General features: G+C 36.5%; 4 protein-coding genes and 1 pseudogene across 28 annotated transcripts; 4 read left to right on the top strand and 1 right to left on the bottom strand.

Moving 5' to 3' along the window:
* Positions 1–78,591: 78,591 nt before the first annotated feature.
* LOC129244803 (transcription factor collier) lies at positions 78,592–207,333 on the top strand. Of its 2 annotated transcripts, none has more exons than XM_054882652.1 (11): positions 78,592–78,772; positions 101,719–101,936; positions 105,603–105,658; positions 137,373–137,446; positions 148,636–148,704; positions 188,931–189,012; positions 191,039–191,219; positions 192,218–192,499; positions 192,630–192,774; positions 192,865–193,133; positions 207,154–207,333. In XM_054882652.1, exons 1-11 carry the CDS (start codon positions 78,654–78,656, stop codon positions 207,243–207,245), a joined length of 1,587 nt encoding a protein of 528 aa, XP_054738627.1. In that variant the 5' UTR covers positions 78,592–78,653; the 3' UTR covers positions 207,246–207,333. The 2 variants fall into 2 exon arrangements, with proteins under 2 accessions (XP_054738627.1, XP_054738625.1); XM_054882650.1 differs by lacking the exon at positions 207,154–207,333 and adding an exon at positions 198,115–198,266 and having other exon boundaries at positions 192,627–192,774.
* LOC129246352 (exosome complex component RRP40-like) lies at positions 88,856–89,434 on the top strand (annotated as a pseudogene).
* An 11,870-nt stretch (positions 207,334–219,203) lies between the features above and the next one.
* On the top strand, positions 219,204–270,358 carry LOC129246215 (patronin). Of its 24 annotated transcripts, none has more exons than XM_054884832.1 (27): positions 219,204–219,291; positions 219,981–220,176; positions 221,558–221,869; positions 222,911–222,999; positions 223,064–223,202; positions 223,268–223,518; positions 223,579–223,679; positions 224,567–224,716; positions 229,080–229,160; positions 229,507–229,656; positions 232,679–232,741; positions 233,287–233,436; positions 233,798–233,927; positions 234,000–234,241; positions 234,313–234,452; positions 234,534–234,644; positions 234,751–234,897; positions 240,632–241,810; positions 241,897–242,433; positions 243,242–243,478; positions 243,550–243,742; positions 246,442–246,519; positions 253,189–253,260; positions 253,834–253,932; positions 258,004–258,192; positions 265,996–266,278; positions 266,361–270,358. In XM_054884832.1, exons 2-27 carry the CDS (start codon positions 220,144–220,146, stop codon positions 266,503–266,505), a joined length of 5,301 nt encoding a protein of 1,766 aa, XP_054740807.1. In that variant the 5' UTR covers positions 219,204–219,291; positions 219,981–220,143; the 3' UTR covers positions 266,506–270,358. The 24 variants fall into 24 exon arrangements, with proteins under 24 accessions (XP_054740807.1, XP_054740804.1, XP_054740805.1 ...); XM_054884829.1 differs by having other exon boundaries at positions 219,275–219,291; positions 219,677–220,176; XM_054884830.1 differs by lacking the exon at positions 219,204–219,291 and adding an exon at positions 219,298–219,876.
* A 2,043-nt stretch (positions 270,359–272,401) lies between these two features.
* LOC129244986 (U3 small nucleolar ribonucleoprotein protein IMP3) lies at positions 272,402–273,455 on the top strand. Its single transcript, XM_054882919.1, has 3 exons — positions 272,402–272,620; positions 272,678–272,889; positions 273,183–273,455. Exons 1-3 carry the CDS (start codon positions 272,484–272,486, stop codon positions 273,380–273,382), a joined length of 549 nt encoding a protein of 182 aa, XP_054738894.1. The 5' UTR covers positions 272,402–272,483; the 3' UTR covers positions 273,383–273,455.
* Positions 273,456–274,889: 1,434 nt separating this feature from the next.
* On the bottom strand, positions 274,890–284,036 carry LOC129245645 (procathepsin L). The gene is made up of 4 exons (XM_054883948.1): positions 283,895–284,036; positions 276,073–276,257; positions 275,760–275,953; positions 274,890–275,680 (listed from the first exon to the last, which is right to left on the bottom strand). The coding sequence occupies exons 2-4, from the start codon at positions 276,250–276,252 to the stop codon at positions 274,978–274,980; spliced, it is 1,077 nt and encodes a 358-aa protein (XP_054739923.1). The 5' UTR covers positions 276,253–276,257; positions 283,895–284,036; the 3' UTR covers positions 274,890–274,977.
* Between the last annotated feature and the right edge of the window lie 4,322 nt (positions 284,037–288,358).

Below are 288,358 nucleotides of genomic sequence, written 5' to 3'. Positions count from 1 at the left end.
AATGAATCAAAATTGGTTATTTAAACATTTCAGCTATTCCAGATTAGTCCGAAAGCCAATACGGTCTCACACTCAACGGTGGCAAATATAGATTTTTACTCGTATCCCCACAAAATTTCCAAGTATGTGCATACATTCAGATTTATATGTGTGTACATACGCATGCATGTACTTATGTATGTCGAAGTTTTGCTCGTATTGGTATCAGAATTTCACCTCCAGTTTGCTTATCAATTGTGAAAATCTTAATTTGTAGCCGATAATGTAAAAGCATTTATAATTACTAATAAATATTGATCAGATTTCTAAAGTGGAATTGGCGCAAAAAACACTGAAATAACAACAAAACCAGATAACTGACGAGGTGACGTGACGATAAATGAAATTAAGGAGTGAAGCTACTCACTTCCAGCGACAGCAACAGCAACAACAAATACTTATCAACAGCATCAGTAGCAACAATAACATTAGCGCAACGTCAACTTTGTCACTTCGTGGTTGAAGGCAAAGTGCGGAAGTGTGAGTCCAAGACAAGTAAGATTCGCTGTGTATCGCTGCTGCCTGCATGCCACTTCATCCACTTCATCTAGTACCCAATCCTGATCAGATATGAGTAGAGTTATTTGTTGAACTAACCAAAAACAAAGTAATAAAAAAAAGAATAACTTCAACAACAACAACATTTGAGTTGCAGCAGTTCGCAAAAAGCATCGTTATCGAAGAAAGACATCGTGTTGAAAGCGCGGAAGCTCGTTGTAAGCATGGAAGACGAACACGTCACAGCTGGTGTTAAACGTCTGCCCGTCCGTCCGACCGTTCGCTCTTTCGTGATCACTTGTCATCTGTTAATGATGAACGACTTGTTGTTGAAGCCGGCCAACAACGCCAACAACAAGAGCAACATGCCTGTAAACATACTTGCAACATGCCAACAAAATACTCACAACATAACCGGCAGCATTGCACGAGTACTCGCATTCGTACCGATATGGAGGTGACAATGATGATGATTTGGTGCTGCAATGAAGCAGTGATGCCCCACGAATGAGGCGAATATCGAAGTTGGCAGCGATATATGCAGGGGTGTATGTATGTGCGTGTGTGTGTGCGTATAAAAACTAAAATAAATAAACACATATTTGGTAACAACTTTGATGTGGGCATTTATGAAATTGATATGTAGTGGTATGTGTGCGGTGCCCTAAAATGTAACTGTTTGCTCGTATGTCTATATTTATGAAGGCCACTGTTGATAAAAATGCATAATTATTTTAATTAAACTATGAGGGTTGTTGGTAAAGGCTGAGAACTACAGCCACAGTTACTGCATTAAATGTAAATAATTGGGTGGATTGCGAGACCCTTGCACACCTTGGGCGCATTGGTTTGATGAGAGGAGGTTAACTAGAAATACCAGCTGCTAAATTTGCAAAAGATGCCACAGGAGTAGGAGCTTTGTATTGCACCTATAAAATTAACCTATAGTTATATATATAGTTGAGTTAGTTGGCTTAAAATGCCTTAAAATTGAGGGCTAAGTGTCGTGCCTTCGTCGTAAAGGTATCAGCGGTATCAGGTATCGACGTTGATTTTCCCGACAAAATTAGCTGTGAATCTGAAAGCATTCTAAACGATTGCTGGATTTCAAAGATGGTCAAAAAATGGGCAGTGAAATGAAATTGGCGTTTGCCTCTAGCAAGTTTCATTGATAGAAGCTTACACATCTTCCGACCATAGCAGCGTTTTTCAATTCGAGATCTACTGGCCCTAACCACTATTCGTTTGTACTCCTAAGATTACTTTTCTTCTACAGCGCGTTGTAAAATTATAAACACACCACTATTTCTTTGATAAAAAATATCGTACGTACTTATACATACAGTTAGTAACATAAATAAGTATACAGGTGCCTGATTTATGGAATTGTTTGACGCTAACGCTTTCCCACATGGTAATTGTGTACTGGGATAAGCTTTCATATGCGCCTTAATTTAGCTGTAAATTTTAGGTACCGTTATCCACGCTTTGCTTTGTCTTTGATGCCAGCGAAATTTATGTCACAAAAGTTAGTATACAGCAAACGATTGTTCAGTTAGCATAACATTTACTTTTACGCATTGATTAAAAAAGTTAAAGCTATTAAAAGGAAATAATTAAAGTGAGTATTCAAATTTAGGGAAGTACGTTTTGTATTAATTTTTACTACATTTTTAGTAATGGCACCAAAAGGAAAAGAGCTTTCTGATGATTTAAAAAACTGATTATAATATTATATATCACAAGGAACATAAATCATTGCGAGAAATCGGTCGTTTCATAGATAGGAGTTTTGCTACAGTTCAAAAGATTGTGAATAAATATAAAAGTGCGGGAAGCACCACTAATAAAGAGCGTTGTGGGCGTCCGCCGCTCTTAAGCCCCAGAGAAAAAAGCTTAGTCGTACGGAAAATCAGGACAAACCCCAAAATAAGTGCCCCCAAATTGAAATCTGAAGTTGAAAGTGAGACTGGAAAACAATTTAGCACCCAACCTATTCGCCGGGCTTTTCATAGTGCTGGTTATCATTGCCGCAGTGTTAGGAAAAAGCCCTTCGTGAGTAGTGTCAATCGGAGTAAACGGATTCCATTGGCAAAAGATCATGAAAAATATGACCAAACGTTTTGGAACCAAGTCATATTTTCTGATGAGTGTAAGTTCAGTATCTGTGGATCTGATGGCCGTGAAAAAGTTTGGAGAAAAGTTAACGCGGCATTGGATCCAAACAATATGACCGGCACTGTGAAGCATGGAGGGGGCTCTGTGAGGCTGCGAACGGGGTTGGAAACGTGGCATTTATCGAAAATATTATGGACCGATGTGATTATTTAAATATTTTGAAAAATAATTTAAAAGAAAGCGCTATGAAATTAGGCTTTGGAGGAACGTTTATCTTCCAGCAGGATAATGACCCCAAGCACACATCCAACATTGTACGACAGGGGCTGTTATATTTACAATGTGCGAAAACAGCTGAAAACACCGCCACAATCCCCGGATACCAACCCAATAGAACATTTATGGGAACATTTAAAGCGACAAATACGTAAATATCCGATTAGAAATAAGCAACAACTGAAAAACGTCCTTCAAGAGGAATGGAATAAAATACCACCAGCTGTAACTGAAAACTTGTTGAAATCAATGCCATCACGACTTAAAGCGATTGTCAAGTCTAATAGTTATCCTACCAAATACCAAGAATTGATTTTAATTATGTTTTTGATTTCACAAATTAATAATGTGATGAACTGTATACTTACTTTTGAGGCATGAATTTTTATAAAGTTTAATATAAAAAGCTACAATTTTGTTGCTTTTTAAAATTTTGTCATTATTTGGATTAAATATGATTTTTGTATTTCATTCATGTAAATAAAACGCAATTTTGCTATAACTTAGGTTTTTTGAAGGAATCGATTGGGGGAAAATTGAAAACGTATCCGGTGTATACTTACTTCTGTTACTAACTGTATGTATTATTTTGGGGAAAAAGAAATCTATTATTTTTGCGCAAATGGTTTAAAACCAAGTGATTGTGTTTAGAGCTCTGGAAAGAGGGTAGATGGTCAACGAGGGAAGCAGAAAAGTATCGGAGAAAGAGATAGGAAAGAATTGAGACAGAGATAAAGGTAGTTAGTTAGTCCTGTGAGAATTTCCCAGACTCTTTGGCAAACCTGTAAATATCCTTCAGTTTTAGAGAACGAATATTACTCATTCTCACGGCATCGGAACATAAAACTCGTCGCCTTGCTCTATCAAAGGTAGGTCACTCACAGAGAAAGTTCTCAGTGCTATACGCCTCCTTGAAGCATGACAGGTATACCGGGTTCTCGATGATTCCAATGGTGGTCATATGCTGACCCCATGGGTTGTGTCCTGTAATGATGCCGACCATCAACGGAATATCTTTCCTTCTAAGTTTTAGTAGAAAGTTTGACAGTTTTCTGTTCGGACTTGTCACAAAACACTTTGCAGTTCTGCAGCGTTCCAGACCGGACCATCGCTCTTTATGTAGATTGCCTACATAATCGCTGATCCAATTCTTAATTTTTGGGACTGATTCCGATTATTAGCTCTGGCCCCTGTGGGGGCACCGCTGATCCACGGTTGGCCAATTCGTCGGCAATTTCGTTTCCTTGAACACCGGAGTGCCCTGGAACCCATATAAGTACAAGCTTGTTCTGTCCTTCTTCTTACATTCTTGAACAATCTTTGACGATTGCTTCGCGTTCTCCAGGGCCTTCAGTGTAGCCTTACTGTCACTGAAAACTCCAATCTGTATCCCGCTCCACTTCCGCTCGATTATCCATCCATTCGGCTACTTTCAGGATGGCAAAAATTTCCGTTTGGAAAACAGTTGCCAGATCCCCCATAGTTAGTTGTACTTAATACTATCGTTTAAATACCTTCCGGTTTCAGACCCTGTTTCATTCTTAGACCCATCGGTAAAGAAAATATCCGTGAAACCTCCCTGAATACATTCTGGATTGCTCCATTGTTCACGCAATCGAAATCTGACATCAAATTTCCTTCCAAATGAACCTATCGGGTATCAGGTGGTCTTTAGGTCCCAAAAATAGTGGATACTGCTCAGATAGCAACTTAAAGATTTCTCTGCGTTGACTTATATTAGAAGAAACTTTTTCTGTCCTCTGGTGTTTCGTGGCCAGGTACTACCGAATGGCAGTCACGCACGCCCCCATTCAGCTACGGTGGCAAAGTATAGTACATTTTTTTTGTGTTTTTGTTAAGTCCATTGTACTGCATTCAGGTTACCTTTTTAATTTTTTTTAAACCTACTCGACCTCCGAAGAAATCTGATTAGATCTTGTGGCGGCAAAGAGCCACCAAACTAAAGAGCGACCTCTTCTTAACACATCAGTGCAAAGGACTTCAAGCCTGACTCGAGCGAAGGCTGGGCAGACGCACAGAAAGTGCTCCGCCGTCTCATCCTCCTCTCAGCATGCTAGGCAGAGAGCACTGTCTGAGATGCGTGTGCTTTGCCCATAGAAAATGTAGCCCGTCATCAGTCCGACCAGACGCCTACAGTCCCCTCTGCTTAGTGACAGGAGGAACTGCGATAGTCGGCCGGACATGACAAGTAACATCAATTTTGTCCATCTGCAGCCTCTCTCAGTCTGAGTAGATACTACAACAAAAAAAAAATATATAACACAAAGTTTAAAGCTTTTTACAATCCAAAATCCTTCAAAATTTTATCAAAACTTGCAACTTTTTAATTAAAATTTTTCGAATTTTTCTGTGTATACGGTTTTATAGCTCATTTAGTTCGGCACGCCTTTTTCCATTGAATTTTTAAATATTGAAGAAAAAGCCTAGCACTGTCAAAAAAGAAAAAAAAATTCCCACAAATCAACGTTATTTGGTAGTCACTTGAAACTTGCATTTGCACTAAAATTCTATACCAACCAGCTACCATACCATGACCGCCAGGTTCTGAGTCCCGTATAACGATTTCTGTAGGAGCTTTGAAGTGCATTCATGGGTATAAATGGCGGACATGCGCACCATAAAACCTTTCGTTTGCCAATTTCCTACTTTCACCTTCCCGTGGTAAACTCTGTTAGACCCCAGCACTTCTTTGAACGATCGGGTGGCCAACCTCGGTGTAGTAAATGGAGCGGGAGACAAACGAAGGTGGGAATTTCTCAACGTCTGTTCGTCAGGTTAGATGCGGTTGAGAGCGGCTGTCGGTCATGTAGCATGCGGCTCGCTATATAATTGAGTTTAAACGGTTAAGACTGATTGCCCTAACATTTCCAGCACCTATCCCACTGACCATAAAACAACAACACCCAAGAAACGAAAGTTTCCGCTATATGCTCTAATTAAGAGTGGCGCATCTTCTAAATTCTGCATGCATTTTTGAATTCTTACCATTTGTACACATTTAAGAAGTTCCAAGGACTAAATAATAATAATTTACAATATGTATTTCAAAGTTCTGAGGAACCACTTTATTGAAGATTGAAGACATATTTCGCTGGAAGGACTGATTTAGGTTAGGTTAGGTTAGCCTGGTTGACAATAAGCCGCGCATAGACCTTTTGGTCCCTAGCGATACCAGATGGAGACCGACCTCTATGAATACCTGAAGTAGACATCATGTAGGATGTCAGCGCTTTTGGCGAATCTAAGTAGGGCTGGGAGCTCCGATTTTGAGACGTCTTCCAGACCCTCAAACAGTGGGGCTCCCAGGCATTTTATAATGCCGGACAAGCGCACAGAAGGTGTTCTAAAGTCTCCTCAACATCCTCTCTGCATTTTCTGCATTTGTCCGTGTTAGCAATCCCTATCTTGTACGAATCTTGTATGCATGTGCAGAAGGACTGATTTGATTCCGCAAAAATCGGAATGACTTAAGAATGTGCAGGGATAAGTTTAGGGAACTCTTTCCTGTGTACAACTATGGGCTTCTGTAGCCATAGGGGAACTATGTTTAAGAGAGGTCCGTCTAACATAACCTAAGCTGTCGGAACCAATTTTATTATTGAGACGGCCTACTGGGCGCATATAAACCATGCTGCCACAAGAGCTGCCAAAGTAAGTGGCATATTAAGGAAGCTCATGGCAAACCTTGGAGGTCCAACGCAGAACAAGCGAAAACTTTTAATGGACACGACGAACTCGTTTCTCTTATAAGGATGCGAAATATGGGCAGATTCGCTAAGTGTGCAATGCCGGCGGAAAACTCGCACCTACGCTCTCAGAGTGGCTTCATCATACAGAACAGTATCTGAAGCAGCAGTGTTAGTTATCAGCGGAACCATCCCTATATAGTAGATATTCTAGTACAAGAGCGCAAACGGAGATGGGAGGCAAAAAACACAGAAATCCCAGTACCACGCTTCTCCGATATTAGAGTTCAAACGCTCACACTTTGGCAGGCAAGATGGAACTCTGAACGGTATGGTAGATGGAGAGCGAGACTAATACCCGATCTAAAAAAGTGGGTAGAAAGAAAGCACGTTTAGGTTAACTATTACCTCACACAATTTTTGTCCGGACATGGGTCCTTTCGCAAAGTGAGCCAACCAAACTGCATATATGGAGATACTGAGTATGATGATGCGGAGCACACCTTCTTTAAATGCGAGAGGTGGAACGTAGCTCTCTACAGGTCTGATAATAGACGAAGAAAAATGGAATGCCGTGGCAAATTTTGTGGAGGATATTCTCCGAAAAAAGAAGCGCGAAATGGAAAGTTATGCTGAAGAGCATTGTGCATAGGTTTCTCAAAACAGGCCACCCTGGACGTTGGGTGAGTAAGTAAGTTCCCTTCTTAGGACGCCGTCTTGGCCCTCTACCTCGAAGCAATGCGGAAGCAGTCCCGGGGTGGAGGGAAAAATCCAAGAGAAGAGGAGGGATATTTTTAGTGGAATCACCATACACGTAGTAGCGACGGTTACTATATGTTGCGAAGGCATTTTTAACCCAACCTCACCGCCAAAAAAAAAACAAACAAAAAAAAAATTATTCAGACAATCCGACTTTATTATCTCTCATTACCTTAATTTATCCTCTCTAACATACATTCTGGAGATTTCTGGACAGTTAAAGTAAAACAATTAAATTTGCATGCGCCATACTAATTAGTTTGAGCAAGTTGCTTTTAAAAGCCATTCGAAGGACTTAATGTAATGAGCAGTATTTCAGAACTGTGCAAATTTTTCTTCAAACCACTCAAAAGTTTTGATGAATTCAGTTGTTTTTGCTATTGTAGCAATACAAAATATCTCCCATAAAATTTTGGTTTACTATTGAGTGAAAGCCTTTGGCCGGATGTAAATCCGGTTTGCTCCGGTAACGTAGAACTGACTGTCGAGGGAATGTGATGAATTCCATCGCCCTTTGTAATGAAACGCTGTCCAAATTATTTAGGTAGGTTACATACACTAAGTAAGCTTTTGAGAAACGGTATACTCGATATAATGGATAATTAGATGGGCGGTACTTTTTTCAATAGGGTTTTTTTAGAAATCGTTTAATTGTATTACGAAAATCGACGCTCTGTGAAAAGTATTCATCGCGCGTTCGGGCCTACTTATGGAAGCACATTTTTGGCTTAATGGCTACGTCAGTAAACAAAATTGCCGTATTTGGACTGAAGAGCAACCCGAAGCCATTCAAGAGAAGTCATTACATCTACTTAAAACATCAGTTTGGTGGGGTTTATGGACTGGAGGAGTCATCGGCCCATATTTCTTCAAAGACGAGGCTGACGCCAATGTAGAGTGAATAGCAAACGCTATCGCGCCATGATAAACGACTTTTTTATGCCGAAAATTGAAGCCCGCGATTTCCACAATATTTGGTTCCAACAAGACGCAACATGGCGCTATATATATATCTAGTACAAGATGGCGGGGAAATGGCAAAAAATATTCTCAACAGAGGGATGCAACTGGATGCAACTACAAAAACATTTGCCTTAAAATTCTATTGCAAGGTGGTGAAAAACTAATAAAAATTTCGAAAGTTTTATAGTTTCTGCATACATCATCATGCTTCAACCATATTTGACACTTGTGAACTAGACTGGTGCAGTGTACAAACTCACAAACAGCGGAGCACGTAAAGGAAAAATCATTTTTTTATTTAGTACAAAATTTATTGTAAAACAAAATCGGATGAAAAACAATCCCAAATAACGAGAAAGTTTTTTCCTACATTTTTGTTTTTTTTCAAACTGATCGGTCAACTGAAGATGCTCTGGAGCTTACGTGCCATTGTTTTTGGGCAGCGCTCGCTGAGTCTAGATGAGAACCATTTATCCAAGAACTTTGTCTCTACTTACATATATCTTTCTGCAAGTTTATTTAGTAAGGTAGGAAAATAATCTACTCCATACGGTATTGACTTTCAAAGTCTTGAGGCTCCACATCTTTTTCTTCTATGGTTTTCTTAGTTTTTAGCTGAACTCATTATACCTTCAGTTCCTACGAAGCTCACCTTTTCAGATATCGCTTTTTTGCAATCATTTCTTTTATTTGATGTTACGTACCCACCAGCAGCTTAAAAATCTTCCCAGCGCCCATGACACAAAACTGTCATATATAGTAAACAAAAAAAATAGTAATACTTTTGAAATTCACAAACATTAATAAGATAAATTAATTCTGTGTATATAGTGTATAAGTATACCTACAAGTATACCTACTCACATACAACTACATATTTAAATATGTACAGAGAATATTTTTCAATGAAACCCTTACGAAACCGCTGATGTATACGCTCATCTCATATTTATGTGCGAAAGCCTCATAAAAATCGAGGGTTTGATGTGAAATTATTGCAACAAACAACACATATGACCACTTTCTTACAAATTAATATTTCAAATAGCAAAACAAAGACCAAAAAAAAAACTTACAGTTGGACCATGCACGCATTTAGGCACACAATGGCATACACCCTGTAACCCTTTTGTTTAACATAACTTAAGGGGTTGAAACCGAGTAAAATTACGACATTGAAAGAGGGAAAAAAGGACAACTGAAATAAATTACCAACACTAAAAGAACAACTGTTCAAATAATGAGGCAAGATTTGAGACAACAACAACAACAGCAATAGTTGCTAGTAGTGGCAAACAGGATGTATTGAAAACTCGTAGGAAGGACGAAAGTTGAAATATGCGCAACATTTAGAGAAGCGTTGATAAGCGCGCGTTATAAGTACTTGGTGCAGGCGAATGCGTGCTGAGCTGACACAGTAAGCGAGTGCTTGCGTACACGCATGTGTGTGTGTATGGTGCGACGGTGAATGTGCTTACCGGGTGTTGGCGCTTAATGAACAGGGCGTGTAAGCCAGTGCGAGGTGTCATAAGTTGGGTCATAATCAAGCGTTTCATCGCCGCGCACTGCAGCTGATAAAGATGTGCCGACTGGCAGTCTGAGTTGTTGGACAAGGCTATGCGAACTACACACACACATACATACCTGCATGGATAGGCACATAGCCTGCACTAGTAGGGCGACCAAATTATGCAAATTAGAGTCATTTATATGCCAAGTCGATGTATGCTTGAAAGTGTACTTCTATTACCAACTACAGAATGCGCAAAGGTGCCAAACTAATTCGTTCAAGTGGCGAGCGCGCGCGCGAGTACTATCACGCAGCTTGTAGCGCGCAGTCGGAGTCCTTGAGTACACCGTTCAAATTACCAAGAAATACCAAAACAACAAAAGTTTATTAGCGGCATTAAAAGTCACAAACATTTGTTGAATTTTATGAAAAAAAACGCATCAGCGCCTATGTCAGCTCTGTTTTCGAAAACAATTTATTCACTTGCTGATGAATGAGAGCAGCACCGAGTGACATTTGTAGCGCTGAAAAAAAAAAAATATTGTAAAAAAAGACCCACGCTAAGCAGGTAAATACGTCCGGTTGCTTAGTTAAGCTCGTTGGAATCCTCATTGCCCAACATTCTGCAACTCCGCCAACGCCTTCGAGCTATGCCAAGATGTTATCATTTAATTCGTTGAAATTAACACGAACATTGTTCGCCATAAAAGATGTAATTAATTTAGTAAATGTGTTGTTAATGTGACACTGTGGCACCAACACGTCCACTCGGTCGCATTCACGTCGGTTACTTCACGCTTTTTGTGGGTCTCCTGCGGATAACAAGGCAGTCAGCTGAATGTGGAGGAGGCGGCAGAGGCATAAAAATGCGAGCACTTAATGAAAACTTATTTAGAAATGGTCACACGCATACTCATATGAGCCACTGAAATTCCTTAAGGATTAAGGACACTCAAGGATATGCATGTGTTGACGCCTCGCTGGCGCTGCGTATTATTAATGGATCAACATATAAATTAGTGTATAATTTATTTGTACTCGTATGCTTACTTTGGAATTAGCGCCGCCAAATTTTCAGTTAAACTGCAATAAGTGACATTTTAGAGTGATTTAAGGTGTTTTAATACAAATTAGACTAAATTTTTGTATGCATAGAAGTTGATTAAGTTCCTTTGTGTTGCTATCAATAGCAGGCTGGAGTAAGTAAAGGGTGGATCTGATGGTGGAGTAGTGATAGTTTTCCCAAATGTTATGCCTCAGGTTGAGAGCTGTCGATTAAATCTGGCTGTAAAAATACCAACTTGACGAATAAAAGCTCCCTGAATAACCGCCAGGTGACGCTCTAAGTTAACTGGTTTGAGTTCTGTTTTTTTTTAATAAGTTGCCACATCTGTGATTAACATTGCTACCAAAATCTTATTGCCATTGCTTGACATTTGTAATAGTTATGCCATCTGAGTAATCAAGATCGCGAAGTGGCACCGAAAAAATTCGAAGATACTCAACTACAACAATTATTGGATATGCATATGGAAGACACATGACCCTTGATGATATGTCTAAAGAGTTGGATGTTGACAAATCAACCGTCGGTAAACTTTTGCATGCGATGGGAAGGTCCAGAAAGTAGGTAACTTGGTTCCACCTCAATTGAAGGAGAGGGATATCGAGAGACGTTCGGTGGCGTGTGAGATGATTCTTAAAGGGCAGAAAACAAAAGGTTTTCAGCATCCCATCATCACGGGCGATGAAAATTTGATCTATTATGGATGATATGTATATGTATGTATCTAAGCGTCGAAAATGTTGGAGTCTGCCAGATGAACCAGGTCCATCGACAGCGAACAAAATTCATGCTTCAAAAGTTATGTTGTGCATCTGGTGGGATCAGAAAGGTGTCATCTATTATGAACAGACCCGACGAGAGGGGGGAGATCGGGTACTTTTTCCCCCGGGCCCGGAGTTTTCAGAGGGGCCCGGACTCGAGATTATACGTGTTTATATGAATTAGACATAATTGGAAAGGGCCCGCATTTGCAATTTTCCCCCGGGGCCCGGATATGCTCCCTACGGCCCTGATTATGAACTCCCTTAACCATCTGAAAGCATCACTGGCGATCGTTTCGCACTGCAGCTAATGCGTTTGAATCAAGCTCTCAAAGAAAAGCGGCCGGAATGGTACGGTAGACATGCCAAACGGACGCCAGGTCACGCGTTGCTAAATCGATCCAGAAATTGGAGAGCGGTTCACTTCTTACGAGAGCATCGCAAACTGGCTCAATGAATGGATCAAGGCAAAAGAACTCGAATTTTTCGTTAGAGCAATCCGTATGCTGCCTGAAAGATGGAGTAAAGTTGTGTGTTTCCAACGGCACATACTTCACATAAAGGGTGTTTTTTTTAGAGGTTAGGTTTTCAAGATGAAATAAAACGTATATAATTTAATGTTATGGCCAAGAATTTGGCTTTATTATAAAGATAAGGGTTTGCCATTATGTTTTAAAAATGATTTCGGGCAAGTGGCCGCCGCGGCTGGCTCGAATAAATTCCAGCCGAGAGGCCCAATTTTCGACCACTTTTTGCAGCAATTGGGGCCGTATGTCAGCAATAACGCGCCGAATATTCTCTTCCAAGACGTCAATCGTCTCGGGCTTATCTGCGTAGACAAGCGACTTCACATAGCCCCACAAGAAATAGTCCAGCGGTGTTATATCGCACGATCTTGGAGGCCACGCCACAGGTCCACGGCGCGAGATAATGCGCTCACCAAAAGTTTCCTTCAATAAATCGATTGTTGCGTTGGCTGTATGGCATGTAGCGCCGTCTTGTTGGAACCAAAGGTCGTCCACATCAACATCGTCCAATTCAGGCACGAAAAAATCATTAATCATGGCTCTATAGCGCTCTCCATTGACTGTAACATTATGGCCGGCTTCATTTTTAAAGAAATATGGACCAAAGATTCCCTCTGCCCATAGAGCACACCAAACAGTGACTTTTTGAGGATGTAACGGCGTCTCAGCAATGGCTTGTGGATTATGTTCACTCCAAATGCGACAATTTTGCTTATTGACATACCCATTCAACCAAAAGTGAGCTTCATCGCTGAACAAAATTTTCTTCGATGCGTCGCGCGAACCGAACCATTATTTTCGTAATAAATTTGCACGATTTGCAAACGTTGTTCAGGTGTAAGTCTATTCATTATGAAATGGCAAACCAAACTGAGCATAAATCAAGTGACAGCTGTCAAAAAGACCATCTACGAAAAAAGTAGTGCCAACTTGAAAACCTAACCTCTAAAAAACACCCTTTATTAGTAATTTAATTGTTTAAATAATTCGTAGCTTTGGCTAAGAAATTACGGAAACTTATTCCCATACCCAATACCTTTGCAAAGGACTTGGCTTCACTGGGTGTGTCCAACTGGCGCCGGTTGTCACCCAAAAAAAAAAACAACGATTGGCGCACTTTGTTAAACTCGGCCAAAATCGCGTAAGCGGTTATCGCGCCAATTAACATAAGAAGAAGAATATCTCCGCACGCGTTTTCGACTTTTTACATTTAAAAAAAATTGATTGGAATTTCCAATAACGAGTTTGAATTAAATTTCGCGTTCGAAATGGATTCAATGTTTCGAAAACCTTAGAAATGTTGAGAAACTGTTTTGGTAGCGATACTCTAAAGCAAACAACCGTTTACGGGTGGCATGAACTCTTGAGAAGTGATCGTGAGTCCATCGAAGCTAACGAACTTAGTGGCAGGCCGTCGCCATCGAAAACTGATGAAAACATCAATAAAGTGAACGAAAAGTTGATCAATAATCGCAAATTAACCATCAGAGAGCTAGCAGAGTGAATCCATTCAGGACATAGACTTAGTTAATGATTTGAGGTCGCGCCATGTTGCTGCCAATTTGGTCCCAAAGCAATTGAATTTCATGCAAAAAAGGGGCCGTGTCGCCAAGATATTATTTCCAAGACTGAATCCGACATCCAATCCTAGCATTCATCAAACGTAGCATTGCTGGAGACGAGACGAACTCATGGATTTATGAATATAGCACGCAACCCAAACATCAGGCGAGTAAGTGGAGAGCTCCAAATGAACAAAGACCAGTGGTTGTTTGATTGTTTTCAGTCCAAAAAAGAAAGTGATGCTCGCGGTTCTTATGGATTAACCCAGTATTATATACCACGAATTTTTTCCAGAAGGTCAGTCAGTTAATAAGAACTATTATTTGGGTGTTATGGGACGTTTACGTGAAATAATTCGTAGATTTTGCATCAACATAACGCACCGTCGCACAGTTCCGTCATTATCGGTGAATTTTTGACAAAACACGAAACGAATATCATCCAACAGCCATCGAATTCATCTGATATGGCTCGCTGCAATTTTTTTCTGTTTGATCGAGTCAAAAAACCACTACAGGGAACTCGTTTTAAAAGCCGAAAGGAAGTAACGGAAAAATCGAAGACGACTCTGATGGGTACAGCGATAAAGAGTTCCAGAAATGTTTCGAGAGCTGGATCAAACGCTGGAATAAATGCGTTACTGTTGACGGGGAGTACTTAGAAGGCGATAGTCGCCCCTCGGCAGGCATTGGCCAACCTCCGAATGTATTTCTGCCATGAAAAAGCACCTCATAAAAAAAATAAAAAAAGTGCGCGTAGCGTAGTACACATAACAGAAGTAAAACTCTCAAGGAGACAGAGAAAGAGGGAGAGACCCGGGAGAGAATGAGAGAGAGAGAGGGAGAGAAAGAATATATATCTAAATAAATTCACAACATTTGCAGAGAATACAAATAGACAAAATTTACAAAAAACGAAGAAGGGTCGACCGGTGTAGGTAAACGCCGGACACAAACCGTGGCAACAACGGGCACTACTCCGAGCGTTTATCACCCGCACAAACGCAGCGATTCCAGGACCTCAGCAACGGCACAAATTACCGCAAGGCAATACCAATAAATCCGACACCGGAATGGATAGCACTTTATAGTAAGCACAAGCACTAGCCAGGAAACGGAAATAAGCGCCAAAAAGTAGGCACAAAAAAAAGAAATAAACTTGGGACCAAAAAACGCCCCAAACAGTAGGCACCAAGGAAATATAACGCCAAAAAGTAGGCACCAAAAATATATTTCGTACAAGTTTGCACCAACAAACAAGCGCCATAAAATAGGCAGTGTTATTTCTCACTAGAAATTAGCAACCACAAGGAAAAACTCAGGAAAAATAGCCTGAAGTGTATCTAAGATATACATATATAAGGTATACCTCTCTCTCTCCTTTTCCTCTACGTTATATCTGTTTTCTCTCTCACCCAAAACGTTGCATGGCCTTGAAATTTTACTCTCCATTCTCGCTCGTCCATCGCCGCCTAAGAAGTTTCACTTCAAAAATATCTGCCGTGCGGAGTTGCCTTAAAACTGTAGGTCCCTCCATTTGTCGAACAAAATCAACACGTACGATACGAGCACGACGAGCTCAGGCAAACACCCAAAAAGGGTATAAGCACCAATTATATATACTAATATATATATATATTTGATTTACGCCTTAAGGTTGGTCGTCATCAACGTAGTTCAACGATTATGTTAACACAGAAAAAAGTGGCAAAAATTGGAGCGAACACAATTCACCAGTGTTCGATCAAGCATTAATGCATCCACAAAATTTGACTGTGCACTTTATGGTATGGTGGCATCAGTAGATCTATCTTCATTCGAAATTACGGCGCTACATGCCATGCGAGCACAAGTGATGCAACGCTCGAATTTGTGAAGGGGAAATTTGACGTCTGGTCATCACACAGCGAGCGGTTCATAAATTGGCCGACGCGATTATTCGACTTAATATCCTCGATTATTTTCTGTGAGACTGCGCACATCCTTCGCCTACGCTAACAACTCAATCGATTTGAATGAGGTCGGGACCATCATTCGAGATCTAAATATTTTATATGAATTAATTTCTAAAATGTACGAAAAATTCGGGTTTTTGTTTTACTACCAAATTGTTTTATCAGAATTTTCTATAATTTAAAGTCTTCAAGTTTGACTCATAATGGACTAGTTCTAGTTCCAGTATCAGACTACTTCAAGGCACTGCACAAGCAGCGATTTTCGAAAGTTGCGCAACAAACTCTGCGAATTCTTCTAATATCCGTTGCTGCAAATCTAACAAATTTTTACAACAAATGCAATAAAATATCACACGTTTGTACTAACCAAACACGTACGATGCCAGCACCATATTCTATTCATTAAATGTCTCTATGTCTACATGGCACCATTGCACTGCTTAATTCGGCGCATTTACAGCGCTAACAAAGATTGGAAGTGCACACAGAACACAGAACACAGCCCATGGCAAAAGTAGAGGCGGTAAATAGTAGTGCAGTGCAGTGTAGTTGGGCAAATGTGCGAAAGAGCAAACAAACGAATGAAAAAAATAAATCACTTTATTGGAGTCGCAATCGCGAGTTGCACGTGTCTGGCATAATTAACGTTTGGCTAAAATGATGTTGGCAACAAAGTAAATATCATAACTAAAACTGGTTAACGACTGGCGGCAGGAGGCTGCAGGCGACTCGATAGCTGGTGGTTACACGGCCGCCGCACTTGCCTTAGTTGCTGCTCCACACGTTCCTCGCCTGGTACTCTTTGCTTCTTGCGGCGGTCCAATCTAGATGAATCGATCGGTTGTCAAATACCAGTCGTCGCTACTAAATATGGTCAAATATCGTTCACTGTAAGCATAAAAAATATTAAAAAGCTAAAATCTTTAAGCGACAATCAGTGAAACTCACCAATGCATCTATGCGCGAGTGTATGTGTGTATGTATATGTAGGTAGTGAGTGACGTGCAGGCGAGCTTTTGTGCAGAGGCAACGAAAATTATGCGCCTGATTAATGGGAAAAATTCTTTTGCAACGCTTTAACACTCGCTGACAACAACAAATGTGTAAACAATGACAGTTTACTTCCCTTTTGCACAGTTTTTTCAATGTTGCTTTTTTCCGCACTTCTTTTAAATTTTTTGTTTTTGTTTTTCGTTTTCGTTTTCTTTTTATTTCATTTTATTATTATTTTTTGCGCATTTGACACATTTGTCTTTCAAGTTAAGCTCAAGACAAAACGTAGAAAAAATCCTCCTGCGCCACGTCTTGCTTTGAGATTTTTTCCCCCAAACAATACGCGTTGATGTTTAAGTCTTCCAGGCACGAGTTCCTTTTGACGCCGCAGATAAGATATCATTGGGTACTTAGCACTTTCGATTTGTACTAAATTCCTTAAATCCGCCGCCGCTGCCACTGCCGCTGTCAACAACTCGTTAACGCGCTACTTAGCCGCAACATCAAAATGCGAATACCGACACACCTTCGTCAACCGCCAGCGCGTCGGGGTCTTCTTCAACTTCTCACTATTTTCATCACTCCGAGCAACGCGTCACCTTTGCCGCCGCACTCAACGCCACCGACAACGCAAATTGTATTTCTATCGAGCAGCGGCGGAATTGAAATCGTTGAGGTTTAGGCGCGACAGGAGCGTGCAATTTAAATTTCCAACGTACCTTCTGACATGACACGTGACATAGGCGAACCATACACGTCGTATGTATTAAGTATGCGATACTTAGACAGGGTTGCACCTGCTGAAAATCGCTGATGAACCGCTGAAAAGGTACGCTGAAAGGGTAACGACTATTGCAACACCAAACAGTCAGTGAAATCGCACTTAAGCCGCGCAACCAGGCACGGTTTCCTTTGATGCCGCACATTTACATACCTAACGGCACATTCTTGAACTTTGATTTTCACCTTATCAAAATAGAGAGAGAGAGGGTTGCTCAAATAATGGGTGTCAAGTGCTTCATTCTCGTTACTTCCTAAATGTGCGAGTGGTGTGGTGCGGCGCAGAAAGCGACATGTCAAATAGTAATCGCTGTCGATACGCGCGTTGTCGAAAATTTGAAATGTTGGCTTCCATGAATTGAATTCTATACTGCAAAGTATTGGTAATTTCCGACGTTATTGGCATAACGGTTAGCGGGATGTAAAGGGGATCCTTTGATTCGAGGGGACTAACAAAAATTTGTTTCGCTGGCAATACCCAACAAAAAAACAAATCTGATGATTTGGCATAGTGCCCGAATATTTCATATTCAATTTTCCTGCAGAGCGAGAGCGAGATAGACCAGAAAACATAAAACTACTGAGAAAAAAAAGTCGTCAGAATCTCGCTAACATGGGAAGAGATTCGCTCGGTCATTCTTTACACACCTCGTAGTAACCCAGCAGCTGTGGAAATATTTAATGAGTAACAAAAAACTATCTTCCACTTCTTCTGTGAATGCCCTGCCCTTGTGGAAGGCAACGATGTTAACCCTTGACAAGCCGCTTTTTGAAAACTTCAAAGAGCTGTCCGGTATAGGCGTAAACAACCTTATAAGGTTTCTCCATAGCACTGACTGGATAGTCAGTTATATAGTCATGAAGGAATAATCCATATAACCTTTTGGTAGCAAAGAAGGGCAACAAAATGGAAGCATTAATTGGATTCTTGGAAAATCACCACTTCAACCAACCAATCAACAAAGAACAAACGAAGACAATGCACCATCGCTTGTAATCGATCTGATGGGGTTTCAAGCATTCAATTTTTCAGTGCCAGATGAATCTTATGAAGATCGACCAAGATCTATGACTGATGATGTAAGAGACGAAAAACTCGGCGAAAATTCAAGATTGACCCAATAAACAGAAATTAACTGGACTTGAATGTCATGGTTGTTTTGAGAATTTTTATGGATTCTCTTGGATCCAAAAATATGCTGATAATGGAACCATTCGAATTTTAATTGGTTTTCAAAACAAACTCGTACAGATCTTTCTATCCACAAACTGGAGTTCGGCGGGCGTGACAGAGCAATCATTCCAAATAGGCAGGATTGAAACGAGAGGAAAATCTGTACCGCGACTGGTACCTCTATCTTCACGGACAATTCCAAGAAGGACTCGGGAGTCGGAGCAGTTCTTTTCTCTAACTCAGCCAATTAAACTATTTTCTTAAAACTGTAGTGCTTTTCAGCCAAAAGCTTTTGCGAACCAGCAGGCATGCAAAATGCTTAGGAAATGTGGGAACGAGGGAGATAATAAAATTGTTTCGGATATTCAAGCCGCAATCAAGACTCGGACGACGCCATGGTGCAAATCCAACTGGTCAACTTTTGTAAGGAGGAAATCAAATATTTTGGGTATGCAGATAACATTTCTCTGATCTGGCTTCCAAAACATAGGAATGAAGACGGAAATGAGGTTGCTGATAAGCTTGCTAGGAAGGTGTAGAGACTGAATTGCTCTCAGAGATCCCTTGCCCGGTCATCGGCATCCCACTGATTGCTGTTAAAGTGGATTGGCTCAACTTATTGCAAATGAAAGCGCAGAAAAGACGGAGCTCCATATCTTCTTGTGCTATTTCGAATACCCTTTGGTCCCAGTACAATAGACGCGGGACTCAAAAAGTCAAAAGGATCCTATGCCATTCTATTCGTAAATTCGTACCTTTGTTTACCGGCCAGTGCACGATCGGCACACACGCAGAAAACTAGGTTTACCATTTAATCCCCATTGCCAATGGAGGCTGTTGAGCTCTTACTCTGTAAATGTCCAAATTCGACAGCTAGACGATGAAGGTCATTCAAGGTCAATAAATTTGTTATATGTGATCAAGTTTTTTGATCAAGCAGCAATCGATTATATGGAGAGCGTGGTAATCCCCCATTTAAACCAAGCAGCCAGTAACGACGTACTAACGATACCAATTCATTCTATCAGCGCACAACATTCTCCTATGAAAACTGTCGGTGGGGGTTAAATGGAATACCCAGCTGATATTGTCGAACAAACGAAACTTGTTTCTGTTCTGAACTCGTAGGCTTACCCAAAAGCGTACTTAAACGTTAGTTAAGCCCAAGTACTTGTACTGACTTTTAATAATACTACAGTAATTCCTGCACTTAACAAAATTAAATCAAGTTAGTAGTCCTTTTCCTGTTTTCCCCCCTTGAAAATATAAACTAATAAATTTGAATAAAACCTAAATAAGGAAAAGTAAGCACTTAATTACTCAAAAGCCATTTACGAGAAAATATACCACTGTGTGATAAAAAGTAGCACATTTACGAGCGGCATTAATGTAGACAATAAAGTGGTGCACAAATGACTTGCTTATTACAAAGCAACAAGTCACACATTGCATGTGACACTGTTTGTGAAGACAAAAAGCAATGTAGGCACACAACTTGAACAGCAACGAAGAAAAACTGTCTTCAACAAGCAATACTACTTCGGCTCTATCGACAGTGCACGAATTGCACGACGCTGCTTATATGCTTGCATGGCAATGGTAGAAAAACATTCTCATACAAGCCTTGCCGAAAGACATCAAGTACAATGTGTGAATTGGTGTCATATGTATGTATGTACGTAGTGTATATTAGCAGGCAAAGTGTAAGTTACATTCAAATATTAATCAGAATTTAATTTTTATTCTACAAAACCATCATACCAAACATTAACTGTCTATTTGATTTTAAAATATCAGGAATTCATGTAAGTAAATAATCCACATTGGACACAATTCACTTGTTTGAATTGAATTGTTTTTCATTGCCTTTCAGTGTCATTGCTTTTCTTGCTATCTTGCCGAAATATGTGTGTTGTGATAATGCTGAGAGAGAAACAAGTCATACAAAAGCATGATTTGGTTTTCTCTCTAGCTGCTATTGCCTGTTACTGTTAGTTGAGAACAAAACACTGCATTGTTGTGTGAATTTAGCAAATGATTTGAAAGCACATATATGTCGACTTGTGCACCACTTTAGTAGACAAAGTATGTGTGCCAGCCCCAACACATGTATGTGTACTCGTATACCTAATTATTTTTGCTAAAATTTTGATTCATTTTTGGTTTCATGAGTAAAATATAACCTAAATGCGAGACATTTTTCCTCACTTATAAGAATAGTATGAAGTGAGCAGGTTGGCGTATGCAGACTGCACTGCAGCTGCACAAGATAAAACAACAAAAATTACTACTGTATAGAGAGTAGTGAGTAAATAGCAGCGTGAGTAATGGTAGACAAAAAGGGATATTATCCACTACTCACTACTCATTCACATATGTATGCACTCCTACATTCCCTCGTAGTTACATATGTATGTGTGTAGATGTTTCTATATAAGGTATGTATGTAAGTATGGCTATATGCGCTCCGCTGCTACTGCTGCTACTACTACGGAGTTTAAAATATTTCCCCAGAGAGTAACCTTTGGCTTTTTAATGTGTCCGCCGACCGCATGCAGAACAAACACACGCACATATATTTATATCTAAAAAATGACACATATATAGAAATTTGCAGTTTCGAAAACATGAAAACATCAGCAGACATCAGAAATGGAATTAGCCAGCACAAATGTAGGGGGTAGAAGGCGTGGCTAAGCGGAAACCTCAAATGTGAAAATCTTAAAATCCGAGCAACAAATGTCAATACATTTTGTGTGCATTTAATTAAGTGTGGGTGTGTGCATGTATGTCTCCCCCATATGTTAGCAAATGTAGTGATATTTCTGTGAAATTTAACATAAATTTTACCAAAAAATTAAATACGTAAAATGAAGCGTGTGCAGTAGTACTTCACACCTTTTTTACCGTACACACATATGTACATACATACGTATATGTTTATTGTTTATTATTAACTCTTCTAGTTGTAATTTTATCCCATACACTCGGGCAAGCGAGCGTCTGTCTCCTTTTGTGTTGAATCCTTTAAAAGACATAACGATGCATATAAATTTGATTATTATTAAGTCAGGCATATTGTGGCGAATATCTAATGCTGCTCTTATGTTTATTATGCTGACAAATTACATACTTACAAATAAACATGCCGAGGCAAACAAGCCTTTCAAAGCCAAATGGAATATGGCTCATATACGAGTATTGACATTAGCAAGCTGGCTTGGGTTTGCTAAACACAACTAGACAAACATATGAATAGACTGAAGGACCTTAATTTTTAAGTGCTTCACAAGACTGAGAGTTTCAAGAGGCAAACGTCCTGCCTCCTGGTGTCTGCGTCACTTGTGTCTATGCTGCTCATGTGCTTTTACATACATATTTATGTACGAGTATATATCTACTTATATGCAAGCATGTGTGTGCCTGTTTGTGGTTATATTTTGGTTGCCAAACTAACAAAATGGATAATTTATAAATACCTGTATTATGAATTTAATATTTTAAAAGCCTATTAAAAGAGAAGCACACAAGTGGGTGAGCTGTTAAAGGGCTTTTGAAATATATCCACAAACATAAATTCCTGTTAAGAAGAGAAGCTTCTTTTTTTTTATATAAAAAGAAAAAATAAAATGAACAAAAATCAGTTTGCTACAGTTAGTTATTGTTCTTCTTTCACATTCCCTCAAACGTAAAGTAAGTGAGGTACAGCATTTGAAGACATTGCCTGGTGAACCCGTTCACGGATGGCTCAGAGTTGGATGAGAGTTGGAAAAGTAACGCATTCGGCTACAGCGGCCCGAAGGCTTAATGGAGGAGTATTCTGCGAAGAACTTCCCCTCAAACTCAAGTTCAGGCTACCGAATCACAGCAGCGTATTCCCAGCAGAGGTAGCCGCAATTAAAGGAGCAGCTGAGTGGCTGCTCACTTGTATAAACAACTTTCAGGGAAGTAAACACTTACTCAGGCATTGAAACGGCAATTAGGGCCCTGGTATCGGTAATGGTGTGCTCGAAATTAGTCGGGCAATGTATGATTTCCGCTTCGAATGCATCTGAATTTTTTTAACCGGTCACCGCAAAATGGCGGGAAATTGCTGGGTAGGTGCAGGTTTAAACTATTGTTAGAGGTGTACCTAGCAAACCGTTATTCGGCTCTGAGCGAATTTGACAGATATGCCGTATTTCACAAAATTTAGCTTTAACTTAGTGAAACACAAAACGAATGACGAAGAGTCCAAAGTTCTCCTCAAACATTTTTTTTTCACCATACCTAACGAGCAAATCTGGTACTTATCATCCTTGGGGTAGGTGAGCTAGCTCGACAGGGGACCTCTGAGGTGCTTTCCTGCTAAATGAGAGGACTAGGATCCCTCGATTACCTATGGTCTGCTGCTGGTATACGATTTCAAATTATATATGGAAGAGTCTGCTTTGGCCAGATTCGCAGTAGCATTTCCTGTCCACCCAATTTCCCAGGACCTCATTTACAGCTTCTTACTCTACGAAACAAGCTTTAATGCATGATTGTGAATAAAACATTGACTTTTCAGGGCCATCTGCAAACAAATTTTAAAAACGTCATGTCGTAGCTTAAAAGAGATCAATTGACATCGCCACATAGGCTGAGTACATAGGCTGAATACAAGAGCATACAAAATGTATAGATTTAAGAACTAACTTCCAAAGATTGTCCAAGTTAATATCTTCGCTTTACACATATTTACAAATATGCTTTTCTTTAACTCCTAGTGGATCATAGGATGTCAAAAGGGAGTTGCCTGTCTTCCATCGGTTGCGTCCCCAGGTGGCAGGTAGGGGAACGCTCGGCAGGGTAAGTATGGTAGGAAGCAAAATACCACTTGCTGACCAAAAGAAGCAACACCTGCTTGGAGGTGTTGGTAGTTTTCTTCTATAGGGTGGGCCATGTAAAATTTGCTTTTTGAATCAGCTATAAAAAAAACTAATCAACATTTTTTTAAACTTTTTTTTATTTTGAAGGCTGAATATTGTCATTTATGAATGAAAAATAATATTGTTCAAATGACTGCCACGACTGGCATTACAGTAGGCCATTCGATCAACCCAATTTTTAAGCACATTTTCGATTGTTTGGGCTCCAATTTCATGGATGGCAACTTCGATTTCGTGTTTTAAAGCATCAATCGTCTCTGGATGATTCGCATAGCATTTGTCATTAACGGCTCCCCACAAAAAATAGTCCAACGGGCTTAAATCACAGCTTCGAGGTGTCCAATTGATATCGGAATTTCGGCTGATTATTCGGTTTTCAAAAACGGTAGCCAAAACTTCGAATGTAACTTTGGCAGTGTGACAAGTGGCACTATCCTGTTGAAACCAAATGTCGTCCATGTCATCCATGTCATCCTCTTCAATTTTTGGAAACAAAAACTCGTTGAGCATGTCACGGTAACGCTCGCCATTTACTGTAACCGCGGCTCCTCGCTCATTTTCGAAAAAAAATGGCCCGATGATGCCGCCAGACCAAAAACCGCACCAAACAGTGACTCGTTATGGATGCATTTGCTTCTGTACAGTAACGTGTGGATTTTCTGAGCCCCAAAACCGACAATTTTGCTTATTGACGTAGCCACCGATGTGAAAATCAGAAAAGAAGAAGAAGACTCACCACTTTGGAAATAGGTTTTCAATATTTCCCAATTTTGTTCAAGCGTATAGCGTCCCATTTCGTAAATGTCAAACCTTTAAGTAAATTATGAACACATTTGACATGTCATTTGTGTTACCAATCTCAAAAAAATAGGTGGTTCAAAAAGCAAACGCTATATGGCCCACCCTGTATGACCAAGCTAGGATAGGCGGCCAAGCAACCTACTAATTCGAAACTAAATTGCTAACGAATCGTTTTTGTTGTTGTAGCAGCAAAAACATTTCCCATACATGTACAAGCAGTGCTGCTGGAGTGACAGTACTTGGTCGGATATATAGTAAATCCGGGTCGTTGCGATAACTTAGAACCGACTGTCGGGGAAAGAATTGTCGTCGATGACACAGAAATCGAATCAATGTTGCTCCACACCGAAATGTGAATCAAAATGTTACTCTCTGTGGATACTTTGGCTTCTCCATCATAGCATGGGGAACTTTTGATCCTCATTCATTGTTTAGTCATAGTCAACGTTACGAAAATTCACCATTCCAGCGAATATAAGCTTTCGGCCGAATTCAACGTTCAATTCGAGTTGATCCAATGCCGAAACTGGGAAGCGATAACGAAGCAGAATTAATAAAAATTTGTGAGCGAGTATTTTGAGAACTTTGTGCAGGATTTTTAAACGGCGAATTTGAAGCATTTCTTGGTTGATATCCAAATGAAACGCCATATGATTTCTAATCTTACGAGTTCAAGACTGCGTTAATATTTATTAAAAACTTTGAAATACATAAGAAAACACAATGAAATACTAAATTTATATATTCAGATGTAATCAACTTGGTTGTAGTGATTAAAAAACGCACAAATGTCATTACGAATTCATGGAGATATAAAAAATAGAAAAGCAATTATTTTATGCAGAATTTTACATTATTGTGTAAAATTTTAGCAGTATACAAGGCATGAGATATGAAGACAAAAGTTCTTTGCTTCTATATATAAATATATAATATATAATCTTTTACAAAAACAAAATGCATCGAGTAAATACCGGCAAAATAGTATTCAGGTTTTGCCCGACCAACACTGAAGCTCTCAACTCTGATCTGACAAAGTCAAATTCGAAAAGTCAGTATAAGCTTATAAAATGTCTGGACAGACTAAGTGTTCATCTAATCATTTAAAGTTAAACCTTTGAGAAGATATAAGAAGTTTTCTGTTATGGAGAAGAACCTGAGTGTGATTCTGGACAGGAAATTGGAAACTCAAAAAAAAACTATACATTACGAAGGCGTCAGTTGCTTTGTATGGATACAAGTCTTTGATAAAAAATTAGGAATTTGGCCTAAGATAATTTATCGGTTTTATGGAAAAATGTTGTATAAAGTCGAAAAATATTATAGCTGAATGAGGCGTTGAGACTCTCTTGATATGGAGAGTTTGTTTTAACGCTGTCTCAAATGAAATGCCCATAGACATCGCAAGACAGTTGCCGCTACTTGTGCCATCATTGGGTTAAGACACGAAGATATCAGTTTAATCTGAGCTACAAGCACTGCGAAATTCTTAGAAACTTCTCTTTAGTTCATCCTTGTTGTAACGACCGAGTGTACATATCCGTTTGGTCCAAGCGAACCTTTCGCCACTCTTAAGAAGGGAGGAATGAGTGGAATACATACACTATGATCAGAAAGTAAAGGGAATGTATAAATAAAACAAAACAGAGTTAAATTTCAAGCAAATTTATTTTATCTCCTTCAAAGTATGACCCTCTGAAGCAACACACATGCGCCAACGCTTAACCCAGTCCTCCATGCGCCCCTGGTAGGCCGACGAAGTGATGGCCTTCAGCTCCTTCGTCGCATTCTCTTTGATCTCCTTTATCGACTGAAATCTCCTTCCACGAAGTGCTAACTTCAACTTGGGAAACAAAAAGAAGTCGCACAGGGCCATATCAGGTGAATACGGTGCTTGCACGTTGGTATTCACTTGGTGTTTGGTGAAATAATCTAGCACAATTTGGGCCCGGTGCGATGGCGCGTTATCATCATGCAAAATCCAATAATTGTTTGCCCACATTTCCAGCCGTTAGCGACATACAACATCTCTCAAACGCTTCAAAACGGATAAATAATATTCTTTATTGACTGCCTGGCCCGACGGAAGGGACTTATGGTGCACTACGCCTGGGCAATCGAAGAAAACAGAGTCAACATCACCTTCTCGGTACTTTCTGATCATAGGGTATAACAGATACACGAATAGTTTTAAGTTAAACGCAAAGGTTAGAGGAGTAGTTTCCTGGGACGAGTTCTCTTTGAAGCATAAATTTAGGTACTTATTATAGCAGTTGCCATGCATGCAACAGAAAAATGATAAAGGGTTTTCCACTAAGAGGTGTTATTTTGATATTCAAAGAAAAATGATATTTTTTTTATATAAATGATCGGATGTTTATTTCATTATAAAGAGTAAGGTATGCCGTTAATAGTGGAAAATAACATCAGCCAAATGGCCACCACGACCACGCTTACAGGTCAATATCCTTTTCATGAAATTTTCCATAACCGAATTGCAAAGTGGCCGCCCTATGTCCTCGATAGCCTCACGAATTCCATCTTTGAGGTCTTGAATCGATCCTGGGCTGTTGGCGTATACCTTCTCTTTCACGTGGGCCCAAAGAAAAAAGTGACGGAAACTTTTCCCGTCAAAGATCAATGGTTTCGTTGCTTGTGTGGCACGCAGCGCCGTCTTGTTGAAAATAAACGTTGCCCAGATCAATACCATCCAATATCTCTCGATAGCACAATCCCATTCAAAATAACACCTGTTATTGGGAAAGCCTTTATAAAAAGTTTTTTCTAATAGCGATCGCCCCTCGGCAGACAATGCAAAACTCCATGTGAATTTTTTCCCTGAAAAATATTCTCCTAAAAGCCAGACTTAAAACTGTAGGTCTCTACATCAAGACGCACACCACAAATAGAGGAATGAGCTCTTCCAAACACCTAACAGAAGTGTGCGCGCCTATGTTTTCAGTTGCTACGAAAGAAGCAGTCGATTTGCTACTCATTAGCGTAATAATATAAATGTTTATCTTCTTATAGGAGCTAAACAATCAACCTATAAACATTTAACATTTTAATGCCTAGGCGACATTCAAGCTTTCGATGTTGACCGATAGTGCGCTCAATCTTAGTCGAGCAATCCCTGACTTTTCTTTCCTTAACATCTGATTACTTCGCTACCAAATTTTTATGGATACCAGGTGGTCGTTTGTTTACATGTGGTCTGCTCTAGGTTAAATGGGCCTCGTGTCGACTCAGCGAGCGTTGGCCGAAAACATGGCATGCGAGCTTCCGTGAATTTGCACTTGGGAAAAACTTTCTCGGCATTTGGGAACACATTCCAAGCAGATGCAGAAACCAGATTTTTTTCTTAAATACATACGTACGGGTATCCGGCGGCAGAATTACTTTGGTTTTAAATATAAAGTTTCTCCTTAACCGCCGAATGCAGATGCGGGAAGCCTCGTTATTCGTACAGGTTATTAAATCACGATGCCGAAGTGGGCGGGAAAACAATGTGAGCTCGCAATCGAAGTGTATTTCAAAGCCAATGATTCGTGTGCAACTGCTGGTCGTAGATTTGGTTCACATTCAATTTTTAGACGTTTACCTGAAGTGAAAATTTGATCCGTTTCTGAGTGTGAAGGTTCCGGGCAACAAGTTCGATTGCAAACAGCTCACGCCTGTGGCTCAGACGGACGGTGCCTCTAATCGGCGCTTGCTGAACTATTATTTTCAGCCAACAATGAGGAGTATTCTTCCTTCAGTATATATACATACATGGTTTCAGAGAGATCGCGTCATGCCACACAGGACCAGAGAGACCATGACGATACTGCGTGATTTCTTCCCTAAAAAACTGATAAGCCATTTCGGTGATATCCTGGCCGCCCAAGTCCCCTTGTCTTACGCCTATGGCTTCGGCGTATGAACACAGGTCGAGAAGATGTGAATGACGACGTTCGCTCCGGGCGCCCCAGAACATCAACAGCTGATGAAAATGTTCAGAAAGCGAAGAAAATTGTTATGGAGAACTGTCGAATCACAATTAGAGAAGTTGCTGAGGATGTCGGTATAGGTTTAGGTTATACTGGCTGGCCGAAGCCACGCAAATGTAAAGTCTATAAAACAAGCACAGCGACCAACTCAGCGTTAAATGAAACTATCGTTCGCGAGGTTCACGGCATCCCGACATCACTTCTCCAGCGAGTGGAGCGAAGTACGGAAGTCAGATTCCAAGAGTGTATCACACGTAGCGGTCAATAGTTAAAGGAAATAAAATCCGCACTGGCCTTCTTTCAAATAGTTATTAAAATACATGTTATTATTAGCAATTATTTTTTAATTTAGCTTTTAATTACTAATTCTGCCAGCGGACACCCTGTACTTGCCCTAATCAGTATTAATTCGTACCATTTTTTTTTTTTTTGTTTTTTTGTCGGGACAGACTAGCAAGTGCAGCACTCAGACACAATTAAATCCATTGTACTGCACTCGGATTCCCTTTTTAATTTTCTTTAAATCTACTTGACCTCCGAAGAAATCTGAGTAGATCTGGTGGTGCCAAGGAGCCAGGGTGGCCGCTTCTTAACACATCAATGCCATGGACCTCAAGCCTGATTCGAGCGAAGGGGGGGCAGACGCACAGAAAGTGGCCCCGTCTCATCCTCCTCTCCTCATGCTGGGCAAAGTGCACTGTCTGAGATACCCACCTTTTCCATGTGCTTTGCCCATAGAAAATGGCCCGTCATCAGTCCAACCAGCCTCCTACAGTCCCCTAAATCGTACCAATACGATTTCTTGTCATTTTAAACCCGTTGCAACAGTAAAAGCAATCGATGGAAATTTTTCTTGTTTTGCTCTTGTGCCAATAAAAAAATATTGTCTTGAGAAAAACAGTACCGCCCTTCTTTACAGGTCGCCGATTTAAGAAGCAAAATTTCACACGAAAGTGTATCTAACCATTTTTACCAGCATCCATTTCAGTATGTGATGCGTATGTATGTAAATTTTCCCCCAGTCAAGTCCAAGTCTTCAGTACAAACTGACCTGCCAAGCAATTTGAATATGTTTATTTTATATTACCTATGGCATTCTTGACATTTTTAACACCCACACAAAATTCTATAAAAAACACGCGTACAATCGCACATAAAAATGAAAATATAAAAAAACAAAATACTGAGAAATCAGTAGCATTGAAAGGAAACAAGACTTGCGGGCAACACTCAAATTCACTTATTCGTTACGATTTGCAAACACCCCGAGAGGAAGCCACAAAAAAAATTAACTCAATGCACACAAATAAATAAATAAGTGAAGAAAAGTGAGGAGAAGAATAAAATATGCGCAGGAATAAAAAAGCCGTCAAAAGTCATCTCCCACAAACGAAATTAATTTAAAGTAATTTTTTCTGATGTGTTTGTATACTCGCACATTTATTTGAATTTGTGTTGGTTTGTTACTCGCCTCCGCCTGCCACAAGCTCACTTTTAAAATATTATTTTATTTTTGCCATCAACATTTATTCATACGCATACTTTTTTTTGTGTCCACCACAAGAAACAAACAACCAGAGGAAAAAGCTTTGAAAAAAATGGTAAATGTGAAAATGAAATTTACTTCATTTGCTTGTTTCATGCCAAGAACCGAAGGCATTCAGTCTTATGGACCAGCGGCGGCTGCATGTAGCAAAGCTTCAGCCGCAGCCGAAGTCACACACACATACTCATATCCTTGGGGAAAAGTGTGTTAGTATTCTGTCATGCAGATGGGTTTCCTTTGCATATAAAAATTTTCTATTTTAATTTTTTTTATTTGTTACAACGCTTGAATGTATTAGGAAAAAATTCATAAATTTGATTGCTGTTGAGCGGCAAAGAACTATTTTATTTTGAGACCTCAACCGCGCACATATGCACACATACATGTGTGTGCATTTACGTACATGCACTCGTGTGAGCGTAGAAGGAGTTGCAAATTTATGCAGGACATGCCGAAGCACGAAAAAATCAGTAGGTTTGTCTGAATTATGTTCGCATAAAAATGTTAGCCTTGTCATAGTGTGCAATTGCCTGCAGCAAATACCCTGTAAGGCGAAAATATTTTAAGCACTAATTTGGCTTTTCATTTCTCTAGAGGATGGCGCAATATTATTTTGATGTAGTGAATACTCGCGTTGCATTGTAGGCAGATCTTTTTTGGGGATCCCTAACCTTAAGATCACACAAAGTCCTCAGAATTTCGCATAAATCAGAACTTTGTTGAAGGATGCTATATTCCAGAAGTGCTGGAGTATGATCTAATTTGAGGTTATTAAAAAATGTGTACATTTTGGAGGGAGAAATGTCCAGATTGTAAATCGATGTATGAATCTACGACTTCTATACGAGGTGTGTTCAAAAAGTATAGCGAATTTTGTGTTTTTTCCAAAATTATTTATTTATTCATTAATATCTATTTTGTCCACTTCAAAGTAATCGCCATGAGATATTATTATTCACTTGCGCCTTGTTTTTTACAATCCTCGAAGCACTTCAAAAATCCGGCGACGGCTTCGAAGTCTTAATCTCGTCAATCGTAGCGTAGCGTCGTGCTCTCATGGACCTCTTCAGTTTCGGGAAGAAGAAAAAGTCACAGGGGGTCAGATCTGGGGAATATGGTGACTGTGGCGGCATTAGTGTGTTGTTTTTGGCAAAAAAGTCGCGCACAAGCAACGATGCAAGGCGAATTTATCCACCTGGCAACGATACGTGAGCAGGGGCGTTATCGTGATGCAAGAGCCAATTTTTGTTCTTCCACAAATCCAGGCGTTTCTGGCGGATTACTTCGCGCAAATTGCGCATAACTTGCAGGTAATATTCCTTATTGACCGTTTTACCCTGTGGCAAGAACTCATGATGCACAACGCCCCTACAAACGAACAAAAAGGTGAGCAAAACTTTTACATTCGACCGAACTTGGCGCGCTTTTTGCGGTCTTGGTTCGTGCGGCAGCTTTCATTGAGATGATTGCGCTTTGGTTTCCACGTCATACTCATAAACACACGATTCGTCACCAGCTATGACCCTCTGGAGCAAATTTTGGTCGTCGAGGGCAGAGTCCAACATCTCATTAGCAATGTTCATGCGATGCTGGTTTTGGTCGAAATTGAGCAGTTTTGGTACGAAATTTGCGGCGACCCGTCTCATGCCCAAATCATTGAAAAAGAGCGAATGGCACGAGCCAATCGCTATGTTTAGGTCCTCAGCAACTTCCCTAATGGTGATTCGATGATTGGCCAATACTATGGATTTTCTTCACTTCATCAATTTTTTCGTCTGTTGTTGAAGTACTCGGGCGTCCGGCACGCTTTTCGTCATTCACATCTTCTCCGCCTTCTGAAAACATTTTGTACCACCGATAAACGTTGCTTTGGTCCAAAGTAACTTCTCCGTATGACACAGTCAACATTCGTTTTTCACACAAAATTTGATACAGGTTCTTTGATCCATCTTTTTGAATAGGTAAAAATCGAAGACGAGCCGAAATACGTGCAAGAAAAGCAGCTGTCAACAATTAACTGAATATTCAAAATGGCCGAACTCGTCCACATGAGTGGGAGACATGAGTACCAACATATCGCCAGAAAAAAAGCGAAATTCGAATACACGTAACCTGCGAAAATTTTAAATTCGATATACTTTCGGAACACACCTGGTATTATCAATCGTACAGTCCAGTGCTGTGTTTGCAATAGCCAAATTGATCACTATATTGAACCAGACCCTGACTTTCAAATTCTAGGCGAACAACTAACTTTCAACTAGCTTATTGCCTTACAGGGCATCTATGCATACCCATGCACACAAATACTCGTATATATAAATAAATGTGCCTGAGTGCTCTTATGCATATGTAGATTTCCCTGTGTCATCCTTGCGGCAAATCGAATTGTCGAATTGTCGACTTTCCTTTGTCGTAACGCTGATTAAAGTTTTGAATTGATTTGTGTTGTTTGCTTTAAATCGCCAAATGAAACGTAACGAAACCAAATGCAAAAGAGGCTTTCAGGTCTCGACACTCGACACTCGAATGCTGATTGCTGTCTGACGATGGTGCAGCAGTAAGTGTTAATGGCTCACATGTGACGGCAGTGTGATAGGCTAATTGCCAGCATCACTAGGCAGTGACAATATTCACAAGTGCTGTCATTTACAGTGCGTGCTAATTAGAAAGACGCAGCAATTTTCAAAAAGCATTAGTGCAATTTCGAAAGGCTTCAATGCAGGCATCTGCCAGTGCACTTTTAATTCCTTGATAATTGCAGACTCACAGTGAGCCATACTTAAAAATGTGCATACATATGCAATCCATGTGCACCATTGCGGTAGTCATTTCACAGGCGTTGTTTTACTAAGTGTCCCATGTCCTTTGTGGTTGAAGTGTTGTGAGACTGTCTGCCGCAACCGCAACCGGCGGGATATCCATGGCGTTTCTCATGTGAAGTTATCTCTGAATGTGTGAAATGGAAGAAAATATGGATTGGGGTTTTTGTTTTTTGAAATTAGAATTTCAATAGTCCACTGGTTTCGTATTGTCACAAGTTGTGAAGAAGACTGAAGTGAAGGTGGACTAAAGTGAAAACGATGCTGGGCAGATATTACTTTGCTCACAACTCCATAAATGAGGCACACTATCATTGAAGGACTGAAACATTGGCTCAGATCATTGAAGTAAAAGGTTCAGACCGCAAAGAAAATAACCTCTATTGAACGCGAATGCCTCGCTCTTCTAAAAATGCGCTTCAAATTTCTCGGAAACTACTTCTTCTACTACTTAGCTCCTTGGAACACAAGATCTGCTCAGATTTCTTCGGAGGTCGAGTAGATTTAAAGAAAATTAAAAAGGGAATCCGAGCACAGTACACTGGATTTAATTGTGTCTGAGTGCTGTGGTACTTGCTAGTCCGTCCCGACAAAAAAAAAACTTCTTCTAGGATCACTAGTCTGGAACATTGGTTCGAATCATTGAAGAAAAAGGTTCAGACCTCAAAGAAAAAGGAAAAAAAGAGGAAGGAGACTCTATTCAGAACTTCCTGCGCGAATGGCCCGCACCTTGAAGAATGCGCATCGAATTTCTGGAAAACCATTTCTCCGAGGATCTAGACTGCTAAATCTAAAGGCGATTGGATTCATCAATTAATCATTTATCATAGAGCCATAGAGAACTGGGCCACTGTGGCCTCCCAGTGAACTCATTTAAGGCCAGTCTATCTGCGAGGGCCATTCAATAAGTCTTTGCGCTAGTTGCATCGAGAACGTTGATTATCTAGTTTCACTAGATAGCTGTAAAAGTCGCAGTCATATCGATTGTACATATAAATAATTGACGTTTCCACCCTCGTTTTTTGTTAAGCCGCGCCTCCTCCAATTTGTGGTGTGCGTCCTGATGTGTCCGGAAGTTTTTTATGAGTAGTTTTTTTCAAAACAGAAATACATTTAGAGATTTGCCACTGCCTGCCAACTTTTTCTACTATTTGGTGTTTCATACCCGATATTTCGAATCTGGGCACTACCGAATATTAGTCACTCACGAACTCATTCGGCTACTGCAGCCGATGTCATTATATCGATCACGTATTTTTACTTTTATTGATGATATAAGAAAGAAGCTTTTATTATTTGTTTACAAGAATTGAGTTTTAGTTGGTGATTAAACACGTTTTTACAGTTTCAATGACTAAAATCATAGGATTAAAGTTTGAATTATTACAACATCTGCCGTATTCAGCGGATTTGGCCCTAGGGACTTCTTTATTTCCAAAAAAATAGCTCTGTAGACTATGACTCACGACAAACAAAGAGGTCATTGGCTAAAAAGATACTTATAGTATTTTGAGGATCTTCCGAACTCTTACTTTTTTAGACGACTTAAAAATGTTAAAGAATCGCATGGAAAAGCGTTCGGACATTAACGAAACTAAAGGGAATTTTTGTTGAAAAAGAATAATAATAATAAAAAAATATCTAAAGTAATTGGAAAACAACCAAACAGGTGGATTAGAGGTTGACCACCAACAGTGGCTAACTACGTTCGTATAAACCGTTTCAAGCTACTCAAGAATTTCACCAGATGTGAGATATTTGAACCCCATTTAATAATGTAGGTGGAGGTGTAGTAAAAAAGTGAGAGTCCAGGTTTCTAAATCTTTGCCGGACGAGAGCAGGATCCTCATCCTCCGTACAACTACTGCAGAAAGTACTTGAAGCAATTCCAAGGCTTGCCTCATGGTTCGCTAACAGAAAATGTCTAGTAAAGATATAATATTTAACAAGTTCGAGAGCTACGGCTTTGTTAGCCTTAGAAGATCCCTCGAGGTTGCCCAGAAAGTGGGCCTACTTTTTCAATTTTTTAAATTAAATTTTAAATTTTTTTAAATTTTTCTTCCTTCTTTTGTGATACCATTGCAAGGGAAAAGAGGTGAAGGAAACCGATAGGACGAAGGAAGAGGATGGGAGGAGGAGGTTGCTTATGTGTGGAAGAACCTCGCGACTTTTCACGTTCCCCATCTTTCAGAGGTTCGGTGGTCCTCAAAGGAATCCCAATCCCCTCGTTTTGCGACGAAACCTTCAGGGTCCCCTGTCTAGCCATCTCATCAGCTCAGCAGTTTCCCTCTATGCCGGTAACCCAAATGAGCTGAATATCGAAGTATTCAGATGCAATCGATGGAGAAGTATAGCATATCCTCTAAATACAATGGGCTTTTTAGCCTGAGTGTTTTAGGGTATTCCCTGAGGCATTCCCTGACTAAGAAAGAATATGTCAAAAAAAATTTTAGAACGTAAATTTAAGTACTTTAGACGCGTTTTTCTCAAAACTACATTTTTCGAATTGGCGTACACGATAACTCGAAAAGTTATTGACCGATCTCCTTGAAATTTTGCACACATCTTTTCTCTGATATTACTTTCTTTGTGAATTCACAAGTTTTTGAAAATTTTTGGAAAAAATAGTTTTTTCGAAATAGAAATAGTAGGAAAATTCGCCCGAAAATTCATTTTTTTTGAAGCATTTATTCCGCGAAATTTTTTTTTCCATTTTTTTTTTAATTCATATAGAAATTATGACATTAATAAACAAAAAAATGTTTGGTTTTTTGTATTCAGGTCACTGACGCCGATGCTACAATGCCTGCCGATTGAGAAGCCCCGCTGCGACCTTCCTGAAAGAATTGAGTGTACATCCGTCATTTTAAATGATAAAAATAAAACAAAAATTGTTCGTATTATTTTAATGTATACATAAACTGCATGCCAATTTTGAAAAAAATATATTGTTTTCTTTATTGTAAATAATTTCAATGAAAATTTGGGAAAATATGGCCGTTTACAGGTGTCTGTCCCCTTAATGACAGAAGTAAGCAACGAATCCACTGCTTCCTTAATTGCGGCTACCTCTGCTTGGGAAACACTACAGTGCTCCGGAAGGCTAAATTTAAGCATGTTGGGAGCTCCTCGCAGAATACTCGCCCACCAACTCTTCCGTCCAACTTTGAGACATCCGTAAACATGTTTGCCATGAACTCTTTGTCTAACTTGCGGGAGCTTTTTGGCAGCCGGCTTTGCTACTGGAGGCTACTACTGTCACCTCTCCGCAAAGTGATTTGCGCCGAAACTGAGGGAATGTAGAGTTTCATTATTCAAGTGTCATGCTCTTATCATTAAAACTTTTATGTTACGTCTGGGATACGATGTGGTAATCGATGTTTTTCTGACAACAAAATCTTTATGTAAGTACTGAAAATTACCTCAACGTCTACGTCATATTTTTTTTCTCAATTGCTTTACTCATGACACACCATGGCGAAATCGCCAAAAATTAGTAAATTCACCTAACTGAGACAATAATCAAAGTAGTATAGTACATGAACGCCCCCGAAGTCATTTTGGATTATTTAATTAGAAAAAGTCAATCCATATTGCAAGCTCAAACAACGCGTCATGCCTTGCCTCAACAGCATTAGTTAGCGATATGAATCGCGAGCATTAATCACTGCTGCCACAAGGTTGGTTTTTCCTACTTCTGCGGAAGCAAAAAACCTGAGAAAGTTAAACAAATAAAATGGACCATTGTGCGTTACGACGTTTTATACAATGAAAACTGTAACAATTCGACATCCAAAGATTTGTTTGCCTATTGCAAATGGGAACACGCTCATAAAAGTAGAACAACCGTATAATCCTTCCGGCGTGATGCTACATTCAGCTGGTTTTCAACGCAATTCGACACGCCCCCTTCAAAGGTGACCCCGGAAAATGAAGCCATCCATATGCTGCGAGAACAAGGCTTCCCAGTCGCTCAGCCATACAATCTTTTGTATATTTGCAGCGTTTATCAGATTGTTTTATGCTTTGTTCAACAAGCAATGCATAAAAAGGCATACGAGCACACTGATCTTAGTATATGCGTTTCTTGTTGTTGTAGCTGGTAATACTCGTATTTGCTCTAGGACACGTGACGCCGCTGCCACGTGTTAATCGATCTGACATTCTCAAAACGGATGGGAAAGATAGTCAAGCAGGCGGACACCCACCCGCCCCAGCGCCTATTGAGCTATCAATACAAGTGTTTAAGTATGTATGTGTGTGTGTGAGTGACTAAGTGAGTGCATTGTTTGCGCATCGAGCAGCCGTGGACAAGCAATTCACCACGCAAATGTTTCCGGCGGGCGTATGGAGTGAGCGTGTGCTGTGGGCGGGAAGTGATTATGCCACAAATCGATTAACAAGAGCTCCGCTGTACGCGAAAGGACAAAAAGAGCCGATTGATACATATCAATTGATAGTTTTCGGAAGAAAAGAACAGAGTAGTACGCGCTTATGGGATAAAACTGATTAATTACTGTGACAAAGTAGCTATTATATACACATAAATCCGGCTTTCAGCTTCCAATATTTGCATTTACAAAGCTTCAAAATTTTCGGTGAGGTATAAGAAACTAAAAGAAGAAGGGAAATGAGCAGAAGTAGGGAAACGTTCAATAAAAGTTCGTATAGATATACTTAGTCCTGGCATAAGTTCTGTTACAAGTTAAGTCCATTATAGATGGGAAGTTAGTTTTATTGGAGCTTGTTAACAAACGAAATTTGCCACGAAACTGAGTAGATAATGCTTCTTTAGATTGTAGCATATGTGGAACAACATTGTCCGGTGTTATTCTTTCTGCTACTTGGTTCTCCAACAACTCTCGTTCTTTACTATATCTTTGGCAGTGAAAGAAAATATGCTCCGCATTTTCATTAGCCTTGGCACAAAATGAGTTCATTAGTCTTGGCACAAAATGAGCATATAACTCCATCATCATGGCCATATTTATGGGGGTACTCTCTAAAACAACCATGTCCTGTCAGGAATTAGGTCATATAAAAGTCGACATTATCGTGTTTTCTATCAACCCATGCCTGCATGCCATGTTTGTATGTATGCTGGTACGTATGTGTGCGCGCCTGCGTATTACGGAGCCAAAGTGAGCGAGAAGGCATTATGTATACCTATACTACACTACCTCATACTTGCTTAGACCAAGCGTCCTACGAATGTTTGTGTGTATGTTAGTACGTCTGTGTAATATACGCGTTACGACGCTCATAATAGCAACCGCGTGTGCTGTATTGCGTCCGTATTTTTATATTCGTAAATATTTTCATTTTTAAATATTTACTGCAATCGCAGGCGGTGTTGCAATATACTACAATCAAAATGACGGTGCTCGTATTGTAACTCCACAGATAAATCTGAATGCACAGCAACTAGAATCACTGCCGGTTCAGCTCTCTAAAGTGGGAGAAATATGTGCATGCGAAACCAGATTGAGCAATGGAAAAACAGTTTTAATTATGGCAATTTATATTTCACCGAATCAATCAATAAATAGCATCACGGAATTCATTCACGAAAATTTAATAAAGTATACACCAGAAGTATCGCGGATACTTAGAAAAGATTACGATAAAGTTCCAATGATTTTAGGTGGCGATTTTAACGTAAATTTTGCACTGGACACAGCGGTTGCTTTAATTGACTTTCTCAATACAACATTCAATTAAAAATGTGTAACAATCGCACTGAATCGACAACACGATCAAAAACAACAATTGACGCGGTATTTCAAAGATATGTTGACAACATCGAAACCAAAGCATTTGTATCATATTTTAGCTATCATAAGCCACTCGTATCATTTGTTGAAATTGAAAACATTGAGGATGAATAATAATAAAATGAAGAAAATAAAATATGAACTTTATAGCAATATTATAATGAACCTACAATTATCCCGCTCCTAATGCTGCTTTCGACTCATTCTCCCTCAGTTTGTTTTACGGGTCTAACCGTTAGACTGGTATTTTTTTCTAAGAGATTAAGTATGTGCACCTAACGTTTTTAGTGTACTTCACGAATTCAATCGGATTTAGTTGTGCTTATTGTTCCCATACTGTAAAGCTTTGGTCATTACCAATATCTGGTTGAAAAACCCACATAAGTGGCATATTATCACTTTATGATGTGGCTGCATATGGGACTCCTGCTCAATAACATATTTTAACAGTATTTGCATTATTATCTTTCCTTAACCACAACCACAATTTGAACGACTTTGCTACTCGGTAACCCGTTTCATAGCAAAAATGTATATGATAAAATCAGCTGTTTTGGTTATAAGCGCATACCATACAATTTTATAATTTTTAGGGTAATAAACCTTGAATGACGCAAAAGTAAAAAAACTCAAACGTCGTATGTAACTAGAAGAGCCCGAAAATGAATTAGTTTCTCAGAAAATATCGTGCAGAGCTGCCCGTCAGTCCCGTACTCGGCAGTCAAAATCATTGTAAGACAACGTAACACAAATTTCGCAGAAAATGTTGAAACAATTTCACAACCTACAAATCTAATCTCCATTTGTCCAAATTGATCCACCAGCACAAAATATTTTTTTGTGGAAAAATAAATCTATTATTTTTGTTTTTTTATTTTGCGCAAATGGTTTAAAATTTTTTTGTGGTCGATCTATAGCTCCTGGACGAAACTATGACTACTAGCATGCCGGTCAACTTCTATTATTTGTGTGATTTTATCGACATTTTCTTTAACATCAAAAATGTCCAAATGAAGTCGATGAAAGCAAAATTGCACGTCGTTAGCTATTGCTTCTTCACTTTGATACCATGATGTGGACCATTACCTGTGAAAAAAGGTGCTGTTGATTTAGTGGAGGAGAGAAAAGGGATCTAGGCTGGAGAATTTCTTCAAACCATCATCAAAGGGCACACTAAGGAATCTCAAGCGCCTAGTCGCCAGAGCCGGACATTTGCAGAGAAAGTGCTCAACAGTCTCTTTCTCTGCAGTCTCTTTTTCTACAGGATCCTCACAGCTTCTGCAATAGGTGTTGTATGGAATTCCAAGCTTCTCCGCATGAGTACCGATCACCCAGTGATCAGTGAACACCGCAATGAGTTGAGAAATTGAATGGCGGGTGATTCCCATCATCTTAAGCTTTCTGTTTCTCTCTATAGAGTCCATAGTGTTTTTGAAATAGCACACGATGAGACAGCATACGATGTCTTACCCTTTTTAGAGAAAGAAATTGTGCAGTTTCCCTTTAACAACATTCAAGGGGACACCGATGTCTTAGAAGGGGAGAATTGAAACCGGTTCTGTCGACGCCTTCCTGGCAAGCTCATCGGCAATTTCAATTCCCTCTATATTCCTGTGCCCAGGAACCCAGATAAGGGAAATGTTTCCTGCAGAGAGCCGCAATAAGAATACGACAGGGCCTTGATCGCAGCTCGACTTCTTCTTCTTAATTGGCGCTATAACAGCTTTCTCGATTTTGGCCGAGTTTAACAAAGGGCGCCAGTCGTTTCTTTCTCGTGCTAACCGGCGCCAGTTGGACACACCAAGTGAAGCCAAGTCCTTCTCCACCTGATCTTTCCAACGCAGAGGAGGCCGCCCTCTTCCTCTGCTACCACCAGCTGGTACCGCATCGTAAACTTTCAAAGCCGGAGCGTTTGTATCGATCGGACGACATGACCCAGCCAACGTAGCCGCTGGATCTTTATTCGCTGCACTATGTCTATGTCGTCGTAAAGCTCATACAGCTCATCGTTCCATTTGCCAACGTGCAAGGTCCAAAAATCTTACGCAGAATCGCAGCTCGACTATCGGAAAAACTATTAATGTCTCCCTCCCAACAGCGATCCCTAAGCATTTTGCAAGCTTTCAGGATTGCGAAGACCTCTGCGTGAAAAACGCTGCTCGTTTCCGGCAGTTTAAAGGAGACCGAAATATTGTCCGATTAAGAGCTTTCTTGTATAATTTACTTAAATTTTTTCTCTAAAGACATTTTTTTATATATCTATACATATCAGAGTGTGGTTTAGTTCCAAATGCAATTTTTATTTTTTTTTAACGTATCTGCATAAAGAGTACTTTTTAATTACTTTTCCTGAGTTAAATGTGTCTTTTTTACAACTCCCTTGCCAACTGCTTTCTTTGCCTTGTCAGTCTGATTCTAATATTGTAATTTGCACTCAGCTGTATGCGTATAACTGTCGGTTGCATATTTTATTAAATATTTGGCTGCTCCTTACCACAAATTCTGACGTACGATTTGCTATTTTCTCATAACTGGAGGGGCTGACAGCTTCAGGCCACTTCCGACCAGTATTTGAAAAAAAAATCTAATGTTTGATGTGATCAACCGAGGCGTAGTCACTCACAACCCACTCGGCTACGTCAGACGCCTTATGTACATATGTTTGCATGCATCTAACATATCACCATGAAAAATTTGTTGTACGTAATTAAAATTTATTGCCACATAATTTTGATTTTAATTTTTGTTCTCGACAATTTCATAATTTTTCATAACAAACTCGGCAAAAAAATAAAAATTTATTCAGCATACCTTTTAACCGTATAAAGTGTGAAATTTGTTAATTTAAACTTTTAAAAATCCTTCAAAAACACAAATAAATACAAAAAAAATATTTTGTCGCACATTTTCCTGGCTCTGTCTCTCATTTGCATGCACATTTGTACTTATTTGTGTATTATTTGTATTTATTTGTGTACCTACTCTTGAAAGGGGATGGATTTTATTTATTAGTTATGGCCAGTGAAAAAAAATAAAAACAATTTTTCATGAATACCGTCAAAGAAAAAAAGAACATTCGAATGAAGTCATGCATGTAGACAGATTAATGTAGGGTTCATAATGAAGGGCAACAGATATTAATTTCAATCGTTCCGCTATGCTTATGCAATACCTACTTACGTACAAGGCGGCGCAAAACTCATCATCCAATGTTGTTTTTGAATAATTTTTAACTAAATAAAAAACAATGATTTTAAGTGTGGAAATCTTTTAGTTTGACTTTTACGCGCTCCACTGCTTGTATGTTTGTATACTGCAGCTGCCTGGTTCACCAGTGTCAAATATGATTGACGACGGCGCCATTTGAAAAAATTATAAATCTCCCGATAGGGTGATTAATTTTGCGCCACCTTGTATACATATATAACATATAGATAATACATATACACAATTCATATTATTGGCTCATATATATTTTTATGTGCATTTTTTTCTATTTCAATTTGGAGTTTGCCTCTAAAAATGCTAAAAATGGAGGGACCTGAAGTTTTATGTTGTCACTGAACCGAAAATAAGAAATTTCTTATGAGAAACCTTTTCGAGATTAATACATTAATACGTCATTTCGACTTGACTTTAGCAAAATTTCAAAAAAAAAAGTTAATTGTAAAAGTTTTTTTTTTTTTAACTTTTTATTTGTTTATTGAATCTGCCTTTTCAAAGGCCTCACAATAAGTATTCAAATCTTAGAACTAAAAAGAAAAATTTTATTTTATCTCATTTTCTACAATAAATAATTATCAAATGGCCCTCTACTCATCGGGGTGGTAGGTCATTTCTTCGAAGCCTGGTCGTATGTTGCGTACTCAGGAGTTGACGTGCGAACGGGTTCGGGTGATCTTGCAATTTCAACTGATAGTTTTCACGAACTTTTTTGAATACTTCCTTCACCATCGGTACATCTAGGTCCCTATGGATGTTGTCGTTTCTTATATACCACGGCGCTCCAGTTATGGTTCTTAAAATTTTCGACTGTGCTCTCTGTATAAGATCGATACTGGAACTGCTGGCCGTTCCCCACAATTGGATTCCATAAGTCCAAATTGGTTTCAAAATTGCCTTGTACAAGAGGACTTTACAGTCAAGGCTCAATCTTGATTGCTCATTAATTAGCCAGCGAAGGTTTGAAGCTTTGATTCTCCATGTTAAACGCCTATCTAGGTGAACGCCAAGGTATGTGACGTGATCAGACTGTGGTATGCATACGTTGTTAAGGGTAACCGAGGGACAGTCTCCTCTTCTAAGCGAAAATGTGACATGTTTACTTTTTATATTATTTCGTTCACTTTTATTCTCCATTTTTTCAGCCACTTTTCTAAAAGTCTGAGATATTTATTTAGCTCTCTAGATGCCAGAGACGGATCATTTTGAGAACTAAGCACAGCGGTGTCGTCAGCGAATGTAGATATAGTCAAACTATCGCACTCGGGCAGATCAGAAGTATAAATTAAATACAAAATTGGGCCTAGTACACTGCCTTGAGGGACACCAGCTTCAATTTCATATTCATGAGTCACATAATCGTTGCATTTTACTCTGAATTGTCTGTTTGTTAAGTACGATTCCAGAACTTTGTGTGTAATAGGTGGCAAACAGCGTTTTATTTTATGTATGAGACCCTCATGCCAAACTTTGTCAAATGCCTGTGCCACATCTATAAAAATTGCTGAACAGTATTTTTTAAGTTCAAAACATTTTCTTATTTCCGCAGTTAACCAATTTACTTTCTCGATTGTTCCATGTTGTTCTCGAAAACCAAACTGATGTGGAGGGATTATATTACGTTCGTTTAAAAACGGCATCATTTTGTTTGTCAAAACTTTTTCAAATAATTTTGACAAACACGGCAACAAACTGATTTGTCGATAGGACGATGGCACATTTAAGTCTTTGCCCGGCTTAGGAATCATTATTATTAAAGACGTTTTCCAGCTCTTTGGAAAAATGCCTACCTCGATGATTGCATTAAATATTACAGACAGCACAATTATAGCGACTTGCGGTAGATTTTTTATCATTAATGGTGTTATTGCGTCATAACCTGGCGCCTTTTTCACCTTAAGATTCTTGTTAATAACTGCCTGAATATCTTCAGGAGCTATGTTGATTGGTTCTGAGTTTAACGATGCGTTGCCACTACTTTCTTCTAGTATTTGTTCATTTGCAGAAGAATTTGGTTGGAAAACATTACTCAGATGATCGGCGAATATCGACGCTTTATCTTCAGCGCTACGAGCCCATGTACCGTCAAGTTTTCTTAGGGGGCTTTGTACTTCTACTGGCGTCTTAATGGTCTTAGCTGCTTTCCATATAGAAAAATTTGTGTGCTTTGTATTGGATAAGCTCTCAATATAGTTTTTGTTTTTACGATCTTCGTCCAAGTGAAGTGCACTTCGCAGTTTTCTATTTGCAGCAGACAGCCTTTGCTTAGCACCAGGGGATCTGTTTTGTTGCCATTCTCTTCTTAATCTTCTTTTTTCCAGTAGTAGTCCTTCAATTTCAGAGTTGGAGACATTTGTGGAAAATTTTGGACTTAATTGGTATTTAGAGTGCTCTAAAGCTGATGTCATCACAAACGTGAAGTCATCAACAGATTTTTCAATTTCAGCCTCGCTATGAACTACAGGATTTGTGTTAATGTGGCTGCTAATAAATTTTTTGTACTTCAACCAGTTTGTTTTATATTTATAGTCAATTGCAGAGCCAGGTATATTAGCGTAATAGGTTAATATTACTGAGGAATGATCTGATGATAAATCATACGACGTTTCTGTAGTGACTGAGTTTCGATTTATATTTCTCGATATAGCAAAATCTATGAGGTCAAGAACTTTTTTAGGATCAGAGGGCCAATAGGTGGGATGTCCAGGAGATATGACATCCAATTCGTTTTTTCGATCAACTAAAGTCTTATATAACTGCCTACCTTTGGGATTCACTAATCGAGAGCCCCAATACGTGTGTTTTGCATTATAGTCTCCACAAGCTAGAAAACGTTTCCCCAATCTGCTAAAATATTCCTCAAACTGCTCTTTTGTAACAGCAAATCTTGGTGGACAATAAACTGAGCTAATTGTTAAATCACCATATCCGACCTCATGGTGAATGGATATTGCCTGCAGATAGTCTTTTGCAAATGCATCTAAAACGTAGTGTCGTATTCTATTCTTTATTAGGATGCCTGTACCGCCATGTGCTTTACCATCGGGGTGATTTGTAAAATGGAACATATATCCAGGAATATTAAAATTATATCTATTTGTGAGATGAGTCTCAGATATCAACATTATGTCAATACAATTTTTTTGTAAAAAATGGCAAACTTCTATTTTATTTTGGTTTAAACCATTTGCGTTCCAAAAAGCCATTTTTAAATAACTCATTTCTTTGCCAATAGTATTTGAAGCATTTGGTTCTGCGTTCTCACAAGCTCTTGAAGAGTATTTTGCATGGAAGACATAATGCTGGTAATATTCTGGTAAAAGTTATCGCTGTTTGTGTGGCACTAGTTTCTCCAGTAGTCCCTTGCGGTGATCATCACAAGTCCTTGGAGATTCATCTAAAATCAAGAGAAATTAGTTTTATTAATAGATAATCTTGTGCCTGATCGAAGATCTTTTTTCAAAATTAACAATATGGCGGCTTCAGGAAATATTTTTCAGATTTTCGAGAAAAAAACCGATAATTAATTATTTAAAAAAATTTAAATTTTTGAAAAAAAATCCCTCGATCAGGCTCAATTTTTTTTATGTTTTTCAATAGCATTAGCATTTGCATAGCAAAGTTACAGTGATCACTAATTCAAAAAACATAGTTTTGAGTAAAACGCATTTAAGGTTTTGCTATCGAGCTCCGGAGCGCCTGAGCGCCCTTTGGTAATTATTGAAAATATTTGTCAGATTCACTTGACATTTTCACACAATATTTTTAAGATACGTTAAGAAAATGCAAAAAAAAAATCAAATTTTTTGAAAATTCTGACTACCCCTAACCCCTTAACATTCACAACTGAGTCTCTTTATCTTAAATTATATGGTATGATCTCTTAATTGAATGAAAACCGTATAGTAAAGTTCCATTTTCAATAAATCATATTTCTTGTATCAGAAATTCTCAAAAATAAGAAAATTGTCATCATTCCCACTTTGTAACTTTACACAAAGCTTTTTAGCATAGAAAAAGTTAAAATAAATAATAAATTGTAAAATCTGCACAACATATCAACCGAAACATATTTCAAGTGTTTATTTACCCAAATCCTCCTTTCAGCTCACTCCTTTCCAGTTTTCAGCAAATTTCAAGCCAACAAATTATGCTGCTTTATTTTTTGGGTGCACGGAAATTCGTATATTATTTTTTCTCTTTCATTTGGTTTTTTTTCTTGTTTTTGGGAGCTTTACATCTATTGTATTCATGAAATGTGATTCCGTAAATGTTTAATGTGTTAAATATTTAATGAATGCACGTTTACGAAAATTTGTGTATGCCAGAGGGTATGTAAATTAACAAACATATGTACATTCGCACATGCATATGCGAATACGAAAATGGGTAAGTATGATATATGCATGAAAGTACGTACATATGTAGTATATTAAATTATGTTCCGAAGAGTCGGACTAGTCTTGGAAGTGAATCGGGTGAAATAATTTAGTGCAAAATGCTTCCTCAAAACATACCCAATTTTTGCTTCTTCAATAGGCGTCTTGGATTCGCCACTTCTCTGTTCGATATCTCTGGGCACTACTCACTTGACGAAAAATTTGCATATGAAAGCAAAAACAAAGTTATTGATTAACATTCGCTGCTACTCTGTAGGCTTTTATGCCTCATAAAACTGGTATTAATCACTATTTTCAATGCTGTCACTCCCCTTTAAAGAGAGTTTCATTAGACCGCGTTCAAACACGGAGGCTTTTGTTGCTTTAATATTGTGAATTCTCCTTTGGTATTGCCCGGCGTGCCCAAACACCTTGCAATTGTTAGTTTTTAGTCTACATTCAACAACAACATTGAGAAGAATGACAACACAAAGAGTGTTGACAGAGCACGAGTAACGAGTTGAAGCAACAAATGTGTCCATGTATGAACGTGATGATTCTAATACTCATTAAGTGCTTCCGAACCAATCATCTACTATACTCGCCACTTCCTAACGCTTGGCGAATCAATGTAGGCCTCTCTACAGTCTCAGTCTTGTAGTGAAGAAATAGCTGTTACATCACTGAGAGCCGGTTAACGGTCTTATATTGCACATCGCGAATACAACAATTCCGCAGAATAGAATTTACTGAGAACTGAGTAGCGGCATCGCGATATGCGCAATGTACTTATATATTCTCTCAAGCATGGATATCTCCCACATAAGCTTTTCGAAAGATAATAATGTTAACTGAGCATTTAATTGCAGCTTTTTTTGAAAGTGGTGGGCTATTTGCTACTAGTTGTGCAACTAGTCACACATAACGCGGCTTGTTAATTTTGTTGTAGAGATTTTTCCGGTCACGCATTTTTGGCAACCGAATTTACAATTTTGGTTTGTTTTTGGAATTCATATTTTTTGGCAGTCACTCATCATTCCATCCACCCACTTTCTCATGTTTGCTTAAAAATAATGCTACTTAAGCGCCTAATTGGCACAAAGTTGTTTATTTTTAAATTGTTTGAACTTTTTTATATGATTATTTTGCGTGAAAGGGAATTTATCTCAAGGAATATAGAAATTTGAGGCCATAATAGAATGCAATACTTTCTGTTTTTTTTTTTTTTAACAAAGTCGGCTTTTGTTAACCAACAAAAATTCTGAGTGGACCAAACTACTCATTTTTGGTGCAATGGCTATATGCCCATGCCGCATATTACACTCGCTGCTGTGTAACTTTACTTTTGCTAAAAAACTGCTCATATTTGCTATTTTGCCTTTTCTTTACTTACTTTAATCGTTTCTTTTGTGCACACTTAAATGTTGAGATAAAAGAAATTGCAAATAAAACTAGGAGATTGTGTGCGTACCAAGCGCCAAGGAGCTGCTGAAAAAATTCGGCCACTAGAAGGGGTAAATAGGATGTAGGTACATATGTGCTGCGTAACACACATCACACACATGCAGCCTCATACATACAAAGAGCTCGTCGAAAAGGTATTCATACATGCGCTTATTCACTGGTTATTGTTGTTGCTTTTTCCATCAAACTCCCTCACACCAATATAAAGTTGCAGCGGTAAGCAAAGTTTTGCGCAATCTCGCATTCAATTGCAATAATAGCGTGGAAGATGGAGTTGCGACCGAGGCGGGAGCTGCTTACTTGTTTGGTTGGTTGTTTGGTTGCTTGTTTGTGTGGCATGGTTTGGTGTTCCCCTGGTGTGCAATTAGGCCGTAAACTAAACATGTGCGGGTATCTACTTCTGCTACGCACTACTCAGCACACACACACACACTCTTCCATGCATGCATTGATGAACCTTTTGTCTCGTACCGCCACAGATAATACCACACATCCAAGAAAGCTAGCAAAATGTCCGATTACTATTTTGTAGTGGTAACGACTAGAATAGTCGCTGTAGGACTCGCTTTGCTTGGTAGAGGTTCACAAGCACATACGAGTATACACCATTGGAGCCATCCTCTCCACAACTCCGCTACTTTTCTTTTGTCAACATCTTCCATACCACTCTATCGTCGTGCACGCACACCACAAACGACCGACGACGGACGGCACATTCTCTGTTCGCCCCAATATGGCACTTTTGCTCTATAATGGGCTGTTGACGGTTGATTATTAACCTCTGGTTGTGCGATTAGTAGTGTGAATGCCAGGCGGGCGATAAAACGTAGACGTATAAAACAATAGTAGAATGGTGTGGCGAACAAGGAAGTAATGAAATCGTAGAAAAGTGTATGCACGAATAAAAAAGTTATGGCGAGGGGGTTAACAAATAAAAATACAATACTCGCAGATATGTGCCAACTTTTCAGCACTACTGACTCTTTTATTGGCTTTCACAGGTGGGATGGTGGAAGGGGCTCACCAGCAATAATGTGTGAAATAAGTGTTAATAAGAAAAGAATGGTGTGCAAAGATTTCATCAAATTACACACACAATGTAAGCACAGAAGTAAAATCATAAAACTTGTTAGTCAAGACGTGCAAGAAGATATGTGTAGGTGGTTTATTATTGTATATCTACTTTAACTTGAGTTTAATCTCAGAAATTCTTCTTCATGTAACAGTGCATTGGTGGGTTAACTGTATGTAAAAATTCAAACGAATTTAATGAAATCTTATATCATGTAAGGGACTGCAACAACTGAAGCGGCATTTGGGCTAATAATTCTTAACCGGCTGAAAAGCCATCTGGAAGCATCTATAAGCTCCTGCCAGGGCGCTTTTCGCAGTGGATTTTTTTGCGCCGTTCAAATAAACACCCTTGTAATTATCATTGAGCAATGTGTTAAGTATAATAGTATGGTTATTATCCAGGATTATTTTATAATCTCAGATTTTGGGAGAGAAATTTTGTATGGGTAATCTCGCTTTTTAATTACGGATTGGGATTTTAGCACGAAAAAGTAGAGTATTATAAGTCTAAGTTGCATTTGGCCTTTTATCGACTTTGAGAAAGCCTTCGGTAAATCATTTGGAAGAAAAACATTTTTCTAATAGCGGTCGCCCCTCGGCAGGCAATGGCAAACCTCCTAGTGTATTTCTGCCATGAAAAAGCTTCTCATAAAAATATCTGCCGTTCGGAGTCGGCTTGAAACTGTAGGTCCCTCCATTTGTGGAACAACATCAAGGCGCACACCACAAATAGGAGGAGGAGCTCGGCCAAATACCCAAAAAGGGTGTGCGCGCCAATTATAAATCATTTGGTTTGCTCTGTGAAGAAGAGGTATCCCAGATAAGCTAATGTCTGGGATAAAGGAGAGCTACAGAGACGCGTGCTGCTACGTCTTGCACGAAATAGTCTTTTTGAGCCTTTCCAGCTGCTGAGCGGTATACGATAAGGATGCATGTTGTCTCCAATGCTATTTCTACTTGTCATCGAGGTCGTCATGTACGCTGCTTTCAGTAATGAAAATCATTTGAGAGCCATTCAGTGGCAGATAAACAGACAATTTCTCAGCTACCTGGCATACGTGAATGACATCTGCTTACTAGCCGATAAACTGTGCAACCTGAAACTGCAAGCCATGCAGGAAAAGCCACAATGTACCGGCCTCAAGATCAACGCCAGAAAAAACGAAAAAAATGCATCATAATGAGGCCGCATCAGAGCCGATTGCAGTGGGCGCACAACTGTGTGAGGTAGAGAAATTTTGCTCCTTAGACTGCATGGCCACCCCCGAAGGCGTCTCTAAGGGTAGATGTTGAGCATAGGATTAGCAAGTCCATTTTATCTTTTGACATCCTTGAGCTTTTGTGGCAAAGTAAAAACATCAGTCTTCATACCACATTGCACATATTTAACACCAAATTCAAAACTGTCCCTCCCCTTATGATTGCACCACATGGAAAGTAACTGCGGCAATTACGAGACGCCTGCAAAAGTTTGTCAACCACTGCCTGCGACTTATTTTGCGAATTTTGTAACCTCGGTCAATATCCAACTCAGACCTGCTAAAAACAAAAAAACTAAACAGCTCGACGTGTCGACAAAAATTCGAAAAAGGAAGTGACAGTGGATAGGGCATGCATCTTAGAAAAAGTGATGACAATGTTACTAGGAAGGCTCTGCATGGGAACTCCTTCCAACAATCTGGCCGGGGATACACTCAACAGAAGCTGAAATTAACTTTCTTCATCTTACATGGAACGAACTGAGATATATGTATAGCTCAAAACCGTGTCCGTTGAAGGCGCCCTACGCCTCAATAGAAGCGATGTTAAAATAAAAATAAAATAATGTAATAAATAATAGCATCATAACTCTAAGAAGCCGATCACAAGCTTAAGTAGTTATAAGCTCCGTCTGAAAAAAGAAAAAGAAAAAACATTTTGTAACGTAAACCTTACAGAAAAACTTTTCCTCAAGAATGACTCTTAGATACGAGAATTATCTCTTCATAAAAAGGTGCACTTTTTTTCGGCCATTAATGATTCAGGGAGATAGCTCAATTTTCCCTTTCCGTAACTGTAACGGTCTGCCAGGCCCGACGAGAGGGGGGGGGGGGGGGGGGGGGGCGGATCGGGTACTTTTTCCCCCGGGCCCGGAGTTCTCAGAGGGGCCCGGACTCGAGATTATACGTATTTATATGAATTAGACATTATTGGAAAGGGCCCGCATTTGCAATTTTCCCCCGGGGCCCGGATATGCTCTCTACGGCCCTGCGGTCTGCTTTGGGTTTCAGTCTGATTTAGCGGTTATATTTGGTTCAGTACTTTTAGTGAGGACTACTCAGTACTCACAACCTGGTTAGAGTGGATCAAACCACTAAGTGACCATAAAACCAAACAACTACTAAAAGGCAGGAATGGAAATTGCGAATCATCCTCTAAAGGAAAAAGAGTTCTTACACACTCCAAAGCGCAAGAACGGCAGTAGGAGTGAGACAGTTCCCTGAACTTGATTCCCCAGAGAGCAAAAATGGATGTGGAATGACTTAAAGCCGTCTCACTAAACATTGCAGTCACTCAGCAACCTGCACAATCTGCATAAAAGAGGTTCCGACTATAATCGCGGTACCCGAATCCACTTTTGCCGAGATTACTAAGGAGAGGATCCTTATCGGTACTCTGGACCGTCGAATCGAGCTTGTCTTTATACCAAAAGGCTAGTCGAGTGGGGTCAAGGCAGTAGTGGCAAAAAAAAACGTATACGAGGTCTTTATAAAGTAAACATTCGCGATTGTTCAATGTTAGCGTAGGTCTGAACTGTATTTTATCGTCTTGCTTTGGCCGTTCCATCTGAGTGAATTTTTAAATACTTGCACCACCAATGGGTTCCGGGCGAGCAAGTGTCAGGACTGCATCTAGTAACTTATGGAGACGCAAATTCGGCGGGGCGGTATGAGGCGAACATTGACAAGTCAAATATTCTTTACTTTGTCAACGCATAAACTTACTTGGCTATGGTGCCCGATCGTCTAGGTATTATTATCCTGCGCTTTATTTTGCCTTTTCAGTGCCGATCCTCGAATCGTCGAAAATATAAATATAAATAGACTTAGTGAATATTCTTGAAGAAATTTCTGGGGCATTCGCATCTTTACAGATCGGTCACAGCAAAAAACATAGATACAATAAAGAGTTAACTGAACATAGAAGCGAAGACTGAGATTTTATCGATCGAATCTGTCAAATGGTGCTTAAGGGGTAACACCACTGTAGAAATTTCAAAAAATTGATTTTTTTTTTATAAGCTTAAAAAATTCTTTGAACCTTTTAAAATACAGAACAAAAAGTTTTATAAGTTACCGAAGTCTATTTCATAAATATTTTAAGCTTTTAACCAAGCGTTAGTGACTGCTACCTAACGACTTCTCCAAATTTCCAAACTTTAAACGCGTTTTTCTCAAAACACGTTTTCTGAAATTGACACGCAGCATAACTCAAACAATTTTAAATATTTTTAATCAGGTTTTTCACTACGTCTGTATAATAACCTTCTTAAGAGAAGAGCGTAGGGGATTTTTGATAGATTAATTTAAACGATTGTTATAATTATTTAAGTGCCGTTTTTTTAGTCCAAAATAGAGTTTTTTCCTTCAAATGCTTGCTAATTCCACAAAAATAAATATTTTTTAAATCCCCTACGTGTTTCTCTAGCTATTCTTATCTAGATTAAGAAAAAAAAATGTTTCTTTGTTCCAGATTAAAATTTGCACCCTCTGTGCTGCGTGCCGCGGAACTCCTTCAAGAGAAACCACATTACAAAAATGTCTCCAATGCCGCCATTTTGTAAAATTTTTCGATCAAACTTTGTAGTTTTGTATTTTAGTATATAAGTAATAACTTCCCAAATCAGAGTGATTTTTTCCCCTTTCCTTCTATACAAAAAAATTCTTTAAAAATCGTGTTTATTTTACGCGTGTACAGTGGTGTTACCCCTTAAATTGTAGCTTTGGATGTGATAGCTTCGGGCAGTAACGCAGAAAAGCTCGTGTGAGTAAAAACTAGTAAAAGAAAGTTGACTTTTGTGATGATAAAGTAGTGTCCGTTTGTTATATCTGAAATCGATCGATCTATTGAGCTTGACAAAATCATACAATTTTCGAAGCACCAAATAATTTGAAGATCTCAAATCAAAGTCCATATACCCTCGATAGCTTTCGGAACCCTTATCTTTGTTACCAAAGTTATTGGATTGGGAATTAGAAAATCAAAGATACATTTTTCATGGACCTTTTGCCATCTTTCAGGCAGCATTATAAATCCACATTCATAAAACTTCTGGTTTTTATTAGCAAAACACTGAATCAGGTACGATTTGACATCATCATCATTATTGAAATTTTACCGTTCAAGGAGTTTTGTAAAGATCGAAACAAAAAGTAATCAGATGGTGCAAGGTCAGGACTATATGGTGGATGTGGCAAAACATCCCAATCGAATCGATTATTGCTTTTCAACGAACGCCAAACGAAAACTACACAACTGATCAAAAAATTGTTTTTGCTGATTAACAGCTGAATTGCCAACTATCAAATAACAAAATGTAGGTATTTTACATTTGTACTACGTCTGCAAAGCTAAAAATTCCACTGAAGCCATCTATGAGTGAAATCCGCAATAACTTAGTTGCCAACCCAATATAAGTATACTTCCCAAGCATAGGTTTTTTTTCTTTTCCTTGGTCTCTACGCGCTTACTGCGTTTCGAGTAGTTTATTATTCCAATTAATTTGTATTTTAGTGCAAATATTTTTATACATATGTGTGTGCAGTATGACATTCAGATAGATTAGAAATATTTTCGCTTACATTTTATAGTTTAACAAAGCTAACTGAAATAAAATGCCTGCGATTGGATACAAGCAGTTTATTAGTTATTCTACTATATTACTATTATGATTTAGTCATGAGGTAGGATTGTTTGAAGTATTGAAGTTTTTTAACTTATCGATAATTTTTTTGACAAAATCATTGAGTGATGTTTTGGGGTTTTTTTTTTTTTTTTTTTTGAAAATTGGAAAAGTAATGAATTACAATCACAATGAATTAAAAAGCATTAGCGACTAGGCCATCATTGAGTGATGTTATCAAACTAGGATACTTTGAAATTTGTTTAATATTAAATGCTGGAATATCATATTGGGCACAGAATGTTTCGTGTCTCTGTCGTGCATTGTGAAAGCGTGGGCAGTCGTGCAAAAGATGATGCATAGTCTGCACAGTGAGTTGGTCACACGGGCACCAGTCTTCGTCAATGATTTTGAATCGCTTCAAGTATGCCTTATTGAAACCATGGCTAGTAAACAGCTGTGTCAATTCGAATGATATCCCAAAGAGTTGTCGGTATAGTTGCGTATCTTCAAGAATTAGGAAGAAAGTCTTCGTAATGGAGCCAGTGGTATCGTCGGCATACTCCTGTTGCCATGACTCAAATATTTTAAGACGAATTTGCCGTATAGCGTAGCTTAAAGGAAATGCAGTATATACTCGATCAACTCCTTGATTTGCAGCTTCTTTTGCCTGCTCATCTGCGCGCTCGTTTCCTTCAATACCGATGTGAGATTTGACCCAGTAAAAGTCAATTCTGTGTCCCTGGCGAAGAAGGTGCACATGCTGATGAATTGATGCTATTAAGGGATTAGGATTGCTCCGATTTTGGATAGCTTTCAAACAAGAACGACTGTCGCTATATATGATTAGTTTTTCCGTTTTCAATTCTTTCTGAGCCCACTTCAGTGCAGCGTCAATTGCTAGAGCTTCAGCCTGGAAGGCAGTACATATGTATGCCATGTAATTTAAATTTACGTGACGTCCAGTCGTCATTTTGTTTATGAACGACAAAGCTGCTCCACAAGCGCCTGTTTCAGACTTGCTTCCATCGGTATAGATGTGGGTCGCATTTGCGTAGAGCATAGGTTAGGTTAGGTTAGGTTGTGGCAGTTGTCCATTATGGAGCATACTCAGGCTTATATCCCATAGAAAAGTTGTCCTTATCTCTTCTAAAACTGGTGTGAACTTTTGAAATACTTCAGAAGGCCCCTGATTTCCAAAGTACTGAGGTCTTCCAACTCATGAAAAGTTGGTCAATCTACGTCTGGGTAGAGCAGGACAGTGGTACATTACTCAATATATTAATTACTTTACGGGTTCCTATGATTAAATAAATAACAGAGCAGAACGCTTTTTTTATTAAGAAATGAATGTGAAATGGCGTATCATTTATAAAAACAACAATTTATGCCTCAGAGAGCCATTAGAAAATTAGTTAACTCACTAATTTTCACATTTGTTAGGCAAAATATCGCAAAAAAAAAAACAAAAAACGACATCGGCCCAACCATAGGCAAAACGTATCATATGCGCACCCGAAAAAGTGTAAAAGTTCTAATGGGCAATTCAGCTACCTTTATCCCGCAGCGGGCGGTATATCCCATTCACACCCCTCCAGCCATAGCGCAGACGTGCAACTCAATGTTTAACTAATATCTACATTTGTTAATATCAAACCGTGTTGCATATGCAACCGAAAATTTGCAACCAGCATGAGGCCACACCAGACGCTATCATGTAAGCTTGCACCATAAGGCCCGAGTGTCCTTGTATCGCAACGAAACAACACCAAAATATGATCAATGAGTAGCTACACCGAGCGACAGTCGAGAAGGGCGCGCGTCAAGCTTGTTGGCTTTGCTGGCTTGCTAGCTGTAGCTGGCCGCTGTGGAAGCGGAAATTGATTTTATAAAATAAGTGGCACATATGTGCAAAAATATTATCCAACATTAACGTATGCAGTTTGTACGCGTTTGTGTGCGCGAGCGCGTACGCATATTTTTATTATTGACTGTTGCAACCACCAACGGATTTATGGGCATAATACCTTAACTACCTAACTAACGAACAGACAAACAAATGCTTGAATTGTTTGCACTCAATGATGATACATAAGCATGTACTTGAGGGCATAAGCCACCCCAACACGCCCTCTCACAGACGCAAATCCACAAATATATGCAATGTATGTATGTATGAGTGTTCATGAATATATCATTTTCATTTACGAAATTTCAAGTGGCATTCGTTAATAAAGAGTTAGTAATGTAAGCAGCTTCGAAAGTTCTCGCCTACCCATCAAAGCAATTACAGAGGCCACTGCCTCATTTATCCTTCCATATGTCCGTGCATCCGTTCACTCTTCCTGCCACCCATACCACCAATGTGTCGCTGTCATTGAGCAACGGTAATGTATCAAATCGTATACATTTCCTGATTTCCTTTCGCTCTTCCTGTTCCAATCATTCTTTCTCCTGTTCTTTATTTTTGTGCTCTCTCCCTCAGGCACACACTGTTCAAGTATCTGCTAGCATCTATCCTTCACGATTTATTTAAATTTCCGGTTTTTGAGCATTCGCATCAGATTGCAATAATTATGAAGAATAGTTGTTGTGTTTTTATTTCTTTCTTCTGCTTGAATTGATTATTTCACTTCAGAGAATGCAGGTCTTTTATTGTTTCGCTATTCTTCACTCCGCTCCAACGAATTTGTTTTTGAAAATGTGTGGTTGGACAAAAGAGTTAATTTGTGTTTTGCTAGTTGCTATAAATAATGATTAAATGTTGGCCCATCTGTACATATTTAATGATAGTTGAGTTGAGGAGTGAGGAAGATAAGGATAATAAATAGATCAGCCATTGCGCCAAAAATTATGTCAGCTTGACGGGACTGTGATTGCACTTGGTTTTGTACTGGCCCGGCTTCAAGCGACTATTCAAAATTCTGATATTTTTAATACATCTATACAATCCCATAGACAGGAAAAGACATTATGTACCCTTGACTTGAAAATTATATAGTCAAGTATCTTGACTCCGGCTCTGAAAGTATTCGATGCGATACCAGCTGGTAGTAGCAGAGGAAGAGGATAGCCTCCTCCGCGTTGGAAAGCTTTTTCGTTCCTTCTTGACAAATCGGCTCCCTTAGTATGTCACTGGGTTAGTAGGTAGGTGGGTAGGTGAAATGGTTGAAGTGGCAATTTGGCTCTCCTAAAGTAGCACTAAACCGCGTTTTGATATTATTATGAGACCTCTAACAGGCAGATATCTACAGCCAGCCAGAGCTGTTAATATAATAGAAAAGATTGATGGAATTTAGGTTGGCGCACTGCCCCAAGCTGTCGAAGAAAGGAGGACACAGTGACCTTCATCGCCTAGCTGCCAAACCCGGACATTTACAGAGAAAGTGCTCAACAGTCTCCTTTTCTGAAAGGTCCCCACAGCTTCTGCAATGGGGGTTGAATGGTAACCCTAGCTTTTCCGCGTGTGTGCCGATCATCCAGTAACCGGTAAACACAGCTACGAGTTAGGAAATTGAATGGCATGTAGTTCCCAGGACTTTCTGAGTCCCGCGTCTATTGCACTGGGGCCAAAGGGAGCACAAATTGAGCTTCATCTTTTCTGCGCTTTCCTGAGCAATAATTTGTGCAGTTCCCCTTTAACAACTGTCAGGGGGATGCCGATGCCCGGGTAGGAGGTCTCTGAGGCCAATTCACTCCCCTTCCAACAAGCTCATCTGCAATTTCATTTCCCCCTATGTTCCTATGTCCTGGAACCCAAATCAGAGAAATGGTACCTGCACATCCAAGAGGTTTGATCTCTTCCTTACTGGAGTTTACTAGTTTCGTTCTGCACCATGGCGTCGACAGAGCCTTGATCGCGGCTTGACATTCGGAGAAAAATTTAATATCTCCCTCGCTACCGCGTTCCCTAAGCATTTTGCATGCCTGCAGGATCGTAAAGACTTCTGCTTAAAAACACTGATTCAGAGAAAACCCCTGCTCCGACTCCCGATTCCATCTTGGAACCGTCAGTGCAGTCAGAGGTGCAAGCTTCGGTGCACATTTTCCCCTCGATCCAGTCCTGCCTATTTGGAAAGACTGCTCTAGCACGGGTTGCTAATTCTAGAAATTTTGAGTAAAAGTGGAGGAAATATAAAATTTGTAGGAAAAAAATTTCGTTTTCAAAAGTATGTTCTTATGAGCAAGAGTTTGCTCGGTTTGTCCATGACAAGTAGGACTGGAATATATCCTGAAATACCGCTTAAATCAGGATATCAAAGAGCATTTTTTGGGGGCAGTGCGCGTTAAAGATGGGCATTTTGGCAATCAGAGCCATAAGTGCATAAGTTACGATCAAGAGTTTATTTGAATAATGGTAAAGTATATTATTATATAGAATTCGATCGAGCACAAGGCCGCCCGATTTTACCCCTTTGGATATTTTTTTGTGGAGTGCCTTAAAAGTAAAGTCTATGAGCAGACCCAACGAAAATCTTATCACTAAAAGAAAATATCATTCGCGAAGTTAATGGCATCCCGACATCACTTCTCCGGCGATTGGAACGAAGTACGGAGACCAAAATCTAAGAATATATCCGACGTAACGCATCACATTTAAAGGAAACATTTAAAACAAACATCCGAACATGTATTATTTTTAATAATTATTAAAATGCATTTTCATATAAGTAATTATTTTTTAATTTTGCTTTTATTTCAAACTTTTGCCACCAGGCACCTATATTTGTAAAAAGTCGCTATTTAGTGGCGCCAGGCGACTTTTTTCAATCAATGCTTACATTTCTGCTTAATAAGGATGCGCTGATGAAGCGACAAACTTTATCGGCCGGCCAATTGAGGCGATGACCTCAGACATTATTAAAAAAGTTGAAAAACTTGTTCTATAAAGGGCACACTTAAAAATATCTAAGTAGCATAAATGATTGTAGTATCAACTACCACCTTTAAGAACCTCCCCTACAAAAAATTTTGTATGTCTAAGACCGGTGCCGAAAAAGTTTCCTCCACTTATGAAACAACATCACATCGACTGTGTACGTAAGTTCTTGAATCCTCACTGTGCACTTAGGGATGAACCGCAACCCGGTTTCATCACCATAAACTTGATGAATGGATGCAGAAGTTTTTGTAGTGACGAAAAAAACTGTGCAACAAAGTGTCACAATGTTACTGTTTTTTGGATTCATAAGTTATCCTATTGGTCGGTTTTAAAGGGTCCAATAAGAGGTGTTATTTTGATATTCAAAGAAAAATGATATTTTTTAATATAAATGATCGGATGTTTATTTCAAGAAGAAAGTGGAAAATAACATCAGGCAAATGACCACCACGACTACCCTTTCATGAAATTTTTCATAACCGAATTGAAAAGTGGCTACCCTACCCCTTGAATCGACCCTGGGCTGTTGGCGTAGACCTTCTCTTTCTCGTGGCCCCAAAGAAAAAAGCCACAAGATGTTAAATCACAAGATCTGGGTGGCCAATTGTGATCACCTCTTCGAGAGATAACACGGTCCGGAAACTTTTCTCGTAAAAGATCAATGGTTACGCTGTTTGTGTGGCACGTAGTGCCGTCTTGTTGAAAATAAACGTTGTCCAGATCAATACCATCCAATTCCGGCCAGAAAAAATAGTTAATTATGTCTCGATAGCGCCATCCATTCACCAATAACATATGCTATTGGAAAACCCTTTAGAAGAATAGTACTTTTAGAAAAACTAAAATATGCCATTAAGGAAAAAATAATGGGAAATAGTCTCGAGGCAAATAGGAAAATAGTCGATAGCGCTCCTGCGCAAGTATGGACTCGAAGCTCTCAACCTAGTCTTCCTATTTAATAAAAGGCTTTAGATTTTTATTTATTTGCAAAAATGAGAAAAGAGCTCCGAAATAATAATGCATTGGTGACGCTGAAGTGATGTTCCCTATTTCTGCCAATTTTGAAGATCTGAACTAAATAGTTTTTTGTTTGTTTTTTGAATGTTAAAATGGACGCTATGAAAGATATGAGAAATATATTAGACTTAAAGAAGAATATATCGAAAAGCAAAATAATTTGTCCATAACTCCAAAGAAATAAGATACACTGTAAGATGGCTAAAAATTAATCATTGCTTTTGAATAACCTTTTTACTAAAAAAAAAACTTATCGTGAGTGCTGAAAATCTTTATTTTGACCTTTATGAGCTCCATTACCTACCTTTTTGTATACTGCAGCTGTTTTAGTCACAAGTGTCAAATATGATTGACGTAAGACGCTATTTCAAAAAATTGGAAATCTTCCGATAGGGTGATTAATTTTGCGCCACCTGGTACAAAGCCCCATTTTATGGCTGTTAAAAAATACCCCAAAAAATAAAACCCATTCTAAATTCGAATTGATATGTCTCTTCGGCTAACCGTAACTCCGAAAATTAGCCAAATGAAGTGGAAAATTATAAAAGCACTCATTAACTGCCGATCTGTGTATGTACATATGTACATTCGATTATGTATGTACGTGTAAGGCTTACTACGCAATGTCCAAACCCACCTTGTGCTCTGAACCCTCTCTCAAATTTCTCCCAATTTCGTACTCCACCACCGTCAAAGCTCTGCCACCACAACAATGTAACGAATGGAAATAATTTGATTACCCATTAAAAAGTTTTAAATGTTAAATGTCATTGACGAGTTGTAGAATTTGTGGATGAGCATTTGACGAATCATAAAATTACAGCAAATTGAATTAAGAAACGCAAGCCGTGACAGTTTGCTCGTCCGACAGACGCTAGGAGTAGACAATTCGTATGCGAAAATAAATAAGCGTTGGAATTGAATTGAATTGTGCGCAAGAATTGATTCGAATGAAGCTAACGAAGAGGAGAGCGAGACACTTAACGCTACTTAATGAAACAGTAAACATTGCTCTTTCGTAGTACAGCTTCTGTTGTTGTTGTTGTTTTTGCGTTTATCGCATTTGCGGTTAACACAATTTAAAAAGTAAGCAAACCACCAAAGATATACCGCAAATCGAACTGAATTGGAGTTGATTTGCTTGCAAGCGATAGGGGTGTGTGGAAAGTGGGAAATGAGGAGAACATTAAAGGGGGTGTGTGTATGTGCAGTTGACAATTTAAAGTCACCTTTGCTTCTTGTCACATGCCATGCAATGCATCCTAACTAGCAAAATTTGGTTGTACCGTTGGGTGACTCCGTGAGAAAGATGGGGAACGAGAGAATGCAAGGCATGGAGTGTGTCGTGTGGCTGCTAGGTAGCCACAGGGGATGCGCGCTAATACAACGTAGCGGCCTGAGTTCAATGGCTTGATTATGACGCCTGGGAGGCAGCCACAATTGAATACAAGAACAACAACAATCACTACAATAATTTGCTGAGTATTTAATCTTTGGCCTTTAATAGGCATACAATCCATAAAACACTGCTCAATTTCCACTGAAAAATATTTATATATTTATGTATATGAGCGTATGTAGTCGAGGTTGATTATTCCCAGACGTACAACAGAATTGAATATTTAATTTTTGTTGTTTTTTTTTTCTCTCTCTGTCTTAGTACAGATTTTTGTTTGATGTTGATAGCATGAAAACAACGCGACTAAGGCAAGGTTAATTATAGTAGCACCAGCGTAGAAAGAACGCTATAAAATGAACTATTAATGAATTATGTCTTGACTTAAGTGCTCCCGGAGGAGCAGAGCGGAGTGCAGAGCCTATAGGGCGCGAACATATTGTAAGATGCAAGGATCATAATTATGTACAAACATTTATAATTATGGCGGCTGCCCAAACATCTACTGGTTAGACGGTAAGAAGGTAGCATACATGCATACATACACGTGCACATAGTATGTGTGTACATATATACACAACTTCACAACCTCTTTCACAGTCCTGCTGTTCCAGTTGCGCTCAATCAATCGTAAACTATCATCGAAATCTTTATTCTACTAATTTGAATATGTTACGCTGCGCTGCCCTAAATTTCGGCGTGTGTATTTTTTGCTTTCAGCAGAAACACAGCTTGCACTTCGGCGATTGGCAGACGCACAGCCGCCACCGCTGCAGCGGGGACACTTCGGCCAGTGCAGTGCGGTAGCTCCAATACCTTAACCACCTTCGCTTGGCATACGTTCAGAGAGCGCTCAAATCGCTGCTACTCTTCGATTCCCACGTGTGTGTTGGGCGCTAGCTGCTCGACTCGATCAACCCCCTTCGTTGTAAAAACTCTCTAGCACACACACACACACACATAGACAATCGGACGGTTGTGTAATTCTCTGTGGAATGTGGTTGCGCTTTGTGGCGCGTAGCGGACACCAAAAACAGCAACAACAACTGCCAGCGCATTTTGCTAGCAGCTGTCTGGCGGCATGTCTGTTGTCCCCAATTTGCATTCGCCGAAGTGCATTCATATACTAAGTTCTACAGCACGAGACTTTATTCAATCATTTGCATGGCGAATGCACAATGCACCTTAGATACCAGAAAAAATATTGAATACATACGGGGTGCCTGGTTTAAATTTAAAGGGGTATTTAGACGCGATGTCGCAGTGGGCGGGTGAACAATGTGAGCTCGCAATCGAAGTGTATTTCAAGGCCAATGATTCGTAACAACTGCTGGTCGTAGATTTTGTTGGCATTACACTTTTAGACATTTAGCTAATGCCGTTTACCTGAAGTGAAGGTTTGATCTGATGGGTGCGAAGGTTCCGGGCAACAAAATCGGTTGCAAACAAACTCACGGCCGGGGCCCAACCGGGCATCGACAACAAATGAAAATATTGAACTCGTCGCTATAAGTCTGCACGATAATCCGCGTCAGTTCGTGCGCAAGAGAGCGGCCGCCATGGGACTTCCAAAAACTGTAGTGGTTGAAATATTGAGGAATGATCGAAGATTTCAAAATTCAAATCGCGTAAGCGCTTATGCCTAACGATTACAATTTGTTTAAAAATTCCTGCGAGACACTGTTGAAGCGATTTCGTATGGTAAACACTTCGTTTTGGAGTGATGAAGTCGATTTTTATTTAAAAAGTAAATAAGCAAGATTTCGGTTATCGGGCATCTGAAAAATAGAATCCATCATTAAAACATTAACAGCCACTTCACAGCTCCAAAGTGACGGTTTGGTCTGCATTGTCAAGCAGTGGAATAATGGGATCATAGGTTTTTGAAAATCGTTGACTGCAAGCAATTTCTGAGAACGATGCTTCTTGTTGGCGCGTGCTGAATGATTATTTTACGCCAATAATGAGAGAACATCCTTCCTACATACACAAACAGGGTCTGGCACGCGAAGTGTAACCAATTAAATTTAGTTTGGAAAATTACTTTAATGCAATTCAAAGTAAAAAATGTGTGATAATAATATACAATTAAGAATCAATTTACTTTTGCTCGATATGACCACCTTTTGTATTGACTATGGTCTTGAGACGGTCCAGAAACAAATCGCAAGCTGCCCGAATGTGACTTGCCGGTATTTTGTCCCACTCGCGGACAATGGCTTTTTTCAGCGCCTCGAGACTGGTAAATATTTTACTTCGGACCTTGCTCTCCAAAATAGCCCAAGGAGAATAATCCATCGGATTCGCGTCTGGTGAATTGGAGAGCAATTGTGTGGACGTTATGAAGTTCGGAACGTTGTTTTTTAGCCATTCTTAGTCCACTCGAGCTTTATGAGACGGTGCCGAGTCCTGTTGAAACGTCCATGGTCTGCCACCGAAATGTTTGTCTGCCCACGGCTTCAAAGCAACCTCCAGAATACTTTCCCGATAATATTTCGCACTTACCTTGACGCCAGGCTCGATGAAAACGATTAGAGAGCGCCCATCTGCGGTTACACCGGCCCAAACCATGGGCCAATCGACGATGACTCAAATTATTTTATGAACGTTCGGTCAAATAAACCCTATCGTTTTGGGAGTTTAGGAATAGCTCAAATTGAAAACTCGTCAGAAAACGCAATGTTCCGAAATTTGCCGCTTTCGGCTAAGCGAAACAACTCTTTTGCTCTCTCAAGTCAAACTTATTGCTGCTTTGGTGTGAGATCAAGCGCCTTTTGGATCTTGTAAGGCTTGACTTTGAGATCATTTTTCAGTATGTGGCGGATGCTGGGGTAAGATATTTTCAGTTCTTTCGCCGTTGGATTAGCACTTCTTCGGGGATTTCGCTCAAGTCGCTTTTTCACTTTTTTTTACCATTTCACGTGACGTTGCAGTCTTTTGAGGACCACCTCCATGACGTTTCGCGATGCTACCAGTATCATTGTAACGAGTAATGGTGCGATAAATAAAAACTTTATTTACTTAAAGGTGCTCGAAGCTCACGAACAATCGCTGGTTGTGATTTTCCAGCCAAATATAATGCAATTGAAATCCATTCTGATTTTCTTTTTTCGCGTTTACTCTCGGCAAAATCCTTCCGCGACAATACTCTGGACTGTCATTTAGCCAACTAAGAGACAGCTGATGTCCGTGCATGATAACTGGTAGGCCGTTTCGGTGACATGGATGTCCAGGGTGAAGGCGCTATGGACTGGACATTTTTCTGTGGGGTACCTCAAATGTGTAAAGTGTAGCCATCTCAGCACTAAAGGGAAATATTGGCCGCGACGTTACTGGCATCCCGAAATCACTTCTCCAGTGAGTGGCACGAAGTACGGACTACAAGTTGAAAGAGTGAACCCAACGTAACGGTCAACATTTAGAGGAAATAATTTTGAAAAAATAAAATCAGCAATTGACTTCTTTGTAATATTATTGAAATAAATTTTATTATTAGCAATTAATTATTAATTTATCTTTTGATTGCTAATTCTTCCGCCGCACCCTGTTTAATAAAATTGATAGCAATTGATACACTCGAAAAGACAAAAAACAGCTGCTGTAAGGGGTATTATTACTATGTGCCTGTCTGCTCTCAGTTCATTTGAGAAGCATTTCGGAATATCCAGATCGCGGCATAACAAATTTATTTTCAATAAAGTGTCAAGAAAACGATTTTAAAATTGTTTGAATGAGTCGCACCTGCTTGCGCCCGCGTCCAAAATTTCACGCGCCGGACAGTCAATAGGCATCCCTGGAACTATTCACAGCTAAATGCGAGAAGTAAAGTGAATTATCTACAAATGTGCATAATAATTAAGCATCTACTTAACACATTAGTATTCTTAGTTTCAAAAAAATTTCTCAAGTCGCAAATCTGTTCAAATTTACGCCAGTAAAGAAGGAGAGAACTCAAGGGCAAAGTGCCAACAAATACAAAAATTAAATAGGTATCTATTTGACGGGCATTTCTCAAGAAACACAAGGCCGGATCATAAATGCCATTCAAAGCATATGTATATGCACCTTTACAGTTAGCTAAACAGTTAAGTTAACGATTATGTTTAGGTAAACAATTTAGTCAAAAACCCAAAACTATACAAATGGTAAATCATAACAGTGATAATCTTCGCGGCTGGATGCCATAGGAAGGCAAGCAAATGCAACACTTTCAACGGTTTCAAGGCGTACATATGTATGTGTATGTAGAATACAACAAACACCACAACGGGAGAAACCACAATGCAGACGAGGGTACAAATTTCTGTGAAATTCGCCTGATGCAAGCGAGAACAGTTAGAAAACGTGCCCCTGCACGCCCGTACAGTTTGCGGGAAAGGGTTAAAATTCAATGGAACAAGTGCCAAAAGCCGAAGAGTTGCATGGAAAAGAGATTTGCGCCGTTTGTGCGGAAGCCGAAATGCCATTAGAAAGGAGATGTGCTAATATGCGTATTTGTATGTATGTATGTATGTATGCACTTGCACCCATGTAAGTGTACATATACATATGTTAGTATTTATGCATATTGGTATGCTTGGGTAGTTAAATTTTATTTCCTGTTATTTAAATTTGAGCTGAAGACTTTAAAGTCACTTAATGATTTTGTGAAGTTGATTCCAAATTCGTATTTCTCGTAAATGGAGAGTTATTTTAGTTCTTCGCCCAGTTTAACAACGTAATGTTACGAATAGCTGCTTTAACTGGTCTTATTTTTTATTGTTAGTTTACTATGCAGGTATTTTCTGAAGTCACTTTGTATTAGTTTGGGAAAAATAAATCAATTATTTTTGCGCAAATGGTTTAAAACTGTTTTGTCGTCGATCTTTAGCTCCTGGGCAATGCTACGACTACTAGCATGCCAGTCAACTTCAATTATTTAAATACATCCAGAATTTTCGAATTTCAGAATCGTTTTTTTTTTACAGATTTATATTCTTTATAGGCGTATTTCTGTGCAAGTCGATTGTAAAAATTCCCCATAGATACAAAGTTTTGGTAGAAAATGTAACTGCCCGACGAGAGTTTGATGCGCACAGGTAGCTGTCAGTGGCCAGAACATCTCGTCGACTGGAAAAAAATAAACAACAACAGTTGCTTACTGATCTGCTTACTGGAATGGGAGACTAGACTTAAGTTAACAAAATAAATTTAAAAAAATAATTTTAAGGTTTTGCTTTAAATGCGCGCGGCCTCGAGCGAAATGCGCTTCAAAGTTTAAACTCGTTTTTCTCGAAACTATAATACTTTTTCCGGCACAGTCTGCATGATAACTCATACAACTTTTAATATTTTTTGATGCGTTTTTTTTTTAATATTCGAAAGTGTAAAATATCTGTAAAACGTAAAAAAAATATTTTAAAATACAGTTGTAGTTGTTGTCTGTCGAGCTGAATTTTTTATATTTTTATTAAAAAAATTTATAAACATAATTAAAGTGTGACATTTATGACGAAAAACGCATACTTTTTTTAAATTGCAAAAATTCCCGCCCAACAGCCTGTAACTACAACTTTATTTTACAAGAATTTTTTTACTTTTTACAGATCCGTCAGCATTTTAAGGAGAAATGATGTAGACCGTGGAACAACTGGTTTTTCATTGAACTTTGGGTCACGTAATTTTTTATGCACTAATTTTTGTGAAGAAAAATTAAAATAAATGATTTTATAAAGCTTAAGTACTAAAAAACCAACGTAATTATAATTCCATACCATCTTGTATTGTATACTATTAATACATATATAACTCCGTGTTATTAAATATTGTATGATATTGATACATTTACCATATATCTACATACATCCAAATATTAATAAAAACTGATATTAACTCGAAATCGACACGCCTCTTTATTTTATTTTTCTTTAAAATATATCATCGGAGCGACGGTGGAGGCCCCACATTTTTAAACCTCTCACCTGCGTCGCCCTCCGATGATAAGAATATTGTTATCCCTTCTAAAAACAGTTTTTCTTTTAGCGCATTTTTGGCGCCGCTATACGTATGTAACCCCTTACCATCAAAAATGCCGACGAAACCAAAATTACAAATTAGCTGTTCAGTATCGGCAGCATAAACATCGCTCACAAATTCAGTGGTCTGGCTTGTATTTTCGCTTTTATCAAAGAAAAACTGTAAAATGTACCGAATTTTCTTTTTGATGACTTCCATTGCTAACACCCTGTAACTCACAACTGAATGGAATAAACAAAACACAGCAAACAATTTTTTTTAATGTGAAATGTCACTTTGACAACGAGCATAAACTTTGAATTGTTTGATCGATAGTTTACGAGATATCGATCTCTACAGCCACATACCGCGAAAATAATGGATTTATTTTTCCCGCAAAATAATATCATTTTACTATGCAGGTATTTTCTGATAATATTCATTGAAGTTACTTTACAGCTCTAAAAAAAATATTATTTTTCCCACTTCAAATAAGTTATTAATGCAATGTTTCGCTTACAATACTTTCCGAAGCTCTGGAAAGTGGCAGAGATTATTGCTCTGCCAAAACCGGGTAAAGATCCAACTACCGTGTCATCATATAGACCAATAAGCTTATTACGACAATATCTAAAATTGCTGAAAAATTACTGCATGATCGGATAAGCCAACTTCTAGACCAAAAACGTATAATACCGGATCATCAATTTGGATTTAGAAAAAAACATTCGACTATTCAACAGATCCATAGAATTACAAGTACAATCCAATCAGACCTTGAAAACAATCGATACTGTGCCGCAGTATTTTTGGACGTAGCTAATGCGTTTGACAAAGTGTGGCATGAAGGCTTACTCCACAAAATAAAAAGAATGCTACCTTTTGACTACTATCTCATCATAAAAAGCTATCTAACCAACCGAAGCTTCTATATTAAATATGACAATCAATGTTCAGATATTCATCAAATAACTGCTGGAGTTCCGCAAGGAAGCGTTCTTGGCCCTCTACTATATGTTTTATTCACCGCAGACATACCACCTCCTGACGCAACTAATTCATCAATTGCTACGTTCGCAGACGATACAATACTATTAGCATCAGACAAAAGCTTAATTATCGCTACTGAAAAACTGCAGCGATATACAAACGCAGTTAAGGAATGGTTTGATAATTGGTGCCTAAAAATAAATGAAGACAAAACCGTGCAGGTTATATTTACTACCAAAACAAAATTTACTGCAGTTCCAATAAAAATGAATGGCAAAGCAATTTCAATTAAACCCACTACTAAATATCTCGGAATACATTTGGACTCGAAACTAAATTGGAATCACCACATAAAGCAAAAGGTTAAACAAATAAAAGAAAAACTTCGACAACTTCATTGGTTAGTCAGCACAAAATCCAGACTTACTATACAAAACAAGCTATTATTGTACAAAGCCATGATTAAACCAATCTGGCTATATGGACTACAGGTGTGGGGAACGGCTAAAAAAACTCATATAGAAAAAATCCAACGACAGCAATCAAAGATTCTTCGAATTTTTACCATGTCTGACAGGTACACGAAAAATGATGACATCCACAGGACTTTTAATATAGCAAGAGTAGACGAAGAAATCAAAAAGATAACAACAAGGCACTTTGAAAAAATACACACACACAGTAATGCAGAAATCAACAAACTTCTTGAAAGGGAAAGAAACGGGAAAAGGCGTTTAAAGAGAACCCGACCAAGCGACCTAGTATGATAAATGCTAGAAAAACCATAAATATGTACAAAAAAAATAATAATTAAAAATAGTTGTAAAATGTAATCATGTAAAGTGAAACTTGTATTGTATTATTGTATATTATTTAATTGCTATTATTTCGTTTATAATTTTATCGCTTTTTGACACTGGCCATTAAGTGATGTATATAAATCCTGACCAAATTGTTAAACAACATACTTAATGTCAAAGGACAGATGTATAAAATAAATGGGGAATAAAAAAAAAAAAAAAAAATAAGTTATTGATAAATTACAGCTGTAATGTACTTTGTTATACAATTTTTTTTAAGTAAATCTAGTATAAAAAATACAACTCTACTCACAAACTAATATTTGCTAAACTCAGTTTGCTCTCTTTACATAATTCCTCATTTACCTCATCTCCACAATATCTGTGGAATTTATTTTAGTAGAGAAGAAACACCCGACTTGCCGTTTTTTAATAAAGCTCTAGAAAATCCACGCTTCTTCTTGGGTTTGTTAAATGAAAGCTAGGTAAAAAAAATCATATACAGTGTACTCTCTCGAAGGCGGACACCTAAGGGACTGAAAAATTTGTCCTCTTATGGAAGGCGTCCGCTTATGAGAAAAGTGTAAAAAAGTTAAAATAATTTGTGACTGACCTTAAATATTTAATCAGTTTTATTTCCCAAACCAGAACAGATATGCACATAAATTTTTGGCAAAATAAACAGAATTTGTAAACAAACGACTAATGTAAAAACAAATTTTGTTATGCAAGGTATTCAAACTCATTTAAAAAAGTCAGAAATTTTAGTTTCGCGTGTTTTTTCTTTAATTTCAATTCTTGGTGGTATATATGAAGATCAGCAAGCAATTCAACGCTTTTGAGGTCGCTGTGATATAAAGAAAGAGCGTTTAGTTTTCTTTTTGCTAAATAAGCCCTGTTATAAGCAGTGAATTAGTCGCCGTCATCTATTGAAGAATTGACCAGAGAGAGTTGCCACTTCAGTATTTTTTTTTTGGTTTCTTCATCATTTATGAAGACTTAATTAATATAATTTCGACGTCAACTTGAATTGTTCTTGTGAACTTGTTTGTGAGCTAGTGATATGGGAAGCTCGTCCCCTACAGTATAACTGTCCAATCGCTACTAGAGAAGTTTATTTTCTCAAAGTCAGCTTCCCCTTAACAATTTTTCACTGTCTATGGACTCACTTGCTTCCTCGCTTTTTGAATGAAACAAACAACATATAACAAATTAATTGATTTTGATAACTCCGAAGCAGAGTTTTTAAGCTGTCCGCTTATGAGAGAAATAAAATATCTTTGGTGAGGGGAAAAAGTGTTCGCGTCCTGTTATGCGAGGGTTGTGAAAAAGGAAATTTTAAAAAATCCCCAAGTTCCGCTTCTCCGCTTATGGGAGATGTCCGTTTAAGAGAGGTGTCCGTTAGGAAAGAGTACACTGTACATAAATATTTATGTATTTATCAATTCCCAGACATAGTCATTTACTAAGTGGAGCCGTGAAGCCACCATGCTCATACTGCAATAGACCAGATTTATCAGTGTAACGACTTCTGGGCGAATGACCCGGACTAAGCCAGACCCGAACAACAGTTTTTGGCCACAGCAAACCCTCAGACCATTTGGAATCAGCAAACTCAGAAAGTATAGGGTTATTCAATAGGTGCGCTTCAACTTTTTTCCGATAGGGAGGGCGAACGACGCAATATTTTTTATTTTTCGCTTGTCATTTGTAAACTTCATTAGTATACATCATGGAACGCTACACACTTGAGCAATGATTGCAAATCGTGCAAATTTTTTATGAAAATAATCGTTCTGTTGCTGCTACTTTAAGAGCATTACGGCCATTTTACGGTCCATTTAACAAGCCGTCCCGTTTTGGGGTTATGTGAAGTCGTTGGTCTACAGTAACAAGCCGGCGACGATTTGTGAGCTCAGAGCCAATATTGAACGCGAAATTGCTGGAATTTCGGCCGATTTATGCAAAAGAGTGGTCGAAAATTGGGTTCAACGATTGAACTTCGTAAAACGTGCACGCGGTGGTCATGCAAAAGAAATCGAATTTCATACTTAAATGTATATATTCAAACTCGATAATAAAAAAAAATTAGTTGAAAAAGTCAAACTGTTTGTGTTTTATTCAAAAAAGTTCAAAAGTTGAAGCGCTCGTACTGAAAAACCCATTATTAACACTTTCCTAAAATTTCGAATCTTAACTAAACTAAATATTATATATAAATTTATTGTTACCTTTCATCCGGCACATCACCAAGTTGTACACACTTAATGTAAATTATCTCTTAAACAGTTTTTTAAGTATGAATCTCGAGCCGAAAATCTTAGTAGCTAGCGCTCTTATTAAATATATATACATATATATGTGGCTTATATACATATAAACGTATATATATTCTTATAATTATTACTCCTACAAATAAATAAATAAATTAAATTAAAAAGATAATATATCTACTAATATTGCTTCCATATGTACGCAACTAGTAATAGTACAAACTTCAATTCCTTATACAGTCTGTAATTCGCCAAATCAGGCTAACAATTTTCTGGCCAAGCAAATAAAGTAATTTTACCGCATCATTCAAACACACCGCCACTACTCATTACTTGCCTTTCATACTCGTACACTAAGGAATCGCATACTGCATTATCGACACGATTCCACAATTTTCTGTACGTTCCTATCTCGCTAACATTGTTGTACTCTTCATTTCCATAGCACTTACATGCTCGCACACTCGCTCTTCACCAACCACTTTTCACACGCCATAATTGCACTGGAAATTACAACCAATCACCTTGTTGCTTTCTAACAACAAATCAGCAACGCGTAGACATGCTCTGCTGCGTTGTACGCGCACTGCTACGCAAACAGTGCAGTTGCCAGCGGCAGCATTGGGAAGGGGCGGTAACTACGACGGCGGAGCATGCGAGTATGTAAAGCACATACATAGGTGTATGCGATGGCATGATGATGGCAAATCGGCAAGTGTAAGTTGTGTGTTCGTGTGTATGACTGCATCAGTGAGCTGCTCACTTGGGAGTTTGCGTAATGCTGAGCCATCTTGTTTGCGCATGTTGTGTACGACCAGCAACCTACTACACTGTGAGAACGACATCTACGATGTAAACAGGCAAGCGAGTCCAGTTAGCGCGCATATGAGGTGTGCGTGTGTGAGTGATAGTTTTGTTGTTTCTGCTCTTTTGTTGTGATTCAGTTCTGTTTGCGTTTGTGGGGCCAATCGCAACTAATACATTCTTGTCAATGTGTGTAGTGTAGTTCCTAAACCAACAAAAAATATACCGATAATTAGCTGTCACATTTATGTGTTAGTATGCATAAGATATTGCTGTATTTTGCGCTTTCAATGAAAAAAATCTGTTTTTACAGGCGTTTGTTGTTCATTTGCTGACATACATACATCATTTGCATTCCAATTTGCGCTGTTTGTGGTTTGTTCACTGCGTTAATTTCCGTGCATCTGCTCGCTTTTTGTGACTCAGTTTAGACGCTTGAGAGAGTGCAATATTAAAAATTACATGTGTAAATGCGTTTATGCATACGTATATCTTTATATATTTTTTTTTATGTATGTATATCAGTATGTGCTGCTTACCGCTTAGTTTAATAAATCTTAAATTTCAAATTGGATCTGTCGTCAGCGTTTACTTATTTCCAATGTAGATTTCTACACCGTCCTCTGCTTTTTGCACCCAGCATCTCTGCTCTCATGAGCACAATGAAGTGCTACTGACCTAACGGCGGGTGCATTTCTTGTTTGTTTTTATATTCGATGCAAAACATTATACTTCTAGTTTATTAATTGCCTAGCTCTAACTACTAATATGTAATCACACACTTGTTATTGTACACCATCAACTACTAACTACTACACTTTTGTTACTAATATTTCAGTTTTTATTTTATTTATATTTTCGATTTATTTTTTTCTTTCCATTATTGCTTTTCATTTTTATACATCTTTTTTATTGCTATGTGCGAGTGAATGCACATTACACATACGCCCCTAATCACTGTCCCTGCATTGCTCTACTCAGCTCTTTTGTTCATATTGGGGTGTGCTCTCTCTTTTTTACCGCCTATCTGGCTGCTCTTTTGACACTACCAATGCCTGTTTCTATTCTCAGCCAGATCACTGGTCGTACTACTATAAGCGGCAATGGAGTATATACAGGGTGTTGCTCGGCGCTATTTAACTTTCGAAAGTAAATGAAAAGTAATGGCATTTAACTTATTAAAGTTTTGGACATTTAAGGGGTTATATACAGTTAGAATTTTAAAAAAATCGATTTTATTTTTATTTTATTTTAAGAATACACACAGGAAATTTATTATCGTTCCGGTGACTATTTTCGAAATTGCACGCAAATTTGAAAAGGCATTTCAGGGTGCTTGTAAAGTGCTTTTCAAACTTTAAACGTGTTTTTCTCAAAATGGTGCTTCCAAACTCGGTGACCAACATTACTCGAAAACGGCTGAACCGATTAGTCCCAAATTTTAACACGAGCTTCTTAATTATATTTTTTAGTAATTAATTGAAGATTTTTTCTCACCGATAAATATTTATTTTTTTATAAACAATTTAAACCCGAAATTTTAGTCAAAAATCGTTTTTTTTTTTGAGAAGCCGCCATTTTGTCAAAAAAGTTTATTTTGTTTATTCTTACGATTAATTACTAGATTTAACATTACTTTAACGAAATCTGTTTGGTTTTTTAATTTTAGAGGATCCAGTTCAGAGACATAGTGGTCGCCGCAAAACGTCTTTTTTGAGAGGAGCCTCCGGAGATCAGCTGTAGCTCCTTTCGAAATAAAAATTTTTACTAATACTAAGTCTTAAAATGCAGATAAAAGATAACATAATAGGTGTACAAATTTGTAGATCAATAAATTTAAAAGTTTTCTCAGAAAAAATTCTGAAAAATTAGTTTTTTTCGGCCTTCCAACTGTTTTTAACCCCTTAAAGTCTGACAAATCAATACATTCTTATAATATTAAAATTTTCCTTAATTTATTAATATTTTTAACTTTATTTCAAACTAAGAAAAGCCTTTTTATTTATTTACAACTACGATTTATATAGCGCTTTGAACTCGCCTTCAAGTAGTGCAATACATTTTACTGAGAAATAAACGATCCCAATTTAATTTTCTCTGTTTATTCAACGAGGTTATTAATGTAAATATTGGGTTGGGGAAAAGAAATGTCGCATTTGTGATCGAAATTTGACGCTTTATTTAACGTACTTAGAATTATCCGATTCAAGTCAAATATGCCCCGTTTTGTTCGCAAACTTGTTGCCATTTAGAAGGCAACTTCATTATCCCGCCTTTATAAAACCCCCCTCCTTATTTGCAAAAAACTCAGACAACCAGTTTTCGCAAGCCTCTTTTGAGGCCAACTTGGTATCACCAAGGGCGTTTTGCATGGACCGGAAGAGATAATAGTCACTTGGTGCCAGGTCCGGACTATATGGTGGGTGCAATAGGATATCTGATCCGAGCTCCCGTAGCTTCTGGCGGGTCATCAAAGATGTGTGAGGACGAGCGTTGTCCTGGTGGAACACAACACCATTCCTATTGACCAATTCTGGCCGCTTCTGGTCAATCACCTGCTTCAAACGGTCAAGTTGCTCACAGTAGAGGACCCAATAAGGGTCTGGCCATAGTTGAGCAGCTCATAGTGGATAATTCCCTTCCAATCGCTCCAAACACACAGCAAAACCTTCCTGGCGAACAATCCGGGCTTGGCGATGGTTTGGGCCGGCTCGCCGCTTCTCGACCACGATCTTTTTCGCTTGGCGTTGTCGTACGTGATCCACTTTTCATCGCCAGTCACCATCCGCTTCAAAACTGGGTCAAGTTCGTTCCGTTTTAGCAGAGAATCGCAAGCGTTGATTCGGTCCAAGAGATTTTTTTGCGTCAACACGTGTGGCACCCACACATCCAGCTTTTTTTGGAATCCAATCTTCTGCAAATGCTTCCAGACGGTTTTGTGGTCTAGTTCCTAGTTCCTGACTAATCGACATCTACTACACCAGAACGAAATCGATCGAACCAGCGCTGTGCTGTGCGAATCGTTACAGCATCAGGCCCATAAACTTCCGCCGCTTTCGTTGCATTTTTACCTCTAAGGTAGTAAAAACGTAAAATATGACGAATTTCTTGCTTGGTGGACTCCATCTTTGACGCGCTATAACTTAAGACTGAAACGTATGATTACAACACTGTCAAAGAGACACTTGTAGTACAGATTGTCGTTTTCAAATCGCCGTTTAGTGTGACCCGATGCAATAAGTACAACGCAAGATATGTTTAAATGTCGCGCTCAATTGACAAAATACGACATTACTTTTTCCCCAACCAATATTTGAAATACACATAGCGCGAATTATTATGAGCTTTATCGAACTGATAGCCTTGGCAGCTATTGCTCATTAGTAAATTGCTCTGCTCTGCCTCTATACAAATCTCGCATACTTGAGGAATTCAAGTGTTTTTTTCTAATTCGTTTTAGAAATCATTGGTAACAACTTTACAACAAAATTGCTTAGCCCTAATTAGCTGAATCATTTTTTCAATCATCAATCTGACATTTCAGGATGGTTGCCACCTTGTGTTCTAATATGATTTTTTGATTTCTGCCCACCGCTTCATGGGTTTTGGTATTCTTCTAACATTTGCTGTTCCTATTGATACGCGAAATACTTTTTAACGATGTTTCCATCAGCTTCATCCTTCTTCTGCAACTGTAAAATTGATGCTCTGATGCTCTAATCTCTTCATACTTTTTTATCCTTCTCTTCAATCCCTATACAATAACTCTAATCAAATTTGTAAAACCTTTCCTATGAGAACAGTTGCCAAAAAATTTCATTAAGTTTAAACTACAGGAAGAAGTTGGTAAGTACGCAGATACATATTTAGGCACTCCAATATGAGCCATTTGAAACGGATTGCATTACCAATCAGAGATTGAATTTGCTCCGCAACTTCCTAGTTCTCATTTTTTACTCTCGCTACTACGCTAAACTTGAACAGTGGTAAATATTTATTGACTACAAACAAAGGTACTTTTTTAAAGCACGTAGCAGCGCCACAGAAGTGAGAGTAGTAGCGCTAGCTGGAGTGCATAAGAATAATTCCTAAGTAGCGTTAAGACCAATTCCAAATTTTCTGCTACTATTCCAACTACAGAGGATACTGAAGGTGTTTTTGACGAGTATTTTGAGCTACTCCAATCAGGTCTCACTGATTTGGGTACCAGGACATGAGGGGCACGAAGGAAACGATAAAGCAGACTTTTATGTCAAAAAAGGGGCAGAAGGGCTACTTATTGGGCCAACCCCATTTTTCCGCTTTAACAAAAATAATATAAAACAGGAAACCAAAAAAAAAAATGGATCCAAACTAAAATCAGGGAACACTGGAACGGCACAAACGGCCTTAATCACTCCAAAAAGTGTTTCAACTTCAATGCCAACAGAGCAAAATCTGCTCTAACCCTAGATAAAAAGGGCATCAGATTACTTTGTGAAGCCCTTACAGGTCACATTGACTTAAATAAACACTTTAACACAATAGGATATCTAGTACAAAATTATGCTGTGATGAAGAGGAGTCTATGGAACACTTAATCACCAACTGTGAGGCATTAGGCCACAGGAGGCACTGAATCCTGGGCTCGTACCTACTAGAGAAGGAATACCTACAATTGCTCGCTCCTAAGGAGCTGGTTGGATTCCTCGCTGTACTAATCTCAATCTGGTCGCAGTGCATAAAGGCCTTAGCCTAACCCGTACAACCATTACAATTACCAATAGAAAACAAAGATAAGATTCAAATAGAGTAGGCCTTGTCAGTTGTCAAACAATAAGAATACTTTCGTGACACCCTGTATATGTATATACTAAACTAACATACACTATAATGATAACAATGCAAGAAACATGAATAAACTAAAAAAAATAATAATAATCAAGAGCATGAGCAAAAAGCCCGCAGCCGATAAAACAACAATCAACATGTAGAGCCTACGAAAGTGTTCAGTGTCCATCTGCGAAGTGTTTGTTGCGTTTCAAGCCTGCCTTCATTTGAGCAGTGCACATCGACCAACCTCGTTGTCTGTGGCGTCGTGGTCGCTCGCCAAGCGACGTCATCTCAACGGGCTCATTCGTTGTCGTCGACGGCGTCGTCGTCATCATCATTGAAACCTTGGGGTCGTTCATGGTATTAAGCATCTCTGTTTAATGTGTGATTGTTATTGCTGCAACGTGCGCTTAGCACACCTACTCATAGCTTACGAATTCCTCGACTAAGAGTAGCAGCAGCACCGTTGTGTGCTTGCCCCTATGCGCCTGCTCAGCGCAGCGCCTCTAGTGATAGGTTAAGATTTGTATTTTTTTTTAGTTGTTTTCTTCCTTTAAATTTTTCTCATATTAAATACGTTTTATTTTTCTGTTACCCTCCTTCCATTGTTGTTGCTGCAGAAGGTTTGTTTGTTGTGGGTTTTTTTTTTAGATTTGTCGTTGGTGGTTGGTAGGTTGGCTGATTGACTGCAGCAACAAAGCAGTTCGTAGTTCGCAGTTCGCACTGCACTGCTCTGCTCTTGCTCTGCCCAACTCAACACTACTCTATCGACTCTTTGGCTCTGCCTTCGCCTTTACAATAGGCATTGCCTCGGTGGACTCTGCACTGCACTGCCAAACAATGTTGCTACTGCCGCTGTCACCAACCACCACCACCTTTGATGCTGTTGCTGTTGTTGTTGTTCTTGCATACAACGTGCTCTGGCTGTTTCGCTTCCAGCAGTGGTGCCTTTCTCGTGCGCGCTCTTACACACACTCCCATTCACATACACTCCCATGCGTTTATTGTTATTGCTGCACTGTGCCTTGCTTTGCTTTTACAATTGAACCCTCGCCAATGGTGATTCGTCGTCGTTGTCGTAGTCGTTGCCGTTGTCGTTATCGTTGTCTTAGCTGTAGTTTACTATGCCACATTGTTGGCTAGTTTCTGTGCCCCGTCGCTCGTTGTGCTTGTCGTTGGCATTGTGCGCGCCGCAGCGGCTGTAGCAGCAGCCGTAGAAGCGGTAGTAGCAGCGGTTGGTAGTTGGTAGCAGCAGCATTGCCGGTCATAACATCACACTGCGGGATTCAGTTGGGGTTTAACAGCCACTCGGGACGGTACAGCTGTCGCAAGAACTTGGGCAAGAGTAGTGCCACACATTTGAGCCAAAACACAGTGCCAGCTTGAGCTGAATTTGTTTTTTGTGATCCGGGAAAATCTCAAATTCTCAACGGGTTTTACTTTCGAGAGCGTCGACGAAATTTGTTCGAATCAACGCAGCTGTCAAACATATTAGATTTTGTATATTACTGGAATAATTCGATGAATTTGCGTATACACCAGTGACCGGGCGTCCGACCGACCAATTGATTGACAGTGTAGACAAGTGTGTGTCGGCAAGTGACAGTGCGGCAGAAAAGTATGCGTACGCGTTGCATGTGTGCGTGTTTTTTATTTGGCATCGACGCAGCAGTAGCTTGTTTTGTGACACCCCCAGGGGAAAGTGTGAATAAGCCCGAGCCACATGTGTAAACGGTAAATTGCGAGTCGATAGATCGAAGCGCGACGTAAATCAAAATATAAATTGTAAACAAATCATCTGTTGGTGCTCTTGTTATTGCTATATAATTGTTTTGTGCCGGAAAACGACAGTGTTAAAAACAACGAACATTTGGCGCAACAACAAATTATACACACAAATAACTGATAAACCATTTAGTGTACTATTACTCGCATTCTTTGTACTTTACTCAGTGTCGCCCCCGCTCTAACAATTTGTTCTTTTTCTCACACCCTCCGTGCGTGCAACGGCCTCAAGCTGCGTTCCGACGAACCAGTACCGGGCTTCAGCTCGGCCACACCATGGCCCACACTCGAATTGGAATGGGGCCGCAAACTATATCCGTCGACCGGTCCACGGTCGGCGAGCGGCCTCATGTTTGGTCTGCCCCCCACGGCGGCAGATATGAATCAGCCGCGCGGTCCGATGACTTCGCTGAAAGAGGAGCCGTTAGGTGCGCGCGCCTGGATGCAACCGGTCATCGATCAGAGCAAGTAAGTGTTATAAAATGCTGGAAGCACAATAATGCAGGGCATTTCAATTCATTGAGGATTGTGTGCATATAAATCGTAGTATGGAGCACATTATGCTTTCTGCAAATCGCTCAGCAGAGAATGCGTGTACGTATGTATGTACATGAAACTTAGCAAACCAGTGAAAAAGTTCAAAAATCGAAAATCTAATACCGGCAGTCTGATTTAAAGAATATATAACCTGTACTAGCATCTACTCTGTATATGAATGTGCATACGTATGTACTTCAAATAAATTTTCTATACTTTGTAAATGTTAAACTAAACTTGGTTAAATAATAAATCGATATAAATTTAATTAAATGAGAAAAAACAATTAAAATCAAATGTAAAATAGCAGTTTTTTTGGCTTCCGTTTTGAAATATTTTCCTTATAGTTTGAAGTTATTTTCAATAAAAAAAAATAAAAAAAAATAATAAATAAAAAAAAATTAAACCCCTAAAATCGAGTAAGAAGGAATACTTCGAACTTCCTTTCTGAGGACAACGAGCCAATAATTCGGGTCAACTTAATATTACAAGGCGATTGAGACTATCGCTCCTAAATACATTCTTCACTTTTTATATGCCTATTTTAGTTTTATTCAGAGCCGCATTTTTGACAAGCGAGTAAAATTAGTTTTCCTCGCCTTAAGCTAACTCTTCAATTAATCTTCCACAAAGAGCTGATCATTCAAAGTGTTTGAAATGCCACATAAGTTCCGCAAATAAAGAAAGGCATTTAGTTTTAGGGAGCCATTAGTAAAATATATCTATATAAGTATATACAAGGTGGCGCAAAATTAATCAATCTATTGGAAAATAGGGCTGCCGCCGTAGCCGAATGAGGAGTGTGTGCTCCGTGAGGAGCTTTTCCATTGCCTGCCGAAGGCGATCGCTATTAGATAAAACTGTTTCTATTATTTGATGAAAATTTTAGGGAAATTTTATGTGAAATTTTTTATAAAATTTTACAAGACATTTTTTTTTTAATTTTACTTTAAATTTTTAATGAAATTCTTTATAAAATTCTACATGAAATTTTTAATGAAATTTTACATTAAATTCTTAATGAAATTTTTAGTGAAATTTTTTATTCAATTTTACATTAAATTTTTTATAAAATTTTAAATGAATTTTTTTTTTAATTTTACATAAAATTTTTAATGAAATTTTAGATCAAATTTTTTATAAAATATTACATGCAATTTTACATTACATTTTTTATAAAATTTTAAATGAAAAGCTGAAATTTTGCATTAAATTTTTTATAAAATTTTACATGAAATTTTTTACAAAATTTTTATTGAAATTTTACATGAAGTTTTTTATAAATTTTACAATAAATTTTTTATAAAATTTTAAATGAAATTCTACATTACATTTTTTATAAAATTTTACATGAAAATTTTAATCAAATTTTACATTACATTTCTTACATTCAATTTTTTATAAAATTTTAAATGAAATTTTACATTAAATTTTTATAAAATTTTACATGAAATGCTTAATGAAATTTTACATTCAATTTTTTATAAAATTTTGCATGAAATTTTTTACAAAATTTTCCATGAAATTTTACATTCAATTTTTAATCTAATTTTACATTACATTTCCTATAAAATTCTATATTACATTTTTTATAAAAATTTACTTGAAATGCTTAATGAACTTTTACATTAAACTTTTTATAAAATTTTACATGAAATGCTTAATGAAATTTTACATTCAATTTTTTATAAAATTTTACATGAAATGCTTAATGAAATTTTACATTCAATTTTTTATAAAATTTTACATGAAATGCTTAATGAAATTGTACATTACATTTTTTACAAATTTTTACATGAAATTTTTAATCAAATTTTACATTACATTTCTTTCATTCAATTTTTTATAAAATTTTAGATAAAATTTTACATTAAATTTTGTATAAAATTTTACATATGTACGGTACATTTTTTTTTAATTTTATACACAATTTTTTATAAAATTTTTAATGATATTTTACATTAATTTTTCGTTATGTTTTTAGAATAGAGGCTTATAATTGCAAAAAATGCTGGACAAATTTTAATTTTACATGAAAGTTTTTTACGTTTTTTGATTGCGTTTATAATTGCGAAAAATGGTGGCCAAATTTTCATGACGCTATGATGTTTTTTACGATTCCAGTTCCGTCATAAAGGCCATTTCGTACAAAAACATGCGACATATAAAAACAGCTAAAAATCTAAAGTAAATAAGATAACAGAACGGGAATAGCTCATAAATGAATATATGTATATCACTTCCACACCGTTTCCTAACAAAGAACCGGTTTGGGCTCTGATGAAAGTTTTCACAAAATCCGCTTGGCACTCAATATATTAAGAAAACGCCTTGCATGAGATTGTATGAAAGGGATATTTTTGAATTTCCCTATCGTCTATGAGCTTTTAAATTATTCCATTTACATACTACCCATTCACTTCAATAGTGTCATAATTAAGAAAAGGGGAAATTTGCGAAAACGGCTTCAAAATTTTCGATTTCCTATGCCGCCTTAAGTAAAAGTAAATACATATGTATTTTTAACTAATGAGATGCCGTTAATAGATATCGCCATGATTTTTTCGCAGAGCATAAAAGAGTTGGTGGTAATTTCTGCAGGATTATTTAGAACTTTTTTTATTTTGAATTATGACGCTATTGGAATAAATGAGCGTAATGCAACTATGAAATTTTGAAGAAGGTTGCATGGTGCACATGCATTTAGAGTTCAAACATTCGTGTCTTCATAGTTGGTCTCTAAATTAAGCATGAATATGCCTTCATAACTTTCGAAAGTAGATTCGTCGAAACTGAGTGAGGAAAATTTAAATAAATTGAGTCAAGACAAGCTTGTAAAAAAATTATGAAAAATTAATAAAGGATGTGGCCACCGTCGGGTACACTTTTTTCTGAGTTGGGCACGAATAAGACTCAGATAAGTTTTTTATTGACTCAGAAATGTGACATGAACTCTACGACTTTTTCATTATTACTCAGTTGTTTTAGAAATCGTTGTGGTAAGGATTCCACAACTTCTTCAGTGAATTAGCTTCTTTAGAAATCCTTGGCTTTGGCTAGCGAACGGGATTGAACATAAGGCCTGTGCGTCCTCTCTGTCCTATCGAATCGTGCAACGCTGAATATTGTTAAAGTGAATGCTATATCAGACCATATTAAGATTGCCCATTTAAAATAAAAAAATTGCTGGCTTGGCGATCGCCTAAAATACTAAAAATAAATTTTTTTCGCAGCAGTTGCGAATGGCCTGGTAATGGCACACCTCGGAGTGCATTTCTCCCATGAAAAGGCTTATTAAAAATTTAAATGCCGGACTTCGGCGTACTTAAAGGAGAGGACATCCCATTTTTTCTAAAAAAAAAAACAGAAGCGAATAATCTAAGTGGGAGTGATCGACATAAACAATATTGTTTTACGTAGGACAAAATATTATGGTTTAGTGTTTATGACAAGTATTAAAGTGCATTTATGGCGCAAAATTAACCATCCAAATTTCTGTTTGAATAACTTTTTTACTACATAAAAAATTAGATTTTGAGGGATGAAAACCTTTATTGTAAACTTTACGCGTCCTAGTGCTTGTAGCTGTTCAGTTCACAAGTGTCAAATATAATTGACGTACGACACCATTTGAAAATATTATAGCTCTTCCGATAAGGTTATTAATTTTGCGCCACCTTTTATATAGGACCTACGCTCCACAAGGCGTTAAAGGAAAACATATATATGTATATATTATAAAGGTATTATCCGACATTTGTTCCACCAAGAAAAGACTCAAACTTATTGTTGAGGGTCGTCCAAATATTGGTAACTTTTCGAATTGCATTTCATTTTGTGGCTGCAAGTTTATTTCCATGTGCGTTCCATATTCGTTCAATGGAAAAAAAATTTCGGCGCGATTATTTTCATATTGGCTGCTATATTAACAAATAAAATTGGAAAAACCAGCAAGTGACTCTGGGAGAGCCAATGCAACCGGAGAGAGTGACAGGAATTCTCAACAAGATCTGGGCCGCGCTACTGCAAAACTAAGTGGGGCAGCCAATGAAATTAAATCGGGTTTCACTACGAATACTCTTCTTACCAATAAAGCCATTATGTGCCGAAAGAAATTGGGTTTAACTACATTCATTTAATTTTTAAAAAGACATTTTTTTTCGGGGCATCCTGCAGTAATGCGTTAGAGTTAAATAAATTAAATTTTCTGAATTTTTCTGAACTAGCAATTGATTCTTTTTTGTGGAAAATCCACTTTTCAATCATATTTCTTTATATAAAAAAACTTACATATGCATGTAACTTACATTCGCATAAAACGTCGCAAAACAATGCAACTCCATTTGCCTTGAACTCCGCTTGTTGAAGGCAACAATCAGGCAATGGTGGCACTGAACCCTACAAAATGCGCGTAATTTGTTTACCTGTTCTACACGCAGCCATCAGCATGCAAACATGTACAGATTAAAGCATCCCGGAGGTGCGAATGTATAGCCGCCTGCCCTGCTCCCCCTTTGAAACGCTAACTGCGCCGCTGTTGCATGCCACCCTTTACCGTTGGGAATATGTAATGCGAAACGTCTCGCAAAAGTCTCCCCCGAAAACTAACACACACATACGCACACACTCAGATGTGACCCCATACAACCACGTGCTGCGACGTTTTATTGCGTTTTATATTTGTTTGGAGAAGCAAAAAGCAACAGCGACCAAAAAATCAAAACAAAAAAAAAAGAAGAAATTTGGCGTCCTTTGATGCCGCCGGCAGTATTGGCGTACTCAGCTTTTGGAGCGCTTGACCTAAAGCTTTATTTACTGTGTTTTTTACCGTGTTTTTGGCGCACTCAGCAATTCACTCAAAGACTCACTCAAAAATGTCCCAAATGATTAGCGGTAAATCGCTAGTGTTGCTTGCCAAAATATATTTCTGGCGCACTTGGCAACCAGGCTCATGATTTTTAGCTGATTTTTAGCGCCAACTTTCATCCCCTTTGCCGGCGTGCTGGCTCTCCCGATGCGAGTATGGACATGGCCGCTACACTCCACACTAAACTCCACTCGCTTACGCCTCCACTCAACTCATCTCCGCCGCCGCTTGTTTTGTTAGATATCGCAAGGATGTATTAACTGTTTACTTTTGGCATCCTGTGCAGGCGTGCGTGCAACTTTTTGATGGTTGATGGAGTGTGTGTGTGCGTGTGTGCGCTATAATGAAGTCCTTTTTGACTCAAAGCAATATTGCCTTCGCCGTTTTTGCTATTCTCAGTTTATTTGTTTTTGTTTTTGTTTTTGTATTATACTTCTATGTGTTTATTGCTGTTTTCTTGTTGTTTTCACTTTCGTATGGAATTTTTACAACATTCCAACTGTTTACTGCTCTTCTAAGGTTTTCTTGTGTTTTCGCATTTTGTGCTTAGCAAAGGGATTTTGTTTGTCTGAGAAAGCTTTTTTGTTTGGTTAGTTTTCATTGAGATGCTTAAAGCGAGTGATGTTTCCACTAGCGAGAAAAGTAACGTAGAAGTTGGCGCATTCGAAGTTGAAAGTAAAAGTGAAAGTGTGAATGGAATTCAAAATAGTAGTAGTAGTGAGTGTTGGAAGAAAATGACCGCAGGACTTTTGTATTTGGCGTCGGCAAATCAGAATCATGACAAGGCGTTGAGGTATATAGAAATTTAGTGTGAAATATTTGGTAGAAAAAGTGGTAAAAAATAAAAGAAAAAAAATAAAATAAATAAAGTAGAAACAAATTCAAAAATAAAAACAACAAAATTTTGGCAAAGTGTGAAGTCCACGGAAAATTGGCGTTAAATTGACGAGAAATTAGATTTGACGCCAAATTACCCGTATTTATATATGTATATGCAACTATACATACATATGTGTGTATACAAGTATTTATATGTATGTATAGATGTGTGCACGCTTCAGTATTTTGCTGAAAATGCGCGTAAACAAAGAAAATAATGCTTATTTTTGGGGGCAGCTATCGAACGTATATGTATTCTTATATATGTGTATGTATATGTAAATGCACGTTTGACTAAATCATCCATCTGCACATATCAAATTAGCACTCTACGGTAACCGAACACCAAATTAGCAAGTTTTCAAATAAAATTTAAATTTTTCATAACCCACAACGACAGTTTAAGCCATCAACTCAACTTTAACTTGATAAAAATTCGAAATATTACTAAACAACGCTCTGCAATTTGCTGCAAAAACAAAAACTGCTAAAATTAGTTATGTTCTTTCATCAGAAATCAACAGCTACATATGTTTGATGGTGTGGGTGTGTAAGTACGAATATTTTTTGCTGCTTGTGCTATGGCCGTTGCTGTTTTGGTGCGGATACAAATAGGAACAGGGAAATTTTGTTCTCTATTTTCCATTTTTTTTTAATTTTTTTTCGATGCAATAAAACATCAGAGCGAACAATTTTATGCCGATAAGAAAATAAACAGAAAATGTGATAAAATATGCTTTTATAAAACAAGTAGATACACACATAGACACATGTATATGAGGTAGGATACGTATGTATGTATACTAAAAAATATAAATAAGTTAGATAAAAGAAATTGTTGCAGTGTGCAACAAAGGCGCTTTTAATTGTGTATGTAAATTGATATTTTTTCAACAAACACCTCAAGCAAAATTGGCGCTGTTTAATTTAGAGAAATTGTGTTTTTTATTTTTTTGATAATACTAAATTTAAATTTGAAAAAATGTATTTAAATAAAAAACAATAAACGAAAATTCAGAGAACGAAATTTGGAGAATAAAGTTGCTACAATTTTTATAAAACTTGACTTATTGAAGACTATCTGAAATTTTTGAAATAATTTGGGAGTTGAAAGCGACGAATAAGACGAAAAGTTTCACCGGGACATCGCAGCAATAGAAAGGCGGTTTGAGCACATTTGGATTCAAGTGACTATAGCTGGATGCCATTTCGCAAAGATTCGAAGCAGTAATAAAAGTTTGAAACAGAAATAAAATAAATAATAATTGGCGCTTACACTTCTGTTGGGTGTTTGGCCGAGCTCCTGCTCCTTTTTGTGGTGTGCGTCTTGATGGAGGGACCTACAGTATAAAGCCGACTCTTCGCCGACTCGGATGGCAAATGGTTTTTATGAGAAGCTTTTTCATGGCACAAATACACTCGGAGATTTGCCATTGCCTGCCGCGAGGCGACCGCTATTAGAAACAACTTTTTCTATTATTTGATGTTCATGCACGGAGATTCGAACCTACACAGAAAATGAAACAAGAATAGGAAATCATACTCCTATTTTCAACTGCGAGAGTGATTGCGGAAAAAATTGAAAATTTTCGCTCGTATTTAATTTGTTATAACTATAACATTTCCTGCTACATTTGGGCGCTCTTAGGCATCAAGTCAAATCAAATAAAAATCAAAATCAAATGGGCTAAGCGTCAACCCCAACAAAACTGAACTGATCTTATTTACCGGGAAACATAGAATTCCAAGAATAACTCCTCCGACTCTAGATGGAACGGCTTTGTCATTTAGTGATGAGGCCCGCTTCTTAGGTCTAATACTAGACAGAAAACTTCCATCTTAGGTCGAAGATAGAGTAAAAAGAGCAACTATAGCGCTCTACTCTTGTAAGCAACTAATAGGAGTAAGTTGGGGTCTTTCTCCATCTATCGTATACACAGCAATTGTAGCCAGCTTTAGATAAGTTATATATCAAAAAAACCATGATACATGTACAAAGAATGACCAGCCTTGCATCTGCGGGGCACGGAGGACCACACCCACAGAGGCACTAAACATTATGCTTAACCTATTACCAATAAAGCATTTCGGCAAGCAAACAGCTGCCAAGGTTGCTCTCAGACTAAGAGAAATCGGTCTACTCAGAATAAACCAGAGAGGACACTCTTCAATTTTAGAAAAATGCTCATGCATTCCTGGTACAACGGATTTTTGTAAGACCAAGGATATCAATTTAGACAAATCCTTCGATACAGCATTTCCTTCCAAAGAGGAGTGGGATAATGGAATTATTGTTAAGGAAAATGATATAAACATCTATACAGATGGCACAAAACTAAATAACAGAGTAGGTGGAGGGGTTTACTCCGATAAACTCGGAGTTAGCCGATCATTTCACCTACCTGATCATTGCAGTGTATTTCAGGCGGAAGTCATTGCCATAAAAAGGGACTTACTGTAATAAAAACGAGAGTATTATCCACAAACGAAGTCTTCATATACTCAGACAGTCAAGCAGCAATAAAAGCCCCAGAATCTAAAACACACTCGTCAAAAACAGTTATAAAATGTCTTAAACTTCTAAAGGACGTATCGAAATACTACAAAATACACCTTATTTGGGTGCCAGGGCACAGAAATATAGTATAGCAGGGAACTGCAAGGGAGATGAACACGCTCGATCTCCAACCGGATAAGACGCTGATACCCATGCCTTTAGCCACTTGTAAGCTACTGATAGATAGGGAAACCATCAACCGTCAGGTAAACACAAGTTGGCAAAACCTCTCAACATGCGAACTAAGCAGACAGACATGGCCGAAATGGAACAGCGGTCGATTAAAAAGTTTGTTAAAATTTAACAGAGAAACTATAAGAAAAATGATAGGGATATTAACTGGTCATTGTCTGACAGGCAGCCACGCTAGAAGGTTAGGACTCCCGCACTTCGATTTCTGTACAATCTGTCTAAATACAGAAGAAGAGGAAACAATCAGGCACCTTTTATTGAGTGTGAAAGTTTAGCGACAAGGAGGCTCCGCACTCTTGACATGCCATTTTTAATTGATGTAGCGGACATAGCGCATCTAAAACTAACGAAGCTTGGCTCGTTTATTAAAGCTACCGGATGGTTTGAAAAGGAACCCATAGGGTAAGGATAAGTTCCAGTGGTATCACAATGGACCTATGAACGGTCTAAGCGTGTCATTGCGACAGCCACCCCACCTACCCTAGGACTCAAGTTTTCGCAATGAAATTGAAAATGAATAATTTTAACACAAAGTTAATCAATTAAAAATAATTAATAAAATTGTACGATTTTTGAAAAGGTTTGAAAAGCTCCTTATTTCTTAAATTTAAACGCCTCTAACCTTTAACATCTCTTATAAATCAACATCAAGACGCACTCCACAAATTAGAGGAGGCGTTCGGCCAAACACCCAAAAACTGATTTAAGCGGAAATTATATATTATATATATATATAGGTATATATCTATAAAGATAAATTGATAACAATTCCTGCTCAACTTAAAATCCATTATTTTAATTTTTTTCGTTTTACTCTTTATGTTGCCACTTTACTTAAAGTAAAGCATCTTTCAAACGACGCGCTTAGATTTGATTTTAAAATAAAGCACATACAAATTTAAATTCTTTCAGGTTTCACTATTTATATTAAAAAAAACGGCTCTTAAGAATTATATATGAAAAATGGAATCATTTAAATGTCCCCCATAAGCACGTCTACAGGTAAAATCCGTCAAATAGTCAATTCATGAATGTCTAATTGTTGAGAACGTCGGGCAATTGATATTGAAGGTTGTTCAGCAACACTTTGCGCTACAGCAGCAATATTCTCAACAGAACGTTCAGTTTTTGGTCTGCCAGTCCTTTTTTCTACCCTCAGCAGAACCAAAATCAGTTTCTTGAAATTTGTTCACCAACCTTTGAATTGTCGACTCATTTGGACGATGATTTCCACCAAAAAAATCACGAATTTTGTGATATTTTGTTCTTAAAGATCGACCATTTCCATTATAAGTTTCAATAATTTTCATGCGTTGCTCTGTCGTGTAAAAATGCATATCTGTTTACTTTGTACATCTGATGACATAAAAAAAGGTACCGTCTCTGAACTATTCACTACTGACTGATCTAGACGCGACTTTTGAGAGACCCTTTGATATTCCGACTAATAGATAAAGTATACCCTTCAACGTTCTCCTTTTAAAGTTCATTTACTTACAAAATACCGGACATTTATAAAATGAAGGAAATTGTTTTACCCGGTGATCGCATTTTAGTTGCTGAAAAATTAGCCAAAAGCAAAAAAGTAATTCTAGGGCCAGGATGATGACGAGAAAATGAGCAAGTGATCGCTTACAAGCGAGCTTCGTCACATGAGACCAAACACCTACTGGGTTGACAGTTATCAGCAACGCTACGTTTCTGTTAGAGGTGAAGCTGAAATCGGTGTAGTAATAGCAAAGACAGGCGATATGTTTAGAGTCAATATAGGAGCACACGAGCAGGCTTCACTTTCATATTTGGCCTTACAGTCTGCTACTAAAAAGAATCGGTCAGATATAAATCCTGGAGATGTACTTTATGGCCGCTTAATTGTCGCAAGCCGCGATTTAGAGCCAGAATTGGTGTGCGTTAATTCAGCAGGAAAGAAAGGTTAACTCGGTGTACTGACATACGGTTTTGTCGTGAACTGTAGTTTAAACCTAGCGCGCCTAGTTTTACGCAGCGATTGTCCATTATTGAGAGCATTGACTAAAGAAATGCCCTTGAAATCGCGGTCGGATTAAACGGACGTATTTGGGTTTAAGCGAAATTGTGAAAGAAATATTGAAATACGAACGATATCCCGGATTGTGTTGTCCGCCTTTCTCGAGTTTGTCTTTTTGGGATATAACTGCAAAAATGACTAGAAAACTGATTTTTTGTCTATATCTCGAAAAGATTCTTTGCAAAAATAAATTAAATTTATTTTCGTATTCAGCGACCACATTTTAGTGTTAAAACTCCTTTCTAACGAACTACTTTTTTCGAGTTAACTAGTTTTATTGAAGACTACCTGACATTTAAGAATCAAAACTATCTAGATCAGTTTTTGAGATATGTAAATGCACAAGAAAAATAAAATAAAATACTCACACCTTTAGGTATGTATAAATAAATGAAAAAAATACGGCCGCATATTGAACAGAATTTTGGATAGAATTTTTTTCGTAGTGCAGTGTCCCTTACGTCTTCGTGTGAAATATCAAAAGATAATAATAAGGATGCTGACCTTATTTTGAAACCATATACATGCATGTTGGAATTTCACATCATTCAAATAGCCGTCTCGGCTTCGCAGACAGCACTTCAAGCGGTAGGTAAAATGGTGGATGGCTCGGTCCACTCCGTGTTGTGTTATTCTGGCAATAGTCTCTCGAGCATTGGCCTCGCGCTCGTCCAAAGTGGTTGGCTTGATGCATCACCAGAAAAGATAATTGAGGATTAACAAGTCACTTGATCGCGGCATCCAATTGATGAACGCGTGCCAGGATATGGCCCAGGCGTCAAATTTCTCCTTCACAACTTCGAACATTGCCTCGCTTAGGCTTAGATATGTAGGTCGTTTTGTTGAAATCGCAGCTCGAATATATTAAACTTGCAACAGTGTCATTTTAAAATACCTGCTGTTATACAATAATTATATAACTTTTCAGTAGCATCTACAGGTAACCCACGCCTATTTCATTAAGACTCGCATCTTCTATAGGCTTTTTAAGTTCATATATATTATATTTTTTCGGCCGCCGTAGCCGAATGGTTTGGTGCGTGACTATCCGTGCATGAAACAACAAAATGATACAAAAAGTTCATTCTAATAGAGATCGCAACTCGGCAGGTAATGACAAATCTCTGAAAGTATTTCTGCCATGAAAAAGCCCATTTGCCGTTTGGAGTCGGCTTAATAACTGTAGTTTCCTATGAAGGAATGGTTGTGGTACAACATCAAGACGCAAATTTAATATGTACCTTTAATGTATTAATAAAAATATATTTTTTATTCGTATCAAAAGATCGGTTGTATCCCGACTGTCGATTTCTTAAAGAATAGATCTATTTATAATGACTACAAAACAATGAATGTGATACGTTATCAAGAATTAACTTATCGCCTCATTGTTATTTCTGTTTACTATTAACTCGAACGCTCCGGCTTTGAAAGTATTCGATGCGGTACCAGCTGGTGGTAGCAGAGGAAGAGGGCGGCCTCCTCTGCGTTGGAAAGATCAGGTGGAGAAGGACTTGGCTTCACTTGGTGTGTCCAACTGGCGCCGGTTAGCACGAGAAAGAAACGACTGGCGCGCTTTGTTAAACTCGGCCAAAATCGCGTAAGCGGTTATAGCGATAATTAAGAAGAAGAGAGATTAACTCGCACATCACAAATAGAAGGAGGAGCTCGGGCAAACACCTAACAATTATTTACTCTTTATTTTTATATATTTTAAGTTACGTTGCACTAATTTTTCGTTGCGTAATTTACCACAAATTTTCTATGAATATTTCCTTGTGAGCTTAAAGATTTTATACGAAACTATTCCTTCCACTTTTGGATCTAATATGAAAAACACAGAAAGAAATATTTATTTCAAGAAAAGTTACAAAAAAAATTTTACAAAATGATTAAAAACACAGGCTTGCCACTGAATCGCCTTGAAGAATTCCGTCTTCAATTGTCAGGAAACCACCTTCGCCTGTAAAGTTTCTGTTTCGTCGCTACATTAACGGAGCCATCCGGAGCAATGAAAGCGCACTCACTCAGTGAGAAGTAATAGCCAGCTGCACCAGAACATATGAAGAATCTCGCACTGTAGGAGGAATAAAAATGTTACTAAACCGCCCCGTCACATGAAGTTGATTTTGCATTCGTCTAGGTGGAACAAAATTAATCACCTTATGGGAAGATTTATAAATCTTTCAAAGTGGTGTCGTGCGTCAATCATGTTTTGCACTTGTGAACTAGACATCTCTAGCATACAAACAGAAAATTGGAGCGCGTGAAGGCCAAAATAAAGGTTTACATCACTCAAAATCATGTTTTATTTACAATAGTAAAAAGTTATTCGTAAAGAAAATTGGATGATTAATTTTGCACCACTTTTGTACTGTACTGTGGTAGAAAATAACGTATTTTAAGAAGTTAAAACATGTTAAAGGCACCACAACACGGTTCATCCCGTCCTGCTTGAGTCCCCCATACAATTAGTCATTGTTCAAGAGAAAATAAGAGAAAAAGTAACGCATCGATTTTTTAAACATTTCTATATCTACGTGTCATATATAAACAACTTCACACTCCATCATAGGTATTTTGCTCCATTCACTTCCAGGCAATTACAACACTTTTAATTTAATTGGGAGCTCCCTATGCCGCAATAAAAACCATGGCCTACCTACTACTCGTACTCTCTTCCCAAAGTAACTTTTGACCTTTATTCCATCCAAGTCGATCCACATAAATCATAAAAATGTGTAAAACTTCATTTGATTTATTATGTAAAATCGATAGTCAGAAAGCATTTTATTTTACATTTGTTCTTCCGACAAAGTGGATTCATGGCACCCAGTGCACTCTCTCCTAGCAATATTGAATGCATTTTATTGCCCAACATTTGCGATTGCATAAGCAATTGCAGCAGAGAATTTATTGGCTGAAAGATATTGTGTGGTGAGTGAATATACAAAAGAGGTAACTTTTCGTTGCAGGGAGTAAGCAATGGGAATATTATACAATATTGAGACATAGGTGTGGGTTTGCGCTTGTGATAGGAGTATGCCATGAATTTTTATGGCATAAAAAGTAATATTTTACAACATGAACATTTATTTTTAAATTTGTGTCAACTTCTTAAAAGTTAGCAATACTAGAAATTCTTGCATTTCTTCGTATTACATGCCCCTACAAGGTGGCGCAAAATTAATCAGCCAATTTTGTTTTATGATTACCTTTTTTACTAAATAAAAACAAAAATGGTTTTGAGTGTTGGAAATCTTTAATTTGTCTTTACGCGCTGCATTGCTTGTCTGTTTGTATGCTGCAGCTGCCTGGTTCACAAATGTCAAATATGATTGACGACGACGTCATTTGGAAAAATTATAAATCTTCCGATAGGGTGATTAATTTTGCGCCACCTTGTATAAGTAAATTGTGTGTATTCGGTGCACTTACTTATATGCATGTATGTCTATTAGGTAAGTAAAATATGTATGTATAAAATTAAATACTCTGGAGGTGTCGCAGTTAGATTAGATTAGGTTACATGGTTGCCCGTAGAAAGCCCACTTGGACGATAAATCAAAGAACGTCCTCTGAGATACCAATGCAAGGGGGAAGGGGAGAGAAAATTAATGAGAAGAAGTTATGGGAAAAATGCGGAACTATGACTATTTACCGTTGTGTTAATCACTTCGTACCACTAACGAACTTCATCATATGGTTTATTTCATTAAATTTTTTATTCAGTTAATTCCAGGTTATTTCATTTTATTTTAATCTGTTTGATGCAATTTTATTTACTCTTATTTTTCTATGTATATTTGTTTTTTTTTAGTTTAATTTCAGGTAATTTAGTTCAACTAATTTTTTTTTATACAATTTTTTATGCAGGTATTTTTTTATTTAATTTTACGTAATTTAAATAAATTTAATTTCATTTTTTCTTTATTTGTTAAATTCTATCAAATTTGTGATTAAATTAATATAATTTATTTTTTTATTAATTTATTATTATTTTTATTTTTATTATTTATTTATTTATATTTTAATTATTTTGTTTTATTAAGTTTACGTTTTTTTTGCGACTGAGAAGATTTAAAATGTCGAATGCATCATCAAAGCTGCCGTCACAGCAGTGGCAGGGACTAAAAACCTTCCCCTCGTTTGGAACCGTCGCCCACCCTGGAACCGCTTTAGTATTACTTCTAAGTGGCATTGCATCTTTCTCAATACACGATCTATGCTTATTGCCTGTGTCCAGGTCCCACCTTTTCATCTGGAGTATATTTTCCGCGAATCCACTGAAGATTTCGATTACATTTTCGGGGGTTACGTGACCGATTGCATTCTCCAACGTTCGACGTTCTTGTTCCCAACGCGTGCATTGGAAAAAGGTGTGCTCAGTGTCATCTTCGGCTGCAACACCGTATGTGCATGGTCGGTTCTCGCTTTTCAGCTATTTCTGGAAATACCTGTGTATCGAAAGCATTTGGGTTGTATAACAATTTACTTCACCGAAGTTCCCTGTAGCATGTAGCGACATCGTTTTTTAGTCGTCTATCTGCTGTGTTTCGTTTCTCTAGCGGGCGTTGCCATAACCTTAGTATTTCGTCTTTTATTTCGCGCTCTGCAGGTTTGCTATCCCTTTCATCCATTTCCTCGTTCTTTAATGCCCACAACTTTTTCCTTTCGAAGGCTATAAGTCAATCGGTGTCGAACCTCTTATCACTTGAACAGTTGGCTCTGATACTGTGCGGTAAGCAGACGCAACTCTTAGAGCTTCTGTTTGTTGTACCGATGCTAGAAACTAACACCGGTGATTTGCCGTTAGCGCATTTGTCCACAGTTGAGCTTCCTATAAAAAAACAGAGAGCGTGGTAGCGATCAGTATTTCATGTTTTTGGTCCCTCTATGTTTCCTATCAGTTTACTGCGTAGGGATACCATCTTTGCTGTGTGCTTTATTTGGGCCCAGAAAGTCTTGTCTTGGGTCCAGTCGTATGCTTAGGTACCAGAGACCTGCATGGCTCACTGTTTTCTTGAGTTGTTCATACGCTAAATTTCTTGCTCACATTCAGTCAATTGAACCAAAATATAATATTTGGTCAAGTGCAGTCAGCTCATGCAGGCGAACGCATAGTTCAGCTCAGTCAACACGTATGATCTAATGTCTTCGGCTCAAATCCAATCATTGAACAAAAAGCAGCATTGAATGAAATTAGCATCGGCCTTTGCGTTCAAACGATCAAACTTGTTCAAAGAAGTAATTGTCATTATTGTAAATAGCACATGTTCGAGCAAACGAGCGTTGGCGTACAATGTACGCTGTAAATTGCGTTTCGTATTTGAAAGGATAGTTGGTTTCAGCCGTTGAAAAAATGAATTGCAATGCTTTCCTTATTTACATTATTTTCTTTCGAGTTTTATTATAAGTTTTAAGAAAAAAAACCTATATGAAAATATAGTGTTTTTGCTTTTACTTTGCTATCGTTACATGCAAAAACTCATGCGGGATCATACGTGTTCAAACCGGCTCATTTGGCTCTATAGCCCTTTTATTCTTGCTCAAAAAATGAATGTACAGCCGAACGAGCAAATACCCGAAACGGCTGCTATGAAGACGATTGGTGATAACATCGGAGAACTAAAACGCAGCACATGATTTGATTGAGCTGAAATAAACAATGACAATAACTTATTTGAACAAGTTCGATCGTTTGAACGCAAAGGCCTGGTTTTTTGTTCAAGCGAAGCGTATGAATGTTTTACACTCAACCGGTGCAGTTCTCTGTTAGGTACTTGAAGCTCTTTTTTGTGGTTAGCGTTTTTGAACAAGTTTGCATGCTAACTTCTAGTGGGATGTGCTTCTTGGTTAGAAGTATTTACTCCGTTTTCTCTGTTTCTAATTTGAGGCCACGTGAGTCTAGCCACTTTTATGTTCATATTATGACTTGATTAAGTTTTCTACGAACTTCTTCAAGATTTCGTGCTGGGATGACTGCGGCGATAACGTCTACGTATCCTATTAGAAACTTACCATCGGGAATTTCTATATTTAATATCTGGTCATAACTAATATACCACAAGCCGGGAACGAGAATTGATTCTTGTGCCGCTCCGGATGTGCCGTCAATACATCGAGAACCCTGTGAACCAGTTTGTAGTCCCATGAAAAGCCTTCCTTACATCTAAGTTGGCAACCGGGGCTATGTTTCTGGATTGAATACTGCCCTGTTGCGCTGCTCCTACGCCTCTATTGTAAACTTTCAGCGTTTAAAGCCGTGTTGTCCTGTGGTTAGTTCTCCGGCGTTACTTATGGCTGCGGCCAGTCAAGGCTTGATGAGTCTTTCAAAGAACTTTACTGTTGTGTCGAAGCGTGCATAATGGCCGATAGGTTCGGGTTGCCTTTCGACTTGCTCTTTAGCACGAGCTGCTGCTTTTTCCAGATTTTTGAGAGTAGTCCATTCTTACGTAGGCGTTTAAGTTAAGTTAATTTAATTTAATTTACTTTTTATTTCAATTTATTTGTTTTATTTTAATAAATTTGTCATTTAGTGAGCTCCAGTTTATTTTGTTAAATTTCTTCTATTTTATTCTATTTCATTTGCTGTAATATAAGTTAAGTTAATTAATGTAATTGTTTTGATTCATTTAAAAATAAAATAAATAATTGGCGTGTACATTTCTGTTAGGTGTTCGACCGAGCTTCCCCTCTATTTTGTGGCGCGTTTTGATGTTGTTCCACAAATGGAGGGCCCTACAGGCTTAAGGGGTAACACCACTGTACACGCGTAAAATAAATACGATTTTTAAAGAACTTTTTTGTATAGAAGGAAAGGGAAAACAATCATTCTGATTTGGGAAGTTATTACTTATATACTAAAATACAAAACTACAAAGTTTGACCGAAAAATTTTACAAAATGGCGGCATTGGAGACATTTTTGTAATGTGGTTTCTCTTGAAGGAGCTCCGCGGCACGCAGCACAGAGGGTGCAAATTTTAATCTGGAACAAAGAAACATTTTTTTTCTTAATCTAGATAAGAATAGCTAAAGAAACACGTAGGGGATTTAAAAAATATTTATTTTTGTGGAACTAGCAAGCATTTGAAGGAAAAAACTCTATTTTGGACTAAAAAAACGGCACTTAAATAATTATAACAATCGTTTAAATTAATCTATCGAAAATCCCCTACGCTCTTCTCTTAAGAAGGTTATTATATAGATGTAGTGAAAAACCTGATTAAAAATATTTAAAATTGTTTGAGTTATGCTGCATGCCAATTTCAGAAAACGTGTTTTGAGAAAAACGCGTTTAAAGTTTGGAAATTTGGAGAAGTCGTTAGGTAGCAGTCACTAACGCTTGGTTAAAAGCTTTAAATATTTATGAAATAAACTTCGGTAACGTATACAACTTTTTGTTCTGTATTTTAAAAGGTTCAAAGAATTTTTTAAGCTTATAAAAAAAATCAATTTTTTGAAATTTCTACAGTGGTGTTACCCCTTAAGTCGACTACAAACGTCAAATGGTTTTTTATTAGGAGCTTTTTCATGGTAGAAATAGACTCGGCGGTTTGCCAGTTCCTGCCGAGGGGCGACCGCCATTAGAAAAAACTTCTATCATTTTCGGTATTTCATGCATTGAGATTCGAACATACGTACTCCCGAATGGTAGTCACGCACTAACCATTCGGCTACGGTGACCGCTAATTTGCTTTATTTTAATTTAATTTATTGTGCCCCAAATATGGTGTCGCTTTACTTGTACAACTTTTCCGCTGTTTTCTACTGTTGCATCACTTTTCCATAAAGCAATAGTTTTTCGTTAAATATTTGCCTGTTGTTATTTGCCAAACATTTGCATACCTTTCGCCCGGAGTGAAATATACATTTTAATCTTTATTACAAAACACTCACAGAGACAGCCCCTTATTTTTTGCATTTTTTGCGCACCTCACTCATTCACAGGAGTGACTATAATTTTGCATTTTGTCATGCAACTATTTAATAATGACAGCGGTGTTACGTTGGTGCAATTTTCCATGAATAAATAACAAAATCTGATAAAAACGGCATTTTCTAAATTAAATTGTTTGCAATGCGGCTGTGGCAGCGGAGGAAGTAGTAGATTATATCCAAGCGCGTCTAAATACTCCCTGGCACATAAACGAAAAGCTTTGCCCTTAAAAAACGAACAGTGTGAGTGACTTGAACGATATCCTTCGGCGCGGAAAAATGTTCAATGTGTTGTGTTGTTCATTTATTTTTTTTTTTTTCTTTTGCTTTCTGGCAGGTTTGCGTTGGTGTTGTGAAGGCGTTTACAAGCCCATAAGGTCATTTAGTTCTCGTACCGTCGTCTGTGCTGTCGATCTGATATGTAGCCACAAGCGTACAAATGTATGCGTCTACCTTGTACTACTGCAACTATACATACACACATACTCGTATCTATAATACAAATATGTGTGCTTACTTATGTTTGCATGTGTGTGTCGGCAAGTTGTTGACATTTAACATATGCGCAACCACTCATTGCAATTATCATGTCTGCTTGACATGGACACCGCACATAAATAGTCGGACCTATCATATTTGTATGTATGTATGTGTGTGTGTATGAGCATATATCACATACATATTTATAAATATCTGCAACATGTATTTGTTGCTTGTAAAGTACAGGCAGAAGTCAGTTCTAAAAAAAGCGAAAAAATTAATAGTTTTGTGGAATCATTTGTGAAATGCCGGTATGACGAATTGCTGAATTCTCATAATATACAAAGTTCACGTTTGCAGGTATTAAGCTGAACGTATTGTGCAAATGTATTGAATTTGTGTATGTATAATAGACTTCGAGTCTGATTAAGATAAATTATTAGCAAAATAATCAATAATTTTAAAATATTTAGCCTTTTATGAATTGGACGAGAGTTTCTTTTGGGCTAATAATGAAGTTTTATTTTTGCCTGTACATTTTCATAAATTAATATCAATAATTATATGACATTCATAATAATAATAATAGTAGCCCCTACCGGCTGCCCTTTTACCTCCTAACCGAAAGGAGCGGCACAGTCCACATGGCATACAGAACCTTTGCTTTTGGTTATGGCGCCAAGTCAGGAATGAAAAAAGTTCCTATAGCCTCACGATATAAAACTGCTCAGCTACAGAAAAAATGTGTCAGCTGAGTTAAAAACTTAAAGTTGTATTACCATCAATAATTTATGTGAATGTTGAAAAAAATAGCTTCTGTGACTTTAGGAGGTTTAGCTTTGCGATCAATTAATTGTGATTTATCATAGAAAATTGTAGCATTTTTGTGAACTTTATTAAAATTGTTGCTTAAGCTACGGATATAAATGATTAATAAAATAATTAAGACACCTTTCTGGTCTAGAATTTTGAAGAAATCGATTTTTTTTTATGTTATGATAGTTTATACTTTCAAAAATATACTTGCAAACTTTTATATTGAAATTCGTTGTAGTTTAGCTGTTACAGTTCTTTAAAACGAGACTGGTTTGGAATACGACGCCCAGCTATAAGCGCGTTAACCGTGTTTTTCTCGAAACTATTTTTTCCGAGTTGGCGTTGGTAATTTCTCAAAAAGTACTGAACCGATTGATTTAAATTTTTGGTATGTTTTTGAGTAGACTTGTGGCTCTCGCCGGTAGCAGAACTACAATTTTTCTAGTTTTTTTTAAGAGCGAGAACGTGAAAAAAATCCGTTTTTTTGTTTTCCCAATGAACAGATAAAATATCTAATATAGAAGTAATTTTTTTTTGGTAAATCTGCTACCCACCATAGCGATCTATCTCCTGATGAATAATCGACCGATTTTTTTTTCAGACGTTACTCCAGTTAGTTCCAGTTTAGTTTGAGTTACTCCACTGGCATGTGTTACGTCAGGGGAAGCAATTTTTTTTATTATTGTCATTGAAAAAAATATTTTTATTAAAGAATTGATCTAATGAATAAACAGGATTTTGAATTGATACCGATTTTTTTTTCTTCAATTTTCAACGCCTTCGATTTTCACGTCTCTAGACCTGAAAGGTGCCAGAACTGCCAGAAATGTAATACCTGAGAGACAAAAAGCGCTAAATCGCCTTAAGTTGTTTTATCAAATATTCACAGATTTATTGAGAGCGAAGAAATTTGATATTTTATGAAAAGGTGTTGGATTGAATGTTAAAATCTTGGCATAAACTTCAAAATGGAAATTGGTCTTCCAATATAAAAATCTAAGCCTAAAAGTACCTACGATTATATATTCATTGATTAGCAATAAATCCATAAAAATGTAGCTACCTGTTTACATATGGCAGATTAGCTGCAAAATTGACAATGAGCTGTCAAGACTGTTTTGAAAGATGTTTCTTTTTAGAAATTGGCTTGGTGGAATATTTTAATGTTTTTGGTTTGCTCAATTATTATTAACAATATGAAGAAAATTCAAAGAGAAACAATGGTTAATTTAATTGAGACACAAAAAACACAGGGTTGTATGGGGAAAAATATAGTTTTATTCTAAGATTAATTTATGATCTCGGATTTCGGGAGAGAAATTTTGTATCAGTCTCGCCGACGGCCGTCCTAGCCGAATGGGTTGGTGGGTGACTACCATTCGGAATCAAAAGAGAGCGTAGGTTCGAATCTCGGTGAAACATTAAAATGAAGGAAAAGTTTTTTCCAATAGCGGTCCCCCTCGGCAGGTAATGGCAAACCTCCGAGTGTATTTCTGCCATGAAAAAAACTCCTCATAAAAATATCTGCCGTACGGAGTCGGCTTGAAACTGTAGGTCCCTCCATTTGTGGAACAACATCAAGACGCACGCCACAAATAGGGGGACGAGCCCAGGCAAATGCCCAAAAAGGGTGTACGCGCCAATTATATGTATATATATATATATATATATAGTCTCGCTTTGGGAGTTAAGCTCGAAAAAGTAGATAATCTACTTATATGAGAAATAAGGCGCCTTAATACTCGAGTGGGAAGAGTAAAGTTAATTTTAGCCAGGAGAAATGGATAACGAATCCTCATTGTGGGTTGCTTAAGAAAGCGTAGGAATATTAATTAGTTAAAAAAAGAAGTGTAAAGAAGGCGGCCGTCGCAGCCGAATGTGTCGGTGCGTGACTAGCGTTCGGAAGTGCACAGGTTCAAAATTACGGGCAGGAAGCACCACATGATCAACAAGATTTTTCTAATAGCGATCGCTCTTCGGCAGACCTCCGAGTGTATATCTGCTAGGAAAAAACTACTCATAAAAACCATCTGCCATTCGGTGACGGCATAAAATTGTAGTTCCTTCCATTTGAGGAAAAGCCTGAAGATGTACTCCACAAATAGAAGGAGGAGCTCGGCCAAACACCCAGAAAGGGTATACACGCCTAGAAGAAGAAAAAAAAGTATGATGAAGAAAACTCTATCGAAAAGAATTTCAAGTATTTAAACAAAATTAAAAAAAAAAATGTCATACCAAATAATAAAAAGTAAAACTTCATCAATCCAGCTCGTTCGTTTCCTCGTAAGACATCTTTGAATCCATTTTTTTTTTTAACTGAATAAAAAAATAATTTTGTGGTTGTCCACAGTCATTAGCGACCTGACCCGTTCCAATTAATTCAACATAATTTATTATGAGAAAACGCTCTTGTTGTAGATATTTACATATGTACACTAATGTCGATTACTTGTTATTGATGTGCATACATCCACACATATTTACTTACGTGTGTATTTAGAGTACGTAAGGCAAGTGATAATTGCTGCGACGCACCTCCATTACATTTTCTTCATGAAAAAAAAACTTGTATAAATTTTCCTTCAGAGGGTGAAAAAGTTCGAATATCTACTGACCACCGCAAAAGTGTTAAATTAATAACTTGTGCGCCTCACAATATGTATCATTACCAAGCACTGAGTGAAAATAGTATTTGCCTGTAAAAGATATCAATAATAAGGTGGAGCCGGTCGTGGTACCGCTACTTTGCTCTCAGCGAATTTAAAAATATCAGCTGATTTTCGTGACGTCGCACTGGTGCAATTGGTCAATCAGTGTGACCAGATTACCATTTTCGTAACGTGATTTAGCATTTTTTTTGTTCTTTAGCCTCGGAATTTTAGTTTGATGGGCCCACTTTTGTTTCTATCATTATTGCCAATATATGATAGCTTTATTCTATATAACAACTTTTTGGTGGTCAATTAAAATATATGTAATGTAAATTTATAAATAAAATTTAAAACATATCTTTACAATTTTCGTTTATTTCAATTTGAATTTTATCATTTTTCATTTGTTCAAGAAATTCATTTTAAATTTCTCTTCTTCTTCTTTTAGTTTGGGCATCGGTCGAGCTCACTTCGAAAAGCAGCCACCGAGTAATTTGCGTAAATCAAATTTTTTCCACTTTGTCATTGCGTTGTACGATCGTGCCGGTCAACCAATTGAAATCGAACGCACCGCATTTATTGGATTTATCGAAAAGGATTCGGAATCGGATGCGACCAAAACAAATAATGGCATACAGTATCGGCTGCAACTGCTCTATGCGAATGGTGAGTAGAATTTTGAGAAAATTACAATATAATAAAAAATATAAATAAATAAATAAAAAAAATACAAAACGAATAAATTGTTTTAGTAAAAGTAGGCAACATTTAACTTCGAAATATTAGCTGATAGGTAACCACCTAAATTAAAGTAATTTTACTTAAGTTAAAGTGAAGTTTAGTTAATTTAAAGCAAAATTTAGTTAGGTACCTATTTATATGAGAGTAGAAATTTAGGAAAAAACTTCCTTTTAAAATTGTTTGCGCTACGGCTGAGGTAAATTACTATCTCCATTTAATTCGACAAACATATTTATGCATTTCAAGCGTTCGTCGTCATTAGTTAACGTTTTTACTACAAGCAGCCTCTTATGCAGATATCTACATAGCAAATTTCTGCTTGCATTGGAAGGACTTTGAGTAAACTGGAAATTTTCTCTCTTAAAAAAGCGCAAGACAAATGGAGTTCTACTTTATCGTGCGCTATTTCAAAAACACATTGGCCTCAGTACGACAGAAGCAGGACGTTTAAAGTGCTAGGGATTCCTCGCCATTTAATTTTCAAACTCATAGTGGGGGTCACCGGTCACTGGGTTATCGGAATTCATGCGGAGAAGCTTGGAATTCCGCACAACCTCCATTGCAGAAGCTTTGGGGAGAGAGATATGGCAGAGAAAGAGACTGTTGAACACTTTCTTTGTAAATGTCCGGGCTTGGCGACTAGGCGCTTGAGGTTCCTTTGTGTGCATTTTGGGAATAGCCTGAAGCAGTTTCTTAGCCTAGATCCCTTTTTTCTCCACCACTAATCTTCCGTATATATCTTTCACCAGTAGTAGTCTACATTATGGTATCAAAACGGCACTGGCTTGGTACTTGTAGTGTACCCGAGGTACTCCTGCCATCTAACCTACCTACCTTACAAAACTTGAAAATTACTACTTTCCAAGTATGATACTTTTATATCGTTTCCTATTTCACTTAAGGTGTAAAGCAGTGATGAGCGGCATAGAGAAAGTAAAATGAACGCAAAATTAGTTCTTTGCCTCTTTCACAACACTTGTCAAAGTCTTGAGAAATCTGTTGAAGAATAGGAAAGTAAAAGAAGTCACTCACTCAACGCACCAAAAATAGGCTAACTTGATTTAACGGAAACTGGACTTGAACAAAAAAAATTCTCTCTATTGTTTGTCCTGCTCATCAATGCCTGAAACGCATCTTGGATGAACGCTAATGATCAGTTGCCAGCAAGGATGATAGACCATAGAAAAAAGATTTATCGAGGTGTAGCCAAGAGCAAACCATTAGTCGGCTGTCATCGAATTTGAAGAATCAGTTAAAACAAAAACTTGGCATTTAGCTTAATTTGATGCGTATAGTAGAATATTTGAAACCAATTAAAATTCAAAAGTACTAAATGCCAACAATTTTACCTTTGCTAAAATCATGTCCGCTTCCTGGTTTTGTAAATGAAGTGTTAAACAAGAATAGAGGCCTTTTATTGTCTTCAACAAAGAGAGAATGAGTGATATCTTTTGAGAAAACACGGGTGGAAATATTTAGGCAAGGAGGAAAATATTTACAGTAAATTGTTGTTTTGCAACTTAAGTAAATACATCAGTATGTTAACTGTTTTACTGCATTACAGTGCAGCAGCAGAAAGTTTATTTTCTATAATGAAAATTATAAAAACAGAACAGAGGAGTTCTCTAAGAACTAACACAATTAATAAAATTAATAAAATTATATTTTCCAAAGGAATGTATGTATTCTTCCAAAATATTTAATAAGTTTTCTAAGGCATTTAGGTTTAAAGATGGAAACTTTGCTCCACGGATGTAAATGTTTTCATAGTTTTGTTATTGTTCTTGAAAACTGAATTTTACTGAAATCAGTGCTTATATACTCGTACATGTAGGGCGAATTCTTAAATGCAAAAATATAAGCACCAGTATCTTTTACTTCTAAACCTCAGCAGATTATAGTGCCATATATGCGCAAATGGTTAGACGGTCGTTTTCAACTCTGTGACGCTAGTTACAAATTATCTTCTTATACGGTTTTTTTAATAAATTAATTAATTTCCATTTTTTATAAATGCACACCCTTTATTAAAAATCTGCCACTTTTTTATAATTCTACCAACATAAAAAATTTTCAAGTCCGAGCACTGCGCATTTGACGTGCCAGCTGAAGTTAGTTACTCTCAAAATTTTGGTTTTCGCAATAGCGGATGGCCAAGCCTGGTAATCTATCATCAAGCTGATTCTTTCAAATTCGCTAACAGCCGGTTAACGGTCTAAACTTGGCCACACGTCTCTAAATTTTCTCACCATAAGTTACATTATATTATTTTGGACTAAGTCTCTGTAAGTCGTATCAAGGATTCAAAGCTTATTATTTCCGTTTAAGAAGTTTGGACGATTGAGGAAGCACTTAAATATTTTACAAATGTCTGAATTACATCAGTTGTTCTCTTTAGACTAAGTCTTTCATATTAGCTATTTCTCAGATATGCAATCAGTAAATTTGTCAGTTTTTTTCGTACTAGTTTTCCAGTCATAGGAGTGCGTTAGTTCTTTATAAGCCCACAGTTACGATCTTTGTGGTACCATATACAACATTCACTAGCACCTGAGTACTTTATTTGCAACACTGCCTATGAATGTACTCGTATATGTGCCTTCTGCTCAAATATGAACGAGACGTTATCAATAAAACGGTCCGCGGATGACATATGGAAAAAATAAATTTTTTGTTTTTTGGTAGAACTGTTATAAGCTTACATGGCAAATTTCAGCGTGATATGTCACATAGTTTGTTTTCTGTGCTACTGTAAACAAGTCAAGCTATTTTTGCCATATGTCATCCGCGGGCCGTTTTATTGATAACATCTCGTTCATATTTGAGTAGAAGGTATCGCTTAAAGACCAAAGGCAAAAATGTTCTACATAGCGCAGGGCAGTCACAGAGTAGATAGCTTGCATTTGTATTCCTAAAGAATTTTTGACGAAAAAAATGCTTCTATTACTTTCTGTTATAAAGAATATATGTCAACAATCAACTAAATTCATGAAACGAAGGTAGTTTTTATAAGAATTACTATTTTAGGAATAAGAACCAAGAATTATTGAATTTACCCAAACGAGAATTTACATACTTAGATTTAAATTTATATTTTTAAACTACGATTGATTACAATAAAAAAATACATATTTTTTAATTTAATTTAAAGTCCATATAACAAAAGGCCATGACACCAAACATAAGAGCCAATAGTAACGAAAGTTCATAAGCAACAAAGATGTCAAATTGGTGGTACGAGTAGCTTATGATAGTACCAAGTAGTTCACACATTTGCTTAATTGACGTTTCCGCATAATAATTACATATAAATTTACCATCAACTTGTATGCTGGTTGAGAAATAAATTAAAGAAGTAGAAGAATTCAATTATGAAGAGCAAAAAAGTCCATCAATTAGTTTAGCATAATTTTTTTAAGCTTCTACCCGTAATTTATTTTAATACGAAATCCACTTGTCTAGCAGCATTGTTTTTATTTACAAGACCGAAGTAAAGCTACTTAGCAAAGCATTATAAGAACAGTTTAATTTCCTTGCTCTAAAGTTTTCATTAAACATTTATACTTTCCTCTCTGTCTTTAATTTAAACAGGTGCGCGCCAAGAGCAGGACATATTTGTGCGACTCATCGATTCGGTGACAAAGCAGGTAAGTCTTTTTAAACTAGAAAGAAAAAAAAAACAATAAAAACAAAAAAAAACTAGAATAGAATAAAAAAAGCAATGGCTACTTCGAAGAAAGAATTTGCAATCAATTACTTTGGCATTTGCCATTTGCTGCTTTTTCCCAGTTTTTTTTTTTTTTTCAAACTGTATACCAGTAAGAGCCTTTCAGCAGGAGAGAAAAAAATTATAAAAAAATCACATATGCATTTTCATGTGTGCATGCGTGTGTATGTGAATTCGAACATAAGTTGCGTTCAAAATTGATTGTCACAGTTAATTAAGTGCGTCCATGGTACACACCAATAAATTGAGTTGTCAAACATGCAGCAAAAACAGCCTTCTAATAGGGGTGTTGCCGCGCGTTGGCACCAGTACTGCCACCAGTACTGCAACTCGTACACATGCACACGCACGCATTACTCTTAGAACCCACTACCCCTTTTCTTTGTGCCGCTCTCTTCCTCTCTCTACGACCACATCACAGTAACGCATGTAGACACATTTAGTGAGCCCCATTTGTTCTACTGTGCCTGGGTGAACTCCTTTTTGCTCATTTGCTACAGGTCGCCTCGGAACGCCTACACATCATTGGTGTGTCCAGGCACAGATGAGCGGCGTCTGTGTGCTTACGAAACGCATTGAAATGCAAACGCAGCATTTAGCGTTTAGAAAAACTGTCTACCACTTCTTGTAAAGTACTAAAGGACTTGTGCCATATGTCTGGTTTTTAATGCTTTTATTTAACGATTTCGCTTGTTGTTGTTTGGAGTGTGTGAAACGAAAATAAAGCACAGCACAAAAAATAAATTTGAAAAAACAAACAAAATGTGCGTGAAGTACTTTGCTCCTTGCATACATTTGTATGTATGTATGAATGAATGAATGAATGAGTGACTGCCGGAGAATTGCTCCTTTTTCAAGGATAATTAATTTCCTGACTGACTAAATTTTTATTGGTGATAGACAATGCCTAACGCATCGTTGCAAGCGTCCAAAAATCGATTTCATTGAAGAAGTGTTTTCCTAATGACAAGCGTTTGGGAATCAAGGAAGAAGTAAAAAAATTCTAGGTTTTAAAGACTCAATATTTTTTTAATCCAGTTGAAAGAATAAATAATACATTTCATGCTAATGTTGCGTCACCAAGGCTTCAAAAAGCAGAGAGCATAGAGTTAGCAAGTGATGAGTGCAAGGTGGCTCAAAATTAATCATCCTATTGGAAGATTTCTAATTTTTGCAAATGGCGTCGTTCGTTAATCATATTTGACTCTCGTAAACTAGACAGCTGCAGTGTACAACAAACAGTCAAGCTATGGAACGCGTAAAGGTCAAAATAAGGATTTCCATCACTCAAAATTATTTTTTTATTTAGCAAAAGAGTTATTCAAAAACAAATAGGATGATTAATCTTCCACCACCCGGTACTTCATGTTTTCACGGTGCTTAGAAAAAATCTTTTCATTGGAACATAAGATTTCCATATGCCCCTTCCTTTTTTATACAGAGTTTTCGAGCAATGGTTCTTGACTGAGCCTACGCAACTGAGGCCATCGAAATTCCAACTTCATACTGAATAATTCCACAAACATTTTGAATGACTAAGCGAAGCATCTACATACCATCCCCGACCAAAGCCTTTAAATTTTAAACTTAAATGTCAGAATACTTATACAATATATTCTAGCCTATTTGGGTGGACTTGGCCAAGGTGACACTTTTGGCGCCACTGGTAATTTCAGCCAATGTTTTATAGATGTCCGATCAGCTCTGGCTTTATTAATTCAATAAATGAGAGTAACAATGCAATATTGTAGATTTTTAATATATATACATAGAAGCTGACCAACTTTATTTAGAGATTTTTGAAGTTTTTGCCTGCATGCCAAGATTCCTAAACTGAAGTTGAGGCCTAACAAATGACGAAATTAATTTCCAACCGCAGCTCAATTGGATGCACATGAATTTTGAAATTGTCTTAAATACAAAATCAAAGCAAAATCCCCAAAATTTTGAGGAAGATGTACAGGTAGTAATAATTTCCAATTGTGTATGTAGAAAGTTTGCGCAAGGACTCACGTTTTATTACTTAAAAGCTGCTCTATAGAGCAATCTGCATATGCAGATTTACTGTATTTTCACATGTTGCAACCTAGCTGCGCAAAACACCTTAAGTACTTGTACTTTTATGACAAATCCCAAATTCAAGCGCCACATAAGCACATATATATTTATCTACTTACATACATATGTATACCATATATGTAACGGGTGATCAATCATGAGGTGCTTTTTTCAATAGTTAAAAAAAAAACAAAAATGTAAATTATGTTCAAAACCTTTATTTATCATTTGAAAGGACATTCTTTGACATTTACTTTTTGAATATGACTTCATTCAAATGTTGGCCGCAACTACGCTTAAGGTGGTCCATTCTGAAGGTCCAATTTTCAATCACTCGTTCGAGCTTTTCGACTGGTATGTCGTGAATAACACGCGTAATGTTGGCTTCCAGAGCTTCAATCGTAGCTGGTTTATCAGCATAGACCTTGGAATTCACGAATCCCCAAAGAAAAAAGTCCAAAGGTGTGATATCACAAGATCTTGGTGGCCAACTCACAGGTCCTAAACGTGAAATCAGCTGCTCTCCGAAATGACTTCTCAATAAAGTCATTGTTTCACGAGCTGTATGGCAAGTGGCTCCGTCTTGTTGAAACCAAATGTCGTAGAGATCATTAGATTCAATTTCAGGTAGCAAAAAGTCCGATATCATGGTACGGTAGCGAGCACCATTCACAGTTACGTTACGGCCATCATCATTTTTGAAAAAATATGGACCGATGATTCCACCAGCCCATAAACCACACCAGACCGTTGTTTTCTCTGGGTGTAAAGGTAGCTCTTGAACCTGTTCTGGTTGCTCTTCATCCCAAATACGGCAATTTTGCTTATTGACGTAACCATTGAGCCAGAAATGTGCCTCATCGCTGAACAAAATTTTGCTCGAAAACAGCGGATCTTCTTCAATCTTTTCAAGAGCCCAATCAGCAAAACGGTGACGTGCAGGAAGGTCATTTGGCTTTAGTTCTTGTACGAGCTGTATTTTGTGTGCTTTTAAATGAAGATCCTTCCGTAAAATTGACCAAGTTGTTCCATACGACAGTCCAAGTTGCTGAGAACGGTGCCGAATCGATTCATCGCGGTTTTCACGTACACTCTCTGCTACTGCCGCTATATTCTCAATGCTTCTTGCTGGACGTGGTCTATTCGGTCGAGAATTATCCACCAATGAATATTCGGATTCAAATTTGTTGATGGTATGTCGAATAGTGTTTAAGGCAGGCCGATTATGTTGACCATAATGCGGTCTAAGCGCACGAAAAACATTTGTCACAGAACGCTGATTTTCATAATACAGTTGAACAATTTGTAGACGCTGTTGCGGTGTGAGTCTTTCCATGATGAAATGCCAAACGCTGTTCAACAAATCCACGATGACAGTTTGCCACAACTCGCGCGCGATCTGTAAAAAAAACGCAAATGAAAAAAACTCCTCTTAATTGATCACCCGTTATGTATGTGTCTTAATATACTTGTATAAGCGCTCAATTTAAATTATTTATATGCGCTCATTTCACTCTCTATATGAGTTTTTCATATCAATGTATTTCTCACTTACACACCTATACGAAAGCAATCAAAGAGCCACTTTACTTCATGATAAATTATCTTTCAACGCGTTAATTAAGCGATAAAATAAATTTGCATGTCAACAAATTTCTGAGTAGTCACTCGTACATACCGCGAAAACGAATCACAACATTGGTCGGCCGATTGGTTGAAAGGCTGGTCGGGCTGGTCGAAACGGATGCACTGATTCGTAAACAAATGAATACGAGAATGAGCACCTACGTTGGAAAAAGCCCTTATACAAATAAATATTTATACTTATACATACATCGCATTCATGATCATCACTTTGACCACTTACATACACGAATATATAAGTACATATATACAAACACATACATCCATGTGTGTAATGCGTTAAAGCATTTTTGCAAATTTCCACGTTGTTATCGTTTGGCAATTAAATTTATCGGTCGGCCATTACAATGCAAGTGCAAACACAGCTACATATTTATTTATTACACGCACACTTTGTAACACGTACATATATGATGGTGTGTGTGCTCATATACGCAATAAAAGAAGGTGGACCAAGCAGAACGCTTAAAATCCAAGCAAATTTAATATTTTTAAACTTAATTTAAAATAGAATAAAATAAAATAAAATAAAATAAAATAAAATAAAATAAAATAAAATAAAATAAAATAAAATAAAATAAAATAAAATAAAATAAAATAAAATAAAATAAAATAAAATAAAATAAAACGAAACAAAATTAAATAAAATAAAGTAAAATAAAATAAAATAAAGTAAATTGTACAATAAATTAAAAGAAATATTATAAAATAAAGTCAATTAAATTAAATTATAGTGAAAGAACATAAATACAAAAAATGTAAATAAAATAAAATGCCAAAAAATTTTCATAAAATGAAATAAAATAAGTCAATTAATTAAAATAAGATGGTAAGCTAAAATTAAAAAAGAACAAGCAATAACAAGATAAGATAAAAAACTTTATCAAAGTGAATTGACCGAGATGAAATAAAATAAATAAAATTAAAGTAAAATTAGGAAAATAAAATATAATCAAATAAAATTAGATAAAAAAAGGAGAACAATATAAAATAAAAAAGTAAAATTAAAGCAAGTAAAATTAAAGCGAAATTAGAAAAACAAAATAAAATAAAATTAGATTCAAGTAAAGCAACATATAATTAATTAAATCAAATAAAATACAATACAATGGGAAATAAAAGAAAGTACCAAAAATATAAGCAAAATAAAATGTATTAAAAAATAAAATAAAATAAAATAAAACATAATAGAAAAACAAAGTGAAATACAAAAAATTTTAAATTAAATAGAAAACAATAAAAAACAAAATAAGGTACAAAAAATATAAGCAAATAACGTTTTAAGATTAAACATTATACATTAAAAAAATAAGATAAAATATATCAGATTTTACAAAGAAAGTAAGATACAAAAATTTAAATAAAAATAAATACAATAAAAAACTAAATCAGGTACCAAAAATTTTAATTAAATAAAATTCAATCAAAATGTATGATAAAATAAAATTCCATTACATTAATCTAAAGTAAAATAAGAAAATAATAAAATAAAATAAAATAGGTAAATTAAATTAAGTTAATATAAAAGTAGAAAAATAAAATTAAATTCAAATTCAATTAAATTAAAATGCACTAAAAGAACTATAACACAAAAACTTTAAATAAAATAAAATGCAATAAAAAGCAAAATAAGTTATAAAAAAATTTTAATAAAATAGTAAAACTTAAGCGACATATAATACAATAAAGACATAAGATAAAACAAAGTAAACTTATTTAAAATAAAATTAGACAAATAACAAAATAAAATAAAATAACAAAATAAAATATACAAAATTTAAATAAAATAAAGTACAATAAAAAAATAAGATAACAAAAAATTATATAAAATAAAGTAGATTACTTTACAATAAAGTAAAATTAAATTTAAACCAAATAGGATACAAAAATTTAAATAAAATAAAATACAAAAAAAGCTAAAATAACATAAAACAAATAAAATTCCCTCATCGGGTGATGAAAAATCGGCTCGTAATTTTCGAGAGGTAATTACAGTTAATATTTCGTGACAGTTTGAGGTAAATTTTGGACTAGCATCGTTGGCGTATCAGTATTTCTATCAGAATTCCCATCGTAGGCAAAATATTAAAAGTTAAAAAACTTGCATTGTTTGAGTATATTTTCATAGGGAAACAAGCAAATTTAATGTATTCATAACCAGAGAATATGTATTTCAAGATATTCCTGATACTATTTTTATTAAAATTAATTTTTCTTCATTATATTTAATACTACAGAATACTTTAATCCCACACATTTTCCTTAAGTTTTGTTGTTGTTATTTGAAAAGGAATACTCTGTCGACGGAAAAACATTTTACCAAGCTTGTTTGTGTATAATTTTGTAAAAAAAGCAAACAAAAAAACATAAATATCCTGATGGCAAAAAATGTCATGACATGTTGCACGTCCGGTACTCAGTGATAAGAATTTAATTAAATTTTGGGTAAACTCAAAACCATTTCTTAAGCGTCGCCAATGCACAGCATTCCAAAATTAGTAGCATTGAAATATTTCCTCAAGTGCGCTGATATCGTCATTTGAATTTTTGACAGTCAAAACTACATACTTCTGTTTTTGTCCCGTGCGAATGCTTTGATTTTTTGTAATTATCTTGAGAACGAAAAATTTCCCAAAATCAATTTCAGCACCAATTATGTGACTAATTAAGAGCTATAAATTAAGTCTATTGTCAAAATAAAAAGCGTTTTAGATGACAGTTTTTTCAGCTTGAATTTCTACGATAGTCACGTTCGACATGATTGAGATGTCCATATGTTTCTGAAATATACATATTACAGATACCAAACCTAGATAGTGTAAAGCTGCAATTTGGTCAACCAGAAGTCTTTGCTACTACCACTAGCACAAGGTGGCGCAAAACTAATAAACCTATCAGAAAATTTCTAATTTTTGCCGAAGTGGTACGTCAATCATATTTGACACTTGTGAATTTGACAGCTCCAATATATACGTACAAACATACAAGCAATGGAGCACTTAAAAGTCAAAATATTTTTTTAGGGAAAAAAGTTATTCAAACAAAAACTTGATGATTAATTTTGCGACATCTGCTGGCTGTAAGACTTATTAGGTGTTTTATTCGAAATTGAAAATTCCTAGCTCAAAAATTCTGTGTCTCGAAGACTTACTTACCAATTAAATAAAATTTTCGGAAACCTGTATTATTTTGTTGCTATCCATACAAAATTTATTTTTTATTGTTTGTGTGACTGCTTCATGCCATAAGTACTAAGATCACCTGCTTCGTTAATCTTGTCTTCCATAATCTTGTCTCTTTCTCTTCATAGTGGTTTATTCAGCCTCTTTCTGGTCGTTCCTTTTCATTTCAAGGCAAAACCAAAAAGTACACGCGCCTTTTATTGCATTCGAAAAATATTGAATGCCAATTTTTGGCGACTTTATTGGCTGACTTGGCAACTGTACGAATGGCGTCTGCTGTGCGGACAGTACGCTCGAACACGGCGGTGGGGCGCCAAAATGATACGCGAAAAATGCGAAAACTCGTAAAGTGTCTCACTTAAACGGGCAGATAAAGCGGCCAAAAGCTATAAATATGTGAAAAATGGGCAAGCGGATAAACATACTTACACACATACAGACATGCACATACCCATAGTCGTTTATGAATATATTTCGCATGGAGTAAAGCGCATTTGGTCACTTTAAACGTTACATTTATGTATCAAAAATACGCTGGTGTGTGTATATATACATATGTATGGATAGATAAGTGTACCTATGTATAATATTTGTGTATGTATGTATCTTACTGGTTCATATATAAATATATAGATATGTAGTCGTATGTATATAAAATCGACATATGCGGTGAATATCAAAAATATGCACGTCGTTAGCGCTCACTCACCCACCAATACTCCTTGTCAGCCCGGCCTTCAGCAAGCCTTCCTTGCCCATGATACAATATTTCAGACACTTATCTGGGCAAATTAATCGGCGCTTTTTCAGCGCGAGTTTCAGATTTCACTTTTGAAAAATAATGCGTGAAATCGAGATTAGCTGATTTGATTGGGCAAGCGCCAGTTGCCAGCTGAATTGTGCATAGAAAAGCCATAGAATGTAAGGCTTGTAACGAGAGGGAGAGAGGGGGTGGCGGGAAAATGCGTGCGCGTACGTTGTAATATATAAGTAAGTGTATGTGTGTGTATTGCCGCTTTTGTGAAAATTTTTGAAAATTACCCGCAAATGCATGAAATATGAGTATAATCGCCATTTGGCATTGTTACTGCTATTACCGCTGCACTTTAGTGTTACTGTGTATTGCTGTTGTTGGGCATTGCGACAAAAATAACTGACAACAAAAATGAGCAGCAAACAATCCCAATTATGCGCATATTCTCCTCGTACCAAAGTGTTGTTGGTGAGCTTAGGGCGCAAAAATGCAGGAACCTAACCCTAATTATTATCTGATTGAATTGAGTTACGAAGGAGAGGCTAATGTTGATTATTTTACTTTTGGTAGTGCCGAGCCAAAGGGTGGAAGATGGTAGTGAAGTGTGCATGCATGAATATCCATATCGATCGTTTGCTGGGAAAACCTCATACTGAAAAAATCCGGCTTTAAATTTTTCTTTATTACGCCTTCCTAAGTAAGAGTAGTAAATAAACATTTGTCTCTAATGAAGTGCTGTTAATGCTTATAGATACCCTGTAATTTTTTAAGAGTGAAAGAAAAGCTGGCGTCCAATTCGATTACATTTTTTTATATTAGTCGCGTTGAATAATACAAAAATTTGTTATTCCTAATTTCTGTAAGTAGGGCTCGTTGACGCAAAAAATTTGTCCTTCACTCAAACACTGAGAGAGCAAAGTGACAGTTCGATGCAAGAGAGACCTTCATTTTATGTCAGCATAAAATATCCTACTCGAAAATATATGTTGTGAAAGTAAGAATGATAGAAACCACATTGCGCCTATTAGAGAGAGCGTGACGTCACATTGGTGCAATTGTTGCCAACCCTTTGACCTTCGCAATAAATTGAGTGCTTTTTTATACCCAAAATGCGAAAAATTTTGAGTTTGTTTCTTCTTCTAATTTAAAGCTACAAAAACTGTAAGTTAAAAAAATGTATAAATTTAAAGAAAGGCTAAAAAAAACACACTTGCATTTAAAGCTTATGCCGAGAAGATTTCAGTGCCATTGAAAATTTGTTGATCCTTATGAAGTTTGATGTTGATGCTTCTTCAAATTAGGCTCCACTGGAAGCAATACACATGTGCCAACGATTAGTCCAGTCATCAAAGCACCTTTTAAATGCGTTTCAAGAGATCTTCTTCAGCTCCTTCAGCGAATTCTCCTTAATGGCCTCTGCCTCTATCGACTCAAAGTGGCATCCGCGGAGTGGCAATTTAAGTTTTGGGAAGAAGAAAAAGTCACAGGGGCTAAATCCGGTGTATACGGTGGTTATTCCATGATATTTGTCGAGTGTTTGGTCAAAAAAGTGTTCATAATATAAGCCTTGTGAGTCGGTGCGTTATCATGGTGAAAGATTCATGAGTTTTCTTTCCACAAATTGAGCCATTTCCCACGCACATTCTCTCTCAAACATCGCATAACGTCCAAATAATATTCTTTATTCACAACACCAGGATAATCAAAGAAAACGAGTAGCATGACTTTCACGTTTGACCGACATTGACGTGGTTTTTTGGGCTTCAGCTCATGTGGATAGCGCCATTCAGTCGCCTGTTGACTGGTTTGCATGTTCAAACTCATATAGGCACGTCTCATCAAGTGTTATGATGCGCTGGATAAACGTTGGGTCGAAATTCACTTGTTCAAGCATGTCTTCAGCGACTTTCTTCCAATGAATTGAAAAGAAATTCAACTCTCTTGGAACGAGTCGAGCAGCCATGCGTCTCATACCCAATTGATGGTGTAAAATGTTGCGAATTGATTCTTGAGATACGCTAAGGTCGCGAGCTACCTCCTTCAAACTTAAATGATTGTTTTCCAACAGTTGTCGACGTTTTCATCTGTTGAAGACGTTGATGGGCCACCATCTTCCACGACTTTCGGCCATCTGCAAAAGGCCTATACCACTCGTAGACCCGTGTTTTTGATAAAACAAACTCGCCTTAAGCTTTCTGCAACATTTTCAATGATTCGGCAAACGAAATCCCGTTCAAAACACAAAATTTAAGACAAATTCTTTGCTCGATAATTTTATCCATAGTGAAAATCGCAGAGCACACATGCGGTTGGCTGATATAACTAAATGCCAAAAACGCGCTAATTGACAGATTACGCCCAAATTCTGCGACACTATAGAGGACAGTTGTACTAACATTCTAGCAAACCAAATTTAGACAAATGTGTAACGCGTGTTTTTTAAATGAACAATTCCCGATATTTTTTAACAGAATGCAAAACTTTTTTATACATTTTTAAAAGCTTTTGAATTTACTGAATACGAATTAGAATCATAGAGCTGTATTCTGTTATTTAGTCTTCAAAACAGCCTATTGTACATAACCATAACACAATAAAGACAATTTGACAGGCATGCAAAGTTCTTCAAGTAATTCAATAAAAATTTGATATTTGCTTTTCTTTAAAAGTGCTCATCTCAATTAAGTGCTCCTCATTTAGTCCCCTCCCGTTTGGGTGCCATATTCGCTTGAGTACTCATTGTACTTTAACTAACGGCATTTATACTGAATATCATTTCAAGAAATCCGTTGAAGTTCAACTCATTTAAGCAGATCTCTTTTAAGTGCTTTGCTCTCTTAAGTGTAATTTCTTACACTTCACCAAAAATTCAAAATGCAGCAGCGCTCAATAATACGTTCTTTGTTAACTCTTAATAACACCCATTGCTAATAAAGAAACCAATGAAACACAAAAATTTATGTAAAATAATCTTATCTGGTAAAGCGAATGATTAGCGGTTTTAGGCTCGAAGCGATTTTAACATATTCTCAAACTTTAAATGGGTAAGAACCTCACCTTTCTTGATATGAGGGTTGAGGTTATGATACAATGGGCCCAGCGCCGTAGCTGAAGCGCGTGTCGGAACGCAGCAGAATTGATATGAAAGTTACATTTAGATATAATTTCGGCGCATCCAATTTGCATATTCTACAGAAATAAGTAACTCTCACACTTTAGATAAAAAAACACAGATGTCTGTAGGCGCGCACACTTATGCACACATACATGCATGGACATGTTAATCATATGCATACGATATGCTATGTCCTATGTACTCACGGCATACACAAAAGGATTTTACAACCCCGTAAACTATGTAACCTGACAGACTCTTTGCAACGCAATAAACATTTCGGGATAAAAATATTTGCAACAAAAATGTAAGCTTTATTCCGTTTTGCTGCCTTGAATAACTTTTTGCTTCTTTGCCTATTGCGCTACAAGGTTTTTATGCATTTTTTCTAAGAGATAACGGATGCGTAATGCAAACTCGCCTCATCTCCCGGTTTTCACACACACACACATATGCACACACACACACACGGAGTAGCAGTTCTTCACATAGTAAGTGAGTACCTGCAGTAGCTCTATAATTTCTTCTATATCAGATGTAATTTCAAATCCCACCTAATCCGATCAAATGATTGCGCTTTTCCTGTTCTAAAATTGCTGCCCTTGCCTCAAACAAAGCCTACAGGCAGCACTCTGTTCTTGCCCTTTCATGACTGCTGCTCTGACCTCACAGTCGTGTGCGCTACTATCGCTTGTCAACGGGTGTCACGTGCGTGCGTGTTGTGAGAGGTGGGGGCGGGGGTGAACGCAAATATTGAAATCAGCCGCCTCTTTGTAATAGTTTTCTAGTGCAGTGCATTGCAAGTATGTTCTTCTCCACATAAAAGACCACTTGCATTAAAACACACATACATATGCATGCAGATAAGAAAACATAAATTATACAAAAGTATGCACCAGCGCCCTTCTAGGCTGCGTAAGTGAATACTTAGCCACATAAAAATGGACTTAAGAAGCTGATGTTTATTTTGTGTTATTTTGATTCGTTCTTCTGAGAGATACTTAATCGGCGGAAGATTACTGCTAATAAACGTTGGTTGTACGCAAGTCATGCCTGGAAAGAGCAAGACTGTTCAGGCATAAAATGTTATCAGAGGAGGTTTAGCAGCACGAAACGAGGTGTAGTAAGGCGCAGAACTAAATAATCAGGCAGTTTCCGAGCCAAACTTTCATTTAATCTCCATGATCGAATTATATCAAGCGGATCAAGCGCTGAAGGTGCCAAAACTATTTAAATAAAATTCCGTTTTTTTAGAACTAAAACTTTACTCAATTACGACATTTCATTAACAGATGTAAATTTTTTAAGAGAAATTTTTTTCTGCGAGTATATTTATTACTTACAGCGATGTACATAAGCAAATTTCGATACACAGAAAAAAGAAAATTCTGAAAAAGTAATTAAGAACAATCAAAATGCGCTAAAAATGCCGTCACCGACTTTGTTAGCAGATCTGTTCATTCACAATGTCTAAATGCTATTGAAATAGAGAATAAAAAGTGTTGCATATCTTAAGGAGAAGTGTGGAATTACTTGCTATTTTAGTTTTTATAGACTTCTATGATCTTTTTATGCAGATTTTCTCTGCGAAGATCTCTGGTGAAATTTTCCGAGGTATAATTTTTTAGAATATTTTAACCCTCTAGCGACCTTCAATTGCACCGTTTTTCAAACTTTTCCAAAAAAGCGTCAAAACTATCCTACTTTGGGTAGCTTATAAGTTCAAATATTCTACAAAAATATTCCCCGTGAAATTCTACTGCATACATCCAAACTACGTATTTCGCACAGATAAGTATTTTAAACGTTTTTCCGTTTTTTCGAAAAGCGTTCAGGTACACAGATTAAAAATTAATTGGGCTGCACCAAAAATTTGACTCGGGAATGCTAGAAGCTTTGAGGGTTTTGATTTTCATTTCATCCAAAATTATTTTCACTCCGCGCAAAGAAAATTACCCTAAAATTGCTGCACAGTGTAGTGCTCCTAATTGCTGATGATAACGTCGAAATACATTAAGGTTCCTCATGCTTTTCCGAGGCCTATAGTTCCCGATTGATTATAACTATTTCAGTTGCTTGTACGAAATTTTAGCTCAATTTTATTTTTATATTTTTTAATAGCAAATAAATTTGCACCTCAGATTAGGAAGGGACATTATTTGTGCCGGAGATAGAATAGGGTTGTTCAATAGGTGCGCTTCAACTTTTTTCCGATAGGGGGGGCGAACGACGCAGTATTTTTTATTTTTCGCTTGTCATTAGTAAACTTCATTAGTATACATTTCATCATGGAACGCTACACACTTGAGCAACGATTGCAAATCGTGCAAATTTTTTATGAAAATAATCGTTCTGTTGCTGCTACTTTAAGAGCATTACGGCCATTTTACGGTCCATTTAACAAGCCGTCCCGTTTTGGGGTTATGTGAAGTCATTGGTCTACAGTAACAAGCCGGCGACGATTTGTGAGCTCAGAGCCAATATTGAACGCGAAATTGCTGGAATTTCGGCCGATTTATGCAAAAGAGTGGTCGAAAATTGGGTTCAACGATTGGACTTCGTAAAACGTGCACGCGGTGGTCATGCAAAAGAAATCGAATTTCATACTTAAATGTATATGTTCAAACTCGATAATAAAAAAAAAAATTAGTTAAAAAAGTCAAACCGTTTGTGTTTTATTCAAAAAAGTTCAAAAGTTGAAGCGCTCTTACTGAAAAACCCATTACTTACTTTTTAATAATACGTTGTCTATTGGGTCATAACATACGACCATTCCTCCAATATATGGATGTTTTTAAAAGCTTTATTACTACTCCCTTAGAACGATAAATATTTTGGATGAGCTCGGAGTTACACCACCCAGGTGAGTGAGAGAGCAGAGGGTAAGATCAGGCCTCACAACATTAATTTCAGAAACAAAAGAGGCAATTATATCTGAAGGATTCAGTTGACTAATAATTCATATTCTGTAATTATTGAATTTGAAAGGCACTGCAACATTTTGTGCAATTGGAGCTCTCAGTTTTCCCTTACTTGTGCTTTGGTGAATTCAATGTAAGGCTTCGGACAATGAGACGCGATCCGGTGGTCTTTCTCTGTACACCCATTTCAGCAAAATCATGTCAATGGCTTTGATGTTTATGGCTCTCAGTGTGTTATGAGCATTGTGTCATTCATCCGCTATTTTCTATGCTACATAGGTGTGAGATCACAGCTTGTTGGTGTGCTTGATTTTTGGTCATAATATAGGGAAAAAATCGAAGTAATGCCGCTTCAAAAGCAATCTTAGTCATGTAGTTGCTTTCTTTCATGGCGGCCACCGTAGCAGAATGACCATTCGGAAACGGACCGCTTCGTATATCCGTCATTCGATGCCACAGGACAGATGGCCACGGTATTCTTTCCGGAAGTCTATGCCATCTTGAATATGGCATACTGGGTAATTGAGAAAATGCGGCGAGGTAGCAGTATTGGAATTTGTAGTGACAGTCAAGTTGCACTGAAAGCCCTTTCTAACCCCCTCTACTCTTCGAAGTTAGTCGGTAAATGTGAGATAAAACTGAACAGGGAACGAGTTAGCTGATAAACTGGTTAATAAAGGCTCTGCAAGTATGCCTCTAGGCCCTAAACCCTTTCTTGATGTCAATCTCGCATCAATTCAACTATGGATTGACGACTTCATGAGGTCTACCCATAGAGCAGGTTGATCTGGGTTGAGCTCGTGCAGAGTAGGCAAGCGCTTTGTGAAAGAACCAAACAGAAAAATAGCGACTTTTCTCCTAAAACTCGCAGAAGGGACCTGAGAGTACTGGTGGGTGTAATCACAGGGGAGGATGTCGACACTGCAGATCATTTTCTCTGTAGCTGTTCGGTGTTTTCCAGAATCAGACTTAGGGTATTGGGTTGCGATTAACTGAGTATGGAGAAAGTTCATACTCTTCCTCTTCCGGATCTCTTAAGACTCATCATTGAATCCAAGAGATTTGTGCAAGAGTGACCGCAAACTAATTTTTCCATTTTACCGCCCACATTTTATCTTTCCTATCTCTCTATTCTTTGTACTGAAATCTATACGCGTGTAGTACAATGGTCTCTTAACTAAGTGGTTGGACTTGTCCAATCCCCCACAAATCTAATCTAATCTAAAATATCCGGCATGAAACACCAAATGATAAAAAATGAGAAAAATTAGTTTCTAACAGCGATCGTCCCTCGGCAGGCAATGGCAAACCTCCGAATTTACGTCTACCATGAAAAATATCTTACAAAAAGTTATCTGCCGTTCGGAGGCGGTATAAAACTGTAGGTTGTTCCATTTGTTGAAAACCATCAAAATGCACACCACAAATTCAAGGAGGAGCTCGACCAAATACCAAATAAGGAGTATAAGCGCCAATTATGTAAAGGGTTTTTCAATAAGGGCGGGTAGATGTTGAAATGGAATAAAATGGCGTTTGCTGTGTGGCACGTAGCGCCGTCCTGCTGGGACCACATGTCGTCTAGGTCCATATGGTTCAATATGTGCCATAAGAAATTGGTTATCATCGTTATGTAGCGCTCGCTGTTGACGGTGACCGCCTCACCAACGTCGTTTTCAAAAAAGTACGGACCAATGACGCCGCCGGCCCAAAATCCACACCAAACGGTAACTTTTTGAGGATGCATTATCACCTGGTGAACCTCGTGTGGATTGGTGTCGTCCCATATACGGCAATTTTGTTTGTTAACACAGCCATTCATCCAAAAATGTGCCTCGTCACTAAAGATGATTTTTCGCCCAAAACTGGGGTTCTCTTCCAAACGATTCGAAGCCCAGTCAGCGAACAAACGGCGTTGTCTATGGTCATCAACTTTGAGCTCCTGGGTCAGTTGGATCTTGTACGGGTGTAGGCCCAAGTCCCGACGAAAAATTCGGCAAGTTGAAGTCTGCGAAAGGCCAAGTTCTTGTGCACTGCGAGGAATAGACTGCCTCGGGTTCTGCTGTACACTTTCACGGACCGCGGCAATGTTCTCCGCTGATCTTGTGTTCCTTGAACGTACGGGTGTTGGCTGATTGTTTACTGACCCGGTCGTCTCAAATTTGGCCAACAAACGTTGAAGAGTCGACTTTGAAGGGCCACCACGTCTACCGAAAAATGGGCGCAATGCGCGCAACGTTTGCGTTAATGAACACTCATTTTGATAATAAAGTTTTGAACGTGCTGTTCAATCGTGTAACTTCCCATGATGATTTGGCATAAGCAACTGAATAATAAACAAAAGATTTGATAGATGTCACCAAAACAAAATGGCTGCCACAGGGCGCCAAAATCGACCCTCGCCAATTGAAAAACCCTATATATATATAAGTATATTTCTCTGCTTTCGGTGCTAAAGGAGCGGTCGAAAAGTGAAAAGGTTAGGAATTAACTTTGATTTTCTCTGTATCTTCTACCTTCCCACTCTCATCGAACCACCTCCATCCCCTATCCAAGTAGAGTTGGTTTTCATCTTAATTGGCCCTCTTTGATAGCCGGTTATAATCTGGCACCCTGGTTTATAATCCACTGTTCCTTTTCTTTATATCAACCCACTTAGATCAGGTTACCGCCACCAGCTGTCCATATAGAGTTGGTTTTCATCTCGTGCATTACCTTTCTTTGTATGCCTACTTTTTACCTCATTATCTTTATTGCTCGAGCTATTCACTAAGCTCATATTCGTTTCGTAATTCGAAGATAACCGTCGTTTATTGCGGTGTATTTGGTGACTTTGTGTCTTATAGCCACGCTCTTTGAAAATTAATAAGAAAAGCGCTTTCAATCGAATAATTCTTTCGGGACGTGCTTAGTAAAAAAATAAATAATAAATCAGACACTAATCATCATTGCCTGTCATCAGTTTCAGCCGATAGCGCTGGTCAGTCATCCATTCAACTTCACATCACTTTGTATCATTTAATGCGACACTTCCGATTTGTGTCACTTTGCTTCACCTCACTTTAAAACTGCTACACTTTAGCCGTGCTGCGAGCTCTCGAAAAAGTTCGCCTAGTGCATTTCTCTCCTTCCGCTTCTTCCATTTTCTCTCCACATACCTCTGCTGTCTCGCTGAATGGTTTAACAATTAAGCAAACAATTTGTTCAACTTTAGTTAAACGTTTTAGTCCAAAGGCTATATCCGTACAGATTGTTGCAATTTTGTTTTTTACAAAAGTGTATGCCAGCAGATTCACTACTCTACTCTGCTTCCGTTGTTGTGCTCATCATGGTCATATGTACTGAAAAACACTGAATGCCAGCAGCATGCCAGAAGGAAAAAGACCAAAAACAAATGCGTCCAACATCCAACTGGCATCCTTGTTTGTTGGTAGTGTTTGGTGTGGCATGCAGTTGCACGTTGCTTTGTTTTGTGTGTGTATTTTTTTTTTTCTTTTCATTTTGCTTTATTTCAGCAAATTCGTATTTAAATTCACAGTCAACCGGACATAGTCAGCTCCTTCCGCTCGCTTCCCCACCAATCAAGCCAGCCTTGCATCCGTTCTCTCTTCTTCCACTTCTCTTTGGCCTTCATGCGCCTACATAACGGTCCGTTGTCCCTGTTCAACAGTTTGTTTTAATTTCTTTGCTGTTAGTTGTATTTTTTTGTTATTTTTTTCTTTTGCTATACAGATAGCCCGACGTTCATATTTAATCAGCTACTGTTGGACTTGTGTGTTGCTTGTTTTTACTAGCTTTATTGCACCAACGCTAAACGATTGTGTTCTTTGTCGCTTGTTTAAACTTCCATAAGCACAAAAAATGCATAAAGTGATAAATCACTATCTAAGCAAAAGCAAGCAACCAACTTCTGCTAGCTTCTGCTTTCTGCCTTCTGCCTTCTCTCTCGTCGTTCGTCATCACACCAAAGCATTTCAGCAGTTATCCATACGAGGCGAGGAATGTTTACACACTGCAGTGCAAAGTCATAAAGTCTCCATTGCTCCACAGCTCCATCGCTCTGCGTCACCTCCTCTGCCCTCGTATACTACCGCCATGTCTGGCGGACTGCTTGTTCGCCTGCCTGCCCAAATCACTCGAATCATATGCTCCAGGCAACACTTTTACCCGTTAGTTGAGCGCTGTCGTAGTGTGGCCAATATTTGCGCAAATATTTGCCGCCTCTGTGCATTTTCCGCTAATCAGCCTACATACATACAACCCTCTCTCTCTTTCGCTCTTCCTCTCTCTTTCTATCTCTGTTTCTGTTCGTCTAATATTGTGCTTTTATTTGGCAATGCCTTGGCTATACGTTTTGTTCCAACATTTTGCGGCCAAGTCAGAGCTATTGTTTTGCCACATTCAACGGTGGCACACTGAGATGATCCATATCTTTGCCGCTTATGCTGCTTGTGTCCATATTGATTGATGGCTTTTAGTTTGTCGCAGATTTATTTCATCATCATCACTATTGTTGTCATCACTTATAACTTTTTGGCTCTTTGCAAAGTTGGTTGGAGACAAAAAGTGTGTTTGTCTTACGCTTGGCGGATTGTTGCTTCAAATGCGCACTGTTTTTTTGTTGTTTTTTTCATTCGGTTATTGCTTGACTGCATTTTTTGGATGTTTGTTAACTGTGTTATGCTCTGTGAATCAGCAAAAGTTTGGCATTTGTAATTGTTTGTTGAAATGTTTGACAAGAGGAGGATTCTGTGGAGTTCGCTGCTTTTGGTTTTTGTTCACACTGGTGGGATAATCCTTTTAACTGTTTCTCGCGTATAAAAAGTAGCTCATTTAGAAAAAGTCACTTTGATGGAATGTTTGTTCCAAGAATTCCTTAAGCCGTCGACGAGTAACATCAATTATGGAATTTCGGGCTAATTTTTTTGAGCTCAACTTGAATAGAAGTCAATATAGTTCCAGGGAATACGAATCTCTGTACCAAAAGCATTTTCACAGATTTTTTTCTTTATTTTTCCTGTTTTTAATCACTCACCTCTTAGTGGTGTGCACCTCCCCAATTAGTTTATTTTTAGCATTTCGCCAGCTTTGTTGATCAAAATATAAATTTATAATATATAATATATATATAGGCTTCTTCGATTCGTCACTTCACTACTCACTATGTTTGGGCTCAGTAACAACAAAGCTATCGAGCAAGATACGCCACTGCAGAGTATGGCCATGCTAATGATCACCTATGCCTCTCTGGTATGGTGGCCAAAAGCATACCAAACTAAGACTCAGACAACACTTAACATGGTATACAGAATAGCCCATCTGAGCGTAACGGGAACAATGCAAATCTGCCCCACAGCGGCTTTAGGAATCGTCACTGAACTCATTCCACGCTATCTTGTAGCCAAAGGGACGGCAGTCTGTGCAGCTCTAAGGCTTCCTAATCTATTCCATATCAAAGAAGGCAATCTTACAGCACATGAAAGAATTCTGGGTTCAATTATGAACTCTCCGTGCTTTACAGTCCCCGACAAGATGGAAAAGAAACTTGAATTCTCCAAGAAATTTAAAGTAGTCATTACTGACCGCTCAGCGTGGAGAAAAAATAAAATATCCTTAAAACAGGGCGCACAGGTATGGTTTACTGATGGGTCCAAAATCGAGGACGGTAGTGTCGGGGCTGGAATTGTCGTACCACACTTCAAATAAACAATTGCAATGGGGAAAACCACAACCATTTTCCAGACGAAGGTCCACGCTTTCGAGCTGTGTGCCAGAGAATATCTACGGAGCGGCACGCGCGGTGCCAATATTAACATTCTCTCTGACAGTCAAGCAGCTCTAAAATCGCTGGCTAGCTTCTCATTCCCATCAAGGTTGGTCTAGGAATGCTTTAAAGTCCTCAACACCCTACCATCAAGAAACTTTGTTACCTTGATGTGGGTTCCGGGACATGAGGGGCAACTTGCGGACCCTCCCTTCATAGGTCCTGAACCTTACTGCGGGGTAAATAACAGCTTCAAAAGTGTCTTTCTGTCTGAGCAGGAACAACGAGGTCTAATCGATTACTGGAGAGCCCAATCGGGCATGCGGTAATCGAAAAGACTCATAGATCCAGAACGGATAAAGGCAGAAGCAATCCTTAGCCTAACTGGAAGGTCATAAAACTTTACACCGAACGACTAACATGCCACTGTAAACTCAATTATCATATTATGAAAAAGATATAATAGTTGCGATAGAAAACGAATCCTGCAAACTTTACAAAGAGGCACAAGAAACAGCAGAACACGTTCTATACGAATGATCAGCAGTGACACGACGCAGACTAAATTACCTGGGGAATGGAACTATTGATCCAAATCTCCTGATAGAAATTAAGGGTACAGCTCTTTTAGAGTGTTCATCGTATTTGACATATGTGAGCTCAGTAGCTGCGTGTGCGTGTGAGTGCGTAGAGGATCTCCATAGCTCAAAATATTTTTTTTAATTTTGTATTTAATAAAAAAAATGTCAAAAACGAAGTTGGATGATTAATTTTGCGCCACCTTGTATTTACTGGCTGTCAATGAATAGAGTAAATATCAATGAATAATTTAACCATTGTCATTTTATTGATCGAATGTGTCTACTTTTTGGACACATGGTTTTTTCGTCTTTTTCTCTTCCCAGTCAACGAAAACAGCTCGATAAATTTACATAACTTTGTAGTCAGAAATTTGCTTGGAAACCAATTAGGGTTTGGTTATCTTACGAGGTTCGTTTGAAAAGTCCGTGCAAAAACAAGAGCAACTTCTTTATTTCGGGTAAACCGTTTTTTATTTTTCGACATAGTCTCCTTTCAGGCTTATACCCTGCGCCCAACGCTGTTCTAGTTTGTTGATCTCTTCCGAATAAAAGGATTTGTCCAAGTTTGAAAAATATCCATTCGTTTCTGCAATCTCCTTCTCGTTTGAATAAAATCTTTTTCCCGCTAACTGTTTCTTCAATAATGGGAACAATTAGCACTTCGATATATCCAAGGTAGCCAAGTCTGGAGAATAGAGGGGATGTGAAACGAGTTGGAACCTTATTTGCATTGATTTTTCGACCACAACTACTGAGGCGTCAGCTGGCGCGTTGTCGTGATGGAAAAGGAAAATTACCCGAGTTCCTCGACTTAAGGGGGGCCTCTTATCAGTGGCTTTTAGTGGCTTATCAGCGCATTTTAATTATCTTTATATAGATTATCAGTTTGAAACAATAACTTTCGTCGTTATTTTTTTATATCTTACACGCCATTTTCAAAAACATGGTTTTGGGAAAACGTGTTTCAAAGTTTTCAGAAGGTAGACAGATACTCACACGAGGGACGGTAAACAGGCCTGTAACTCCGAAAACGCTTTGAATTCCGCTATAAAATTTTGAGGTCATATTTTCCTATAATATATCTATCGATTGCAGAAAAACAAAAAATCGATTTTTTGAAGCCGACTGATAAGAGGCCCCCCTTAAACGAATGCCTAACACAAAGAAATAGGCCGACGTGGCCGTAACTTGGTATGTGTTCTTTCAAGAGATGCTATTTACTAAAAATAATTCTGACACGCCCCAGTAGTGCCACCATCACTTTGACTTTGCGTGGACTTTTCAAACGACTCTCGTAATTATAATTCCTTTATGTTAATTTCACCTCCGCATATCTACCCCTCTACTATACAAATTTTTGAATTATATATCTTCTAGTTTAAATACAAGAAATATCACAAAAATCAATTGAACACCTTTCCATTTTGATATTTGATATCGGTTCAAAAATGTCAGTTGAGTATCAAATACGGTTTACTTACAACAAGACTACAGCTATCAGCAGCAAATTAATAAACGCGCAACATTGGAAAAGCTGAAATCCAGAACAACGCCAAAAGGAAAACGCATAATTGAAAACAACTAAAAACCATTTGAGACATAGAATTAGGCAAAAATTGAAAATTCCGCAAAAACATCAAAATTCCATTAACCCAAAAAAATTTTGTTCTGGGAAAGTGAGAAAACAAGGGAAGAAGGATAAACTAATGATGTAAAAAAGATAACAAAAATGCGAAAATGTTAAATATAAGTGATTTTGGTTTTGTTAGAAAACATTTGCTGGTGTGAAAATTAGCAGAGACATTTGCTGCCGCCACACTTGCTTTAGAATATTTATTATTAGTTGCTGAAGATTGACACATGTGCCTGCGGATCTACTCGCACATAACTACTCTCCGTAGGTTGCTGCTGTGAGGTGACGCACTTCGGCTCGAGTGGGTTTTTGCATTTAGATTTTATTTTCCATTGCCTTCTCACTTTTACCTTAATTTCTAATTTATGCCAATTCATTGTCTTCAGCCATAACAATAACAAAAATACCATTTATAAAAAGAAAAACAAAATATTATGAAATTGACAAGACAAGATAATAAGGGATGATAGTTGTAAGCTGCCAGGATGTTCCTCCCCTTCACACACAAATGAAATGCAGACAGATAAATGTAATGTATGTCTTTATGGATGAGCCCTCGTCTCGTGCGGGCTTACAAAAATTAATTTCTGATTACCTTTTGCCGGTTTGATTTGAATGTGCTTCATATTTTCGCGTTTGCACCCCAGTGCTCGTGCAGAAACGCTAGTAAATTTTCATGATGTAAAAGTGTGCACATATGTTGCCAAAAGTACGTGGTGACTTACCCACTGACACTCGAGTAGTTTGGTTTTTTTTGTCAGCAACCAGCTCAGTTCGGCTGGTGTTTTTACGCAAACTGCGGCGCTGCGCAGTGGTCAAATAGTAGTGAAAAAGTGATCATATAAAATTCAGTTTCACACATCAATAAAATTGCAATGCTCGCTGCTGTTAAAATATTTAAATATTTTTTAAATCCCTCTTTTTTCAAAAGGGTTTCTAGGTTCCTTTACGCCCAATAATGAAAACAACAAAAGAAATTGTTATTCTCCTTGGAAGTCAATACACTTCTGCATTTCCTTGAACCAATTTTCAAAACACTTTTGCTACTCAGAATTGGATACCTCCAAAACGAGCTATTTAAAGTTCAACTTCAGCTTCTTTAGGCGTTGAAAAACGATGACCTCGCATTTTATTTTTGGTGTTCGCGAGCAATCATTAGGCACCAAATCATAGCTTTAAGGCGGATGATCCATTAATTTGATCTTTTGAGTGACATTTACGGCCTTCACGAAATTCAACCTGCAAGTATCGACGGCCAAGTTGGAACTTGTTGCACTTGCATTTCCCAGTGGCTAACTAAGTGTGCTGCTTCAACACCAAAAGTCGACACCAAAGCTCTCTCTCTCCGAAAATCGTAATAAATCATCGCACCAAACTCACGGAAAAAAGAACAACTAAAACTCGTAAGTGAAAACTTTATATGTAATTTTTTGCTAAAAAATACTAAAATCTTTCATAAAAATATTGAATTACAGCTCATCGCGCTTAGTATTACAGAGGAGCAAAATATAAAAGTCAAACCTCGTAATTGCTAGATCCGCGGCTTAGCTTCGTAGAATTTGAGAATCTTTCCAATCTTTCTTCCTCAGTTTTGAGCGATTCCATTTAAGGTGAACAAAGTATTTTTGTCCACTTTTCTAAAAATAAGTTTGCTTGCAAAAAGAAGTAAGCTGTAAACATTTCCAACAATTGATAATTATTTTTAGATTTGTTAAAGATTGATTATTTTGGTATAGTTTTTAAATCGAAATATGATACCTTTGTTTCTCTTTAAGATTATTATTAATTTTTTTATTTTTTTTTAGCATAAAATATGCTCTTTAAAAACTTTTTTTGGAAAAAAAGTCTTTTTTAACTAATAAAAAAATAAAAAAAAATGTTTTAAGTTCTTTTTTTATTTTGTTTTTGTTTTCATTTAAAAAAAAAGAGCATAAAATATACCCCTAAAAAATTTTGTTTTTGAAAACAGTTTTTGTTTTAAATTTTTAAAGTGAAATTCCTTTATTTCTTTTTAAAATTAATATTTTTTTTATTTTCTTTCGGCATAAAATATACTCCTTAAAAAAGGTTTTTTGTGAAAAAATTTGAAAAAACAAATTTTATTTTTTTTTTTAATTTTTGAAAAACAGGAGCATAAAATATACCCTTCAAAATTGGTTTTTTGGAAAACATTTTTTTTTTAATTTTCAAAGCGAAATACCTTTGTTTCTCTTTAAAGTTTGTATTAATTTTTTATTTTCCTTTGGCATAAAATATGTCCCTTTAACAATTTATTGGAAAAAAAAGAAAGTGTGTGGTAGTTCACGGAACCCGCACGATTGAAGTGAAACTTCTTTTATCAACAAATCAATAATTTAACTATTATTTCAATATAATGCATGCAGAAGTCATGGAAAGCATGGAATGGAATTTTATTAAACAGAATTATTTATTTATTTTAATATAAAAAGAAATGAATTTATTGTACTCAATTACATTTGGTTCTCGGCATTGTCATTATCATTATTGGATTCGTTTTCCAAAAATGAAACAAGGGCTTTATGGTAACTGAAATACGTAAAAAATGATCTACATTCTAATCTATCAAGGTATCGATGAAATACTGCATCAATGGTAGTTCCGCATCTTGTTGTTGGTACTACAAATTATCACTTATCGTACAACCGGAGGATTCCCTGTCACGGTGTTCAACAGTAGCTCTTAATTTTTTACGCTCCAAATACTCACGTTGCCGTTCAGCACCTGTTTTCGGTTTCCGTTTTTGTTGATTTGATGCCATATTTAACAGAAATCAATCAACAAAACAAAATATGTTTGTAAGATTTGCTCAAAACTACACACACACTCTATGACGCGTCTCGCGTTACTAATAATATTGTGTTTGGGATAACTGTCAACTGTTTCCACCGAAATGCGTTCGCAAAGTGTATGGTCTTTGGTATGGTAAACAGATTTATGATACATTATTTTGCGGCGACAGCACAGCGCGATAGCCCAGCGGCTAGCAATGTGGGCTTCCGATCCGAAATCCTTGGTTCGAATCACAAGAAAATTTTTTTTTTTTTTTTTTATACATTTATTTCATTTTGTTTTATGATATGTTTATGAGCAGATTTTTTTCATGGCAGAAATACACTCGGAGGTTTGCCATTGCCTGCCGAGGGGCGACCGCTATTAGAAAAATGTTTTCATTAATTTTGCTTTCACCGAGATTCGAACCAACGACCTCTCTGTGAATTCCGAATGGTGATCACGCACCAACCCACTCGGCTACGGCAGCCGTCAATCAAATGTCATATTTACAAATTACATTCGATAAGAATGCAATAATAAACGACCGCATTACATTCACGACGACACGCCACGCCAGTCTTTTAACAGATGGCGCTGGCATAGCGTGAGTTTTACGTAGTTTAGCGTAGTTTTACTCCTCACAGCGTTTCATCCACGCCACGCTTTTAACAGATGGCGCTGGCGTAGCGTCACATATCGATGAAACGCTATGGTTTTACTCCTCACAGCGTTTCATCCTTCGAGACAAAAGAAGTTTCACTTCAAAAATTTGGAAAATTTTTGATTTTAAGTTTTGAAAAATGGAGAATAAAATATAACCCTCAAAATTGTTTTTTGGAAAACTTTTTTTTCCTTTTTTTCATTTTTGAAAAACGCTCCCTTTACTCAGATTTCTTCATATCTCTTTTTTATATTAATATGACAGACTAATCTCAGTAAGTCCTATTATATACGAATACGTACAGCAAATCAGTGCAAAATACTGCTCTAGCGAGGCGCTCCCATACGTATGACCATTTGCAAATCTATCGAAGCATCGTCGCGTGTACCAAATATTTTAACCCCTTTTATTTTTTATTTACTTGATAACTCTTATTTTTTCTGTTTTAATGCATACATTTTTGTTCTGGTAGTGTTAACGGACTAACGGACTTTTATTCCAAATATGCTTGAAATTGTAAACTCCTACTTTAAAACGAAGACATTTCTATCTCTACTCTCTAAGGCATATGGCGCTATAATTATTAATTTCGTCTTCCGGCTCTGATTTCTACATACATAAGACTTCCGCTAGAATGCCGACAAAAACGTCAAAACAAAAGCTGTAGACTATTCTCCGAAAATACTCTTTTTTCTGACCACAGTGCGCTTTATATTGCCTCACCGTTCGCTGACGTTTTCTCGCTGATCTCTTCTACGCGCTGGGTGGTTGTTGGGAGGATGCGTTTTTCATCAATTACAAACTACTATTTTGCCATTATCTCTACACATACGCGTATTGTTTTGAAGCGTCGGTCCATTGAAAAGAGGTTGGTCGGCGTAAAAATCCTGGCAATGCGGCATGCGGCCACATTTGTTGCTCAATACGCGTACACACCACCACCACCTCAAAGTAAGGTGGAAAGGAAATAAGATTTATAAATATTACATATAAAAGGCGAGTGCAATCCCTGGTATTTGTATTTAATTATTTTTAAATTAGAGGAATTGAAAGCAGCAGCAGTTTGAGGGGCTGGCTGGCCGCCTGCCTTTGCCGTGGTACAAAGGACCTGCTGGTTGCATTGATGATTTTCAAGAATGTACACTAATATTTGTTTGGCTGCTTGTCTATTTGTTTATTTATCTCTTGTGTAGGTAAATACTACTTATTTATATATTTATGTACATATGTAGTTGGAAAACACAACAAACAAGTGGTGAAGGGGATGAAAAAAACTTGTCGAACAAAATAGAATATAGAATAGAGGAAATAAAAAGCCAAAAGGTTACACGCGTCACAAAATTTGCTGCAGTGTTGTTGTTGTTGCGCCGCAGTCGCTGCTGGTGCCGCCGACGCTGCTATTCGACACTTGTGGTTTTATGGCTAATCACTCACCTAACTTTCGTGTTCTGTCGAGTAGCTGCATAACTACTTGTTAGTGGCACATGTAGCGCATATGGCGTAATTTAAAAACCAGTCCTGCGATATTCATTGTTTTTGGCTGATATCTTTCAGCAAGGTTCACCCTATGTAACTAGTTCCGAAGTGACCCTCTTTTTGCTATCAATCGTTTTTGACGGCTCTCTTAATAAACAATGACAGATCCTTTGGTATCCTTTGCATACATATGTATCTATTTTAATGTGCCAGCGCTTATCACAGTATCGAACAACAAACATCGCACAACTTAAACGCTCTAATAGATTCTTAGATATCTGGCTGAACATTGTTGATCAACTACGCGTCCAACGTAATTAGCGGTTTCAGCAAATAAAATGTCAGACAACATTTTTTTTTGCTTAGCTTTACGAGTATTGTCACATGTTCGAGTATGAACAGCTCGACAAGATAAATATATTCAGTCATTCACTCATATTCCGTATGCATATGAACTCATTTTCGAACTACACACACATATACAATATATATTTCCTTACTATTTGTCACTGACCAAGTCGATGCGCTCTTGAGTCCCTATTCTGTATATGCAAGCATATTTATAATCTGATACTCACTGTGGCTTATACATTAGACCGGAACGCCTGGACGTAGTAAAGACGGATAGGTTGGTGGGTTGGTTGAAGTGGCAGTCTAAGTACTTGCTATTCCTCGTTAAAATATTTTGTTTAGAAGGTAAACCCTTTGATCTGGCTGACACTTATATCCCCAAAGCCATCGGTATCATTCAAGAACGATGAGCCAAAGTATCTAAACCTAGTGGCATGCCATGCAGAACAATGACAGACAAGCTGTCTGACAGGGTCCTCCTCCTCATTCTTGCAGCTTCTGCAATAGTCCAAATGAGCTACGTTCAATCTTTGGAATACATTTTTCTTTTACCTTCTTACAGAAACGTTTTTTCATTATCTTTACGCAGAGACGTTTTTCCTTTACCGATTAAGTAGCGCCATTGAGCGCCTGACGTCCCATTTTGTAGCGTTACATCTCTAGGTACAGAGATCTTTTTGTAGTGTTACATTTCTGACTGTCAACCCGTCTTGTGTTGGATGCAATGACAATGCTACAATGCTTTTGGGTCTAGAGAGGTTAACCTACAAACTGCATACCAAGAGGGAGACGAGTGATAGTGCTCGCTCGCTTATTTTTTCAGCCTTACAATTCCCTGGTATGTCGCTATGCCCTGGCACCCATATCAAATGGAAGCGGAAATATTCCGCCATGTCGTTAAGAGATGCAAGATTGGTTGCAAGAGATGATATTAGTTTGTTAGTTGCAGTGTTTAGTGGATTCTAATGAGCCAGCTAGCGAAGTTCACCTCTGAGAGATGTATCTTAAAATATTTTCAGCGAGGTTAATGATTTTTCGGAAAATTTAATGTTTCATTCCGAGAGTAGCTCGTTTACCTGGCGCTCTGCAGTTTTGTGGCTTCAGTTCTATTCTTACCGAAGTTCTCCTTTTTCCCAAAGCTCGTTTTTGGTAGCATGCATTTCCATTTCAAGGAAGCGGCTAGGCCATATTGGTGCTATTTTGCAACCTCTTGCTGGTTGCTTCTTTATTTCTTGTTATACCTCACGGAAGTAAAGTGCAGAATAGAAATCGATATCGATAATATTATTTGAAGTTAGGGCATTTAGTTTCTCTACGTACCCCGAGACGTATAAAAATTGTGTCTCATATGAGGAAAGGGCTTTGAATGTGTCTTGGCGGTCATTTAAGTTCTTAATGTGCTACAAGATTAAACTCTACATTTTCTCTGAAGATTAACCTTAGTGCATAGATATACAGAAGCTTACTCATACACACATAAATCTTTACCCCAGGTTCAATAGTGCTAACTGCTAGACTTTCTACGGCTTTTGAGATAACTGTGTACCAATTTAAGGCGGGAGTCGTACCGGTGACTGGTTTAGCCGAATGGGTTTGTGCGTGACTATTATTAAGTGCAGTCCGGGTTAGAAACCTATTATGGGCGCGAAACTTAAAATTATAGAAAATTTTTTTTCTAATAACGGCAAGCCTCTGAATGTTTTTCTGTCATAAAAAGTTGATAAAAAAAAAACCATCGAGCATCGGGAGGTGGCATAAAGCTGTGGGTATCTCCAATTTAGGGTCAACATCAAGACGTATTCCAAGAATGGGACGAGGAGCTCGAATAAATACTAAACAAAAGAAGCATGCATCAATTACATATACATTGATACACGAAATATATACACACACACACATGTACGAGGTGGCTCAGAATCAATGATTCAAATTTGTTTTTGAATCAACTTTTTACTAAATAAAAAAGAAAGTGTGTGGTAGTTCACGGAACCCGCACGATTGAAGTGAAACTTCTTTTATCAACAAATCAATAATTTAACTATTATTTCAATATAATGCATGCAGAAGTCATGGAAAGCATGGAATGGAATTTTATTAAACAGAATTATTTATTTATTTTAATATAAAAAGAAATGAATTTATTGTACTCAATTACATTTGGTTCTCGGCATTGTCATTATCATTATTGGATTCGTTTTCCAAAAATGAAACAAGGGCTTTATGGTAACTGAAATACGTAAAAAATGATCTACATTCTAATCTATCAAGGTATCGATGAAATACTGCATCAATGGTAGTTCCGCATCTTGTTGTTGGTACTACAAATTATCACTTATCGTACAACCGGAGGATTCCCTGTCACGGTGTTCAACAGTAGCTCTTAATTTTTTACGCTCCAAATACTCACGTTGCCGTTCAGCACCTGTTTTCGGTTTCCGTTTTTGTTGATTTGATGCCATATTTAACAGAAATCAATCAACAAAACAAAATATGTTTGTAAGATTTGCTCAAAACTACACACACACTCTATGACGCGTCTCGCGTTACTAATAATATTGTGTTTGGGATAACTGTCAACTGTTTCCACCGAAATGCGTTCGCAAAGTGTATGGTCTTTGGTATGGTAAACAGATTTATGATACATTATTTTGCGGCGACAGCACAGCGCGATAGCCCAGCGGCTAGCAATGTGGGCTTCCGATCCGAAATCCTTGGTTCGAATCACAAGAAATTTTTTTTTTTTTATACATTTATTTCATTTTGTTTTATGATATGTTTATGAGCAGATTTTTTTCATGGCAGAAATACACTCGGAGGTTTGCTATTGCCTGCCGAGGGGCGACCGCTATTAGAAAAATGTTTTCATTAATTTTGCTTTCACCGAGATTCGAACCAACGACCTCTCTGTGAATTCCGAATGGTGATCACGCACCAACCCACTCGGCTACGGCAGCCGTCAATCAAATGTCATATTTACAAATTACATTCGATAAGAATGCAATAATAAACGACCGCATTACATTCACGACGACACGCCACGCCAGTCTTTTAACAGATGGCGCTGGCATAGCGTGAGTTTTACGTAGTTTAGCGTAGTTTTACTCCTCACAGCGTTTCATCCACGCCACGCTTTTAACAGATGGCGCTGGCGTAGCGTCACATATCGATGAAACGCTATGGTTTTACTCCTCACAGCGTTTCATCCTTCGAGACAAAAGAAGTTTCACTTCAAAAAATATTTTGAGTGTTGGAAATCTACATTTCGTCCTTTACGCGCTCAATTGCTTGTCTGTTTGCTGTATCCTGCAGCTGCCTAGTTCACAAGTGTCAAATATGATTGACGTTTGACGCCATTTGCAATGATTAATTTAGCGCCAACCTGTATATGCTGTAACAGCAATGTTTCTAGTACTTTAGTATAAAAAAGGTTTTTTAGTACTTTAATAAGGGCTAAAATGTTTTTGCCATACCTTTCTTTTTTTATTCCCAGTTAGTGGAAGAAATATTGCAACTTGAGACATCTCGAAGATCATATTCGTATACCTTTCCATTGCACTTTTGGCATTGAAGCCGTTAAAAAGGAATACATTTTGTCCACGAAGTATAAAGTCAAAAATAAAAATAAATCAAGAAATTCGGAATTGTATACAAAAAATTTATGTTTTAAAACACCCTTAAACCCCCCAAAAATTTCCTGAATTTTAATACCAACAGAGCAAAATCTGCTCCAACCATAGACAAAAAGGGTGCCAGATTATTCTGTGGAATACTTACAGGCCACGTTACCTGCAATAAATATTTCAATACAATAGGACTGCCTATCTAGCACTAGCTTATGCTAGTTCTGCTGTGATGAAGATGAGTCCATGGAACACTGAATAACCAATTGTGAAGCATTAGGTAACAGGAGACACAGAATCCTGGGCTCGTACCTACTAGAGGATGAAGACTTGCAAATGCTCCCTCCCACGGAGCTGGTTGGGTTCCGCGCAATATTAAATAATTAAAATTAGACACTTAGGGGCGCTAAATAGATCAATCTAGTCGCAGTGCATAAAGGCCTGAGCCTAATCCGTACAACCATTACCATGTTTTAAAAGTAAGGCGTACAGCTTTCAAAAGAAATGTAGACATTTGAAACCCTTCTCGTTTTCATTGGGTTTTCTACGATCCGTACTAATGCAACTACAAACCGAGTTTTCTTTCCCGTAAATGCAAACATACAAAAGCTATAATTTTTCTTGTACTATCCTTACAACAACCACAACCACTCTCCTACTATTGTTTTACAACAAGATATATGCGCTGATAATATTAAATACTCTGACCTTATTTTTTACTAAGAAAACAAGCAAATACAGACACGCATATATTTACAAAAATTCACTATTCATGTAATATATGTGAGTATATTAACTTGTGCACAAAGCAAATATTGACCACACGCTGTAGTCGCTGATGATGACGAATGTCTGTGCGCTTCGAAACTTTCGTCATTTGTAAGTGACTGTTCAGTCGCCCGTTCTGTAACTCACTTGTCCTTCATCCTTTTGATAATTTCTTGTGTGTTCGTGTACGAGAATTAAGTTGTACTCTTGTGTAAGTAAGTGTGGGTAGTTGACAATTATGTTTAAATAATTACGTTAATGACAACTTACTTTTAACTATACGTTATGTAATTTTTTTCTCTCTCTACTTTTCTAGGCGATTATTTACGAAGGGCAAGATAAAAATCCGGAAATGTGTCGAGTTCTGTTAACGCATGAGGTTATGTGCAGGTAAGCTTCAATTTGGTGGAATATGTTAAATGAATGTATTAACATATATATTTGTATGTATGTATCCTCATATAATATGTGACGATATGATTTGAAATGATATGGTATTTGTACTTAAATGTGTGTAAGTGAGTTAGTTAGCCTTTTGCAGTGTCCTCGGACGACTTGCGCTAATGAGTAGGAGCTGCTTATAATTGTTAGTTGATTAATACCTAATGTCCTATAGGCTGTAGAAATGTAAGACCTGCGTTCACAATGGATGGGATGAGATTGACCCTTAAGTCATCTTATGCATCACTCATAAGGATATTTTTTTTAAATTTTAATTAAGCCCATACAATGTTAATATCTATTATAATGTGCGTTTCATAATCATAAGACACACATTTTTCACAGTATTTGACTTTATACAAGATTTCAGAGGAAATACAAATTTTACACATCGATTAAAGTAACAAAAGTTATCTGTTTCATACAGAGTTTAGAACTTTTTTAATACATAAAGAAAATTTCAAGCAAAAACGTATTTCCAGGCGTTTCAAAATGATAAGAAACTGTTTAATTAAAGTGATCGTTTAACAAAAGTATACTTTTACGAATTTTTTTCTGTCGTCTAGAATATTTTAGTATTCTATGGAAGCACCATTTGCTTTAGCGACACAAAATAACCTCTTTTTCATCGATTCTGTTAACTTTTTAAATTTACATCTAGCGAAGCCCATTCTACTTCGATTGCCGCTTTAAGCTCCTTGGTGTTGTCAAATTGGTGATTGTTGGCGTAAACTCTTCTGCCTAATATACCCCAAATGTTTTCTATTGGGTTAAAATCCGGAGCACACGTCGGCCAGTCCATAGTTTCTAGGGAACAATCGGTCAAATACTGCCTAGTTTCCCTGCTTACGTGGAGTCGGGCGTTGTCTTGGGCGAAGGGCAATTCCGATTATCCAGAATAAAAGGAAGGATACTATTTTTCAAAACGTTGTTTTCGTATCCACTATTCATTCGCGATGATGTAAACTGTATATTAAGAGTTGCTTTCGATGTAAATGCACCCCAAACCATAACAGAACCTCCACCGAAGTTGCGCGTGGAAATAAGAGGGGGCTCTTGCGCAAATCATCCGAAAATATAATCTGTTTAAAAAATATTATGAAATTGGGCAACATTAAAAATATTCCAAATATCTTCCTGTATCTCAGCTGATGTTTAGGTGTTTTTCTGCAAACTGAAGACGCGCCAGCTTGTGCCGTGGCAAAAGATGAGGTCCTTTTCTTATTTTTGATAATTTTAAATGATTGCACCTCTGTAATGAGCGCCAAACTGTTGTTTTTGAACAATAGCGGCTATGCTGGCACTAGATTTAATCGAGTTAGAAGCTTTCTTATGATTGCTCGCTGTTCTTGACTTGATAGTGATAATGTTCTTCCAACGGGCTACAAAATGTTGTAATTCTTAGGACTCCATAAAAAATTCCGGATAACACAACGAATTCTGCGTTCTGTTTTTTGCAATTAATTTGATCGACAAGCCTGAATCCTTGTAGGCCAAAACTTTTCAAAGCTCCTCTTGTGATAATATCGAATCCCTCGGCATTTTCGGTTAAATTGAATAAAATTATAATTAAAGTCATCCAAAGCGACAATCATCACTTTCTAACTCTTCAGAAACTTAATTTCGACTAGTGTCTTATCATTATCAAACGCTGAAAAGACTAGCTAAAGTGCAGCTTCTTGGAAAAAGGTAACGGTTCTACAAAATAAAGTGAGCTTTCGCACCAGAAACAACTGCTGAAAGTCTTGAGTCTATAACTGTTAAACTGACTCCAAATAAAAGCTACTCCGGAAAGTAAAAGCGAGCTTATGGTAGTTCAAAAATTGTATACTAAAAGGTGTCTTATGATTATGAAACGCACCTTATACACTGGAATTGTCATGCAGCGCATGCAGCATCAGAGGGTATCAGCTATCCGGCTCTAAATCCTTCTGAGTTGGTCGACGTCTTTTATATTGTTCTTATATTTTCCTCAGATGGGTTCATAAGAAGTGAAGTGGGGCCAGTTCCAACGAAATTCTGTTGCCTTTTGGTATCGAGTATGGACAGAAAGCAATTAGATGTAGAACGCTTGTTGAAGTATTACAGAAACGGCATAGGTTGATTCGGTCATAAGAATAATGTTTTCGTTGATAGGGAGAGTCTATCTCATTTCTTTAGCTCAGGTGGTGAACTTACTATTTACTGCTCTCATTTCGCAGCTTAGCTGCTCTTCTTACAGATCAATCCGATTTATCACTGCTTTTTGCGCTGCTAAGCAACCAAGTCAGCAATGTCGAAGGATGTATTTGCGTAACACATTTTTACAGCTCTTAAAAGGGATGCCATTGCCGCCGCTAATGTTAGTCGTTTTTAAAACTTCTGCAACTCATAATTGTTAAGCACAAACAAGGCCCAAAACATGAATGGCATGGCGGCAATGAACAATGACAAAATTAGGCGAGAAGAATACGGTGTTCGTACGATACTGGAAGGAGAATGTTGGACAGAGACAGGCAAAACAGTTTTTCCTTAGTTTTAGAAAAGCATCAAGTAGACTCATAAACTTGGGTTGAGAAGGCTCACGAACTCTCACTGGATACTATACGGGCCACTGTCGATTAGATTGCAGCAGTTGCACACCATGAGACAAACTCAGACTCATAACCCTTCGTGATATTGCATGGGGAATTTGTCCTGAATTTTCTAAAACTAATGGCGGCCGCCGTAGCCGAATTGTTTGGCGCGTGACTACCTTTCGAAATTCACAGAGAGAACTTTGTTTCGAATCTCGGTGAAGCATCAAAAGTAAGAAAAACATTTTTCTAATAGTCGTCGCCCCTCGGCAGGCAATGGCAAACCTCCGAGTATATTTCTGCAATGAAAAAGCTCCTCATCAAAAAATATTTGCCGTTCGCAGTCGGCTTGAAACTGTAGACCGCTCCATTTGTGGAACAACATCAAAACGCATACCACAAATAAGAGGAGGAGCTCGGCCAAGAACCCGGAATGGGTGTACGCGCCAATTATATAAGTATATATATATAATATTAACTTTTCAGAAACTTAGGAAGACCACTTGCCCTGATCCCTCTAAAACCAACCTAAAAACTTTAGATTTTTTCACACCGCAGAGATCTTCCAACTCATTAAAGAAATGTCCATTTAAGATGGGAAATCTTCGTCTAGGGTCAAATCATGACAATCGAATAAAAGGTGCAATATCATCTCTTCCTCTTGTTCATCTAGACAGCCTCTGCAGAATTCATGTGTAAGTATAAGACAGTATAGAGAGTCGGCCTTAACTGTTGGGCGATTCTGCTTGTGGGCTTATTACGCCATCTTTCATTGATTATTCTTAGAAATTTCTAAAAAATAAGTAGCTTCCATGTTAGTAGGGTTATATCTATGTTATTTTCTATGTACTCGGAAGGAACTCTAGTGGGGGTAGCGTTAGCTAGATTTGGGTGAAGTGACGCAGTCATCTCTTTGAGAGATATGTGCTATCTCATGGCTACCTTGGAGGAGGCTAACTGCTTCGAGAGGGATTTTATCACCGTCAGTCACTTTCAGTGAAAATATATACATCCTTTCACCGTATCACCTAGTTTAAGGAGTATTTTTTCCATCTTTGTAAAGCAGATGGCTTTTCTAAGGGAGTTTTTCATTATCGAAAACACTTGGAGGTTTCATACTAAAGTGCGACCGCTTAACACTCTTCATGCTGAAACAGTTGTTGTGCATGGGTCTGAGTGTAATGATATTACTAGCCTAGAGATCTTCTTTTTCTGCTTGATAAGCGTTATAACCGCTTACGCGATTTTGGCCGAGATTAACAAAGCGCGCCAGTCGTTTCTTTCTCGTGCTAACCGGCGCCAGTTGGACACACCAAGTGAAGCCAAGTCCTACTCTACCTGTTTTTTCCATCGCAGAGAAGGCGTTCCTCTTCCTCTCCTACCACCAGCTGGTACCTCATCGAATACTTTCAGAACCGGAGCGTTTGTATCCATTCGGACGACATGAGCCAGACAGCGTAGCCGCTGGATCTTTATTCGCTGCGCTATGTCTATGTCATCGTAAACCTCATACAGCTCATTGTTTCACCGCCTACGATACTCGCTGTGACCAACGTTCAAAGGTCCAAAAATCGTTCTCTTAAACACTCCAAGGGTTGCCTCATAGGATATTGCCATCGTCCAAGCTTCTGCGCCATACGTTAGGACGGGCATGATGAGAGTCATATAGTAGAGTGTTAGTTTTGTTCGTGAATAGAGGACTTTACTTCTTAACTGCCTATTTAGGCCAAAGTCAACTGTGACGTGGGTGCCGATACGCGATCGCGCCGACTGTTTGTTTGATGACAGGATATACTTCGTTTTGCCCTCGTTCATCACCAGAGACATTCCCTCTGCTTCTTTATGCAGTTTGTAAAAGGCAGAACTAAGAGCCTAGAGTTCTGTAGTACTAAATTGTGAACTTCTTTCAACAAAAATTATTGCATACTTTCAAGCGCATAATGCTTTGAGTAATTTGCACTTCATCATCAAAGCCCATAATAAATAAAAATTTTATTTTATTTGCCATAGCATATCCATAATTTATAAAATTACCACAAATCAGCGTCAAAGGAAATCATTCAAAATTCTTACCTTCACCTGCCATTTAACCTTGCAGTATCACTGATGCTACCTCCTATGCATCTGCGGTGCTTCCAAGAGTCAATTGGCCAAAATAAACAATCAATGAATATCCAAGCATCAGCAGATATGTAGAGATATTCACATACTTTCTTACCCATATACAAAGCAAATGCCTAACCAAATTCCGAGTTCATTGATGAACTGGATTACTAACAAAATATTCAACATTCATACACTCAAATAGTCACACGCGTATGGAAATATTTCGCAAGGCTGTCTGCACACAGCTGTGGTGGCCTACAAAAACCTACAGTCGAAGTGAAGTGAAATTTCGCGCTTAGCATCTGTGTGTGCGTGTGTAGGATGTAACAGTCTATTTGTTTGGTTGGCAATAATCTTTGTTGGAAATGCAAAGTATTTCACTGCATAACTTTCAGTTAATCTACACCTTCAACGCCCGTTCAGCCAGCTCGCTCGTTTGCTGGTTTATCCGCTAAGCAATTCTGTATAACGCTGGCTGCTTTGTGTGTATATTTAGTTTATATATAGTATAAATGTGTGAGCGTGCGTAATCCCTTGGTAAAGAATCACAATTCCCCAGAGCTTATAATTTCAGCTTTTCGCCTTTGTATTACTTTCTTTTACTCTTTTTATTATTTCTGTATTTTTTAGTCTTTCCCGTTTTTCCCCTCATTTTTTCTGTTTGTTTGCTTTCCACACTCAGAAACAGCATCAAATTATATGCTTCAGCACTAGCAAAGTCCAATAAATGTTAACGCTTTTCCTCGGCCTATTTTTTCTATCTTTTACCTAATATATTTGCTTTAAAAAAAATTTTTTTTATTTTTTATTTTTGTAAATTCAATCGTCGCCTTGTTGAATTTTCTCGCTCGCACTTTAAAGGGTACAATCAGTTCAGTATAAGCTGATTCCTATTACGCCTTGTGTCTTATTACGAGTATATTTGGGTATGCCAAGAAATAGTTAATTTTGACTTGAACCGAATTGAGTTGAGTTAAAAAGCACCTTCGCATCTTCTTGAGTGAATCTTCTTCATAAGCAGTGGCAAAATGTGGTAAAATAAAAAGCTTGTTCTCCATAACGACCTGGCTACCGTTATACCGTTATACTGGTGGTCATCATAGTAAGCAGATACCCGGAGAAATTGTGCACGGCACTCAAACAAAGCACACCTATACAAATAAAAGATGGTTGGACAAAGGGATGCCCAACTGAGCGTAGCATAATCGAGTAAACGCAGAAGAAGCAAAACAAATGGTCCAGTTCAATGCCTAAGTGGGTGGTTGTTTAGCTAACGTGTATATGGTGAGCGGACGCGTTGAGGTGTTTAAGAGTGTGGGATGGGGTGAGGAGATGGCGAATCATCAGTTACAATGATATAAAGCAAACAACAATGGCGTCTTCGACGCTTGGCGTTTCACCTATTTTATATCCACCCAGCTGAGAAATTTACTAATTCAATACTAATTGCCCACTAGTATTCGGTGGACCATTACACGTCAAGCTAATGATTGTATGATCTGAGCAGGTAGTTTTTATTATGTTTCAAGTAGCAAGCAATTGCCTTTGAATTCATAGCAGAAAAATATTTTTCATTCAGGTGATCATGAAACTGTTTTCAACTGATCTCAGCTAATGTGAACTGCAATACAGGCCTCGTTTGCTAGCATTTCAAGTATAACCCGTTTTTTTATTTATCTAATTCAATTTAATGTTTGGTAATTTTTAGTTTAACATTCAATAAGAATACAATTTTTTTTCCTTTTATGAAAAAATTTTATTCTTCTACTATCATAGTTTAACTATTTCAGAAAAAATATTGTAGTTTTTTGTTTCAAATTTTCGGTAATTTTTTTCTAGAATTGAATATTTAAAATTGAGTTTTTTTTCTCGTATTGAAAATTTGAGTTTTACAACTAATTTTATTATTAAACTAGTTTGCCTTAGACTAACCCGCAACTAGTTACTTCGAAACTAGTTCGAGAAAACCTATTCAATAACCACTTTCCTAAAATATTATCTTAAAACTATTATTATTTATATATTAGAAGTAGCTTGGGAAGATAAACCAGGACATGATAAAACAGTACACGGACAGATCCCTCAATGTGGAAGGTGCAGAGGCAGTACACGTATATTTCAACGGAAGGTTTACACATTAGAAAGACGCGCTTACTTTAATCTTGAACTCAACTATAACATTAGAAGCATAACCATCTTTACTGATAGCCAGGCAGCAATCAAGGCTCTCAACACTTTACAGGTTACATCAAAACTGGTGCTGGGATGTTTTGATAAGTCGAATATCTTAGATCAGAATAACAAGGTACTTACCCTATAAACTCCAGGGCACATTGCAATTACTGGGCACAAAATGACAGATAGAAAAGGAGCGGCTTTCCCATCTACAGGCCTAGAACCATTTTGTGTCATAGACAAGGATAACTTTACGCCTCTTAATGAGAAAGTAGAGGAAAGGCAAAGAAGATTAATTATAGATAGCTTTAACCTAAACCGATTTAAAGATTGTATGGAATTAAATAAGAATAGTTTTAGAATTATCAAAGAAATTATTTTATCTATAATTGAACAGTAGCCGAAAATTGTGTATGTCACTACTAATGGGATGGTCCCTATACCTATGCCTTTTGTGTATATGAGATATCCAATGATAAAAAAATGTGTTCCTAACAGCCATGAAAAAACTTATGATAAAATCATCATCTACCGCTCTAAGGCAACATAAAGCTTTAGGATCCTTCATTAGTGAACAAAAGCAACACGTTTACAGATTGTTAGCAAAGCCCGGCCAAACAAAGGATGTTTAGAATATTGCTTAAATATTTATATGTACGAGTTCACTTTGCTATTAAAAACCTCGTATTTCTTCTAGTATACCAAGAAGTTTTGTGGAAAAAATTAATAAGACTGTAGCCACAAACTAGACCGCCACTAATTTCATCAGGAGAGATTCAAAACTAGATCAAAACTGCAATTTTAAAATGTTGAATAAGTTAGTCGGCAAGACTAAAACCAAAGTCATATTTTCATTTAGTAATTTGTTTCCAATAGCTTTTTTGTATGGTTTGTTGTTTGCGGGATGGCGCAGGTGATTTTTAAGATATAAAAGGAAACTTATATTTTCAACATCCACAGTGTAGGCGTTCTTCGGTCGTACTTCAAAACAAAGTTTATCTCATTAATCCAACTTCGGCTATGTCACTCACGGTATGTTTTCAAAGAATTCCTGCTCATTCTTGGAAAATTTGTGCGCGAAAGCAAATACTGGTTAAAAATTGTTTGGCAATTTTTTCACCACCTTTTTTTGTAGTTTCACTTATCTACAAAAAGTTATTTATCCATAAATTCACTAGCGCAAACATCAACACGCACACACCTGCGGCCGATTATTGTGGATAAACAGCCTAACATCCATTTGCGCTCCATTCTTCCCTACTTCGCTCAATAAAATTATAACAAAAATGATGCAAAATGCGTAAAGAAATGTTGGACAATAACGAAATTGGTGCGGTGGCGTGTCGTTGACTTGTCACCAGCTTTAAGGGTGCATCGGTTTGGGGTAGCATTTTCGTACGCCATAGCTAAAGTTTGAGAGACCAAATGAGTTGCCGATTTGATGACAGTTTGTTTGAATGACTGAATGATGATATTTTTAAGAGGTTTATGTGAACAATTGAGATCAATATCAATATGTGAGGAGAAATATAATAATATAATAAATTCGATTGGGCAACTCCGCCACTTCCAGGGTCATTATTATCAATATTCGCGTTTTATTTGCTGCAATGAGACGGGAAAGTGGTTTGGACCGATGTAAGGTTCTTAGATAGTACGTAAATATAAATTATTGGAGGCTTGTCTCCTGTCTAACTCAAGCTGCGCGATGTGATATTTCGCATTTTGAAAAAAATTGCAAGCTTTGCTTGGTGCAACTTCTTATGTTCGAAGTAAAACAAACTATCAGACAAGTAGGCAATCAGGTTTACTCCATTAGTTCTCTATTCTCTATTTTTACACAATATTTATATTTCCATTGCCCTTCTTGGTGCTAAAAGTTCTGTCCACTGTAGGTCTCACTTTGTTACTTGATTTTACTATATTCCGATATTGAAGAAATTTCGAGCTTTACTAATTATGCCAATAATGAACCGATTGCTAGGGGCGTTGAATGAATGAATTAATGAAAATGAGGTTTGCACTTCGACCTCACGGTCTTTTGTGCCTTCTACTCATCACAGTACCTCGTTCAAGCCCAGTTTGAAGTTGCGAGTTCTCTTAATAAACCTACGATAGAGCTGGGTTGTGCCGATCGTATGTGCCTTTCTCCCGGCCACATTCGGCCCTGATATCTTACGAGTATATTTCCTCGTCCTATAGCACTACATGGGAGAAGGAGGTGTGCTGCAGTCTTCGGTGACTCATCGCTGAAACAACAAGAGTTAGGGCACCTTATCCGATTCCTGTGCAGATGGCTATGCATCTATAGGGAACTGTTAGAATGTCCGTGAGTATTTTGAGTTTATTATTAAAGAGCGTCATGAGTTGCCTGCACCTCGAATAGAGACTTCGCCTAGCGTAGCCCCATAGTTTGATGCCAGCTCACGCCTCGTAGCCTTAGCTCTTCGCTCCTAAGCTTCTTCTAGATCATTTGCTATCTCATGGCAAGGAAGGGCTCTGTCTGGTTCTTCTAATATTAAGGCGGCAGCTTTTCGAGCCAATACAGCCGCCACTCGTTTCCAGTTATACTCCTGTGCCTTGGGACCCGTACGAACCGGCCGAACAATGGTCGTTTCTGGCAAATTCAATTTTTCGATGCATTTAAGGACTAATGAAGACTTAACCTCAAAGGATAATAATGTCTTGAGTGCTGCTCAGAATGGCAATTCGCTCATTCCGGAGGTTTCTGTCTAAATTGATCTTTGCACATTGCCAGATGGCATACAATTTCGCTCGAAAAATGCTGCGGAAACTACCCATCGACACAGATCGCTTTGTTTTGGCGCCTTATACACCAGCGCCAATGCCTTCTGGATCGGCAACGGTCTAAGTGAGTTAGTTTAGAAACCGACTGCCACTTCTACCTGCTTTTGCCTTTTGGTACTTTCGAGCCATTTGTATACCAGTAAAGTTTACACTCTTGGGGTTTATTTTCGAGCGATTCTGTATTTTCAGTTCGATTTTGTATTTCTTCTCAAATTTAATCAGCTTAATGAGTAGTTGGGCAAATGGGTTAGGTTTGGATTAGTGGGTAGTTGAGCAAGAGGGAGTTACAGGTTCAACGATTCCACATTCCTCGAAAAGATTTCAGATTCCTGGTCCAATTCAATAGGGTGCACTTGGCTAATTTCCGAACAACTTGCGAAACGGAGTCAGCTCGAATATCACCTCCGTCGCAGCTGTAGGGCTGGTGCGCATCGTTCCCGTGATGCTCAGCTCTGATTATTAGTCAGTGCTGCTCTCACTTTCACTCACAAAAGGCAGTCCTCGATACCCACGCGAGCGCTCCATATGTCATCATTGGCCTAATTGTCATGATGTACATTGGTCTTAGGATTCTTGGGCTACAACCGCAGGTTTTTCTGCTAAACATTTGCATAAGAGCCTTCTAATTTGTTTGTAAAAACCCATTTCCGCAGACTGAATAGCTAAATAAATACTCGTAAAGAAAAAATCAAAGGCCAAAAGCGCCGAGTGCAAAGACTACGTTGCAGATGGACAAAACTGATGTTACCTGTCATGTCCGATCGACTGTCGCAAACCCTTCTGTCATTAAGCGGAGGGGAGTGCAGACGGCTGGTTGGACTGATGACGGGCCACTTTCTGTGGGCAAAGCACATGGAAAGGTTGGGCATCTCAGACAGTGTACTCTGCTCAGCTTGTGAAGAGGAGGATGAGACGGCGGACCACTTCCTGTGTGTCTGCCCCGCCTTCGCTCGAATCAGGTTTGAGGTCTTTGGCACTGATGTGTTAAGAAGCGACCATCTTGGCTCCTTGGCACCACAAGATCTACTCAGATTTCTTCGGAGATCGGGAAGATTTAAAGAAAATTAAAAGGGAATCCAAGTGTAGTACAATGGACTCAATTAATGTCTGAGTGCTGCACTTGCTAGTTGTCCCGACAAAAAAAAAACAAAAAGACTACGTTTAAACAGTCAGTTTTATTTCGCTTTTTCAATTCGGGGTACTTCATTTAAAGACTTGATTTAATCACCGTAGAATTCAACATAAAAATTAAATTCTCTTTAATTTTATCATAAACTGCTTGTATATACGTAAATATGTAAATATGTACATACACACATGCGCTTGCAACTCATTAAGCCCCCGCGCTTTTTTGCCTTTAAAAAATTAATTTTAACAATTGTCGACATTCCATTTTCATCATACATTTTTTTCAATACAAATATGTGCGTATGTATGTATATTTGTTCATCCTTTCTCACTCCGGTTTTCCTCTTCTTTCTCTCTCTTTTTCAGTCGCTGTTGTGATAAAAAAAGTTGTGGCAACCGCAATGAGACACCATCAGATCCTGTCATTATTGATCGGTAAGTAGCAAAAACATAAAACATATTTATTACAATACAACAACAATAACAACAACATGGAGAATGACAGTAATGCAAGGACATCATTGTGTTGACTTTATTGCTGTCGCTGCTGCTGATGCCTTCTACTGCTGTGGTGCGCGTAGTTTTTGTTGCTATTGCGATTTCGTGACAATGCCGCAGCCAATTTGCATACGCACAATGCGAAAACAATGGCAATAACAACAGCAAAGTGACAACAACAACAAATACCATCAAAAATAATAGTACTTAAGAAAAACAAGTGCTTACGGCAATTGAGCTTGCCACAGGCTGTTGAAGGCGATGAAGTGGCTGGCAGCCAAGGAGGCTGCGCTAGCGGCGCAACGCTGGCGCCGCAATGTCTTTACAAAAAATGACTGTTAAGCTGCTTTTCATCATTGCACAACTGAAGGATGGTTAATAATTTGTGTAGGTGCGTATGTATGGGTGTTAGGTATTCTTGGGAGCGCAGTTCGTACTGCAGAATCTGTATGCTTGTGCGCTATGTGTGTGTTTGTAAAGGATATGCGTAGGTCCTTGCTGCAACCGGCTGCTGACTTCCATAGCACCATGCACAGGCATTTACATGTAGTAAGTATATGTGTGTGAGTGCATACTAGCGTATGCATACGACATTGAGCAAAAAGTTCCCGGAATATATGCAGAAAATTCAAAATGCACGTTTTTTACTCGAGAGTGGCTATTGGCCTTCAGGTTAGGTTAGCTTGACCTGGCTGGCTGAAAGCCATCACATAGACCTATTGGTCCTTAATGGTACCAGATGGAGCTTGACCCTTACGTTTCCTTTGTAGTAGGCTTTTTGTAATAAGCCTGTGTCTAAGTGAGCTCTGAAGCTCTAACCCCGAGAGACATTCTAACTTCACATATTGTAGAGCTCCTATACATATCATTCGGGTTCTAGCTTTTTGTCAGCGTTTGATCCAGCTCTTGAAACATTTCTGGAACCTTATTTTCGGTTTAGCCATCAGAACCCTCTTCGATTTTTCCATTACTTCCATTCGCCTGCTCAAACGCATTCTTCGTAATGGTTTTTTGACTCGATCAAGCAAAAAAAAAAGCGCAGGGATCCAGGATCAGCTGAATTTGATGGCTTTTGGATGGTGTTCGTTTCGTTCTTGGTAAAATATTCACGGATAAAGATGGCACTGTGCGACGGTGCGTTATCTTAATGCAAAATCCACGAGTCGTTTTCCCACAAGCCCTTTCTTTTTGGCGAATTGCTCCACGTGAATCATAAAATGTGAATCATAAATAATAACAGTCCTTATTAACATCTGACCTTCTGACAAAAATTCGTGGTTACCTTACCCTTGTAATCTATAAAAATCGTGAGCATCGCTTTCTTTTTTGACTGAAAACGACGTGTTTTTTTTTTAGTCTTATCTCATTCGGAGCTCTCCACTCACTCGCCTGATGTCTGGCTTGCGCGTTGTACTCATAAGCCCACGAGTACGTCTCGTCTCCAGTAATGATGCGTTAGCTGAGTGTTGAGTCATATTCAGCATTCCATTAGCCTCATAACTTTGGCGATGTCAATGCGATTCGCATGGAATTTTTTGCATGAAATTCAGATCCTTTGGAACCAACTTATTAGGAACGCGGCGCAAACCCAACTCATTAACTAAATCAATGTCCTGAATGGTTCAATAAGCAATGCTCAAGTCCTCTGCCAACACTCTGACGGTTGATTTGCGATTATTGTTCAACTTTTCTTTCACTTTATTGATGTTTTCATCAGTTTTCGATGATGATAGCCTTCCACTACGTTCGCCATCCTCAATGGACCTACGAAGCGTTTCTGCCACTCAATTCGGTAAACAGCTATTTCCTTTGGAGTAGCAATACTGGAACAGCTTCCCAACATTTCTAAAGTTTTCGCACCATTAAATTTATATTTAACGCAAAATTTAATACAAACTCGTTGTTGCACATTCAAATTCATTTTCAAAACTGTAAAAAGTCGAAAACATGTGCAGAGGTAGATGCACTCAAGACCGCATAACTTTTAAAAATGTCGAGCAATGGCGCTAAATGGCGTTGGTAGGAATGTTAATCACAACTGTGGTAACCTAACAATAAAAAAACAGAAAGAAAGAACTAACCCAGTTGTCTCTCTAACGTCAACTGGTGGTTGTTCCGGGAACTTTTTGATCAAGGTGTTCTTGGTAAGTTGCTCCTTTGGCTTGTGTGCTGCAGCCTTACTCCTTACTCCGTTTGGCAGCTGTCAAAAATGCATATCATTGATTTATTGACATTATTCTTGTCGAATGCGTCGCATAACCAGATCGGCTTATATTTTTGTGCTCCTTCATTTACGTATACATATGGCAAGTGGCAAGGCTGTGTAATAAAGTTATATGTATATGTATTTTTACTACACTGTTGGTATAGGATTACATCCCTACAGCCTGTGCTGTGCACAGTAACGCCTTTAAAAAATACTACAAAATTATATTTTAGCTCAAGTTTTTAGCTTCCAAACCGACACACATACATACAAATTTACATATTTATGCATTCATATTTTTGTCTAACTAACTCGAACCTGTCTGCCTCCTTCCTTCCATCCGTCCTTTTTTCCATTCAAATGTTCGATATTCAGCATGAAACCTGAAATTTTGTATTCGCTTGCAAGAAAATTGTAAAATGATACGAGTACCGTTAAGCGGAGAATTTTTATTCGGTTGTTACAATTTGTCGCACCCACACGCCCATTTGTTTTAACCACATCCCTTTCATATCATTTTCGTTACCAATTCCTGCCTTACTCATCCGCCGCCCCTTTATTGTCACGTGTCAAACAAATTATGATAATTGCATGCACTGCTGCTGCTACTGTGGCTGCCATACACCGCTGAAGATGTTGCTGATGATCCGCTACTACTGCCGCCGCCATCGCCGCCTCGCAAACGAAGTGGCAACAACGCACGCAATTTGTGGCATGTAATGCAACGCAGGCCAAGAGTTGAAACTCGAAAAACAACAAAAATGGGAAAAGATACATGAAATTGGGAAAATATTCCGCTTAATTGGCTTAGCAATAAAAGTTGACATAATGCGCTGCACACTTACTTGCGGGGGAGGGGGAGGGAGGCACAGCGTGTGCGCTCATTACCAGCTGGCTGGTAGTTGTCCGAAGTCCAAAAGGCAGAATCGCTTCAACTAATTACTCATGAGTACCGAGAGTAGCTCAAAGTGTGCCGTGTGCACTCGTATAAAGATGTAACGGTTGCCTAGCTGTAACTAATAAAGGTTATGTGCTACTTGTGCTGATAATGTGCGGCAAAGATAAGTTAAACCACTGTGACATGTAACCCTTCGCTTTGATGCTGAATCTATCTGGAGATGGGCAAGTAGATTGCATGCATTACGAGATTATCGCTTTTGCGCAAATAATTATCCGTTTCCCTTTCCGGTTTCCGTAACTCTTGCAACGGCGAAAAGAAAGAAAAAGAAAAATGGGTTCTTCTCTAAAGTAGTAAAGAATTTATTTTTATTTTTTAGTTTTTTTTAATTGTTTTTTCTGCACATTCCATTTTTACTGAATATGTGTAGCGCAAAAATTTACGAAAAAATTAAAAATTTACGAAAAAATTAGAAATGTACGAAAAAACTAAAAATTTACAAAAAAATTTTAAGTTAAAAATTTACGAAATTTACATAACAGATTATCCCATCAAATTACTCTCCTGTCTTTATTCCAATTCGAGACAAACTAAGCCTAATCGAAAAGCTAGTGAAGCCAAGTATTTAAAATGCCAGCAGCGAGTTCTTCTTTCTTTTTTTAACACCATCGTCAGGAATTGCATCGAATACTTTCAAGGCTAGCATTTCATAATTTCATTTCATAGGCATTCATAGCACAAAACCGTGGATCCTAATTCGCTAAGTCACTATCCTAAATCGCTAAGTCACTATTGTCGTAAATTTCATCATTCCAGATTCTTGACATAGTCAGGGCGAAAAAATCTACAAATCTAGAATCCATCTTCTAAAAAACATTTCCCTAGAACTCTCCAAAAACTGCCTCATTAGTTGTCTTCTCAAAATAATTTATTTCTTTAGACATTAGTAGTTCTTTATGATACGTTAATCCGTTTTCGAAATTCTTTCAAGGCCACAACTAATTTCCTTGGTTGATCGCTTGGTTGGTAGCCCTATCTGAGCTCGCTAATGTTTTATTGCCTTTTTCACCAGATTCAATGTATTTGGCATAAAATTGGAGCACATATTCTCTATCAGGTTTTCGGCTGAGTTTCCCGAGTTTCAATTTGGGGTTTGAAATATAAACGGAGGTTAGCCGTAGCCTACCAAGAAACGGCTGCAGTTGGGAAAAACTTTTTCAATATTTTGCATGTGGCATGTTGCATGTTGCCTATATACCTGTAGAGTGGACTTCGAATGTTGGTCCAACTGAATGGTAGCCACACACAACCCCTTTCAGCTACGGTGGGCATTGTTGTAAATATTAGTAGAAAGGGAAAACTCAGAAAGCTCGCAAAACATGGCCTTAGTTCACAATTGATTCAAAATCATTTATCACTTCATCACAACATTTTTTATTTCGTTCCTCATAAGCTGGCTAGACAGGGGACCCTGGAGACGGTTTCATCGCAAAACGAGAGGATTGAAGTTCCCTTGAGAATCTGTGGTCTACTTCTGGAAAGATGGACTTTGCGTCAACTCAGCGAGCGCTGGGCTAGTGAGCAAATATGAAACTTCGTGGGATAATTTCTGGCCCCGGGTAGATCGGGGCCGCTCGAGGGAAGTTCTAAGGCTAACAAAGCTGCAACTCTCGAATTTACGGTGAGACTTGGGATTGCCTCAAGTACTTTCTGCAGAGGAGAAAATGGAGTCATGGAGAATGAGATGGAATCATCTCAGCACCTTTTTTCAACTGTCCACCTCTCGTCGAGCAAAATTTAGACATCTGGGCTCTTACTTTTTTGCTACACCCGCGGTGATTGCGAGTTTAAATCCCACACACCTGGTGAAATTCATCAGTAGCTTGAATTCCGTTCCCATGACAGTCGGTTCTACGTAACCAGAACGACCCGGATTTATATCCGGCCAAGGACTGTCACTTCAGCAGTTTTTCCAGTATTAGTAAGGGGAATATTTATGCTGCTTCAACAACACCAACAACAACGTAATTAGCCACTATTGGTCGTCATCGTCTAATCCAAAGCATCTTCTTCCTTTTTCCACCTGTTTGGTTCTTTTTCTACTTGGTAATTTTTGAAATATTTGTTTATAAAACTGATAAAAAGAACCGTATGTACTTCACTTCAAAAAACTCCACCCCATATTTTTCATTGTTAAGTAAATCACAAAATTATTAAATATTTGCTCAAATACTAAAAAAAAATCAGTTTATACCTGATTGACGACAATATCCATACTACTTGGATCTCTTGACATGGGATTGCTTGGTTGTAGAAAAAATAAAAGTCAATGTGCATACAAAAGTGAATGTTTGCAATAAACAAAAAGAAAACGCGAACCACTCATATTTGGCATAAAGTTGGCCCGCTAAATGCATTTAAGGGTTAAGGTTGAGAAACAGGGTTTTTCTTACGTAAACACTTGCCCTCTTACCCTGCCTTTTCCAACCTTTTTTCAATTACTTAGTTATTTCAATTGTTGCAGGAAAATTATTATTATTGCCGATTTTATCGAATTCTTAATAGAAGTGCATTTACTCACCTGTAATACTAAGCGAAAGCATTTACAAATTAAGAAAAACCACGAGAACAAATTTAAAACTCACTGCTTGAGTAATTGACTTTTTTTTTGACTCGATGCTCTAATCCATGCACACATACACATACATACGTATCAGACTTCACCTATGCTAACGCCGCGCAATTACCAGTGTGATTTATTAGTCTAAATATGCATACATACATACATTCATACATATATACATACATACATAAGTGTATGTGAATACGCGAAAAAGCGAATGCATTTCTACGAATACTCCAATACTGACTAACAAATACTCAGCTTTTTTTCTGCTAGCCGCGTGTCAACATCGTCGAATTGTCATGTGAATGTACATGTGTATGTATGTCTCACACTTAACTATAAGCCGCGTACTCTTAAATATTAAACTTTATTGGGGGGTGACCGCAAAGGCAGTTAGTTTGTTTTTGTGTTTGCGCGCATTTGCAAGTGAAACAGTTTTTGCATAGCCACTTTATGCGCTGCTGACAATTTCCGAGTGCATTTAGAAAATTAAAATATGCTACATGCGAACAACTGCAACATGAGGCAAAAACTCATGAAATAAGTCACCCACATACATACAAGCATACATATGTGTATATGTTCGACGTAGTAAAATATTTCAATGGTCAATTTGATATCTATGCATTTGGAAATTTAATCCATTGCTGAGCACACAAACTTTGTGGGATGATGAGTGGAAGTGTCCTCCCGTAAAAGCTAATGACTTTGCAACATTCAAATGAGTGCAGCTGAATCATTTTTTGATATCTATCTACATACACGGTGGCGCAAAATCAATCACCCTAATGGAAGAATTTTCATTATTTCAAATGGTGTCGTGCGTCAATCATATTTGGCCCTTGTGAAGTGAGCTGCAGCATGCAAACATACAAGTAGCGCAGCGTGTAAGAAGCAAAATAAAGATTTCCATCACTCAAGAAGATTTTTTTGGTTTAGTAAAAAAGTTATTTAAAAACAAAATTGGATGATTCATTTTGCGCCACCTTGTGTATACACAGTTGGATAGTAGATTTATACGTTTGTATTAGGCCGGGTCGATTTGTGGGGAGGCAAAAAAATCGCCCATTGCTCTGTGAAAATCATATTCTAGGGATCAAAATAAGAAACTTTGTCGAAGGAACCATACCTCTAAAACGAATTCTGATGTCCCCCAATTTGGGTCGAACTTTTTAGTTTCTTTTCTATAACTCACTTAAATTAATTTTTTCATTTACATATGTTCTGACTAAATAAATTTCTTAAGAGAAAAAATAGATATTATTATAAATAAATAATAAATACTATTATAAATAAATAAAAATAAAGAAAAAACATTTAGCTGATTTTTTCATGTAAAGGCCAAAAATGGTGATATTTTTAAATTGGGGGACATCAGAATTCGTTTTAGAGGTATGGTTCCTTCGGCAAAGTTTCTTATTTTGATCCCTAGAATACGATTTTCACAGAGCAATGAGCGATTTTTAAATCGACCCGCCCTAGTATGCATATATGTACTTATATGGAGTGCCAAAGCAAATTAGCTGCAAACACACGAATTTAATAAAGTCACGCGGGAGTCTCGAGCGCAGGCTAAATATTTATGCGAAGATTTAAAAAATACGGATCGTATTTCAATATAGCTTTAAAGACTGTATAATAACATATATAGGATAACGAAAAAGGTTAACTTTTTAAGTGGAGTTCGCTATTTGCACTTTTTCCAGTGGAAACTGTCATAGAAGTGGAATAGAAAAAAATCATCGCCCTTTAGGTCGATGAATAAAAGATACTCGTATATTGGTTAGGGAAAAAATAAATCTATTGTGTGTGTGTAAAATTGTTGCGCAAAGGGTTTAAAACTGTTTTATGGAATATCTTCAGCTATTGGGCGATGCTACGACTACTAACATGGCTTAAACAGACCTCGTATGGCTAAACAAAAATTTTTGTGTTTCAATAATGGATCAAAAAATAAAATACCGAAAACAAAAATAAAAAATCTTGTTTCGTTTGCGTTTCACACGCTTTTAAAGAAACACCCAAAACACACCATTTCAAATGAGGTGAGGGCCTTAAAATCAAAAATGCCTGAACAGAATCGACGAAACCGAAATTGCACGTAATTAGCTGCTACACTATCGGTACCATAAACACAATTCACAATTGCGGCAGGCTGGGCTGCATTTTGGCCTTTTATTAACAAAACACTGTGAAATGCACCAAATTTTCTCTTTGTTGACTTCCATTGTTAGCACCCTGTAGCTCACTTCTGAATGGAGCAAACAAAAAATAGCAAAAGCATCTTTTTAGTGTGAAATGTCAGCTTGACAACGCGCATAAACTTTAAATTGTTTGATCGATACTTTACGAGATATCAATCACTACAGCCATCTATCGAGGAAATAATGGATTTTTTTTCCCCCAAACCTCCTATCCGGTCATCGGCATGCCCCTGACAGTTGTTAAAGGGGAACTGCACAAATTATTTCACAGGAAAGCGCAGAAAAGATGGAGCTGAATTTCTTCATGTGCTATTTCGAAAACCCTTTGGCCCCAGTACAATATACGGATGACTCAGAAAGTGCTTTAGACTCCACGCCATTCAATTTCCAAACTCGTAGCTGTGTTTATCGGTCACGGGACGATCGACACACACGCTGAAAAGCTAGGTTGACCATTTAATCCCCATTGCAGAAGCTATGGGGACCTTTCAGAGAAGGAGACTGTTGAGCACTTTCTCTGTAAATGTCCGGGTTTGGCAGCGGGACGATTAAAGTCCTCCTTAAGAGTGCACCTTTCTTCGACAGCCTGGAGCAGTGCGCCAACCTAAATTCCATCAATATTCTCCAGTATATCAATAGCTCTGGCTGGCTGTAGATATTTGCCTGTTCGAGGTCTCATAATAGTATTAAAACAGCGCTTCAGTGCTACTTCAACCATTTCACCTACCTACATACCCCAAACTGATATAAATAAAGGCACTTTATACCGAAGTTTCAACTAAATTGACTACATATTTTAGTGCTGGTAGGTGCTGACGCTTAAATTTCGTTGGAAGTCCATTTCCGGAGTTTTGGTTTTTTTTTGCAAATTATCGTCTTACTTTAATTAATTAAGTAATTATTTCTTTATTTAATCAGCAAACCAGAGGCTTACAGACTATTATATAGGTAGATACAAATTAAGACCTTAGGACATGAGTCTTATAAGTAACTTCTTAAAAGTAAACTTAGAGTAAGAGAAATCAAAGACTAAGGAAGAAGAATAAACATTAAATTGAGCTAGCGTCCTTCTAAAAGGAGCATTCATTCCAAAAACAGTTTTAGCAATACCCACATAAAACAATTCATTATAACGGAAAATGTGTGAGGGAACATTAAAAATAATTTCATTCAGCACATACGGACAATCTATTGAGCCCGCACAAATATCGAAGACAAAACACATCGACAAGAGAACACGCCTAGACTCTAAGGACATTCGATTTTTTAATAAGTAGGCAGACCGATAAGACGGAATGGGATCAACGAATTTCATCAAGCGTAAAGCAAAACGCACAAAAGCTCTTTGAACAGACTCTAATCCATTAATATAAACTGCATGAAACGGATCGTTTGGATAACCGCGTATTCTAACTTGGACCGAACCAAGGACGAGAGGATAGGGATCAGAAAACGAAGAACTATTCGGACGAATAAAGGCTAACATTGCGAACAATTTAGAAACAATAATGTTTATGTGGGTGGTGAAGTTCAGCTTGGAGTCAAAATAAAAAACCAAGTCCTTTAATTCACTAATTAACTTTAGCGGCGAGCTCGAGATGTAGTAAGCTGTTGGAACAACATTAAAAACTGTCACATACGAAGTATAGTGGCATTTAATTATGGGTACTCTATCCACCGATTTTCTTCAAAAGGATGTAAATTTTTGAAACTCAAGTGAGTTTAACCTTTACCCGATTTCTATAATTACAATGAGTTATGTGAAACTTTCAGTTCATACAGTTTTTAGCGCTCGACGTTCTTTTAAATGGCCATTAACCCTGATATCGAAATTTCTTTGTAATCACTTTGTTCGTTGTCATTAATATCAAAAATTCTGGCTTCAACGTGTCTACATTATCTGAACTGAGTAAACACTTGAAGTCAGTTCTGTACGTCTGCCTGCAGTTTACCTAAAGGTTAGGTTAGGTTAGGTTGAAGCGGTTGTCCTGTGGGATACACTCAGGCTCATAGCCCGTTGTGATGCCGCATGGGGAGCTTCCCTATTTCTCCTAAAACCAGTGTGTGCTTTACAAAAATTTTAGAATACCTTCTATTTCAGCAGAACTAAGATCTTCCAATTCGTTAAAAAATTGTATGCCTTGAATAGCAAATCTCTGTTTGGATAGAGCAGGACAATGGCACACAAGGTGTAAGATTGTCTCTTCCTCTTCCTCATCAAGACAACTTCTACAGAAGTCATGTGCTTGCACACCCATCCTTTGGGCGTGCTTACCTATTAGACAATGTCCCGTTATGACTGAAATCAGTGTGCTAAGACTGTGCTTATTTTGGCTTAGCAAAGATTCTGTGCGTTTAGCATTGAGATTCGGCCACAGTTGATGGGCGATTTTGCAGGTGGCTTCGTTACGCCATCTTTCGTTTGCTTTCCTTACGATTTCTTCATGTTTGTAAGGTCATCGGTCAACTTGGTGCCGAGTCTCGCTAGTTCATCGGCTCTGCAGTTACCCTCAATGTCGCGATGGCCAGGAACCCATATTATCCTAAAGCGAAATGATTCAGCCATCTCATTAAGAGATGTGCGGCATTTCATGGCTACCTTGGAGGTTGTCGACTGTTTTGTGAGGGATTTTATCGCCGCCTGGCTGTCAGTGAAAATGTAGATGTCATTTCCAGATATCGCATCACACTGTACCGGTGTCGCGGCTTTCATTATTGCCATCAGTTCAGCCTGAAAGACACTACGGTAGTCGGTGAGCCGAAAACTGAAGGAGATCCCCAGATGCTCGGAGTATACATCTCCCCCCACCCTGCCCTCGAGCTTTGAGTCATAGTTTACCTAAAACAAAAACAGTTTTTTATTGGACCTTTCTTTATTTTTTATTTTTTTAATTATTTTTATATATTTATATTAATTCATTAATTTTTTTTTTGAAATTCTATAATTCTATATTTTTGAATTTTTTGTGCTTTAATGGCCATTACTCAACTCACAACGTAAAACCAAGACGTTATTCAACTCAGTGACAATTTTAGAGTATGGGCACATCTCACAAAAACAATTTTTTGCAGTCGGAGGGTGCAGATGCAATGTTTTTTCGCGTTATTTTAATTTCATGTATGAATTAGTATTTGAAGTTAAGCAACCCAACTGTGTTTAAGAGCAAGCGCTGCATCCACGAGCAGAATTAAGACCTCCATCTAGACATAGACGCAAGTCCTGTAGGAAGTTTGATTATATATACAATATATATATAACTGGCGCGTACACCCTTTTCGGGTGTTTGGCCGAGCTCATCCTCCTATTTGTGGTGTGCGTCTTGATGTTGTTCAACAAATGGAGGGACCTACAGTTTCAAGACGACTCCGAACGGCAGATATTTTTTATGGCAGAAATACACTCGGAGGTTTGCCATTGCCTGCCGAGGGGCGACCGCTATTAGAAAAATGTTTTTCTTAATTTTGCTGTTTTCACCGAGATTCGAACCGACGTTCCCTCTGTGAATTCCGAATGGTAGTCGCGCACCAACCCATTCGGCTACGGCGGCCGTTGATTAGAAAGTTAAATTATTAGGATGATTATTTTTTAAAGTCCTCCGCCAATTGAACCCTCCATTTTGAATTTCTAAAAACTAACTTCCGATTCGTAATCAGCAACCTCAAAAATCTCTCTGTTTGAAGATTTCATGAAATTTCAATTTCAATGACTTGATATGTTCGCCATTTTTATGAGGCTTCTGACCCATAGTGGTTCGAAAGATTATTTGAGCCTCAGATGATGGAGTCATTGGATGTCAGGTTGATTTTGGTTAAAAGAGGCGAATGATGGCCATTCCTCCGGCCTTGCGAAATTAGATCCATGAAAATTAGCAAAATCCCGAACACTTCCAACTCGTTTGAAGTCGCGCAGGTAAGCCTTTTCCAGCCGGCTATCCTATTTAATTCGAATCTCGTTTCTTCACACAATGTGGTGCGATACATTTATGCCCATTGAGAGAATTGGACGGACCCGTCATTGCAGTGCACACTTTTTTCACTTTCCCTTCTTCTATTGAGTGGCATATCTTTTAAAACAATTTATTTAAGTACTCGTAATTCATATACATCTTTTTGAGTTTGCTACAGTTCAATGACTGGTTTGCTCTCAAATTTCGGAACAGTAGCCCAGTTTAGGTTTTATTGATGGCCGCTTACGTGTCCGATGCATAAAATTAGAGTCAAATGCATCAGGTATCTATCGAATTAACCAACTGACTAAATGAGTAGTCACGCAAGGCATTAATATTTATTTACCCGTAGGCAGTCGTACATAAATATAATATTTGGCCAAGCTGTGGGGTTGCTTAGCCCAGCCAAAATGTACGCATAAGCAAACTTTCACTGAGGGCGGAATTCGGGCGAGCAAAAAAGTGAATGCAAACTCGTACGATTGCTTGCTGTTTGTGTATAAACAAAACACTTTATTGAAACAGGCGACTGTATAAAAACCACTAATAACAAAATACTGGCGCGCATCTGTTCCGAGTCGTTGGCCCTAAAGTGGTAGGATGTCTACGCGTACACCAAGGAAATTCCGACTCCGGCACTGCACTGCGGTGGGCAGCGTTGAAACATTTTAACGAAACCTTGTTAAAGCCACACACCGTGAAATACGTAATAATGATCCACCTCATACATACACTTCATTCACTTAATATTCGGACTCACACGAAGCCAACGGGGCAGGCGAACGGTGAACGGTGAACGGTGAACATCGCATTGGAGCGTTGCAGGATGGCAGGCGACGACCATTTGAAGCGTCGCAATAATTTCGCCGATACGATAAAAAAGAATGGCAAAGTGAAAATAAAGTAAAGTAAAATAAATTGAAAAGAGAAAAAATCTACAACAGCAGTGAAACATTGGTGGCAAAGTGTCTTTCCGCCTGTTCGACTAACAAATCATAAATAAAAAGATAAACGCCGAATGACACGCCGCACCAGCCAAATAATAGACTGGTCGATTGATGGCCCGGGGAGCGCGCGCTTGCGTAAGAAGGTAGCGAAGTGATGATCGAACGCACCACAGGGACGAATAGCGAGTGCGCGCTTTCAACGGTCATTGAGGAGGAACAGTGAAGGGTTGAATTGAGGAGCGCAAGCGGAACTCTATCTTCGTACACCCGTATACAATCAACGCTACAGCTGTGCCCACGTCGAGCTCCATGGGCATGTGTGTAAGTACAAGTAATTGTAAATTTGGCTGCTTGGCCACTTTTAGCCTTTACTGATTTCATATACAATTTCGGCAACCGGCAACTTCGAAAGGCTTAACGCAATGGCAATGCGCCGAACTGGAGTTGGACCATTGCCGTGGATTTGCTGGTGCGAGTCAAGGAAAGAAATGAAACGGGGAAATGGCAGAATTCATAAATAAAACATGTGTGCATACGCAACACGCCGGTCCAGAGAGCCGAGATAACAAAAACATACTAACCAAACAACCAGCGATGATGCCAGTGTAGCCGGCTGCCGCCTCGCTAACAGACTGTGACAATGCGTATGAAAAATTGTAGCTACGTACATAGTTGGGCGACAGTGCTGCAGTGGACATTGCAAGGTCTCCGTGTTGCAATGATCCAGATTGTAAACTTTAATTTTTATACTTCTATCGCCGCAACGTCAAACCGCTGCTACAGTTTTATTGTACTCAACTTAGCTGCCGTCGCCCATTGTTGTCCCCGACTGCATTTGATGAGGCGGGCATGAAGGTGACATGCTACGAGTTCGCGTAGCAATGACCTACTACAGTCTCTGCTGCCAAACGCACGAGCTCCTCATATTTTAGTGGCTAGTTTTGTTAGTTGTCTTACCACTGTCGGTGATGAGTATGGTGCCGCTGGCGGTGGTGACGGTGACGGTGGTGGTGCCATTGGTGATGATGTCGTCGTCATCGTCGTCATTGTCGGTGAGTGAGTGTCGAAGTTATGTGGACCTCCGTGCAAGTTTGCGCTTTAAAAACAGGCGTCCAACTGTTGCAACTTAATGCTCAATATGCTGCCGCATAATTGAAATGCATCACCACAAACAACAATAAATAAACAAACGAATGAGCGAACTGGCCGCAGAGATTCTTCCAATTCACATAATCATGTGACGGCGTGTGCGGCAGGTCGCCAACGAGTACAGGTGAGTGCGGGCAGTGTGCGTGTGGCGGCTATTGAAGCTTAAAAAGTCGAGTGCGCGCGCCGTACTCACTTCAGTAACTCTGGGCGGTGTTCGTTTTGGTCGATGGTAGAACAATGGCAATCAGCATTTGCGGTGCCACTTACATTTGTAAGTCTTTAGATATACCGCTAGATCCTTTTTTGTTTTTTAAGTTTGGTATAACTTAGCGTTGTCCTAGGAAATTATGAACGAATTCTAAATTCGTTTGATGAAATTGCGATGGCGAAGATTGCAGTCGTGGATTGATGGTGTAGGCTAGTGATGGCGGGCTGGGAAGGAGCGATGGGGGACGGATGAAGTTAGTTGGAGATTAACTTTAAGTGTTATTTCACAAGCGATGGGCCTAATGAAGATTTGACAAAATATTCTACGACAAACTTGATAGGGAAAAATAAGTGTGAAAAAGGGATCGAAATGTGGAAACCCTACAAATAGCGCCTCGATGTCTCGCGAAGATAAACATATTTATAAAATTACGTGGGTAGAACAAAGGGATAATGCGACCTAAAACGTATTTCGCATCCTCTTAGTTCTAGTTGGCAAAGATACCTTCGGGCTCTTTATTGCATGTTTCCTGAACTCAATAAAGGAGTTGCAGTGGTTAATTTTCTGTCTCGTGAAGAATTTGCAATCACACAAAACATGCTCAAACGTCTCAACGTCCTTAAAACGAAATCACCAATAAGTCTTCCTAGACAGACATGGCATTTGCCTTGTAAAAATATATACTTTATATATATGTGTATATATAAAATGTCATATAATGAATGAGCAACCTAATTTCAGTCCTGCCAAATAACCCAAAATACAATAATTTTTATCGAACGTATAACCAAATAGATTCACCCATCTGAGCACCCCTTTTCTTCCAGTGCATACTTCGCTCTGAAACCACTCGCACATTGGAAATCTGGAAGAAGGTTAGCTGAGGTTTTCATCCCAAAAGGATCATTTAGGCTGATAAGCCATCTCTTCAAAGCCAAATCATTAATAGATGAGATGTAGGTGTTCCTTTTGGAATCTTTTCTGATTTTAAGAGCTAGTGCAGAGTAACTTTTAGAGCCGAGGCAACTAAACTGGAAAATTATATTCAAAAATCACTTTCAAGAATGTAATTTGGTATGGAAAATCCCAGCAGAAATCAATATTAACTCCAACTCCTGAGCTTTCTTTATATGTGGAGTTTAAGGCGTAAAATAAGCTTTCAAATGGTCCCATCTAAGGGTCCTAAATTCATAAATTTCCAGAATTTAGACTAAGTTTCTTTTTTAAGTCCACTTCTTAAATTGGGATTGCTCTTCTTAGTTCCAAAATGCGCAATGGGTTTGGTTTGAAATCTGATCGAAGACATAATGAACTCTTTAATAGGTTAAACTGTTTCCAGGAACTTCGATGATGCTAGTAGGGAGAAAAGCTTTGAAAGACCAGCCAGTGTATAAAGATTTAGTCAAGAAAATGGCTCTAAACAGGCTGAAAGAAATGAACTAAAGATTAATAAGTGAATGCCCGCTATTCAGAAGGCAACTCTCATCATAAGGCTTATCCTAGTGCATATAAGACTCCCAGGGTCAATTCCCGCCAGGGAAAGGATTCTCATAATTTCCCAAGTATCAACACATTCAGCCAAGATTCCATCCAGACCATGAAGAGTTGACTAAAATTGTCATAATTCTCCAAGTTATGGCCCCTACAACATGGCATTGCCAACCTAATGTAGTCTCAAGAAGCTATTCGACGACAAAGAATTAGGGTAGGATTGGATTCAGACCATGCAGAGCACTTTTTGGTGATCTGTCGCTATATAGTGAAAATATCAATTTACTCGGACCATAAACAAAGATTTTTTGAACACTCATGCCCTTTTTTATATTGGAAATACCTCGTTAGAAATACCTCGGATGATCGTTACTATTGCCTTCTGGCATGAACAATTCACTAGGTTAAAGAATCTGCAGAGAAGGTGATCCAAAATCAGAGGCAGCTACAATCGGCTGACACTATTATATTATTGATTTCTCTTGCAATAACTTCTCGACTTTTAGAAGCAAGTCCTCACACTCGTTGCGTCGCTCCTCATCGACAAAGTTACACCCAGTATCTGATGCTGGACCATGAAAGTTTCGTTAGCCAATATTCACAATATTTTGGTATGAATTACTTAGTGATACACCCCTTTATGCTGTATTGGGTTATGTACATAAAATTGTATTTTGAGCCTCTCTTAAAAAGGTGATGATGGCGAGTGAAACTGCTTTATTTCTACGTTCTTTCCGCACATTCAAAATATTTATTATGAAATGAAGACATTTAAAAATTATTTAATAGAATCCAGCTCAACTAGAAGTTTCATCATCCAAAATTGGAAATTCCTGTACACTTAAATAAGAGCGAGCCATCAGTAATTATCCTTTTGTACTAACCGCGTCTACGCGCTCATTTAGATCTCAACTAAGACTACAAGTAGAGATCTAAACCACAGCGTTTACCATTTTTTCAACGTTCATTAACGCCAAGACCAGCACAAACAAGTGTTAAATATATATTTTTTGCCAAGTTTAAACATCACTAAATGCTGCTATGAACTCCATGCTGCTCCCAATCCGATCAAAAATCCAGCCAGCTTTCTGAGTACGGCAGCCTGCCGACGGTAGTCGGCAATGACCAAAAATCAAAGAATTTTTGAACTATTGCGACAGTTTCCTTTCAACACTCCTCTACTGCTCTTCTTATTGTTATTTCGTATTGTGGTGGCTACAGTTTGTCTTCCACCTTCTTCTGCTTGTGCGCTATTTCGGGTAGCTACCTCACGTCGTCGGTCAGCACCAATATCTGAGCTGATTAATAGCAATGATTGACTTGCCGACAAACGTAACCGTCAACAACATGACAAAAGCCATGGGAGAGGAACAAAGAATCAGCAACAACAAAATAATAGAAAACTATAGCAAATTCTAGCTGCAGCAGCGACAGCGGCGGCGGCGGCGTTCAGCTTACTGTGCAACTCCTCTACATAGTACGTCAGCTTCTGTCACATACAATGCGGCACGCGACGCTCAAAAATACGAGTCCCCTAGGCGATGCCAGCTACAGCGGCGGCTATGGATAAAGTGTGGCCAGACTGCAGGTTGGCTTGACTGGAAGACTGAGAAGACTAAGCAGTTGCGCGCCCGCTTGGCTGTTCGACTAGATTGGTGGGGAATAGGTACACGTGTACTGGCCGGTTATGTGTCGCTTATTAAATGTACGTTAAAAGTATTCTCTGGAGTCATCAGAAAGATCTTACAGAAAAAAAATTGCAAACTACAATAGCAGCGTCGGTAAAAGATGATATTGATTTTCCACTCAATACAAATATATGAACATATAGCCATGTGCTTATGTGTGTGTGCATTTAAAAGCATGTGTATGTATTTGAGATTGCACACTTATTTGTGGCAAACTTTAAGCCGCTGCTGTTGTCTAGTGCAAATTGGCTTAGCCAACTAAATAATAGTGCGGCGGCGCTGCTCTCTTTTTCTCTTTAATAAACATACGCGGGTCCTTCGGCGGAAATGTTAAAGCGTAAAAGAGGTGCTGTTCACTTTTAATAGCGTGAGGATTGAATTAATAATAATCGTAAATATTGCAAGTTTAATATTGTGCAGATACTCGTATTCGAAAAAAAGTGATAAGCGCGTGATGTTATTGCCTGCAACAGCGTAGCGATGTGCGATTCGGCTTGTAAGCACAAGTAGCTGTAAGATAAAGCGTATCTTATGCGCGTAGCTACATGCACACAAACATATGTACATGCATTGGTACAAACATAATGTCAGCTAACTGACAGCGACGTCCATGTTTTCGTACGTGCTTGGGAATGATGTACTTAAGTACCTGTTGAAAGGATGAATCGATATTTAAGGTAGTAGCGGATCAAATGGATTAAAGCAAATGTTTTGATGACTGCCGCTGCGCAGCCAGAGCGAAATGAGTCGCTTTATGAAGTCACAAATATTGCTTTGCCAAGGTCAAAGTAGAAAATTTCAAGAAATTTTTTATTTTAAAGGCTATCGAAGCCGCTAAATCGAAGTTGGGGTGCACGTTTTTGATATTAACTTAAGGGGTAACATCACTTTAGCGGACGGAAAAAGACGATTTGTTTTGGGGGATGGGGGAAAAATACTAGGATTTCTGCTTAGTGCAGGCATACACAGACCTTGAGCTCTGTGATTCCGCAAATACGCAAGCGTATGTAGATGAAATAATAATCTCTTCATTAAATGTGTTAAATGACTTTTCGGACGGCAGTGTCATTTGTATTCATGCACCCAGCAGATTCACATAAATTGCATACATTGGCATGGGACATAGCTTGATTAGAGTCTTATTCACTGAAATGTCTGGAACTTTTTTTTTTTTTTTAATTTTTTTGATTTTGACTAAATCTTAGAAATCGCCATTTCACAAAACTATTTCCCAGCCAAACGAATTTATCGCGAAATGTAAGACTTGAATCAATAAAGAAAAATATTTATAATCTATATATACACAATTGCCTTTGGAGATATACATACAATTTTATAGAAATTTAGAAAAAAACAACCTAATTTTGGCCAAAAACGCGAGTAGTAAATCGCTAACAGAAAAAAATTGACACCCGATACAAGCCTAAGCACAAATTTAATTATGTAGCTACTTGCAAAATTTTTAATTAGCCCATGCAATGGTGTTCAAATAATTTGCCCATTCAGTTGGACCGCCGCAGCCAAATGGCTTGGTGCGTGGACTACCGTTCGGAATTCAAAGACAACGTAGGTTCGAATCGCGGTGAAACATCAAAAAGAAGAAAAAGTGTTTTCTACTTGCGGCTGCCCCTCGGCAGGCAATGGCAAAGCTCCGAGTGTATTTCTGCCATGAAAAAGCTCCTCATAAAAAATATCTGCGGTTCGGAGTCGGCTTGAAACTGTAGGTCCCTCCATTTGTGGAGCAACATCAAGACGCACACCACAAATAGGAGGAGGATCTCGGTCAAACATCCAAAAATAGGGTACGAGCCAATCTTATATATAAATATTATATATATACAGTTGGAAAAAATATGGTTTCGAGAATAACGCGTAATAAAAGCAACTCCGAGGCGCTGCGCCAAAAACGATTAGTTCTACTGTAGATCAAACTATTTCTTATTATATGTACTAGTTATTTATGAGAAAATTCTAATCGCATGAAAGATGGCGTAATCAACCCACCTGCTGAATCGCCCGACAATTGTGACTCACTCTCAATGCTAAACGCAAAGGATCCCTGCTAAACTAAAATATTTAAGCATAGCTTTAGCACACTGATTTTCGTTATAACAGGGCACTGCCTAATAATAATAATAAGCAGACACGCCCAGAGACTAGACACGCAGGCACATGACTTCTTTCTAATTGAGGAAGAGGAAGAGACGACCTCGCATTTTCTTTTCCATTGTCCTGCTCTATCCAAACGTAGGTTCACCATTTTAGATAGACAATTTAAGATGAGTTGGAAGATCTCATTACTGCGGACATAAGGGGTCTTCTGAAGGTTTTGAAAAGTTTCCAATGGTGTTAAGAGAGATAAGAGCAAGTACAACCCTGAGTGTCTTCCATAGTATTCCGCTACAACCTAACCTAATCCAACCTAGAACAAAGTGGAAACTTGTTTTAAAGTCCTAAACTATTGTGTAGACGGATACCCTTAAAAATTCCAAAACAAGCTTTAACGCTCCAAGCAAAGACGCCCACTAGCAGAAACGAGACGTCGAATGAAGAATTCTTCTTCTCAGTAATTTCGTGCGGAAAAACAATTTTAGATATAGTTGGATTGGCCTCGTCGAAACATCCCATCCCCATCCATCTACATCCACAGTTGGCAAACACTCGCAATGCGTGCATTGAAATCAGCAGTGAAGCTGAAAATTCACTAATTTTATTTTACTGGCCCGTTTCGAGACCACTCGGGCTGGGAAGATAAACAACCCAAGCTATGACTAATGTAAGAAACCACCGACGAGTCACTTGTAAGTTCTGGCTTAATATTTTACTTCTTTAGTGAGTTTTTGTTTTGCTGAGTTTCGGCTATTTCAGGTCTGTGTCTACTTTGTAATCAATTCGCTGACTCTTCAGCCTGGGCGACCTGGTTGCGAGTGGATTGAGAGTAAATCACAAGGCAGATGAACTTGATTGACTGTTGAAGGGGTCGGCTCAGAATCCAGAAAGGTCTAATAGAAATCAAATAAAGAGCTATGAAGCTGTTTTTTATTGGTTGGCAGAGTCGAAAAAATACTGAGAATTTCAGTACTGAAAGTTTAGAGCTGCTGTAAGCTCCAATCAAGCGGGGTTCAATGTATTTTTAAACCAAACTAATCCAACTCTGCGCTGCTATTAATACACGACATCCATTTTTTGTCACTTCCATCCCCATTATAGGTAGATCACCGAGTACCTCCTGCCACTTCACGCCAACGCGGGACGAGTGATGACATTCAAAAAGCCCACAGCCGCCAGACCGCGGTAACTTTACTTTCATGACTGTGGCGCAGATAGATGCACGTAATCAGTATAGCACAAAAAGTCAAGCAAATAAAATGAGAAAGAAAGAAAAATACAAAAAAAAAAAATGAATCGAAACGAATAGAGTTGGTGGAAAAAAGTACCGCGTGTACGCGACTGCGTGCTGAATCCTTAATAAGGAAAGCAATTGCCAATTGACAATCAGCAATTGCCAATTGTATCAGTACCAATAATAGTAGCAGTACCACGCCAAACCAAGCCAAGCGTTGAGTGCGTGAGTGCGCGTAAATGTGAGTGTGTAAGCCATCTTCAAAGCGTTGCCATACCTTGCAATAATGAGTAGATTAGCGCAGAGATCGATGCGCTTTTTTCGCAGCCAATGGGCCGTCTATAGCCACTGATGGATGTTGTTGTTGTCGCGTAGCGCTTGTTCCATGTCCAAAATCGAAGTGAACCACTTTGGTGGTCCATGGATCACATTTGGCGGTGGCCAAGAGTGCGCGGTAAATTGTTTGTCACGCTCATGTGGACGTGACATTCGGTCACTGCGCTGTTGGGCTGATGAGCCACGTAACCGCAGAGCTGGGGAGCTGGGGAACTGTTGAGTTGTTGGGCTGTTGGGCTCAATGATGATGCGGTGGACAATGAGAGCTGGAATTTCGGCGACATATAGAGCGACTGGCACAACTACATACACATGCATACATACATATGTATGTGTGCGTCAGTGTACTTCTATGTGATACAATTCAATGAAACAAGCGAACAAACAAGCAAAATGCGATCGATTCGCGCAGCTGCAGGAAAAAAAGCTCCGAATAAAATAAAAATAAAGTAGAATAAAAAATGCGGCTGCATAAAAACAAAGAATGAAATGAATGTTGTATTTGTATGCTTTTTGGTGCTTGTAAGCAAATGGTATAACAAAAGCAACAACATGTGTACGAGTATGTTACAAGAGCTTAATTGAATTTTCGCTTTTTTATAATTGAATGCTTGCTGTGTTTCAGCTTATAGAAAACTGCTTTTTATGGTTATTTTGACATTATTTTTTTTTAACAATTTAATACTTAATTAATAGGTTTTCAATTGCAGTTGATTATTTACTTAAAATGCCAAAGTTAAATGTAAAATAAATCCCCGTTTATGAAGCGCCATATAAGATTTTATTTTTCCTAGGCTTAGTTTATGCTTTTTTTTGAATTCCTTGATAATAAATACCTGTAGGTGGCACATTTAAGCAAAGCTAAAGAACTACTTTAAAAAAATATCTTTCTACACATATTGTACCTCGTAGTCGGATCATAGGGCGGATATATTATATATTAATTTCGATCCAGGTTGTGCTAAAAGAGCTCTCATCTAGGATTGTGCGCATTAAAGTTTGTCATGGGCATCCTCTGCGCTGGCTTCCTAGTGGGTTCCATTAAAAAGTCATTTTTGCAACATTGTCTTCTTCTCTACGGAGAGTATATCCAATCCAGTTCCAATTCCATCCTTCAGATTCAAGGTTGATTGGGGAGCTATCAGTGAGCGAAGAAGGTCAGCATTTGAGTTAAGTTAGGTCAGGTTAGTTATGTCAGCTTAAATGGTTAAGGAGGATACACTTGAACGGTTAACTAGTAAGCCAACGTTTGTGGTAACATTCAACGAAAAAAGGTGAGGACTTTAAATTAAATATCAAACGAAAAATGCTGCCCCCTAACGAAAACATTCCACAAGTGGGCTCAAACTGCAGAAATATCAGCATCGCGAAAGCAAGATAGTAGCGGAAGAGTAGTGTCGAGGTAATTCTACCTCATCAATCCTTAGAAAACTGCCGTAAGAGGTACTCGAGTTATGTTGAGTCCAACCGCATGAATACCAATCGTACAATGTTCAGCTAAGACACCTTTCACCCTTGAGTTTACGGGTTTTTTGGTCTTATGAAATTTTTCCAGACCAGAGATGACTAAATTGATCTCACAATCTTGCAGGCCGGCGTTTCGCTCGCTGAACTCACTTGAGATTAACCTAACCCAGAGCAGAGTATAGATAGTCACAGGAAGGATCACCTCAAAAGTTTCCTGCTTAGTAAGCAGTTTGAAGCTGCTTAAAGTCTTCCAATGCCCTTTCATCCATATGAATTCAACAGCGGAGTATACAAATGTGACTGTGAGAGAATTCAGTATTTTCCCAAGAACATTTTTTATTTGACCTACCGATAATTACGATTAACTTAATGGCACGAACTTATTACTCGTACACTGCGCGAACCGAATTTTATTGGCATTTTCTGAAAGTAAACCTATTAGTGAGTTAAATCCCCAGCTGGGTTTGTAGAATTTAGCTCGAATTTTAAATGATCTCTGTCCAGACTATTTTTATACACTTAAATCTGGCTTTCAAACAGGATATATGTACACAAGGATGCCCTTCGGATTGGTTGCTGTTGCTGTAGTAGCGTGATGTTGGAGTGACAGTTCTTGGCCGGGTATACATCCGAGTCATTCCGGCAACGTAGAACTGACTGCCGTGGGAACGTCCTTTAGATTGGCTTTTATGTTTGATCGCAGAATATGGCCATTGGCGTGTGCGTGGGCTAGATCCTCGTTACCATTACAACCCGAGCCCTTAGTGTGTTGCAACTATCAAGTGGCACACCATCACGCCTAAGCTAGTGAAGAGTTAAGGTTAAGAGTTATTAGCTGGCACCAAATTATGGGGCTATGCTAGGCGAAGTCCTTACTGGGGGAAGAGATTTAGGAAACTCACAACATTCCTTAAAGATAAACTGAGAATGCTCACGAATTGCAGTGCAGTCATATGCACTGGTTTTAGATATGGTGTTTCTGCGACCAATCCCCGGAAACTCCAATGCACCTTCGCCTAGAATGTGGCGCTTCAGCGCGGAAAAGATTGATACACCTTGGTCAATTGTAGCTAGATGAAAGACATACACGTATACGCTCAGCCCAACGCAAAGAAGAACTATCATAGGTATACTGACAGGCCACAATTTGCTAGAGGCACGCGCATACAAGATAGGAATTACAAACAACGATAGCTGTAACAAACTGAAAGAGATGGAAACGCTAGAACATCTTCTATGTTCTTGCTCTGCATTAGCTTGAACCACATTAAAATGCTTAGGAGTTCTACAATATGAGAAGTTAGAATGTCACTCGAGGTTAAAACTTCGGAGCTTACTTAGATTCGCAAAAGACGCAGACGTATGTCTACTACAAGGAACAACAAGATGTCTACTACAAGGAAACGTAAGGGTCAAACTCTATCTGCTACCACTAAGGACCAATAGGTACATATATGTGATGGCTTTCAGCTGGCTCTATCTTAAGTTTAATAAGAAAACTGGATTTGGATGAGGTACTGGGATGAGTAGAGGGCACAAAAGACCATGAGGCCGAAGTGTAAACCTTAAAATTGTTATATTCCATATTCTCTTTCACGCAGAATTATCGTTACTATGTAAATAAATATTTTGTGAGCAAAATATATCTTAAAATATATTTTTTGAAGTCAAACTATCAACCATATTTTTACTTTAACACTTTTATAGGGTGGGCCATGTAAAATTTGCTTTTTGAATCGGCTATAAAAAAAACTAATCAATATCTTTTCAAACTTTTCTTTTTATTTTAAAGATTGAACATTGTCATTTATGAATGAAAAATAATATCGTTCAAATGACTGCCACGACTGGCTTTACAGTAGGCCATTCGATCAACCCAATTTTTAAGCACATTTTCGATTGTTTGGGCTCCAATTTCATGAATGGCAACTTTGATTTCGTGTTTAAAGCATCAATCGTCTCTGGATGGTTCGCATAGAATTTTTCCTTAACGGTTCCCCACAAAAAATAGTCCAACGGGCCTAAATCACAACTCCGAGGCGGCCAATTGATATCGGAATTTCGGCTGATTATTCGGTTTTCAAAAACGATAGCCAAAAGTTCGAGTGTAACTTTGGCAGTGTGACAAGTTGCACCGTCCTGTTGAAACCAAATGTCGTCCATGTCATCCTCTTCATATTTTGGAAACAACTCGTTGAGCATGTCACGGTAACGCTCGCCATTTACTGTAACCGCGGCTCATCGCTCATTTTCGAAAAAAAATGGCCCGATGATGCCGCCAGACCATGGATGCATTTGCTTCTCTACAGTAACGTGTGGATATTCTGAGCATCAAATCCGACAATTTTGCTTACTGACGTAGTCACCGATGTGAAAATCAGAAAAGAAGAATAAGACTCACCACTTTGGAAATAGGTTTTCAATATTTCCCAATTTTGTTCAAGCGTATAACGTCCCATTTCGTAAATGACCTTTAAGTAAATTATGAACACATTTGAAATGCCATTTGTGTTACCATTCTCAAAAAAATTGGTGGTTCAAAAAGCAAACGCTATATGGCCCACCCTGTACATTTCTTGGGTCCCCAAATCACCTCGTGCGGCACATAAGAAGCCAATGCTTTCGGGGAAAAAACAATTTAAACATAAATATATAGGCAAGCCGACAAGCAGCGGAGTGCGTAAAAGCCAGAATAAAGATTCTCATCACTTAAATTCAATTTATTTTAGTAAAAAAGTGTAACAAAAAAAGGATGATTAATTTTGCGCCACCTTGTATTTGTACCTTATGAAATCAACTTTAGTTAGAGTTAGAAATTTGAATTCTTCTAGCATAGCTCAGAATTTACTGATCCCAAAAAAACTGAAATCAAATATTTTTAAGTTGCTTTGCCATAAGTCCACAGATATTTCTGCCTTCACTCTTTTTTTTCACATCCAAAAGCTTAAGCCAAATAAAAACACAATACTTTGATACTCAAACAGCCAAATAGCCAAATACAAACGTGCTTCTAAATGATGCCACACACACTTGTGTATGCATTTGTATGTATTCGGAATTTTCAGCGCTCACTTTTATTTATTTGTCGTCTTAGACAGCAAACACCGTGACTTTAGCTACGACGAGGTAGATAATCTTTTGCACAACTTTTCGGCAAAAAACCAAAACAAACGATGAGTAAGTAAATTTGTGTGTAAAAAGTTGCGACAACCCCGAAATCAACAAATACGCATACCGAAGAAAAAGCCAAGCAAAAGAAATCCACAAATATCCATTGTACGATAACACAAAGGACCTACGCACTTGAAGAAATAAATAAATATGCTGACAAAAGGAAATGTGTGTTGAGTTTATTATGCGCGCTTTTGTATAAGCATAAACACTCTTCAACGGTAATTTTATTTACTTTTGCTTGACATAAACAACAAAGGGCTCTCACCTACATTTGAGTGAGTGATAATTGAGTGAGTGCTCAAACACTGCGCACTCCACTCGCTACCCACACTTAGAAGTCAACATGTGTGTGTGTGTGTATATGTGAGTAGCTGCGTTGGAAAGGAAATGAAAGTGAAAGCTTGAGAAAGCAAAACACACCAAGAAACACCCCCTTAAAGTATGCTACACAAACAGCTTAGATGCGTGTGCGTGTGTGCGTGGGAGTGTGTGCCTGCATTTGCCTTCCTTATTAATGGCCATAAGTAAGAGCTTTCTGCGTGACTTTGTGCCTTAGCCATTTTTATTTTCATGGAGCTACATAGGTTGCTGAATCACGTCATCAAGTAACCCTTATCATAGAAAATACACAAAATACGCGCCGCCGAAAACAATGAACTTTCAACGATGCCACAAGCGACAGGAAACCCGGCCGCCATCACTGCCAACCATCGCTAGTCAGCTATCCACCTTCCCAACCAGCCAGCCAGCCAGCCAACCGGGCGGGGGAGTACCATAAATAATGCCAACAAATGGCATAAAAATAACAAGAACAACAGCAGCAGCAGCAACAGCAGCAACAGCAGCGCCAAACAAGTAGTCATCAAAATAAGTAAAAAATATATATATAGTTACGACAATAATAACAATAACAATAACAGCAACACATGCGGGTGTAAAAGCACAAGGAAGAAGAAACAGAATCAGCCCGATTAAAGGGATTCACCCCAAATGCGCGCGCGGTGCGTAAAATGTCGATTTTAGCCGTGTGTGACCGGACAGGACAGTGAAAAAGCGGGACGACTACGGGGAGCGGATGGATACGGGTTATAAAGGATGTAACATTGCTCAGTGTGTGCGTGCGTATGTGCTGCATGGCAAAGCAATAAATGGCAAATACAATAACTAAAACAAAATGGTGGAGGCGAGTGTAACGTTAAATTTGTGTAGGTGGAAAGGAGGTGAGAGATAGAGTGAGTTTGTAGAGAGTGCACTAGTATATGTGTGTGCGTGTCTGTGTATAAGCAAGCACTGTGAAGTGTGCGTTGGCGCGCTTGGATGCCTGTTCGCGCGTTTGTTCACCGGAAAAATTGACGCTTTGACATTGAAACCGTTAAAATTGTAGAGTTAAACCAAACATTTGTGTATTCGCAATGAACATTTTTCGATTTTTATTTAATTTTATTCAGTTGCGAGAAATTTTGTGACAGGGAACATTTGTTTATATGTCTTTTGCAAAGGTGGCACAAAAATAATCATTCAATTTAGTTTTTGAATAACTTTTTTACTAAATAAAAAAATTATTTTGAGTGATGAAAATCTTTATTTTGATCTTTACGCGCTCCATTGCTTGTTTGTTTGTACTCTGCCGCTGTTTAGTTCGCAAGTGTCAAATATGATTAACATAAGACGCCATTTGCATAAAATATAATATAAATCTTCCGAAGGTGGTGATTAATTATGCGCCACCTTGTGTACTTGCTTAATAATCAATATTACTTGGCTGTGTGCGATTTTTTTTATTGTTTTAAATTCTATAAATTGGCTTTCCTTCCACATCTGGGCGCATCTATAGCCGTTCAGTACGTCAAAGGCATGCAGAGAAAGCATATGGTACAATTTGTGATATTTTCTCCAACTTCTTTTCTTTAAAAACTAAATCTAATATTTCGAATCAGTTCCTACTTCCTTGCTAAGTATTTAAAGTTAACATATTGGGTCTACTGACGCTTCACAAAAGATATCTATGTAAAATTTAGTATTTACTTATGAGAAAAGACGCAGAAAAGGAACTATTCATTGATCCATATTAACTCGTAAAGAGCTAGTTCATATTTATTTGATTTTTTTATTTTTTTTAATTACATATTTTGGGACTTGGTATTAGCACTTTATGGGATATCGATTGATACAATTGAGCAATGGAACAGATAAAAGTTTTAGCCATGATACGCTTTTCACATGCACTAAAGAGGCACCACTTACAATCTATTGAATTTTTCTGCAGGGCTTTGCTATGTGTAGGATTTGAAATCTCTGCAGTCTCGGCGATCTATTTTGACTTCATCTTTCGTGTTCGATATTATTCAAGGTGTGGTAGATTATCCCTCCATATCTTAATACCCCATCTAGAGCGCTGTTTTATTTAGATTTTTTCCATATTGACTCTTTATGCAAGGAATGCACGCGTCATGAGCTTTTTCATTCAACTTCTTAATTATGCCTAAAAATAATTTGATTAATATATATTATTATTATTAATATAATTTGACTAATTGACTCATTTTTACTTCAATAAATAAATAAAAAATAAAATAAATCAATACCATCGAAACCGATGTACCCTGTTTAGGCGCCTCAAATTGAGTTCTTAAGCAAAATTTTAAATTTGTTCGAATTTTTTTAAACTCCTTAAAATTTCTGCTTTAAGGTACTTTATCATTATTTCATTATTTCTTAATAAATTTTAGAAATATTTCACTAGAAATGCTGGAAGTCAAAACCTAACTGCCTCGAAAATTTTTTTTAAACGCTGCTAATTGGACTAATTTTCGATATATTTTAATGAAATTTAAGTTATTTGAAAGCTTCTATCTTCTACATAAATTTAAAAATTTAGCATATGAATATACATATGTTTTCTCAAAAATTTTTTTTTAAATAAATTTATGAACATTTCTTAAACTTGGCAACCAAGGCGCATTCTATAAAGGTGGTGGCACTAGACCGACAACACTGTTCTGTACGTTTGATTGTCAAAACAAAGTATTGAGAATCAAGAAAACAAATCATGAATTCGCCTTGTTTTATCCTGAGCTGGCAGCCACATGGACACGGCAAAAGGAAAAAAAACAATTCAGCTGATTTACCAACATCACCTTTAATAGACTCGCCTTTCTTGGCAGCCAATTGCTCAAAACACACAAACTTCATAAATTTTAAAATAAATATCAGCACACAAGTTTTTGTAAAGTAATTGCACTCTCCTTAAGCAAAATCGCAGATATATTTATATAAGTATATTTTTTATATTTGACGAAATTAAAAAAAATCGTTTTTTGGGATCGGTTTTCCGTTATAAGCTGCATGCTGTCAGAATCGGATGCCAATTCTTTGGTGAAAACTGATACTTTTTCGAACTCAAAAACTAAATACATATGTATGTATATACATGCCTGACCACTATTAATTCGTATGCCTACGATTTGTTCTCACATACACCATGTTGCGAAAGCATAAACACACCAGTAATTTTCCACAAAAATATGGTTCATATTTTAAAAATATGGTTCAATTTTTCGAAATTTCATTAAAACTATCAACTCTTTAACCAGCTTTTTTAGAATATTTTGGGTATACAATTTAATCGTAGATTTTTCAAAATTTTGTTTTTGCAAGGTTTCACCTCTTTTCTTCCATGCAAAGTACATACTCGATTTTTTTTTATGTGGAAGAAAAGGCTTACCACCTGTAACAAAAAAAACTCCCAAAAACCAACCGTATTAATGGGTAATTACTGTAACCAGAAGTGACCGGGCAGAAACCACAACGGTAATTGCGAAAAAAGCTACTTGGATATTTTTTTTATATAAATATAAAATAAAAAGGCGCTTCAGTACTACTTGAGGAGTGTCAGACCGGCACTTCAACCATTTCATTTCACCATAAAATCACAATCCAACCGAGCACTTTGTTACACTAAAATTCAAACGTTGATGAAATTTTGAAAAATTTCGTACAAAGTTTGAAATTTTGCGTTATTTCGATTTTGATGTAGTATGAATCATATTTTTATGAAAAAAGGAGTGATGTGTTTATAATTTTAGAACGCAGTGTATATGATACGAAATCGTCGGGTTACGGTTTAATAGTGGTTAGAGATGTAAGAATTGGAAATTAAATAGAAATAAAAAATAAAAATAAAATAGATTTTGACAACCTGCAACTCGAGTCTCAGGAGGCAGAATTTTCGTTAATTTCAAAGCACGAGACGTGCATACACTAGACACTTCGACCTAAAAGATCGTTTGTGGATATAATATCGAACAAAACCAGAATCCCTATTCAAACCACTGAAACAGTCAAATTTCTCGGTATTCACCTTGATAAATTTGTATACTACAACGATCACATTAACCTCCAAATCGAGAAGACCACAAGAGCTTTCCATATCTACAAAAAAATGTTTGCATCAAAACTACGGCACAAGGAAGTCAAAATATTAATGCATCAAACCCTGCTAAGACCGTTATATGGTCACATATGGTTGCTCAGTTTGGTACAGCGTTTCACCCTCATATATGGAACGGCTCAGGAAGCTTGAGAGAAGAATACTACGATCATGTACTTACTTGCAGATCAAAAAATAATAGCTATACGAAATACATCTCGAATTAAAAGCTTTATAACATGGCGAAAGTGCCCAGAATTGATTGTCATATTATAAATTTAATAAGAAAACATATCCGGCGTTGCCTATACAATAGCAATAACATATTAATAAGAGAGTTTTACTACGAACGCGACGATTATTTCTCACTAGCTATTTCTAATGGATTTGCACCTCCCAAATCCTTCTTAAACCTCGACAAAAAAGGCTTTATGCAGAACGAAAGCCACACGCCAATAATCAATCACATATTCAGAAGAGCGAACAATAAAATATTCAAAACATTTAACGCAAATAATCAACGTTTTGATATATATAGTATATTTCAAGCCGCGACAAAATCGAATCCACTCTTACCATTAAAAACTGCTGGTGGTTAACAAATGACACGTAACACTAACTCACACCACATTTCTACTCTGACTACCTTCTTTTACTACTTTTAAGCCTTTTATTATAAACAATAATCTATGCATCGCTTTTGTTTCCGTTTTCCTTGCATCAAAGATATAAAATATAATATTTTAATAACTTCTAAGTTAAAACAAAATTAATTTCTATATTAAGGAAAAGTTACTCGACATCAGATAATATAGGCACTTGAGAGCTCGTCTAGAAACATTGTACGGCACATCATTACTATACTAATACTATTGTTGATTGTAGTATCTATGTACTTAATATTACTGGAAATAAATAGACAAATATAAAAAAAGATCCTTTGTGTCCATGCTCTATGCGTACTCTATTAAAAGAGTATAAGCATTTAGAAAAACAAAAGGACGATTATTTTTGTTGTTGTTGTAGCAGCACGAAATTCCGCACACATGTACGAGTATGCACCTACACACATGTACATTCTCCACGCTGGAGTGACAGTCCTTGGCCGAATATAAGCCCGGGGTCGTTTCGGTAACGTAAGAACTTTTTCTATAAGTTTACTTATTTTCGGTAAAAAAAATAACCATAAGAATATTAAATTTTTATTGTTTTTACAAATACCGAACATTATTTAATAGGGTATGGGCACAAAAAATCTTTTAGGTCGAAGTGTCGGCCATTCAGCACACTGCAGCTAAAAAAAATATTAAAATTAAATTTTAAAAAATTAAAAGTATTAAAATCATTTTTTTTTTAATATTTTTCAATATTTATTTACATTTTTTGAATGTTATTTTTTAATTTTTCTGAAAATTAACATTGTTTTTTCGGTTTTTTAAGGTTTATCAAATTTGAATAAAATAAATGTGCATACTATCTACTTTGTATGTATAAGTACAATACATATGCACATACATATGTATGAATGTCTTTATTTAAAATTCTTTCTGCTATACTTTCTTTGTGTCATCGACAAAAACAACAATTCTAAATATTCAATAGCATCTTTTTAAAGTCAACCGCAATTTTATATGATTACACACATACAAAGATACTAAGTATGCAAATATACATATAATCAGTTCACTGCCCAGATTATCAACAGCTGGTCACGTTCGCGTGCCGCTTCAAAGTTTTAATGGCTAATTTCACACAACATTGAGCACAGAGAGATTCGAAGAAGCGAGCAACACAGCTACGAAAATTTAACATCTTATACACAAAAGCTTTAAAAAGCGAACCCTTGCAGGACAAGAAATGCTTAAAAATGGTGGTCAAGAAGGACTAAAAAAAAAATCGAAAAAAATCGAAACACTAAGCCAGGATTTTCACCACTGCGAAGGCTAAGAGGAATAAAAAGTATCAATTACACGCGTGCATGTGAACATATAGTATAAACATATGTATGTGCATAATACCTAAGTATGTACATATGTAGGTGTGCATGTACATGTCAGGCAGCTGTGCTCGTAAATCTCGGTACGTCTTGTGTACATAAATAGGTATGTATGTTCAAATAAAAATGTTCCTGTCGAATAATTAGATATCTGGTTAAATATTTATGTGTCCGGCGAGCTGTTCTTGCATTGATTTGAAATTATTATAGTATATGCTGTTTTTTATAAAAAAAAGTTCTATTCCGCTCGTTTTAGTGTTTACTTTTGTTCCCAGCGTTATTTTTTGTTTTTTGAGACATTTTTTTTTTTATTTGTTGAAATTTTTTTTTGTTGACATTTTTTTTTTGTTGCAGCTAATCATTATCATTATCACTTTGTTACACTTCTGAGAAAATTAAGTGATTGTAGTGACATGTTGACGATGCAGCCTGAAAACAATAAAAACACTTAACATCAATACATACACACATTTGTATGTACGCATAAGCATACGCACAAATGCCTTTACAAATGAGCTATAAACGCTTCAAGCGTTTGTTGTTTTTATTGTAGTGCAATAAATGCACAGCTTCGTATTCAAATTACCACAGACATGAATTTTGTACGTCTGCGAGCGCCACTATGCAATTTAATACCAAAGCCATTGCACAGCAGGCACTTACACACACACACACACCCACACATTCACATTCAGATAAATTGAACATCAGAAATAAGTTCGTGAATGAAAACAAATACCTCGACTTAGTACAACAGATAAAGAGGACACACGACACTCTCTCGGTATACGTACAGGTCCTACTTTCCAGCCTGTCAGCCTGTTTGTCTGTTTGACTATCGCTATTTTTAACATTTAAATTTAACAAATTTGTAGGTTTTGTATGTATATTACACGCATGTGAAGCTACATACATATGAACGAAAATATTGACACACATCTGTTAAGTTCTATTATGTGTATATGTGCTTAAGTGTATTACATATGTAAATACATACATACATATGTACATCTGTAGACATTTGGTACTTTTTTTAAGTGTCTCTTGGGATGACGCAGTTTTCAGGCCCTTCCATGGCCATCAAAATATGCTGAAATCTATAGTTGCTCACACGCATCCATCCATATGTATGTACATAAAACACCTATGTAGAAAAGTATGTCCCAACAAGCATCTGAATTTGATTTACGACCTAAAATTATTTGATAACCAAATGCTAAATGCAAGCCGCAATTTATTTAAAAAAACAAGAAAAAGCTATAAACTTGTGGACCATTTTCGAAAATGATCTGAATGAGTTTAAAGTGTTTGAATATTTCATAAGTCTATACGAGCATTTTCTAATCACTAATTCACTAAAAAATTCTACCTGAAGTGAATCCAAGTACGAGGCCCACTGGAGACATGAAACACCGAAATACAGAAAAAGTTTTTTTCTAATAGCGATCGACACTCGACTGGCAATGGCAAGCCTCCGAGTTCATTTCTATCACGAAAAAGCTTCTCATAAAAGCATCGGTGATTTATAGGCGGCTTCAAACTGTAGGATCCCTTATTTGGGCGACAAAAAAATCTCTAGAAAGATGAAGTCATCGTAGAAAACTCTTTTACTGAAATTTTCCAACCAAATGCCATAGATTACGTCAAAAAGAATTAAGAAAAAATTTCTATGTACCTATAGATTATCGTCCAGTGGTGCAGAAAATTTTACTTCATTTAGCAATTTTTAGCTTGAAGGTCATCTTAAACTATAACACTCGAATTTTCCATCCTCGAAACAAGTCTTACTCTATTCAAATGTTTCATCTCAAAACCATAGATCAACGTCAAAACCGATCTAACTAAATTTTATCATCTGACTCCTATAAGTCCATACTCCAAGAGATATTTTTTTTACTAGATCGGTGAGCCCAATAAATGTGCCCATTGAATTCGTTTATTGGTATGTTTTTAGAATCTCACGAATCCAAAAAATCATTTCTATATCGATATTTTAATTCAATACCTTTGACGGTCAAATACACGGAATTGTTTGAGTTAGTATCAAAAAAATGAAGTTAGGTCCAAATAGTCCAGTGTCTTTAAGCCTTCAACTCAACACCCGTTTACTTATTTTAGCTTCTCAGTACTACAACTGAAGGTAGGAAGCAAAAGCTACCATTCAACTCGAAATTTCGGCTGAAAATCCTCTTCCAGGCGACCACAAAAACTACAAAATTTGCATTTTACTTGATTAGCTCTGCGTTTTATTTATAAACAGTCTTTGGCCTGAGCCTCTGGTTCCACAAAATTTCGCCGACTATTGTAAGATCATTTCAATGACTGTAAAGGGAGAGACTCTGGTCACTGGTTAGAGATAATATGAGATTGTCTAACAGATGTGCTGGTAAAGAAAGAAGCCTTCTTGGCTAAATAAAACTTTTACACCATCCAGCAAGCAAAGAAAAAGTGACGGTTTAGGGCAGGAAGGGATTAATTAAAAATGAACTGGAGTGCGAGACAAAGCAACAAAAACAATAAAAATTAACTTTTTAAATGACCCGTGTAAAATTGTCTGACTTTGGTATTCCCGCAAAACTAATGTGGCTATACAAAATCACATTGCTCAATACCAGTAGCCCCATCAGAATTCGGAAGGACCTCTCCGAGCCGTTTGATACCAAACGAGGTTTCAGACAGGGTGACTCGGTGTCGTGTGACTTCTTTAATCTGATGCTGGAAAAGATCGTCCGAGCCGCAGAACTTAATCGCTCAGGCATAATTTTCTATAAGAGCATTCAATTGCTGGCAGATGCCGATGATATTGGCAGTTTTGATTTCGAGGTCGTAAGAGACTTCCTTTATCTAAGAACCAGCATTAACACCGATAACAATGTCATATTTGAAATCTAATGGAGAATCTAAGCAGGCTATTGAGAAGCGAAGTCCTCTACCGACGGACAAAGCTAACACTTTTTAAGACTCTCATCATGGCCTTCCTATCGTATGGCGCAGAAACTTGGACGATGACAACATTCTATGAGGCGTCCCTTGGAGTGTTTGAGAGAAAGATTCTGCGGAAGATTTTTGAACTTTTGCAAGTTAGCGATGGCGAGTATCGTAGGCGGTGGAAAAATGAGCTATATGAAGAATCTAGAAGAAGAAATTCAATTCTAAACTACTCCTCTTATATTATTACATATATTTACCCTTTCAGACGGACCAGTGGCTCAATAAATGTCAACGAGCGTATTTCTACCATTAAGCAAGCACTTTTGATTGAATTGTAAGAAACCGCATGGACTTAAAATTGAATCTCAATTTTGAACACTAATGTCTCACCTTCCTAAATCCTAGTCGCTGGCAGCCACTAACAAGCCTAAACCAGCCCTGACCTTTCGTAAGCCTACAATAAAAAAGAAACACAATTAATTGTGAAAAGAAGTAATCAGAATTTTGCGTTTGACCTCGCCGTGCCATATGCCGCGTGCCAGTTGACAATTCGCGCTTTATGAAGATTATCATAGCCTCCGTTCGTATTTGTTTGTGTTGTAAGTGTGCCAATAAAAACTGGCATCTGCTCGCGCATTGCCTGCAGTGTTCGATAGAGTTTGAATACATAAACTTGGGCTCATCTTATCTATTGAAACGTTATTGTCCAGTTCACTTATACGAGTATTGCACACATACGAGTATATTCACATATTTCATACACATACAAATTGAAATTAAGGAAATGAAAAAAATACGAATATGATAGACTCGTCTGCATTAAGATAAGAATTGGGGGCGCATGTGGTTTGTCGCAATTCTATAGCGCAGTCGACAATAATTATGTGTTAATTATATTAGAGCATTTTTAATAGCAATTCTGCTCGCTTTCTTGTTTTTTTTTTTTTTGTGTGTGAGAATTTCGACTGCCCTACTACAGTTGTGATTTTTTGTTACCCAAAATAGCAAATGGAAATTTCAATCGAATGAAGTTTAGCAATATTTTAATTATTTGCAGGCAATTAAGATTTGGATTTATTAAATTGAAAAAGAAAATTATCGAATGCTGTTGAAATTTTGATAAGCTTGGCGCCTGTCGTGTTAGCAATGCGACGTTGAATAAACAAAAACAATTTCTAGCCAGTTTTGGAGTTGAGTATGCAAGCGCCTGCCATTTCAGCTGGCAAATGTAAAGCCACCAATTTGTGCTTGTATCAGCAAAGTTAAAGGCAGACCTCTTCTTTTACTCCTGTAGCGGCTCGTTTTACGCTTTCCCGTAGTGTGGAATTTAGTAAGTCTTAAAAATGAATGCATGCACGCGGAACTCAGATTCGATAGACAATCAAATAACAGTAATGAAAGGAAGATATACTGTGCAACGCTTTAGATTTCTTCGTAGTCACGGCAACTGCGGCAAAATACGTTTGTTTGCAGATACATTCGACTGACATGAGTTTCCATTAGCCTATGACCAGCAGTTTCCAGTCTCGTGAGGAATTGCGGATGCCTCGACGTGAATGAGGCGGTCAAAATTTTTTCCTGAGATTTGTTCGTCAAAGTTTACTATAAGCCAGAGTTTACAAGAAGTTAACGGTACTCCCGAATTATAAGAGTTACTCGAACTGATGGCACATAGAAACTCCCTTCCACGCAAATCCTTACACTGCACAATTACCTGCTCAGGTGGCACTCGATCGCTGTTCTTGATGAGATTTTGCAGCAGTCGAATTATTTAATGGCCACCTGACTATTGAAAAAGAGGTTGAACACTCAGTATTGGTCGTTCCGTCGGAAGCTCTGTTGAATAAGTGCACCTGCGAGCGTATTCCGCTCCCTGGTTGGTTGGTTGGTTAAATTGCTGATTCTTCCAGAATCCAACTAGCGCTTCCGCGCCATTTTGTTGCCACATCCTCGTTACCAATTTGTTTAACGGTTATTTACAGCATAACTATATCCAGTCTGTGCGGTTAAGGAACCTTATTCGGTTGTTAACGTCTAAGCCAGATAGTTGTTCGAGATTCCCGAACAGCGGTTGGCCAGGAGTTAACATTCTGCCCTTCCATAGGGCAGGGCATTCACAGAGGAAATGGAAGATTGTCTCCTTTTTCTCTGGTTGTTTGCCACTGTGACAGTACGTATTGTGAGGGATACCCATTTTGGCTGCTTGTTCTCCGATAGACCAAAAGCCAGTTATGACTGCCGTTAGTCTCCAGGCGTCCCGTCGTTTCATTCTTATTAATGCCGACGATTGGGTGAGGTTGTAGGTGGGCCATAACGTTCTGCTAATTTTGCATTTCGTCTGGACTTTCCACCTGCAGTCCGCGATTCGGAGGTATTTTTGGGAAATTGTACTCTTGACAGCACCTAATGGTGTGAGTACCGATTCTGCAAGGGCGTTGTTCATGGCAGATCCCCCTCTTGCCAGTTCATCTGCTTTTTCGTTACCTTCAATGTTCCGATGTCCCGGGACCCAGATTAAGGTAACTTTATGGTTTTCACTCAAGATGGTGAGGCTCCGCTCCCTACTTTTTGATTAAATTTTTAAACAATGCACGAGTGAAAAGGATTGTATGAAACACTTCGCGTGCAGGTACTCCAGAATTGCTTAATAATCTTCCCACTCATTGTTGTTATTCTAGCAGCATAAACATTTCCCGTGCTTGTATGCTGCTGAAATGGCAGTCCTTAGTCGGATATAAATACGGTTCATTCCGGTAACGTTGAGCCGACTGTCGTGGGAACATCTTCCCACTCGTTCTTGTAGGAGACTCGAGTGATAAATGCAGTCATATTTTCAAAACAGTGCGGCCGATTCCCAAAAAGCTGGCCAAAAGTCGAAAAAAAAAGTTTCTAGATATAGTTTTTTTGTCTTTGGGTTGGCTACAGTAATGCCTTGAGTAGTGAAAACCGTTCATAGCAACGTCCGGTACCCTAAGTATCCTCTGTATTTTCAGTCGCAACGTGGCCTTCGTTTGAGCATCGTATTACTGTCGATGAATAGTGAAAGTTGTACACATTTGAAAGATTTTGTAATGGAGTAAATTGAACAAAACCAAATGGAATCATCTTCGGAAGGTTAGTAAAATACGAGAAATCTTTAGTACATATCAATACCTCGACACAAAATTTTTAGCTGCAGCAATACGTAGATACATTTTTTGCAATTTTTTTTATAAAATTTGAGTTTTCAAACTGTATAGTAATACAACGCCGTCATATGCTGCTTTGAAACCTATTAAAGGTTACTCAAAAAAGTAATGGTTACTGAATAAAACAAGACTCAGCTGCTACCACTTGCTACCTTGCGACCCCGAAAACATATAAATTTACATGCATCTTGATTATGTTCTAGAATATACGCTATTTCACGTGAGGGGGTGGCCAATAGGGGTGGAAGGGGGTGGATTTTCAAAATTTTAAGATCAAATTCGTAATCAGCGACCCCGACAACCCCCGAGTAAAAAATTTTGAATCAATTACTTAATTTTTTGAGTTTTGGCCAGCTTTTCGGGAATCGGCCGCACTGTGGACCGGGGTGAACAGATACCGGAAATTTGTCGTATACTCTCAAGGGAATTTTGGGAGACCATTTTCCCTCTTAAATACCTCATAGGTGGTAGAGCTACAATTTTTTGTTTTTTTGTTTTGCAAACTTGCCCTCTCTTTAACTAATCTCATCAATATAAAAATGCCCCATCCTTTTTCCATTTAATGAGTAGTACTTATTTCTCGTTTTTCGCTTTTACCTTAAAAACTATCGCTCAAAGCAACGCCTAAGTTACAACCGAAATACCACATCCCCACCAGTTGCCGTAATTCGCTTCCGTTTAAATCTCATTGCTGATTGAATTCAACATCTGTTCATTTCTGGCAGCATGCAAAAGAAAAAGAAAAAAAAAAGTACAAAAATATTTAAGCGTAACCGGAATAATTTTTCAACACAGAATAGTCAAACATTTCCTTTTCGCTCCCCTGTGCTTCCCCTCACACTCCCGTTGTCCAAATGCAGTTAATCAATCGAAGTAATTTGAGATCTTCGGCATTCACTTACCAAATTTACATGTGCGCGTCCTTTATTTCCACTTTCATTACGTTTTTTACAAGTACATAGAAAATTTAAGTGTTGAAATACTAGCTTGGAAAACTTCAAAACTGTGTATTTGTAAAACAAAAAGTAGCTCAGCATTCGTTAATATAATTTACATCTATTAACACCCTCAATGGGATAAACAAATTATTAAACAATGCCGGTGAAGAGCGCACACTTGAGAGGGCACATATGAACGTACGTGCATGTGACACACATACCTACTTAAGTGCTTAAGTTTATTTGTTTATGCACATAAGTGAGTAAGTGAGTAAGTAAGAGTATCGAGAGTATCATGCACATACAGCACCGGCTTCCGGTGTTTGCCAGTTCGACTGATTTGTTATTAACACAACGAGAACAGCGCCGCTCAGCTGGCACCCCTGAACTGCTTTACGCTGACTACAGCGCCGCAGGAGCATCACACCCGCACAAAAGGACATTCGCCGTTGAAGAAGGGGGCAACTACAACTCGTGTCAACTACTGCCGTGCACTCTTTTTCTTGTTTTTGCCTTTTTGCCTGTTTGGGCTTTTTGGTAGACGCGTCTATTGATTGCCAGCCGGTAGAAGTGTATATTTGATTAAGATCGACTGGCGAAAAGCGCCGGAGGCCGAATAGTAAAGGCGACCAACTAAAGAGGCAAATAAACTTTTTCGCTGTAGGGCAAACATCTGTTTTCTTTATTATTTATTATTAGTATTGAAAGCAACGACAGCAATTGATACTCTTTTGTTGAAGTTGAGAAGGAAGGTGGGGCAGGCCATTGTTGTTGTTGTTGCTACGGTTATTTTTGTGCAGTTTGAGGTAATGGCGCATTGCATCATGTATACCTATGAAACCTAGTGCGCAAAAATAATTGTTAAATTAAGCAGCCTACGAATTTTAAAATATTTTATATTTTATTAACTAAAAAAATCTAAGAATTTTAATTTGTTTTATATTTTCTAACTAAAGTTTCAGTTGTTTAAAACTTTTGTATTTTTGTATTTTCACAGATTTTTCCTGAAATTCTTTCTAAAATGCAATCAAAATTGTTTGAAGAACGCCGGCAATCCAAGAGATATGAGACGCTTTCAGGTAAATATTAAAAAACAGAAAAAAAATTAATTTTTAATTTAGAAAAAAATATTTTTAACTAAAACTGCATTTAATTTTATAATCACATTATCTAAAGCTTTGGACAAATTAAAAAAAAATATTAAAAACAAAAACGTAAAATAACAAAAAAAAATTAAAATAGCGCCGAATTTCAAACAAAAATATTTATAACCAAAACTTTATTTAATCTTAAGCTTTAGCATAAAGCTTTCGACACATTAAAAATAGAAAAAGAATTATTAAAAAAAAAAATATGAAATAAAAATAACATAAAATCAAACAAAAAAAAATTTAAATAGAGCCAAATTCCAAAAAATTAGGAAAAACTTATTATAACTAAAATTTTATTTAATTTAAGCCTAAAGTTTTGGACAAATAAAAAATAAGTATTAAAAAAAAAAAAAAAAATATGTAAAATAGAGCCAAATTTCAAAAATGAAGGAAAAAATATTTATAACTAAAACCTCATTTAGTTTTATAATCACATAATCTAAAGCATTGGACAAATTATAAATAAATATTAAAAACAAACCCATAAAATTAAAAAAAAAAACATTAAATTATTAGGTTCGCAACTAAGTCCCCGCTGTTTGTCAATAAATTTCGCCAGCAGTGTGTGCTAGCCGATTCTAACATAACCTAAACGTTAGAAACCAAGCTTAGACATATGGTAAACAAACTGCTTTGATACATTAGTGATTTTGTTTTTGTTTTTGTGAAAATGTCTGATTTTGTACCGAATAATCGTCATTTGCGAGAAGTGTTGATTTTTCTCTTTCACTCGAACAAAACGGCGGCTGAAGCGCATCGAGAGCTACAAAAAGTTTATGGAGATGCTGCTTTAAGTGAAACAAAGTGCCGAGATTGGTTCCGTCGTTTCAAAGACGGTGATTTTAATGTTGACGACCGTCCGCGCGACGGAAGGCCAAAAACCTTCGAAGATGCTGAATTGGGGGTATTGCTCAATGAGGATCCGTGTCAAACGCAAGAAGAACTTACTTCAGTATTAGGAGTTACCCGCCAATCCATTTCCAAGCGATTGCATGCATTGGGAATGATTCAAAAACAGGGGACTTGGGTTCCTTATGAGTTAAAACCAGGGGATGTTGAACGTCGTTTTTCGTATTTTTTCGTTTCCTGTAAACAACTGCTCCAGCGGAAAAAGAAAGGGTTTTCTTCATTGCATCGTGATGGGTGATGAAAAATGGATTCAATACAGCAATCCAAAGAAAAGAAAGTCATGGGGACTGCCCGGAAATGCTTTTACATCGTCGCCTCGGCCGAATATTCACGCTGCAAAGGTTATGCTGTGTATTTGGTGGGACCAAGTTGGTATTATTTATTATGAACTGTTAAAACCATCACTGGATATCGGTATTGACTTCAATTGATGCGATTGAGCTGAGCAATGCGCGAGAAGCGGCCACAATACGCGGAGAGGCATGAAAAAGTGATTCTACAGCATGACAATGCTCGGCCTCACGTTGCCAAACCCGTTAAAACCTACCTGCAAACACTGAAATGGGAAATTTGCCGTATTCTCAAGATATTACGCCGTCCGGTTGTCACCTGTTCCGATCGATGGCACATGGTCTAACTGACCCGCAGTTCCATTCATATGAAGACATCAAAAAATGGCTTGATCCGTGGATAGCCTCAAAAGATGACCAGTTTTACCGCGACGGTATACAAGATCTACCAGAAAGATGGGAAAAAGTAATAGACAGCGATGGGCAATACTTTCAATGATTCACTCGTAACCATTTTTTCAAAATAAAGTTGTATTTTCATAAAAAAAAAAGATTTTTTTTCAAAAAATTAAGAAAAATATATTTATAATTAGAACTTCATTTAATCTAATAATCATAAAATCTAAAGCTTTGGACAAATTAAAAATCTTACCACCTAAATGACCTCTCACTTGATTCTAAATTCTATATTCAACTATGTACTTATATTTACTTTCGAAATATGTATGTCTTTAAACTCTCTTCTCTCGCTCTAGGTTGTCATCTCCACTCAAGTGACCGTTGACGGCCCGCTTTTAGCCATATCCGATAATATGTTCGTACATAACAATTCGAAACATGGACGTCGCGCTAAACGCTTGGATACCACGGAAGGTACAGGAAACTCCTCCCTGTCCTTAACGGGTCACCCACTCGCGCCTGACAGTACCTATGATGGTCCGTAACAAAATTACTTACACTATTTTTCAGTTTGCTATCAGTTGTTTAGTGAAGAAAATCGAAAAAGTTTTTGAATGCTTAAGTAGTTTGTAATTTTGAACAGTACTTCGAATTTTTATTTTGATAATTTTTCAATTTATAATTGAACTAAATATAGGGTTTTCCAAACAGAGATGTTATTTTGATATTCAAAGAAAAATGCTATTTTTTAATATAAATGATCGGATGTTTATTTCATTATAAAGCGGAAGGTATGCCGTTAATAGTGGAAAATAACATCAGGTAAATGACCACCACGACCACGCTTACAGGACAATATCCTTTTCATAAAATTTTCCATAACCGAATTGCAAAGTGGCTGCCGTATGTCCTCGATAACCTCAAGAATTCCATCTTTGAGGACTTGAATCCATCCCGGGCTGTTGGCGTAGATCTTCTCTTTCACGCGGCTCCAAAGAAAAAAGTCACAAGGTGTTAAATCACAAGATCTCGGTGGCCAATTGTGATCACCTCTTCGAGAGATAACACGGACCGGAAACTTTTTCCGTAAAAGATCAATGGTTCCGTTGCTTGTGTGGCACGTAGCGCCGTCTTGTTCAAAATAAACGTTGTCCAGATCCGGCCAGAAGAAATTGTTAATCATCATCGATAGTGCAATCCATTCACCTGTAACACCTGTTATTGGAAAACCCTTTAATTAAAACTGGCATTGCAAAAGTGCGCCCAAATTTATGCTCCACATTTCTAAGTAAAACACTGAATAGTGGAAAATTGTTTGACTCACATGGAAAGGAGTTTTGCTTAGCATAACTTTAGGTGCAACAACTTTTTTGTATTTTAATTTTTTTACTAACTCTCTTAACTTTTAACATTCGTACACCATTTTAGTTTATTAGCAATACGGTCGTACACTTAACAACACTATCCTACCGCCCTTATCATATCCATTAATAGCATTTAACTCTTTATTAAATTTTAATTATTTATCCCCACAGGTCTCTATCCACCATTGCCTGTGGCCACGCCCTGCATCAAAGCGATTTCGCCCAGTGAGGGTTGGACTTCTGGCGGCGCCACAGTCATTATTGTTGGTGATAATTTCTTTGATGGCCTCCAAGTTGTCTTCGGCACAATGCTCGTTTGGAGCGAACTGATTACATCGCATGCCATTCGGGTGCAGACACCACCACGACACATACCCGGTGTGGTGGAGGTGACTTTGTCATACAAGAGCAAACAGTTTTGCAAAGGTTCACCGGGGCGTTTTGTTTATGTTTGTGAGTAAAAAATGTATAATAAAGGCAGAATGCTATTAAAAATAACATAAAAATAGAAAAAAGCACATTTATCCTGCAAACTTAAGCTAGTCCAGATGTTACTAAACCCTTTATTTTTCACTTTAAGCAGCCCTCAACGAGCCAACCATCGATTATGGTTTTCAACGCCTACAAAAACTCATACCACGTCATCCTGGTGATCCGGAGAAGTTGCAAAAGGAAATCATACTCAAGAGAGCAGCCGACTTAGTTGAAGCCTTGTATTCGATGCCAAGGTAAGCATAACTCGCACTCATACGATACTTTTAGCTATAACCAACTTTACTAATTCAATTCACTAAATGATGTTCCTCCTTTGCTCTCAGATCTCCTGGCGGCTCAACCGGCTTCAACTCCTACACCGGCCAGCTGGCTGTGAGCGTTCAAGATACCGCCGGCCAATGGACCGAGGACGATTATCAGCGGGCACAGTCGAGCAGCGTTAGCCCACGTGGCGGTTATTGCAGTAGCGCTTCTACGCCACACAGTTCGGGCGGCTCTTATGGCGCTTCGGTGGCCGCTAATGGTTATGGACCCACCACCAATATGGGTACGTTATCCTCTTCACCAGGCAGTGTTTTCAACTCCACCAGCAGTAAGTTTAAGAAGATGCTAGATACCTATGTAGACGAATGCATGTGCCCCTTCTATTAGTATGCATTGTGTGTGTAGAGATAATATTTGTTGCATTTAGAAAAGTGAGAATTGAGTTGGAGTTTAAGACCTCTGAGGTATTAGACTAGAAAACTTTACAAACTGCTAACAATTTTTAATCTCAAAATGAACCTCTCAGTAAATTTTACCGAAATCTCAGTCTGGTGCAAGATCAAATTCCAATTGTTTCCTTCTGACCTTGTGCCATCGAATCTTGAGAGGTTCATATAGACCCACTAAAAGTATTCCAGTACAACCAACAATGGAGAAAACCTCAATTTGGCTTTTTGCCTGTAGGCAAAGATTCAAAGTATTAACTTGGGCAGGCCAATACAAAAATTGGGCTAAGAGAGTTCTTAACACATCATACATGTCTTGAGTACTTTCATACTTCACTTCGACCCACAAACCAAAAAAAATTCAGTTTCGCAGCTGTCTTGAAATTGAAATTTGAATAGGTCGAGCCAATGAGCACCAAGAGATTTGGTGGCACCTAAAACACTCAGGCTAAAGAGCCCATTGTATTTAGAGCTTTGGAAAAAGGGTAGATGGTCAAGGAGGGAAGGAGAAAAGTATCAGAGAAAGAGATAGAAAAGAATAGAGACAGAGATAAAGGTAGATAGTTCTGTGAGAATTGTCCAGATTCTTTGGCAAATCTGTAAATATTCTCCAGTTTTAGAGAACGAATAGTACTCATTCTCACGACATCAGCAGCAGTCTTACATTTACCTGAAACTGAAATTATGAAAGTGAAGGCATTACAGGTAAATTGCGGGCCGTCTTAGTGGAAAGAACCCAGTAGTATTCAATACTATTCTAAATCTAATGTAATATCTCAAGTTTCTACTAACTGCGAAAGGTAAGTATGACCTGAATACGCATGGTAAATCTTTTTTGGATGCTTAATAACACCCGTAGAACTGATAGGTCAATGTAAAGCTACTTATATATATATAATTGGCGCGTACACCCTTTTTGGGTATTTGGCCGAGCTTCTCCTCCGATTTGTGGTGTGCGTCTTGATGTTGTTCCACAAATTGAGGGCCTACAGTTTCAAGCCGACTCCGAACGGCAAATATTTTTATGAGGAGCTTTTTCAAGGCAGAAATACACTCGGAGGTTTGCCATTGCCTGCCGAGGGCCGACCGCTATTAGAAAATTGTTTTCTTAATTTTGGTGTTTCACCGAGATTCGAACTTGCATTCTTTCTGTGAATTCCAAATGGTAGTCACGCACTAACCCATTCGGCTACGGCAACCGCTACTTGGCTAACAGAAATTGATATTTGCCCAAGACGATCTAGCTACTTTCAGTCTGAGTATTGCTAGCCAATAAAATCCACCAGAGAAAAGACTGAAGAACTGCAAAAAGGTCGATGGCAGCCTTCCACGAACTTTTACAACCAGTGCGATTTCAAAACATTGTGAAATGAATTGTCGGAATTAACCCCTTGCCATGCTTTAACGAGTTTGACTCTGACGAGCGAGGCTCGTGAATAGATCGTCGGGCCGAACGTAAATATCACGAGCCGAAGTCGTGTACAGATAATCAGATCAAACATAAACATCACGAGTCTGGGTCGTATTTGAATGTTAGTTTCTATCTATACGTCTCCAGAGTTAGTCACGAGTCTCATAATTGCTGTTTAAATCTATTTACCACGCGTAGACGCGAAACACTTGGGCCCGAGTTTCATCGAGCTAAATGGCACGGAAAGGGGTTAATTATTGGCATGAGCTCGGCATAACAATTAGTAGGGAGCTTTGCCCCTTTCGAATCAGTTCGATCTTTAGGGTTAGATGAACTTGTTAATGCATAAAATAGGAAGGTTTAGCAAAAAATTTTGTATTTTGGAAGCAAAAACCTATCCAGCTAAAAAAAAGTCTCTACAATTCTAAGGATATACAGGCCGCTAGCATGAGAGTCCGCAGATATAAATTAAGGTTGTTCCTTGAGGGTAGAGCCGGCTGTTTTGTGAACAAAAGATAGTTTTCTCGCCGAATTTAGTAGATTTTAATACAACAACCGCTTAGACCTGGCAGGCGATTTGAAGAAATTTGTCAAAGCAACGCAACCAACCACTGGAGCTATTATGCTTTTGCGGTAAGTTATGGAACTCAAATATCTACGAAATCTGATTTCCTCGCTGAGCTTAGTGTATTTTAATGAGATAACTGCCTAGATCTCGCAGCAAGTACACCAAAATATTATAAGACAGGCCAACTGCCGGGCCCTATTGTGTCCCATTTCTGCTGAAGGCTTAAACATCAAAAAGATTTTTCTAATAACACTCGCCAATGGTAAGCCTCCGAACGCATATGTCTCACATAACAGCTTCACATAAAAATCAGTCTACCGTTCGGAGGCTCTATAGAACCTTTTTAGACCACTCCTTTTATAGTATAATGTGCTAGGTTTCACTAAGCCATTCGAGATTACATTTATTGGTTTGATATCTCGGAGTAGTTTGAGAAATTGCAATTGGAGATTTTTTGTTATTATTTTTTTGAAAATTATTTTTTAGTATCAGGGCAGCTAATACCCGTACTAGCTGTCTGCGGTTCATCTTTTACTGACAAATCTAATAAGGGGTTAGAGGTAGTCAGAGGCCCGAAAAAATGATGATTTTCAATAATTCAGTTGCCTTATTTTACAAATATAAAAACATAGCATTAATACATCATGTTTCGGCTTGACTTTAGCAAAATTTCAAAAAAAAAATATTAATAACTGAAAAAGTCCCTTGCGGTGATCATCACAAGTCCTTGGAGATTCATCTAAAATCAATCGGACAAGAGAAATTAGTTTTATTAACAGATAATCTTGTGCCTGATCGAATTTTTTTTTCAAAGTTAACAGTATTACGGCCTCAGAAAATATTTTCCAGATTTTCGAGAAAAAACCGCAACTAATTGTTTAAAAAAATATAAACTTTTTAACAAAAAAAAATCCTTCGATCAGGCACGAGTTTTTTATGTTTCAAAAGCAGTATACATTTTATTTGAAATCTACCAAGCGGTTTTTAGGTTACAGTGATCACCAGTTCAAAAAACATAGTTTTGAGAAAAACGCGTTTAAAGTTTTGCTATCGATTTATGTAGAGTTATATGAATTATTTAATTACTTACACTGTGTCATCTGTTCCTGGGCCATATACTGATTCTTCAGCTGTCATAGCAGCTTCCAAAATATCGATTTGCTGTTGCCACGTAGCATTCTACCTTCTCGAGTGTTATTGTTAGCGCGCTTATCTGCCACTTTGATACAAGCAGCATCCATTTTTTTAGCATACGAACGCTCCGGAGCGCCCGAGCGCCTTTTGCTAATTGTTGAATAACTCGAAAAGTATTTGTCGGATTCAATTCAAATTTTCACACAATATTTTTAATATATTATACTTTACGAAAATGCAAAAAAAAATATAAATTTTTGAAAATTCTGACTACCCCTAACCCCATAAACAAATCAGCTGTTCACTAATCCGCTTAACAACTATAAATTTTGGCTAGCAACGCCTTTAGGCCACTGGTGGAGAACTAGCAGTTTAAAAATGTAAATTTACTATATTTTTTTTAAGACGTACTAGGGCTCATTCTACTGTCTATGCCAATGGCTATGATTAATGAACAAAAGTGCAAAAGGATGTGCGTAGTGTAGATATTTGGCAGCAGTTTGTGTATTTTTTCTTTGTTTCCTTGACAATAAATTGAATACAAAAAAATATGTAACGTTACAATTTAGTGTCGGCCCTGATTGGAACATAGGACAGAAACTAACTGACTAATGTACCGTTTTTATCCATGTACTTCTGGGTCATCTTCTCCTTCGTGAACCGCGGGGGTTTCACTCGAGTGCCATTTTCTTTTCGCAAAGTGTGCCCAATCCAACGCCATTTACGGCGTTGAATCTCGAGATTAACAGGTTCTGAGTGTATTTAGCAGCGCAAAATTAATCATCCAAAAAAATTTTTTTTTTTTAATACCTTTTTTATTAAATAAAACGAAAAATGATTTTGAGTGTTGTAAATCTTTAGTTTGACCTTTGTGCGCCCCATTATTTTCATGTTTTATACAGCAGCTGTCCAGTTCACAAGTGTCAAATATGAATGACGCACGACGTCATTTGAAAAAAAATATATAAATCTTCTGGTAGGGTGATTAATTTTGCGCCACTTTACATTAGCATCTATGTAAACTAGCTCTTAAATATTCTATGTACTTGCCCACCGTACTTGCATGGTTCCACTGTGCTGGCCAACTCTGTAGTAGTTGCGTACTTAATTTGTTATGATGCAAAAGATCATCAATTATTCGGCTCAGTCGGAAATAAATAGTACTTTTTATTTATTCATTTTGTATGGCAAGTATTTGGTGTCCCCTTATGAACGTACGTATGTATGTACATATATAATATTAGTAAATTATTAAAATCGCTTGTGCTTGCATATGTATTGGTACAAGCGTAGTATATGTATGTGTGTATGTAAATATGTAAATACGTAGGCGAATTTTTTATTATACTTTGACATAGTTAGTTTAAAAAAAATTTATTTGTATGCTTTTTTAGTGTGCCATACATGTATGTATGTATGCACGTACGTAAATGATTGATTTTGTTGCTAACCCAACGATTTTGTTTCTTTTTTTCTTTTTCTCTTTTCATTGCATGGCCTTCTTGTAAAAACAAAAACCAAAACCAAAACAAAAACAAAAACTATTAAACACACACATTAAATTATTTAAATATAATATTTGATTTGTTATGCGTAATGTTGCTGCAATTTTTTAATTTTTTGTTTTTTATTGATTTTCTGCAAAATTAAATGTATTAATGTTGAATTTGTGGAAACTTCAACCAAAAACACTTTTCAAAAACAAATACAAAAAATGTGAAAACAAAAACAAAATACGAAATATGCTCAGGCAGTGCCTTTTCGCCATTAATTTCAACAGTGTCGTCACCGTGGCATCAGGCGCTAGTGCAACACCACCACACACATCCGCACCACTACCATCATCATGCGCACCAGCCGTGGCATAATCCAGCTGCCTCAATTGCAACGGCCGCAGTGTAGAGCGTGAAGCCAGCGAGGTTGTGTTGAGCGAAACGTGAATCGAATGAAGCAAATGGTATAAATAAAAACGAATTTTATTTAGTTTATTAAATTTAGTTACTGTGTTGCAATATAAATGTTAACTATGCAAATGTTGTGCAAAAAAAAAATTTTTTTAAATATTAATTTGGAAATTTTGGTACGTCGCACTATGCGCTTGAGCTGCGGCGACTGCTAAACTGGTTACCTGTCGGAAAAATTTACTGCGAAGCTTATTGATATACAATTTTTTAAAATTAAAAATCAAGCAGGTGCGTACCAGAAAATTTGAATGTAAGATAATATTAAAAAAAAAAATTATTTCACATTTTTTATGTTTTTTAATAAAAGTAATCGACAGGTAACCACTTCTGGCCATTTTCAGGTACGCGCCTGAGCATCAATAAACTGCATATTAAATACTCAAAAAAATACTTGACGCCATACATTCATATTTAGATTTGTACATAGTATAATAAACACACAGCAACAGAGTTGCATTTTCAACACACTAAATATTTAATTTCTAAAGCTTTTTAAACGATAATGTATGCTTAAAAAAATAGAAAAAATAAGTTATGTGGAGCAGTGATATTTGAAATAACCGCCACGACTAACGTTGTAAGCAAGGCGAATCTATTGAAGGTGGTATCGGTAAATCAGCTGATTTATGTTTTTTCTTTCGCTGTGTCCATGTGATTGTCAGCCCAGAGTGAAACAAGGCGAATTCATTTTTTTGTTTTCTACTTTGCCTATACTTTTCTTTGACAATCAAACGTTCAAAATATTGTTGTTGGTCTAGGGCCACCACCTTCCTTTAATAAATGCGCCTTGGTTGTAAGTGACAAAATTATAAGTTTTCAGAAATTTTAAAGGACGCATATTAAGTCATTTAAAATACAAGGTGGCGCAATTTTTATTATTATTAAATGACGTCGTACGTCAATCATATTTGACATTCGTCTGCGGAGTGCACAAACGTCAAAATAAAAATTTTCATCACTCAAAATCATTTTTTTTATTTAGTAAAAAATTTATTCAAAAACAAAATTGAATGATTAATTTTGCGTCACCTTATATATAATATATACAAGTACAAATTTTAAGTTGAAAGAAATATTTACAAATTTTAATACAGTTGTATATCCAAAAATCATTAATGCATGTTTTTCCACTAAGCATAACAGGTGCAACGTTATTTGCGGCGATGTTTCACATTTAAAAGCCAAAGCTCTGAATATCATTAGTCTTAATTTCTTAGATACATTGATACGTGACTTTTAACTTTATTGCAGATAATGAAGATTCCAGCTATTTAGACATATTTTACTATGGAATATTTACTCACTCATTTTGAATGATTTTTATTTTTATTACAGCAAAGCCCATTAAAGCACCTCTTTCGAAATTTCTGCTTTTGACTTGCCTTGCAAAATAATAATCAAAATCTCAAAATATCAAGAATTTTGCTTTATAACCGCTTTTGAGCGCCAGTTTTCCCATATTATTTCAACTGTGGTGAATTCACAAACTGAGTATAATCCTGCATAACTGAGCGTCAAAACTTCAAATTGAAATTTGAATTGGTCGAGCCAAGGAGCTCCAAGAGATTTGGTGACTGCTAAAACCCTCAAGCTAAAAAGCCTATTGTATTTAGAGACAGAGGTAGTTGGTCCTGTGAGAACTTTCCAGATTCTTTGGTAAATCTGTAAATATCATCCAGTTTTAAGGAACGAATATTACTCATTCTCACGGCATCGGAACCCAAAACTCGTAGTCTTACTCTAGCAAAGGCAGGGCACTCACAGAAAAAGTGCTCAGTGCTATCACCTCCTCCAAGCAAGACAGGACCCAATGTCCTCCATGATTCCAATGGTGGTCATATGCTGACCCCATGTGTTGTGTCCTGTAATAATACCGACCATCAACCGAAAGTCTTTCCTTCCAAGTTTTAGTAGAAAGTTTGACAGTCTTCTGTTCGGACATGTCACAAAACACTTTGCAGTTCTACAGCGTTCTAGACCGAACCATCGGTCTTTATGTAGATTGCCTACATAATCGCTGATCCAATTCATGATTCCTGCGGAACTGATTCCGATTATTGGCTCTGGCCCTTGTGGGGGAACGGCTGATCCACGGTTGGCCAATTCATCGGCAAAATCGTTTCCTTGAACACCAGAGTGCCTCGGAACCCATATAATTATAACCCTGTTATGTCTTGCGACAGAATTAAGCTTCTTTTTACATTCTTGAACAATCTTTGAGGATTGCTTCGCGTTCACCAAGGCCTTCAATGCAGCCTGACTGTCACTGAAAACTCCAATCTGTTTCCCGCTCCACTTCCTCTCAATTATCCATTCGGCTACTTTCAGGATGGCAAAAATTTCCGTTTGGAAAACAGTTGCCATTTCCCCCGTAGCATAGTTATACTTAATAGTATCGTTTAAATACCATCCGGCTCCAGACCCTATTTCATTCTTGGACCTATCGGTAAAGAAAATATCCGTGAAACCTCCCTGAATGCATTCTGGATTGCTTTAGGTGCGAAAACAGTGGATACTGCTGATGGTGCCAAAAACAGTGGATACTGCTCAGACAGCAACTTAAAGATTTCTCTGTGTAAAACTTAGTTTAGCTTAAAAGCAGATTTAAACTTGTTCCGAAAAACTAGCCCTTAGTAAAATATGATTTCGACAAAGTTCATAAAGTTTCCAACATTTAAAATTTTCTTTAAGGCAGTAGACCTTGCATTTCATTTTTTCTTTTGAGAGCAAATTTGTGGAGAACTGGATTTAAATCAAAATATTTTTTCGTATTTATAAAATACCCCCATCACAATAATTACTCTTTTTTCAAATTTTACATTTTTTTTTTATAATTTTACATGGTTTTTTTAATAATTTTTACTCTTTTTTGCTAGAAAAGTTCAACTGAAACCAGAGGCTACTCTAAATTTCTAATTAGTTCCAGTTTCCTTCTTCAAAGGAGAGGTAGAACTGCGAAGCTTCGCATTTAAAATCGATCACAACTTTTTTTCCTAAGCTCCTCTAAAGCTATCCTTATTACAAATTTTACGTATTTTGTGAATGTACTTTAAAAACTTTGGTATTTTTTTTGCTGATAAAGTGCAATCAACTTCTCTAAGAAAAGAGAAAAAACCGTTTAAGAATCGAATAAAAAATCTATAATTATTGTATAGGTACCGCAAATTCAGATTCCTTAAAGCGCACTCTATTTTGAATTTTCTGGATGACTGAAGATTACATTAACGCTTATAAATATCTTCTGCCATGAAAAAGCGCCTCATAAAAATTCATCTGCCGTTCCGTAGGTCTTTCTGTGGAACAACATCAAGACGACGACTACCACAAAGGAAGTAGGAGCGCGGCCAAACACGCAATAATTGCATCCTTTACACAGCCAATACTCTTTTCTTTATACCTTAAATGCGTGACGCTTCTGCCACTATACGCTTTATTCGCTTTTCATATTTAAATAGTAATTATTTTAGTATAGAAAATTGAGCAACTATATCAATTAGATCAAATTTAAATTTTGATCGTTCCAAGAGCAAATTTTCTTTTATCGGAAGTATAACTTTTTTCATAAACTGTACTACAAATATTTACTTCACTTATTTCGAGGAAGTTTTTCCGAACAACAAACAAAAAATTTCTCTTTCGAATGCTGCTTTAAAGTTCAACTTTTGTCCGACTTTATATTTTAAGGGTTTTTCAAAAGACGCGGCTAGATATTGCTTTAAAATAAATCTAATAAAAATTTAGATTCTTTCACGTTTCTCTTTTTTTATTCAAAAAACCGCTCTAACAATTATATGTGAAAAATGTTATCATTTAAATGCCCATTTTGAGCATGACCACAAGTAAAATCCGCCGAATAGTCGTTTCATGAATTTCGTAATTGTTGAGAAAGTCGAGATGTCGATGTGGAAGGATGTTCCCCAACACTTTGCCTAACAGCAGCAATATTCTCAACAGAACGTTCATTTTTGATCTGCTAGTCTTTATTCTATGCTCGACAGATCCAGTTTCTTGAATTTCTTCCACCAACTTTCGAATTGTCGACTCATTCGGACGATTATTTCCATACAAAAAATCACGAATCTTGCGAGAAATTTTTCTTAAAGATCGACGATTTTCATAATAAGTTTCAATAATTTTAACATATTATTCTATCGTTTAAAATTGTGCATCTCTCTACTTGGCAAATGTCAAAGAGGACATGAAAAAAGGGAAACGGTAAGGAATTGTTCACTAGTGACATCTAGCGTCATTTTAGAAATACCCTCCTCTACTCTTTAGTATGGAAATTTGTCAAATGCACTTCTTTTCCCAATGATACTTTTAAGCTTTTGAGAAACAGTTTTGAATGAATTATTCTTCGTACTACGTTTCTGACGTTTTACTGTTTGTTTGGTCGATTGGAAATCAAATACCTCGTTTATAGTATTATTTTCAGGCTAAAAGTAAAGCTTGTTTTAGAAGGGATAACAGTAGAAATAAATATAAAAAATTGTATACATTATTTATTAGTACTTTATAAAAAAATGTATTATATATTAATTTTCTTTACAAAAATTAGTATATAAAAAATCACGTGACGCAAAGTACAATGAAAAAAAGGTTGCTCCACGGTCTGCATCATTTCTCCTCGAAATGTTGATGGATCTGTAAAAAGTAAAAAAATTCTTGTAAAATAATGTTGTAGTTATAGTCTGTCGAGCGGGATTTTGAATCTCGAAGAATTTTGCAATTTACGGCATTTTAAAAAAACATTTTCAATTTACACTTCAATTATGTTTATAAAATTTTGACGTGATAACGTCTTATAATTCGATTTAACAGGCTGCACGCACGAAAAAATGTGTCGTTACCTTGCTCATTACTGTTCATATGTAGTTACCTTGCTCATATTAGTGTTACCTTGCTCATTACTGTTCATATGTAGTTACCTTGCTCATATGTAGTTACCTTGCTCATATATAGTTACCTTGCTCATATGTAGTTACCTTGCTCATATGTAGTTACCTTGCTCATATGTAGTTACCTTGTTCATATGTAGTTACCTTGCTCATATGTAGTTACCTTGCTCATATTAGTGTTACCTTGCTCATATGTAGTTACCTTGCTCATATTAGTGTTACCTTGCTCATATTAGTGTTACCTTGCTCATATGTAGTTACCTTGCTCATATGTAGTTACCTTGCTCATATGTAGTTACCTTGCTCATATTAGTGTTACCTTGCTCATATGTAGTTACCTTGCTCATATTAGTGTTACCTTGCTCATATTAGTGTTACCTTGCTCATATGTAGTTACCTTGCTCATTGCATTGAATGAACTGCAAGCGAAAGAGCGGAAGGAACGACAAAGCAAACAAAGCAAACGAACGGCAACGTTCGACATCTTGCTCTCCCCTACTTAAGTGAGCGTATATATGTATGTATGTATATGCGCATATGTACATATATAAATTCACGTATTTGTATTGGCATATGCCTTCTTATTGATTATTATTATTTTGGTTTACTTGAAGAATTTCAAATAAAACCAAGTTTGTTAATAATACCTGTTGCTTTAATGTTATTATTATTATTTTTTTATTATATCTGAAGGAAAAAATGTATGGTAATATTTACCATATCTATACTAATATTATAAAGAGGAAAACTTTGTTTGTTTGGTTGTAATGAATAGGCTCAAAAACTACTGGACCGATTTTAAAAATTCTTTCACCATTCGAAAGCTACATCACGAGTAACAAGGATTATATTTTATTTTGGAAATAGGGCTCGAGATATAGGTCAAAACGTGGACCCGGGTAACCTTCGGATGTGTATGTACAATATGGGTATCAAATGGAAGCTGTTGGCGAATGCTTTAGTTCAGAGTATTTCCATCCGCTCCGTGACTAGGGTCTCGAGATAGAGACCAAAACGTGGACCCTAGAATGTGTTTGTACAATATGGATATCAAATGAAAGCTGTTGATAAGTGCTTTAATACGGGGTAATTTTCATACCTATTGATGACTAGGGTCTGGAAATATATGCCAAAACGTGGACCCGCCGTGTCTTTGCACCGAATTAAACCAAACTTACACACATTGTTAAGGAGGTATTGAAGATGGTTTCCGTATTGTTTGGGTACATATTGGTAGATATGGTCTCGAGATATAGGTCAAAACGTGGACCCGGGTAACCTTCGGATGTGTATGTACAATATGGGTATCAAATGGAAGCTGTTGGTGAAAGCTTTAGTTCAGAGTATTTCCATCCGCTCCCTGACTAGGATCTCGAGATAGAGACCAAAACGTGGACCCTAGAATGTGTTTGTACAATATGGATATCAAATGAAAGCTGTTGATAAGTGCTTTAATACGGGGTAATTTTCATACCTATTGATGACTAGGGTCTGGAAATATATGCCAAAACGTGGACCCGCCGTGTCTTTGCACCGAATTAAACCAAACTTACACACATTGTTAAGGAGGTATTGAAGATGGTTTCCGTATTGTTTGGGTACATATTGGTAGATATGGTCTCGAGATATAGGTCAAAACGTGGACCCGGGTAACCTTCGGATGTGTATGTACAATATGGGTATCAAATGGAAGCTGTTGGTGAATGCTTTAGTACAGAGTATTTTTCATGCCGCTCCGTGACTGGGGTCTCGCGATATAGGTCAAAACGTGGACCCGGGTAACCTTTGGTTGTGTATGTACAATATGGGTATCAAATGAAAGCTGTTGATAAGTGCTTTAATACGGGGTAATTTGTTATGTTATGTTATGTTATGTTACGTTATGTTATGTTGTGTTATGTTATGTTATGTTATGTTATGTTATGTAATGTTATGTTGTGTTATGTTATGTTATGTTATGTTATGTTATGTTATGTTATGTTATGTTATGTTATGTTATGTTATGTTATGTTATGTTATGTTATGTTATGTTATGTTATGTTATGTTATGTTATGTTATGTTATGTTATGTTATGTTATGTTATGTTATGTTATGTTATGTTATGTTATGTTATGTTATGTTATGTTATGTTATGTTATGTTATGTTATGTTATGTTATGTTATGTTATGTTATGTTATGTTATGTTATGTTATGTTATGTTATGTTATGTTATGTTATGTTATGTTATGTTATGTTATGTTATGTTATGTTATGTTATGTTATGTTATGTTATGTTATGTTATGTTATGTTATGTTATGTTATGTTATGTTATGTTATGTTATGTTATGTTATGTTATGTTATGTTATGTTATGTTATGTTATGTTATGTTATGTTATGTTATGTTATGTTATGTTATGTTATGTTATGTTATGTTATGTTATGTTATGTTATGTTATGTTATGTTATGTTATGTTATGTTATGTTATGTTATGTTATGTTATGTTATGTTATGTTATGTTATGTTATGTTATGTTATGTTATGTTATGTTATGTTATGTTATGTTATGTTATGTTATGTTATGTTATGTTATGTTATGTTATGTTATGTTATGTTATGTTATGTTATGTTATGTTATGTTATGTTATGTTATGTTATGTTATGTTATGTTATGTTATGTTATGTTATGTTGTGTTGTGTTGTGTTGTGTTGTGTTGTGTTATGTCATGTTATGTTATGTTATGTTATGTTATGTTATGTTATGTTAAAGTATATGTTATGTTAATGTTAACTCATTCTCTATATCCATACAAAATATGTATCAAACAAATAAAATTAAAATTTTCTTTTGAAAAATGCAACCATTCAATCAGTATTTTCTTATGACGTTATCACGTTAAACTATCGTCAGTAAACCGACTTTGCAGACAACCTCTTTTTTTAATACGAAACCAGCATTTTCTAGTCTTGAAGCTTTTTTAAATTTGATATACCCTATAATCTTGAAGTACCGGGAATGCTTAAATAAAAGAAAACAGAGTTAAATTTCAGGCAAATTTATTTTATCTCCTTCAATATATGATATGACCCGTTTGAAGCAATACACATGTGCCAACGTTTAGCACAGTCCTTCATGCACCCCTGGTAGGCCGACGAAGGGATGGCCTTCAGCTCATTCGTCGCATTCTCTTTGATCTCCTCTATCGACTGAAATCTTCTTACACGAAGTAGTAACTTCAACTTGGGAAACAAAAAGAAATCGCACGGGGCTTGCGAGATGGTATTTACTTGGTGTTTGGTCAAATAATCCAGCACAATTTGGGCTCGGTTATCATCATGCAAAATCCAAAAGTTGTTTGCCCACATTTCCGGCCGTTTGCGATGTACAGCATCTCTCAAACGCTTCAAAACGGATAAATAATATTCTTTATTGGCTGTCTGGCCAACCAACATAAGAAGAACATATGGACCGGTTCCCACGGGCGCGGTTCGTTTAAATTAAACATTCTCGGTACTTTTTGATCATAGGGTAATATACCTTTTCTATCCGTTCTTAATTTCTTTCTGCTTTTGACTACAGACAATTTAATATCCATCAAAAGCCTATCTTATCTCAAACTTTAGAGCACCTAAAAAACGTTCTATAGTGAAGTACTACTTCTAGCTTCAGTGCCTATTTGACTATGGCGAATATTTTAAACTGGTTTTAAGCCTGGCAATGGGGTATTTAAGCTAAAAAAATGACTTTTATAGTTGAATTTAGAATTATGGATTCGAGAGTTTTTCTAGGGGTGTAGAGTGTTTTTATTTTTAAGTAAGCCTTGTTTTTTGAAGTTGTGACTTCTAAGATTTGCATAGTTTAATCATTTAATATGCACACGTCCACCTAAAATATTCCAAAATTTACAAAATATTTGCCATTAACGTGATTTTCTTTAATTTCCAGGAGTAAGCGGGCTCAGCTTCAATCCGTTCACATTACCAACATGTAATACCCAAGGTTATGGGACCAGTCAGCTGGTGACGTCCACTAAATAAAATGCGAATTGGTTTTCAAACATATTGGAACAGCAAATATCAAAGAAACATACATACATATTTACATAAAACATATGAGCAGTTGCGTTTGATAAAAAAGTCATATTCAAATAACATATCTTTTTTAAGCTAGAAATAAAAGTAAACAAAAAATATAAAAAAAAATATATCGTTTTCTTCAAGAATAAGCGTTAATAGATGCATAAAAATAAAGCGTTTGCAATTTGAATTATGTATTAAAAGCTAGTGTGTAATTGAAAGAAAAACCGAAAAACTTAAGGTACACAAAATTATATTACATAAATAATTATTTAAGAAAAAAATAGAAATAGAAATAAATATAAAATAATAAAATTAGAAAGCATGACAAAAAATAATTATTTAAAAGAAAATGAAAATAAAATAACAAAAGTAGAAAAATACCTTTAATTTCGAGTGCAATACAACAGTTTACAGTTAGTGTGTTAAAATTAAAACGAAAATAAAATTGACATTGAGAAAAGTTGAGTAAAAATTTAATAGAATTATATTATTTAATAAGTTTTTTCTTTTTAATTCTTGTAAATAAACTGATAAATTTTGGAAAAAAAATACTAAAAATAAAATAAAACAATTATATCTAAGTGTAAATAGTAACAACAACTCATATCAAATCTTTGTAACTGAAAAGAAAATCATCTCGAACACATCGCAGCCATCAACAAATTAAACATTCAAAGTTTACCAATTTATTACTAAATTATATATCAATAAAAAAGTAATGCTGTAGATAGTTAATGAAATTTAGAAGAATTTGTATACGAATTTTCTCTCAAATTTACAACAACAAAAGAAAAAACCAAGAACATAAATCACAAAAAGTGTGCATATCATTAAGAAATTCGTAATTGTTGAACGGATCGCACACAAACATACAATACATACAATACATATAGTACTCACATACATACAATAGCTAAGCATTAAAGGTTAGCAGACATTTAGCGAGATTCTTCTTCTTTTTGCTCATAATTAAAAAAGAGTAAATAAGTAAAAAAAAATAAGATAAAAATAACTAGAACAATGATAGCAACTTACTTGCATACATATGAAGGAAAAAAGGAAAAAAACAAAACAAATTTAAAATTCTTACAAGTGAAGAAAATCGTGGAAAAAAATTCAATTATTGTTAATTTATTATAAGGCGGTTCACACTTTCATCTAAGGGGCGTGGTTAGTTTGCAACAGTAAAAATGTGCATTCAAAATTAAACACAAAAAATCACAAGAAGAATAAATAAATAAAAACTTCAAAACTTTCTTAAAAGATTGAACTTTAAATATCATTAAATTCTATATTTTATAACCACCACACTTTTATTACTTTCAAAGCAAAGAAAAAAATATGGAAAAGTTTCAAAAAATGTTTGGTTTTTGGAAAACCAAAATTCAGTTAAAACTTATTTTTTATTTATAATAAAAAAAATTATATTTTTATTTATTTAAAAAAATATTTTTTATTTATTTTTTAAATATTTACAAAGTTTATTCCACCTTTTTACAATGATTTCCAAGAAACCAATTACATTTTAATAATTAAAAAAAAAATATGTTCATTTTTATTGTTGAAAATTACCCAAATCCTCAAAGACAGAGAAGCGTGATTTGCCTTCATATTATATTATGCATATTTTTAAGACCTTATTGCTTGTACAACTGCAGTTTCGTCACAAAAAACCAAAATGTTGGAGTCTGTGGTGCGTACTTCTAAATTTCTAGTGTTTTCTAATTAATATTTGTAAGATATATTGACACTGTAAAATAAAAGAAAAATTATTTAAAAATAAAAACATAATTAAAAATATAAATACACATTCTAAATTAAGTCGAAAGCGTACGTTTACTTTACTAAAGCAGTGTGAATTTATAAGGAATTTAGCGGAAGTGGAAATATTAGCTATAGGAAGAGCAGAATGAAAAGTTTGGGGTACAACTATATTTTCAGGGTAAGTATGAGACCTGTAACAGACGGCCGCTGTAGCCGAATGAGTTGGTGCGTGACTGCCATTCCGAATAAGTAGGTTCGAATCTTAATGCATTAAACACCGAAATGAAGGAAATGTAGATAGGTACATAGGTACGTATAGTGGTTGGCGTTTGTCCTCACTCTACATCGTCCTCATTGAAACAACCTGTGGCTTTGATATATTTAACAAGACTTGTTGTTTTTATAATGGCTACTGCTGCCATGTTATTCAGGGCGCTTTTTCCTAAAATATTGAACCTTCTTCTATCCAGAGCCATGCACCCGCATAGAAAGTGTTCTATAGTCTCTTCTTCTTCAATGTCGTTACAGCCTCTGCAATAGTCGTTATAGGGCGCTCCCAGTCTACTGGCATGCCTGCCAATCAGACAATGCACTGTTAGGACCCCGAGAAGATTTCTAATGTGTTTCCTGTTCAGTTTCAATAGTCGGTTTGTGCGGCCCATGTTCCATTCTGGTCACGTCATTCTACTAGTTACACAGGTCAGGGACTGAGACCATAGCCTGTTGGCAGCTCTGATAGTGTGTTTATCTATAAGCATCTTGCCTGAAAAAATGAAGGAAACGTTTTTTCTAATAGCGGTCGCCCCTCGATAGTCAATGGCAAACCTCCGAGCCTATTTTTGTAATGAAAAAGCTCCTCATAAAAAATAGCTGCCTTTCAAAGTCGGCTTAAAACTGTAGGTCCTCCCGTTTTTGGAACAACATCAAGGCGCACACCACAAATAGGAGGAGGAGCTCGGCCGAACACCTAACAGAAGCGTGCGCACCTGTTGATTATTTTCTCATTTTATTATGAGAACTGTAATAAAAAATGGCATTAAGGGGTTAGGGGTAGTCAGAATTTTCAAAAAATCGATTTTTTTTTTTGCATTTTCTTAAAGTATAATGTTTTAAAAATATTGTGTAAAAATTTTAAGTGAATCCGACAAATACTTTTCAAGTTATTCAACAATTAACAAAGGGCGCTCGGCCACTCCGGAGCCGATAGCAAAACTTTAAATGCGTTTTTCTCAAAACTATGTTTTTCAAACTGGTGAACACTGTAACTTAAAAACCGCTACGTAGATTTCAATAAAATTTATACAGATTTTGAAAAACATAAAAAACTTGTGCCTGATCGAAGGATTTTTTTTTTTCAAAAATTTCGATTTTTTTTTAACAATTAACTGTTGGTTTTTTTTTTCTAAAATCTGGAAAAAATTTTCTGAGACCGCCATTTTGTTCATTTTGAAAAAAAAAAAGCTTCGATCAGGCACAAGATTATCTATTAATAAAACTAATTTTTCTTGTCCGATTGGTTTTAGATGAATCTGTAAGGACTTGTGATGTTCACCGCAAGGGACTTCTGGAGAAACGGGCTTCAAACAAACAGCGATAACTTTTGCAATTATTAATTTTTTTTTTTTTTGAAATTTTGGTGAAGTCAAGTTAAAACATGATGTTTTTATGCTATATTTTTATTTTTGTTAAATAAATTAATTAAGTAGCAAAAAAAAATTCGTGAAAATCATCATTTTTTCGGGCCTCTGACTACCCCTAACCCCTTAATAAAAGAAGTTACAATTTTATTCAACTATTTTAGCACCTCACTGGAACTCCGCATTCAAATCCAACGCGAATCTATTAAAGGCGGTGTTGGTAAATCAGCTGAGTTGTTTTTTATTTTCTTTCGCCGTGTCTATGTGGCTGTCAGCTCAGAATGAAACAAGGCGAGTGCATTATTTGTTTTCTAGTTTCTCAATACTTTGCTTTGACAATCAAACCTACAGAACAGTGTTATTGGTCTAGTGCCACCACCTTGTACAAATCCCACCAAGTAGGGACATCTGAGTGTTTTGTTCGCTTAGTTGTCGGGACGACACTTTTAGCCAGTACCTATATGGGCTTCAATTTTCTACTGCAGGATATTGGGATCATTTCGTTATCGTGTGACCGCTTTTGAACAGGATTCCTAATGCTGTCATTGTCGCTGACGCCGTACTAGTTGGGGTAAGGAACATTTGGGCATTTCCTTTTCAGGTATTTACTCCTCTTCCTTCACAGTAGGCATGTACTTAGTCTTTATGGCAAGACTCTGTGACAAATTTTACAATACATTTGGAGAAAAAATTTTCTCTTAAAAAAGTTCCGTTATATTTGGTTTTTTCGTATGCATTGCCTACTGATAAATTATACTCAGTTTCGTGGCAAATTTCGTTTTTTAACAAAAGTATGGTAAAAGTGCAAATGCTGAAAAAACCTAATATTTCGTGAATGTTGGTTTACCGCACGATCAATCGTTTTTTCCAAACGTCTGAAGTGACAAACAGAAAAATAAGTGGCCATCCTCGCGTGGTTCGAGCCAGTGCAGCCATTAAAGCTGACGAGAATGAATTCGCAGAAATCCCCTTAGAAAGCAGAAAACCATGTCCAGGAAAAATGTGTCGACCAGATCCACGTAAAGACTAATTAGGGATGATCTTCACATGAAAGCCTTCCGTCGCTTAACTGGTCATCTTTTGACAACGCGTTTGAATAAAAATTAGAAGCGACGGATGCAAGCTGCCCATTCGGTGGCGCGCGGTCAACGGCCATGAAAATATTCTGTTCACAGATGAAGTTTTTAATAGGCAAAACGACAAAATCTATGCTAAATCTTCATTTCTACGAAAAAGCGGTTAGGTGTACCAGGAGGATGTCTTAGGAGGCGTGGTGAAGCAGTTGAGCAGTACTCTCTTCGATGGAGAGCGTTGGATCTTCCAGCAAGGTTCCGCCCCAGCCCATGCGGCACAAACTACCCAGCAGTGGCTAAAAACAGTATTCCTTGATTCATAGCCGCAGAAGACTGGCCGTCTGGAAGTCCAGATCTCCGTTCAATTAGAGTTTCTGGTCAGAATAGGAGAACATGGCCTGTCGAAGACCGTCGAGCAGCGACGTCAATATCCATGGAAACCGTGCGTGCTGCAAGAGCTGAACGACCTAATCGATTGGAGGTTTGCGTAAAAGGAAGGAGAATGTAACATTTTTTCTTTAATACGAGGGGTGCCTTTTATGTGTCGGGATTTGGCAACCCTGGTGTTGCAATCTGGCAATTGACAGCTGTATCGCAAAGTTTGACATTTTTTGGCTTTTACGTACTCAGAACGTTTTGAAATACCAGCGCTATTTGTGTTGTTTACAGTAACTTAAAAGATTCATCTCGGTCCAAAAATGGAATTAAATCGTGAACATTTTCGTGCGATTATTTTTTACAACTTTCGATGTGGATTAACTCAGCAACATTGCATGGATGAACTTAATTCATTTGCGAGGACAATGCGAGCTTTTGAGCACCCAAAACATCGAATTAATGGGTCATCCGCCGTATACTCGTAGTCCTGACTTGGCACCGAATGACTTCTTTTTATTCCCGTACGTAAAAATCAAACTGAGAGGTCAACGTTTTTCGACACCTGAAGAAGCGGTTGCGGCATTCAGAATGCATGTTTTGGAGGTACCTCATTCAGAGTGGCAAAAGTGCTTCGACAATTGGTTCAAACGCATGCAAAAGTGTATAGATCTTCATGGAGAAATATTTTGAAAAACAATAAAGTGACTTTCGATGATTAAAATTTGTTTTTGTTCTCTAATCCCGACATATAAAAAGCACCCCTCGTACTACTGTGGGCAAAAAGTAAGGTGAATTTATTTAATTGTCAAACTTCGCGGGATTAAAATTTCGCTCTAGTTTTTTTTTCATGAGTTGGCAGCACTGTTCATAACATCTGGGCCAACTTTCATGTGAATGTCATTATCAGTAATATATTTACGCTTGTGTTTACCAAACGACCAAGAATGCATTTTTCGATTTTTACAATGTCTGATTTGATTGATCAGAGAAGTGCCATCAAATTTTGTTTGCGGAATGAAATTTCGGCTGCGGAAACGTTTAGCATGTTGCAGAAGGCATTTTGTGATTCGACCGTGTCGCAGAAAAATGTTTATAAGTGGTACAAAGACTTTAAAGAGGGTCGAGAACGTGTTGATGACTTGGAGCGCTCCGTACGACCATCGACTTCAACAGATGATCAACACGTCAATAAAGTGAAGGAGTTAGTGCTCAAAAATCGTCGGTTGACTGTTAAAGACCTTACTGATATGATCGGAATATCAGAAGGATCTGTGAAAAGCATTTTGAAAGACCATATGGGCCTACGAAAAGTTAAATCTCGTTTGGTACCGAAAACTCTCAATTTCTTGGAAAAAAGTCGGATTTATGCTTACGACCCTGAAACAACCGACCAATCAAGCGAATATCGTGCTAAAGGCGAGGCCAGACCGAAAAGAGCACGTCAAAGCCGTTCAAAAATAAAGGTCATGATGACAGTTTTTTTCGATTTTCGTGGTGTGGTGCACTATGAATTCCTTCCACCTGGCCAAACTGTTAATAAAGAATATTATTTGAGCGTTATGCGTCGTTTACGTGAAGCAATTCGTCTAAAAAGACCAGAATTATGGGTCAACAACTCTTGGTTTTTGCATCACGATAATGCACCGTCTCACACTGCACTCGTTCTTCGTGACCATTTCGCCAAAAATTCCACGCATATCGTTCCGCAACCACCGTATTCGCCTGATTTGGCTCCGTGTGACTTCTGGCTATTCCCAAAACTCAAGAGGCCACTCCGGGGAACGCGTTTCGAGTCGATTGAGGAGATAGATGCTGAATGGAAGAAGGTGCTGATGGCTATACCGGAAATGGACTATTTGGCATGTTTCGGGGATTGGAAAAATCGTTAGCATAAGTGTATTGCATCGAGAGGGGATTATTTTGAAGGGGATGATTTACAACAATAAATAAAGATTTTTCATTTTACAACCAAATTCACCATACTTTTTGTCCACAGTAGTATTTACTTACATGATTAAATAAAATTATATATATATATATATATATACATAAATATAATTGGCGCATACACCCTTTCTGGGTGTTTCTTCCTTCTATTTGTGTAATTTGTTAAATAAAATTAACTTCATTAAAAAGAGTACAGTGCACTCGCGATAACTCGAACTAATTAAAACAGGCGCTGTTCGATTTATCGAATTTGTTCGACTTATCAATTGAGTGTGCTATGTTAAAAAAACAGTCATCGATATCGATTTTTTTCAATTAAATTTATTTATTTATTTACATATGGATATGAACATGAATATGTTTAAAATAATTAATTCGTTTCAATATTTTTCATCAAATATTTGGCAGTCTTTGTGTCAGTTACACAAAAAAAGTCAGCTTTAACAGAAAAGTTAGGCCGAAAAGAAAGTTGTAATGTGTGTTTGTCTTTTCTTGCCTGCAGCAATGTTGAAGAGTGTTAACCTTTGCGGGGCTTACTTGTTCAGTTGTGGCCCACTGAATTACCTTATTGATAGAGCTAACTGCCTCCTCAGATGATATCCGCTCACATGTCTCAGTTGTGTTGTTAAACTCAGACTCAGAATCACTAGTTTCAATTATTACTTCTGTGTTGGTAAATTCGGCACCATCATTCCATTTGTTAACATCATAAAGCGTAAATTCGACCTGTAAATTATGTTTTTCATGTTATGTTCTTTCAAGATGAGTCCACTTATTGGGTAATTCTTTTTTCTTTGGGACAGAAACCATTTGTATAAAGCGGCTTTCATTTTAGGAAACTCAGAAGCTTTTAAAGTTCTCCTCTTCCCAGGACCCAAAATCGTGTTGTTTACTGCTTTTAAAATTGCCTTGTCTTTCTTTTTTATAAGACTTATGGTGGACTTGGCTACCCCATATTCCTTCGCTAGAGAAGTAACACTACATCCACGTTTAATTTTGTTAAAGACTTCAGCCCTCTCTTTTAATGTTAAACACTTCAACCTTTTACGATCCATTACTCACATGCACTGATACACTACAAATGACAAATTTAAAGCAATTTGGTCAATGCAAGATGTTGTTCCCAGAAAACTAACGGGATATTAACGTCGAAATATTCATATGGACAATACACTAGTATATATATAATTTATATACATATACTATTACATATGTATGTATGTACAAAATGTACATGTTTGAAAGGAATGTGTGTACAAATAAATTTGTTTTTTTGTTCGAGTTATAGCGCTTTAATATTGTTCGAGTTACAAACTAGTCAATAGGGAAAAAAATGTGTTCGAGTTAGCACGTCGTTCGACTTAGCGGCTATTCGAGTTACCGCGAGTGCACTGTATTATAATTTCGTATCTATGACGGACTTAACTTGTAACAGAGCTTATGGCAGGTCTAAGTATATTTCGTATACTCTGTACCTTAGGCTTTAGAAAGACTGAATCGCGCTCCGTTCCCGTACCTGCATTTCTTTCAGAATATGATTATTTTGCTCAGATCTTGAAATGTAGTTTTTCTTTTTCCGCTCTTTCAAATGCATTCAATCCCAAACTGAACTGGTAGTAACCGCCAACAGCGGCTTCTGTACAATTCGTGTAGCTGTAAGCGAATTTGAATTTCCTGAGACCGATTTGTCGCTTTTGGGGCAATTATTTTGTACAGTGGTGCATCACGGAGATAGTATCATCTTTGACCGTCCCCTTTTGGTCACATTTCCAGTTCAATGCGTTCATCTTCTGGTAAAAGGTCATCCCGTAGTCTGAACTACTAAAATCCAATAGAGCAGAGTTTAATGGTTTAGGTTCGCCTAGGGAAATTCAAATGCATACGTCTGTGTGACTTTAAGGGGGCCTCTTATCAGTCGGCTTCAAAAAATCGATTTTTTGTTTTTCTGCAATCGATAGATATATTATAGGAGAATATGCCCTCAAAATTTTATAGCGGAATTCAAAGTGATTTCAGAGTTATAAGCATGTGTACCGCCCCTCGTGTGAGTATACTGTCTACCTTCTGAAAACTTTGAAACACGTTTTCTCAAAACCATGTTTTTGAAAATGGCGTATAAGATTTAAAAAAACGACGAAAGTTATCGTTTCCAACCGATAATCTATATAAAGATAATTAAAATGCGCAACTAATCAACTAACAAAATAAAAAAAAATGCATTTTTTAATGTTATTTAACACCTTTTTTGAAAAAAGCAAAAAAAGCACTTTTTTCAATAATTAATTGTGTGTTCATTTTTTCATATTTTTATACAAGAGTAGTCTATCATATGCTGGAAAGCCCTCAGAATAAGACAATATTCTTCTTTTGTGTTTCAGGTGAAAGCTACGACCGCAATCTTACACCCCGTTTTACTAGCGCGCAACGAGAAGCTGTGCGACATCCCTCATATGTACGCCATTTTGTTTTTTTTATTTATGTTAAAAAATTGTTTATTACTCTTCAATCATGCCTTCAAATAAATGCAAAAGATTATTCCTGTGTGTCGCTTTTTTCGCCTCGAAAAAAAATTGAGAAAAACACCTTTTTTTGAAGCCACTGATAAGAGGCTCCCCTTAAGACAATCCCCTTATTCACCACAAAACCCAAAACTTGCCGATATCTATTTTCTCAAATTCTTAGGATATCATTTTTAATTTCAACCATATTTCCAAAAATTGTTTTGTTCTTTTGAGATGTCGAGGTAACGAACGCTAGTAGGTTTTACAACAATATTCAGGCTGAAATATATTTACAAACAAGATGACACAAACCAGGACAAAAATAAATTTTGAAATGTTAAAAATTAACCTAAAAAAAAAAGGTTCACACATTTCGAGTACTTTTTCAGACCACAAAGTCTCTCAGTTATATTATCGCGTATAGCGGTAGCCATAATTTATCAGCGTGGCTGATAAAGGAATTTGGAAATTTTAATACCAATCACCTACTCTTCTCCGAAAGCCAGTCCCGATGCCCAGAAACGACACCTGGTACACCAACAACTATAATCAATTAATAATCGTATTATTATTTTTTTATAGTAAAACTATTGATGTTTGAAAAGCGATGAATCATTTCAAAGTTTCTCTTAGTTACTTACCTTCAGTTTCCAAAACTGCTTATTGCAAAATTTGCATTTGAAATAAATTCGTGATAATGAATTAATTATGTAAAATATATATAAAAAAATAAAATATACAATTGGCGTGAATACATCTGTTAGGTGTTTGGCCGAGCACCTCCGAGCGTCTTGATGTTGTTCCTCAAACGCAGGAACCTACAGTTTTAAGCCGACTCCGAACGGCAAATGGTTTTTATGAGAAGCTTCTTTCATGACAGAATCACACTTGGCGGTTTGCCACTGGCTGCTGAGCAGCGACCACTACTAGAAGAATCTTTTCCTATCATTTGGTATATCATGCACGGAGATTTAAGCATGTGCATTGGTAATGTAATTACTTCTCTAAAAGCCGTTCCTCATTTTATACAACATTTCACTTCACAACAGACTTTTGTTTACTTTGTCGATTTCCGTTTCGCTGCCATTTCATATCGCCAATGCTGCCATCCTTGCAAACAGCGAGTTTAATTAAAGAGTAGGTTAGTTCACTGCGGCGGTTCATAGCGAAAAATATTTTGAATTCTGAGGAGAACAAAATTCAACTCTTGAAATTTTCAGACCTTCTTGCCTCTAAAGGTTTAATTTCTTTTATTTACAGATGTCATCTCCCCAATTTGATTTCATTTCTAATTACGCTGCGTCAAAATAAGGATGCCAGAGGGAAAAAACCATATGTTTCAAACGGTGGTAATTGCTGTAAAAAATTGATTCTAATATAAATAATGCGTACCAAGCGGATATGTAGCGTACGCTATTATCATGACTTGTAACCTGGAAGTTGAAAAAGGCTTTTACGATTAAAACTTCGCTTTATAATAAACCGCACTTTAAGATAGTCAACTCAAATGAGAAAAACTTGATTTTTAAATGTTAAAATAATATTCTAAATTATGTTTTGCTGTCAAAGTTGTTCAAAATAATTGATATAATGTTATCACATTAAAACGCAAGTGAAATAATATGTTTAATAATCAGAGCTATTACAAGATTTTGCGATTTGTGATAATGTGATACCGACAAAAAATGGAAACATAGAAGAAGCGCGGCATACACAGGATCTTAGGTCATCCGAAGCAAAATTGTGAGAGTAATTTTGGCTGTTACATGAATTTGTCAAAAGCAAAATTGTGGGTATATGTTTGGTTGCTACGTCACAGGGAACTTGACAGCCCAATTGTGCCCAATCAGTTTACAAATATTCTTACGCTCTGCCAATCAGACGTTGTTAAAACGGCAATAAAATATTGTGAACAATGGCTGCGTTCATATTTATCGTATTTCACCAACACAATCTTAGTGTTTGCCTACATCTGTTGTATTACCATTTTGTCTCAGAAAATCTGCTGATTCCTTCGAATTCGCTGAGTGAGGATTGATGTATTCATGTTGGTCACAACTTTGCGTTCTCTACATGCATACATACAAAGTTCACATACTGGGTGAACTAATTACATTTCTCATATTTCTTTATGTTGCGAGTAATTTTTTTCTTTTCATGGGGATAGCTCTGTTCTCCCTCATTTTAGCTAGAAAATAGTTTCAACATCTATGAATAACAAAAGTTTAAAAACTTATTGGTTTTAACTAAATCGTGTTTTAAAATATCTTTGCATAAGTTACAATAACAATCAAATTGTGGCGATTTATTTATGGTCATTTTTTTGCATTGTCTATAGAAGGCAAAAACCGCCCAGAGCAATAAACATTACAGGGAATACATAAACTATCGTTTTGCTTGTGTAGACTCAATTCTGTTAAAAAAAAACGCTCTCAATTTCTTTCACTGTTTAGCTGAGTGCGGTGAATTAGTTTCACCACGATTAATGGTTTTTGACAGTTCACACGATTTTTCGTTGTTGAAATTACTCAGTATGTCAACCTTTTCTGATTGGTGTCAATTGGCGAACAATTTACTTCACTACTTTCCCACGCATATGGCAACGTCTTAGATGACGTTTTCTTTCACTTGATTTTATTCGCTCTGGTGTTATTGAGCTGAGGAATATATAAAAAAATCAGTCAAATTTTGTTGCAATATAATTGTGAGTAACGGCAAATTATTTCTTAATTGCAAGCGTATGGAAAAGCCATTCGAAATCGAAGTGAAATTGTAATTTTCATAAGAAAATATCTAACTTCCCAAGCGGCTGAAAAAAATTTCACTACGCGACTCCCATTTTCGGTTAGGGTCGTGCCTTGCGTATTGAATGTATGCGCGAGAAAGAAAACGCCATAGGTTGCTTTTGTAAGCAGCAAGTGTGCGTGTGAATGAGAAGACAAGTGTTATTTTTTCTTTTTTGGTGTAAAGTTGAAGAAAATTTTTGAGCGAAGAAATTAATAATGAGATAATCTTTGTATTTATCCAAATATCCTAAGCGAAGTGAAAGAAAAGCCAAACAAATTGATAATTGTTTATATAATTAATAGAATTTCAAAGAAATATGTTGAAGAAGTGCGTGTTATGTGGCTAAATATCGATAAGTCGCAACAGCTGATGCACTGGTGCGTTTAATCTTTAGTGTCAAAACCCCCACGCCGGTGGGCTAAATCACTAAAACACCAGAGAGTGATTCACAAGTTTTAAGCAGGCGTAGCACCTTTCCAAAACTGCAGTGGCTGATATACTAGTAAATGTGGAATTTGTTGTTGAAATTTTTTGTGTATGAATAGTGTGAAAGAAAGTTTCGTTTAGGAAGGCTTTTTTGCTTTCTTTTTGTTGCATGAATCGAAGGATTGATTGCTGTTGTCTGCTTGTGGATTACTGTGCTCGTGGTTGAGCGAAAGACGACTGCGACGTCGACGACCACGACGACGACAACGATTACCACGGATCGGTTCTGTGACGAGCTACAGCTGGTCACTTGGAACACTTAGTCTGCTCTGGGTATAATTGCATGATGGATGCTGGACAGCAAGAAACTAGACAGGTATGTGTGCGTTGTTATCTATTTTTAAGCGACACAATTCCAATAGGCACAGCAGCATAAATATCGAAATACTCGAAAAAACATATGTATATAGGTATGTGTGTATGCACGCAAATCAGCCCAGTCGTTGGCACTTGTTTACCTACGAATTTCGACGCGGCAGCATAAAGGCAAAAAATATGATATCATCAAATGCCAATCAGTATTTCTCGCTTTCGGTTGGACTGTGAAGTTACAAGTGGAAGCGCATTCAATGGTACATACCCATGTAATCAACATACATACATGTACATATGTATACACGCTAGCATTGTAGGTAGCAGTTTTACAAGTTACAGTTTTAATTGTTGCAATGTGTGTGCTGGCCGCAGCTATTAGATGCATTTAAGAAAATCTAAAACCAATTAGGAAATCGAAAGCGTACACACCAGCAATTGATGGTGTCAATCACACTAGGTACATAGCTGTATGTGTGTGTGATGTCTAAATATTAAATTTATGTATGTACATACGTATTTATATGCTTTTATCGGGTTCATTCTTTGCCTACCCACCTACAAGCGAGTTGTGCTCGCATTGCCGTGAGCGTTGTGAGCCAAGCACCTGGTTTGGTATTCCACCTACTCATAAATGTGCCAGCGACCAGTTTATCTTAATTTTGTTATTGTTTTTACAACTGATTTTACTGTGTTTGTATATACTTGGAAGCAATTTTAAGACTTTTAACAAAAAAAATCTACAGAATGTTGTCACTTTTGTAAATACTGTAACAACAACAAATATTTAGTATTGTTTCCAATTTGGTTTCAAAGCGAATTTGCAAAAATACAGAAAAAAAATGTGTAGGTGAGTCAATTCTTCTGTAAATTATAAAATTTACATATGCACATTAATAAAAATTACAAGCAAAAAATGTTATTAAATGAAAAGTGTAGTGTTTTCACTATCGTACGTTTGCATCACCTTCACTTCTGATAGCCATCAGTCAATTTGGTTACACCCAAAAAATGAACAACGCTATGGCATGCCAAAACTCGCTGTTACGCTACTTACCCCTGCCATCTGCAGAGTTACTCACAGACATTCCATTGTTATTTTTGTTAGCACACACTACTGCCCGTCGACTATGCCGTTTATGCTGTTGATTATGTCAACAGTGGAAATTCATAGTGTGTCTCGTGCTGGCAAAGAATTCAAGAAGTAGTGGCTCTATAAGGGAGCAAGGAGTGTGTTGATTAGATTTAAAATGTAGTAACGGTTATAAGTAGCAAAATGTGGTTTTGTAGCAAAATGTATGCCTATTTATTATAAAATATGAAATATTTTTGTTGTTGTTGTTGTAGCAGTAATCTAATAATTTTATTCTCTTTCTCTGCAACAGGCACATCAACGTGCTTCCGTGAAGTGGCTCCTCGCGAAAGCGTTCAACAATAACGTTCCAGACAATTTGCGTGAACCCTTCTATACCGATCATGACAATCAGGAACGGTTGAAGCCGCAAATTGTTGTGGAAATGGGAAATGCAACGCTATACTGCCAGACATTATCCAATATATACTCGGATCCGAACTATCAAAGTCTGAACCATTGGTCCATATTGCAGACACTGTCACGCAAAGGTGTGCCAGTCGCTGAGTCACCAGAGATGCCATTAACCGAAACGGTTTTGATTCAAACGAATCCGTTAAGGATAGTAAGTAACTCATTTATTGTGTTTTTATTAAACCAATTTTTGACGTAAGTTATATGTATGTGCACACATACATACATATTTATGTTTTGTTTAAAGCTGAACTATTTAAATTCTCAAACGAAATTCGGTTTTATGAGGCTAGAGAGAGTGAACATAAATGAAATCGTGGATAATTTTCCAGCAAAAAGTTTCCTACTTTTTAGACATAACTTCCGGCATGGCATTTTTCCGTTTTTTTTTTCTAATTTTGCCATTTGGCAAAACTGAGTGTGGGATGAGTCTGCATTAAATTGTTATTAAGAAATGTAGTCTGATTAGCGGTTCTACAGGAAATTTCGTGCTTACTACTACTTTCCAAATGAGTCATCAAGCTCAATGTCTTCAACATGATAAATTAACTTTATCTTTTATTTGAAATATGCTCTTGTCAATTATGCCGGAATATAAGCCATACTAGACTGTTAGACACTTTTCAACCTATTCATGTATGCAGCACAGTTCAGCGCGTTTTGTAGGTTATGTGCACTCGACCTTCCTACTAAGCTGCCTCTCGACGTGGTGGGCTTACTTTTTCCCTTAGGTTGCTGTAGTAACCTTCTTAAAACCTGTCTGGGTCGGTGTTCCAGTTAGTGTTAACATCGGCTTTATCTAGGAATATGCCCAAAAAAACGTGTTAGCTCACAGCCCGTATCATCCAAGAAATAAGCCTTATCTCTGAAACCGCGCCTGGGCAAACAATGCATAGCCCTTAATGAAATTCCGAGAAGATTTTGCTATAATTCAAGGTGGCGCAAAATTAATCATCCAATTTCGTTTTTGAATAATTTGTTTCGATTTAATAAAACAATTATTTTAAGTGATGAAAATCTTTATTTTGGCCCTTACGCGCTCCATTGATTGCCTGTACGTATTTGTAAAAATTATAAATCTTTCGAAAGTGTGATTAAATTTGCGCCACCTTGTACGACGCAAATCTAAAAAAATGCTAATAGAAAAATATGTTTTAAATTATATTTGCATAATTTTTTACTTATCCATTAGAACGCCCACATGTCTGTGATTCAGTCACTAATGACTTTGTATGCAAAAGAAATAACTTCGGGCGATCGCATAGCAAGCGCCATTGCAAGGTGAGTTGTTAACCATTTACACATTTTAATTTGCTTAGAATTACTTCAAACAATTATTTTACAGAATTACGGGTAATAATGGCCAAAATCTACCACACGAGCAACCATTTGATCAGCTGTTGCTGTTGTGGATCTCACACGCATGCACTTCACTGAAGAAACGTATCGCCAGAGAAGTTGAATTGGGCGCAACTGATGAAAATGTAGGTCACTGCAAATAATAATAGAAAATAACCAAAAATATGTATACTTCCTTCTCTACTTACAGGGTGTACGCCTGCAAGTGCCCAACGTTCCGTCAGTACATGATTATCAAAGTTTATGTGATGGCGTTTGTTTAGCTTTATTTATATCGTATTATTGTCCCAAAGCGCTACCATGGACGCTTGTACGTATTAATTATTTGCCAGCCGTTGAGGATTCTATACACAATGTGTCTTTAGTCAGCAATTTTTGTCAAAAACATTTGCCATATAATGTGTTCCATATGAATCCTGAAGATGTTACCTACATGCGAAAGTAAGTGTAGAATGTAGTGCAATATGACATTAATTTTAATTTGTTTTGTTTGCATTGCAGTTCAATGAAGCTGAATTTAGTGGTACTACTGGCCGATTTATTTCTTTTATTTGAAATTCATCCAGCAAAATGTGTTTGCTATCCGGGCATGGATGCACCAGGTATGTTGAAATCTCAGCCAAACGGTTCAATAAAGCTAAGCATTACATATAGCCATGTACAATATAATTAGCGCATTCCCTTTCGTATTTTGTTTGCACATATGCTCATGAGCGTCTACAAATGTTGGAAGCAAAGCAAACAGCCCAAAATAATGTAATATAAATAAATACTTTTGAAGTTATGCTTCTTCTTTTTTTCCTATGAGAATTTGTACATTAATGCATTTGCACTAAAAAAAAAGAAAAACAAATTTTTGTTTGACAGCAACAGCTGTTGTGAATTTTATCGAATGTGAAAAAGTTTACGTATTTGTTTATTTTTAATGCTATTATTTGCTAAATGTACTCCTTACACGTTGAGTAAATACTGTAATTTGGAGAAAATACAAAAAAATGCTAAGAAGTAAAAAGTGTTAATTTCCACACCTACGTAGTAAAGGCTGGTTTGCTCCTTGCGTTTCACACTCACTTTGAATGGCACTTACTATGCGCAAGTATTTTTATATTTTTGTTTATCAGTTTTTACTCTACCTCAAATCACCTAACTACATGCAGTTCGAAAGATATTACCGAATTTTATTAATTAAAAAAGTAATTTGTTCGATATAAAATTTTTTTATTCATTTATGACTATCAGATAACTTTGCTTTCAACTTGTACAGTCACATTCCCCTACTCCCTATTGAAGATATACAGTTTCCGTTATTCGTACATACCACTTGCCGTAAATCGCCCTCATTCTAAAGAGATGCGATTAATTAAATACCTTAAAATGTACCTAAGCATTTAGTAAATTTCTTGAAACCGAAATCCTATAAAGAAACATAAACTTATGCCTTCTCTCTCTCTCTCTGTATAAAAACTGTGTGCCACAAAAAATATTGTAGAGGTCATCAGTAAACGTAACTTTGGCGTTAATGAGCATGGAATATGTCACCGCAGGGGCCTCACAATGCAGCCAGTCATACCAATTCCAGATCTGAGAAGCGATTCAGACTCGATTTATGGCTCACCAACGAGTCGACCTCCATTTCAAGGTCTTTACCAAACAAAAAAAAAAAAAACCAACAAAAAATACAAAAACAAAATTCAGTTAATATATTTGTTTAGCATTGTTCTGTGTTTCATCATACTACATATACTCTATACTACATATATATATTTTTAAAATTATTGTTGCAATTGTTTCAAATGCGTTGCAGTCCTTAGTTAGTGCATGTTTTCGTTCATTTGTGTGCATTCTTTCTACTTTTGTTTAATTCCGCACACACTTTTTTAATGTTTGCAGTTGCGTTTCTAATTTTTCTGTATGCGTTTATCGAAATTCGATGCATATTTTATACACCACGCATTTTTTGTATTCATTAAATTATGTTTCATAATTTTTGTCATTATTTCAAGCCGTCTCATGTGTAGGGCATCATTTAGCCCCCTAGTTGAGCTTTCATTTCCACTTTCATTTTGGATGTGCAGCAAGAAAAATCAACGTTGTTTTCTTATTTCACGCGTCTCCAAGCAATCATCAAATGTTGCCGCCGCGCACTTTTTTGCTCAATATCTAACACATTTGCTAAGCAGCACTGGCCGTGCCGTATTTGCACACTATTAACCAATATGAGAATAAGTGATTGAGTGAAATCAATAAATTAGGCCTTAGGGAAATATTTGGGATTTCAAAAAAAAAAAAACGAAAAAAAAAAAATTTTTTAAAATCAATTTTTTAAAGTTTTAATTATAATACTGTTGTTGTTGTTGTAACACCATAAAGCATGGCATTTTTGCTCACCGACCATAGCAGGGTTTTCAGAATACTGCTACAACAACAACAGTATTTGTGAGGCTAGGTTTACCTTGAATTTTTAATTGTTTTTTGTTGTAAATTATTTATTTATTAAAAGCAAAATAACAATACAATTACAAATTACAATCACAAATACAAAATAATACAATTATTATTTTACAATTAAGAAAAGAGGAGTACTTGCTGCCAATTCCTATGGCTCACTGCTCTAATAAAATGAATTTCCCTAAAAAAGTTCAATTATTAGAGATTTTGTTGAAAGTAAATTAAAAATTAAATCATTCAAAAGTTATAAGTGTCGAAAATATACTATTTAGTTTCCAAAAACAAAAACAAAAACATAACGACCATTCAAAGCAATATATCGGGTGGTTTTTTTAAGCTTGAGAACTTAAAATGATAATACAAAACAGAAATATTGTTGGAACTTTTTTTATAATCTAGTAGATAATTCCATGGCATTTATTTTTTAATATAATATCCGTCATACGTCGGCCGCGGCTACGAGTTACATGGCCCATTCGATCAGTACAATTTTTCTACAGTTTTCCAATATATCTTGCTGTGTGGCGTCAATGATTGCTTGAATATTGCAATAAATCGATTCTTGGGCACGCTATATGGCAAGTTGCGCCGTTTTGTTGGAATCAAATGTCGCCGATGTTTAGCTGATTCAGTTTTGGAAACGAAAATTTGGTCAGCATGGCTCGATCGCGTTCATCATTCACTGTAACGGCAGCTCCTTCCGCATTTCGAAAGAAATAAAGGCCGATGCCGCCAGTGGTCTATGAACTTTGCGAAAAGATTTTTTCAAAATAAATTTCCGCAATTCGGAAGTGTTAGTCTGGCGTTAAGCGATTCATGATGCCATTGCCAACCTTACTAAACAGAATTTGTTATCGATATCGATAGTTCTCATGCAACTAAAACAACCCGATACTTTTGTTTTCCAAAAATCAAAGTTAGTGTCCCATAAAAAGGTTTTCTTTTTGCAGAGTGGTTGCTTGCCAGTAAAAATTTGTTTTTTCCTATTGAGTATCAATATTGTTTTCTAACTCCTCTTTCCCAAAAAATGTGGACCTCCTTCAGTTTACTATTTTGAATAGTGATTAGTTTGAAGGAATTAATTTGGCTGTTAATCTCCATTTTTAAATTTCTGTAGATCGTCCGGTATAAATAAAAATATTTTTTTGTTAAATAATTATTAATTTTTTATAATTAATCAAATTAATTCCTTGAAACTTGTCACTATTCAAAATAGCGAAACTTTATTATTATTTATAAAGAAAAATATTTTTATTGTTTATAAAAAATATTTTTATTATTTATAAAAAATATTTTTATTATTTATAAAAAATATTTTCTTTTGAATTTTGTTTTAAAGCATTTAAGTTGCTAGCTTGCACTGCAAGTAGTCCATTTCCCTAACCCAAAACGACTGTTCATGACTAAAACAAAAAAAAAATTAAGTATAATTCCAGCTCTTTTAATTTCAAAGCATTGGTAAATCCTTTTGGAGCTCAAATTTAAAAATAGGTTAGGCAAGATAAATAAAAATTTTGTACATCACACTACCACGGAAAATTTCTTTTTACTACTTACTTATCCCATTAATGTGCTCATAGCCCAGAATATCAAAATATCATCATAAGAAAATAACCTCGTCCGACTGGCAGTAAAAACGAATCCATATAAAAATACCTGGGAAAATATCCCTCTGATCAGTGGTGATCAATATTAACATATGGTTTATTTGAGTAAGAAATCCCATGTACTAGAAAAGTTCTCATATTACCGGCACCTCAGCACTATCGATCAGCTGATGAGTTATTTGACGGGCAGAGAACCGGCCATCGTTGATAACCGAAATGTGTTTCAATCTTTGTCTGATTAAGGACATACAAAATGTGACCGCTCATATAGCTAGCGAATAGCCACTGAAAGGTAAAAAAAAAATAATTTCCCCCCAACTGCCTTCTAGGCCCCAAACACCGCCTCTGCACTTACTCTGCCTTGAGTTTACTCACTCGGTATTCTCACAATATTTTAGATCACCACCTGCCAAAATCAAAGAAAAGTTTCAAGCCCTTAGAGTAGGCCATATATGAAGGTTAAATAATTGTTACTTCTACACCGCCTAGCTACTATAGACCGCTGGGATCTTATGCCATTTTTAGTCTATCGAACAGTAGGTTCATACCCAGTAAACTCGCTAGCCACTCAACACAGTGAGGCAAAATTTAGAACGAGTGCGGTTGAAATCTTTCGATACCTACTGTTGTATTTTAGTAAATTCTACGGCATTCAAAATCTTATTAGTAAAGCCCGAAGTCCAGTTGAATCCTAGAATGGTGGACCAATCATTGAAAACGATTATTTGGAATAGGGTTGTCGTCTTATTTATATACTTTATAAAAATTAAAATTTATTTTTTAACTTTTTTTTCTTGACCGCATTTAATATTTTTTGGCATTTTTGCTTAATACTCACATTTGAAATACAATTTTTTGTATAATTTTTTTTAAATTCTAATTTTTACATTTATTTCTTTTATATTTTAATATTAATATTTTTCAATTGCTTAATATTGTTTTACTTTTTTATATTTTATTTTATTTTGAGAAATAAACATTTTTCTGAAATTTTTTTTTTATTGTTTTTAAACATTTAAAAAAATTTTTTTTATATTCTTTTAAATATTTTTTTTAAATTTTTTTTATATCTTACTTTTATTTATTTCTTTATTTTGTGCTTTATATTTTTTTTTAGTGGTGTATTGTTTTTTTTGGTTTTATATTTTTTTTTGTTTTTTTTTGTGGTTATAGATTTTTTATGTTGTGATTTTTCTTTTATTCTTTTTTTTTTTTTGAAAACCAACACTTTTTTGCGTGCGCCATTTTTCTTAAAATACTCTCACCCAACAAATCCTCAAATAAATTTTACAAATTTCCATGAACGTTTCTCGGAAATTCTCAAATTTTACATTTTTAAAAACTTCCTATGAAATCAAAAGGATGAACCAAATTCATGAAAATATCTGAATTACGTGATATTCCCCTCCTAAGCAATTTTTTGAACTAATTTATTTGAGAGAAATTTTCAGCTTTTGCAATTTCATTCAAATATCGCTACAAAGCATGCCTAAATGTATGCAACATTTGCAGCAAGCTGCGAATTTTCATTGCCCTACAAATTATTGCTAATTTCACGTTTCATTTAGCGACTTTTGCCGTTGCTTTTTATAACCCGTTTGTACTTTAAACCCAGACAGGTAATAATTTACACCCTAAAGACTCAAATAATTAATATCTCTACTCGATAAATCTTGTTGGCAATTCTGCTCCAGCCTCAACAAACCCCATCTGCTCGAAACGTTACCAAATTTCTAACTAAATCTACTCTAACAATTTTTGCCTGCACACACAATGACCAAGCACTCAAGTTGACCTTTGCTTCTATGACAAAAATAAGAATTTTTAACCACTAAATAAAAAAATCCATGCCTTCATAAATGCAAGTCTCTGCAAAGGTGGCTTAAGTGGTTAATATTTCGTGAAAATTACAACTTTTTTGTTACTTTTTTTCCTTTTATTTTTTAGTTTCTTTTTCGGCCCCGGCAGATCCTTCGGCCAGAAGTGAATTAATGCAAAATGCGGGGGTGAGAAATTCGGAGAACGAAGGTAAAATTTTTGTTTAAGTGAATGTTTTAAATAATTTCGCGCAGATATGATATAAAAAAGTCTAAAAAATAAAGCTTTCCAACTCGCTAGGATTTATTTATTATTTTTCTTTTTTTGTGTATTATAATTGTTTAAAGTGTGGAACGCCTTAATTAAATGTTTATATATATTTTAAATTTTTAGAATCATTTATATATGTTAATTTAATTTTCACCGGCAAATGCAGCTCTAATCACCTGCAAATATTTTGTCATTTTTGCATTTTTTATGTTAACCAAACGAGTTTTTAAATTTTATTTTTCCTTTCATTTTTTCCTTTTTCACTTTTTTCAATTGCATTGCGTAGCTTTTGTTGTTCATAAGTCACGTGGCGTCACAACCTTATCATCGTTGCACTCACAACAACAACAACACCAGCAGCAGGAGCCATTGGTTCCCGCACGTTTACGTCAATCGAAAGAAAAGTCAAATATCGAGACAAAGGCTGATGAAAGAGGTTTGTAAATATTTGCTACAAAGAAATGCTGGACGGACGGCATACATGCACGAATGGTCACGATGTATGCATGTGTGAAGTTGAGAGTTAATTTTAGATGATTTTGAAATGTTGTATTGCTTTTTAAGCTAGGCTTTCTACAAATGCTTTTTCTTAAGTACTTTAATTTGATTAACTTTCTTGAATGATTTCTAAAAAATAGTTTTTCAAACCCCCTTTGAAATGTTAACATTAAGTCCCATCTAAGTATCTGAGTACTATACAAAATAACTTTACGATAATTATTTTACCAAAATACGTTTTCAGAAATATTACAAACAAAAAAAAATGTTTGCGAGCATGTGTTTTTGAAGTATGTGACACACACAGTATTTTGAAATGCGTTTTTGTTCAAAAAATAGTTTTCGAAAAAATTTTCATTAAAAATTTAAATTAAAAAATCGTTTTTACCTTAAATACCGTAAATTCCTTTTCCGAAACGTTTTGTTTTTTAAATACTTCTATACTTTTTGCAAAAAATCTTTGAAAAGAATTTATTGAAGCCTTTCAAAACTGGTTTTACTAAAAATGCAGTAAATCACTTTTTCATAGTTTCATTTTGTGTAAAAAACTAAAAATAAATATTCTAGTGTGTAGTGAATTTTCGAAATTGCTTTTTTAAAATACTAAAAATATCGTAAATTCCTTTTTCAAAATGCTTTGTTGGAAAATAATATAGTTTTCAAAAACACAATTTCGAAAAAAAGTTTGTAAAAACATAACCAAAGCTTTTTCGTCGTAATTTTCTTTTTAATTTCCAAACTGAACTTTATTTTGTTAAAAAAAAAACTAAAAATAAATATTTTAGTATGTAGTGAATTCTAATTACAGCCAGTCATATTTTTTCCAAACTTGTCTACTCCATTTTTTTCGAAATATTTCTTCAATTTTTTGTACATTCTGTCAAAAAAGTACGGGGAATTGTTCAATAAAACGCAAAATAATTGTTTAATCATCAAAATGTATTTTGTCGTCTTCAAAATAGGCTCCATTCGAAGCAATACACGGGATGCCAATGATTAGTCCAGTCATCATAGCACCTTTTAAACGCGTTTGAAGAGATCTTCTTCAGCTCCTTCAGCGAATTCTCCTTAATGAGCTCTGCCTCTATCGATTTAAAGCGGCGTCCGCGGATTGTCAATTTAAGTTTTGGGAAAAGAAAAGTCACAGGGGGCTAAATCCGGTGAATACGGTGGTTGTTCGATGATATTTGTCAAGTTTTTGGTTAAAAAAGTTTTCACGATATGAGCTTTATCAGACGGTGCGTTATCATGGTGAAAGATCCATGAGTTTTCTTTCCACAAATTGAGCCATTTCCTACGCACATTCTCCCTCAAACATCGCATAACGTCCAAATAATATTCTTTATTCACAACACCAGGATAATCAAAGAAAACGAGTAGCATGACTTTCACTTTTGACCTACTTTGACGTGATTTTTTGGGTTTCGGTTTCTTGTGGATAGCGCCATTCAGCCGCCTGTTAACTGGTTTGCATGTCAAACTCATATACCCACGTCTCATCACCTGTTATAACTGTTATGATGTGCTGGATAAACGTTGGGTCCGAATTCTCTTGCTCAAGCATGTTTTCAGCGAACTTCTTCCGATGAATTTTTTCAATTCAACTCTCTCTCATGCCCAATTGATGGTGTAAATGTTGCGAATTGATTCGTGAGACACTCTAAGGTACCGAGCTACCTCCCTCAAACTTAAATGATGGTTTTTCAGCACTATTTCCTTGACTTTACCGACATTTTTATCCGTTGAAGGCTCTGATGTGCGACCGGATCGGGGCAAATCTTCTACGACTTCTCGGTCCCCTGAAAAAGCCTTATACCACTCGTAGTCCCGTGTTTTTGATAAAGCACACTCGCCATAAGCTTTCTGCAACATTTTCAACGATTCGGCACACGAAATCCCGTTGAAAAGACAAAATTTATGACAAATTCTTTGTTCGATATTTTTATCCATAGTGAAAATAGCAGAGACAAACCTGCGGTTGACCGATAGAGTTACTTGTAATTAAATGCCATAAACAAGCTAATTGACAGACCACGCTCAAACTTTGCGACACTATAGTGGACAGTTGTGCCAACATTCCAGCCAACCAAATTTGGACAAATGTGTAACGCGCGCTTTTTAAATGAACAGTTCCCGATATTTTTTTGACAGAATGTATTTTCATTTTGTAAGTTGTTTTATAATTCCCAATTTTAACTTCACTTTATAGTTTCTAAAATTTGTTTCTAGTATGTAGTGAATTCTAATTACAGCATATGCGATCTATAAACTCACTAAATCTCATAACCTCAATAAATATATTATTTTTCATAAATTTTACTCATATTACTTATGCCGTGTCAAGAAGCTAGAATAAGTTTTTTTGCATACTAAAATTCCGTATAGGTTAATTGAAATAAAATTACGGACACTAATTAAAACAGATAAATACACCCATATTGCCCTGTTTCCACCACGAAGTCGTTTAAATTTGTATCGAATAAATTTGTATAGTAAAGTAAATTTTTTTGATCGCTCCGTATCTCTTTAAAATGCATAGTGAAAGTCTAGCTTAAGTATTTCTGTAAATTTGAAACGAAATTTCTCTATATGTCTATGTATGCAAGTTAATATTTAAAATCTTTTATTCTGAACTTAGATTTTGCTGCTTTTTACTTGAGCAAATTAGATGAGATTGTTTTCGCTTACTTACAATTTTTTAGTAATTGACGCTTTTTAATACTTTTTTAACTCACATAAAATTTTGTAAACGTTTTTCGCTTTTTTTTATAAAAAATACATATGTATGTTACTGTAACTCACTGAGATTTAAATTTTAGTCTTGAAAGGCTTCTTACAATCAATGAAATAGATTTTAATCACATATTCGTAAGTCATTAGGCTACTCGTACAATACAAACACACTACCCATATGTACATTTACGTACTCTATTAAAAGTAAACTCATCCCAATAAATTAGGTGATTACGTACCAGCAGGCAGACCCAGCAATTGGGAGCAAAATCGGCGTCCTAGCTATGCAGGTAATTCGCACAAGAAGTACAAATAGAAATATACGTATTTGTATATACATATATATATTTGTCTCATATTACACACTAAGAAAGTGACAGAAAAGTAAATAAATTTGTAATTGAGTTACTAAAAAAATGAAGAAAACAAAAAAATTAATTCACAATTTAGAATTTTAAAACTCGTAAATTTCTCAGTTTGTCGCTTTCTAGTGTTGTGTATGTATGTGTACTTTTAAATCAGCTACTTTCCTAAGATCAAAATTTTTCCAATACACTTTCCATATTTACCGTTACTTGCACTTTTTTGCAATATCTGCTGCATGCTTTTTATAAACTATTTCTTTACTGCCGAACGCAACGTTAGTGCTCGCTTATTTTGTATTTTGAATTGCATGGCTTTCACATTTTGTAGTCGCACACTAATATTTAGTTTTGTTGTTTTTGTTTTGTTTTTGTAATCATAATAACTCATGTCTGTGAATACGCCCAAAAGTGTTAAGCAAATACAAAACATTTTCACTCCCACATTTCTTCTTCTTTTCTACGCATTTTAGGCCGGCGCTCACGCAGGAACTCATCCAGCGAAGACTCTCAATTGACGATTGAGAATTTTGGTGGCTCTCAAGATCAGTTGAATGCTGTGGGACGGTTTGAGCGAGAGCGTGAGCGCGATAGAGAACGAAAGCTGTCAAATGTTAGTGTGGGTAAGTGGCAATTAAAAATGAATTTTAATAATAATAATAAAAAAATTATATAAAGGGTGGCGCAAAATTAACCATTCAACTTTTTACTAAAAAAAAACATTATTTTGAATGACGGAAATCTTTATTTTGGCCCTTACGTGCTCCATTGCTTGTCTGTTTATATGCTGCAGCTGTCTAGCTCACAAGTGTCAAATATGATTGCCGTAGGACGATAGTTGCAAATATTATAAATCTCTCCATAATTGATTAATTTTGCGCCACCTGTTGAAGATTAAGAATAAAAATTATAAAAAAAATGTGTAATAAAAATTACGAAAAAAATCTGTAATAAAAATTACAAAAAAAATCTGTATCCTCGCAGAACCCGCTGTGGCTGTACGCTCCTCCATTGCTGATGCACGCGGCACGCTGCAGCTGGGCTACGATACCGACTCTGGTTCGGAAAAGCAGGATCGTGAAACCGAGAAATATTTAATGAAACGGCATGCAAGGTAACTCAAAGCAACTTCGCCACAATCGCCATCACTTAATTACAATTTTTACCAATAATTAATTCCCCTTAGTACCGACAATGTTAACATGAATGCCTCCAATACTCAACTCAATAGCATTGTTAGCACGGTGAGCAGTCCAATGCCTTCGACCCGTAGACAACATCCGATTGAAAAAGACAACCTGGAAGAACAGCAGCAATATGCCGATCAAAAGGATAGCAGCACGAATGATTATGAGCACACGCTGACTAGGCGTTCAACGCAAAGTTCTGGTTCGAGCAAAGTGGAGGCTTGGAATAATAGTAAAATAGGTGTGAAATTTCTTACAAATGTTCCATCATTTAAAAGTTATTTTATGTAATCTCTTTACTCCTCTCTTAAGATCCCTATGATGACGATCTGCGCACGCTTGAGAATGCCTCCAAGTTGTCCAATATACGCATGAAACTCGAAGAGAAACGTTTGCGCATCGAACAGGATAAGCGACGTGTAGAAATGGCGCTACTGCGTCATCAGGAAAAGGTAATGACCGCAATTAATGTTTCTAATTTACTAATATCACACTCACATACATAACTCGTACTTACACTACAAATTTTGAAGCTCGCACGCGAGGATATGGATGCCTCGTCGGATGTGCTGAAGTGGGAAACGTTAAGTAACGATTCAAATCGTACACCAGATCTTGATCCGCTCGACTTGGATAAGTATCAGGTAGCGCTTAAGTTTAATTTGGTGCCAATAATAACCTAATGCTAAATGCTAACTAACACTTAAATGTATTAACACTTGTGTTTCGTTGTTGTACTTTCTAATGCAGCAAAGTCTGGCTATTATGAATATGAATTTGCAGGATATACAACAGGATATTCAAAAGCTAACAGTCCAACAAAACCAAATACAAGCACAACAATTGCAAGCGCAACAATTGATGCACGCACAGCATATGGCCAACATGTTGAATCAGGTAGCAAACAAACAAGAACAAAAAAATCAGAGTGAATGATTGCAAATTTGGAAAGTGTGCAGGAAGTGTGGGAAAATTTCAATGAATTATTGTAATAGCATAGAGTAGTGGTGCTTATAAACTATTAAGAAATGCTTTTGTAGTAATAGTTCTGCGTCAGAATCCTCCTCCTTGCTTCCTTCCTATTAGTTTCCTTTCCTTCTTATTTTCTTTGCATTGGTATCACAAGGGGCGAATTTGATTTGCGCCCAAGTGTGCTCTCTCTCTCTCTCTCTCTCTCTCTGTGCAGCCATTTCAACCTAACCTGCCTCGGATATAAATCGTAGGCTTAACAGTTCTCCCGAAATATTTAGTCAATCTTGGTCTATGAAAGAAAAATTATATAAAACTTCAGTTTTTCATTGAAACGATTCTAATTTGAATGTCGCATTCGGGAAGTTTATAGTTGAGGTAAATTTTTATTGTAATTGAAGCTGCGCATTTATTCGATTATTCAAGTAAGTTGAGAAATACGAGATGGCGTAAAATTAATCATCCAATTTTGTTTTTGAATAACTAAAAAAAATTATTTTGATGGAAATCCTTATCGTGAATTTTACGCGCTCCATTGCTTGTCTGTTTGTATATTGCAGCTGTTTCGTTCTCAGGTGTCCAAAATGCTTTTTTTGTTTTGAAGAAAATTTTTGATGCTGTCGGTTCTACGTTACCGCAACGATCCGGATTTTTATCCGCCTGCCACTCGAGCAACATTCCATAAACATTTATGAAGAACATTTAAGTTGCTACAACAACAGCATCAAATTGAAAACATTTGAATTGCTTAGCTCTTAAGGGCTTACATACGTCCATCAGCGCTAAAAATGCGTTAAAAGAAAAACTGTTTTAGGAGCGATAACAATAGAAATAAATATAAAAAATTTGATACATTCTTTATTCGTACTTAAACTTTATAAAAATATTTATTTTAGTTTTTCTTTACAAAAATTAGTATATAAAAAATCACGTGACTCAAAGTACAATGAAAAAAAGCTGCGGTTTGCTTCATTTCTCCTTGAAATGTTGATGGTTCTGTAAAAAGTAAAAAAATTCTTGTAAAATAAAGTTGTAGTTATAGTCTGTAGAGCCGAATTTTTGAATTTCGAAAAATGTTGCAATTTACGGCTTTTTACAAAAAATTATGCGTTTATGTCACACTTTAATTATGCTTATAAGATTTATTCAATAAAAATATCAAAAATCCGCCCCGACAGACTATAGAAGAAACACTTTCAAATATTGAAAAAACCGCCTCAAAAAATATCAAAAACTGTATGAGTGATCAAGCAGACCGTGCCGGAAAAAGTAGTTTCGAGAAAAACGAGTTTAATGCTTGAGGCACAGGAGCGCGCGGATCGCTCTCTACCTAGTTGATGGGTTGTAGAAGCTATAATATAGGGAATTTGCGCATGAAAAATTCACAGTATATTTTTAAGATACTATACTTTCGAAATATCGAAAAAAAACGATTTTTTCAAAATTCTGGGCATATGTAAGCCCTTAAAAAAGACTCAGTTGGAATATCGTTCTTTTGAAAATGTTTATTATTTGTAGATTCTGCATCTTCTCTTAATGCACTTCATCTTCAATGCTGTCATGTTCTAAACAACAAAACAGAATTTTAATGGGCAAATCGTTGCGGCGTATATCAGCCAATGGCAATTCGAAATTCGCCCACCGGGATTTGGTTCGGTTTATATTCTTACTTGAATAATTAGAAAAGTGACTATTCAAAAAAATAAATTAAAAAATAAAATGAAATGAATTGAAAAAAAAATAAAAGATTGAAGCATTTAAAAAGCAAGCATAAAAAAATTATCATAAAGTAAAATACAATTTTGATTAGATAGCGGAGCGGGAATGAGCGGAAAGTGTCGACGGTGCAGCAAATCATTATTACCATCATCATTTCTTCATCTCTGTTGCAGAGCATAGGGCCAAAGTAAAATATTTCCCCTTTTCCCGGTGCGATTCCCGGATATATTTTTCACTTGCTGCCAGGTCATTGTTTTGTCCACGGCTCTGTATTCCTCTTCGATGCAGCGTCGCCAAGAGCCCCTAGGACTGGCTCTTCTGCGCTGTCCTTGGGAGTTTCAGTCCAGCGCTTGTCTGCTGACTTCAGTGTCACCTTTTCGTAGGGTCTGACCAAGACATCTCCATTTACGCTCTCGTATTTCAGTTGTGATTGGTTTTTTATGGCATCGTCGATGCAATTCAGATACGTAGAATGCGTCTCAAGTAGCGGTTCACGAACACTTGAAGCTTCTGTACAATTTCCCTAGACAGACACCATGTTTCACAGGCGTAGAGCAGAACTGATTTAACATTGAGTTGAAATTCCGAATTTTTGTTGTAATATGCATTTGCTTGGACTGCTACACCGGACGAAGATTTGCAAATACACCTTTTGCTTTTTGCAGTCTTGTAGATACATCCTTTTTGCATCCGCTTTCCGCAATGAATTGGCTTCCAAGGTTTTGAAAAGCGTTTACATTATCAATATTTTCCCCTCCGATATCGTTCGTGTGTACTGCCAAATGTTTGGTTTTCTTTGCATTGATTTTAAGTCCAGCGGCACTAGAGTGTTTTACGAGATCATTCAACTTGCTTTGAGAGAATAGAACGATGCCATCAGCAAAATCTAGGTCTTCGAGATGTTCCACATTGAAATCGGTTGCCATAGCCTTCCTCTTTTTCCTGCATTGTCGATTGATGGAGTTAGTATCTCATCGATGACAACGAGAAAAAGAAGCAGCGAGAGAATGCAGCCCTGTCTTACGCCAGCGTCGGTTTGGATGGCATCCGAAAAGATTCTATTATAAAAGTTTCGCACTCGAAGGCGACAATATTGTCAGGAACCCCTTTTCGTTGTAAGGCACACCGTATGTATTCGTGTTTGAGTCGATCAAAAACTTTTTCATAATCAACGAAGACTAGGGCGCAGCAAATGGCTGAAATATAATAGAATAATATAAAATATATAGGGAATTTTTTTTACATGTAAATTTTGTGATTAAGCGTTCTATGCAAAGATGCGTTTAGCCAAAAATTCTATTATTCTAATAAATTGATTTTTGAGTAATCTATATACCAATTACTCCTGTAAATTCTTCTTCTTCTGGATTGGCGTGATAAACGCTTACGCGATTTTGGCCGAATTCACAACAAAGTGCGCCAGTCATTTTTTTCTCGTATGTAAATGTACTTCCCTATTAATCAAAAATGAAAATTAATTTACGAGATGAGTAATGGAGTAATTGGAATCATGATTAAATAAGTTTTGAGTAATCAATTAGTCGCACAGCCCCACTTGTAACAATGGTAAATAATGTTTTTAAATTGAATTTTTGAAGCTTACCACATTTTGGCACAATCTAATAAAGAGTTGTTCGAATTGAAGAATTGTTCGAATGCACATGCGTTCAAAAAAATAGGAGCGCGACGTAGTACCAAGTTTTAACAATTTTTTTTTAATTTTGTTTTTTTTTTTGTATATAATTGTTTTAATATTTTTATAAACGTATAGTATACTTTACAACTAAAACCATACAACTAAAACCTCTAAACTTTGTAAAAAATTCACAAATATTTAATATATTTAAGGGGTTAGGGGTAGTCAGAGGCCCGAAAAAATGATGATTTCAATAATTTTTTTTCTAGTCAATTGCTTCATTTCACAAATATAAAACCATAGCATTAATACATCATGTTTCAACTTGACTTTAGTAAAATGCCAAAAAAAAAAAAAAAATAATAATAATTGTAAAAGTTATCGCTGTTTGTGTGGAGCCCGTTTCTCCAGAAGTCCCTTGCGGTGATCATCACAAGTCCTTGGAGATTCATCAAAAACAATCGGACAAGAGAAATTAGTTTTATCAATAGATAATCTTGTGTCTGATCGAGGCTTTTTTTATTTTTCAAAATTAACAATAGGGCGGCCTCACGAAATATTTTTCAAATTTTCGAGAAAAAAACCGACAATTGTTAAAAAAAAATCGAAATTTTGAAAAAAAAATCATTCAATGAAGCACGAGTTTCTTATGACTTTCAAAAACAGTGTGAATTTTATTCAAATCTACCAAGCGGTTTTTAAGTACAGTGATCACCAATTCAAAAAACATAATTTTGAGAAAAACGCGTTTAAAGTTTTTGTTTTTGTTTGTTTTTGCCCGAGCGCCCTTAAGTGTTGAATAACTCGAAAAGTATTTGTCGGATTCACTTCAAATTTTCACACATAATTTTTAAGATATTAAACTTTAAGAAAATGCAAAAAACAAAAATTCAATTTTTTTTTAATTTTGACTACCCCTAACCCCTTAAAAAAATGGTCATCATAATTTTCAACTTTTTAATCGCAATCTTTATAAAAGTTTTATAGCCAATAAATGCAGTTTTATAACCAATAAAATTTTATTATAATAAAGTGTAAGTTTAAAGTCTCTCACAAATTATATTAATGTTGAGAAATTTCTTTCATATGAACCACATGTTCGGAAGTCTTTGATATGGAAGAAAACGCTCAACATCTCAGCGAAAAAAAAAGTGTCATAAGGCAGCAAAACTTGTGAGCCACTTGAAACTTGCACTTTGGCATACTAATATTGAATGGACTTTAAACTGCCTACCTTTGTTTTTTTTTTTCTGAAAATTCTCAATAAAAAGTTGGACATTTGTATGTATATTTTTCAAATTTGTTAAATTTTTGTAAATCTTTTACAAAATTTGGAGATTCGAGTTAAATATTGGGTTGTTCGGAAAGTAATTTCGTTTTTTTTTGTGGATATATCGAGCTTCGAGGTTAAACCCAGGCCTTTCAGGTGGTCATAAACAGTTGAATTCGATAAATTTAACCTCTCACCGATCTCATGTGTTGTTATGCGCCGGTTTGCATCAACCAATACCTTTATCGCGTCTTTATCAGCTTCAACCGGCCTTCCACAACGTGGTGCATCTTCGACATCAAAATTGCCAGATCGAAATGTTGCAAACCAGTTCTGGCACTGGCGTATTGTCAACACATCTTCTCCATACACATCGGTTAATTTCTTTCTGGCTTGAACAGCATTCTTACCTTTTCTATAGTAAAAAAGTAAAATATGACGAAAATGCTGCTTATTGCTCTCCATATTTAAAAGGGCACCGACCAAAAACTACTGCGTAAAATCAATTGAACTTAATTACACACAAGCCTTGCTATATTAGCTGTCAAAACATATAATGTCAAAATATACAAATAAATCCTCTGTCGGGAAAAAACGAAATTACTTTCGGAACAACCCAATAGCTTTTGTTGTACAATGCACTAAACTTTGATAAAAACACACAAAAGCAAAAATTAAATATAAGAAATTGTTGAAAGTAGCTTATTCGTTGAGGTCCTATTATTTTGAACAGAGGTGTATGAGTTCAATTCTAACTCACAAAAAAAATTGAAAATGCATGAAAAAATTTTCGACAAAAATGTGATTTTAACGCTTCTAATAAAAAACAGAAAATAATACTTAATGATGCCCCTTAATCAAACTTTTGTAGGTCTTTAAAAAGTCCTTCCCAAGTCGCACAAGTTTATGTGTAAATAGCAAAATTCCCTAATCGCTTCAAACTTCAATGTGCAGCGTTGCAAATTTAATTGAATGTATTTTAAAGTCGCTTCTATTCTTAATTATTAATATAATTTCCCACTCTTCCGCCTCCCTAGCCACCTTATGGGTCACAACAACATCTCAGCGAGAATTTTAATCAAATGCCAATGCAGCAGCACAATTTCGGTTCAACACCACATCTAGCACATTCCTCATTCAATCCGCATGCCAATCTCTACAATTCGCGTCCGCCCAGTCGTGATCCCTACCAACAACAAATGCCATCGATGCCAATGCAATACATCAACGAACATGGCCAATATGTGCCTCAGCAGCAACAACAGATGCCGCAAATGATGCAGCAGCAGCAACAACATTACATGCAGCCCCAAAAAGTGTATGGTGATAATATGGTTCCTTACAACAACCACGTCTACGGTGGTCCGCCAGGCCCGCCTCAATATGCGCCACATCACAATCAAACACCTCCACAATATATGAATCGCGCCAGTATGTACGATGACTATGGACGTGATCCAAGTTCACCACAACCGAATCCGATGTATCCACATGAAATGTCACCACAACCAGCGCAACCGCATCGACGCACCTGGAACCAATCAGTATACGAGCAACAGCAACAACAGCAGCAGCAGTACCAGCAACCGCAAGCACCTTTGGTGGATGTGAATGCTTGGCAGCAACAGAAACAACGTTCTTGTTTGCCCATGGATGGCAACTACACTTGGAAAAAATCGAATCAAATGCAGAATAATAGTGGACGCGAGGGATTTGTGTTGCATCAAAATGATGGTGGCGGTGAATTTCAACATCTCTTCCGCTCCTCACCGCAGCATATGCAACACAACAACGATGGTGGCGGTGGTGGTGGCCTTTTACAGCGCCAGCATTCTGTAACCAATATGCCAATGTCAACGAAACAGGCGGCCACGACAACGGCGTCTTCCTCCAACTCTTCGGGCGGTCAACAGTTGTCCGATGATATGATGGCGCCTCAGAGTATCTGCTTTATTGGCGATGAGGATGATGTTGAGGAGCTGGAACGTAATATTATCGAATCTATGCAGAATACGCGCATAGCCGACTATGCACACCAGCAGCATCAGCTTCAAATGCAACAACAACAGCAACAGCATTACCATCAACATGGTAGTGATGGCAGCTACGACGGTGGTAACGAGGTGCTGCCACAAAAGCTGCACATAACCAGTGGTAATCTGACATACCGCATACCTTCACCGTCCAGACCCGCTGTAAATGCCCATAGTTTTCAGGTAGCTACAATGCCAAGTATATATGTGTGTGTCTGCACGCGCTATGTGAGTATTATTAACTTTATTTCTCTCTATGCGCCCACTAGGATCCGCGTGATGCGAAAACCGAAAAAGGCTTTTACATATCCTTCGATGACAACCAGCCCAAGCGCCCTAAGCCGCCCTTGCGCGTGAAACGTTCGCCGAAGAAAGAAAAAAGCATGGATAGCACTGACCATCAGGTCACCAAAATGGAGCCACTCCATCGGTCGCATAGCATTAGCGAAGACAACAACCCGACCTATAACGGCGGTACAATGCATAGCGGCACACGGCAATTTGGTGGCAACAACATGGATGTGATTAAGAATGGCAACAAAATGAGTGAGATTAATACGGCTACATATAACAAATACACAGATGCACCAATACAGATACGCCATGATGACCTCAATAGCCAAAAAGCGCCTACACACCCACGCTCACCGGTGCACCAATTCAATACATCGGCGGCGGCGGCGGCACTGTCGTCCTCACCCACACGTAGTCAACTGAATACGAATGCCGCTGGTGTTATCGGCAGCAGCAGTAGCAGCCAGGCGAAGGCGTTGGTGATTGGTACCGATGTGAGCAGCTTGGATCGCGTAAGTGTCGTTGAAAGTTGGTGTAGGAAAAAATGTAATGATTATTAATGTTAAACTACTAGTATAATACACAAAGATTTATAAATAATGCGCGGGAATGACAATCGCAAAACGGCGGGGAAAGGAACTGCATATGTATGTAGCAGCTGACTACTAATTTTCAAACCACTTTCTACTGTGGAGAAGCCCCGCTGCCTTTCCTTACATGGTGAAGATTTCGCAAAAGCTTCGCTGAAAGAGCCATGTCAAATGCTAGGTTCAATTGAGCCTTTCTAAGTCTAAAGTGAGAAATACTATTATTTAGCTAAAGATTTAAAAAAGCCGTACTCAAAGTGATGTGTATCACCTTAGCTTAGATTTTAGTCAGCTAGAAGCATGCGGATGAAATCGTTATCTTAGCTTGAAGAAACATTTGTAGACCCATTTATTTGGGAACGTTTTGAGGAAATTTTTTATCTAGGTTAGATTAGGTTAAGGCGGTAATCGGTCGACCAACTCACTTAGACCTAACAGGTCCGTTGTGATACCATTGTGCGACACGAGAACTCATTTATTTTTCTTCGTGGCACCATTTTGTGGTTCTTATGAAGCGCAGGATTGGTCCCATCCCCAAGCCAGACAGTTCCGTAAGAGAATTGAAAAAATATTTACCGAGAAAACATGCTCTGATTTCAGCTAAGCCTGGGCAATTGCAAAGGAGTGCTCAACTGTTTCTTCCTCTAGTTTTATATCTAACTTTCACTTCTATCTTAATTGCTGTGTCTATTTTTTTTTTTATTGATTCAAAAATACATTTTGCTTCCGCTAGGAATCCATTGATGAAATGGAGCGACGCAAAGAGAAAATTATGTTGCAATCGTTGCAACGTCGTCAACAGCAAGAAGAAGCGAAGGCGCGCAAAGAAATCGAGTCAGCACGCAAACGTGAACTGGAGCGCGAAAAGGAGGAGGAGAAAGCGCGCAAAAAGGAAGAGCAAATGGCGCGAAGGGCGGCTATTCTAGAGCAACATCGCCTGAAAAAGGCCATCGAGGAAGCCGAGCGAGAGGTATATGCATCTTAAAATATTCTATTCATGTGTTTGTTTTTATTAATAAATATTGACTTGTATTGCATTAGGGTAAAACGCTCGATCGTTCTGAGCTAACGATGAAACAAACAACACAAAATACACCTACGCCGCGTCTCCGACAGACACGCATTACCCGACCACGTCCCAAGACCATACACGTCGATGATGGTTCAGTGGACTTGAGTGAGGCATCGAGTATTTCTAGTCGTAGTAAAAAAGGTTCTAGTACCAATCTAACAGGTGAGACAATGGAAACTCAAGCGCCGGAGATACAAGTGCATATTGTGCTTGTTAGCGAATTACATTGTTGTTATTATTCTCTTGTAAAGTTTGCTTGTTACGTTTTGTAAATGTATTTGTATTGCTCGATACAATTTCAAAACTTTCTGACATGCCTTACATTCTTCTTGCTGTTCGATCTACTTTTGAATGTTGTACTTTTTTTACTTTAAACTGTGCACAAAAGCTGCTTTACAGTTGTGGTTCAAACATGCACACAAACACATACACAAGTCACACAAGCATTTATTTTTTTCGCACAATTTGAAATGCATTGCATAATAGCGCAGAGGAAAACAGAATGGCTTTTGAAATGGTGCGATATATGCGACAGATATATTGAGAAAAAAATCGATATTGGATTTTCAAATTTTTGAATTTTTCGAACTGGTGAAAAAATTTAGTTGACTTAGAAATAATATGCGCGAGCGAGTACTGTACGGAGCAAGGCACAATGCGCCTTGATATGAGCAATTAGTAGAAAATATATTTTTTTAAATTGTTAAACTCCAAAAAAATAAAGCCAACTTTGGAAATAGTAAAAGCAACGCTGTAGAAGAAAATATTGAAATTGAATTTTTAATTTTTTTAACTCGGAATAATATATATATATGTACATATATTTATAATAGTAATTAAAAAAATAACGTTGTTGTTGTAAAACCGTAAAATATTCGCTTTCAATTTATGGGGCTGCTGCAGAAGTGACAGAGCCGACTTTCATTGCACAAGATTGAAATTTGGCCAGTTAAAATAAAATTTTTGAATTTTGTAAAATTGAAAAAATATATATAAATAGCCAAGGCGCATTTATTACGGGTGATGGCATCCGCATATAATAAAAACTCACGTGCATTTTTTTTTTGCTTTTTTAATTCCATCACACTCTTGTCCACACTTTACGTTGCGGTTCCCCACCAGGAACGCCAAAATGGGTTCTTTATCCCGCTTAGCTTTTTTCAAGTCAAATACACACTTTTCAAGTCTCTTTTTTTTGCAATATTTCACTTTACACCAACTTTAAATTACCAATGTACACAAATGGCAAAATAAATACACAGATGTAAAAAAAAAAACAAATCATTTTGGCCTGTAATAAGTCCGCCTTGGAATGAGCATTGTATTGAAATCGAATGATGTTCGTTTTTTTTTTTTTTTTTGTTTGAAATATTTTAAACTTCACAAATAATTCGAGTGAACCAAGGCGAATTAATTAAAGGTGGTGGCACTAGGCCAACAACAACATTTTGTACCTTAGAATGTCACGTCAAAGTAGAAAATGTGACATGTAAAAAGAAATGACTAATTTGAGAAAACATTCAAAACAAAAAAAAAAAACAATTTATTTGTTGTGCTGAAATTATTTTAAAATGTTCATAATAACATTTTAAATTTAAATTCCATACAAAATTTAAATTTGTAAATTACAAATTGGAATGTGAGTAATACGTTTTGTAACTCAATTTTTTCCTGATATCCTAATGTATACGACGAAAGGAAAAACAAAAAAATTAGCTGACCTACTGCTACCTTCCTTAGATTCGCCTTCGTTCATTCTAAGGCGAATCTATTAAAGGTAGTTCTATTAGTGGTTCATTCTAAGACGATTTTATTAAAGGTAGCAGTAAGCCAGCTGTTTTTTTTTCGCTGTGTCCATGTCCCTGTCAGCACAGAATGAAACGAGGCGAATTCATTCTTTGTTTTCTACTTTGCCAATACATCAGCGTGACAATCAAACGACAAATCATTGTTGTTAGTCTAGTGCCACCCCCTTTAATGAATGCGCTTTGGAATGAACGTTGAGTTAAAAATCAAGGCAAATTGAACAGGTAGAGCGAAACCAACATGAGTAGTATATTTTGTTTTTGCTTTAAGCCCCTAAAATGTCAAAATCTTTGAACAAAAATATACAGTTTAGAACAATTAAACAAAATTTAACAATAGAGACCAGAAAAAAATAGAGTCCAAATAAATAGAAAAAAAATGAAATCAGCTGCTCCACTGATACTACCTCGTGCCTTGTGCCTTGATTGAAAAGGAATTTTTAATTTTTTTTTTGAACGCTGAAAAAATTAAGTCAACTTTAAAAATATCACCGGATTAGCAAATATTTTGAAATTGAAATTTTTAAATATTTAAAATCGATTTTTTTCTTTGGGGAAGTACTTCAAAAACTTTTAATTTGCAAAAATGCACTTAAAAATTCTTTTTCTTAAATACTTTAAAAATATTTTATATTATCAAAAAATATAAATTGCACTAAAGTTATTTTGAAATTTGGAGAACTTGTAAATATTTAGCAACTGTGATGTTTTCCACACCAATATTTTTATCAATCGACTTTATTTCAACGAAAGCGTGTTTTGTTAGTACTTTTTTCTAATTTTTATAGCTATTCCAATTACTTGTGCGTTTTTCCCTCAAAACATTTTTGTGTTGTGTTCTCATTGTATTTTTTTGATTTCCTACTTTTGAAAACCATTAGCAGAATGCGAGGCATGCAAGCAAATACCGTTAATCATTGCTTTAATTTGTTTCGCTAAAAACAAAAAAACGTGTCGTTTTCTTCCTTATTTGTTTATTAAATGTTTATTTACTTTTTTTTTCGTTGTGTATTAATAATGCTCATTGGCTTCTATTGTTCGCTGCAAACTCTGTAGCCTATGGTACGTTGAGCAATTCCAACACCCTGAGACGAGATTTTTATAGAGGCTCGCACGATTCTCTAACTGTGAAAGGTAAATAATCTACTAAACCACAAAATAATGTAAACAAAAAAAATTGTCCATCGTTAAAAACGATGGCAACTTATTGCTAAGTAATAAAAATTGAATCGATTTAAGATTTCGTATCGCCACGCGCAAATTTCATATGCATGCACAATATGAGACCGGCCATGCATCAGATGAGGCTACTCACCGGCATAGGCATTACATATTGAACGCATTAACATAACCAAAAAAAAAGCATACATTAAAAAACTAATTTAAATTTAAAGAATTGGAAGCATTTCAAACTAAACCACCCTTTGAAAATTCAGAAGGCTTCTTTATAACCAGAAAGCAGCTTTTTACATCACTGTACCGAAATTATTTTTTAAGTCACATGCCCAAATCAGTTTTATATTTGCTTTAATTAAGCGGCAATAAATCCATTTAAAAAGCTTCGTTTTCATTTGCATTTAAAATTGTTAATCTTTACCAGTATAATTTGTACAGTATTTTTAATAGTTTCAAGCATAGAGATTCAACTAAACTTGTGTTAGAGTTTTGGTTGTGTTCAAATTTAATATCAATAATTTCGTTTGTTGCTGAGACTTGTTCGTATGTAGCCAAAAATATATAAATAACGAAATATATAGAAGAGTGCGCCTAAAAGTATACTTATGATAAAAAATATCAATTTATTTCTAAAATATATGTGCAAATTAAAAAGCAGTTTCTAAGTTTCACAATTTACATACCAAACTTTCGAGGGAGGCGAGAGCCCAACGCTGAAGACGTCACTTAATACCACAACCTCATCATTACCCAAAAAATAGAGATCTGTATCAAATGCAGCGAAAGCAAGCTATCGGTCTCTGCTTCAGTATTTGCAGAACAAGGTGCACTTGATAGGGCACCTACTCTAATATTTATCTCGAATTATTCCCCTTCACCAGCTTATCAGCTGCCCCTACTCCATTCGCAAAGATATATTGGGTCTTGTAGGGTTTACCCCGGCACTAATATTGTGGACGTCACGCAATAAGCAGGCCGGAGTTTCGTTTCCTTTCTCACGGCTGTTTAATAAAATTCGATCCTCATTATTTTGAAGCATTCGACAGACAGCAATCTAACGCCGATCCTCTGCCAACAACATATGAGTTTTTGTCTCAGGAAAAAAACCGAATAATGAGACTAACCTAGAGTGAGTGGGGTGAATATCCAGAAGTCTAGCCAGGCATAGAGGCAGATCTCTTAAGGTCTTTCCACACATGCAGTCGTCAGTTATCATGAATTACTACTCATAGAAATGGAGAATTGTGCCCAAACAAGTGGTATTACAATAGTCCTTCCGGCGTAAGTGCGCGCCTCTGCATTCTAATGGAGTGTGGCAACCATCGTAACCTAACCTAACCAAACCTAATCTAGCCTGCCCTATCACGAATAGTGAAGTTTTTACTTACATTGCGCCTTTACTTTGAGAAGGTATTTTTTTAATCATCCTTTAACTTAACGATGCGCACTAAATGCCATTCTGGCCACCACAAACCAAACACATCCTTGGGACCGCCTTTTACTAACTTATCAAAAATATTTTAACTGGGGTGACACGAATTTGTGCATAACCGACCTATTTTCGAAAACAAACCGGTCTATTTCCGACCAAAGTACATATAAAAGATCTATACCAATTTTTTGTTTGAAATTTTCTGGCAATAACTAATCTAGCCCACTGCGGGTATGAAACACCAGATGACAGAAAATGTTTTTTTTTTTTTCAAAGTGGTTATCCCTAAGCAGACAATAGTGAAACCTCCGAGTGTATTTGTGCCATGAAAAAGCTCCTCATAAAAAGCCATCTGACGTTCGCTATCGGGAGTCGTAGGGCGCTCCGTTTGTGGAAAAAACTCAAGACGCATACCACAAATTGGAAGAGGAGCTCGACCAAACACCAAATAAAAGGTGTAAGTGTCGATTATACATATACATATATACATATCGCACCCTAAATACAAAAGGGTCACAACTCAAAATTTTCCAAAACTGAGTTTTTTGCATAAATTAATTAGTCCAGTCAAAAGAGACGAAAAAAATAGCCAACTTCGTAATTTTAGGAGTATGCGAGTTTATGGTTTTATTATGTAAAACCCATCACTGTGAACTTAAATTTGAGTTTTCGGGGTCGGGGGTTGTGTCCCGCGGCCGCCATCTTGGAAATAAGGGTGCAACTGGTTTTTTGCGATTATCTCGTGAATTTCGAAAGTTACGAAAATTTTGTAAAAGACTTTTTTGTAGATAATAATATTATCTACAACTCTCATTCAAAACGTTTTATTGTAAAATTAATAATAAAAAAGTTATAAACAAAATTACGCGAAAAATTAAGGGATGCATTGTTTTAAAGCGTAATAACTTTTTTTTATTGATTTTATGGAAAATATACATCAGAGCTTTTTTATAGAGCATTCTTTTGTGAACATTTTTGTCTAAAAGTTTTTTCCGCTATCTTTATTTAGTCGTATGATTTTGAGCTGCTAAGCGGAGCAACCAATACATTAGCGAAGCGCGTACATGATTACACAGGCCGACAAAATTTAACCAACATTCAGACCCAGAAACCAGACTATATATTTCCAAAGGTTTATGATGCGCTAAATCCAAATCTGGCCTCAGAATTGCTCTATCAGCTCTGGTTTTCGAGATATCCTAACCTAAAAGTGCAAAAAACACCATTTTTGCCCATATTTGAGGTTATGTAGCCTTGCAGATGTTTTCTTTCACCAAAATTAAAGGATGGCATCTTTAAATACAATCCTTCTTTTTTCAAATGGCGTTTTGTTTGCTCAAATATCATTTTTTTTCGCAGAGATATCGCATTTTGAAATTTTCATGTTTCGAAATTTTCCTACACCTGAAAATCGATTAAGATAACATAGACATGATATAGTCGCTTACTAATTTTCTTGGGTTTGAGGGCCTGAAATATATGGATTAATAGTATGTAAATTTGGAGTTTGTGGGAAAGCCTGCTCGCGGTATGATAGGGGTGGTTTCTAGGGGTTAGGGCTGTGTGTGACTCGGTACCCAAAGGTTAGATAGTGTAGGGATGTGGTGAGTCAGGACACTTATGGTGTGAGACAAAATTTTAAGAAAAATAAGACTCAATTCAAGAAAATTAGTAATCGAATATATCATGTCTATGTTATCTTAATCGATTTTCAGGTGTAGGAAAATTTCGAAACATGAAAATTTCAAAATGCGATATCTCTGCGAAAAAAAATGATATTTCAGCAAACAAAACGCCATTTGAAAAAAGAAGGATTGTATTTAAAGATGCCATCCTTTAATTTTGGTGAAAGAAAACATCTGCAAGGCTACATAACCTCAAATATGGGCAAAAATGGTGTTTTTTGCACTTTTAGGTTAGGATATCTCGAAAACCAGAGCTGATAGAGCAATTCTGAGGCCAGATTTGGATTTAGCGCATCATAAACCTTTGGAAATATATAGTCTGGTTTCTGGGTCTAAATGTTGGTTAAATTTTGTCGGCCTGTGTAATCATGTACGCGCTTCGCTAATGTATTGGTTGCTCCGCTTAGCAGCTCAAAATCATACGACTAAATAAAGATAGCGGAAAAAACTTTTAGACAAAAATGTTCACAAAAGAATGCTCTATAAAAAAGCTCTGATGTATATTTTCCATAAAATCAATAAAAAAAAGTTATTACGCTTTAAAACAATGCATCCCTTAATTTTTCGCGTAATTTTGTTTATAACTTTTTTATTATTAATTTTACAATAAAACGTTTTGAATGAGAGTTGTAGATAATATTATTATCTACAAAAAAGTCTTTTACAAAATTTTCGTAACTTTCGAAATTCACGAGATAATCGCAAAAAACCAGTTGCACCCTTATTTCCAAGATGGCGGCCGCGGGACACAACCCCCGACCCCGAAAACTCAAACTTAAGTTCACAGTGATGGGCTTTACATAATAAAATCATAAACTCGCATACTCCTAAAATTACGAAGTTAAATCCTCTTTTGACTGGACTAAATTCAGAATACACATTTCTAACTGCTGCACATATTTCGTTCACATAACTATCTTCTTTAACTGGAAAAATACAGTTATGTCTATTTTTATGTCAAGTGTGTTGCTTTCGCACGATCAACTAAAGAGAATTATTTTTAGTTGCGTTAATGGGCTCAAGAATAGCTGATTACTTTTATTACACATAAAGAGTTTTATTTTGAGTTCTGCCTCTATAACTGTAAAAAGTGATAAATTTCATGGTATATTATTTTGCATTGTGCCTCTTTAGTTGTAAAAAGTGAGTTCAATTAGGTTAGGAAACTTATAAAATTAAAACATTTTATCAGTTAAAAAGGCACAACTTAAGATAATATCACTAGTTAATCGAAAAAATTTCAGTTAAAGAGTCATAAATCAAAATTTTGTTTTATTTTCGCAAACATAATATAAAATTGAAAAAAAATATAGTAGAACCTTTTTCAATGTTGTATATTTTCATGATGGAACAATATTTTCTTTAAATAATATATTACAATAATTTTTACATAAAATGTTTTTCGTCTCTCCTGAAAATCTTAGTATTTTGAGTTGTGACCCTTTTGTATTTAGGGTGCGATATGTATACAATAAAAGGTGGCGCAAAATTAGTCACCCTATCGGAAGATTTATAATTTTTGCAAATGGCCGCGTAAGTCAATTCATATTCGATGCTTGTGCACTACACATCAGTATACAACAGACAAGCAGTGCTGCGCGATCAAAATGAAGATCACCATCACTCCAGCTTGTTCATTTATGTTAGCAAAAAAGATATTCGAAAATAAAATTGGATGATTAATTTTGCGCCACCTTGTATATTTAAATGGTCTTTCAAAAGTTATGTGCAGATGTCAGTAGTGAATAATTTCAAGACGGTACCTTTTTCATGTCATATTTGACATTTTATTATGAAATTAATCGGTTTTTAAGAAAAAAATATCGCAAAAAGCGTATTTTTTTTTGTGAAAATCATCGTCTGAATGAGTCAACAACTCAAAGGTTGGGATCAGACGCAGATCAGAGAGACGCTCATTATATGACAGACGCTTTACGAACGTTGATGACCTACCGGGAGGCGGGAGACGGACTTGTACATGTCTTTGTCTGACATCTCCAGGTTAGCCTCTCCAACATGGGTGATCCTTGTGGAGTACCTAAGCACTCCGTTGGCACAGTCAAGTTTTTCACAAATGCACGCAAGCCCAAACACCAACGTCAAGGTGCAGGTACGAGGAAGGACAACCTTCCACATCAATACCTCGACGTTCTCAACAATTAGGCATTCATGAATCGACTATTAGGCGGATTTTACCTGTAGACGCGCTCATGGTGGATATTTAAATGATAATATTTTTCACATATAATTGTTAAGAGCCGTTTTTGAATATAAATAGTGAAACCTGAAAGAATCTAAATTTGTATAAGGTTTATTTTAAGACAACATCGAGGCGCGTCTTTTGAAGAATTCTTTATATAAATAAAATTTGTTTTTTTTTGGACTGAAGATGCCAAATCTTACATTTCATGTGCTAGAAAGTTTTCAGTTTAAAGTAATACAGTAGAACCTTAAGGGGTTAGGGGTAGTCAGAGGCCCGAAAAATTATGATTTTCAATAATTTTTTTTTGCTAGTCAATTGCTTTATTTTACAAAAATAAAAACATAGTATTAATACATCATGTTTGGACTTGACTTTAGCAAAATTTCAAAAAAAAAATTAATAATTGTAAAAGGTATCGCTGTTTGTGTGGAGCCCGTTTCTTCAAAAGTCCCTTGCGGTGATCATCACAAGTCCTTGGAGATTCATCTAAAATCAATCGGACAAGAGAAATTAGTTTTATTAATAGATAATCTTGTGCCCGATCGAAGCTCTTTTTTTTCAAAATTAACAATATGGCGGCCTCAGGAAATATTTTTCAGATTTTCGAGAAAAACCCGAAAATTAATTGTTAAAAAAAAATCGAAATTTTGAAAAAAAAAAAATCTCTCGATCAGGCACGAGTTTTTTATGTTTTTCAAAAGCAGTATTAATTTTATTGAAATCTGCCAAGCGGTTTTTAGGTTACAGTGATCACCAATTCAAAAAACATAGTTTTGAGAAAAATGCATTTAAAGTTTTGCTATGGATTTATTAACCTTTATTAATTGTTTAATAACTCGAAAAGTATTTGTCGAATTCACTTCAAATTTTCTCACAATATTTTTAAGAAATTTTATTATATTTTAGGGAAATGCAAAATTTTATTATATTTTAAGAAAATGCAAAATGAAAGTTCTGACTACCCCTAACCCCTTAAATTAATAGCATCGCTCAAAATAGTCTCACTTGGGATCCCTTAAAAACTTGATTATAGCTCCCTATTGAACGCCACTTAGGAACTACGGACTATACTCCTTCAATACAGAACTCTCATGCACTCATTTTAGCTTAAACTACTTTTAGGCGCACTCCCTCTTTTTTTGTTTTTTTTTTTGTTGTTGTTTTGCATGACAGCGTTAAATGAGTATGTAATAGTTGCTATTTTACTATGCGTTATGCAACTGTGTATGATTTCATTTCACTTGCAATTTTACTTCATCTGTGTTTTTAATCTACATCTGCATATATACTTATATATTTTTAAACAGAATCACCTGATGAATACCCAAGCACAAGTTCAACTCCAATTGGGCGCAGGGGATCATATAAGGCATCAAGAGGTTGGTGATGGGTATTAATTTAAGTTTATTTCTTCAACCACTTTTTACGGTTCCTAAGAATTTTTTACCGACATATACATAATAAGTACATATTTAGCATTCTAAGCACGTACATATGTATATGGAAATGTAAAATATGGCAACACTATATACACATACATACATACGTGCATACATATGCATGTACCTGCGGTGTGTTTAGACTTTCATCTGGTGAAGAAGAAAACGAGGAACTGCCACAAACAGCCTTGTGTATATACTTACATATATATAGCTATATAAATATCAATCATCTACTATTTTATGCAACCCTAGTCTAGTTATTTTATACGAATCCAAAAAATGGTGTTGGTATTTTGGGTCAGGTTGATAAATTAAATTATTTTACTACTGCAGTATTTTTCTTTCTTCTACTTATCTATATATTTATTTTCAAATATTTATAATATATCTTACTATTTAAAAAACAATTTTTTTTTGTTCAAATACTTCAATACCGCATTTACAATACAATTTTTATCAATTAATGAGTACAAACCAAAACAAACGCCTGTATTATGGGCCTTTTTCCAGAACCAACCGTCGATCGAGGCCGCTCACGTATATCTGTAGCTAAAGGAAGTAGCCTTAATTTCCGTGGTCGCAAGTCGAATTCGCTAATGAATCTGTGTGGTAAGAACCGAAGACCAATTACAAAACAAACAAAAAAAAAATATTATGAAAAATAAAGGCATATCTGTACGCTCAAGAAACAGCTAAGCAAAAAAAAAAACCAAAAAAGTGTAAAAAATATGTACAACAACAAAAATTGCTTACTCTGGTGGTTGGTGGTTTGGTTTTTGTTTTGGTTTTGGTTTTGGTTTCTTATTCTTTACATTCGTTGCTCCAGTATTGTGTGACAATCGCATTATACTCTTATTTACATACCAACTCGTTTCTGTTGGCTTTAATATTACTTTTCAACTTATACTTGTGGTGGTCTCAGCTTTTGTAATAAATATAAACAGCATTTTTCATATACTTGTTGTTTTTTCAAAAATAGCTTCCAACCTAGAAAATATATATACGAGTAAGGTGTGCTTCATGTATAGTGTTTTAGTGAAGATCGTTCAATTCAAAGGTTGTGGCTAATTATTTGTAGGCTAAATTCTGTACTTTTTTGTTAAAAGTTTGTCTTTGAAACTACACCTCAAATATTACTCTTGTCGCGCATTTTGTTTGACTGTTTGAATTTCATTTGTAAATTATATTATATTAGTGGAATATTTCGGCTTAATAATAATCTTAATAACCTTTTTTTCAATTTCTCATACTTAGCACAGTAAATTCGATACCTGCGCAATCAAAAGTTAAACGCAGAAATTTACATTCATATTTTTTCCATATTAAATGTAGTTTATAAAAATTCAAAAAATTGTCTTCAATTTTTCACTTTCACTAAGCTAAACTGTTCATCTCAAAAATTTTAGATTTAAAATTTTTTTTAAATAATTCCAAACTTTTATTCATCCAACCTAAAGCAAAGAGTACTTATTTCGATCATCTATCATCAGTTCAACATTTTGTTATCATACTCGCCTGCGCCACATTTACAACAAAACTAATATAACTTCTCTTGAAGCAAGAAACACAAAAAAGAAGTACTGACTTTTATGTAAGAAAAAACAAAAAATCAGTTAAAATGTGTCAATAACCACGCCCATTTCTAACAAAACTTTACCCATACAAGTACAGTTAATTTAGGTTTGGTTTCACATTTTGTGCTTTGCAGTTTACAAAATAAGGTTAAGTAGCTCCCAAATATGCCGCTTTTTCATATTTGTACCTCGAAGTAAAGAGTAATTAAAGCTATAGAAAATGAGTAATTAAGATGTAATGCTAAATTAGCTACGTACAGCATTCATTCTAATAGAGAGGAAATTAAAGAAGATTTAACTGTAAAGGCCAGTTTTTTCATAAACAGTTTTATGCCACGGTTAAACAAGGTACAAGCCGATTAAAAAAAACTCGCCTTGCCTATTTCACCAGCAGCAATAAAATTAGAACCAAATAATTTCTTGAATGTTGAAATAAGTTGGGTGAGTCTTGGTGGAGTGCACCTTTTCCAGATTTAAAACTTTAGCTGATTTAACTTAGCTTCAAACGATTTTTTAAACGGTTTTAATGGCCTCCAAATATTTCGTTTCCACATATAATATTATTTTGTGCGCTCTTCAGCTTAGCTAAAAATTTCGCCACAGCTTAACTTGCATTGAAAAAGTGACCTTTTCTAAATTAGTTGCATATTTTTAGGACAAAGAAAGCTTATAACTTAAATTTTTTTTTAATAGAAACTATTTGCTTTATGAGAAAATTACCAAATTCGGCAGGATTTTTTTTTATAAATTGCAATAACAAAATTTTATTTTATAATGTGATGAGCTGAGATAAAATTTTAGTGTTTTATGTGTTTTTTTTTTTAATTTTTTTTGAAATCTAACTTAAAAACAAAATACTCAAAAAATTAATGTTTTTAAAATGAAAGTTTTTCTTCAAACTCTGTTTTTATTACCTGAGACGTAATTTCAAGCAAATTATTTCTTCTTTATTTAACAATTTTCTTATACATAATACAAGGTGGCGCAAAATTTTACATCTAACTTTTTTTTTTATTTTTTCCTTAAAATTTAACTTAGAATTAAAAGAAAATTCTCTAAAAATTAATTTTTTTTTTTCAAACTTTTTTTTATTGTGTTATCTGAGACGTAATTTCAAGCAAATTATTATTATTATTTTTTTTCATTTAACAATTTTTTTGTACATAATACAAGGTGGCGCAAAATTTTACATCTACATTTTTTATATTTTTTTCTTCAAATTTAACTTAGAATTAAAAGAGCATTCTCTGAAAGTTAATTCTTCCAAAAATAAATTGTTTCTTCTTTTTTTTATTGTATTACCTGAGACGTGATTTCAATAAATTATTTTTTCTTTATTTAACAATTTTCTTGTACATAATACAAGATGGCGCAAAATTAATCATCTAACTTTTATATATATATATATTTTTTTTTTTGAAATTTAGCTCAAGATTAAAAAAAACTCAAGCAATTGATTCTGCCAAAGTTACGTTTTTTCTCCAAACTCTGTTTTTTATTGCTTGAGATGTAATTTTAAGCTGAAAATGATTTTTTCTTTATTTAAAAATTTCCTTACATAGTACAAGGTGGCGCAAAATTAATCATCCGTTTTTGTTTTTTAATAACTTTTTTGCGAAATAAAAACAGAAATGATTTTGAGTAATGTTAACCTTTATTTTGACCTTTGCGCGCTCTATTCCTTGTCTGTTGTATACCGCAGTTGTTTAGTTCACAAGTGTGAAATATGATTGATACACGACGCCATATGAAAAAAATATATGTAAATCTTCCGATAGGGTGATTAATTCTGCGTCACCTTGTTTATGCATACGTCTCAATAGTTTCTCATAAGTTTTGCGTATTTCAAAAAGATTTTAATACTTTCTTACTCATTTTGAAGAAAAAGTTTAAATTGTAAAAAAATAAAATTTTCCTAAAGTTCAAATTTTTTGAATATTAATATAATTTTTTTTTTTACTGTAAAAATTTACAAAACTCAAATGAGCTAAACTTGCGTATACTTCTGAAAGTAGGTACAAGGTCACGCAAAATTACTTATCCAATTTTGTTTTTGAATAACATTTTCTGCTAGCATAAATTACGAAAACCAAGCTTGAGTGATGGGAAATCTTTTGACCGCGCTTCCTTGCTTGTCTGTTTGTACTTCCACTACAGCTGTCTAGTGCACAAGTGTCAAATTTGATTGACGTACGACGTCATTTGCACAAATTATAAATCTTCCGCTAGCGTGATTAATTTTGCGCCACCTTGTATGTAAATTGAAATTGTATATCCTGTTGGGAAAAGTCTGTTATCAAACATATGAACAGGAATTTTGTATTCAAAACTGAAAAAAATTCAATAATTTCGAAATTCAGGCAATTAGAAAACTTAAAAAAACTTAAGAACTCATTACTCGATTGTCTTTCAAGTCACTTATGTACAAATTATATGCTCGAGCATTGTATAAACTCATACCAGCAAACCCATGTATGTATATATACATACATACATACATATATAGTATGTAAGTGTAATTCTGTGAGTACCATTTTAAATTATTTCTAACATTTTCGTAAACGATCGCGATTTAACTCATTGCACCAATTCATAACACAAGCTTACAAGTGTACATACATACATACAAACAAACATATTGTATAGTTAATTAAATTTGAATACTAAAATTAAATAAAAAACTAATTTTTCAAAACAAATGAAAAAAATTTAAAAATTCTAAACTCCAAAAAAACTAAACTTAACTAAAAACACATATTTCCTAATATTTGGCAAATGTTAAATTATGCACATGCGTTGTTGTTTTTATCTTTTTTCCAAACTAACATCATACAAATTATCGTCAAACTAAACGTGCTCGCCCGCTCGCTGTCATTACTGAATTGAAAAATACGTACAAAAAAAATCGTTAAACTAAACACAAACCTACTCTACTCAAATCAAAAAAATATTTGTATGTGTAACTCATCCGTACTGTGTGAATGCCTGTGTAACCGCCTGCTCGTCTGACCTTCTGACTTTCTGCCTGCCTGCCTGCCTATCAACGTTATGTCGTTCGTTCGTTTGTTATTGGTTGTATTGTTGTTTAAAACGCATCTTGGCCTAGATACAGATTCGGGATTGGGTCGTGCCACTCCGCCACGTCGTGCGCCATCACCTGGGATGGCCTCAGGTAGGCATATGCCATCACCATCTGGGCCAGGCTCGTTGCCGCCTGGTTTGATATCGAAACGGCGCGGCTTCGATGATGGATCGGGCTTACTCTCAGCTAATCTCGGCTCCATGGATTATTCGGGTTTGTATTTTTTTGCTGCGATTAATAAGAAATATTTCACGTATTTGCTATATTTTTTGAGAACACATTTGCACGATCTCACACGCATACACAAACACACACATACATATAATATGTATACATACATACGTTTATGATTGTATATACACAATTTCTTATATACATTTACATGCATACATATATACAAACATATGAACATGAATTTGTCATTTGATTTAAGGGGGAAGTCTACTGTGACAAGGGAAAAAACAGGCTTATTTTCCGGATTTTATTTCTAACAAAATATTGCTCGTACATAAAATCTATTTAAACTCTTATCTTTATTATATATTTAAGTTTTTGAAAAAAAAAATTTAAGTCAAAATATTCAAAATGGCCGCTGTGGCACTTCTGCAAGCGCAGGTCCGCTTTTCTTAGGTGCCTAAACGGTGTACATGAAATCTTACGTTTCGGTGATCTAAAACAAAAAAACAAAATATTGTTATCATATACATAGTATTGACTCTCGTCTGACGTAGGATTATGTCGATAAAAAATTTTGGCGTTGAAAAAAAATTCTTGACATTTTTTTCTTTTTTTTTTGCCTAAAATTGATGTTACTATTGTTTATAACAATTTAACAAATAACGAAATCAAAAAAATCCTATGTCAGACGAGAGACACTATTACAGAGAATATATAATTAAATTTTTAAGCTGATTCATTTATCAGAACTCGAGATATCGTGTACACCGTATACAAAAACTTAGTTTCGAGAAAAATGCGAAACAGATAGGAATGTGCCGCAGGTACGCGCTTTGGAGCGCTTCGGGAAAAGGTCGAAATTTCAACGAAGAAAAATTTAGCCAGCTGTAACACATATTGTACCTTATTTAAGAGGGTTCAAAGTATTTTTTAAGCTAATAAAAAAAATCGATTTTTTGAAAAATTCACAGTAGACTTCCCCCTTAATTAAATATTTTTCGCTTCCATATTTTTTCATTGAAATCATAGTTTAAGTATAAAAATTTTGTTTTTTCATGAAAGCTATCATCCAGGTGTGTCTTGTCTTGTTAGACAATAATGAAAAACTTGAAGTTTTAAAATTATCTGTGCAGTGCATTTTTTTTCACTCAAAGTTCTACGTACATACATTAGGGTGGGGCTATTTAAGCGCTTAAACTTGGACTCCAATCCCGAGTGGCATCGTCTACATTTCACGCTGAACAAAAACACTAAAAAAATTGTGCGTAAAAAAGAAACAATTTCCATTTCCAAAGTCTAAAACAAAAAAAAGGTCAGATCTATTTTATATCGCAATAGATAAAAAAGGTAAAACAGTCAACGTAATAGCATATTTGACTTTTGCGTAAAAATTTTTGACATTTGGTTATACAAATTTTTTTTTCCATATAAATAGACCCACTCTAATGTTCATACTGTCAACGTGAAAAAAAGTGTACACCTCATATAGATAAATTTTGTCTTTTTATTTATTTTGTAATTTCAATAATTTTTTTTTATAAAAAGGTAGTTCATATTACAACAAAATTCATGTGAAGCAGAAGTATTGAACTTTTTATTTGAAATTTTCATCAACAGGAATTCGGCAAATTTCCATCCAAATTTCAAATTTTTACTCGGAATTCCTAAAAACATTTGAAGTGTGCCATTTTATAGCTCATTAAATTTTTGTGCCAGTTTCAAGTAGGTCCAAAATCACACTGATTTTTGAGAAATTTTTTCGGCCGCGGTCTTATATATTTTCTCCATTTCACGTCTACTCCACATTTTTTATATGGAAGAGAACACCCAACACCATTAACAGAAAATTTTTTTTCAAAAATCAATGCGATTTTTTAACCACTTGAAGGTAAGTAGGTAGGGTGGCTGTCGCAACGACACACTTAAACCTTTCGTAGGCCCATTGTGATACCACTGGAGCTTATCCTTACACTATGGGTTCTTTTTCATCCGCTAGCTTTAATAAACGAGCAAAGCTTCGTTAGCTTTAGTTTAGTTTTAGCTATGTTCGCTACATCAGTTAAAAATGGCATATCAAGAGTGCGCAGCCTCCTCATAGCTAAGCTTTCACGCTCACATAAAAGGTGCCTGACTGTTTCCCCTTCTGCTGATTCCAGCTTCTACAGAAATCGAAGTACGGGAGTACTAACCTTCTAGCGTGGCTGCCTATTAAACAATGACCAGTTAATACCCCTATACTTTTCCTTATAGTTTCTCTGTTAAATCTTAACAAGCTTTTTGATCGACCGCTGTTGCATTTCGGACATGTCTGCTTAGTTCGCATCTTGTGACGTTTTGCCAACTTGTATTTAACTGACGGTTGATGGTTTCCCTATCTATCAGTAGCTTACAAGTGGCTAAAGGCATGGGTGTCAGCGTCTTATCCGGTTGAGATCGAGCGTTGTACCGGTCCGGGCAAGTTCATCTGTCTTGCAGCTCCCACTTGAAACTTGCACTTTATTTTACCAAAAGTCAATGAACTATAAAACTGTATATCTGAAATTTTTTCTAAAAATTCTGCGTAAAAAGTTTGAAATTTTGATGAAAATTGGCCGAGTTCTTACAAATTTCGTGCAAAGCTTGAGACTTTGCTTTATATGGTTTTTGTTGTAGTATGAACAGTGTTTTTATAAAAGAATAATTGAAATTAAAAAGTAAATAAATAAATATATGGTGTACACTTTCTTTTGACGTTGACTGTATGTCTGTATACGAGTACATACATGCTTATGCATGTATTTTAAACCAATTTTCTACTTTCTGAATGAAATGTCGTCTTATTTATATCTATTATGAGTAAGAAATAGGAAATAAGTTTACGCTACAAAATTGCTGCATTAAATTTAACTTTTAAGTATAAGAAATATGGGCGTGGTTATTGATATACATATTCATATACATACATAATTCAAATTCGTATAGAAATTGCAAATTTATCAAGATTTATTTGTAGCGATTAAGACCAATTTTTTCAAGTACTTGTACGTTCGTTTCTATTAGGATTTTTCTTACTGCATTTTTGTTTTTTTTTTTAATATCATTTATATAAATATTGCCATATCGGTTCTTTCTCTAAAAGTAGTGATTAGGGACCGCGCTTCGAGTATGAAATTAAATCGTGATTGTAAAAGGATTTTCTATTAACGTTCACACCTTGGCAGGCAATGAAACTCTCAGGCTAAATTTTGCCGAGGCTTTTCATAGGCCATCCATTATTTTAAAGAGGCATGAAACCGCAGAGCTTGTTCAAAAAACTCAAGAATTGTACAAGAGGGCCCAAAATTAATCATCCATTTTGTTTTTGAATAACTTTTTTACTAAATAATAATTATAAAAATAAATTAAAAAAAAATGATTTTGAGTGATTGAAATTTTCAGTTTGACTTTTACGCGCTTCATCTCTTGTCTGTCAAATATGATTGAAGTAGGCCGTCCTTTTGCAAAAAATATAAATCTTTCAATAGGGTGATTGATTTTGTGCCACCTTTTATGTTATATTCTAAGGGTTTTGGAGGAAGTTGGAGCTCAGTTTAAAGCGCACGGAGGGATTTATCGGTCAATCAGTTGCAAATTTTTCAACATTTTTCTAATTCACCACCAGGCTTGATTATTATTATTATTGTTTTTTTTTTTTTTGTTTTGTTTTTTGTACAAAGTTACTGTTTAAAAATCAAAATTTTGAACGACTTGCATATATCGATTTCTCAAATGGTTGTTAAACAAATTACACTTCGTTTATATGGCGCTTAAGACTGAGAAAGTGGTAGCGAATACTATTCTTGATTTTTAAGTGAACTCATCAAATATGTTTTTTGTTAAGCCAAAACTGAAAGTTGTACATAATGTTGACAAAAAATATATAAAAAGTACTTTTTCTTAGATATATGAAGAAACGTTCTTTAGCGATTTTATTCTAAATTGTAGAAATTTCGAAAATATATTTATTTTAAATTTTGTTTTGTTCTGGATACATTTTTCATTAAAAATAAATTTTAATTCTTATGCATGTGGTAGCATATCGTAACTATTAGAATATTTGAATCTTGCCAATTTTAAAAGTTTTTTAATATGAAATATGAAATATTGTCAAAAAGAAAGGTTTTTAAAATGTTGGGAAAATAAAGAAAACTATTTTGCTACGTGCCTAGTACCCAGTAGCTTGCGTTTCGAGAAAGAAAAAAGTAAAAAATGTTTTCTTCAAAATTTTGATATTTATATAAACTCCGTAATTTCTGATATATTTTTCGGCTTAAATGCTTTTCGGTTATTTGAGATAAATAAATTTTCGAAATACGAAACAAATTTACATTTTAAATTCATAGCTATTCAGAAGTACAAGGTGGCGCAAAATTCATCATCCTATTTTGTTTTTGAATAACTTTTCTTAAATAAAAAACATTAAGTGATGGAATTCTTTATTTCCGCCTTTGCGTGCTCCCTTACTTGTCTGTTTGTACTTCCTTTACAGCTGTCTAGTTTACAAGGGTCAAATATAAAATCCTCCAACAGGGTGATTAATTTTGCGCCACCTTGTAATAGGTACTAGTAAAGCACATTGAAGCAAAAATTACAGGAACAATTTCTATTTTCGAATTTTTTTTCGCTTTTGGTCACTAAAATATCAAAATTGATAAACAAAAACAAACAGTTAAGAATAATTTGAATAAAATTTGAAACTTTCGGTACAAATAAATAGAAAAAAAAATCAAATCAGCTGCTCTATTAATAAAAGGGTTTACTATTTATATTTCTGCCCTTTGACACTTCTAGTGCCCAACAGGCACCAATTAACGTTTCCGGTGGAAAGTTTGACAAATTTTATTATAAATGCATTCAGAACGTTTTGATGTGTTAGCCAAATAAATAAATAAATTAGTGTTTTTTACAGTGGATTTAAAAATTCATCTCGGGGGAAAAATAGAATTAAGAGAAAAATATTTTCGTGCGATTATTTTTCACATTTTTCGACGTGGCTATTAAGACAAGAATGCATCGAAGAATTAAAATCATTATCCGGCGGACAGGTACCGGACTTTAGCACCGTAAAATCCGGTTTATCGCCGTAAAATCCGGTACAATGAATTTTCTCGTGGTCGCTAATCGCTCGCCGACGAATTCCAGAAAGGTCGTCCAAAATCAGAAAATATCAATGATGTGCACGAAGCAATCATTTGCGTCAGGTCACACACTGTGAGCTTGTGGCATCTTTGAGCATTATTGAGACAAGCATCAATAAGATTTTACATAATCAAAAGTTATGTTCGCGTTGGACTCCACACAATTTAAGAAACATCCTGAAAACGCGTCTGGGCAAAGTGCTTCGAAAATTGATTCAAGCAAATGCAAAAGTGTATCGAGCATCATTTAGAATATTTTTAAAAACAATAAAATCGTTTTTAACCACCAATTGTTCGACCCATAATATAAATAGCAACCCTCGTACTATCTGTGCATGAGCCTTGGGTGCAAGTAAAACTTTCGAAACTTTTCACAATTCTTCAACTTATATCTAAAAAGTCAGGTCTCAGTTACATAAAGGGTTTTCAAAAAGGAGGGATGTATTTTTAGAAGTGTTAGCCGAGTGGTCAGCAACTGTCGTTTTTCATTAGTTTTTAGTCATGGCAAAATGGTTTCGGCTCTAATGCAATTTGAATAAGAAATATGTATATGTTTATTGGGGAACCCTTAATGTAGCGGAAACTGCCAACTGATTCTGATATTTTCGAGGTTGCTGCTCATGTCTCAGGTGTTATAGAACTTAGAACTTTTTTCATAAATACAGAGGCGCTCGCAACAATAACGTAACATAACGTTTGTAACGTTAAACGCATTTTTTATTTTATTTTATTTTATTAAATGCTTTGTACAATATTTAATATTCTCCAAACAAGTCACCAGCTTGTTTGGAAACTGATCTTCGACTCTTCAAATAATATACGCTGAAGACTTTCCTCTACAAAAATTAATATATATTTTTTTAATCTAACTTTGTGCTTAATTCGTAAAATAAATGTAGAGTGAATCATCGCTTTTGGGTTAATATACTCTGAAGATTTTTCTCGAAAAAAATTATATAGATTTTTTTTAAATCTAACTTTGTCGTTGTGCTTAATTCGTAGGATAGAAGTGGAAAGTCAATAGTTGATTTTGGATTAATATACTCTGAAAAATATTCCTATATCAATTATCTATTTTTCTATATAGCATTTAATGTAACTTTTTTCGTTAAGTAGTTGAATAAAAAAGTCAATAGTCACTTTTGGGATAATACAAGGTGGCGCAAAATTAGTTATCCATTTTTTTGTATGCGCTACATTGCTGGTCAATCAACTATGATTGACTTACGACGCTATTTGGAAAACATTGTAAATCTTCCGCTAGTGTAATTGCTTTTGTGCCACCTTGTATATTCTAACGATTTTCGTATAAAGTATGTTGAATAATTTTCTATGCAATGCCTTAACATACGAGTTAATAGTAGAATAAAAATACAGGGTCCGACATTCGTAACCAATTAAAAAGACCATAAATTTAGTTTAGAAAATTATTTTTATTAAATTCAAAGTAAAAAATGTGTGCAAATAATACAAAATTAAGAATCAGAATTTACTTTTGCTCGATATGACCACCTTTTGCCCTGACTAAAGCCTTGAGGAGGTCTAGAAACGAATCGCAAGCTGCCCGAATGTGACTTGCAGATATTTTGGCGGACAATGGTTTTTCCAACGCCTCGAAACTGGTGAATCTTTTAGTTCGGACCTTGCTCTTCAAAATGGCCCAAAGCGAATAATCCATCGGATTCGAGTCTGATGAATTGGAGAGCCATTGTGTAGATGTTATGAATTTTGGAACGTTGTTTTTTAGCCATTCTTGGTTCACTCGAGCTTTGTGAGACGGTGTCGAGTCCTGTTGAAAAGTCCATGGTCTGCGACCGAAATGTCTGTCTGCCCACGGCTTCAAAGCAACCTCCAGAGTACTTTCCCGATAATATTTCACATTTACCTTGACGCCAGTCTCGATAAAAACGATTGGAGAGCGCCCATCTGCGGTTAGAGCGGCCCAAACCATTAACTGTGGTGAGTGCTGCCTCCTGGTGGCCAATCGATGACTCAAATTCTCGTATGAACGGTCGGTCAAATAAACCCTATCGATTTGGGAGTTTACGAATTGCTCAATTTAAACATTTTTCTCGTCAGAAAACACCAAGACGGTCTAAAGTTGGTTACACTTCGAGTGGCGGACCCTGTATTTCCAAAAATAATAATAGTTTGTGAAAACGTTTCCTTCCATGATACTGAGAGCCTAGGAAACCTCTAGTTTTTGAAATTGTCCGTTTGTAGAGACAAAATTAAGTTTTAGGTTAAAATGTTAACATTTTTTTGTCTTCTTCTTTGACAAGTAACGTTAGTTACAAATTGAGTTTACATGGCTGACTTTCAAACAATATATATGTATGTAGATATATTTTTATTTTACGCCTGTACTTTTTATCGAAAATACTTAGATTTAGTAAGTATTTAAACATCCTTATTTTGTAGTTAGCGCAGTTGAAAAATAATTTAAATTAATTTTATTTTTCTAAGTAAACGTTCCTGTAAATGTAGTCTCCTATTGCTACACTTGTCTTCTACCTACATAAATACTACTTAAAACTTACTTTTTGTACTCATAAATTATACGCATTTTAAAAATATAAAAATGATTTATTAAGAATTTATTAAAAATGATTTTTATAATTTCATTTATTTTTATTCTAAATATGGCATTTGCTTCTTTTCTCCACCCACCCTCTGTAAATAGGCCCGAAGCTCTACAAACAACCAGCCGCCAAATCCAATCGTGGCATCATATTGAATGCTGTCGAATATTGCGTTTTCCCGGGTGCGGTAAACCGTGAGGCCAAACAAAAAGTGCTCGAAAAGATTGCACGTTCCGAAGCGAAACATTTTCTTGTACTCTTCCGCGATGCCGGTTGCCAATTCCGTGCATTGTACAGCTACGTGCCCGAAACGGATCAAGTGTCCAAATTGTACGGTACAGGACCTAGTCAAGTGGATGAAGTTATGTTTGATAAATTCTTTAAGTGAGTATTTGCTTTTTTACGAATTTTTTATAAATATTTTATAACCAAATTCTAAATTGCATATCCATTTACACACGCGCAGGTATAACTCAGGCGGTAAATGCTTCTCGCAAGTCCATACAAAACATCTAACGGTCACCATCGATGCATTTACGATTCACAATTCGCTGTGGCAGGGGAAAAAAGTGCAGTTGCCTAGCAAAAAGGATATGGCGCTTGTTATTTAAAGTGCATGCCCAATGTAGGCCCCGCCCCCTCTTATATGGCAACGCGCGCATGTATTGGAAAATTCAAAACAAAGGAATTGCAAAGTGTTGCAAGCGAAAGCGAAAGCGACATAAAGCATGCGAATCGTCGTCGTGACTGCACTGATATATGTAGATGTAAATTGTTGCTTCGAAAGTTCTATATGCATATACATATACGTACATACTTATATATATAAATATATATAGTTATGATAATGATTGGTGTGCGCATATGCAAGGCAAAAAAATAGAGAAAAAGTGAAAAAGAGAAAAAGATTTATAAAAGAAACAAAAAGAAGATTGAAAGATAAAACAAACAGTAAAGGCATGTAACTAACTTTTACTAACTGCAAAACTTAAAGTTGAAAACACTTGCAGCACAGTGAAGTTACGCAAAAGCGAGATAGAGAGAGAAAGATAGAGAGGGAAATAGAAAAAAAAGAGGGAAAGAGAGTGTTGATGCGGAGTGTGAAAGCTCTAAAAAGGAAAAACAAGTTCTACGTGAAAGCATAAGCTAAAGCTGGCGCAAATTTAGGAATCCACACACACACACACTCACACACACTCACACTCATACACACAGGATATTCATATATAATATATATATATACACATTTATGTATATAAGCATATATCCACATACATATAAAAACATTATATTAATATAAAACAAATATTTAATTAATTATCTTTTATAAGCTTGATAGTATATATAAAACACCTGTTGAACTTATTTAAAAATAATCACTATATGATATGCCACCTACATACAAACGTACGTACTCGTGTATTGTGTAACTCCTCTTGTCAAAGTTATTTACTTCTTTTGCTCTTTATCTGTAACAAAAACACCCTTACACACACCCACACACACAATCCCACATACACACCAATCCAATACATACTCGTCGTATATACTAAATATTATATTACAAATTACATTCTAATTTTTAAAGCAACAAACGAAACAAGCTAAACAAACCAGAACGAAAACTAATAGTATTCACTGTAAACTTATTTGAGTGAACTCATTTGAATTTTTTTTTTAATAATTAATACTGTTTTATTTTAATTCTTTTTTTTTAACGGAAAAAAATATATATATAGAATGGATTTTTTAAAATCGATATTTCATAGAAATAATTTTGTAGAAATATTTAATGTGGAACAGCTTCATAAATACATACATAAATATATACATAACTAAATATATATAAACATGCAAATTGATGATGGTATGACTTAAAAAGCATAACGCAGAAATAGAAATACGTATTTGACGATGATGTTCATGCGCGTGTGCGTCAACGCAATTAGCGGCAAGTGCTCCATGTGTACTGTACTGTGTATTAACGTTTAAAAGGTTTACAAAACATGTCTAACTAAGGATGTACTCCTTTTTTCCAAATTCGAAAGACACGCAAAGAAATTTTGTACTAAGTAAAATATTATATTAAATATATTTTTTGTTTAACTTCTTTTATACTCGAAACAAAATGCATAGTTGAAAAAGAATTTGAGTCATATTTTACATGTAAAGTCAATAATCGAAGAAAAGTGAGAAATGTGTTAATAAAAAAATTAATCGACTCCATCAGTGATATTCAGTAATTTGCTAACGTTAAAGCGCCAACGCTAAAAATGCGATAAAAGCAGTAACCCCTACTAAATTTGTTAGAAACTACCTTTTGTTGATGTTGTTAAAAACTACCTTTTGGATCGTTTGATCAAGGCGCATTCATTAAAGGTGGTGGCACTAGACCAACAACACTGTTACGTACGTTTGATTGTCAAAGCAAAGTATTGAGAAACTAGAAAAGAAATAATGAATTCGCCTTGTTTCATTTTGAGCTGACAGCCACATGGACACGGCGAAAGAAAAAAACAAATCAGCTGATTTACCAACACCACCTTTAATAGATTCGCCTTGCATCAATTTACATATAAATGCGTCGGGACGTACCAAAATGTACTTCTGAGAACTGAATTAATGAAAGAAATAAAAGAAACTGAATAAAATTGGAAAATTCTTATAAAATTCGATCTGTGTACAAAATCGTAGAAATTTTAAAACCTTGCATGTGATAAAAATTCATATAAACTTTGATTCAAAATTTCCCAAAAAATTTTCGTATCTTTTGGATTTGTAGGCTTATTAAAACCCTCATTAGACCGAAAGTTCGAAGCCATTTGTTTTTATTTTATTTAATGAATTGCCTTGTAAAGTTCGCAAAACAAAAATTCCGCTATGTACGCGCAATACATAGTGGCTTACTGTGAGCTTAAAAAATATTTAAAATTAAATAAACACATTTTTTTAGTTAAAAGCCTACTGTAGCTATATTGCACATTTTTAGGCGCACAACAAATGTATTCAGTGACTTTTTTAGCTGGCGTTTTAAGCGTTAACAAGTTTCAGCAACACAAAAAATTCTATTACTAATTTTTTAACTCACTTTTTTTATAAATTACTATAGTTGGCACTTAAATGATTTATTTATAAAAAATGCCAACTGCATTGCTTGCACAAAAAAAAAGTTTTTAAATACACTTTATCTATTTTAAATACATATTTCATAATTATGTTCGGAATTTCCAAATATTTTTGTAAGTTTTGGTTTATTTTTACTTAAAAATCATTGTTTTCGCAAGCTTCCAATGAATGTATTAAAAAATGTATATGCACATAATTGAAATCATAAATTTCTTTGGAAAGGGTTCTCAAAGACATGTTCCAACAAAAAAAAGAAAAGAAAAACAAAAAATTACCACGATTAAATGCGTTTTAAAAACTTGCATGAAACACACGAAAAGCAAAAACAAAAACCAAAAGTTTGAGCAACGCTATGAACACGTAGTACTTCCAAGATCAAAACATTGTAACAGTAATTTAAAAAATTAATAATTTATATTATTGTTAAATAGAATTGAGCATTGCACATATTCGTTTATTTCCTTCATAAATTTTAATTTTTATGCTTTTTTAAAAGAGTTCAATATGTTTCAAGTCCAAAGTTCCACAACCCCTCTAATTTCGATTACGCATTTTCGAAATCAATATTTTATAAAATTCATAGACTTTCTGTCCACAAATTTCTGCGCATGAAAATGCAAAGATTAGCTGTTCGAGAATCCACTAGTTTGTTTTTTAAGTTAATACATATACACAAATATTTTTTACTGCCCTTTCTGTTAGTTTAAAAAATACCTCTTCGCTCAACTGCTTAGTAAAAAATATGAAACAACGCAATTAAAAAAGCTCACAGCAGCAAAATTAATTTATTACAAATCTAACTCAAGTTTGTTGTTGGCGCAAGTGACGTATTGCGGTGTAGTTGTAGTAGTGCAATCAACGATTTTTTTTTTCTACACAACATTTTAATATTTTTTAATGGTTTTGGGCTGATATTCATTCATGTGAGCCACTCGACAGATACTAAAAAATTAAAGAAAACTAACTGAAATAAAACAAAAAACATTTTAAAAGCGCAGTGGCATTTCAGTACACTACAGTTTTTTTTGTTTGTTTTTAAGATTGATTTTATTTTATTCGATTTTTATTAAAAGAAATCACTCCAAATTTTATGTTTATATTATTTTTAACTTTTATACTGTCATCTATACAATATACTATATTTAAAATTTATATAATATTAAGTTATATAAAACGAACAAAATAAATCTAAAACAAATAACTACTTTTTGGGAGCAAAAAAAAACAACAAAAATAACAAAGAACGTGGTAATAGGAGGTAGAAAATGCATGCATGTGTATTTTTATTTCCAGAAAATAAATAAATAATAACAAATTGAAATAAAATTATAAAAGTAATGTTTATTTTCCATTAAATTGGAGGTTATATTCGTTAGCCTGACCGCGACAGGGTATATGTGGAGACGTTGAATTATGCAGCTTATCAATAACACTGAAACTGAACTCGCCTCCACAGTCGGTTTAACATTACGGGAACAACTCGGATTTAAATGCGACCAAGGAGGGATTGTTCGAGTTGCAATGACAGCCGGTGTGTTTCACGATTTTTTTAACTATCACGTTCGATGTGAAAGTGCAAAAGTAAAATTTAGCCTAAATTTTAGCATAAAGTCTTACATCGGCAACATAAAAATGTTTGTAGGATTACTTATTTCTTATTTTTTCCATTTAAAATCGAAATTGTCGAGCAAAATTTTTATAGAAAACCACTATTTTACGTATTCACATTTACCCGCGGCGAATTCAATAAGGATGGTAACACTAAACCAACACCAACGTTTCATACATTAGAATGTCACTTACGACTGAATTACTTTATAACTTCTTTTTAACTTGTTTACACGCTCAAGCCACAACTGAGTACCCCATGTGCATGCACCTCTGCTTATACACTTGTGCTTAATAACTATCGCAATTTCTAAATATGGCAGCTCACATCTTCTGGTAAGTTCTGTCTCGCCATCAAGGCGAGTTCATGTTTTTGTTTTGTTCGCTCCAAGAATAATAGATTTACAAGCTTTACTATGGTGAAAAAGAAAATTATGAGGGGAACTTCGGCTGCCAAGTCAAGGGAGATTCGGCAGCCGAATTCTGCACGATCATTTCACACAATTATTAATTACAAAGTTTTAGCTTTTTTCATAAACAAACCGCATCGTGACCCCAGTTACGTCAGTCTATCAGCTGATTCTGTCAAATGCGCAGAGAGCCGGATAACCGTCTGTTATTGACCATACTTCGGAATTATTTTCACCATGCGTCTGTTCGTTATTGTTGCCAGTCAGTTTTACCGTTCACAACAATATCTATCGAATCTATCTATCTACCATCATTACATATATATCGAAGCAGGACACTAAAAACTTCCAACAAACCGTAATCAATCATGACAGCGCCCACAGACGTTGCTGAGTAACTTGGCATCCAGCTAATGGAGTTTTTAATATTACTTAATAATATTTAATATTAAATAAGATTAATAGTTATTAGAAATTTTGCTTCAAAAATTCAACATCATTTTTTTATAGTCCGACCCTCTACAATGATTTAACTCACTGTATTGTATATATCGTTAGCAGTTTGTTGAATGTACACAAATTTTGCAGACAGCATGCTGAAAAAATGCCTGCAACATATGGGATTGATATTAATACACAATTTATATCTAATTTTCATTCGAAACTCTCAGAATTCATTATTACAATATTATTGGTAAAACCATATATAATATATTATGCAAAGGGTTTTTCGATTGGCGCGGGTCGATTTTGGCGCCCTGTGGCAGCCATTTTGTTTTGGTGACATCTGTCAAATCTTTTGTTTATTATTCAGTTGTTTATGCCAAAGCATCATGGCAAGTTACACGAGTGAACAGCACGTTCAAATGATAAAACTTTATTATCAAAATGAGTGTTGTAATGAGCGCTACGTGCCACACAGCAAACGCCATTTTATTCCATTTCAACATCTACCCGCCTTTATTGAAAAACCCTTTATATAAAATAAGTTGAATGTAATGAATTTAAATTTTTTGGTATGCTAAAGATATATCTTTGAACACAATTTTGGTTCCTCTTTATTTCGCATCACCCTGTGTGCTATTCAACGAATAGTTTGTATGGCAGCACCAAACTAAACTCGTAATAATCGAAAATGAAGCGCTCAATTTTCAAAAGATTAAAAAACAAAACAACAACTTCCTATGACAGATAACATTAAAATTGCAATTTTTTGCTACATTTATTGTTACGCACGAATTATATATGCATATATACATTTGCCATGTTTTATGCACTAAGCTTGTCTTATTATTGTACAAATGGCCATCCAAATTGCAGTCCATGTTAATCGATTTCTCTTATCGATAAATCACTTCACATCTCATTACTGCACTAACAGCTGTCGGCATTTATAACACGTTGCTTTTAGTAAACAACCTATCTATCTGCAATTTATTAATAAAATGGTGCGAAAACTTAAGTATCATGAGCAAAAACTGCTCAAGAAAGTTGACTTTATCACCTGGAAAGTAGATAACGCCGGCAAAGAAGCCAATGTAATACGTCGCTATCACATCCGCAAACCAAGTGACTATACGAAGTGAGTAACTAATGTAACTTATTGATGTATGGTAATAAATTCATTTATAAATTTTAGATACAACAAATTATCGCGTGAGGTCCGCACATTGGGCGAGAAGATTAAAAGTCTAGAAGATACAGATCCATTCAAAAGTGAAGCGGCGAGCATGTTGCTGGAGAAACTCTATTCCATGGGTTTAATGAGAAACAAAATTGATTTGGAAATGGCTACCCGACTAACGGCGAGTAGTTTTTGTAGACGTAGACTGCCGGTAGTGATGGTGAAATGTAAGTAATTTGTATATTTAACAAATAAAGTAGGGTAGTCAAAGTTAAGGCAAAATTTCGAGAAATTACACATTTACAAAAAAATAGAATTACATTGGTTTTCATATACATAGAACTTTAAAGTAGTGTGCCCAAAAATTATAAAAACAAAAACAGCTAAATGCTTAAACACTCCAAAAAGTTGCATCGATAGCCAAACAATGCACTGCGCAATAATGTGATTTAAATCTTGCCCATATACCTCGTGAAATAATTTTTTCAACAGAGCGCTAAATAACCATCTTTTATTTTAGGCCGCCTCTCTCAAAATCTTAAAAATGCCACTGATCTGATTGAGCAAGGTCATGTACGTGTGGGCCCCGATATGATTACCGATCCTGCATTCTTGGTCACACGCAACTTAGAAGATTTCGTTACATGGGTGGATAGCTCGAAGATCAAACAACATGTCTTGCGTTACAATGATCAACGTGACGATTTTGCTTTAGCTTAAGTTAACTTTTATATAATTCTATGTATTTAAATTTCTTTTTAAGATAATATATTTTTACTGTGCCCAAACAATATTTCATATGCAATTTGTTAATTAATAACTTACCTTAATATTATTTGTTTATAACAGCAAATATGTATGTAAACAATTTTCCAGCTTTTATTGTTTATACAATTTGAGGGATGATATGGTATTTCTTCTATGGATATAAACTCTTAAGCTAAATACACACCAGGCAACCGTTGCAGCAACTCGGCCATGTTGAAGCAACCGTTGCCTCGTGTGTAGCTGTGTTGCCAAATGATTTTCGTGTTGCTGCAACCGTTGCCTGAAATATCAAATAAATTTGATTTTTGGGATAGCTTGCTGCAACCGTTGCTTCGTGTGTATCATTGTTTACTGCTTTTACTCGTTCAGTTCGTTGAACACAAGCAAAGAAGAAGGTTCGTGCGGAGTAAAATAAAGTGAAAAAGGAAAAAATGGCAATTGAAAATAATAAAAATTATGTTAATTTTATTAACGAATATAAAATTTGAGAGAGCTGTAGGATATAAGTAGTGAAAAATATAAAAATAAAAATTTTAGAAAAAAAGCATACGAACAATTAAAAAATGAATATAATAAAATTGATAAAAATTTCAAGTCCGCAAAAGCGTTTCCTGTTGGAAGATACCGCGAAGTTATTGCCAGTCTAATTTCTGCTGATATTGCCTCTCCCATTATGGTATCTTGTTTCGTTATTTTGGCCTTTACGAAGTCCAACAATTTTCTAAACAGGGCTTCGTCCATCCTCATGTAATTTTTATAGTCCGCTGGTTCATTTTCCTTCAGTTCTTTCAGCAGCCTCTCGTTCGAGCATTCGATTTTTTTAAAAGCCAATTTTTGGACCAGATTTTTTTTCTTCCGCATTTTCGTACAAAAGTTCGTCAATTATAATAAGAGAAGTAATTTTACGCATTTCGCCGATCATTTAAAAAATTTAATTTTACGTATCTTCCGCTTGTACATACCTTTCCTGCACCACAGTTATACACAATACTGAGATTGCAGCAACGGTCGCAACGTGTTTCTTAAACAAAGGCAACACGTTGCTGCAACCGTTGAAGCAACCTGGTGTGTATTTAGCTTTAGAACTGTGCAGCAGCAGTTTTGTAAAGCAAAACTGAGCAAATTGTATACCTATTTACATAATTTTGAAGTAGTTCTTTAAAAGACAATCTCTCGCTTCTTTGTTGTAGCACTGCCCAATAATTCTTTCAAATGCTAGCTTGACCGCATACTCAGTCCGCTATGGCAGTTTGTCGTGGCAACGTATTCTTTCTCCCCCTGTTGTTGTTGTTGTTGTTGTTGTAGCAGCATAAACACTCCGCATACTTACATACGGTGAATGCTGCTGGAGTGACAGTCCTTGGCCGGATATAAATCCGGGTCGTTTCGGTAACGTAGAACCGACTGTCGTGGAAACGTCTTTCTCACCCTAATTTCCCTCGGTATTGACTTCGAAATGTTTCATCATTTAAAGTAATCATTTATTTACTGAAATCACAGGCATAACATTCACAAATTTAAGCGATTGTCCTCACATCATTGAATACCTAAACTATTGGGTAACTACATTCATCGGCAATTCCACAGAAATTGCAACCACGTGGCAATCTAAAGTAACCTTCCTCCCCCCATGTCTTATCCCATGAGTTCTTAACAATCCAATAATCCTGACCATTCTCGCTGCCATAGCCCACAACTAGAATTGCGTGATTTACTTCGCCCTTATTGCATTCTTCATCCGCATAGATGCCCTTCTTGTAGAGCAATAGCGTTTCCAAGGCATTGACAGAGCACGCTAGAGGTCCGAGAGTGGCAACAACCTCCTTCATCGTTTTCTCATCTTTTGGTTTGATCGCAGCGAAACCCTTCACCAGCGCTGCCTTAGTGGCAGGATCGTATTTACAGGTGTCTTTCTTATCCAAATATGGATATTTATCACTAGGTGCCACACCTTTTTGTACATCTTTAATAAAAGCGAAAGCATACTCCTGAAAGCCGCCATCACAACCGTTTAGGCCATAATCGATGGGGCCACAATCGACTAGATTTTGCTCAGATAGTGTGGGCAGTTTGCCAGTGGCGCGAAACGTATGACCTTCAATGGCGCCAGTTGTGGCAAATGTCCAACACGAACCGCAGTCGCCTTGGTATTTTACGGGTGTGACGCCACCTTTAGAGCGCCAATCGAAAGCATCCGGCACATTGGTTGTGGGTGGTGCAGCTTCCTCACGGTCTACACTGGCTTTTGCTCTGAAATTAATTGTTAAAAAATTTGTTTGATTAAGATTCTGCAGTGCAGAAAAATGAATTTGTTTGATTTTTTACTCACTCGCCCCGGCTTGATTTCTTGTTGCCTGTTAGTTTCTTTATGAATTCAGCGTTAGTCAGATCGGCAAAGGCGTTGATTGCCAGCTCGTAACCTTTTGAGCCGGCATTGTGCAGATTGACCAACTGGCGGCGAGCGGCAAAAATGCCCTCACGTAGTTGGCGTTCACCCTCTGCGTAGGTCTTGCCAGTTAGTTCCTAAGTATCGGGAAGGGAGTTGAAAGGGAAAGAAAGATAATATGATTATTTATTTTTGTTGTGTATGTAAGTATATGTATGTGTACATGGCCATGCATGCATGTATAGTTAATACTTACCGCAAACTCGGAAAAGGTGTTAACATTCAGTAACGAGGGCAACTTTAGTTTACTGCCCAAATTACCAAACCCCTGTTGTACTGAATTGGTTACTTTGTTGAAGCTTCCTCCGAATCCGCCAAATTGTGCTGCGGTTAAAGCGAAAAGCAATGGCAATAGCCACACTGAAGCGAGTCGCATTTTGGCTAAACGAAAAAAAGAAAAACAAATTTAAAAGCTGAAATGATTTGAATATAATCAGGTGCTTTTGTTGTAATTAATTCGATTGATGGTCGCTACAACCAGTTTCTATTTATATTTGTATGTATGTATTTATGTATGCATGTATGTATGTACTTTAAGCTTATTATTCATTTTGCAGAGATCCTAATCAAATATTTAAATATACCGTTATGTAAATTAGTACTCGTGTCAAACTAGGTTGAATTATGAGTATTTCTTCATTGAAACAATAAGAAAATTTTAAATTTATTATACCCGAAATGGAGATGAAAGTGGCAATGTTTGGCCGGATATATGTGAATCCGAATTATTCCGGCAAGGTAGGTCCAGCTGTGATGGGAACGATGTTTGCGCTTGCATGGCGTATTCGAAGGTAGTGGGTTCGTTTCCACGGCTGTACGTTACCGAAAACGTCCCGGATTTATATCCGGCCAAGGACTGCCACTCCAGCAGCATTCCCCGTATGTAAGTATGGGAAATGTTTATGCTGCTACAACAACAACAACAATGTAGTGGGTTCGTTACCAACTTTTCGAACTAAAAACATTGAACTCATAAAATAAACCTAACTGTGGTCGCTTAAAGACGAGGACTGCCCAAATTCCGAGTGCATTTCTATAATAAAAAAGGTTCTGAGGAATTCGCAGATTGCAAAGAGCGATCTTTTTCTTCTTCTTAATTGGCGCGAGCAAAGAGCGATCGCTGTGGTAAAATTCAACAGAAATTGCTTTGAGAGCATTTATTACACTTTTTGACAAGGAACATAAGCCCATCTCGGGTGACACCCCACGACAATCGGTTCTATGTATAGGAGTAATTCGGATTCTGCCAATCCGATTGACTGACCACGAAGTCATTATTTATAATTTGAGAGCATATTCTATTTAAACTATTTTTCACTTTATCCTTCAGGGGGTGGTAGGGTTTAGCGCTAAAAAAAACACTTTTTTTTGAATTTTTTACAGAAATATGGCTTAAGATACTTTAATAAAATCAGTTGCATGTTATTGTACATCTTTTCAATAAGTTTTTAAAAAATATTAATAATAAAATATTGACAAATAAGCCCATGACAGAGTTTTTTTGGAGATATGTTTTTCGAGAGGTGCTCTGCGGTGCCAATCGGCATTTGTCGTAGAATCATCTGAAACTAAAAAAGTCGAATTTTTCAGTTAAAGTATGTCGTAATAAAAAAAATAAAAAAAACAGTGGGGGGGGGGGGGGGGGGGGGGGAGGTATTTTTGATTTAGAAAACGTGTGCCAAATTTGAAAAGAATCGGTTGAATAGTTTCGGAGTTGTGATTGGCACCGACTTTTAAGAAGTAGTTTCGGGAAAAACGCGTTTGAAAAAATGACTCTGAAAAATTATCGATGCTCCGTATTCGAGGTAGAGTGCCTACAAAGGCTATAACTTTGAGAGTTCTGCTCCGATCCATTTAAAATTTTGACACAACATTCTTGAAATGATTTACTATAAGATGAGTGAAGAAAAAAAATTTCGATTTTGTGACCCTACCCCCCCCTTCAATCCGTATTACTACCAATCCAGATTCGATCATTGGAAAATATAATAGAAACAGTGCGCGTCAATTTTTCGAATGTACTGTATCACTTATATGGAAATTGTTTTTGTTAAGATTGTTTAAAATATGTCTGTTCATGAAGTAAATAATTTGTAACAATTACAATTATCAAGTTCATGTATCCGAAAAACTTTCAAAGTAAGCGAAAGTGAGAGAGCAAAATGACATTTCATTTCGACTCCGATTACGGCATTCACAGGACGGGAGCTTAAGAAGGTGGTGACGGTCTCCCGGTGAATGTCGTTTATTGACTGTCTAAACACTGTCAGGTCCAGTAGATTTCGGTCAGTTTTGTCCCGGATTTCGTCGGCGTAGTTTAAGAGATGTGTGCTGACGTGCCTGGAAGGCGGCTCAGGCTCAAGCAGGTGTATGCAGGGGTGAAACCTGCGGTAACATTCCAGCAGGAGCTGCTTGCTGCGCCGTTTGTTATGCTCCATTACTGGAAGTATTTGTACCTTGTTGTGAAGATGTTGAACATGGGGCATTAGGAAGCAACCAGTCGCTGTCCGAATGGCAGTATTTTGGCATGTCTGTAGCTTTATCCACTGCGTGTTACTAGTTCCAGGTGACCAGACAGGCCTGGTCTGGACCATCACCTATAGCAGATGAAGAGCTCCAGTTTCCTCGTGAGACACGTGTAACACTGGCACAATTACGTTCTGGATATTGTAGCAGGTTAAACTCCTACTTCTCTCCAGAATCGACTCCGACATTCCAAACATATGTCCGGCATGTGAAGGCCCCCCGCACGACACTAACCACCTTTTCACATGCCCCCTAAAACCGACTCATCTAACACCCCTCCCTCTGGACCCAATCCGTCGAACAGCATGTTTCCTGGGCCTACCTTTAGATGAGCTAGACGAAGGCGGCCGGTGATATGCGCGACACTGGCGGGGCTACTATTACTGTTAACAAACAAACAGACAAGCATTTCATTTCGGGGAAGAAGTTGCTGGTTTTTACTGCATAAATTTTTACTTGTAAGAATTTGCAAGTGAGAAAAACAGATGATCGCAGAGTAAATATAAAGATCGCAGAGTGAAATTAAAATTTGCGAATTGAGTCAAAGTTCTAAATTTAAATAAAAATGGAGAATGTAAGTGAATATATTTTAGATAAAGTTTATATATTAGTTTATTTGAATTCAAATATTAAATTGGAATCGGCAAATGATGTAGAGGTACATACATATCGTCCCCTTAGTATTAAAATAGCCTATACATTTTTTGATGTTTTGAGAAAATGAATTTCAAACTTTTTGTCGAAAGTAGCTCTCACTCAAATCTCGTTATGTCTGTAAATATTTATTATTTTTTGACTGACGTTTTGACCCACTTTGTGGAACTAGAATTTGACAAAATTTTTATATAAAATCGACGATGGAGAATCCAAAAATTCAATAAAAAAATAATAGCCTATGAGCACATAGGCTATTGTTATACTAAGGGGACGATATGTAACCACAGCCTCCAGTCACCGCTGTTGTAATTTTGCGAAAGGAAAATAGAAACCATTGAAGGTATATTTTGTGTTTTAAGCTTGCACTTCTTGGTTATTAACTAAATTGGAATTATTTGTATAAAGATGGATGCATAGACGGCAGCAAGAAAAATATGAAGAAAGCTGTGATTGCCACCACAATACAACAGCTAATGGAATGTTCTTCAACTGACAGCGATGATGAAACGGAACAAATTATTGTAGACAAAATAAATCATGTGATGCCAAGCTCATTATTTTGTATTTTATTTGCTTCATAATTTTTAAATTTAATACGAGGTAGCTCAACTGAAAAAATGTTTACTTTTTGTGATTTCTGACAATTTGATTAGCTGGTCGTAAAACTTGCAAATTCTTACTGGTTTTGCATTCATTACTTTTTTTAATAAAAATATTTTTGAATAAAATGAACGAAATGTGTCACGGAGGGAAGAAGAAAACAAATTAATAAGAAATATTTCAGCAAAGAAGCAAAAACGATAAATCAATTAGCAGAATTAATGAAATGTGCAAAGTTTTTAATGATATAAATTCGAAGAATAGGAAATAAACAACTCACTTTTTTATAGCAAAATTAAACCTTTTTTGCCATTAAACGAGCGTTTCATCTTAAGTTCAATACGGGTTGGTAGAAAGCGGATTAAAGCAATATCTCCCAGATTTCAGTGGGCAATCAGGTGCCTTTCGTTGGCTGCGGTAGGAAGTATGATGTTTTGATCCCAGATAGAGATCAATGGTTAAGTCCAGATAACCTATTAACGGGATATCAGCACACTTTCTACACCGACGGATCCAAAACCAGTGATGGCTCGGATCTGGATGGTACTTAGATGAGGACACTAAGTACTCCTATGCAGGCCCGACGAGAGGGGGGCGGATCGGGTACTTTTTCCCCCGGGCCCGGAGTTTTCAGAGGGGCCCGGACCCGAGCATAATTCGAATTATATGAATTAGACACAATTGGAAAGGGCCCGCATTTGCAATTTTCCCCCGGAGCCTGGATATGCTCTCTACGGCCCTGCTCCTATGCCACAGGACAGATAGCCACGGTATTCTTTACGGAAGCCTATGCCATCTTGAATATGGCATACTGGATAATTGAGAAAAAGTGGAGGGGTAGCAGCATTGGAATTTGTAGTGACAGTCAAGGTGCACTGAAAGTCTTTGCTAACCCACGCAGCTCTTCGAAGTTATTCGGTGGCAAAATTGAATAGTGATGCAAAACACAACAAAGTTAGGCTTATTTGGGTGCCTGGGCATTGTGGCATTTAAGGGAATGAGTTAGCTGGTAAACTGGCTAATGAAAGCTCTGCAAATATGCCACTAGGCCCTGAACTCTTTCTTGATGTCAATTACGCATCAATTCAAGTATGGATTGATGACTTCATGAGGTCTACCCATAGGGGCGTTGGTCTGGGTTGAACTCGTTCAGAGTAGCCAAGTGCTTTGTGAAAGAAGCAAACAGGAAAATAGCGACCTTTCTCCTAAAATTCAGCAAAAAGTACCTGAGAGTACTGGTGGGTGTAATCACAGGGCAAAATGCCTGTATTCAGCATACGTCTGCCATTGGGGTCTCGACAGACCGATGTGCCTATCTTGTCTTGAGGATGACGACACTGCAGAGTATTTTCTCTGTAGCGGTCCGGTTTTTTCCAGAATCAGACTTAGGATATTGGGTTGCAATATACTGAGTATGGATAAAGTTCATACTCTTCCTCTTCCGGATCTCTTAAGATTCATCAATGAATCCAAGAGATTTGTGGAAGAGTGACCTAAAACTAATTTTTCCGTCTTACCACCCACATTTTGTCTTCCCTATCTCTATTCTTTCTACTGAAATCTATCCGGGTGTAGTACAATGGTTTCCTGACTGAGTGCTTGGATTTGCCTTTTGAAATAATAAAATGTGTGCGGTGCGCTATGTGAGAAAATTCGATACGGTTATGCTGAGGTAAGGAGAGGTTTAAAAAAAATGTGAATGTTTTGAAAAATGAATGACCGACGCAATCTCCTGACTTAAACCCAATTGAGCATCTTGGGCAAAACTAGATAATCGGGACTTTCAAAGCCGCAAATAGGATCCAAATTCAGAAATCTTGGTACCGTATTAAGTCCAATACATCAAAGATATATAAAAGTCATAAAACAAACAGGAGATGCTACGAAATACTAAATTAATTCTCCATATGTAAGCATTTTTTAAACACTAATTTTTTTTGACAAAACTTTTTGTGTCTATTATATTTTCTCGGGCACGTTTCTTAAACTTGATGAGATTTTATTAAATTGTAAAATATTTGGAAAATAGGCTTTTTATTTTCTTATTTCGCAATAATTGTTTGAACTTGAACTTTAAAGGCATAAAATATCCATCCAGAATTTTCAAAAATAAAATAAAAATATGAAAAATTAGATGAAAATATTTGTTTCTTTTCATTTCTATTCTATTCTATTAAATAATATTTTCCAACAGTCTGCTTCCGCCTCCGTAGAAATGTGCCAAGCATAAGTTTCAGTGGAAAACTGTACTATGTCTCCGAAAAGTTTTCTAATGGGATCTGTAAGTAAGTGAAGCTGGTGCATATTTTTTTAACTTCAATATTTTAATTTTCGGTACTTTTTTGTACCAAATAGCACATTAGACCAGACATGTTGTTGTATGATTAAAATTATTTTATTTTAAACATCCACACTTTCACGATTTATACTTCGTCTATGATCAATGAGAGTTTTTTGCCTTCCATGACTTCTAGCAAAATTTTCTGCTCAAGAATGTTTGTTAACAAATCAAAGATCTTACTTCATGCTTAGCAAACTTAAAAATAAAAAATAATATTATAATAATTAAAAGAAAGCTCAAACTAATCATTCAATTTAATGCTAGAGGTTAAGATTTTCTACAAAAAAAAAAAAAAAATTGTACGCTAAATTTTACTATAGAACTCCGAACAGAGGAAATACATTTGAAATAAATTTATGCAAAATACTCCAAATAAAAGAATTGCGTTTTTGGACAAAAGAAATTGAAGTTTTAAGCCACTTAAAAAAAATGAGCTGGAATAAAGAATAAGAAAAATTTTAAAATTGGTAAAATACTCGTATATATGGTTTGTTCGCCTATTATTGTTGCGCTGATCAAAAAATAAAAGTACAAACTGATTTTTTCTTGATGCCTTATATTTTTAAATGAACAAATTTACTGTCTGATGTTTAATGAATACTTTCATAAATAAAGAATATCGATAATTAACTAAAAATAGCACTTCAAGGGTAGTCAAGTCCTGTAAATCCAGGCTGAACTATATCGGTAGGCATAATAGCCTGCTACTAACATGGGTCCCGGGACACGTGGGTATCGCGGGTAACGAGATCCCTGGCTCTCTAGCTAGGATGGAGTCTGAAGCCAGCTTCCTTGGCCTGGAGGCCGTTCTGTCACTCCATTCTGCAGCCATCAAAGCCACGGTTAGGAAACGGGTTACTCTAATCTACAAGCGAGCTTGTCAGGCTGAGAAAGGCTGCAGATGGACAAAACTGTTGTTACTTGTTATGTCCGACCGACTGTCGCAGTTCCTCCTGTCACTAAACAGAGGGGACTGTAGGTGGCTGGTTGGACTGATGTCGGGCCACTTTCCATGGGTAAAGCGCATGGAAAAGATGGGCCTCTCAGACAGTGCACTCTGCCCAGCATGTTGAGAGAAGGATTAGACGGTGGACCACTTTCTGTGCGGCTGCCCAGTCTTCGCTCGAATCAGGCTTGAGCTCCTTGGCACCACAAGATCTCTTCAGATTTCTTCGGAGGTCGATTAGACTTAAAGAAAATTAAAAAGGGAGTCCGAGAGCAGTACAATGGACTTAATTGTGTCTGAGTGCTGCACTTGCTAGGCTGCCCTGACAAAAAAAAAAAAAAACTAAAAATAAAGTAAAAATCAAAAATAACTGTTATTTGGCAATTAAAAAATATCAAAATTATTGAATAAAATATAAATCGAAGGTTATAGTTATTTTTAAGTTTTACAGACAAATGACAAACAAAAAATTTTATTGCCAAAATCTATTTTCGACGCGACTAAATGCTTTGGTGCCCTTCACATATTTAATTGCATACCATTTGCTGCATAATTATTGTTTTTTTTTTCAAATAAACTTTTCGTAAATAACTCTTATTTCCGGTCCCTGGTTTTTATTCACAGCGTCGAAGTATTTTAAATATCAAAAATAATAGGATATATCAACACACACATACGAGTACATACATATGTATTATATACACGAATGTTCCAAAATCTTGTTTGCTTTTGTATTCCAAAATGTATAGAAAAACACAAGCACAACTCGTATATTTACAATTAGAGCTCAAATAATTTTTTTTAAATCTCTAAAACTAACTGAATTGATAACCTTTTGATTTTCAAATCCTTTGCTTTATTGCACTAATGCAAATACTTTGTACATACATACATATGTATACAATTTTGTAATTAATTATTGTTTTTCTACACGTAAATTCTGCTTACTTCGCCTATTGAACTTAGGACAATTAAATTATACTTCAGCACTTGATTTCACAGAAGCACAAGATTAGTCAGATTACACACAACAATAACCGGTAGTTAGATTTGTAGTGAGAACGAGTCGGATGTCTGCGATACAGTAGTCACGGTATTAATGGCGATTTTGTGGTGCGGTGATGCCCCTTTTATAGCTCAATAGATTTTTGCTTGATATAATAAAAAGTTTTATTTAAAAATCGAATGGTAAATTCCATGATGAACGGGGTAGTGAAAGGAACACCGAAAAGAGAGAAAGTTACTTAATATGGGTAAAATATTTTATAATGCTACCAAATAATAATAATTAATGCTTTTTTTTATTAACAATTCCTACTAAATAATAAATACAATTTTTTTTGCACATGCGGATGTGACCATGCCTTTGTCCACTGCCATGCTTAGGTTATAATCGCATTTAACGATTGAAAGATCAAGTCCCGGTGTGTACCGCTGTTAATGATGTTTTTCTCCCTTTAGGGTTTTATAAGAGCACGCAAGCATTCAGATCGCTATAGCGAATTTCAAGGTTGGGAGAATACAGAGGATTGGGCAAATCGCGTGACCGCTACTCGGCTAACAGTGAAGATGTCACAGAATCAACTGTTTAGTTGACGTGATTGCAAACAATTTTTCGTTATTTTTTTCTTGATTATCTTCCTTGTTTACATTGACCTAACTTAAATTTCTTAATTTTTGTTTATAAATCTTCGCTGTTTTGGCTCTCTCTTTTTAGTTTTCTCACACGCAATCTTGTAACTCCGTCATTCTTGGACCAATTTAACTATAGTCATTATAGGCTAGATAGATTTAACTATAAAACTAGTTAGTATTAATATAGCGTGACAAATACTTCACTGATGGTTTCGGTATAGAGCCGAAGCTGCAGAAGGATTTATTAATTTGCTTTTAATTTAAGCGGCCGTATGAAGGCCGTAAATATCAGATGGTTTTTATGACAAAACTTTTCCATGATGGCTGACGTGACCTATCTCGCGAAACGTGTGACCCAAATACCGGCAATAGGTATTGGTAACTTAAGGGGTTATGTACCTTGTAAGACCGAAAAAATGGACGATTGTCATAATTTTTTTTTAATATAATATGTTTTAGAACTTTTATCTCATACTGAACTGTAACTCACGAAGAATACATTTTAGTGTTTTTATTTAAAAAAATGTTATTATTTATGGTTGATATCGCCCCTCCCCCGAAACGCCGTTTTTTAGAAGAGGCTTGCGGTAATCACGGTAGCGCATGAGCAGCTCAACTGAAATCAAAAAAATTAAATGATTATTGTAGAAAAATATTTTTTAGTGAATCTGTACGGTTTATTTACCCAAAAAAAATTTTTCTCGATATTAAAACCGCTTTGCACCAAAAAAAAACATTTTTGAGGGGTTGAAAAATTAAAAAAATATTAATTCCAGCGAACTATGCAAATATTTATAAAAAGTGAACCGTTCAGATTCACGAGGTTGTAACTTTGAATAATTAAAAAAAATGTTTATGCAAATCGGTCAAATAGTTTTTGATAAATAATGATCTCCGCGACGGTAATTTTCAAAAAACACGACTTCGAGATAATCGCGTCTAAAGTTTTGCGTGCACTTCATTTATGGATATATTGCGCGCTTCCACGGTCTGTAACTTTCGTTCTAGTGCTCCGATCTTTATGATTTTTTGAATTTATATTTTTAAGATGATGTACTTTTAGAATATGCCATAAAATTTTTTCAATTTTTTAGTACAACACAAGGTATGTAACCCCTTAAAGGTCGCTCTGCGACAGGCAATGACAAATCCTAAGGGGTATTATCGTCCATTCGGCGGCGGCATAAAACTGGATAGATGTACTTTGCTTTCATATTTCGTCCCCTTAGTATAACAATAGCCTATGTGCTCATAGGCTATTATTTTTTTATTGAATTTTTAGATTCTCCATCGTCGATTTTATATGTGGTCAAAATTTTGTCAAATTCTAGTTCCACAAAGTGGGTCAAAACGTCAGTCAAAAAGTAATAAATATTTACAGACATAACGAGATTTGAGTGAGAGCTACTTTCGACAAAAAGTTTGAAATTCATTTTCTCAAAACATCAAAAAATTTATAGGCTATTTTAATACTAAGGGGACGATTTAATAGTTGTGAAATAGTTCCGAAATTTGAGAAATCAAATAAATAAATATGAGCATAATCGAATATAATGGGGTCTCCATTGATATTATTTTGGATATTTTTAGACCAGTAGAATTGAAATAATTTGATTACACAATTGAATTCATATTGAAATATTTGGTTTACAAAAAAAAAAGGAGTAAAAAAAAGTGTTAACCAAAGAAAAATGTTTTTTTCATTTATTACACAATTTGGGATACTGTTATATTTGATTCAATATTGGAATTCTTATGGCAACTTGCAAGTTAAGGATTGAAAATAATATTCTCCAGGAGGCCAATGAGTCATGGACAGAAAAAAATACTTATAGTACAATCTAACTAATTTGACCAGAAATAGATAAGAAAAGGTCAGGATTGTGTCACCGGTCATTGGCTGTTAGGTAGGCACTCTTCTAGACTAGGAAGTATTTTCTCAAGAATATTGCAGAAGTTGTAGAGACAAGGAAGAGGAAGAAAAAATAGAACACTTCCTCTGTAGGTGTCCATTTACACACGGAAACATTTTTTCGGCGGTGAAGGACGGCCGCGGAAGAGAGAAGGGAATTTGTCTCCTGTACTGGCGACACGCTTTGCTCTTCTTATTCGTATTTCCATTCTTAAAGCAATTTTTGACAGTTGCTTCATTTGTTTTCATCTTTTGTGAGAGAAAGTTCTGAGTTATGTGTTGGTTTTCAGTCAAACGGAAGATAACAACGATGACAAACATCCGAACGCTGCTTGGAAAAGCACGATAATTTTTACTGGTAAAGTAGGTATAATTTAAAAAAACCTAACCTAACCTAATATTTGATTAATAAAAAAAAAATGTTTAAGTGATAATGTTTTTATTTTTATTTATTACACAATTTGTGGTATGTATATTAATATTTGATTTATAAAGAAGTACTAAATAAAAAAATTCTAACAAACAAACAAATTTTTTTGTCATTATTATTCTTTTTTCGTTTGTTTTATTTATCATAAAATTGGTATAGTAATATTTGATTTATAAAAAAAGTACTAAAACAAGTTTTTGTTTATTTTTTTTTTGATTCTATTACACGATTTATGTTTTTTGTTTGTGTTTATGTTATTTCAATGTTCGATTTATTAAAAAACAAATAGAAGTGTAAGTAAACAAAAAAAAAAAACAACTTCTATGCGTTTGTCCGGCATTATCAAAAACGCGTTTAAAATGACTGGGAGTACCATTGCTTGAGGGTCGGGAGCTCGTCTCAAAAGCAGATCTCCCAGCGCTGCTTAGATTCGCCAAAAGCGCTGACGTCGTACATGATGTCTACTTTAGGTATTCATAGAGGTCGGTCTCCATCTGGTATCGCTAGGGACCAAAAGGTCTATGCGTGGCTTGTTGCCAACCAGGCTGACCTAACCTAAGTAAAAGAAATTGTAAGAAAAAAAAAAGATTTAAAAATAAAAATTAGAAATTGTTTTGGGTACAATTTTTTTTATCACCCAATTGAGCTCTATTTAAAAAATAAAAGTAGTAATGATAAAAATAATTTTATAATTGTTGTAATAGATATCTTATTTATTAACGAAACTAAACTAAACTATTAACGAAACTTAACGAACTAAAAAATGATATTGTAATATTTAATTTAATAAAAAAAAAATTAAATAAAAAAGTTTGCCGAAACAATTTTTTTAATACATTTTTTTTTTAATTCGTTACACAATTTATGTTATTGTAATATTTAATTCATAAGAAAATAGAAGTGTTAGTTAAAACAAAAGTTTACCAGAAAGAAATATATATAAATAAAAAAAATATACATACATTTTTTTTTGTAAAATTGTTTTTTGTCACGCAATTTGTGTTATTCTACAATTTATTTAAAAAAAAAATCAAAAATAAAAGTAGGAAATAAACAAAATGTTCCTAAAAACGTGACATTGTGATGTTTCATTAAAAAAAAAAAAATAAAAAGCGTTAAATAAAAAACAATGTATAACAAAAAAAAAAAAACTAGAAACTTGAAAGTAAAAAAAAAAAATTAAAAAAAGAATAGGTATCGTATGGAGTTTCACCAGACATCTTGAGGACCTCACAAATTCACATACTAGCGAAGGCGGACAGACCAGTCATGCTGGCACGCTAGCACGCACTGTCGGACTGGGGGTCAACATCGCCAAGAAAAAGGCTATGAGAATCAACCACAATAAAGCAAGACCTGGTTGATAGGTGTGTCGAAAGCTTCTGCTACCTCGGCTGCACCATCACGACAGACCGCGGATTAGATGAAGACGGCA

The sequence above is a fragment of the Anastrepha obliqua genome, chromosome 4 (assembly GCF_027943255.1).
Source record: "Anastrepha obliqua isolate idAnaObli1 chromosome 4, idAnaObli1_1.0, whole genome shotgun sequence".
In the NCBI taxonomy this organism is placed as follows: Eukaryota; Metazoa; Arthropoda; class Insecta; order Diptera; family Tephritidae; genus Anastrepha; species Anastrepha obliqua.
This window is presented reverse-complemented; position numbering and strand designations above follow the sequence as displayed.

What these genes read in the sequence shown, in the direction of transcription:
- LOC129244803 (XM_054882650.1), top strand. Translation starts at nt 78,654, where the DNA reads ATGTTTGGTCTGCCCCCCACGGCGGCAGATATGAATCAGCCGCGCGGT. An exon ending in ACGCATGAGGTTATGTGCAG is followed by an intron (nt 137,447 to 148,635) that starts GTAAGCTTCAAT and finishes TCTCTTTTTCAG; the next exon opens with TCGCTGTTGTGATAAAAAAA. An exon ending in GCCTGACAGTACCTATGATG is followed by an intron (nt 191,220 to 192,217) that starts GTCCGTAACAAA and finishes TTATCCCCACAG; the next exon opens with GTCTCTATCCACCATTGCCT.
- LOC129246215 (XM_054884832.1), top strand. Translation starts at nt 220,144, where the DNA reads ATGATGGATGCTGGACAGCAAGAAACTAGACAG. An exon ending in TCCGGGCATGGATGCACCAG is followed by an intron (nt 223,680 to 224,566) that starts GTATGTTGAAAT and finishes AAAATATTGTAG; the next exon opens with AGGTCATCAGTAAACGTAAC. An exon ending in CGATTCTCTAACTGTGAAAG is followed by an intron (nt 246,520 to 253,188) that starts GTAAATAATCTA and finishes ATTTTTAAACAG; the next exon opens with AATCACCTGATGAATACCCA.
- LOC129244986 (XM_054882919.1), top strand. Translation starts at nt 272,484, where the DNA reads ATGGTGCGAAAACTTAAGTATCATGAGCAAAAACTGCTCAAGAAAGTT. An exon ending in AAACCAAGTGACTATACGAA is followed by an intron (nt 272,621 to 272,677) that starts GTGAGTAACTAA and finishes TATAAATTTTAG; the next exon opens with ATACAACAAATTATCGCGTG. An exon ending in GCCGGTAGTGATGGTGAAAT is followed by an intron (nt 272,890 to 273,182) that starts GTAAGTAATTTG and finishes CTTTTATTTTAG; the next exon opens with GCCGCCTCTCTCAAAATCTT.
- LOC129245645 (XM_054883948.1), bottom strand. Translation starts at nt 276,252, where the DNA reads ATGCGACTCGCTTCAGTGTGGCTATTGCCATTGCTTTTCGCTTTAACC. An exon ending in ACACCTTTTCCGAGTTTGCG is followed by an intron (nt 275,954 to 276,072) that starts GTAAGTATTAAC and finishes CCCGATACTTAG; the next exon opens with GAACTAACTGGCAAGACCTA. An exon ending in AAGAAATCAAGCCGGGGCGA is followed by an intron (nt 275,681 to 275,759) that starts GTGAGTAAAAAA and finishes AATTAATTTCAG; the next exon opens with AGCAAAAGCCAGTGTAGACC.